The 253,768-nt window shown below is 40.8% G+C and overlaps 12 protein-coding genes and 1 non-coding gene across 17 annotated transcripts; 7 read left to right on the plus strand and 6 right to left on the minus strand.

Moving 5' to 3' along the window:
- Positions 1-425: 425 nt before the first annotated feature.
- LOC139201816 (ethanolamine kinase 1) lies at positions 426-25,505 on the minus strand. Its single transcript, XM_070831242.1, has 8 exons — positions 25,365-25,505; positions 20,281-20,543; positions 19,181-19,333; positions 13,462-13,610; positions 12,828-12,911; positions 11,327-11,487; positions 8,053-8,126; positions 426-562 (listed from the first exon to the last, which is right to left on the minus strand). The coding sequence occupies exons 1-8, from the start codon at positions 25,503-25,505 to the stop codon at positions 493-495; spliced, it is 1,095 nt and encodes a 364-aa protein (XP_070687343.1). The 3' UTR covers positions 426-492.
- A 17,982-nt stretch (positions 25,506-43,487) lies between these two features.
- LOC139201821 (protein inscuteable homolog) lies at positions 43,488-88,217 on the minus strand. The gene is made up of 13 exons (XM_070831249.1): positions 88,120-88,217; positions 70,138-70,229; positions 59,824-60,190; positions 59,498-59,550; positions 59,275-59,398; positions 58,388-58,501; positions 52,554-52,679; positions 48,077-48,248; positions 47,228-47,406; positions 47,016-47,082; positions 45,786-45,941; positions 44,781-44,857; positions 43,488-43,722 (listed from the first exon to the last, which is right to left on the minus strand). Exons 2-13 carry the CDS (start codon positions 70,209-70,211, stop codon positions 43,594-43,596), a joined length of 1,638 nt encoding a protein of 545 aa, XP_070687350.1. The 5' UTR covers positions 70,212-70,229; positions 88,120-88,217; the 3' UTR covers positions 43,488-43,593.
- A 3,601-nt stretch (positions 88,218-91,818) lies between these two features.
- On the minus strand, positions 91,819-97,836 carry LOC139201567 (calcitonin gene-related peptide 1-like). 2 transcript variants are annotated; one of them, XM_070830923.1, is made up of 5 exons: positions 97,743-97,836; positions 96,561-96,652; positions 95,288-95,422; positions 93,280-93,464; positions 91,819-92,956 (listed from the first exon to the last, which is right to left on the minus strand). In XM_070830923.1, exons 2-4 carry the CDS (start codon positions 96,644-96,646, stop codon positions 93,305-93,307), a joined length of 381 nt encoding a protein of 126 aa, XP_070687024.1. In that variant the 5' UTR covers positions 96,647-96,652; positions 97,743-97,836; the 3' UTR covers positions 91,819-92,956; positions 93,280-93,304. The 2 variants fall into 2 exon arrangements, with proteins under 2 accessions (XP_070687024.1, XP_070687023.1); XM_070830922.1 differs by having other exon boundaries at positions 93,280-93,467.
- Positions 97,837-114,972: 17,136 nt separating this feature from the next.
- Positions 114,973-118,753, plus strand: psma1 (proteasome 20S subunit alpha 1). Its single transcript, XM_070830282.1, has 10 exons — positions 114,973-115,043; positions 115,943-115,987; positions 116,129-116,230; positions 116,490-116,593; positions 116,690-116,778; positions 116,966-117,036; positions 117,127-117,256; positions 117,480-117,559; positions 117,774-117,878; positions 118,470-118,753. The coding sequence occupies exons 1-10, from the start codon at positions 115,041-115,043 to the stop codon at positions 118,530-118,532; spliced, it is 792 nt and encodes a 263-aa protein (XP_070686383.1). The 5' UTR covers positions 114,973-115,040; the 3' UTR covers positions 118,533-118,753.
- Positions 118,754-118,989: 236 nt separating this feature from the next.
- Positions 118,990-124,901, minus strand: ric3b (RIC3 acetylcholine receptor chaperone b). The gene is made up of 6 exons (XM_070831206.1): positions 124,769-124,901; positions 123,299-123,525; positions 123,086-123,164; positions 122,274-122,367; positions 121,333-121,460; positions 118,990-120,390 (listed from the first exon to the last, which is right to left on the minus strand). Exons 1-6 carry the CDS (start codon positions 124,887-124,889, stop codon positions 119,900-119,902), a joined length of 1,140 nt encoding a protein of 379 aa, XP_070687307.1. The 5' UTR covers positions 124,890-124,901; the 3' UTR covers positions 118,990-119,899.
- Positions 124,902-126,350: 1,449 nt separating this feature from the next.
- On the minus strand, positions 126,351-136,721 carry LOC139201323 (rhombotin-1-like). Its single transcript, XM_070830605.1, has 5 exons — positions 136,460-136,721; positions 135,764-135,977; positions 131,185-131,310; positions 130,744-130,852; positions 126,351-127,073 (listed from the first exon to the last, which is right to left on the minus strand). The coding sequence occupies exons 1-4, from the start codon at positions 136,479-136,481 to the stop codon at positions 130,747-130,749; spliced, it is 468 nt and encodes a 155-aa protein (XP_070686706.1). The 5' UTR covers positions 136,482-136,721; the 3' UTR covers positions 126,351-127,073; positions 130,744-130,746.
- A 12,128-nt stretch (positions 136,722-148,849) lies between these two features.
- On the minus strand, positions 148,850-155,921 carry rerglb (RERG/RAS-like b). The gene is made up of 5 exons (XM_070831382.1): positions 155,822-155,921; positions 153,508-153,564; positions 153,199-153,272; positions 150,942-151,090; positions 148,850-149,185 (listed from the first exon to the last, which is right to left on the minus strand). The coding sequence occupies exons 1-5, from the start codon at positions 155,871-155,873 to the stop codon at positions 148,900-148,902; spliced, it is 618 nt and encodes a 205-aa protein (XP_070687483.1). The 5' UTR covers positions 155,874-155,921; the 3' UTR covers positions 148,850-148,899.
- A 14,905-nt stretch (positions 155,922-170,826) lies between these two features.
- Positions 170,827-173,945, plus strand: rpl27a (ribosomal protein L27a). Its single transcript, XM_070831463.1, has 5 exons — positions 170,827-170,859; positions 171,511-171,574; positions 171,668-171,743; positions 172,761-172,935; positions 173,771-173,945. The coding sequence occupies exons 1-5, from the start codon at positions 170,857-170,859 to the stop codon at positions 173,897-173,899; spliced, it is 447 nt and encodes a 148-aa protein (XP_070687564.1). The 5' UTR covers positions 170,827-170,856; the 3' UTR covers positions 173,900-173,945.
- LOC139202083 (small nucleolar RNA SNORA3/SNORA45 family) lies at positions 172,096-172,224 on the plus strand. The gene has a single exon (XR_011584348.1). It is a non-coding gene; the product is annotated as a small nucleolar RNA SNORA3/SNORA45 family (small nucleolar RNA).
- Positions 173,946-174,975: 1,030 nt separating the features above from the next.
- On the plus strand, positions 174,976-177,653 carry akip1 (A kinase (PRKA) interacting protein 1). The gene is made up of 5 exons (XM_070831205.1): positions 174,976-175,102; positions 175,756-175,941; positions 176,026-176,100; positions 176,185-176,325; positions 176,879-177,653. Exons 2-5 carry the CDS (start codon positions 175,789-175,791, stop codon positions 177,026-177,028), a joined length of 519 nt encoding a protein of 172 aa, XP_070687306.1. The 5' UTR covers positions 174,976-175,102; positions 175,756-175,788; the 3' UTR covers positions 177,029-177,653.
- A 12,320-nt stretch (positions 177,654-189,973) lies between these two features.
- znf143b (zinc finger protein 143b) lies at positions 189,974-199,962 on the plus strand. 3 transcript variants are annotated; one of them, XM_070831007.1, is made up of 15 exons: positions 189,974-190,041; positions 191,435-191,550; positions 192,284-192,472; positions 192,720-192,800; positions 193,660-193,856; positions 194,330-194,398; positions 194,487-194,603; positions 194,776-194,851; positions 195,177-195,302; positions 195,830-196,009; positions 196,325-196,552; positions 196,726-196,874; positions 198,077-198,229; positions 198,363-198,531; positions 199,603-199,962. In XM_070831007.1, exons 2-14 carry the CDS (start codon positions 191,445-191,447, stop codon positions 198,510-198,512), a joined length of 1,821 nt encoding a protein of 606 aa, XP_070687108.1. In that variant the 5' UTR covers positions 189,974-190,041; positions 191,435-191,444; the 3' UTR covers positions 198,513-198,531; positions 199,603-199,962. The 3 variants fall into 3 exon arrangements, with proteins under 3 accessions (XP_070687108.1, XP_070687106.1, XP_070687107.1); XM_070831005.1 differs by having other exon boundaries at positions 198,363-198,491; XM_070831006.1 differs by having other exon boundaries at positions 191,438-191,550; positions 198,363-198,491.
- A 1,457-nt stretch (positions 199,963-201,419) lies between these two features.
- wee1 (WEE1 G2 checkpoint kinase) lies at positions 201,420-207,018 on the plus strand. 2 transcript variants are annotated; one of them, XM_070831454.1, is made up of 10 exons: positions 201,420-201,926; positions 202,519-202,733; positions 203,138-203,204; positions 203,629-203,801; positions 204,013-204,281; positions 204,421-204,510; positions 204,647-204,732; positions 204,830-205,000; positions 205,314-205,459; positions 205,750-207,018. In XM_070831454.1, the coding sequence occupies exons 1-10, from the start codon at positions 201,435-201,437 to the stop codon at positions 205,904-205,906; spliced, it is 1,866 nt and encodes a 621-aa protein (XP_070687555.1). In that variant the 5' UTR covers positions 201,420-201,434; the 3' UTR covers positions 205,907-207,018. The 2 variants fall into 2 exon arrangements, with proteins under 2 accessions (XP_070687555.1, XP_070687556.1); XM_070831455.1 differs by lacking the exons at positions 205,314-205,459; positions 205,750-207,018 and adding an exon at positions 205,106-205,150.
- Positions 207,019-209,156: 2,138 nt separating this feature from the next.
- swap70b (switching B cell complex subunit SWAP70b) lies at positions 209,157-237,354 on the plus strand. The gene is made up of 12 exons (XM_070831154.1): positions 209,157-209,300; positions 210,444-210,584; positions 218,078-218,251; positions 219,160-219,387; positions 221,026-221,172; positions 221,269-221,377; positions 222,091-222,272; positions 227,196-227,303; positions 228,178-228,344; positions 230,826-231,024; positions 231,798-231,894; positions 235,850-237,354. Exons 1-12 carry the CDS (start codon positions 209,205-209,207, stop codon positions 235,957-235,959), a joined length of 1,758 nt encoding a protein of 585 aa, XP_070687255.1. The 5' UTR covers positions 209,157-209,204; the 3' UTR covers positions 235,960-237,354.
- Positions 237,355-253,768: the final 16,414 nt, after the last annotated feature.

Consider the following 253,768-nt stretch of genomic DNA (forward strand, 5'->3'; position numbering starts at 1 on the left):
GGTCTAAGAGAAGAGAGAGATTTTAAGATTATGCACTACTTGGTACAGTAACCAAGTTGAAATGGAAACTTGTTTTCCATCAGAACTGTGGTACACACTGAATAAGCATGCAAATAACCCTCTTAAGGGTTTTATGATCAGGCTCAGTTTTTGTGGCTTATGAGACTTGGCTGAATGTGGGAACAATTAATGTGTTTCTGGCATGATCTTCATCTCAGTTTGCCAAATAGGCTTATCGGCATACTGACTGTGGTAAAACAAATATTTTAAAAATCACAGTGATAGCAAAACATAATAACTCACATTACAGCCTGAAAAAACAAACAATGGGAAGCACATTTATACGCTTATTCTATGCCTTCGTTTCTGTAGTGGATTTACATAGTGTTGTACCATGTAACAAAAAGGGACACGGTCAAACTGTTCTTGAACTCAAAGACCAGGGTAACGCTGCTTTTGATTACAACAATACTGGTCCGTCATCCTCTGTCTCTAGCTCATTGTCAGTCCAAAATATTCCTCTTTCTTCTCAAAGTAGTAGCTGAGTCGTGCCATGGCATATCTGGGGGGGAGGGCAGAGTACAGGAAAAACACTGATCAGAGAACATTAGATTTTTCTTGGAAGCTCCTTGATCCTCTCTCCATCCTCTGTCCTTGGATATTTATTGTGCATGGTCACAATGAAGTGGCTTCAAATTGCTATTTTATTGCATGTACAGTACGCTTCGTGTCTGGCTGTGTTTTGAAAAAAAACAAACAAATGAATGTATGTTTAAAGTGCAGTTTCTCTCTCTGTGACTTCCTCGGTCCAGTTTATTTTTAAACTAAAAGTAAAATGCTTAAATTGAGCTAAAATCTATCCTCAGAATATTCACATTGTGTTAAAAATAGTCCAGTCAGCAAGCGTTGTCCACAGATGTTTTCAAAATGTCTTTTCTTTCAGAGTGCAGGAAGTTCTGTTCAGTCTTTTCTGTTCACTTTAAATGGAGTGGATCAATTGAAGTGTTAACTGAATCATCACTTCACCTCACCAGGTTTGGGCAAAAGAAATGGAATTTGAGCAAAAGAGTTTCGATCCAAATGGTTTAATAAAAAAAAAAAAAAAATCATTTTTTAAAATTTAAAGATTTTCTTAAGTAGTGTTACGTAATAGAATATTTTGAAAAATAATTTAGAACTTCCCTCGTGAATGTCACCTTAAAAAAAAATACTGCGTACGTATCAAAAGGTGGCAGTTTGGAGAAGAAATTCAAGCTGTACTATTTTCACAGAAATATTAGGATGCACACTTTCAGTCCTGTTTGTAGAATTTCCTCTGAATAAATGCATGTGGCTTCATAAGTGTGTCACAAAAACACTCATATCACCTGAATTTTTTAAAGATGCACCTGAAGGATTTAGAATTGTACGTTCATGAACTTGTGAATGGTCAAAATCAAGGAAGTAGAGGCTGATACACTCTGGCCTTTAGTCCTGAGTTTGGGTCACACTCACAAGATGACGAATCCTACGTTTTTCACAATGCAACATGATAACATCTTTTATGTGAACTGGAAAATGGCAAATTATTCTCCCCAGTTTGTTACAGTTTCTCCTGGAAAAGTTAACGTCTCAAGGAATCTTAAAGTCTCAAACCTGAGCTGAGATGATCGTTTGAAAATATTACAGCAGTAATTGTAACTCATGTGATTTCAATAGTTATATATTAATCAAATATTCAGTCTGCATTTAATGTCGGCTGCAGAAATTCAAACTATTTCAAGTTCTCTATGATATATTTGGCTTTTGACTTGTTGTGTTTGAATAACAGCTTTCCATTCACTGAGTTAGATAATGCCGTTTATAAGAATCTTCCTCATGATATGAATCACATGCTGTGTCTCCATTTCAGTGCATGCAGTATAAAAGATGTAAAGAAGAACTTGCATAAATCTTAAAAGATGGACACTCATACAATGCACACTGATGTAATGTATGTTTCAAGTGGTTTCTACAGGTCACACGGCAGGCCCTCCTCGTGGCTCAAGGTGGGCACTGTGTTTTCTGTTTGCAGAATTTGCACAACAATATAGCATCAAGTTTGTGTTCGATAAAGCGTCTGAAAGCTGTGCCAAAGCCTCAGTTCATTTCAGAACTTAACTGTGAGAAAAGTGGTTGTGTGTTTGTTCAAACCGTATTATTGAACACTTCAATAAATCTGATGTCTGAGTACGCTGTTGCCCTTGGCCATTATACTATACCCTTTGAAATTAAGTGAAGTTTCAAAAGCACAGAAAATGGAGGCACAGAGAGGAGTTTGTCCTTTAATCACTGCTTTCACTGAACTCCTCAATGCCAAATCAGTTTTCTCTCTCTTATTGCTCGGTGAGACAAAAAGGTAATTCTAACACATGCATGGGCAGAAATTTCGGGGGGGGAAAGGGTGTCCAGACCCCCCCGCCCCTCCAGGGAAAAATAGTTGTCCTCCTAAATTTATCACTGACTTTCAAACAATACACATTATGTCTGCACTTTTTTCCTTTTCTTCAGTTATGGCAGGAGGGAATCTAATGTCTGACAGGGGGATGGCCCAAAGGGAGAGACTGCTGCCCTTATAACATTATAGAAATACTATAGGAACACTACAACACTACACCACTACAAAACTTTGTTATTTTGATTTTCACTTTGATCTTGATGGTGACACTCTAGGACAGGGGGGCCCACACTTTTTCGGCTCGCGAGCTACTTTTAAAATGACCGGGCCAAAATTATCTACCTACATTAAAAATGCTAAACATATATTCATTTCTATATATACACTGAGTATATTTTATATATATACACAATATATGTTGGCATACACTGCATAACTGCAACTAATGTAACCCTTAGTATTACACATAAAAATTGACAGCAGTAATGCACATAGGTGACAAACTGATGTAACCATCAATATTGCACACAAGTGACAATAGTAACTGGAACAGTCAATACATTTACGGTCACTACCTTACTCTGATGACCTGCACTGAATGGAGTCAAACCCTAAGACCCTAACCCTAACCCTTACCCTAACCCTTACCCTAACCCAGATGCAGCAAATGCACGCTAACCCACAACTTTTTTGGTTTTGAGTGAGCTTGTCGCACAGCTCCACTGAAAATAGATAATTTGTGTGAGCCAAAGATACAATATCTGAATGTCGCCTAACAAGGCCAACATGCATTCAGCAATGGGTGTCAATCAAAGAAGGGGCCAAAATTTAAAACACAGTCTAAGTCGCAGGCCAAACGGGCTTAACATTAATTGAACAGTCTAAAAGTGACTGTTTTATTCAGAAATATGAATTTGAACAGCCAAACTTGCCTCCCACCTGCTTTGAAAGTCCTTATTTTCAAAGTCCACTTTTTGTTTAGCCATTTACTTTTGGGGCTAGCTTTAAGTGTCACTATAAAATTTGCAGTATGAGTGGTGGGAGTGCTATTTACCAGCGGGCCATTGTTAATAGTCACATGAAATTATCTCGCGGGCCGCATATAATTGTATCTCGGGCTGGATGTGGTCCGCGGCGCTTGTGTTTTGACATGTCTGATCTAGGGGAATAGAAATCCTTGGTGGTAGCCTGCTAGAACCAGTTGACAATTTTCACTTCTCTCTTTGTGGTTTGGTGATATTCAAAAGGCATTTTGAAGAGGGCATGTGGCAGTTGTTTGGCTGCAAACATCAAATTTCTCCACGACAATCCTCTAAAATCAGTTTCTGTTAACTGTTAAGCAAAAGATAGACTTGGCATCTGTATGATCTATGATGTGGTTTAAGTTACAGAGGTCCTGGGCCAATCCTTAGCATGAGCAGATGCACTAAAATCAGATTAGCTCATTCAGGAATCAACTGTAGATGTTTGCCCATCAGTCTTATTATTAGCAAGATGTCCCTAAATGTTCAAAAGCATTTAGTGTCACAATCTGCTTTTCCCTGTTCCCCCACCATGTGCGTTCCTCTACTCCACAGACCTGCCACCCTCCACATATCCACCAGATTCCCTCAGACTTTTCCTCCTTTTATCCTCACCTGACCGCCTCACCCATCCACACACCTGTTCCCACTTCTCATCAGCCCTGCACTCACCTGAGCTTCACCACCCATCTCCCCATCTGCGCCTCATTCCCGTAATCAGCCTTCACTACATAAACCAGTTCACTTCCTTTGTTCCCTGCGTGATTGTTAAGTCAAGGTGCTCTGTTTCATGTCTCGCTTTTGTGTTTTGCATTCTGTGTTATGTTATCTGCTATTTGCCTGGAACCTGCCTTTTGATACCTGCCTGGTTTTGACCTTCTGGTTAAATAATAGGCTTTAGATGTCTGCCTGCTCCAAAGTGGAAACGTTTGCCTGTTTTCCACTGTTTGACCCTTACTTGCCTTATTATCCTGTAAGCCTTTACTCCCCTGTTTCTGAATATTAAGTCATTAAACACCATCTCAGTCTGCCTGACTTGGGTCCTATCCCCTGTGTTCTTACTACCCTGCTCACACCACCTGTCGCATTCAGAGAAAAAGGTGGCCTCTCTAAGCTCAAAGTTCATTTATTTCACTCGAAAGATGACTAACAAATAACACCACAGTTATTTCATTACATGAAATATTCAGTTAGTTAAAATAAAAAGTGAAAAGAACTTCAATGTCAGCATATCCAAAAAAGTCAAACAAAAAAATCACTGGTCACTGCACTGTTCTGTTAATCTAATTACCTGTCACACCCACACCCTTCATAAGCAGAATTACCTTTGAGTATACCCATTTAAAAGAACAGCAGCCTTCACAGGGGATCCCATTCATCCCTATTTTTATTAAGGCTGACACCTAAAACTAGCGTGCTTAACATTTATCATCATCACAGATGAAACTGAGACGTTTTTCTATTTAGCAGAAGTAGAGGAAAATGAATTCCCTCCAAAGCAGGTATTCCGTTTCACAATGTGCTTTTGTGCACAATTCCTTCAATTTTGCAGTCAGGCTATTCCAAACAGTGGGCCTCCTCCTTCTTCATTTCCTCATAATAATGTCTTTGTCAAATAACGGCTCACCTTGCCAACACATCCAAAAGTCTAAACCGCTGACTTGCAGACACTTTCAACACATGAATAAAATCATAAGGAAAATAAACATGGACGGTAGGGGGGAGGAGGGTTTGCATTCCCCTTGTGGCTCCCTATTGTCACTTCTACATCTGGCCCTGGTTAAACACAAGGCCTAGGCGACGCCTGTCACTCGTTGGGAAGTCGGCAGAGATTTGGCTCAGGGGGATAACAGTGGGAGGAAACACACACACACACACTCAGGGTTTAACTCTAACTTCCTATCTCTTTCCTCAAAAAAACTTGGATGTGTTCCAATAACCACTCTAACATACTATTTACGATGCCAGAAAAGACTTAGTATGTTCGGATATGTAGTTTGTCAAATGTAGTAGGCTAAAAATACCAGGATGTCCTACTTCATCCGATCGGATCTTGCAGTATACAAGCTGGCATTTTTCTTTGGCTATTTTGACCCACAATCCTCTGCACACCCAAAGACTGATCACAGCTGAGCCACCGAGAGAGAGTACAGACAAATGGCTGGATGTGACAGGGCTGGGATGGATGTACGAGCAAGAGTGTCAAAGTTCAAGGCGCAACACTATGATGAAACTGTATGCACACGGCATGTACAGCACGAGAGGGCAGCTATGGTACATACTACAAGCAAAAAGAAAAAGTATGCAGCTTGGAATGCAGCACTTGTTTGTCACAAAAGCAAAAAGCCAGCAGGGTGTTTTCTCAGGTTTGGGGAAAGGAAACTGCTTTTGTTAATGGTTAAAGCTGCATTAGTCATATATTTCAAATTAATTAAAATAACTATATGTTTTGATGTGGAAAAAGGTCTCTTGCAGCTTACCCACAGAGAATGATCAACCAGCTCAGCAGTAAATTTGATGGCAAATATACTTGCATGGTTCAGTGTCACCAACTCTGTGTCCTGTCTGCAGGAGCAGCAGGCCGCCGTTTTCAGCAATGAGGCTTTGATACACTCACTGTATCCAACATAGTGTGCTGTGAGGGATAATATACTAATATACTTTGAAAAGATTCGGACCTTAATCTTTACACTAAAAGCAAGATTAATTGTTGAATGAGACAGCAACTGTGCAGGTGAGCAATTAAAGCTTCTTTTTTTTTTTCAGGTGTTGCAGATTATGATTATTACAAATTATTTCACAATCCTCAGAAAAAAACAGCCTCATTAAGATGATAATGTCTCTGTGGTTTGCTAACGCACTGGTTAACTCGAGCTAGAGCCATAACTGTATCTGTCAGGTTGGATAAAATTTCTCCCTTGTGACCAAAAACCTGCTTGATAAACGACATAGTATCTATTCAGTGTTAGAGGCCAACGCTGACTGTTGGTAGTGCCTGCCTGTAAAACTAGTCAGTGAACTGCCAACACACTCGCCAACTGTGACATGCCAGCGCTAGACAGCCACAATACCTCCCCGAGCTCCTTTCATTATGCATCCAATTCATTCAGCATGACCTTTTGCAAGCAAAATAAGAAGGTCGCAGTAACATTACTTACTGCTTTGCTCTTAAATGTAAAAAAATGCAGGTTGCTTTATGCTGTTTAAACAAATGACAAGGACAGTTTCCTAAGATTATGTGCTATGACCGTGTGTGCTAAATGAAAAGTTGGAAGCGAGGACGTCCACATTGTCTATTTCATTACAGCATAAATGATGGAGAATCCTGAAAGTAGTGCCGGCAGAGGGAATTAGGATGTATAGTGTGTGTGTGTGTATTAGGTGACCGAGGTTGGCAGGGTCGTGATGCCTTCAAACGTTAGACCTGATTCCCCATCGTTGTTGCTGCTCTCTAAGCTTATTTCAGTTTAGCCCTGTAGTTGAAGAAAGGTAACCCGACCCTCACCATGCACTTTAGGACAACCTCAGCCGGCGGCTTAGAGGAGCAGACGTCTAGCAGGCGCATGTGGCCCAGCCAGGGATGAGAGACGTATATGTAAGGGAGGACCGACGGCACAGGAACAATAGTGCCTCTGTGCCTCGGCACCCCTCTGGATCACATTTCCTCCGAGGTCCACATCGAAATGAGGCAGGGGCCCTGTCGCTGATCTAGCTAGCGAGCAGAGAAAGCCACACAGAGGGGAGGGTGCCGTATGTCAATAGTGATTAGGATCACGATCACAACTGTGGCGGGTGTGGGGCTCACAGAGAAGGGAGAAAGGAGGAAAAAGTGGGGGTAAGGGGAAACATTTCGCCCTCCTGAACTTTATTGTCTGGTTGCTGGTAGTGAGGAATGTCTCCTGGACTTGTTTAAAGATAACTAGTCCCTACATGGGTCATAATACATTTAGAAATAAAAGAAATTAGTTTTGATTTCTTTAAAGAGTCCTCTTGAAGGCTGAGCTATTCATGTTTTCATGATTTGTGGTTTAAGAGTTAAGAAAAGCAGAGCATTTCAGAGGTGATAAGACGTGTGCTCCTGTCTGTTTTGCACTGGGTACGCACATGGTGGAAAAAAATGAAATATTTCCACACTGAGCTCAAGTTCCCCATCCTTTTATTGCAATTTCTCTGCCAACAAATTCTTTTGTCAGGCAAACCTAATGAAGATCCTGTTTGTCTCAACATCGCCATAAAAAAAGTGTTTGTTTGACTTCAGGATATAGTTTTCCATTTGCAAATATGACGACGGTGGTCCCATAAAATTGCACTGAAGTCATAATTTGCCTTGTGGTTTCATGTGTTTCTACAATAAGTGGTTGCTGAGGTGGTGTTAATGTGATGGTGGTGCTTAATGTCAGGAGGGCGTCAATTTGAATATTAGCAACTTGTTACCTGTCTATTTTGTGCAGCATTAGATGTACAAAATGCCACAACCACAGTGTTTTAGGAAAGTGGAACTATGGTTATACACAGTGACACCCAGACACACACCTCCAGCTGTGGACATTAGGCAACCACATGGAAAACGCTTTTTTCCTTTTTTATTCAACTTCTTTGGTCAGAAATACAAACCTTTGGAAGTCAAAATCAATCGAAGAGTATTGTGATTGCAGGATGGCCCAGAGACCCCAGAGGAAGCTGGACGCCTGGTAGAAGAGGAAGGACAAAATATTAGAAGGACCATACGTTTTATACTAATTATTTTAACAAAATAGTTTAAAAAAAAAAGTTTTCAAAGCATGTTGTACTGTTTTTAGATTTTAAAAAATTTCCAGGCAGCTGTTGGTTCATTACTTTTACTGAAAAAAAGTCCTTGACAAACTTGGTTGTGCTTCTCCGTCAAAGTCGCAGAGCAATGCAGCTGAGATGGTAGCAGTGAATTAAAGCACTATGGAGTGTGTGTGTGTGTGTGTGGTTAATGAAAACAACAGCTGTAACATTGAAGATCATAATGTGATGTGCTTGCATCCTCAGTACAGTACTTGATATTGTCTTTAAAGGAACGGCAGCAGGAACATGTGACTGACATGTAATTCTCATACAGCCATTTTATGATACAATTAAAGTTTCAAAAGCATTTTGTTCCTGCCAAATGACAAGGAGATCACAGAGGGGTCAGATGTCAGTGTCTTGCTGAAGAACATTTCAGCAGGAATGAATTGGATCCATCTAATTGAATGACAGACTGATTAACTACATGCAGCTTGTCCATGATACGCCTGTAGAACTGGGATGGGTTTCAAAAGTGTAAAAAAAAATCTGGACTTTGTCTGTGGTATTCATGCACTTATTAGTATAAGTGGTGCTCATTGTTCTAAATTAAGTGTCACAGGTGCTGCGTTGTTTCACCAGCTTTGCTTTTTCTTTAGTGTTTTGTTGGATTTCCCTGTGCCATGGAGCAGAACTGTAAAAACACACTTCAGTGACCTCCAGTTGTCGTGTTTTAACTGCTCCCATAACTGCTGCTGCTGCTGCATGCCAGTTGCACGCTGCTCAGTCAGAATGACAAACCTCTGTATTGAGTGGTTCCCTCCTTAATGGCTTTGCTCACTTAGGCTTGCGGACTTCCATGCCTCCATAAATTTCTGTTGTTCTCCACCCTTATTGTAAATCTTCATGGTAGGACCACTAATAGCAAGTCCTAATAAGATCCAGACAGGCCTCTGTTCTGTGGCCCAGTGATATAATCACATTTTTATTTGATAATCAAATAAAGGGTGGAATGAAATACTTGAAGAGCGATGTGCGGTTTTCCCTTGGCTTTTTTTCCCCTCCCTGGCAGATTTTCATCTCTAATCTCTGTCTGTAGCTGGAGAGAGAGAGATTGAGCGGGTTTCCATTATGATTAATAACTGCTCTCCATTAAGAGAGCATTAGTCTAACACTAAGCAGAGACCATCAGTGACAGGGAGCCATTGAGAAAAATGGAGATGAGAGACTTGTAGGGAGTGACATCACGGAACCGCAGGCTTTAGCCTCGACATCACGGGGGATCCCTGTAGAGGAGAGGGCGAGTCGTAAAAGACCCCACTGCGTCTTGGCACAGTTTGCCAGGGATTAGGATCTGAAGGAGGCAGCTTCACGCCGCAGAGCCTTGGCACCTGGCCAGGGTTTGTCGATGCCACACAGTGAAGCCACACAGCTTCCCTCAGTGCAAACTGGTTTCCTTGGTTCCAGAGTTGTGACTATTTATCCGTATTCTTATCCACTGAGACTAAATCAGTGTGAATTCAATGTAGTCTGATTATTCCAAGCATTTACCAAGTGATATGAAAGAATAAACTGACATTTAATCCAATACATAATAAAGGAAAAACACAAAATTATTAAAAGGCACCAGAGTGAGTTGATGATTATTGACATTTTGGACATTTTCCGTCAGCTGTATCGAGTTTGTGCTGTGAAATAATTTTAAGATCTTATCTGTGTGGTGCAAATGAATGAATGTGAACACAACTCTCACGGTGCCACTTCTGTTGGGGAAAAAAAGATGAAGATGAAAATGACAATGGTTTTCGAGTGCAAACGACCTGACGGTAATTTTCTTGATTAATAATTTTTGTGAAAAATTCCAATCACAGTTTTCCAGTGCTCAAGGTGATGTCTTTAAATTGCTGTTTTTTGGGGAGTTTTTTGTTCAAAATTCAAAGGAATTCAATTTACTATCATAGAAAATCAGCATATATCACATTCAAGAAACTGGAACAAGTACAATTATGGTGTTTTTGCTTAAAAAGCAATTCAAAACAAGCTGTTCACAAGCTCTAAAAAGAATCCTGGTTTCAGGTATTGAAATGTAGTGTTTTATATCATTGTTGTCTGTGTTAACTCTGGGCCTGTACACATGACAAAAGAAAACAAGTAATAAAATACTTGGAGGATAAAAGTTAATTAAGTGAAATACGGTACATAAACACAGCATTTAGTGGGTAAAATGCTGTTATTTATGAATATTTTTAAGCGGTGAAGTTTTAGTTCAAGTCTTTGAAATCATGAAAAACAGACCCTATGATTTTCTCAATTAACAGGATCCGTTTCCCTCATTTTGACACACGGTTGTCAAAATGAGTCGAGCTGGAAACTTGGCTTGTTAAGCGTCAGTGATCAATTTCTCCCACTTCCCCCGAGTCAAGAGTCCTCCTCGGTTTGTCATAGAAAATCTGATTTCAATCAACATGATGTTATCGCCTTTCTCACTCCATTCCAGGCTTTATTTCTTTTCCCTCCTCTCACTTCTCCCTCTCTGTTTTTTGGCCGAGGCACAAGTTATTTTAAAAAGTAATATGCTTCCTCATCATTTCTGGGCTATTTCAAGAGACATTCACACCGCCCCAAAATTGGTAGGACAATTCTGCATATTGTGTTGAGCTATGAAAGCACTTTTGGACAGATAGCCCAGCACCATTTGAGCCACCAAAGAATGAAAATTGTGGTCATGAGAAAAATAATTTTGGCTGCTGTCTTTCATTTTTCCCGGCTGCGGCAGTTTCTAATCAACTCAGATGGAGTCCATCAACTTTGAACAGTGGTGGGTCAGCTGTGGATCGGGTTTGGTTTTCTTTGGGGAGTTTTTCTCTTCTGGATGCTGGAAAAGTAAATTGTTAAAATGTGACGGTTCAGTGTTGCCGCCCTCATTTCAGAGGTCTGCACACATATGGATACTGTTGAAATGCACACACTAATCTCATAATGCTGAGATATTTGAGTCCCTCCAAGAACAGAACTTAAAAAAAGGAAATAACTGTTGAGAGATTTGTCAATTTTCCAAAGTCTTTCCAAAGTGTTGAGGCACTACATAATGACATATTACAACATTTCAACAAAGTCTGTGGGAGCCGACACTTACCAGTGAGAATTTGCAGACTTGAATGTAGAGCTGTGTAACTTCTGCCTCTGTAACAGTGACCTCACGCCCTGTGCTGTGCTTGTAACTCTCCAGATAGGCTGTCAGCCAGTCCCTCTGCAGCTCCCGGCTCGGGTAGAGGCTGTAGTTAACATCATTCACACCTTGCAACACACAACACGCACATATGCACGTCAGTGGAGCTGCTGTCAGTGTTAAAACTAAAGACAACGCCTTAACTATGAGTTTTAGTAGATTTGCTACAGAGATACATTAGTTCAACTCTTCACTTGTCAGTTCCAAAGAAACTGCACAAATTATTTGTCCCCATCAGCGAACGCTTATATTAACTCACACCAGTTACAACAAAGAAGCATTGTCACTGGATGACGGCACCGTCACCTGAGCTCTGATTTTAAAACCTTAGTGGGATTAACGTGGTGAGAATGAACAGTTAGAAATTGTGTGGACACAACTATCAATGTGCCACTTCTAGCAGAAAGGAATAAAGACTCCAACTAATGATTATCTTTATCAATTATTTGGTCAATTGTTTGGTTTAAAATTGCCACAGAATTCCTGCTGCTGCTGCTGCTGCACTACATCTCAGAGTAAAACATTGTATTTCACTACATTAACTTCACAGCTACCGGTTACTTTAAAATCACATTTTAAAAAAAACATAAGCTTATAAATGAAAAAATATGACGTGCTGTTATTGATTAAAACTACTCAACAGCATATAAAACAGAAGGGGCCATTCTTCTGTGTGACATATTTCACACTTATAGTAGATTTTTTTTTTTACTTTTACAACATCTGATTTTTAATGCACATTTACTTCTAACAGATCATTCTTAAAATGTGGTATTGCCGCAGTGTTAAATCGAGAAACATGGACATTTCATACCATCTCCTTCAAACTAAAAACTGATTTGAAAATCATGGTGACGTCTGTTGGGTGAACTTCAGGAAAAGTGGGTCGAGTTTTGATAACTGCACTCTAGCTGTGTTGTCTCTTTATTAACAAAAGATGAACAAGTTGGTGCATTTCTGAGCATTTTGTTCATTCTAGACCCAATTTGGCTTCATGATAGTTTAAAGCTGTTCGACCAGGTTTGCACAACGCAGCAATATTGCTGACATTATTTCAGTTACAGTCATTTGGATTGGACCAGTGTTGACATAAAGGGTGACACGATATGGTTCTGCAAAACTGTCTAACAGTGTTAAATTGATGATTGTTCCACAAATGTTCAAATTAACCCTGTCAGGCTTTGCTGTGACACAGCTGGTACATCAAAGGCACTTTCATCACCACGCGGAATACATACTGAATACAGTAATTTGTCTTGGCTGCATCAGCAGAGGGACATAGTGTCATGGCACTGTACATGCAACTTCTTCTTCACTCAATATTCCACATTAGGGAATCTTATATGCTCCGGCCGTGGAAAAGACTTGGAGGCAAATTGAACCTCTTCTCATCACAAACCATACCTACCAGCAAATTCATTGAAGTGATTGCCAATATCGAAGGCCTGGTAGTTGTAATCTGCGTACTCATAGTCAATGAATTTCACCATCCCTGTTTGAGGAGGAGAGGGAAAGCAGCAGTGGTTACCAGGACAACATGGCGAACACATCTTAGGCACGGGTGCACAACTGACGACTCTCCCTCTTTTTATTGAAAGTAGAGAACCTTGTGGGAGTCAAAGGAACAAGGTGTCTCTTTTAACTGAGACTTACCCCGGCATCATTGCGAAATGTGTGAGAGAAATATAATCATAATGAAAGGATACTACAAATGAGATAAGACATTTAATAAAGTGGGAACGCATTTCCCATAGTGCAAAGGTGCGCTTCTGTATGTGAAATAAAGGGACGAGGTATTAAGACTCTATGAGCTGTATAATTTCAAACAGATGAAAGGAAAAACAATCATGACTTTTCAAGCATTGAGCTACAGTTCAAGAGAAACACATACTTTATTCTCAACAGCCTTTTATTCCAATCAGTTGGTTTTGTTGCCTCTGATATACATTTGTTCACATAAAGATAATTCAAACTACGTTTTTTTTTTTTATATATATCCACCATGTTTTCCAGTGTCAGTGATGTGCACAGCTGTTCCTCACCCTCTTTGTGGTTGTAGATAATGTTTTTTGTCAGAAGGTCGTTGTGGCAGAGGACAGTTGGCGAGTCAATCTGCGAGAGGTGTCTCTTCAGTGACTCCATTTCAACTGACAATGTCTCAAAGCTGGGTACCTCTCGTAGAGCCACAGGACTGTAAGAGGTAAAACCACTGAAATTATATTTTTGCGTTTGTTTCTTTTAAAGAGCGGTATCTTTGATTCAAAGCTGTAAAAGGCAATCGGGCACATGTGTCGCCAAAGTTTAACACCCAAGAGTCACTTAAGGTGATAAGGTGCAAACCACATTCATGATTACCAACTTAGCAGGCGTGTGATGCTTCACACCAAAGGCTGCAAAAGGACAACTGAATCAGACAAATACACCAGCAGTGAGTTTCATTTAGGAAAACAGTCGGCATAAGTGGCATTTTCGGACATTTGATTTAATCTCACACTATATTTATGATTTATACCCATAAGACAAGACAATCATCATTCAGGATGTATCAATCAACCTTCTTCACCTCTAAAATTGCAAAGCTAAAAAATTACAATACGGTAAAAATCCATTAAAATTGTTAAATGAAAATTGTTTTAAGGTTTCCACATTCAAATGTGGAATAAGGAAGGCAAAATGCCCAACGAGGAGTCTATTAATTCCTGACTATAGACACCTCAAAGGGCATTATTCTGCTCATGTCATGCTCATTTGCTAAAGAAAAAAGAAATTAAGACTATTCACTGATATTCTCATGTGTTTTTCATAAGCTGTAACGCCTGAGGGTCTGACGAACATGTGGATCAATCATTACTATCCCATTAGGCTCTCATGAAATGGAAACCATGACACTGGGAGATATTTCTAGGCCCTCTGATAGCTAGAAAGCTAACGTTATGCTAGCAAGATTTAACTTAACTGCTTATGGTTGACAAACAGTAAATATAATGTCAGTATGTTTAACAACAAGACCAGCTAGCAAACCAGCTATGTCACTGTCCCCAAATCAATATCATGAATGGAGATGTGTAACGTTACTGAAGCTGTGAGCTGAATGTGAGATGATCGCTTGTGCCGACTTCACCCTAAAGGATTGTGGCCCTGTAAGTTGGTCGATGTCATATTTTATAAGTTGACTGCATGTTTTGTTTGTAGAATCAGGAGCAAAGTAAACTGTAAGTATAGTTGACAGATAGTAAAATATACAATATTTTGCTCTGAAATATAATGGAGTTCAAGAAGTAAAAGCACTTAAGTAAATGTATACGTTAGATTCTTGGGTTCTGGCAGAGAAAGGATCCTGCCTGTGGTCCTGTTAGGGTTTTTACTAACTACTTCATCAAATGTTCTTTTAAAGGCTAAAATTAACCCAGAATTTCCCCTTACACATAATGACTCACCTGCTTTTAAAGATTTTTCACCCTAAAAGAATTTGTTTTGTCTGGATTTCAGCAGAGTAAATGTCTCATTGACTGTAAATGCTGGTTCAGAGACAATGGAGAAAACCGACTTCTCACAAAATACTATAGTTTAAAATTAAAAATCCTGCATTTGATCATAGAAACTGTTTTCTTAAAAAACTGCCCTTCAGAAATCCCCCTGGATTAATGTATTTTTATTTATTTTTTTACATTTGACAAAGGTAGTATTAGAGTATATAAACAGTGTCTGTGCGCAGCAGCGCAGAGGAAAGACTGAACTAAAGCTGTATAAATATAAATAAAGGGAGAAACGGGACTTTTATGGCACAGTTGCCGGAGGAAGTAAGAAGGTTTGGAGAAAGAATGCAGATATGGAAGAAAAAACTTTGTCACAAACTCCACACTTTTCTTCCAGGAGCAACATGTTTGTAAATTGAAGCAGTTCGGCGAGCCGCACTGAGAGGTTACATGCCTTGTTTTCACTCTGTTGATTACTCCATCTATCAAAGAAGGCACTAATGTCCTTGGACGTCAGTGCAAAATGCACCTGGAAGAAATGCTGCACAAGCATCCCTCTCCTAATTAATTTTCGTGTTTCCTTTTCAGTCGTCAGGCTACGATAAGAGGGTAATTTAAACAGTGTAATTTAAACACTACCTATTTATTCAAAGGGGAACAAACAGATGCTCCGGTATTATACACACTTGTAGACATAATTTAGTGAGGCCTGTTAGGAACGCACAATAAAAGCAGAGGAGCGGAGCCTTGTTTATGGTTTTAACACAGAGGCTCTGCTGCCTTATACAACTCCTCCACACATCCTCATCATCACAACTCATTTTTGCATGTTATTTTCCTCTAGTCCATTTACTCAGACAGCCCTCCTGCTCCGGACAGACAGATCACAGACCGATTGAATGAAAGCAAGCTGAGATCTAAACTATCTAGCGAGGATGCAAAAATATGTATATATATTCTTTTTAAAACTGCTGTTTCTTGCTTGAGTTCGGCTCTATTTTATAAAGTAACTGAAAAAACTAATTGGTTTTAGTTCTATTGTTCGATACTGTACATTTTGATTCCAGATTGCATTTTACAAAATGAAGGCCTAGAATATAGCTGTCAGTGATTCACATTACATATGAAATATGAAATCTAAAATCTGCCCCCTCTGACATGCATAATTTATCTCTAATATGAATTAAAACAGAGTTGAATGGTGAATCACCCTGATTCCTTTTCAACTCATCCATTTCTTTAACTCAACAAAACTGACTTTATCACACAAGCCCACGATTACTCTCAGTCAAAAGCTAAATGAAAGACTTGCATTGGCTTTAAATGGAAACCTGTCGTCTTGCCATCAGATCTTTTCCTCTCTCTTTTTTGTCCTTTTCACAAGAAACAGTACGTCAAGTGCATTCGCCTCCTGCTCCCTGTAAGGTAATTAGTGGAATTTCCTCTTTTGGCGCCTCATTATCAGTGTGCCTTATTTACATATGATTTCAAACACCAGCCGAGCACTGCTGATTTTATTCTCTCTTTTTTTTTTTTTTTTTTTTTTTGCAGTTTTATGCGATTCATGGGAGTGCAAACGGGAGACGTAGCAGGGGGCCTTTTGGAGAAGAAGCCGTTGCTTTCCATCGCTTTTCTCTCCTTTCTCTCCCATCTCTGACTTCTACTGTGCACTCTCTCTCCAAACCGTGCAGCTGCTGCAGCCTCTTTTGCTCTCTCCCTCTCCCTCTCTCTCTTTCCCTCTCCCTCTCTCTCTCTCTCTCCCCCCTTCTCTCTCTCTCTCCTCTTCTCTGTATCTGTTTCTCTCTTTGCACAGCGGGTGGCTTGAGAGCTGAAGACCTCCTCTGCAGGTGCAGCCTCTTCCTGCTCCCTCTCTGCCTTTCTTTTACCATTTCCTCTGAAGATCACATTCATACCAGCACTCATACATTCTCAAGTACAAAAGTTTCTCTGATGCCTGTTTATAAATCTTTTGCTTCTTTTCTTTTTTCTTTTTTTTTTAATTCCTGGTCGTCTGTGTGTGTGTGTGTGTGTGTGTGTGCCATGCCATATATGCAGTTGCACACTTACTGATCAGTGATCAGTGAATATTCAGACAGACATATACACCATAGTAGTGAGTTTTCACTTTCACCATACAGAAACTAAATCCCATCTCTTAAATCTTAAATCTTATTACTTATGCTGTAGTATTCCTTCCATCACTTTATTGTGCTTTCTATGACGCACTTTTATTTTCTTTATCTGAATTTTGGATATTTTCCTGATCACTTTGAGTTGTTCTGTTTGCCTGTTTGAGCAGCTGTGGACTGTGTCAGTCACACAAATGTCTCACAGTATAGCACCATCTATTGGGCCTCTAAATGTGGTGCAGTCTGCCTCTGTGGATGCTTATTATGGTTTGTAATATCCAGATTCATCCATACACTCATCACTGTTAGTGTAACATGGTATACGAATTAGATTCTGTAGAAAATAACACAAAGTGCAAATTAGCTTAAAACTAGACGTCTGTCCAGACAAAGTCATAGTTAAGAAAGAAAAGTCTCCTTATTTTCATCCTTTTTATGTTGGTTGCATTTCCATTAAACGTTTACTCAACTGTTGGCGATGAAATCAAAAAAGTCCGATTCAAACATTAAAATTGATTTTCAGCTTGCTTGAGGTAAATTAAGGCTGTTTTAATTAATCAGACTGTCAGTAGTCGTGTTTGCTTTACTCAGTCATTATTGTTTTAAGTGGATATTGTCTATCTTGTAACAAACCAAAAGAAAAGTCGGGATCACAGAGGAAAATAACAAAACTATCTGTGGATTGCAGTGGGCTCTGAAGTGGAGGTGCTCTAACATACACTTTTAATTACATGGTAGATAAACTACAAAATATGATGTGTCTTGTCTTCCTGAAGACAAAGAAATTAAGTCACAGGCTCTCCTCTTAGATCTGAATCCAGGAAGCTAAAACCTCTTATCATAAGAGACCGTCTCCTCCACAGTCCTTTTCTTTAATGGATGACTCACTCTGGTGCCAAACATCGGCCTTGCCATGTGCTAAAACTCAAAGAAGAAACTCCAGTTGCTCAAAAGTGACTCCGATACTCTGGGCCTTCCAGCCTCGGTTTGCGTGGACTTCCGACCCCTTCGCCGCAAACATAAACAAGGCTGAACGTTTGACCGATAAGGGAGAGCTCTGCAGGAAGCTCGTGGCCCAGCTCTGTTACTTTGTAGTGTCTGGAAGGCCCCTCTCACCTCTCACCCCATGACCCCTGTCATTGCCTCGGAGGCCACTCCCCCGCCTCGTCCCTCTGACCAATGACAGTTCGCAGTGACAGCCTCTATCCACTTGCTGAGAGAGGCGAACATGCCAATGCAATTTGAGGAAAGAGCGGAGAGGCGCTCTGCGGGCAGGTTTGAGAAACGTACATTGTGCATGTGAGAAAACGATAAGGCAGCCGTGGAAGTGCTGCCGCCCAAACGATAAAGATGCAGAAAATGTTGCTGGTTTCTATCAAAGAAATGACGGCAAAAATGTTCCCACTGACCACCCAAGCTCAATAGGTATTTGCTTGAAACTAACGCAATTTCTAGTATGGTAGATAATTGTCAGCTTTCTTCTCTGACTCATGCATTTATTTGATCCTTTCCTAAACCTGACAGGACATTCACGGGGACCACCTTAGTTACTGTTGCTACGCCTGTCGAGCTTTTCGCTCTTGCACTGCACATAATGCCGTTTCCACTGATAAAGGTGGCAGATAATGACTCTTAATTCTTAGTCATTTTGAAAAAAAAAAAAGGGCTCTTGATTTAAGAGACAAAAACAAACTTCTCATTTTTAGATGGCCATCATAGATTTTGCTGGTAGAAGTGACAACTGGCGCAGTCAGGTCTTATCAGCTGCAGCTAGCCTGCTAATTGAGCTAACTTGCACGCCATGAAAAGCTGTCTCAAGCTGCCTTATTAATTTCCCATCTGGCTCGTTTTGAAACTAGAATCTTCTTCTAAAAGGATCCTAAATGTGTCCTTGATGGGATGCATGATATTGAATAAAAGAATATATGACAAAGCCTTTAAACCTAAAGGTGAATATTTAACATACTGTACATTCAGTAGATTTGTTTTTCCCCCGCTGCCCCTCAGAGAGACGGCCGCTGTCCACCAAAGCTTTGGCCTTGGTTAGATTGTAAATATTAGAGAACATGATGTGTTCAGAAAGCAAACGGGTTAAGGTGACTTTTGTTTGGGACACAAATGCAAATACATTGAGATCATTTCGTCAGGAGTTGTACCTTTTTGTGCACCGCTGCTCAGCTGGGCTGCTGTTGATGCTGCTCCGCGCCAGTGTGAGAAAGTGGGACATTTTTGTCCAGAGAAGAGGTTCAACAGGCAGACCACATTTTGGCTGGATTGAGTGGATTCTCCCCATCTCTGCTGCGATCAATCTGCGGAGAGAAAACATTTTTCTCGGATGAGCCCGGCTGACGCTATTATTGCACAAACAACCATTATCAGAGTAGAAACACAACTCCCTTTCCATTTAGCACTCTTATCTTGTTCTTCTCTTCAAAAAATGGGCCTTGTTGCATTTGTGACCTTTTGACTACTTGAGTGCTCGTTCTCGAGGCATCTTAGCGGTGACATAGAGTTTTCTGGGTATTCCCCACAGAGGGTATCAGGCAGAGCAAGGTGATTGATGTGTAACGTGGCCCTGGCTGCTCTGCCTCGGCTGGCTGTGTTGTGTCCTACTGTCCTGTGGAGAGAATAATGGTGCTGGCCTGTTTTCATGAGGATGATGAATGAAACAGGGGGCATGACTAAACAACATTGCTCAACATGAAACATGACTCAACTGAAATAATTAAAAAAACACCTGCATCAGCACAATTGAAATGCTCAACTCACTTGGAAAATAAATGTTCAAGGTTTCACGTTACTCGTAATAAACCTAGTAAACCAATAAGAATCAACAGAAAAAAACAATGCAACCTATAAACCAATCTTTGATTTATAATAAATCATTATATTTTGTATTTTCCTTAATGGTTTCATGTTTGATTCTTTTAACACAACAACAAAACAATCATTTTCTGAGGCAAACCCAATGTGAAGACTGAATCTAACATAGTTTTTGAAAACTTAAAAGTGAGACTAACTTCAGATTTAACTCTTTTACAGTGAATTCCGACGAAATTCTAACTTTCTTCTCCCTTTTTTCCTTTTTTATGACTAAATTGCTACACTGGTTGTCACACAGCTGCTTGAATGGGTCAGTTTCCGACTGTAAATATGAAACTGTGGGAATGCGAACTAGGACAGGAAATTCCAAAAAAGCACTCACTACACTGTCTCTGATTGAATCAACTCTACATAATATGAATCTAGCAGAGACCTGTAGATGGAGGGCTGGCGGAGCAGCTCATCATCCAGCACTGTTCCCCTAACAAACTCGTAGCAGATGCCGTTCTGGAAGCTGCAGTAGATCTGTGGACCACACCCGTGGGCGTGGAAGATCTGAAACATCTCCACCTCCCGGTCCCTGTTCACGTAGAGCTCCGTCATTCTGCCGTACAGTCGCACCAGAACACAACCGGGCTCCTGAAGAGAGCCCACATAGCAGCCAATCAGCTGGTTGGTGATGCCATCTGTGAATGTCTGGAATGAAAGGAAATCAAAGGGGAAATCAATACAAGTATACTTATAGGTTGGATTTATCACATAGAACAAACCAAATGAAACACTTATCAAGTATAGCATATATCAAGATTCCATATTTCAATGAATTGATTTCCTCAGAAACTGGAAATTGATGCTGATGTGTAACAATAATGTTTTACTTGAAACTACGGTTGTGAAATAAATGTATTGGAGCGAAAAAGTGCAATAACTCCATCTAAAAATGTAGAAGGGCAGAGGTATGAAGTAGCATAACATTGAAATACTTAAGTAAAGTACTTTAAAATTGCATTCAAGAGTAAATGTACATGGTAACATTCCAGGATCAATGATTAATACAATTAATATATTTAGTGATAATTCAGATGTGAACAGCAACTCTATATGTACCAGAAGACTGAGGTGAAAGTATTGTTTTGGTTAAATAACGTGACATTGCAGCAAGACTGGCTTACAAACTGGGCAGAGTGAGGCCAAAGTCCCTCTGGCTCCCAAAAGTCTCAAGTTCACCGTGTGTCACTTGTTTTTTTTCTAATTTGATCAACTGTATATTTGCAGCAGCAGCTTTGCATCCAGCTGTTTGACGCCAAGGATCACACTTCCAGCACAGCTGTACTGTTATACAACAGCACCACAGAGACCACTGTTTGCCTGAAAAGGGCTTCATTGGACGTTTGTTGTCATTCATGGTTTCTCAAAGCCTCTCATTCTCTACCACAGTCTCTAAGGCTTTTTCTGAGCCTCTGATGGGCCGTGCACACAACACCGTTTTTCATCTGGATGGAAAGTGAACAAACATGCCCACTTTGACATCTGATCAAGAATTTATATAGAGGATGGAGGACAACTTGGATACTTTCCTCTGGGTTTCACATTGTTACCAAACTGATTTGCATATATTTGCATGTTGGTCAAGTTTGTCGTTTTATATGATATAATTCAGAAATAGTCATTTAGCAAAAGCTTTCTATTAAGAGCACTTTCTAAACTCATATCTGAACACATCCAAATGCAGATTACAGTATTTGTACCTAAACTGCTTTTATACAAGTGCTAAAACGAGCCAGACAAGTACCGTGCATGTTGTAATTTAATTTGTACATAAATATTTTCTTTTTACTCTCTTTTTAATGAATTTCAATGATTTTCTTTGTATGAAGCACTTGACATTGTTTCTTTCAACTTTTAAACAATCTCTCTTATGTAAATTTGCAGTCTTTAAGATTCTTATTAAAGTTAAAGTGTATGTCAACCATTCAAACCGCCTCTGCTTGCATCACCTTGAGTTTGACCTATTGTTCCATTTGTCAAAACATGGATTACAAAGTGCATCACAGGAAGGCATAAAAACACATTTAATAAATTCAAAGATGTCATTGTATTCAAAGAATACAAACTACAACAAAGAGAAGAGCTCTCGCATACAACCCAGTTAAAAGCCCAGGTGTAACAGTAACAGTGTCCTTCCCCTGTACATTCTGTATATTCCAAACTGATGAACACAATACATCATTAAAAGGTCTGTTGGGGTCTGAGAGCTGAGGGGAAACATCTACTCCTTTGTGTACATTACTGGACCTGGTGTAGATGGAGAGGTCACCCACCCAATGTTCTGTCACCTAACAAACAGAAACCCTATTTCTCTGAAAGATTGGACCTTGTGTTTGCACATGGGACCAGAATGGGATTATCCTGCTCAGGATGCTCTGACAACACTGACATCTGTTCCCAGGGTTGGTTTGTTGTCCAGTTACCTTGGGTCTTCTTCTAATCTGAACATTTTAAGGTGTCTTTCTATGTGTACAATGCCAATAAGTGCAGAAGATTAACATTTCAGTTTCAGTTTTGTGTTACACTTTATCACGATGTGTTTATTTCTTTATTTTATCTATTCCATACAAGCTTTTATTACAGACTATTATGTATTGTCAGTATAATTCAATATTCAAATGTGTAGTTTCACATTCAGTTTTATATGTTGTCCTAAAGACGATCAGCAGCTTGTACTTTAGACATGGTAATAGCTTTCTATTTTAATGTATATAGCTGCCGGTATTCTATGTTTTTGCTACTGCCAACAATCCCATCTAAAGACCAGAACCAGCAATGTGTTAGTCTGTCTCTCGATGCTCCGACACCCCCTGCCCCTCCTGAATTTTTAAAAAAGGCTAAAAAAATGTCTTTAAACAGGTGGACTGCCTATTTTAGCATTCATTACTCAAGACAGAGAAAATGGTTTGTTTATTAGTTCTTTAAGCTGTAGATTTGGTGCACTAGTGATGGTTTACAGCAACAGGATGGCGCATGTGGGATTGACTGAATATAATATACAATACAGCCCATGTTATATGTAACAAAGAAATCCAGCACCAGGGTTTGACTCCTATATATGGGTTCATATATTCAGTCTGAAGATGGGTTCAAAGTCTGGCCTGAACAGTGACTTCAGATAACCTGATACACACTGATTTGAAATGGTCAATATGTTGACACAGACCTTTTTTGGGACACGTCAGTACAGTTCATCCTCAACACGTAGTTCTGTCACAGCTTCTTTGTATGCACGACTGTCTGAACATCAGTGATTACAGCATAAACCTGCTGCACATTTAAGCATTTCCCCTGCTTTTGCTGCTACGCAACAGACAGCATGCTGGAAGCCGGTGTGAGCACAGCCGAGCACAGCCAGGCCAGGAGTCCTGCGAACAAACGCATCAAAACTAACCAAAGAGAATCAGAAAACTGTCAGTCACACACTCCTGAAAAAGGGTCTCCTCAGCCTGTAACTGAAAACACCTGTGAACACAAACACTTGCAGGTGTGTGTTTACTTAAGCTGGGCAGACACTGTGTGTTTCTATCAAACTTGTATGTCTTGTTAATTCTTAACTGCAACATTTCTGCTTACACTCTACGGATCACTTAGACAGGCCACTTTATAATTATTAGAATGTTTATTCAAATAAGACAACAACTGCATCCTCAACTGCAGGTACACAGTCTGAGTCAAGACTGCACTTTTAGCAACAACATGTAAAATACCTTTCCATACATTTTAAAACAAGATCCCTATAGTTTATAAGGGATCTCATGTCTGCAGCAACAGTGGGATATCAGAGTGTAGGAGAGCTAAAGAGCCGACCAAAATCTCTAATATGCCAGAAATCCATCGATCACCCAAGAACCAGAGTGTCAGACGAGCTGATTTAGCAGAAATTGTGTCACAAATGTCACAGTGACATCCGTGATCCATGATGATCTATGAGAGATCTGCTGTGCCTTGATTACCAACATCACCTTCAACCAACTTTTCCATTTTTTAGCAGCTCCCCATTCAATGCACATTTGCACTAATAGAAATGGCAGGTGAACACTGGTTATAGTGGAGTGTAGAGTATTTGGATTCCCATTCCAATCAGCAGTGGATAACTTTCAGTCATATTTAATGAAACTGTCACTGTATCTTGACAGTAATACAGGAGACAGGTAATCTATGAAAAAATCAGGTTCCTCTGGCTCCTCCTAGTGCTCTTAATGTCATTTGCAAGACTCCCCAGCACCTAACGCAGTGTCAATCACTGCTTGTGCACACGCCGCACAGCCGCCTCTCACTCTCACTCAGTCAACTCAATAATGTTCTGCAGCAGATTCAGGAGGAGCTTTGCAAACACAATGGCTGAGAAACGACCACCAGCAATGAAAAAACATGTTATTTCTTGCTCTGTGGAGTAAAGTTCATGTTTCATTTTCACCCCAGAGACCCACAGGAGGTGGAGGTGCCACGAAGCACCGTGATGTACTGATTCTCGCTGAGCAGCAGCCTGGCTGTTCACACCGGTCAACACTGGTCTTTTATAATCAAAGGTAGAGCTCATCTTTATCAATAACCACATGAATTTACAGTGTGAAGCATGCACCCCACCTCTCTGTGTCTCTGCCTGTCTGTCGGCTTTTATTTGTGTGTGTGTGTGTGTGTGTGTGTGATGTCTCCTTTGCTTTCTGCTTAGACACAACTAACAAATATGTGGAATAAGTTCACAGCAAAATCACAAACAGCTGTGATACTAGCCTATTTCTAATGCCCCTCTCTCGCCAATTGATAGTGAATGGGCTTTTGAAATTTCATCATGTGTGGGCAAAAATCAGAAATGAGCACTGGAATTGAAACTCCAGGAGATCAACATGGAGATCGGCAGCCAGCAGCGGGCAGGAGACTCACGGCTGCAGCCCTGAAGTCCTGCCCATTGACCAAGGCCTCTGCTGCAGGCAGGTTCGGGACCGAGCTCCGTGGCCCTGCTGTGTAACTGTCACATATCGTTATGAATGCCATAGTATACTTGGCCTCTTCAGCTGCCATGGTTAGCCTGCACGTGAATGACAGCCTCCAGAGAGCGGGGGAGGGTGTTGCACTCTTTCAAATTCTGAGGCTAAGTCTGCCCTTTTCTCAGTGTTCCCAAGTGCTTCTCTAAGATCCAAGAAGGGGTTGTCTGATGGAAGAACAACACCCCAAAACATGAATCCCTGAATCTTACCCGGCTGAAATATCTTTACAAAGAGGTGCCAACAGCAGAGAAACATTATTTCCCCTCTTTGTGTAATGAATATAATACAAAGTGATCACAAGTTCCATTTGAGTTAAAAATCACAGGAAAGATCTGATCGACCAAGTTTCAGCCAAATCACCAACACAGAGACAGTCATATACAGTTTATATTTCTTATTGAGATAGTGATCTTCTATAACGACATATAGTCATTATGAAAGACAGATACCGATAAGTGAGACACAAGCTTTCACTTGCCTTCATCTGAATGTCCTGTGTCTTCCAAAGAGGACGCAGTCTGCTGAGGAGGTCCAGGATTCCTTGACGAGGTTTGTGCTGATCAATGTGGACGTCCACATGGAGAAGCTGATTCTCAGCACCAGCAGACCCGCTGTCCATGTTCAACAAAGCAGATCTCAGTCTGAGGGGTTTTATGTTCAAAAACCTTGAGGTCCAGAACTTGTTCAGAAACTTTAAGACCAGCTGAGTTATGTCCAGACCCACCAGTTCGTCAGAACATCATCCAAATACGGGCCACGTGGATCAAACTCCTGGACAGCCCAGAGTGGGTTTTAATATGGAGGCAACACAAAAATTAAGAAAACAGATTTGAATGAGATAGACAGAAAAGTCTGGTACAACCCACAACGGAGCTTTAAGATTAAATTGTCCACTTGTGCGTCGAGTGGCTCTGCAGCCCAGCGTGCTTATCAGGGGCCAATGTTCCTGTGGGCATCTTTATCCCCACTGCTGCAGAGTTTACACATTAACCACTGGTGTTTGGAGCTGTGCTGCAGGCACGTGTAGTAATTCAATGAGAAAAGCCATTGAGAAAAACAAATGTTGGTTCTGAAGCTCTGTAATGAAGCATGGTGATTGGACACTCTTTTAATTTTTTTACTCACTCATCTAGTCATTTATTATCCTGCCGTCTTTCTGCAGCTAAAAGAAATAGTTTTAAATAGAAACTGTAATAAAATGGAATATGGACAAAAATCTACCCTAAGATATAAGTAAGTGACTGAAAATGACAAAAAACACTTTTTCTCTGTAGTGGAATTATTACTCAAATAAAATTACTCAGTACCCAACAAACTGAGACCTGCAATTAATTAACTTTTCATCACTGGATGACTGTAACCCACTCAAACAGATGTCGGTCCAAATTGAGCACGGCATGTTTTCTCTCCAAAAACTGAGCTCTGTCTGCAGTCAATTTCGGGCCGTGCTAACATTAAAACTGAGCCTGCTGCAAACATCACTGCAACCAAGCCCCACTGGCTCGGTGCAGAATTTAGGTTACAGTTTATTTTATTGAACTTCATTCAAGCTTACTTTTTAGTAAGCTGAAAGCGAAAATCGGGCCAATAGGATGACTTTTGATTGACTAGATATTTTTCAGATGCATTAAATTTGGCTTGTGTGCCGCAGCGAGGACTTTAAATGGGTGGAGTCCATTGTGTGACCCGAGTCATCGCGTACTGTAGAGGACCGTACATAAATATCATACAGTTAGTTCATTTAAACATGACCTCTCATGCTAGCTCAATGCCACGGAACATTTCAACAGGATCACTGTGTAAACACAAAACGAATTTCATAAACATTGGAGCAGCATGTTTTCAGTCACTTAAATTATTTAGATGTTAGGCCAATGTTTACCATTTTGCATCATTACAGTAATTGCCTAGAAGTCACGAATGTGGTGATCATCTTGAACCGAAATACTTTGCAAGCTTTTAGACGCAAATGAAATTCACTTGCCATCAAAGAGCGTCTCATCATCAAAGATGTTGTGTATTGAAAGAGAGATGAGTGTCTCGATTAAAAATGTAAGGGTCAGGCAGTAGAATAGAGTAGTGGAGTCAGTGTTTGTGTTTCTGCATGTACCTCTCAAGTATGGCTGAACAAAAGGGCTGGTTGAAAAAGAGAGATGACACACACAATAACCCATGCATACACAAATATAGTGTTATGACACTTTTCAGACAGATTCACTTACTGTATGTCTGGCTTCTCTTTCTTTCTTCTTCCTCGTGATGATTAATATGGAGAATGCAGACATTAACATTTGGGCCTTTGAGCCTTGAAAATTAATCATTTATGAAAGGATCAACAAAGTACCAGTTGTGTTGAAGACAGCCTGAAAGAGTAACAAAACTGAGTTAATGTTGTTGGAGTTTCTCTTGACTTCTGTCAACTGTGGGTCTTTTTCACTTGAGTCATTTAAAAAATAGAAGCAGCTATCTATTCAGCAAAATGAGTAGAAGCTGAGTAGTAGAGAGGACTGGAAGCTTTCATTATTTGCTGATGATCTATTGTTGCCGATTCGGTGAACGAGCAACCTTCCTTCTCATGGAAACTTCCACAAAAAAGAGTAAAGGATCAATTGGCACAAATCAGAAGCCGTACAAATATCAGGTTGTACTTAAGACGACTTTCCATTTTAAAGGAGAAAGTTGGTGTATTTTTGTTATTGTCAGAAAATCCCATAAAACAAAAACAAATGTGTTCGTCATTCCCTCAATTTTGTCTGACCTTCATACCCACGCCCATTCGTTCCTACTGAAGACAACTTTAAAAGCAGGACACAAACATATAGTTTCATATTTTAAAATGGTGAAATAATTTACAGCTGGCCACTGCAGTTCTTAGCTGAAACAGGAGAATATTTTCTATTGGTTGAAACATGGTTGTTAGCATTTGCTCACAATAAATACCAGTAACTTGACATATTAACAAACACGTTTTCATACCGCAAATAAGCGCCAAACAGCCTGTTATAACTCTTAAAAACTGTGGCGCAAAATTGATGTTGGCACTTTATGACAATTTAGAAATTACGTTAAAAAAAAAATGTCAATTTTGAATCAGGGAAGGAAAACTGAGCCATTTACAAGTGAAGCAGTCAAGAAAGAAAACAGTTCAGCTCAGTCACCACCTCTGTCCAAAGGAGCTGAGCCTGGTTCAGGTTGGCTGTGGGGGTGTCCAGTCTAGACCCACTGTGGGGCAGGTTTTTACAGAACACGGAGGATGACCTTGATATTTCAATACTTTATTACAAAGAATAAACCTGTTATTTAATCAAATCTGAATAAAATTGTTGAATGTGAAGTGTTGCGAAACATTCTTTAAAAAGTTTTCTGAAGAAGTTCTTAATACCCTCGTTCAAGGTAAGGCCATATTCATTAACACCAACTCTTTCTGATGAAGTAATTAGAAGACAAAGGAGTGTGTATAGACAGTAGGAGTAGGTTATTTGTGTTTGTCTTGTCTGTGTATGTTAGTTACTGTTTTCAGTGTAGTGTTAAGTTTAGAAATGTATTCCTATAGTTATTCGTACATTTCATCCATTCATACATATACAAATCTTTGGCATATCTTAAAATTAGTGATGTTAAAATGTTTTTTTAATGTCATTTACATTTACATACACATTATTATTTAGACCATTTTGAACTGTGTCATAAATGTCATAAATCATCACTTTTTTAGGTCATGTTTGATTATTTGTTTCTCTGCTGTACAGCGAATATTCAATACTTAATTTGGAGGTAAGGCTCCTAAGAAAGTGTCACAGTAATGTAATACTAATATTACTTCATTATGTGGATGAGAAGCCAATGTGGCAAACACATGGCCAAATGAAAAAAGTAAAAAGTGCAGAAATACAAAAACCATTATTTCATTCCAGATGTTACCAAAATGGCTCAAAAAAGGGGGATTTTATCTCCCACTAAGTGAAAATTTTGATAAATGTATACATCAAACCACTTCATCGACTGTCTCAACAATTTCAAATGAATTTGTCCTTCACACTTTATGCAACACAAAGTAGCACGGCTCCTTTATTCCACGGGCTTCCTGCTGTCTTTCAGAAGTTTTTGAAAAGAGAAAATTCCCTTTTATTACAAGGCAAACAGTTGTTGGTGTCCTTTATCAAACTGCTCTTTGAAGAGAAAGAGAGAGAGAGAGAGAGCTATGCAGACATTTAACCTTTTTATATAGTCTTACAATTGATGCTGTCAAGGCCTTTCATTTGTGAAGTTCCTGTGGAAAAATCAGGGAGCTTGGACTCATTACATCTACCGGTACAGTATATTTATATTTCAGCTCCAATCAAAGCTAGCCAATATGCCATCCCTATGTATTTTCTCCTCTGAGCCCTGCCTCCCCACTATAATTTCCACCGACATTTTGTGTGCAAATGCAGTAATAGACACATTTATCACATCAAAAAGGATTCAATTTTCTTTTCAATCATCCACCGGTATGAATAGCGCCACATCCTCTGCGGCCAACAATGAGGGGCCATTACCGTGAGCCAAAGGATGGCTTCGCCTTCTCCATGCATTCAAGGGGAAAGTGTGTCAAACTGTTTGCCAACGTTTGTTCTAGGCAAATGGAGACTGCTTTCAGACAGGTTAGTATCCAATTTTATTGTCAGACAAATGTCATTTTTGTTTGGGGCCACGGTAATCATTGGGCTCAGACACCGGTGTTCCTCGACGGTAAAGCCGGCAGTTAGTCCATTTAATACTCTAACTCTCATGTCAGTAGCAGATTGCCAAGTCCAGACATGACACCCGCTGTCTCTTCATTATGTGAAGAGGGTGACATGCAGGATTCAGGCCTCAGCCCTGAGGAGGGGGTGGGAGGCTAATTGCTAAAGACATTGTTGATCTGCATGGGAAAGAAAATACTTTGCAACTGCAATTAATTGTTCCCTCACACTGACAGGTCAGAGACGGACGGATAAATATTTTCTGTCAGATTTTCGTTCAGAAGCTGCAGGAGTTGTTGTGCTTGTAGTTACTGTACGTCATCTAACTGGTGTTTACTGCAGCACTTCAGCTACTGAAGTGAAAATCACTTCAGTCAGTACTGTACAATACTTATTTCTAGTCTGGGAACTTTTGCTCAGAATTAGTAACACTAAAAATAAACATGATTCTTCATTCAGCTGCATAGTTTCATTAATAAAACACATTTATCTGACTTTGTCAGGGATATAATCAAGTCCTTGACTTATTTCCATGTTCGTCCCGGTTTACAAAGGCCAACCTTTGTCAAGATGATTGTATTCAATGCTTGATATTAAGAAATATCAGAAAATAGGAACTTGGCAGGCCAGCTAAAGGAAATTAAAGGGCACAACTGTAACTCATAACTGTCAAATCAATGGACCTTAAAGCAGGATGAGGAGTTTTTTCCATCAACTAATATTTCCTTTTTTTCCTTTACTTGGATTGTAGTCTGTGTTTTCTAATTAAGATGTTTCCTCTTTATTTATTTACTCTTTTATTTGAAAAATAAATAAATAAACCTCCTTTTTTTTTTTTTTTTACCAGGTTTGTCTCTTTGTAATTTTTCAAGTGTCGTGACTGTAGTCTGGAGGCCATTTTCAGGGTTGTGCACAAAAAGGAAGTGTTTCTTAAAGTGTTTTGTTTAGTTTGCATACAATTGTGTTTTGTGCCTTTTGTTACTTCATCTTCTCTTGCATATAAAAGACTGTGATAATGACCGTCACTGTGTGCAAAGCTTTTGTTTATTGCAGTAAAGTGAATAAATGGTTTTACATGTCTCTGATCCTTTGAAGGATTGAGACCCCCAAATGCTTCCAAAGCATTACTCTTATTGAATTAATTCCGCCAAGTAAAGCATTTCAGGATCAAACCGTTGCCAGTGTCGGCACCAACACGCTCCTTTTGCAGAAAGCGTCTCTGCTGTGTTTTCTGTCATCTCCTGCCACTGCTTATACACGGTCCCTGGCTGCCAAACCACCCGAGCCACAGCTGATGAGGTCATCCATGTAGCCAGCACCGGACGGGCCCTGAAAGCCCTGCTTAATCTGATATCATTGGCAGAGAGACGCTTAACCAGCTCCATCTCTCACCACAGTATTCTGCGGTGTTCACCATCCAACAATGCTGTCTTGTCTTAGCCTGCATGGATTCTTAGGGGCCACTCGTAAAGCTAAATCGTTCTCGGTTTATATGTTTGGAGTCTGCCGAGAGCTTGTGATTGTGATGCCGTTTGCAAGGAGCAGTGCAGTGGTTGGGATGGCGTTTATAGAGCATGGCGGCATGGCGGTAACGCTGAAACGATCAAGAAATGAAGAATGAGCCACGAAACCACGTCAGCACATGAGGCAGAGGTAGCCCATTTACTTTTATGTTAAGTAAAGTGTGTTCTAGTTGTGGTCTGGCTACTGAATTATGTTGGAAGTTGAGGAAATGAACAATCATTCTCTGGATTGCGACCCTGCAAACTGAAAAGGAAAACATTTCTTATTAATGACACATTGAAAATAATAAATAATGCAGTGTAAAGATGCTATGCAGTGATAGATTTTACTGGCTAATTTATTTCGCAGGCCAAAATGAGCAACGGCAGCTGTGGATGATATGTAAAATACAGTATGGTTCAAGTATCCAGTCACATATGTTCGCATTCTGTCTTTATCTATTAAATATGTATTGCATAGGCTTGGGCCTCTGACCTTGGCATGGGAGAGAGCTCGCATCATTTCATCTTGGAATAAAAAGAGAGACTGGCAGCAATTATAGCACGTTAATTACATATTCACTTTCATCTGGAAGAAAATCGCACAGATTTGCCCTCAATGCTGCTGTTGAGTTTCTTTTGATGGAGGGAAAAAAGCGCTGTACTGTATCTGAAAAACATCTGTCAAGTGCCCTGTCTAGTTAATATCTACTAGTCCTTACCTGTTTTGGTTACAAGTGCTGCTCTTGTTCAATCTTTAAGGGACGACAGAAAGAAACGAAAAGGAAAGAAAGTTGGTCTGACATACCTCAGAGAAAGCGATGAATACTTAAAGGAATTAGTCCCAACAGTCCAAGGATAATGTATTGTGATGTTCTTATGTTACACGTGTATATAAGACGAGGAAATATTGGTCATTTGGAAATCACATACACACTTAAACAGACACTCACCCACACACACACTGTCACTCATTTCCTCTCCTAATGAAAGACTCTTTCTTCTGTCTACAAGTGTCTCTAATAGAGAAGCCCAGAGCTCAGTTGAGCGGCTGTTGTAATTTCCCCTGTCAGGGCATATGAGGAAGAGGTGGAGGGGTTTGACAAAAACCCCGCCCCCTCTATCCAACCCCCCCCTTGTCTGTGTCAGGGAGCTATTTAGATAGACATGTTAATGTCGCTGCCATGTTAGATCGGGGGGCAGTGGTGCAGAACAGTGCGACGAAGGAGGTGGCGGATTCAGCGCTCTCTGCCAAGCAGCTGTGGTCAACAACACAGACTTTTTACTGGGATAAATGGAATTAAGTCTTCATGTAGCTATTTTATTGAGCAACAGAGAGGAAAACAGAGGGGGAAATGAAATAAACACCAGGCATTTGAAGTTTAATTTACCCAAGAAAAGATGCTGAATGCTAGTTGGAAATGTGATTTATGTGATTTGGTTATCTGAAAATGAGAGACAAAGATGAAAATGGTACGTTTAAGGCAGAGCAGCTGCAGTGCTGTTTGGATGTGTATATTAATACAGAAGTGAGGAGATTAAATCAGAGCCAAAAGGCAAAGGGAAATGTGCATGTCATCAAACCCTTGACTCCCATCTTTGTCCCAAACTGAAGCAGTTACAGCCATTGATTAAATTAAATGAAATCAAATCTGTAACTGACATGAACAATGAGGACATGATTTAGTTCAAGTTTGAGTGCTGTCTTTTCTTTTTATGTTTCCGCCAAACTTTGTCCAAACAACCACACATTAGCACGAAACAAAAAGTTTCTAGATGCAAAGAAAGAAAAAAAAAACACACACACAATAAAAAGGAGCAAAACAGCCTCACATTTAACCTCTGCACTAAAATTTACCATCCAAGCTTTCAGTCAATCTTTTTCTCAGTCAATCTTTTTCTCAGTTAATCTTTTCTTCATTTATGTTTATGTTTTACAAGGCTATCCAGTCACGTCATGGTGCAACCAACTATTCTGTCTGGTATCTTGTCTCCTGCGCTCATTTGTAACAGCAAATGTGTTTTTAAAGAAACATGACACTGTCTGAAATATGTTTTATCAACACAGGGAAGAAACATCTAATGAACATATCTGCAAGGTTGCGAAATGTTAACTGCCAACGCTACAGCATCTCCGCTTGCAATAAAACACTGACTTGAGGCAACTAAAAAAAGCATACATTAAGTGTGTGTAAAGACACACACACACACACAGCTCAAACATCCACTCCAACAGGACAAACTCAGTCAGCCACCAGTCTTAATGTTTAGCCAGGAGTGTCACTTTAGGACACTAGAGGTTACGCACATGTGACAATCTTTATATTTGCTCTTCTGCTCCTGGAAAAGTTGCAGGAATCTATGGTATATTTAATTTTATTCTATTTATTATCATTTTATTCTCATTTAAATGCTAAATGTAGTCTTTTAACATCGTGTGTGTGTGACTTCCCCTTTGAGTCAGAGTTGATAAACTGAACTGAATTCAAACCACATCAAAAACAAATATTCAAATACTGAAACAACACAAACGACTGCTGAAATCTGGATGAAGTACAAAAAAAAAAAAGCCCCAGTAACACTCATATAACATATGGCAATTTTGAGCAACTACAATTTCCTCACATCCAGCACAGTTTTGAAAGAAAACATCACAAGACATGTCACTAAAAATATAAATACCCTAGAGACCAAAAACTGCTCCTGCCAATCCAAAGCAGTGTCAAACATACTCAGACTTGTTAGACATTCAAAACCTAAAGGCCACAGATACTGAGGCTGTTACATGATATTCTCCATCATGGCTGTGGACACAGACAGTCCGGCGGTTTGCTACTGTCTGCAGTTACAGGCCACGCTACAGAAAAAACAAATACAATTCTGCAGCCTGGTCGCCTGCAGGAGAAACAATCTCTCCACAAATCCTCAGAGACGCTGGATGGAGAGAGAGGAAAGAGGAGTGTGTGTGTGTGTGTGTGGTTAGGTGTGTGTGTAAAGGGAGTTTTGGGTGGACTGGAGGACCTAAATGGAGAGAAGGCGCGCTGCGGTGGCCTGTTAATGGTGAGAGGGGCTCAGAGGACCAGAGAGGGAAAGGTGTGTGTGTGTGTGTGTGTGTGTGTTGAGGATTATGGATGCTGGATGACTTACTGGAGAACAGATGAGTGTGTTACCCACCAAAGTGAACAAGCATTAAGTAAGGCTGTTCTGCAAGAGGGTCTGATGGCTTTTAAAAGAGACAATGGAGAAACGTTTAATTTAAATTATCTAAACAGACTTCGTGTGTGTGTCTTTGGACACATTAACTATACGTATGTGTGTGTGTGTGTGTGTTGAGGACAGTGAGAGAGAATGTACAGCTATGTGTGTGTGAGTAAGATTATGATCCTTGTACTTGGCTTCACTTTTACAAAGAGATGTTTGAGGGTTAAGACTTGATTCTGGCTTTATAGTTTATAGGTATAGTAGCGCTGTAGAGCAATGCATTCATGAGCAGGTCTGTTTTGTTCATCATCCTCAGTGAAACACATACTTTGACATCTTAATCTGAATTTAATTTAAATTGAGCTAAGATTAAGTTAAAACTGAGTTAAGATTATTTCGTTAAACTACTGTTTCTTTAAGCAAAACGTTTCGTCTGAGATAAATGCATGAACTACTGTATTAGCAAAGGCTAGGTATGTAAAAACACTGTGGTAGGGAGTAAAGTTTCACTGTAAAGGGTCGTCCATCCAAATTACAATCTACTCAAACCTTTAGATGACCCATTGAACTTGTTGTCAGCAGGTTATTTTAGCTCTTTTTCTGTTCACGCGGTTTCATCCTCAGTTTCGATATGTATTTTGTAATGTGGGTGAATTAACCCTGAAGCTGAATCTCGAAAACATCAATAAAACATCAGTGAGGAGAAAAAGGTTTTCACAGTTGAACTTGGAGGTTATAATGGTTAAGGCGTAGGGACAAGAGTCGGTTATGTCAGTCAAAGACCTCATATGTTTCTCACTTATTTTATTACCTCAGTAAACAATTTCCCTAATACGTTTATGGCCTCAGTCACAGTTTCTGGCGGCTCAATACAGCATGATGTTCATTTAGTAAATTATGGTCCAATTTGGAGTAAAATAGATGAAGCGGGGAATGCTTAAGGCGAGACTAACAACTTACATCTTTGTAAAAGACAAAGATGGTGACAAACATGAGGTGATGCTATGCTGGCAACATCCATTTCTTCTAAAAGCTTCAGGCTATGTGTACATTTAAATAGTCGTGAACTTGGGTTTGGGTGTTATCTGTGTTTTTCTATGTCAACTTTGACCCTTTCACAGTGTGTTTTCAGTTCATGAGAGTTTATTTATTGAGACTTTTGGTCGTCTAAAAAAGTCTTGTAAAGCATTCGGTTATACTAAAACACTCAAGAGTTGGCTGTTCAGTTTTTCCGGTAAGTAGGCAAAATATTGCTAGCCAAAACTAGCATCCAAGTTAATTCACAGTTAAAGTGAATAATGGATGCATTTTGCTAACCAAGCTAGCTAGCACTAGCTTTAGCTAATAACTTCCCCAGCTTCACCCCCTCGTCCAAATATGGCCACTTCTGACAGCCAACTTTGGGGCTTGAGAACCATGAATGTATATAAAGAACTGGATACAGAGCTGAGCTTTGAAGCAGATTTGACATAGTGGCAAAACTGTGGAATTACAACCTCTGGGCTCGTCACGTGACGCCATTGGCCCACAAGCACTTTTCCCTTTGACTTACATTATGAAAGAGGCGTCTGTAAATTTCAGATACATAGCATTCCCAGTATTAACACTTAAATAACCCTTATTTGTGTACTAAAAGTTGTAAAATTCACTAATAGCTGAGTCCAGATTTATTTTCCACGAGTGAGGCCTCCATGTTCAAAACGGTGGTCCACAAACCAAAGGGTGACGTCATGGTGGCTTCGTGCACTTCTTTTGTACGAGCATACACAACTCAAGGCAGTTTTTCTCTGCTGGAATCGCCCCCCTCCCTACAGAGTCTCTCTCTCTCTCTCTGTGTCTCTCTGTCTCCCGAACACACACACACACACTAAAATGCAAAAATATAGACTTAATAAAAAACACCCTTTGAAACTAACATGACTGTGGCTGCTCAAATTTTAATCACCACATTTCATTAATTCATTCCTTTTTCCACAAGCATGCCGCTCTCCGTCCAGCGAGTGGCTGCAGACCGTGCTCGAGAGATATTTTAGTGAAAGAGGGAGATTCAAAATGTTCATTTGCTGTCACTGAAAATTAATCACTATTGTTTATCTTTTACTTTACGCTGTGAAAAATAAATTGCAGACCTGAATATGCTGAATATTTGATCAAGGCCGCACGTCTTGGGACAAAAAGGAGCTGTTTGAGTGGAGCATTTATTTGAGAGTCAATTCTGACCCACACAGAGCGACCTCCCGTCGTCCTGCCTGGCACGAACAAATTAAGGTGCACTCAGGCAACAATGAACAAATTCATGGCAGTCCACCAGGAATTCTGTTGAACACAAAGAAAAAAAAAGAGAGTTGTCTGTGAAAGTTTAGTTTTACTGTACACTACATACCGTCTGAGTTGATTAAATGGTAGCTTTAGCTCAAATCAATATGCAGACGCCTCATTTAATTTCTGTTGTACCTTCTTGTCAGTAGAGTGTTTCATCATTCTGAATTTTAAGCAGTGCAGTAGGCAGTTTCTTTGCCAGGATAATGTCATGTTCTCTGGGTTTTATTGAGTGGATACTGGCTAATTACTGACTGGAAAATCGGGTGAGAAAGTGCCAATAATTCCATGGGATTCACAAGGTATCATCATACAAGCAAAAGATGGACGATGCAGGGGTAATAATATCCAAACACAAAAAAGATCTTCATTGAGGTCACTATTTTTTATATCAGAACACCACATAGTGTATTATCGGGGTTACACCATGGCCACAAACATACCACAGGCCAAAAGAGAAAACGTATGTTAGACTTCTGTGGACACTGAATAGAGTTACGAAGTGGAAGGATTTATTTGTCCAGCTGTGTCATCAGTATAGAGAAGTAGATGAAAAATTAAAGGTTGTGCATACAAAAAAGCATTCAACCACCATGGTAAGAAACCTCTAACACGCTTCACCAAATGTTAAACTAAGATAAGATAAGATATTCCTTATACAAATAATAAATAATAAACCAGTGGACAGCAATAAAAACAGCCTTTCAGCCTGTTGAAGCTTTATGATGTGAAACATGGGCATTTTTAAATCATTTCAATCCAGCATTGTTTCCCTCTATGTTTACTTGTGTACAACAGTCTTCTTCTCCCTTTTCTTTGCTGGTGCATTTCTATGTGTCTCTGCCCTGTGAAGATCAGTGAAAAAAATAAAATAAAAAGTGTATAATCACATGAACACTGTTATTTCTATTCTATTCTGTCTACTTTTCATTTTGTCTAAACAGTTGTTACTGAGTAAGAGCTCCTCTTGGATAGTTATAGGTTGTTTCTCTATTCACTCCACATACTCTCCTCTGTCACTTGTGTTTTCAGGCAATGACAATACTTTTAGGAAAAAAATAATAAATTATTTCACAAGACTGTGTTGAAATACTTCACATATCATGTATATATCGTGAATGTTAACTCTACTGCTATATAACAATCAACAAGGTTTTGAAAATTCAACTTATCCAGCCTGTAATGATTTGTTTTTGTTACGTAACATATATATATACGGTTTATATTTCAAGGCAAATACAGCAGAATAAAACCATGAAGGGAGATTTCGTCGGTGCAGTGGTTCAGACTTTATGATGTGCTAATGCATGGCAGCGACAGGATAAAGCCATATGACCAATGTTCACAAACCCCTGAACATTTTTGGCATTAGGCTTTTACCCTCCACTGACTTTGGCCAAAAGTTGTGACCGCAAAGTGCTGATATTAATTTACACCCAGTGTTGTGGTTGTATTTCAGCAATTAAAATCCCAACTTTGTCCTGTAATGGGAGCCAGCTGGGGACTGAACTAGAGATATCAGTAAACAGGAATATTACTCTCTTAATTGGCTGTCCAACAGGCGATGGCACTTAAGTCATAATTAGTCTTTATATTCCGAGGTCTACACATGAGCTGCAGTGGGATCCTAATATGGGATTGGTGTGTGTGTGTGTGTGTGTTTCTCTAAACCTTTCAGATTTAGTTTCACAGAGTCCAAAGCTGATATAACATAAAGCAAATTTTAGAGGCAGCAAGTTTGCATATGAAGTCAATGCAAAGAGTTGAGAGAATGCAAATGTGTTGTGGGCCTTGTAAACGAAGGCAAAGATCATGTGTGAGCTGAAAAGGTTCAATATGAGTAATTAACGCTTATCTTGAGGCTTCACGGCTTCAATGCATATGAAGACGAGGACGGGGAAAAAAAGAGGCTTCTTAAGCAAAAGTGAATGACTGGGATGGTTTTTGATCAGTCAGAGGCTGAGCTGTCTCACAAATAGACTGATAGAGGCAAACTATGTGCACGCATGGTTTGTGCGCAGGTTACAAGGATGCGTGCACTTGAAGGCAAACAGGTTTTTGTTTAGAAATGAGAAAACCGAAATAGGCAAATGTGCTGTTTCCTGACTACCATTTAGAAACGGAACGGAAGCTTAAATATTGCAGAACAACCCCTTTATCTGATTTTCTTTTTGGCTGCCAAGTACACAAACCTACTAACTACAGAAATATTGATCATTAGTACAACGACCCAGGAATATTTGTACCCTGTCGGTAACTAAGCCATCACTGTTGGCTTGCAAGCTAACTACTTAGTAAACATGTTTGCAAGCCAACTAGCTGGTAAGTAACCCTCAGTGTATCAGTGCAAAAGAAACATTCATGTAAGGCTCACAAGTTGAAATTCAGAGGTCAAGGTATCAGGAATATCTGCCAACTATCAAATTTCCCACTTAGCAAAAAAAAAAAAAAACTGCAGAAGTGTCAACAAAATGTTGGCAAGACAGCTCAGTTCAAATGAATAGAATCAATTTCGCCAAATTAAAAGTAAGAGTGATACACTGTTTGAGTTTAACCATGAAGTAACAGAACAAAGGCAGCTAAATTAAGCTGATTACCATTTTCCTGAAATTGTACGAGTGCAGCACGTTACGCCCCCATCTGGGGTCGGCAGAGTGCAGCATAAACATTAAAGGCTCAATCCCAAAGTCTGAGCAGTGGATTTCAATTAAAGTAAATTAAGTAAAGTTTAATTAAACCACTGACTTAACCCCTTGTTGCCTGTTGTCGCGAATTCGCCTCAAACCTCTTCCGGTCTTGATGCAGCTGAGGTGGCCTTTGTATCCCACTAATGCCCATTCATGCATATTCTATGTATACATTATATATACATAGATGCATACATACATAAATAAATATATATATATTCTATGCATATATATTATATTATACTATTATCATATTGTACTAGTCTATGCTATGCTATATTCAAATGAACAATCTCCACTTCATTTAGCATCTGCTTGAATGCAAAAACACAAATGATACATTTTTTTATATGATTGTAAATAAATTCAGGCAGTAAGGGGTTAAATATTAAGCATATTGTGTTTTTGACTTCTCATGTTAAAAATACAACCTCACAAGTTCCATTCAAAGTAACAATCAATAAGCACCTTTTAGGACGTTGGAGAACTGTTTATTAAAAAAAAAGTCATTGGATTGGAGGCATTCACTTTGAGCCAAATGTACCAAACTAACAAACAAAGTTTCCAAAAATCTTTTTAACACACCTTCGTAACACATCACCACCTTCAGGGAGCCGCTGTTTGGGGCTCCTTGGAAATAACCTTCTCCTTCCGTGGTGGAGATGGAGTCCTTGGGCCTCTTGTCAATTGCATCTGAAGTGCAGTTCATCAATAGATGAACAGTGGAAACAAGATTCCACAGTTCTTTGTGTGCATTTTGAAAATATGCGGAGACTACATCACTTTTAATCACTCGGCCAAATGAATTCGACTTTTAAGTTTGGTCCAGTCATTTCACACTAATTTATAAGATTTGCAAAAAAAAAGTGGAGTCTAATGTATCAACTTCTGAAAGCATTTTCAAAGGACGAATCCTCAAGAATCATTTTTGGCCCTCTGAAATAAAAAGTTGGACAGAGAAAAACTATCCACCCAGTTCACAAATAGGGTGCGAAAGCAAAAGATGTGACTCATAAAATATTAAAGTCTCGAGAGAGTCACAGAGAAGTGTCTCCTTGCATTAGACTACAAGTCCTTAGATCCCTTTCTTACACAAAATGTCTGTGATTTATGGTTTGGTACAGTGGACATGACATGAAAATGACTCTGTAGTGCAGCTGCCCTTTCATTATTGAGTACAGAGTTTTATTTGTAATGTGCACTTCCCATATCAGAACTAGTAGCACTAGTGGTGATGCTCTGATACCTGTTTATAAGAGACCTTCTAGATAGAATTATTAGATTAAACTTCGCTCATAAGTGGACTTTTCATTATCTAACCACTGCCTTGAAACTTTGATCACATTGCTAATGGATGAAAACAGTATAGATACCAACAACATACATGGAGAAGAGGATGGAGAGGGAGGAAAATGAAAGTTCAAGAGCTTAGAGGCTGAGAAAAACTGAAAAATCTGAGCTGCAATTCTTGGCATCATGGTGATGTTCGAACCAAAACAATATCAAAGAAACCTGTGTTTTTAGGCCGTCTGATAAGTTTCTCCTCTGCGTCAATACATATTTCATTGGGTCTCAACAAAGCGTGGCAGGAGCATATTCTATCACAAAGGCCTCTGAACACAGTCCCACGTGTATGCTGGACAACACACATGCACACACACAAGGCAGCTCAATTGTTTCAACCCTGGGTTGGAGTGTAACAAGTCCAGGCTCAGCATACGTGCCCTTAGGTAAAAAAAGAAGCTACAGAGAAAGCAAGAAGACCCTCAATTGTCTCTCCAAGGAGAGGAAGGCTTATGCAGAAAAAAACCTGGGAATGTTTTTATCAAAGAGATGACAATACAAACGACAAGTTTTGCAGACAAGCACCGACATATTTCTTTGTAATCACTCGCTGCATCATGTCCTGATCACTTGTGAACTGAAAATGTTGACTAAAAACTCTGCAGCAAATGAACCCTGTATGACGTCTTTGTGAATGAAGGAATAAATGAATGAAGGAATGAATGAATAAAAGTATGAATGAATGAAAGCATTTTGATGGTTTGAAGTTTTTCCAAAGCACACAGCTACATTCTGCACAAGTGCTGTCCACTGGTATTTCTCCCAACGAGACCCACTTTTTATTTCTTTTCTATCAGACTGGGAGTACCGACAGGTAGGCCTATGGGCCCACCCCTCTTTGTCTCTCTGTGAGCCTTATTCAAAGGTTTCTTTCTCATCCCTGTACCTGCATTTGTGACAAGACAGACTGTGTGAGCGCAGCTCCACAGAGATAGCTGAAGGTCGGGGGCCCTCCGGGGAACTTAAGCTACATGGACTCCAACTGCACTCTACTCAGGCATCGTGGCCATCAGGCAAGCTGGGCAAAATCTTCATGATTGCTGGTTTGGTGTGTCAACCTCAGGCTGCTGATGTATAATAAACTGAACTTTTGTTTCGTGGAAGGATTTTATCCTGTTACAGTCCATTTATAGGATATTTCTGTTTTGCTAATGTTGTGTTTAAGCAGCATGCATTATCCATGCTGTGGACAAAAGTCCAAGGCTGAATTTTTGCCCCAGTACATTTCTGTTCATACTCCATTAAGATAGCATTATCTGCTGACTGTTTTGAATGAGGGCCCGTGTTTCCCTGGCGAGGGAGTACAGTTCTTCTGGATCCACTTCATACAGGGATTTTTGAATCTCTTAATCTGGCCCCTCCCCTGGAACCACTTTGCCTTGGGAGACCCCACCAGGGGCTCTCTTCCCCCGACAGCACATCTTCCAGGCTTACAGGGGCACACGAACATAAGGTGCCGATTCTTTGGGGGAGGTGAGTGCGAACCACAGCAGTAAATTCACGGACTGGACAGCTAAACAATGAGCAGACACTTAGTATAAATCTCCATTTAGCCAAGAGGAGCTGCAGATTTGGATGACAATTCTCTGTAGGTTCATCACTCTGAGCCGCCCCATTACACTGTCACAACGAGAGGATGGGTCTACAGTGGCTACTGGGAAAGGCTCTCTTGTTGTTCTCCTTCTTTTTCTTTGTTAATTCATATGCTTTTCCTCTGATATTCTATTCAGTGTGTACTTTCTTCTCTGTTTTAGCTATGTGTCCGTGTGGGTTCCCCGTTGTTCTGAGTACTGTTGTACTGGCTTTACTTTAAAAAACTGAAGCATACAACTGTCTCAACTTTGTGGCAGAGCTTCAATGACAATATATAAGACAATAACTGGCATACACTGAACATTAGATAGATGGTTGCCTTTATTCCATGCATGGCATACAATAATGGTAATTCTCTTTAAATAAAAGCATTTCTATATTCAAATTCAATACCGTTTTTATAGATTCATTTTCCAGTGGCAAATATGATATTTGAGATAAATGGCAAATTCAGGTTCAAGAGAGTAACAAACAACGTATTGTACACCAGGATAAATAAATCATGTTGCCATATGCCTTAATCAAAAAATGTAAATATGAATTGTGCCCTGTCAATTAAGGTAGTCAGATAATAAACAAAATAAAAACTGACTGTAATAATTTAGTTGTGAATGGTTATCCAAATAAAGTGGCTGTGGATTAAAAACCATAAAAAAAATTTTTTTAAAATGCAATCTATTTTTTTTAAGAGACCAACAATAAAAGAGATGATAAGAATGTAACCAGACAAACTCCAAAGCTAAAAGCCTCCGATGATCATTTGGGTCATTTCACTGTACTGTCCACTTGTCTGAAGGGTCTTTCTCTGTTCTCAGATTGCTGCTGGATACAATATATCCTCAGACAAAATAAAAAAAATTGCACAGTGGTAGCATATAAAGTCATTTCAGAACAGGATATACTTTCATTTTCAAAAAGTAGCCCCTAACAAAATAATCACAGATATAATTACTGATATGAAATTCCCAGTGGAATAAAATAAACTGCTGACTTTTTTTCTTGAACACTGTACACATCCATTGCATTTAATGTGATCACTGCGTTGCACTAAGCAACACATTTACGTACGTTCACACATAAATGTCTTCTACATCAATCCAAACTGTCACGATGCAGGTTCACTCCATTCACCAAAATTCATGACGTCCGGTATTGAATCTGGACAAAAAAAAAATCTTCTCAGGACACAGGAAGAGACGAACTAACACTCCGGTGAGGAAATTGGTGTTATGGATTGAAAAGTGCTCATTAGTCCTCTCTGTGTGATGAAAAAGTACATGTGCATAATCCTGTACATCTGTTCAGCTCTCCACTATCAGTGTTCAGTGTGTAGGCTGTCATACAAAGCTCTCCTCCATGTTAGAACACAGCAGGAAGGAGTCGACCAGCCGTGGTTTGATCAGCTGCTGGTGGTCGGCTGCCTCAATGCTGTCTGGACACCCTGCTGCCAGCCTCCTCAAGGCAGCCTGGAGACACACAGACATCAGTATGCATGTGTACAGACCTAAAGACACCCAGACCTGTGCATTATCACATATCAAGACCATTATGTACTCCTGTATGCAAACACACACGTTAGAGTCACACACATGAAGACAGCTAGGGAGGAAGAATTGTAACTGTGCACCTTTTATATGGTTAAATAAAAATAAAAAAATGTATATCTCTCATGATGTTTACAGTAAACAACCAACGAACTGTAGTGATATTATAATAAATTCAATTCGGACCAAGGAGCCGTTCCAATAAAAGGTTTAAACAGGAGATCCCAATTTTTTTTTTCCACATCTCAAGAGCAAATGAGTAATACGTGTGACGTCCCAAAACCAGTTCAGCCAGCAGAGCCCCCCCCCCAAACATTTACATTTAAGATTACAAATGATGTGTGAAAGCTCAGCGTCCTTTGATGGTAAAAATTCAACACCTACAAATGCTTTACTTGACCCTTGGCTAAAAGGATAAAATAGAATCACATTAATTTGAGTAGATTGACAAGTGTGGTTACAGTGAAGAAGAGGGCATTTCTGAGCACAGAGAGGCAGCCCAATTAAGCTCCTGACCATTATGCGCCTCTAATCCCCTCATCAGCCCGAAGACCTGGTCTCTATAATTATGATCAGAATGAGAGAGTGATAAAGTACGAGCAGGGATATTATTCATGATATGTACATATTTAAACACACAACGTTTGAGATGATGTGCAACGGTCGGTTATCTCAACATGGCTTTAAGATACTGAGGTTGTGATATATTTTCAATTTTCAGATGTTGCCCTGTGGATGTAATTAAATTGGACAGACATTTGGTGCACTGATGTTACACAAGCAGGCCTGTGGTATAATGCCCTCAGTTTGTACTATATAGTGAAAATATATAGTATTTTAGAGCCTTTGACTGAAATAGGCAGTTTGAATGTTTGAATGATATATTTGTATTCAGGACATGAAGTCATTTACACATACAGTATCTCAGGGTCCACATGCACACACACACAGTTAAATGGACATACACATGTTATACCTACCAGGCAAGCGACCAGCACAGAGTCGCTGTTATTTCTCTCAGTAGGGGAGCGACACAGTTCAATAAGACGAGGAACAGCTAAAGACAGCAGAGGGGGAAAAAAAATGCAGTTACAAGCTTGTCCCATTCGGCACTGATGTCGACAAATAAAAAAAAAAAAAACAGTGGCACGGAGCAGCTGGATTCAGGAGACATTCAGGGTAATACTACTTTTTGTAACGCTGAGAACATTTGCAAAATAACAGGATTTCCATTACATTTCTATTCCTGATTGATTATTTGGTTTTACCTCTAAAGTGTGCTTAAAATGAAAACATGTCATCACCTCTACTTAAGTTTTTAAAAAAAGAAAATACTCTCCATCTCTGGTATAGAATACCAGAGATAGAATATGTTCATTTCCATTCATTCATTACGGGCTTTCATAAAGCATTCATGGAGAGCTGCTTCCCATGAGAGGTCAAAGAGGTCTGCCAGGGAATCGACATACAGTACATACAGAACATTTTTATATAAAAGTAGAACCATTTTCTTCTCGCAAAATAAATAAATAAATATTCAAGCTTCAAGAGGATGCAGAATCAGCGTATCATGTCCAGATGATGGTTTTGATGTCTTTGGCTCTTTAATTACAAAAGGAGTACCTCAAGGCTCAATTCATGGTCCAGATTCATCGTAATTATGTTTATAAATCATTCAGCTATATAAACCAAAGCATAAGATAATACTACTAAAGATATGACAGTAAATTGTGACAGTTGTAGATGTTTTTTAGCAGCTCGAGGAGCCCTCTGGTGGATGTGATGCCTACAGCAACTACTCAATATAAGTATCCTTACGTTGGCTGCACTGATTCTCATTAAATATTATTTTGTGTTGCTGTTTACACTGTTCTTTTTATCAGTTGTTCTTCAGCACTTTTATTCTCTCAATATTTTCAGCATTTGTCAACGGGACAGAATAAGTTGTCACAATGTTATAGGAAAACTGAAATTCTTGAAAATGCCTTTTAGCTGGATGGCTGTTTGGGCCACGTCAGGGTCTCTGCTCAGACGGGCCAGTGTGACAGCAGCTTTCTGCTGGACACGCTCGCAGGCGGCGCCCTCTGATGGGCTGGCGGAGGACGGCTTTTCTCCCAGCAGCAGGAGCAGGCGTTCTATTCCTACAAGACATAATACACACACACACACAGAAACCAAATGATCAGTAAAATAGAAAGGAACACAGGTACAAGAGATGGCATAATCAGAAACACAGTTATATCAGACAGCAGATAACTTAGGTAAGAATAAGACACAACAAACAGACGAGTTCGAAACTTCTCAGACATAAAGTTACAGACACAATTAGAAAGGAGCCAGACATTAACTGTGGGAAAGGATTTAAACAAAAAGTGCAGTTAGAAAGCAAAGTCGATACTCTAAAAACACTCAACACAAAAGAAAGAGACATGATAAACACAGTGTAGTCAGCCAGGCCTTCAGGTAGCCAAACACAATTCACCAGATGTGTGAGGCTCGCTGATTCAGGACTATTGCAGGCAATAAGACTAAAACCTGACTGAAAATTGATATTGAAATACATTGTGTAGATTGTTCAAGATTTAATATCTGTAGCTACTCATTCCTTCATCCAATTTTGTAAATACTCACAATAAGAGGCCACAGCAAAACCATACAATTTATTTTGGATGATACTGATAGACTGAGGGACCTACACGTATAAAAACAGGAGCTTGATGGGTGAAGAACGTTACAGATAGTGGCACAATCAGAAGCTCTGACACAATGACCCAGACTCATGCTGAACACATATGTCTGTCTGTCTGTAGGCTTGTATCTGTCCATCGATCTGTCTTACAGTACGTGAATGAAAGCATTAAGACGATGGAATAACAGAAAATACAAACAGTGACACTGAAGACTAGAAAAATAACATTAAAATGCATCACAACTGTATAGAAATATTTGCAAACGCTCAGTGGTTGATAAAATCTGATCCAGGCTACTTCACAGATACAATCTGATGCTGCCATCTTTAGGACTAAAGGAGAATTACGTAGAATTTTCTGACTTGAACATGAATTTATAGGGTGTTGCACAGTAGTTCAGTGTTTGCAGGTGCATTTCCTTCATCCAACAGCAATTATTCCCATAAAGAATAATGATGATGTGATATGAGGATATGAATTATGTGATAAATATGATATAAAAATTGTAGTGGAAAAATAAATTACCTTGGTCATGCAGGACGTCAGAGGCACTCTGCTCTAAGACTGACAGGTTTGCCAAGATGGTCACCACCTGAGATTAAAACAATAATAAAAAAAACATTCTCAGCTACTGTAAGAGCTGCATGTTAAGTTTTTAACATTAACTTATCATTTTGGTGGGTTTTCTTTTCCATTTTCCAGTTTTGTGAGAGAAATCCCGATATGCAGCCGTGTACCTGATCTTTGGAGTAGGGCGTGTCGACTCTCTGGCGGTCATTGCAGGCCTGCAACAGGATGTGGATGGCGTTAAGCTGCAGGAGAATCTCACAGGCCATGCTGTCGAAGAAGGTGATATTGGCCAAGGCTGCAGACGCCAGGAGGAAGACTTCACCACAGGAGGCGCTCTCACACAGCTCTGAGAGAGTGAGACATCACTCACTAAGTTTAGGGGTTCCAACAACACACAACAACACATGTAATGCAAGGAGTGTTTAAAAGGTCTGTACTGTACTTATCCATTGTACTTTTGGTATAATACAATACAATATCGATTGCAAATATAAATAAAGAATCATTATAAACCCTGCTGCTCTAAGATAAAGTTTGCTTTTGCCGTCCTGTGAACAGACAAAAGTTTACATTCAGTATCACTCAGTAAATCACATTATGTGGATCCTTGAGGTCTAACAAATGTCTCGAGTGCATTTCCTTCCTCATAAAACGTTTGTCAGGCTTTTAAATCCAATATTGTTGATGTCCATGTTTTCTATCTTGTGGTCTTCCTCTTCCCATCCTTTGCTGGCACATTGCAGCAAATCTTGACACATCACCACCAATAGTGTGAAACTTTTGGTAGGACTGTATCAGAAAAACAAAACAGGGACCCGCTAGAGGCCTAAAACTCCACAGGGAACTTTGAAATAAAAAAAATATAAACACTAGCAATTATGTAATTTAGATTCTTTTCCTACAATTAAGACTCATTGGTGTTTCTGTTTTAACCCACTTAACAAATCCTGTTTGTCCAAACAATCCTTGGTGGAGTCAGAGGTCAGGGCTACATGATCACTGCCGCGTCCACTCACTGATGAGCGCGGTGACGATGTCGTGCATGCTCTCCAGGAAGCTGGCGAGGTGCTGAGTGGACGTGTGGTGAGGGGAGGTGATCTGAGCCACGACCGCCGCTGCCTCGGCCCTCGCTGCTTCCACGCTGCTGTCATCAGTCAAGATGTCCGCCAGACACAGGATCCCATCCACCTGCACGTCAGAGAGCCCACAGCACACACTGGGTATAAGCATTTATTAGAATCTGTTGTATTCTTAGTATATCAACAGTCATCTGTTTCAAATAGGGACCTGTTGACATGACTTTTATTTCACCTTTGGGAGAGACATCTATGTTAATATGACCTGCTCAAGTCTTGATCAACAACAGCACTCTGACTGTCATGAGACAAACACAGACTATATCATACGTCACCCTTTGGCAGTTAATGACATTTTGTCACTGATGATTGGTTTGATTTTAGTTGAGTGAAAAATGGCATCAAATCACTCTGAGGGCTCTTCTTCACACATTTACTACAAACATTTTCATGCTTGTGTCACAGTTTCTCACACTACTGACTGTATTACCTTGAAAAAAAAGGCTAGTTAATGTTCAATTTAAGCAAATCTGAAGTATCTGCATGTCAATTTCCATTTTGCAGACAACTGACTAGAGACCTCTGGCGTCATGTAAAGTTATTAATCAATCCAGAATTGGTGTTTTATATGCGTGACTTACTATCCTATGTAAAATGTGTGTGGAATTTTTTATGTAATTCATTTGGTGGATGTTTGATTGTAGTGATTTTATCGAGACAGACAGATATAGGTATTTACTGCTTTGTTTTTCAAGTTTAATGCTTTTTAAGGTCTTTCAAAACATTTTGTTTGTTTGTCATTTTGTTGTTTTTTGGTCACTAATATTTCAGGTCATTTAAGATATTATCATTTAATTTAAAAAAGCCTATTACTAGAGGTACAAATCACTTTTACTGGGCTGTGTCTGCAGGCCTGACTGCTGGACAGAACCTCCACCTAACATTTCATCTCAACACTGCAGGGTTGACAAAACACCTACAGCATCGCAGATCATCCAGACAGACAGTTTAGTGTCCAGGGTGTCAGCTTGGCTAGAACTCGCAGCTTTGCCCGTAAAGCCATCACAATTAAAACACACCACTCCGAGTTAATGGGTGGATGTGCCGCTGAGAATCTCTTGTATATCTGGCTGGCATCGACTCAGGGCGCGTGCATCATCAGGTCTGGAGAGCAGCTCAGACCTCTAAAAGAGCAGGAAACCCTCTTCTGTTTAAAGAGAAGTTTAGACATGGGCATGAGGTTTATCTCATCTTTGTCCACCTGGTGGCAGTGTTGCATAGTTCATACAAACATTACTACAGCTGCAGATTGTTACTCTACAGCTGTCTGTGGTCATTCTTATCAAATCCTGAATATGTTTAAGTGTTGAAAATCAGCACACAGCGTCAGAATCATCAATTAAAATACACAGTCATACACTGCAGTGGTGTTCCAGGGTGGCAGTGGACACCTAAACTGTGTCCTGGTGAGAAATCCATCACCTAACACATCAGAAACATTTAGTTTTCTTTATTACAGTCACTTTTCAATCACAGTCATCATTGCTATCATAAAAGTAACAAGCAAAGTCAAGTTTCTGATGATCAGCCACCATCAGCCAGCTTTTCTGAAACAAAAGTTTAGAGACAAACCGTCAGCAGCCACACCTGTCAGTCTTATCCGCTGACGAGCATCAGCGCGCTGAGCTTCGCAGGACAAATTCCCTATTTTTGTCTCCGTGGACGTCAGCAGCACTGTGCCAGCGCGACCCACTGACGTGGAACAATCCACTTTACACACCCCCGTTCATCTACCGTCTCCCCCCTGCACCTCCTCCTCCCTAAAATAGGATATTCCCCAACTCCTCATTTACCGTACACCGGATGTATCTCATTCAGTTTATTCTCAGGGCCAAAGCCAAAGAACTTTTTTGCATTTTTACGAGGAATAACAAAGTTTACGATGCCTGCAAATTGGAAGTTTTTACTTGGTAACACCCTGTTATAAGTCTGTTAGCCTGTGATCATACAAAACCCACGGAACTGTAGTTCTCTGCTTTAGGAAGAAAAGTACAGGATCCTAAACCTAAACACCAAATCAGATTTGTTAACTTTGTTAATATCTGATGTTTGCTCATGTGGGGAATCTTGAACCCTTAATCTCTCTCCTAATGAAAGAGTTTGGTCTAGACCTGCTTTTTATGGAACTGTCATGAATTAAAGTTTGATTGATTGATTGATTGATTTGAATTTTCTCAAGTGACACTAGATTGATGCTTATTGTTACATCATTAACAAGGAGGGTTTATAGTTTTTTTTAATCTGATAAAAATTGATTGAACCCCTGAGTGAGGAGCCCTGCTGAAATTATAGAGGGCAGCGCACACCAGCAGGAACCATCACACACTGACTAATGTCAATAAGTCAGGACACGTAGTGACAACATGACTAGATGCTCCAGTAAAGCAATGATTTACTCACATCCAGTTCACAAATCACTGCATCCAGGCTACTGTATTTGGACGACTTCTTCTGTAAGCAATGTGGACATTTGAGCAACTGTGGCCCTACGTCGACCCCTTCCCGTTTTATGAGGCCACATTTTAACTTTCTGTACGATCTGACAATGTTGCAATCATCAATTCTCAGTACATGAAGCTGCAGGTGTTTTTATAATCAATACTCTTTCCATTACACCATCCCATGATCACATAATGCTATGGTTGGGGATAAAGCTACGAAGTGTACGGCGTATCCGGCAATGAGCAGTGCAGATGCAGACTTTCTCGATCACCCTTCAACAGTGACAGTTGTGTTTCTCAAGCCTGAGCGGTTGGTAGCGTAGACTTGCCTGACAGCCTCTCTCCTGGGACGAGGCTGCTAATCTGGGGCGGACTTTGGTTCCCGTTAAAGAGTTTTCACACTTGGGTGATTCATGCTGTCCCAGCTGCTCTATACGTGAATACAGACACCGTTGTGGCATCATTATTCGCCGGAATCAGGTTATATTTGTCTCTCTGTAAATGCTCGCTTGACACAGGTGCGTCTGTTGTTTATTTTGGTTGAATTCTCGATAGAGAACAAACAAGGACAAACAAAGAAGGATGTATCATTAGCTCTCTCTCTCTCCCCGTCTCACCTTCCTTCCTTTACACACACACACACACACACATACACACACACAGCAGGAAGTCGTTCAGGTCTACATGTTTGACCTGTCAGCTCAGAGGGCACGACGTCTGTATGATTTCATCTCAGCAGACCACTGAGGCTCTGCCATGACTCATCTTTTTGTGTATGTTCTGTATGATGCTGTCATCGGAAAAAAAAAAAAAAAAAGCACAGATTTAACCTGCACACAGCATGATGCTTATTTTGTCGCTGTCTCCAATCCTAAAATTACACAGCAGAGTTTAAGGATGGTTTCCCTGCCCTGAAGTAAATAAACTTGGTGAACTCATTCATGAAAATTTAATCAAGTAAACAGAAAGTCAACAGTCAAAGGTTTCCCAAAAAAGAAACAATACAGACACAGAGGATGTGTGTTTCAAGTCTTGCCCTGTAAACAGGGTAAAGGTGCCATATGTAACATCAATTATTCATTGTGAGACATCAAAACATTTTGGCGCTCCCTGTAGAGTTCCTACACTGCATTTTCCACTGGAGTCTGCCTCATGTGGAGGGTAAAACCACCTGCAACACGTTTACCCTCTGCGGTAAAAACTAAAAAAGTCCAAAAAAGAAGTAATCAACAGGGTGTTTAGGAAACCTGGCCCTAATTTTGGTCATTCCAAGCACCAGCAGCACGTGTGTGTCACGTTTAAATGCTAATTACGCCAAAGTTGAAGCCAGTGTATAGATATTTTAAATCACGTTTAAAGGACAATCTATCTCAGGGAATAGATTATTTCATTGCTGAGTAAAGAAGCTGCTCCTCCTTCACTCCGTGATCACACACTTTGTTTCTGTGCTGCCAAGCCTCCTCCTGCCGCCATTGTTTTGCTCATATTCACCTGTGAAAATAAACTGGACTCCCAGTCATAACATGGGAAGTGAGAGCATGGCTGAATGTGTACAACAGTAGACAGACTATACTGTGCTGCTGGGAGGAGGAACGACCGCCTGTGTGAGCTACAACTTCAGCTGATCAGTGTAAACATGATCTGTCTGGACTGGAGGGAGCCAAGGTATTTTACTGGAAGTCTGGAAGTACTGTACTTACTTGTGATTAATGTCATCTCTCTCTCTCTCTCTGTCTCTCTCTGTCTCTCTCTCTCTCATGCACACCCACACACGCCTCTATATTACAATTTATCTCAGAATAAGTCAGCGTTCTCCCTCTAAATAAGTAAATCCCTTCTTATTTCCTTTGTAATAATATCAGTTTAATTAATGCCTTTTATTTGTGTGTGTGTGTGTGTGTGTTGGAGAGACTTACGTTGTCCAGTTGGTTGATGCCTTCCTCCACACAGCAGATGGAGGCCACTGTTCTCAGAGCGTGAGCGTAGAGGTCTCTGAAGCGATCCTGCCTGCAGATCTTAAAAAGGGCCACCACAGCTCCTTCCTGTGGATGAAGGCAAAGTAATTGGGTGTTAACGCAGTAGAAAAGGTCTACAGCGCCTCATTAATCTGCAATGATGCTTCTTTGTTTTAACTTCAGTCCCCACAACAGTAAAAGCATTTCAAGCATCATTCTCTGTATTTGTCTGGACCACGTGTCTTTTTCTGATCCTTGGTTTTCATGCAATTGTAAAATGAAAACCAAGTCATTAAACTGAGTGTGTGGTGCAACAAGGAAGAATAATAGCTTTTTTCATTGTTTTTAAATATGTAGTTTTCCTCCCCCATCACTGTTCTCAAAGGCCTTATGTGATATTGTCTGAAATGAGCTTATATTATTAACATTATTATTATTATTAGATGATTTATTTCCTGCTTGGCTATGGAGTAAATCTGTTGGGGACTATAAGAGACTGTGATAGATTTGAGGTTGCCTTAATTTGAAATTCTACAACCCATGATTTTCTTATTCACTATATCTTATTTTATTTTTTCTTGGGCAAATATATAGTTTTTCCATTGAAAATTGAAAAAGTTACGCTTAAAATAAATTAAACCCACATTTTCTACGAGCAAGTGACTCTACTCTATTCAATATATCTATTTTCTTTCTTCTTTAATACTAAAACTATTAAACGTTGCAGTCAACACATTGTTCAAAGCCATGGCAGGATAAAGGATTCAGCTGTATCTCTTGAGGACTGTGTGTAGCTAAGTTAGTGTTAATTCTGTCCTGCTGTTTAATAGTCAGTGCCTTTATTGCCTAAACTTGACCACAGACATGACACAGGATGCAAACTCTGGTCTTCGGAGTCAACGTCCCCTCCTGGTACATAAATGTGGCACTTTATCCACTCAAAAACATTGTCAGTGAAATAATCCAGGCCGTTCTTACATTGGACAGAATAATGTAACTGGGAAAATGATTACTAATATACAAATGGAATTTCTAGGGGACTGTGCTGCATATTTAGATTTTGTTAATGTTGTGTATTTGACAAAATCCTTAAGAGCTCATAGTTTGGAGGAGTGTTTCCATTATGAATGCCCAGCAGCTTCAGATTTGGACACTGTGTTTGGTACGAATAGTTCTGTGTACGTTTTCTGCATCATAAGTTAATGCTGAACAAAAAAAGGTGGTTAGGTTGGGAAAACAACTTTCACAGGCCTGACATTAGGCTTCATACCCTTATATATATACTCTTGAAGCACACATGATTTTGTGCAAAATGATGGATCAAATTGCTCCTAGACTGTGCTGTGAGAGCCAACAGGTCCCGCCAGTCTGAGCCAATAGCAGCGTGCTGGTTTTAAAGAGTCCAGGAGACCCGAAATGACCGAAGGATTTGGCCGGCTGTACTCAGCGAGCCAGCCAACCACAGAACCTATCAAATGGCTCACACAATTTATCATGTCAAAAACAAACAGCCAAAATATATATATTTCATGAATGGAAAACACTGAGCAGAAAAATGATGATTTGCTAGCTGTAATAGCCGAGCATTTGCTGTTGGATTACGCTTGGTGCAAACAAACAAAAATAGCTCCTGTATTGGCTCCATGTCTACACTACAGCACCTCTCTGACAAAAAACACTTGCAGGTATTGAATTCTATTCAGCGTGCAGATAGATAGAATTACCTGGAGGAAGATGAAGCCTGTAACTACCACCATTATCCTAATAAGCCCATTATACTGGGCTGGCATGTCTCATATGCTGCAAAGGCCATGCTGCTGGGGCTTGGAGTGAATAATCATCCTGCCCTCCAGCCTGACCGCTCTTCCCTGTTCGCTGCCTACGCAATATTGTCCCGCTGTACCTGGAAGAGCTGCGAACACCGACAGGCAGTTTTCAGTAAACCTTTTGAAACTGAAACGGGGCTCACAGGCTGATTCAAGCTGTGTTCGGGGAGTGATGAAGAGGCTGTTGATCCGGTTGGTTTTTTTTTTCTGTGTTGCTTTAGTTTTCAGAAATAATGCTCAGACTGAGTCTGTGGAGAACCTCAGAATGGTCTCATGCACTTCTGAACTTCAGATTTTTGGTTTTAAATGTACATTTGGTCACATTATGCGGCTTTAGAAAATTCAAAGTATGTAAGAAGTTTTCTTCGCTAAATGTTGCTCCTGGATAACAAAGATTTCTAGAAAGACCTCCTGTAACATCACCAGGGAACAAAATACAATTGTGACACCTTTACATTTTTACCTGCGTTTGCCTGTTCCAAGGACTGTCACTAGCTCCTGCCTCTGCAGTCAAAATACTGAAAATATATCTCCACCCATCTGAAGCTGACAGGTACTTTGGAGGGTGACAGAACCTGGATAAAAGTGAAAAACTCCCCCGTACTTTGCCTTTTGTTGTTGTTGATGTTTTATATATGTTGTTAGGGGATCTAGGATTAGTAATGTCAGTCTGACGGCCTGCCCACCACTTTGGTCCAAGCTAAAATATCTCAACAACTATGGGATGGTACAGATGTCCATGGTGCACAGTGACAATTGACTTTTCTTATCATTTACTTTAATTTATGACAAAATACCTACAAAACTAATGACCCATCAGCCTCGTCTGTATTTTAGCACTTCGTTGGAGTGCTTTGTTCATATGTTCATAAGAAAGGCTGTTTAGACATGAAAGAAACCAGCAATAAATGAGAAGTTACACCACAACAGTTGTGCCTGCCTGCTTAAAATGTGTGCATCTATCTTCTTTATTCCACTTTGAATCAAAACTGGATCAGAGGAAAAACCAAACTTCCTGCCTCACTGCCACACAGTTTTATTCAGACAATCATCTGTTTGTAGTAGAAGCCTCTTTCTGTTTGTTTCATCTTTACAAGCTTTCTCCTGCTTTTTCTTTTCACACATCGTTGGACTTGTCGGTTGTTTCCTTCCCCTCCCCATCAAACAACTTGCAGTTTTGTTGTTTCCACTGACTTCATCCTCATTCCTTCAGCGGAGCCCATAGAGCGCATTTACTCTCACACTCATGCATCTCGGTACACGCTGCACTAATGTCATCATGTGAAACTTGACTTCTTGCCTAAAAATGCTTCTCTGTCATTTGTTTGCATGTGAAGCCCTACACAGCGTGTAATTTCTTTCCATCTCACAGTTTTCTGAACTGAACTCTGCTCTGGTCTGTTGTACTTGCTCACACAATGCCTGCAGTTTCTTGAGCTGCAAGAGGTTGCAAACAAAAAGGGTGTTTAGTGAAAACTGAATCAATTTCTCAAGCACCTCGTTGTGTTCAACAAAAGGTTGGTGGACAAAGCTAAATAGTAACGCTTGTTAGACTGAGAAAAACACAAATGTCTCCCACCAGGCCTGAGTTATTGCCACGTCACGCTCTCACAACCTGCAGTCTCGAACCTAAGCGTTAGAAGAGCAAGGACATACACACGAGGCTGTCTGCCAACATGGACACATTTAGAGCAGTATCCATCATGACAGTAGGTAAACCCTGAGACAGCAAAGCCGCTTGTACATCATGACCCAGTCTCTCTCTCTGTAATATTCCAGCTGCTGTTTGATTTATGAGGTGGCGCATGGCTCAGTTTTAAACACTGTCAGCTCATATAACAATTTTCCTTTTAATAATCTCGGCCCTTTCTGTCGTTTCTGTGTGGAGTTTGCTTGTTTTCACTGTGTTTGTTGACGTTTCTGTTTCCAGCCAGCGTCTAAAGACATGCTGATCAAGTGAAAACGAGAATCTGAATTACCTGAAAATGTGACTGTGATGATCTATGATCAGACTAAAGAAAAAGTGAAAATGATACTACAAATGAAAACACATTGAAAGACTTTTTTAGATGAATATATGAAACATCTACTTTGTCTTCAGATAAAGGAGACATGAATGCTGTTTGACAATAATTTCTCTGCTTTAAGACCCACAATCAGATGAGTGCAGTTCATTCAAATGTGATTAATCAGTCAGGATTATGTGACTCGTCAGAGTCTGATCTTCACTTACAGCAAAGTGCTAAAAGGAGCCACAGTGTGAAATAATATAAACTATACATACATTATAAGGCACATGAGGATAGAAATGCAGAATGTGTTTGTTACGTTACCATAATCGGGGAACAGCATACACATCTTGTGCTTGTGTCACATTAACATTTAATTTAATATGTGCAAACAAATGAAGTAACTCATAATGAAGCATCATCTGTTTAAAGTGTATGCGTTAAAGTTTGACAAGTGTTCTTTTGCTCACTCGCCATAATCAGTTTGAATCTATTGCAGGTTTATTGAAACCTGCATGTATGTGAGAGGAGTAGATCATAGTGACAAACTCACACAGAATAATCACTCAACTCTGGAGTTCCCCTAAATGCTAAGGAAGTTTTTCCTGCCTTTTTACGGCCTGCAACTTTACAGCTTTGGTTCACTCACACAGTTCTCATTAATGCTGTTTCTGGAAGCAGGCAGCTGTTTTTAGTAAAAAAAAAAAAAGAAATCTCTCATACACCCACTGTACATGCGCATGTACATCTCACAATAGGAAATGTCACTGCCTTAAACTATCTGGTATCTATTATGCTGCTCAGCATTGTTCAACTTTATCCATCTGGTTCTTCCCACAAAATAACCAACAGGATAAAACCTAAAATCTACAAATCTGTGTAACACTTGTCTGTATTAATACACAGTGATTCATCTCTACTCATGATGCTGCCTGCTTCACCGCCACACATTTAACGTGCCTCCCTTCTCCTCTCCACACACAGCACATCACTCACTGAACACTGGTAAAGAGATGGAGAAGGAGGAAATATCAGGTCTCCACCCAAACATTTAAACGGCTAATTGCAGTTATATTAAACAAGTGCTGGAGTAAAAGAAGCCGGCTGTGGAAAATGATAATGAGTGAAGAGCCCAGATATGAGCCAGAGGACACACACTACTCTAAAAGGTGTGTATGCGAGAGTATGACAGACAGACTGGTGCTAGCTAATTAATTCAGATGGCAGGTGGAGGATGTTTTGTATTGGGTATTCATTAGCAGCCATTGGCAGGCAGGTTTCCCTCAGACACCTCTCTGAGGGCTCGGCCAGCGGCGCTACTGAGGGAGTTACGTAAGATGCAGCGGATTGAAAGGTAAAGATGCCTGAGCAATCTCCATTTGTGATCAATGCTCAGTCCTAATGGGAGCTGACAGTATTGATCTGACAATCTGGCAGTAAAAGAGGTGTGTGTGTGTGTGTGTGTGTGTGTGTGTGTGTGTGTTATCCTATGTGTGTGTGTGCACGCCATCAGGAAGAGTCTTATCAAGAGTATCCTGGAAGCAGTCGGTTAACTAATGTCCAATTGAGACCTGCTGTCTGGTCTGTCTTGTGTTATCTCACAGTGAAATAGCTTTTTAGAGGCATGTATGAAGAGATAGCAGCAGGTCAGCTGGTCTGGATGGTGAACACTGGAAAAAGGTGATTCACAACAGCGGAGTGTATACAACGAAGCACAGGGTGGATATGTAATATCAATGAAACTGCCTCTGCTTAAGAGTGGGTGGGAAAATCACAAACCTATTAATATAATAGATCATGCTGCTGGCTTGTCAGTGAGATCAGGTTGTTGGACCTCACAGGGTTTTGCAAGATGAAATGCATCAGTGGAGACGGGTCCGTCTCAGCCAGATACATTTGAAAAGGTGCTTTGAAATGACCAGCACAGGTCCAAAGCAGTTCACAAGCACGTGCACAGTACCTTGGCAATGATGCTGCAGAGCTGAGGTCCGTCCTGGGTGAGGGACAGCAGGTTGCTGATGGCACTGCCGATGGTGTGAACGTTGTCCGACGAGTCGATCTGTTTGATCAGGACCTGCAAGTAAGATCAAACATCACGTGATTCTTATTACGGACCCAGAAATGTATTTCACATGTCAGTAGCTGTTGTCTTTATTGGTGTTAAAACGCCACTTCCGGAACTTCCTGTGATCATCGCATCAAATAGAAATATAGAAGGAAAAGAGAGGCGACGTCACGCCCCTTCTGCCCCTTTCAGAAAAAATATACACTATCCTGTTTGAAATGTGCTGTGAATTAAACACATGATGTTTGTCAATTTAAATGACACTTTTGCACTTTGTCGTGAAACTGTAGAAGACTTTGAAAATAAGTAATTGGTCAGACTACACGTGACCTCAATCTACCCAGTGCCGGTAAATCTATGATGTCTGTGTGTTTCATATCAGGATGTAGTCACAGGAGCAGGTAGATGGGTCTCTTGTTCTTTGGCTTCCCGGCTGATAAAAGGACCCAAGGTCAAGTAAGATAACATTACATTTGTGCGTGGAGCACTGATAAGTTAGCTAGCTAGCAGGTGATGCGTGCCTGTCGAGACGAAGGGGTGTAGTTCTCTGAGCAGTTTCATACAAAACTAAATGGTACTTTACTATCTTTAAGACAAACTACCTCTTTTTGACTTTGTCTTTTAAATAAACAAACATAATTTGTGTAATTCATGGCACAATTCAAACTGGATCAAATAATTATTTGTCTCTCATTTCCAAAATAAGGTCCCTTATCTGAAGGGGAGGGACTTCATCTCTCTATATATTGGGTAAAGCTGGGGTTTATGATTCAGTTGCATACCCGGATCTCATTGGCTAAAGCCATGTCAATCATGTTGCTGAAGGAATCACTGACATCCGTAAGGATCTCATGGATGGCCTCCCTCATGGACTTCAGGAAGAACTCATCTTCAGTGTGAAGGCACCTGTGGGTGAACAGACATTTTCAATTAAGTCCACATGAACCCTTTTTTTTTTAAACTGTTTTTTTCCATGTGAATGTCTGAATCTTTTTAGAGGTTTACCTCTCTGTAATATTGGTCAGCTCCATACACTTGTCCAGCAGAGATTTTTCATACTGCAACAAAAGAAAAAAAAAAAACACATTTTGCTGTGATAAAACACATGAAGAAGGATCACACAGATGAGAATAAATCATGCTTTTAGGGATGAAATTGAAAAGTTTAAGTGATTCAGATTTAGTATAGAAGTGACACTGCGGTCACTTGATGGCTTTTGGACTTTCTGTAGATTACAGATGATAAAACTTGACTTTTTTATGTAGCAGCATGAAAAAGTCCCCAAAACACTGAACTGGCCTCATGCGCCACCACTTCCAAAGTCAAGTCACCTTCTGCATCTCAGGTGGAGTGCTTCTGGCAGTGCTGTACTCATGCACGAGTGACCGCACATGGCAGTTCGCCCTCACGGCCGTGCTGTGGACCCTCTGCCAGCGTCCTTTCTCCAGCCGCTGGAACATCTTGCCGAGCTCCGTGCTGACCACCAGGGCTCGGCGGAGGAGCGTCTGCAGGTTGTTCCTGGCCACGTGGTCCCCTGCACCGACACCGGAGGCCACGATCAGCTCTCCCTGCTGGGCGTCCTCCTCCACCCCGATGGGCTTAGCCTGGAGGACGCACATACACTCTACCTCCGTCATGTGGCGGAGGTCCTCCATCCAACGCTGGACAGAGTCCACCTGAAGAGACTGCATGCGGGTACTGTGGGAGAAAACAACACAGAGAAATACAGTAAGTCTCTAGTATATAGACAGAAACTTAGATTTAAAGGGATAGTTCCAGTTGTTTGATTAATGTGGTTGTATAAAGTGCTTATCCACAGTTAGTGTGGATGGTGGTCAGCAGAAAAGTTTTTTTAGCTACCTTAAAAAAGTATATCTGCTTAAGTGTACACTATATTTAGAATATTTGTGTTACATTTGTGTATAGTGATACAATGGATTCAGTTCCCCAAAGAAAACGTCTCTCTGAAAGCAATGTAAAACAGTGAAAACAGTCCAAATACAGCATACACTCAAACGAATATTGATTTTATCTTTTTAGGTGTTTTTCAACGTTCCCCTACCACAGCAGTGCATTGGTTAACATTCATGCAGGCAGCCCTGCCCTCTCCAAACTGTGGGCATGCCAAATACGATCTACTGTACATAATAGGTACCTCATAAAACCACCCTTCAAAAAATCCGAACTATCCTCATAAAACGGCAAATTTTCATGTTTGAAATGGTTTGAATTAATACATTGTTCACTGTAGAAAGAGTCAACAAATGACTGCCACAAGAAAAAGCACCTCATGGTTTACATGTGTTTACACTGATGATCTAGATGGAGACCTAGATTGTCCAAATGGATTCCCTGTGTCTCTCTCTCTCTCTCTCTCTCTACAAATATATACATATCACGCTGTAGTCTGTTAACGTGGATCAGTGGCCCACATGGAAATGAAGTCGGGTTGCATAGAGAGTTCATTTGCCTCTCTGATTACTGTTTGCAGAGAAAATTCAGTTTCCTGTTTCTGAATTGATTTGCTGATTTAAAAAAAAAAAAAAAAAAGAAACGGCATACTGTAATTTGACCATTTGTTTTCATAGCTGTTTCCCGGTATTGATAAAGAAATGAAAAGTACAAGTCACTGCACAAACAAAATGCTCTCAGTATTGCACAGATCCTATATGGTGAGGACAGCATTGTCTAAGATCCGGGAAGTCATTTGTGCTGAGTGGCATGCTGACTAAAGCTCGGCCTGATTTATACGAGAAAACCTTAATCATCTTTGCCTCCTCCACAAGAAAGAACTTGCTTAATCAGTTGAAAATTAAGGAAATGGTTGCTCATAAATTCAAACTGGTGTGGTGACAATGACAGATCATTTAACTTGGCTGTGCAGCCTTCGTCCTCTCTGCGTATCATTCCCCCTCCTCCTTTTTCCAATTATTTCTTCATTTTTTATCATCAAGTATTGGTTATAATTTAGGTTTGTTTTGGTAAAACAAAACAATAACACAGATATTCAGTATTTTTAGAGGTTTGAGGAACAAAACAAACACAAGAGCAAAAGAGTTATGAGTTACTATTACAATCAATAGTGTTTGTCTGCTCTAACATAAGCCACCAACGTTAGCGTGCCTAGCTAACAGGTAATATACTATATAAGTCTTCCACACATCCACGTGATATCAACCCCTCTATTAGAGTTTAGATTAACGCTAGTGTGTGTGAACTGTGTTGGATCTGGGAAATTTACCCAAGATGTTCTTACCAAAACTCATCAACGTGCCTTAAATCACTTTCTCAGGTAAAAGTAAAACATATTGTTTGAAGGTACCTATTATGATATGAGTCTGATCTCACGTTGTTTGTAACCTAATGTGTATTTTTATATTAAACATTAAACATGATTTTACATGGCTCCTTATTATACTGAACTATAATAGTACTGTTATGCTGTAGCACTGTATTGATCATATTCTACTAAATGTCTAGTCTGTGTTTTCAATCTAAATTTGCATGATCACCATCAAATTTATATGAAAGGCTCTAAAACAGAAAGTTGTTATTGTCAAACGAGTCAGCTGGAAACAGTTCAAAGTCAGGTGGAGATGTGCAGTTTTCATTTAGCCAGCAAAATAAATAAAATCCATCTCTGTCACACAATATAACTGCGGCGCCACAGCACCACAGCATTCCTAAAATCAATGATGATTACTCCAGTTCAATTTTACTCAACCAATACCTGCCGGTTTCCACACTTATTTGTTGAAGCCGTCATTTTCCCTCAGTAAGTAAATGGCTTTAACAACCAAACAAACACTCCTCCCCACTTCAGTCTCTCCCGCAATTGACCCTAATGAACGCAGGCTTAAAGGGGCAATCCAGCGTCCAGCACCCGGCGAGTCAACGCTGCCTGAAAGCGGACAGGTCGATGGCTACAACAGGCACCTCTGCCCTGAGTCAACACACCGGAAAAGGTCCCTAATGAAGCTTAATATTTTCCTCTTGGCTCTCTGGATAGAGTCTGCGGTTTGTGGGAAATGGCAGCTCGCTGGAGACACTGGGATATTGCATTGGTATTGAATATTGGTTGATGTGGTTTAGGAGAAGCATTGTGGTTGTGTGTACACTCAATACAAAGATTTGTCATTGACCAGCAACAGCCAGTGTCATTACATAACATCTTCAAGCCCCAGGTATTGGGTTTCAGCTTTTAGCCAAAGCTGGTTACACAGAGCTGAGTCATTAGGAAGCCACAACTCCAATTATATCTAATCCACTATCAAACCCTACTGAGGCAGCTGTTTACTGAAGAAAATCAATGTGGAGTTTTGTTAAGGTCAGAAAAGGGTCTCATTAAAAGGTGAGGAATGTTAACACAGCTGAGGACATGAACACAAACTGCTCCTCTTACACTCTACACTATTCATTATTTTATCTGAGCACATTTTTTCCTAAAACACAGGCCGCTGTCATGACATTTTCAGAAACACTGAGCATGGAGCACAAGACACACTCGCAGACACTGTATGTGTGTATAAATTGTACACTCAGTCAGTCACCTGTCAGGTGAGGAGGTGGAATAATAATGCACAAGTAGTCAAATCTGTAGGGTGCAGAGAGCGAGGAGGCTCACCCGTTCAAAACTCTCTCCAGTCGATAAATCTCCCTCATTTTGGAAAGGGATGAAGATGTAATTAGCTGTAAATGCAGACTTGAATAAATAACTGCACGGTGTTACTCAGTGTGGTAATCATTAACGTGGAGCTTGTTCTGCTAAGTGGGAGAAATGGCTCCAAAGTGATCATTGTGACTTCTGAAAATGGATGAGATAAGAGTTTTAGTTTAAATCTAGGTGATTAGAGAAATCAATTTCTCTTAAATGTTCCTCGTGAATAAAATACTACCAAACCCTGCTTTTTTTTTTCTTTTTTTTTGTCATAATCAAAAACGGCTTCTCAAAATGTCTCTTATAACACACTGAAGAGGAGATTTAAAGAGCTTTGAAGCTTAAATGGCATGGTTTTCCTATACATTTGACCAAATTAACCAACTGGGTACACAGGAAGAATGGAAATGTCCAAATTTGGTCACATCATGAATTTCCTTGATGTTTATCAGCTGTATTTGTATTTGTTGTATTTCCGTATCGCAGCAAAGTGACTCTCTGGCTCGAATGTATAAACAAACAATCAAATCAATCTAAAATGTGCAACAATACTCAAAATCCTCCTCATATCAGACCCACCTCAAGCCATTTTCCACAGTTATATAACAGCATCACATAAGGATGAACCCATCTTGATTTACACGTCCATCAAACCACAAAACCTTCCCCTCACCGCGGGGGAGAAACATGATAATAATAGGCTTGTTTTCCAAAGGAGGGGAAGCGGTGCTCTTCAGCTCGCAGGGAATGACAAATATTTACATGCAGGGCCAAGAGAGGGTCAGTCGACAGCAGCTCTATTATCCCAGACAGGGATCGTTTGGAGATGAAGCATCACTCGGTCTCATCTGCTGGTGGCAACAGTAGGAACAGGAGCTGGTTAATAAGAGACGATCTGTGGTTTGGTTTTACCAGGAATGACGTCTTTTCATTTCTAATATTAGTCATACTAATAAATCATTTTTACATCTAAATTTACACAAAATTTATGTTCGTTTAATTAAACAAATGTGCTCTTAAGTTACCTTTAAGATAAGATATTCCTTTATCAGTTTATCAAGGGAAATTTACAGTTACCTGAAATGCTCACCTGAATTGTCATATCAAGCCAATCATGTTAAGGCTAGAAGAAGCTATTTGTGAAGGAATCTGTGGCTCTTTCACGTTAAAAAGGTTTTGATCCTACACAGCTGTCAATAAAACTTTATGGTGTGGAAGAAGTTTGAGAGGGAAGATGGAAAGAGAAACCCCCAAACACACACGATTGAATTTGGTCTTTTCATGGGTGTAGTTGCCAATAGGAGAAATATAGAACATCAGGTTTAAAAGAGGTGTGCCACGTATGTCCTGAACTATAAATTGTGATCGTGCTGGTTACATGATGACATATAACAAAACATAAACCAAGAAAAGAAAATATTGAACTTCAGAAGGGAAAAATCAGCAGGCAGAGTTACACGACATAGTGAGCTCAGTCTTCCTGTTACACATCAGGAGGAAATAACTGCTTGAGCTTTTAGATGATTCACTTTTTCAACTTTTCTTGACATGGAGTTGTTGTGCTGGATGAGTCACTGAGAGGCTGCTGATCTCACTGTTCAGATCCATAATCGTCCGTGGGGAGAGGTCTGTGAGCGATAGACGCAACACAACACTACAGTAAATCCATTCAATTCTGGTTTATTTACACAATGATACAATGAGCGTCACTTTTTTTCATTTAATTTTCATTTATTTTGTTTTGTAACACTGTTTTTAGTTGTACTTGTATCATTTTTTTAGCTGTATCAGATGTTTTCCTGATATGATAGATATTGTTTTAGTGCTTGTTGTCATTGTTTTAAATTACATTTGTAATTGTTTCACATTACAATGAAATGTTTAATCATGTAGGCCCCAGGACAGGTAGTTGCTACCTGGGTAATAAACAGATGAATAAAATCTGTGAGTGGTTTTCTGTCATAGTCCATATTATTAAGAACGTCAAGTCAATTTTATTCACATACAGAGCAGGTCTAGATCATATTCTGTAATTTACAGAGACCCAACAATTCCTCCATGAGCTCAGCGAGGAAAAAAAAAACCTCAAACAGAACCAGGCGGCCATCTGCCTTCACCGGTTAGGTTAGGAAAGATTTACAGAGTATAGGGGATCAATAGAAATGTGCAGAAGCCATGTATGTTTGTCACTCATGAACCTTAACAGTAACCAAGTGCACCTTCAAAAACCTTCTCTCTCAAAGAGAAAGAAAACACCAAAGGAACACAAATAAGAGACCTCTTGCAGAATCGCTCATTACAGGATGTGAGTCAGTTTGTTTGAGGCTGAAAACAGCAACCATGTCCGCATGAAAACACACATAATGTAAGCATTAATCACTTGACATGTGCAGGCTGTGGCTCACTCGCTAATCGTATTAAGGAGAGAATAAAAATAAAAGGCAATACAAATGTGCTATAAGCCGCAGCCACAGTCCCGTCTTTGCCCAGCGTAGTGTATCAGCTCCCAGTGTGGTGCAGCGCTCACTGGTTAGCGAGCAGCAGACGGGCAGGTTGGAATGGAAGCGGTAGAGCACCTGTTGTCACTCAAGTATGGCAGCTATTCGACAGCAGGAACTAGTTTGTTCTTCAGGGGTGGCTGCTCATTACTGGGCTCCTTCTACATATCGCTAGAGGCCACAAGTAATTCAGGTACTTTGTACTGCACTTCATAGATCATGAGCACTGGCTCACTGAGTAATGTTTGATGAATGGTTTCCCTACATGTCATGCCACCCTGCTGTCGACTGCAAAAAGGACCCCGCTGATGTTTTGAATTAACATCAGCGGCCTGTGTGGCGTCTAGTTTAGTGAAAGCGTGTGAAATGAGCATGTCTTAAAATACAGATGCTGTGTTCATGCTCAGTACAATCGGAAGAATAATTCATGATTAAAATGATTATTTGTTGCAGCCCTAATTAGATGATTTAAGTGTGAGTAACTAAACTGCGATGACATGGCTTCACTTCAGCTCATGGAAACACATTTTCATGAAAACATAGTTTCTACTGATGCTGTGTAAGCAGCACCAAAGCATGACCACAGTAACATTTAAACAGGCTAAAGTCCAGTTACTTCTGTAAATACAGTTCAAACTGTTCCGTTACCTTTGTTTGTTCAGGTTGAACATGCCTGTACAGTGAGGGGTTTTGGATAAAAGTCCTCACCAGATGGATTAAAACGTGTGGAAATATCCACCGACTGCATGCAGTATCACTAGTGGGACTAACCGCTTGTTTGGTAAAGAAACACATGTGTTATTTCGTGCTAGAATTTCTGTTTTGGATGTGACCGCGTTGATTTCATGCTTTTCTCCACACAGATTTCTGATATGGAAGTCAGCACAATCTCAGCAGGAAGGGGCCCTTCACTGTCGTCTGGTTTCCATGAATATCAGTTAGACGCCTGATGTCACTCATGAACAAATGGAAATCTTTCTCAAATACCACAACAGAACCGCAGTCCAGCGAGGCAGGGTGAATGGAAATGTGGGCAGAATGAGCTGCGAGATTTTGAGGATCAGACCATTGTGGCTTTGGCTTTGGCTGAAGGAGGAAACAAGGACACTCTTGTCCCAGAAAGAAGTAAATATGGAGGCATATATACAAAGACACCAATGGGGATGTTAATGCATTCCTCCGCTTGTTAAAAACCAGAATATTGCTTAATGGGACTCTGAACAAACTTCTTTCTTCCACTGAAAACTTCAGTTTTTTGTCCAAACTGCTGCCTCACTGTGTAAAGAGGTGACAGATGGGCAAAGAAAATGGTAAAAGCATATGGCTAATGGTACTTTTGAATGTGTCAGTCACGCCATGATATTCTGAGCGAAGGTCGCCTCTGCGCTGCTCCCGAAGTAGCGCATGGTAAAGGGATATTATGGCCTCTGACTGGTACGGTTGAGTTCTGGCAATGGGAGCAGACATCTGACTCCCAGATGTTTCAGACGGCCTCTAATGTGCAGCCAAGACCAGACTCACCTACAACAGCACATCTGAGTCTGTTTCTCGTTTGTTCTCCGCCTCGTTCTCTCAGGCTAACCGGTTCTCCACGTCGTCGTTCTCTCTCTCTCTCTCTCTGACTCACACTCCTGCCCTCACACATGCCTGGTTACATACATCGCTCGCATACTGCAGGCGTATGTGCAAAAGACATTATACTGATTCTCTCTGTCTCTTTGTCTGTGTCGTGTCACAAATCATCTCCAGCTGACTTTAGTTTGTTCCATCACATCTGCAAACCCACACTTGTGCGTTCCACAATCCCAACATGCGCCCCAGACACAATCAGCAACAATAAACAAGAAGACTCTGCAAGAATAAGACAAATAGGGAGAAGCACCGACAAATGATGGCACAGGTTAACCTGCCCTACAGCGTGATGACCGAGTGTCTCTCACACTGTAACCTTAGGCCTAGATTGTCCAGACAAGCCGGTCCTGTTGTGGAGATGTTTGTCAACTGAATGCATGCGTGCCTTCCATCTGTGTTTGCGATTAATTTTAATACAATTCAGTCACTTGGATCTTTCCATCAGTTGATTTACAGACTGTTGCTGAGCCATGTGCTTCACAAATAGGATTTATGTGATTTCAAGTGAGTGTATGAGGGACAGACAAAGAAAGCAAGTAAGAGATGATCTGTTTGTTTATGTGTGTGTGTGTGTGTGTGTCTGGTTGCCTATGGTATGGCGTGAGAGCTGTACTGATTTGATATCCAAGGGCATTCATTACGCATCCTCTGCTACGCTGTGTAAGCATTTGTAAACAGAAAACTGTCAGAAGATATATATTCAAATTTATTAGCGATGACTGAAATACACTCAGCCAAAGCAGCTGACGAAGAGCCTCTCTCCCATTAAAAAAAGAAGCATCATTAGCATCTGACACTTAACATTCACAACAAAGATATATATCACTCTGGTGCGATAACAGTTTTGTCATGTGTATCTCCAAAGGGAGACTTTTCTGGAAGTCAGGAGAAATAGTTGATAGTCATGAAGGTCTGAAAACACACAATGGGTTTCAGTTTAGGTTTCTTTGGTCTTAGTAAAACATGAGAAAAGCAGGACATGAAATGTCAAATAAAGCACAATAAACTGCCAGTTACTGATTCTACATTTGAAAGAGGAGGCCTCCAGCTTGTGATAAAAGCTGTTTAGCTGATGGTTCAACAATGCAGAGTACAGTTTAGGTCAGCTGGCAGGTTTGTGCTCCCTGTCTATTTTTCGTGGCTGACAGCGTGGAAGCAGCACCGCTCTGCTTCACTTTCTGTTTTTTTATTGTGTGCACACTTGTCTTTTTGCACAATGACCACATGTGTTCAACAGATTTTGCAGGATTTTTGGTTTCAATTTCTGGCTTTTGTGCGCTGATATGCACCGACATTGTGAAACTCAGTTGTGGACAGATGTTTTCAGGTCATGTGGACGCGTGGCAGGGAGGTGCAGCAGTGTGAGTTTGTGTATGTGTTTGCATTATCACTAAGGTTTTGACCTTTGCACCTCCTGTTATTGGCTTCCTCTAAGTTGTTGATCTAGAATCCTGACTAAGACCGATATATTGGTTTGGTGATGTTGAACCAACAAACATCAGGCAATAAATTTTCCCCAAACCAGATATGAAGGAGGTGGGGATGTGATTTTACTCTGCAGCTTCAGGGGTATCAGTCCATAAGACTCAACCTTTGTGCACACACAAGTCAACCATCTCAAGTTCATTTAATCATGAGTAGTTCATGAGTTTCAGTTCAGTTCCAGTCATGCAAACAATACCAGTTGGCCAGAAATATTCATTTAGTGTAATTCTTTTGGAAAAATACGAATACTGTCAAATAAAGTTGCACTAATTTATATTTTTGGATGGGTGGGTGTACTGCAATGAAATGAAAATGACTTAATGTAATGAAAACTCACAGACCACTGAGAACCAAACACCTCACAGCAGCCTCATCTATTACCAAACATCTCTTTGATACATTTATCTGCACACAAATCACAGGAGGATGACTAATGACACAACTAGACCCTGTCACCACTGTAAATCTCAATCTCTGCTCTTATGACAGCTGCCATGATGCCAGCGTCTGTCACATCACTGCCACCATTACAGTCCATTATCAGAAGGAGATAGGTGCCAAAGTATGCCGCATTTTTGGGGGCCCCATCTGCAGATGAAACCGATGGGTTATTTCTTGCTATCATGGCTATTATAGTCAATGTGTTTCGGTGTGTGTCTCTACATGTATGTGACGTGTGTGTATGTGTGTGTGTGTCTTGAAGTCCTGTGAAAATTTCTGAAATTTTGGCCAAAACAAATGTGAATCTGTGCGTGTTTCTTATCAGTAATTAACCAAGCGCCTGAAACTGTTCTAAATCATCATCAGCCATTTCATTTCTGATGCCCACTTATGGCGGCATTTGTATTTGTTAAATGAATGAGTTTGTCTCTATATCAGCCACTATGGACATGAAAATGCTGTCTGTGGTAGAACAAGTAGAATCAGGTGCCACAGCATCAAGATGTATTCATAAAATCTGTTTTCTAAGCCTTTATTACACATTCTCTTATTTCTTTCACAGCCAAGTGTAAGAACTTTTTCGTAGTTTTCAAATTTTAGGAGCAAACTGGAAATTCACGTAGATACAGCATAATGCAGTATAATGAAAATAAACCCATTGCTGTTGAGTTTAAAAGTCATTTTTTTGATGCTTTGAGCAGCATAAAGGAAACTCCAATTCCCTTTCACCCTCAGAACCACAACTAGCCCCATGGCTGCACACCACCTGGGGCAAGTGTGAGAAATATGCTGTTTTAGTGGCAGACGGACCCTAAAAGTTTATATGCGTCACATTTCTGAGTGTTCATATAAACCAGCTGAGGCTGTGTACACCTCTGAGCTGACCTGTGTTGTGTTCAGACCCACAGTAGTCACACTGTACCGTTACTTGCCTCATTGGGGAGGAAGAGAGCGAGCTGCTCTGTCGGGAGCTGCTCTGAGGAGTCGCCATTCTTTCCGAGGCCATCTCACTTCAGCTCAGCACCTGAGACACACAAGACATTCAACATAAACATCAAGGTTACACGTGGCAGTGACGGCGTCCTTCATCAACTCATTTAACTGACAATCATTAGAAATAAAGTAAAATGTGTCTTAAAGGATTTCACGATCACCTCAGGGTAAAAACTACCATACATTACTACGTATAAACATTCAGCACACATGCAGTGTATACAACACACACACACACACACACACACACACACACACTGCGTCCTCCTGGCTGTGTTGCTTGCCACTGCAGCGTTATCCACTACAATATCTCCTTATTGATCCGCCTCCAAGCGTTCTATTCTTGTCTTGTCTTTTTTTTCCTCCAAGTAATTCAATTATCAATAAACCTCACTGTTTTAAATAGCTGCAAGCCGCTGGTGTGCCAGTGGAATAATATTTCTTATCTTCTAATTTATTGGCTGGCTGCCAGCCAGTGACTCTCTTCCCTACTTTGAGCCTGAGCAAAAGAGGCTGACGCTCTTAAGTGCCCGCAACTTTATTCCACCGTTTTATTGATGTATCCCATTTAGATTAGTCCATTTTCAATCGGTAGAAGCCACAGACGCCCTCCTGCCTGAACCACACTCTAATCCTTTTAGTTAATGATATCCTGCAGTGGTGTGGTTACAAATTTCATGTTTACTGTGCAGTATAATTAGCAGGTAGTTACAAAGTGAGACAATCGCTCTCTCACGCACACAAACACACCCTCCCAGTGTCACGGAGCAGGTTTCAGCTGTGGTGACTTGCTTTTTATTAAATGCTTCCATATTGTTATGGGATCGATAGACGTAAAGAGGACTACTCACAATACTGCAACTGAGAATAAAGGGATGCGTGCTGCACACGACCATGTTGGTCTGCTTTTTCAGTGCCGCAGTGTTCAAGCTCAAATGCTACAATGACAAAACAACTGATCCATTCTGCAGAGTTTGGAGATGGAGAGGATCAGGCATGACAGCACATCACCAACTCTGTTTTCCTGTTTGCTTCGATTGCTCCGAAACTCCCTGTGTGACGTAATCATGAGCAACAATGGAAACTATTTAGTGATGGATGAGGAAGAAAAGATGATTTTTTTTGGTGGGCGAGTGACTGAGTCAGTGACTGCGATTAACTGATACCCAGTCGGATGAATAGGTGAAGTGATAGATTCGTAACACAGATATAAGCAGAAAAGGGAAGAGAGGGAGAGAGCAGGAAGAAGAAGATGCAGAGAAGGGGAGAAAGGGAGAGAGGAGGGGGTCTTTTAACCGCAGTCTTGGCATGGCTCCTCCAGGGCCATTTTCAGAGAAAGCATCACAGCAAATCAGAAATTATACCAATACTGTGCCAGGACCACGGAAGCTCTGGAAGACCGGCAGTGGGCAGCCCGCTTTGTGGAAAAAGCCCACATCTACACACTCAGTGCAGTTAGAGTAGAGTACAATAGAAAACCACAGAGCGAGGGCTGATTTAATTGCACTGTTACATTATTACAACAGAGGTGTAGATGAATTATACCGACCCCATAATTGAGCACAGGGTCACCGCCAACGAGACACAGATCCAACAGATTCCATTACATGTGCTTCTGGGTCGTTACAGCGCTCTTCTGTGGATTACCACACAAATGGAGATGAGTTGTCCAATCAAGCAATTCAGTCCTGAGCACTTAGAGTGTGCCACTAAGTGCCGTGTTAAGGACCATTGCACTGAAAGTGATCTCTGTCATTCTGCCGTGAGTGGCCACTGACTGCAAACGATGGCTGAGGGAGGGGAGCGGAAGATTTCTTTTTTAGCAAAATGGCAGAGTTTACAGCAGGTTGTCGGTCTGTTTCTTTTACATCATCCTGGACTTATTTAGTTTTGGAACAGACAATGTTCTGTTATGTAATGATGTGTGTGATGCTACAACTAAGAGCTAAAGCTGTACCTTATATTCATGTTTATTCATGCCGGCACCGTAGTTTAAACATCCCACAGGCTGCAAGTGCTACAGAAATATGAGTTTCCTAAGCAGATGGTCAGCTTTGATGGGATCCTGGCTAATTTTCTTGCTGGGGTGGACATTTCTTTTCATGTCTGGGCAGAAACCTGAGTGGCCCTGTGGGTTTCCCCACTCGGTTGCCGTGGAGAACATGTCGGTCGTAGGTAAGCCAAACAAAGGACACCTCTGTCTGAGCTTCATGTCACATGCCGGGTAAAATAACAACCACTCAGTAAGTTGTGTGTGTAAGGGAAGTCAGTATGGTGTGCCTTCCAGATTTACTGCAGCACTTGCATTCATTCATTGCATGTGTGTCGAGGGGGATTTAAAATGTTGGTGCATGCTTGTGTGCATGTTTCTGTCACTTACAGTTTTCCAGTGGTGTTTCATGTAAAGTCTGTCCCCAGTTAGTCACGCCAACTCCTCCATTTAGCATGAGTCATCTTGATTCTTTCATATCTGAGCTCAGTAGCCTTCATAGATTGTGGCTGTAAAGCTCAACAGCTTGGGAAGAGCAATTACTGTACATAGAAAAGGGCCTAAATAATGAGCCAGTGTTTAAAGTGAAACAGGAACTTCCTGGTTTTGTTTCAAATGTAAGAAAATCTCAAACAAAAAGACTATTTTCCCTTTTGGTCCCTGCAGTAGATGCTTGTTTCTGTTAAAACTTCTTTTTTGTCAAACAAATAAAAAGGACTCATGTGCAGGCTGATGCACCACCAACTTTTCATTGTTCGCTGACCTCATTGTCTGTGCTCTCCGTAACTGCAGAATCACTGGTTAAAAATACATTTCCAGGCCATTTTATAATATTCTGCGGTGAAACATAATGCCTCTGGCAGATTCTGGGCAAAACCACTAAAAGAATACAAAAACTGGTTTGCAGAAAACAAAATACCAGTCCACTGTGGCTTAGCTTCACTGTCGAGCCAAAAGCAATGAATTTCATTTCGAGAAAAACAGAAGAAATCAAACATTGAGGAAACCAGTAGAAACAAGAAAAGCCACTCACCGTTTTGAGAGGCCAAAACTAGCTTGAATGGAGTGATGGAGTTCCAGACAAATTGAGTCAGGCTGTGTACTCCATGTTTAATATCCTTGTTGTTTCAGAAGTGCCTCATTGTGTTACCGATTCCTTATGGTCTGGCTTTATTTCAAAACGATTAAGAACAAAATCCGTCCTCTTCCACTGCTGGTCTAACTCACACGGACTAAAGAAAGCATCTACGAGAGAACTTGTCTCTGGCCTTTGGCCTTTAAATACAGTGGACATGCTTAACATCAGCGACTCGCCGGTGCCGTGCTGCTCATGTCCTATCATTGGGCTGGAGACTGGGTTGACAGGAGGAGACAGCGGTCGCAGTCTCACCACAGAGCTGTCATGTGGGGAGAAAGGCAGAGAAGGGATGGTACTGTATGGGTGGCTGGGTGGGAACAAGCTGGAAGCAGGCTGTGCTCAGCCATGGACCCGACATTCCCATCCCACACACAGTGGCCCCGCTCAAAGTGGGCCCTTGTACTTGGACAGAGAGACCCCCACAGGGCGGCAGATAATGCCTGAAGTGAACTGTTATTGTGTGAATGTTTGGTGAGTCAGCTCGTTTCCTCTGTTGTACAAAACTGAACCTACTTTGGAAGAATCCTACTTACAACACTCTAAATATCTCATAGCAACATTTATAAGAGCTCCAGTGAATAAATAACCTCAGAATCCAGATGGCTTTAGCCCATTGAGCTACTCAGTAGTGTAAACATGCATCAAACACTGAAGAGAGAGAGATTTATACCAAAGTGATTTGATCCTAAAATGTCACAAACTAAATATGTGTGGCACCAACAATACCTACTGCCTAAATCATGATAGTTCATGGTAAAAATGACTATAATGCACAATATTAAATAAACTAGTGTACATTTGGAAGTCTTACGTAACGTAAGATAGCACATTGTAAGGTAACGCATCATAAGCTAAAGCACTGTAAGCTAATATGTGCTTTGTTTTCAGTTTACATGGATGATGAACTTGATAATTTCATCACAAAATACATAAAACACAGAACAATCCATCAGTATGTCTCTTATACATAAAGCCAGACACTGGATGGATATACTTGTTCACTCCAGACACAACAGTTATCTCAGCGAGTCTAAATGCAGCACATTCCACAGATAACGTTGGCATGGGCAACTTATTTTAAGTCGGGTTATGTTTTTCCAGGCCGTCACTAAGCTAAAATGTGTGTTTGGTATGCTAACGGGGTCAAACTGTATAATCTTAATAATATGGAGAGTTTGAACAGTCGCAACATGGCCAGTTTCCCATATGCATATTCTAAATAAACCTACTTTATTTACTTTAAACCTCTTTATTTGTCTGGTAGCATCGACAGACTGAGACATTTGAATTGTAAAAAGATGTGAGGATCCATCCAACCTGCTACTTAAAAGTATTCCTGTATATAAGCTAACTTTTCACTGGTCAACTCTTCTTTAGCATCATCCAGCTCCTCATTCACACGGATCCACCAACACCTGAGTGTTGTTCAGTACAGTCAGTGAGTGCAGCCACTATGGGAGTAGCAGTGCCTTGCAGTTGCTCACTCACATTTTCCCAGCCAGATCTGAATGAATGACCTTCTGAGCAAACTTTTTGGCTGCAATCCAAAGCCTTGAGGCTGCCATCACTCCAGTCAGTGCTGGTGAGCACAAAACTTACAATGAGAACCAAGAAGAATGTCAAGACAAAGACCAATAACCAGCTAAAGAAAGGCTGTAAGTCCAGTTACATACACAAGCACAACAGCTCAGTTTGATGTAAATACAAAAACAGACCCAATGCACAAACGAAGCCACGGTCGGCTTGAGATCATCTCAGTTAGTTTTCCAGGCAGAGAGAGTAAGACAGTGTCCAAAGAAACTTTTCTCAACTGTATAATTCACTTCTCTGTTGTCAGTTCTGCAAAATATGGCGTAATAATACATTGCTTTGCTGTCCTACAGCCATCCTCGGACCTGGGCGCTCGGCCAGATGTTGCATATTAAGCCACACTTGGGTGAAAATATGTGACATCGGAGATAGATGAGCGGACTTGAATCCATTGTAACTGACATTAACTAAAAATGACCACAGCTGCTGTTGTCTATAAACAGGTTTTAAAAGCACCCTTTAAACCTATGAATGGGTGAGTGTTTGACTAGGTACCATGTTAATAGTATTAAAACAAGCTGACCTGCACTGAAAACATGTAACACACTGATCTTACAGTACTGGCATGTTATTTTATTTCTCCTTAGAAAAATGACACTTTAAAACTCCATAGAAGATAAATACAGTTTTTAAAAATACACTCAAACTGCTGTGAACTATGCCTAAAACTTGGTATTCATTTTTTTTTTTGTCCCTGTGTACTTACAAGGACGTTCAGTATGAGCCCTGTATTAAAATAGCAGCTGCACCGCCTTTTCACGTTCCCTCTGCCTACATCCAGGTCTTCCGGTGGTCTGTCAGAATAATACATCCTTCAGATTTCGCCTCAATCATTTGTGACACAGAAGTCAGTGTCAGAACACAGTAGAAACCACCAGCCTCCACAGTTTTCTCCTAATCACTAGGCTACAATACGAAAATCAGAATATTACACTTAAAGCGCTGTGAATTGATTTGGATCTTTACTGATGGTTGTTGTAGTTCTTTCAGAGACACTGGAACTTGAATTTGCCTTTAAAGACAGACAATACCATATTCTACAGCGGCACCACTGTAGTTGTGTGGCTAATGACAGAAAAACAGTGTCACCGTCTTGACATGTCTCAGGGTGATGGTGACAGGGGCTTCAGGAGCGTCACAGGTTTGAGTACGACACATCGTGATGTCAGGAATGAATGTGTAGGAGGATGGAGAGGAAGCACCGCTCCTGTTTCCATATATTTTTACTACAAAAGTAGGTGCATGGCGTTCTGAAAGGAGACTGAAAGAGGTGAAGAGGACGAGAAAATGACAAGGGGGAATGTGACAGATGGATTGTGGGTAAACCAGGTAACAGCAAAGGGGCGTACAAACACAAAATATTTCTTAAACACGCAGGATTCAGCTGTGGTACAATTACTTTAAGAGCACAGGGTCAAGAGAAGTGAAGTACGACTGATGGATATTAAAATAGAATCTAGCTTTATTAAACTCGTGAGTTACTTATGAGAGTATGATGCCATGGAAGTTGCTGTCTTTATTTGAATATTTAATTAAATGTGGTGTCTTATGTGTCTCTTGTCATCCTTTCCCTCCCTCAACGTTTTTTTGGCAAAAAATTGCCCAACCGTGGGGCCATAATTTAAACCACTGGTGAATCATGTGAGCTAAATGACGTTCACATTTCTGCCAAGTTAATTTTCCCTGTCAGTAGTAACAGTGACATCTTTAAATGAATATGGACTGCATTTATCTAGTGCTTTTATTTAAAGTGCTTTACAATTTCACACACACACACACCGTCAGTAGCGAGCCTCCATGCGTTGCATGCCGTCCTATCATGAAAGGCACTTGACTGACCGAAGTGTTTTGCTCAAGGAGCCGGGGTTGAAGTGGATGATTAAGACCTGCACCAAACATTGAGCCAAATACAGTGCAGTTCTAGGTAAATAGTCTTTCAGTGGCTGCAGGAATAATAGATAATCTAGTGTGCTGTTTACTGTATTTTGACAAGTGGTCAACATGAGTCATCTTCCCCATGTCAACAGTTTACTGGGTGGGTTAAGGTTTTGAACAGTGCAACATAACAGGAAAGACTGGTGAATCAGAGGTCACCAAAAGTTTCTGTGGCGATCTGAATTAGTTCTACTACTGATAGTTTTGTGAGACGAAAAGTGTCAGAAAGTTAACAATGGTGGGAAGCGAGGGTGGAGCACAGGGGATGTATTAGAATGCCTCCTTAATGGATCATTTAAGTATTCCTGACTTCCATTTTGGAGAACGAGGGAGCCGGTTATCATTCAGTATCTGTCACCAGCCTCTACAGAGAAGATGGACTTGCTTGACATGTGAAAAGCTCCCCCAACAGTGTACCTGACAGCAGCTTTGCTCCATTGTACTTGTGTCACTCATACTGCACCAATCCACTGTTACCCAGGACGTACACTGGATCTCAGAGAGGAAGCAGGAACTTTTCACTTTGACCATCTTGTTTTTCTTTTCCCCATTTCAGTTTATGGAAACAAAAGTTTTCTTACTTTTTCAAGCAGCATTCAGCCGAGCAAAAGGCTTAACCGCAAGCTTATTCAGAAAGAAAGTAATTTTCCAGCATTTATGCAGTTTTAAATGTTACCAGAGGTCTCAGTCCCAACATGATAACAATAGCATACAGTCAACTGAGCATTGGACACATGCTGCAGCTATTCTTAGCAGTGCACACAGTGAAAACACTATAAAAAGTTAAGCCTGTTTTGGATTTGTCTTGCATGCCATAATTGCCCTCTTTTCTCTTTAGGCACCAGTCTATGAGATGAAAACTTTCAAGTTGCTCCCCAACACACTCCTGATGGGACTAAATGAGACGATTCCCTTGTAAGGTCAGAAACTGTGCAATCTATTTGTGTCTGGGAGAATTCTTTCCTTTGGCATAATAATATGGAAGTGTCCTCATGGGGTTTCTAGGCAACCTGCGCTTACGGAGATGAGATCAGACGGGGTCAAGTTGCACACACACGCAGACACACACACACACACATTCACACAGACCTGTAAGCCCAACCATGGTCTGAGATCAGCCACCCTGTTGAATGTCACACTAATAAAAGTGGACAGATCGCTACAACTGATAGCAGTTACGTTTCAAGGCAGCAGCGATCACATCAGCTCCTCATTCCTCAGACACCAAACGAGCCTGACACACATTTTCCCCAAAAAAGATGAAATTCAGCTGCATAAATAACCATATTGCTTTACCACAAGTCTGCTAAAGTGAACACGCTGTCGTCTTGTTACTTTATGGCCAGCTATAACAGTACCCGTGACAAAAAAGAGATGATAGCAGCACCATACCTCCTGAGAGCTCAAATAGCCCCAACATCACGCCAAGAGAAATATCCAAATGCATTTTAAGCCTCCTAGTTCCATTGACAGTTAGCTGAATAAATAACAGGGAAATCAGCCGGCGAAGAGACAACATCCAGAGTTAACAAAAGGGTTTTGGAGGGAAGTTCAGCAGCTTTGGAAGCAGCTCCAGCAAGCCAAAGAGACTGGAAGTGGATCCTGACTCAGTCTGGTTCAGTGAAGGGGTCGTGTGGGTACCTGACACCGGTGCAGTGACAGCCAGAAAACATCAGGAGCTGTTTAATAATGAATGAGTGAGGCCTGTAGGGAGGCACACACACACACACACACACACACGCACACACCACATGGCTAATAAGGAGTCACACTGACATAATTGGAGACAGGCTTACAGCGTGGTCAGGTAAAAGTATATGACCATAATCAGTTGGAGCAACTTGACACATGTTGCTAACAAAGTACTTTGTCATCACCCTGCAGCACTCCACACTTTACACACAGCGGGCCACACGTGTGTTTAGTGCTAGTTTATACTCCATAAGACTCTTATGGTCTCATAATTTTTTTTTTTAGCTTTAGTGAAGTGGCATTAAAAAATAGAGACATGACTGACGACATCCAGTGGGACTGAAAATCTGCAAGATCAGTCAGTTAAAACCCAGTGTGGTGTTCAAAATAACAGGATTGAAGGGTGTTGTCAAGTATGATTTAACCTCTACCACACCCACCTCAGAAACAGAGTACGATTGGCTGAGACGCCGTCCTCGTGGCAAAGAAGAGGGGAAAACCCAATCAGAGTGGAGCACCGGCCAGCTCCAAGTAACAAAAGTAGAAACCACTTTTCTCCTACGAAACATCAGCTGAGTCACCTCGGAGCCCAAAGGATATCAACAAACACTGAGGTTAAAACCAGGAGACAAGACGTATCCATGTGGTAACCTGTGATTTGACTGACTAGGCCTTTATATAAACCCAGATTGCGTCAATGCAGAGCACCAAACCAAAACTGAAACTGAGACACGACACAAATGAAACCAGAGTGTCATGGTATATGTGGTAGATCACTATGAAAAGTATTGAAGGATTTGTGCAGGGATTTTTTTAGACCTGGCAACACACTTAGACAACGCCTAGTTCCCCCTGGAGAACCACATATCTAACATCATTGTTGTTCGTGCACTGACATTACAAATAAACTGCACAACACAGAATCATAAACTCACCAGATCAGGACTCGCTGGGTTTCACTCATTCAGTGTGTTTAATGCACAAGTGTATCCTGGATACAATCAGGTTTTTTACAGTATATTTGTTAGGTGATGCAGATGTGAATGCTGTATCTTCATTTTGAAACACCAGGAGACTCTAGTTAAAGAGCTGTGGCATGAAAACACCTTATCAAAGTTTTTGATCACTCTATGATTGTACAGAAGTCAGTGCCTAAAATGTTTGAGAATCAAGACACAGCTGAAACACATCCCTGTGTAGCGGGACATCGAGTGGGAATGGGTCCATGTGATATCGCTGACTGAGTCACAGTCCAGTATCTTGAGCAGTTATGTCCATATTGATTACATGATTGAATGCCATGCAGAAAGAAGTGAGCCTTACAGGTAGCACCAATCTTAAACAAGCACTGCTTAACACTAGAAATACCTGAAAACCTGAAGTTATTTGTTATAACCATGATCATTCCCTAACCACAACCATAAGCAGATATTGCAGAAAGCATGCATTAAGACTCTTAGGAGTCTTTGGCTGGGGTTAAGGTTTTTGAGTACTTTTGGTTTAGCCTTTTTATACTGTTAGGGATAAAGTTATGTCATAGTATTTCTACCTGGTAGCATCAAGATTCCCTGAGCTCCCAGTTGTTTTAGTGGAACAGTACGAGGTCTCAATAAAACAGCAAGACCTCAGCGCCCCTGAATGAAAACACTCCATAAAAACAACAACTGAACACTTCTTTAGAGTAGCTTTGGATTGCAAAGTCTATCAAAAATCTACCTGACTATCAAGCTTCACTGTAGGTTAAATTATTCATTAAGTTCCGCAAGTAATTGGACCAAAATGTACTGCACAAAGACCGGCGAGAGTCGACTAGTCTACCATTCTGCCTCTCTTAAAAAGGGGAGGGGGGTTTTGACATGAGCTGGATGCACTACTTTTACTTTTATATGTTTTTAATTTTATGTTTGTAATCCTTCCAGGGTTTGTTCTTCTTTGTTTTGTCTCTGTTTTTCTTTGTCTGTCTTTAATTTGACTGAGCTAATCGTGACTCTTATACATACTTACATGGCATTACAATAAGTACTGTATCATCACCAATCTAAATACATACAACTCCATTGCTTTCCCACCATTGTCTTGAATACTGCGTTTTAAAGTTAGTAATAAATTCTTGAGAAATTTGTGTCATCAGCTTCCACGTTGGACTTCAGGCATGTGGCCAAAACCCTTGAAGCAGATTCCCGACAGCAGCAGGAACTCTCGACCCTCAGCATCATTGCCTGATCCTCTCCTGTCAATCACACGGCGGATGACCTCACTGGCATTTATGTCACGCAGCTACTTCAGTTAGATGGAGTGCCTTGGAAATGGCATTGGCCCAGTTACGGCCCACCTTTACATATCAGAGAGACCAGGCAACTACAAAACATAGGAGTCAAGTACGATCCATACGCACAATTTATAGCCAGCCGTCTGTCTATCCATCTCCGCCCACGGGCACCTACGATGTAAATTCATGACGTCATATCCAGCGCTGGGATCATAAATAAATCCCTTTGGGCTCCACGTATGGGCTCATGAGTGACCTGACATCAGGGGCCACACACACAAAATGGCTGAGAAAAAGAGAGCGGAGATGGAGGGGAGGAAGACGTAATAGCAGCAATTCCTTGCGAGTCAACTCTACAGCTGTTTGACATTAGGAGGTGGGAGTAAATTAGGTGGGCTGGGTCCGTGTGTGGGTTTAGGGGAGAAGAGAAGAGTAAGAATCAGGGGTGGAGGATAAGTCCACTGCCCAGATCTGAGCCGAGGAACACAGGCACCACTTCAGGGCAGGGTGGAATTTTTCAAGGCGTTTTCCTCTGACTGTTATTCCACCATCAAACCAAAGGCACATGCAGGGTAAATGGGACACATGTGGGGTCAATGTGATAAGTAAATATCGGCTGCAAAAATCGCAAGGCATGCAAGAAGAGCTCCTCATGTGCCCGCTAAGCGCACACGTGGCACTTCAAACAGCCATTTCAGTGCTATTTTTTCCACTTTGGGCACGAAAAATAAACACATGTGAGAGTTTTCTGGGTAATTGGGTCTGGGAAACAGTCTTCATGTCTCATTTGAGGTATACAGAATATTCTCAGAACTAAATACTCAAAATTGTAATTGCAAAAACAGATATGCATCATTTTAAAGGTGTAACACCTTCTCTGATAGAATTCCTGCTGTCACTGAACCACGTCAAATAAGTAAGTAAAGTAAAGTGAAGCAAGAGGGAAAGAAACAAGACGAGTCTATTTACAATGTCAAAAATAATTAGATGTAGTCCATTAATTGGTTTAATAAAAGTAGAAAAGAAAAGTAGTTATGCATTTATTCAGCTTTTTAAATGTGGGGATTCACTGCTTTTCATTTGACATCATTATAAATTACATTTTTTTAAATTTTGGACTATTGGTCGGTCAAAACAAAACATAATTTATGCTTCACATGTGCATTCTTTCTGTATTTTATTGTGACAACAAATGAATGGATAATTAAAACCATCATTGTTATTGAATGTTATTTTTCTAAACATGGAACCAAAGATCCATAAGTTAGGACCCATAAACTCCCTAAAAATCACAATTAAATTGAACAATTCAGAGATCATAATCACTTTTATTTCAGACTGGCTCTACTGAAATGGATAACAGTTTGGTTTTACATTTTCATGCACCTCCTCTGAGTTGCTGTTGCGTCTGTATGGAGCTAAATGAGCCACGAGAGAGGCAGCAGTAGTGAGGGCGCAGGGGTTACCCAAACAGAATTGGACACCCCAAGAGAGAAAGACTAGTAACTCCTCAAGGCTCCCTAAGGTGCTCTCAACAGCATCAAGACTTTTTCACAAGGAGGAGGGATAGTGGCCTTTATGCCCTCTGAGAATCACACAGCAAACAAAAGCGCAGAAGAGCTAAAGAATCCATTTCCTCTCATAATCACACGGAGCAAATGCAGTGGATGGCAGTCACTGAAGAGACAGAGAAACAGACTGAAGCCCGGAAAAAGCCGTGACCTCCCTCCAATTAGCAGATGGAGATGGGAAGAAGAGGAGAGAGCTAAGAAAAAAGAGGTCAACGCAAGAGAAGCTTCACACTGATGCTCTAATTCAACCAGTCTGATATTGATTTATCTCCCAGCCTTGGGCCCCGGAGTGGTTGCCATATTGGGCCCACCTACGCAAAAATTTATACCTGCACTCTCCTAATTGAGTCCCCACTTTGAAGAGAGAGCCTCCACTGAGTCATGAACGCCGTTGCAGTGATGTGTCAACAGTCACTGTTGCCCACAATAAAGCAGCGTCAAAGATCTACACGTGACGCATGTGCAACATCCATATTTTGTAATGTAAGAAACATTACAGCCGGCTCATGGGTTTTCATGGGTGCTGCTGCACGTCACCGGTGCTCAGTCAGTGTAGATGGTTTCAGTTCCAGGCTGTTAAAAGAACTCCATACTTTCCTTAGCCGATTAATTTGTGTCTAGAAGTTATTATCAAAAGGTTTAAGTCCTTGGATGACAGTTTGTTTAAATCAACAGCACAAAACCTTTTTTTAACCTTTTTCACATAACCTTCTTTGATCACAGTTCTTTGGAAGCCATAAAAACTGCCGCTTTGATTAATGTCGGAGACAGGCAGCTGGCTCCATGCGGAGGAAGATGTTGTCTGTCCTCCGCAGGGGTCAAAGGTCAGCAACTCAAAGGTAGCAGCCAGAGCTACTGGTGTCGCTGTGGCCATGCTAGTGTTGAAATGTAAAACATTTGTCACAGATTGAGGACGTTTCTTTCTCTGTTCTCCGTGGCCCTTCAGCACCGATGAAGAGTTTTGTATCATATATTTTTGTTTTGAATAGTTAGTCAGAGGATGAAAATTGTATTCAGCACAAAGAGGTCATGCTTTAAAACAGTCTGCGGTCTGTGATCACATTATAACAAAGGGTCAAATGTGAGAGAAACAAGATCTCTGTGGCATTTTACTTGATTAGATGTCGCACTCCTACGTGGTAAAACAGAGGCTGTTCTCTCAGATATGCACAGGTTGTTACCAGGCTTGATTTGGCCAAAATTGCATCAAATCGAACTTCAAACTCTTTCATATCAAAGTACCTCTAATTCACACACACACACACACACACACACACACACACACACACACACACACATTAATGGCAGCAGAGGTGCCAAGTCGGGGGAATTGGGGTTCAGTGTCTGGACAGGAGGAGGGGAAATTAAAGCACCAACACTGCAATTTTAAAAACAACCCACTCTGTCTGAAATACAGCACTAACTCAACTTTTAAGCTACTCTTTGAATACCCAAGGTCACACTTGCATAATGATATTTCCAAAATAAATTGAAATACAGGCAAAATGGATAAACAAAAGAACCGTTCTCTGTTGTTTTCCCTGAAGAAACAGTCAAAGGACAGGCGGAGCTGCGTGAGAAATATCTTCTGGGGAGCACCAGACTGGTGGGAGGAGAACCAAAATGACCTGGCCCTGACTTCAACAAGGCCACACAGACACAAAGAGGAGGGATGGAAAACTAGCCATAGACAGAGAAAGAAACCACCTCGTCCCAAAGAAAGAAGCTACTAATGGAGAATGACTGAAACTTGGTCCAGCTCCAAGTGTGGGATCTTTAAACTCTTTGAATGTGAATCAGCTTGTTATCTATTATTATAGGAGCAACTATCCAGGGTGCCTTTGACCCTCAGTGATGAGGAGAAGAAGCAGATTTTGTGTGAGTGTGAAGCCAGTTTAGTATGAGCACACTAGTTTGAACACACAACGCTTTGGCACTGACTCCTAAAAAACCAGACTGATGTGGAGCAAAGTGCAGCTTCATGTTTCCAGCTTTAGCTGCGGTCACAAAGTCCAGTCACACCCTCAGTGATAGTCACTGCATTTTACTATATTAGCTAGGCGCCGCTTTTTTAACGTCTCAGACAATGAATGTGGGGCTGAGTCTGAGGAGATCTTACGTTTTTACAACGGAAACCCTGAGATTCTCCACCCGTGGACAAAAAAACCTAATTAAACAGTGTGACAGCACAGCGAGGGCCACACCTGCATGTGCGGTTCATGTTTACCACGCCACACCCTCCTCAGCTGTTCACCAGGCAGGCGAGAGTGCATGGCAGAGAGTAACTGCGCCTTTATCCCCAACCAGTCATGTATTATTAGAAAGAAGTGCTGGACAGATGTTTACGGGAAGTGGTTGTCATAGCTTGTCATCTGCTGATGCTAAATGAGCCGTTAAACCAGTTTGAGGCATGCAGCTCTTTTGGCAATACAACTGATGCTAAGCTATCATTTGCTGTTGGGAGAAATAAAAGCAGCACAGCAATTGCATTACCTCGTGTAGGTTATTATTACACCAAAAGGCACCAGTTACACTGTAAAACTTGTGTGAGGTAATCAGTCACCAAATGCACCGCTCACTTGTGTGTCGGACATGAGGTCAGCCAAGTACTAAGACCAGAGTAAAACACTGACGCTGCTTTTTGATGTAATTTTGTATTATTGGCAACTTCAGTTCTCCAAGTATCAGTCGCAACATTAACTACTCTTCAAAACAGCCCCATTAGTTGGTCTATGAGCTCTAATGAATGTTTCACTGAAAGATGAGCAGGCACAGGACAATCCTGCAGGATTCATTCAGGAGATCATTCATAATCAGCGTTCTAATATTCCTGAAAGCTCCAGAAAGAGAAACAAGTATGAACTTTGAAGTATTAATATTGTATTTGACCAAAAACCAATTTGTCCAAGAGCCCATTATCTAACTCTAACCTCACAGAAATGTAACAAAACAACACAGTAATGCAGCTTTACCTTGCAACATACTGCTAACAACAGGTGGCGGTGACACACACCCACTGAGGTAAAACTCAAGTTTGTTTTACACTGGAAACGTAACTGCGACAGTAAATTCCCACCAATTCAGCACCATGGACATGACTGGCAGTCACTGAGCTAACAACCGCAGGGAGAGTGTGTTCGTTCGGAGCAACAGGCATTCAGAGCAATGTGAATTTGTTTATAAGGACATTTTCCAGACTAATATGGTTTCTTAACAATGGGCAGTCTCTGACAATGCACACATGCTATCAGATATAATATTCACCATCTTACTTTAGTGTGATAGCTTGCTAACATTTGCTAATTAGCAGAAAACACAAAGTACGGAGGAGGCTGATGGGAATGTCCTTAGTTTGGCAGGTAGAAACAGGTAAATCAAGTATTCAAAGTTTTATCGGATGATGGCGCTTGATGAAAAGTTAGAACTCATCCTCAGGGGCACTTTAATGTCTGGACCAGATCTCATTGCAATCCAACCAATAGTTGTCAAGACGTTAAATTGAAAAACAAAATCCATGCTGGCGCTGGAGGTAAAGCCAGAGCATCACCAAAGTCTGCAGGATTCTAGAAACAATGAAGGAGACACAGGAAGAGGAAGAAGTCTGTATATATAGTTCACTACCCAGCGCTGTGTGTTGTTGTCGTATAATTATATAGTAACAACTTGGCTTACATGGCCGCAAAACTCTTTTTGGTCCTGGTAACATATTTTCTGTTCAGTTCATGCTACCATTCAGAACCCTTGCACCTTTTTCCACTCATGAATTTACACTGAGCACACAGGTGGTGTCAGCTCAAGTCTGTCACTGCTGAGATTGGGCAAAAAAGCCAGAAAAGAGGGGACATGGATAAAGAACACAAAGATTGTAGACACACACTGAACATCCATGAACTCAAACACACACAGTGTGCATGTGTGTATATTTTTAAATCTGTAATTGTCAAATGCACACAAAGAATACATGAAGAAAAAAAGACATAATGACACATCTCTCAAATCTCTAATTGTATCGCAGTCACACACACACACACACACTCATACACTCACATTTCTCCCCCACCACATCACACACACACAGGAGCCTGTAGTAAACACATGTGGTAGCTGTGTCCTCCTCATTCCCGTCGGCCTCTCTGTAATCTTTGTTGTTTTCCAGTCTCCGGCCTTCATCACTCCCACACTAACCAGATCAGCCTCCAAACAGTTATAGTCACGGTGGTGTTCAGCTCCAGCATGACTCAGAACAAAAATATCAAATATTTTCTGATTGAGAGCACTGACCAACATCCCAGAAGGACCCTTCATATTCATCTTGACAGCATCTTTTGGCAAGTGCAAGTTCCCACAAAATGGATGCCAGTGGGCATGGATGTATCAGTGATTTACAGTGTAAAAGTTTAGCCGATGTAGTCAAGTATAAAAGTCAGTCGGTAGAGTACGGTAAAGTCTTTGCATGCATATTAGACAGAACAACACAAACAATACGTCTCTACTGTATGTTTAAGGAAACCAGTTGACTCAGCGAAAAGTTGGTACAGCCCTTTAAAGACTTAACTTAAAGCTGCACTACTCTTCGGAAAAATGTTATGTGTGAGGGTCCCACAGATAATTATCACCTGACTTCTCAGTTCCCAGCAGCCCCACTGAGAACTGTAGCATTTTTCAGCTCATTGTTTTGGTTTTAGGACCTGCCACCTTAATGTTTTGGTTTACTCTCAAAGCTCTCATCATTTCCAGCAGCAGCAGCAGGCAGGTGATTCTAGCATAAAAGCCATAACAGACCCACTGTAGGCTACCTGCCTCGCAAGCTAGCAGCAGACAGACAAAGTTAGCGACTAGCTGTTGAATACATGTAGCAGCCAAAGAGGTGGATATTTCCCTCAGGAGTTAGAGGAGACCAAAACAGAGCTTAAAGACACTGAATATTGGACTTGTCCACATGACCAGAAACACAACTCTGAATGGAATAGATAACTGTTTGCACAATTAAGACATAATTTGATGATTTTGTACTCGTCTGTAACTTAAAATCTAAAACAAGAAATGACTTCCAATTGCCTAAGATTAGCATTTGTGTATGATAATCAAAGAATCTCTATGAACAACTGTATAAAATGCAAATGTACATTTGTTTTTCACATGTTTAATTGCATTACTCCACACACACACACTAGACATGTTATCTGTTAGTTACTCTTTAGATGTTGGTATAGGATATGGTTGAATTCTGTATGACTTGGCACTTAAAGGATGTTTAATTTTTTGTGCTTGAGCTGACCTTCTTGGCAAGGCTGACATTGTAAAATATAAAAATCAAAAGCTCCCTAAATTCAAAACATTTTAGTGTCCAGATGGGTTTATTTAACCCTTAAGTTTTGTGAGGATCTGGACCTTTAAAATCAGAAGCTTTAGAAAAAGGGCTTTGACATCAGTTTAAGTTGTCCAGGAGTTTGAAATTACTGCAAGCACCTTGCACAGTGCACCAACTGGAAAATACTCTCTTGTAATGGCTGTCAGGACAACCACATAGCAGTTGGAGATGTTTAGAGGGTTTTACAGGCATCTCATGCTTTACTTTATGAGTTTTCTATTTAAATTACATGCTGCACAACTGAGTGAAGCGTAACTTATCTGAAAAACTTTTGTAAAAGTTCATGAATAGACTCAATGTTGCTCAGAGCATCATGCCACCGTTCCCAGAAGTTGAGATTCGACCGAACTGGTCGTTAAACTTACCCATTCTCTTGGTCACCGACTGCAAGATTAAGTGTTCCCAGGAGGGTTCATAGTTGCAGCTCGTGGTTCTCGTCTTCTTCTCTGCAAACCGTTTGTCTCTGTCGTCTTTCTCACTCACTTTAACTCTGTCTCTGTCTCCCGTCTTGGAGCGCAGCTGGGCCAGCCACCACCAAAGCCTGCTGGAGTAGGACTGCTCAGAGTCTAAACGTGACTGGCCTTAAAGGGTTTTCTTGGGGAGAAAAAGCCCACATCCCACTGTCAGTCAAGCAGTGGAGCATAGTTTCAGCTGGGCCGTCATCCAAACAGACATGAAACTATTCTATTTCGGTCTGCCATATGAGCAGTGGTGCTGTTCTGGGGAGGGGGGAGAGAGATTCTGTGGTGGAGCATGTAATTGCAGAGTGACCAGTTATGGCGAGATGTAATTGCAGACCTCATCAGATGGAGAGAAACTGCCAACAAGACAAGGTAAAGGACTTTTAAATAAGAACTCTGAAAAAGAAAAAAAAAGAAGAAACAACACAGACCACATAAATAAATGAGGAGCTGGGTTCCAGATGTGGCAGTATAGGGAGGGAGGGGAGCAGAAGAAAGAGAGGGAGGGACAGAAAAGTGGGCCAGATGAAGGAACTGCAATGGCAGCAGAATGAAATCCCATTTCTGACACGGTGAAAGGGTGTTTACCTTCCCAGGAACAGTCACACAAGACGGAAAGGGGGATTGGGGAAGGTGAGAGGATGTCGGGCCGGCCTTATGTTGTTTCTGGACCTTTACCATGAGTGCTCCTGGGTGTCTGGTTTCACATCAGCCTTGGAAATTACTACCTTATGGAAAAATTGGGAGCTTTAAAAATGAGGAAGGAAAATGAAAATATCAACGGCAGCAGGCTGGTTCCCATTATGAGCAAGACTCAGCTGGTCTGCCGTTAAATGGTATTGTATGTATTCTTCAGTGAACAACTATCATGTGATTATGTGAAGGGGGCGGCTCCACACACGCCCATCGGTACATAAGAGCCTGTTAAACCATATAGAGTCAATAAATATTAGCTTTAGCTTAAATCTGAATGTAAACAGCCAATTTCCTCAAAATTTTTACCTCATTTCCTGGCAAAAGCAACAGGGAGTGCTTATTGAAGCACATTTAGACGCACATTGCTATGTGTGAAGGTAATGCTTGGCTGTACCCCATTATTTAAAGGACTAGTTCAACATTTTGGAAACTATGTTGATTTGCTTTTTAGCCAAGAGTTAGGTACGACGATTGATTCATCCTCAAGTCTGTACGCTAAATATGAAGCGAGAGCCAACAGGCTCTTAGCTTAGCATAAAGACTTGAAGTACGGAAAAAGAGCGAGCCTGGTTTCTACTTGGACTTGGACTATGGACAGTAAAGCACATGAAGGAACACACTTTACTCTTTTCAGAAAGACTGATTAAAGAAATAGTCACTGAGAGAAGCTGGTGGAGCAGAGGCCAGCCCGGATATGACATCAGGACTTCGGCTCTCTATATCCCAAGATGTCAAGCTGTTTAAAAAATTTTCAAAAACCATCTACCAAAGCATCGGGTTTTGAAATTGGTTTGTGGTGTAGGTTTCTGGGAAGTCTACTAGCGGCACGTCCTCTCTCTGGAGACGGGGGCTTGCTTCTTGGTTTCCCTCATACGAACCATCTAATTTCTAGCTGGAGAGGTCCCATTCAAAGCAGCTGTGTGCCATTAGGACTGCTATTCTCATTGGCATGGTGGGATTGTTAGATTACTGCTGAGAAAGAAGCTCAAAACCAAGCCGACCCACGAATCAGCCCTCAACCTCCCGTCCCCCTCAATTATCAGAATATAGAGAGGGGGGTTTTATTTTCTTCCTCCTCAGTCATGCAGGAAAAGTTTCCATGTGGATTCTAGCATGACTCCGACCTCAGCAATGATTTTCTGCAGACAGACAGACATGCCGACAGACAGTAAGACAGAGAGAGAGCATGAGTGGAAAGACTGTAAAAACAACTGGCAGATGAGGGTTTTGAGGCTTGAAGGGGAACAGAGCACAAATCCCCTTTTCTGCTTGTACTCTGATACCATAAATTCTCATATTTCTCACGTATATCCCCTCATCTGGGAAGTCATTCAGTCGGACAGTTGTCTTTATAACCTCACATTTATTGCTTTAAGTGTCAACTGTTGCTGATTTTCTCACATATTCTTTATATTCAATGTGAATTGAATAAGATGTTTGACAAAAATGCATCTTTTTTTCGAGGCTCTGACGGCTCTTTCGTGCTTGGGTGTGATGCACACTGTGATAAATATCCTGTATTTGCTCCGGTGCGCACTTGGCATTCATCCATGCAACCAAATAGGATCAACTGTATCCTGTTTTTCAATTTCACCCTTATTGAATGGGCTCATTACTCCCCAATTTCCAAACTTGCATCCCATAATCGTCATCTAAAACTGAAGGACCTTTATTTAAGTGCTTTTTTTAGCTCTCTGTCTGATTTTTCTGGAGACCTGGCACCTGAAATACTTTACAAACCATTTGCAGTACATACAGAGAATGTTTCTGATGGCAAAACACAACCCAAATCTGTAATTATGGTTTTGCATGGTATTTATCTGCTCCAGTTTGTGCAATTATCCTGATTTATGTGAGATTAATGTTTTATTTCCTGTTACAGGCCCTTCTAAATACATCAGTGTGCATGCTTTATTTCTCACAAATGATGTTCACTTTTTCTTTTAGGTTTTTGTGTTCTTCTTATAACCTTTATGCAATGGTCCCTGAAGTAGCACGCATAAATTCTCAGAGTAAGTAACCCGATGAAGAGCTGCCCAGAGCATCCAGCTTCTACTGATGACTGGCTGGAACAGATGAGGTGTTTTGTGTTCCAACTTGACACTTGATGGCCATTTACCATCTCTCATTAATCAAAACCCATCAAAACCACACATCCTTGTCATGAGGCATTGGTTGATAACTTCCATTCATGTTACACCTACAGGTCACGGTTTTACGCCTCATTGCTCTCCATGCAGCCCAACAAATCACTTCATGTTCACACATCATAAAGTGTAGAAACCTGTGTAATCTTATCATTGTTTGTGTCCTTGTCATTTCCCCATTTTTAGGGTTTAGATGTTCTTTTTCCTTTTAGTTCATCATTCGTGCAAATAAACAAAATGTAAATCTCTCTCGGCCTCAGAGCACCTGCTGAGGTGTGTGACCCAGAGGTCACAGTTATCTGCGGTGGGTGCTTGTTTTATGCTTCTGTGACTCAGGTCAGACCCGTGAGACTCTGCAGAGCTCCACTAAAACTTTTGTCAAGATAATGATGTTGCCACCTATTGGATTGCTGCTGTAAAAACAGGAGAACCCCAAAACGTTCAGTCTCTGAACATTTGATGATTATAAATGAACCAGTCTGTCAGTAGAGTATGTAAAGACATCTTGAAGAATGTATTGTTCTGTAAACTGTACTCGAAATAACAGAGAATTCATGTTGTGTCCTGTCAAACTCAGAAATGAGTAATGTTTGCTCTTGCACATGAAAATCAAAGATTTTTTTCTAATACAATAAAAAACCATACTGATTCTGGATGATCTGGATGGTGTACATTTACCTCCAACGGGGCTGAAGAAGAACAAGTCTGACTGCAGGTTTGGCTGCTTTTTATTAAGCAATTACCCATGCAGTTTTTTTTCTTGTATCATCATGTATCTCAACATATCCATGCCACTGTGTTGTCAGTCAGAAAATACTCAATACCAATGAAACTGATGCGTTTACACCTGCAGACTGTCGCTGCGTACAAAGTGACCCAAAGTGTGCAACAGTAGAGCGCATGAATGTGGATTTTTCATTATTTTGCCAAATTATAGAAGTGTGCTACATTTTTCAGGATGTGCGTATCTGTCAGTGGAAAATATGGTCCAATTTCTAACCAGTGAATTACAAAGCACTAACGCTATACGATTTATCATGTAGAATTTATGGACATTGGTAATCAATATTCCAGCAATTAATGTACAAATATAAGCTTCTCATAATTTAATCAACCTCTTGATGGTTCAACCTATTTCTACACCTAAATGCTTAAAAACCTTTGAAGAACAACACAAGTACCCCAAACCCGAGTGTATCTAAAATACATTTTAATCTTGCTGAAATTTGTTTTCACAATATTGTTTACAATATTAATCTGTCTTCATTCTCTTCATCCTCGCTCGGGTCTTCTTTATCGTCTCGAAACAGAACTGTACAATCATGTTCATGTAAATTGTTCTACATCAAGGCACAAGACAACAGCCGTTGTGGGGGGGCCTTGGGTAGGCTGATCTTTAATGGCGTCCCTCTGGCACACAGGAAAACAGGGTACCCTTGGGAGGAAAGGGAATTGTGGAAAATGTAGGAATATGGATCTCAAATGGGGAGGGAGAGGTGGGTCGCATGGAAGAAATGTGCTCTAACGAGGTGAAAGGAGGGAAAAAATAAGGTGATAACCACTGCTGCTTTCATTTTATTTTCCAATGACACTCATGTATAAAAAAGAGGAACCATCAGGATGTTTTTTTTCTTTCGTCAGGAGTTCATTTGTTCATGTACATAAACTAAAGTGCCTTTTTTTCTCTTTTTTTTTCCTCTTATTTGCCAAAAGCGAAAGGTTTCACTAACAGGATGGAGATGGGGGACGAGAAATCCTGTGGCGTCTTTTTTTTCCCCGTAAGAATGTGAGGGAGTGGATAAAGGGCCAGTTCAGTGTTTTTTTTTTTTCTGCTCGATTTTGTTTTGTTGATTTTTGTTCTCAGGTTTTTTTCTGATGTTTTCTTGTCAGGTTTCAACCTTTTGAAAGAGAGACAGACAGAAAGAAAGAAATGAATACACGATTAGTACAAAATCATTTAAACTGATTTGTAATAAAAGAAAAAATTGTCAAGTTTGGTTTTGTTGTCTAAATGTTAATAATTCTGCTCTCATTATTTCTATTCTAATCTAATTTGTCACTTGTTAAATTAGGTTGTTAAATTAGCATTTGTGAAATTAGCAAATGGAGAAATGTTTCATTTTTTGACGATACTCATCATGATCACAAGTGGTGGAATGTAAAAACCAACAAAACGAACATAGAAATCACAGTCCAAGGAAGAAGAAGAAACTTTATTCACCATTTCCCTGAAAGTCCTGGGGTGCTCACATCTGGACATTTCTCCTCCGCCTGCCAAAGGCCTTGGCGCCGACGTTGGTGGGGACGAAGTTGCTGTTGCCCATTCCCCCCGACCGGCTGAGGAAGTCCGCCAGGCGGTGAGTCACGCAGGTTGCTGTGTTGCAGGCTCGCTTCTGTGCTGTAACGCTGCTTCAGGAGAGCAAACAAGTGGTTAGTGCCAAGATCTGGTGTGACATTCATGCATATCAACATACAGGTTTATTATTTTTATTATCAAATTCACAGAGCACACAAACCTTAAAGACTTACAGGTTAAAAATGTGCACCATTTTTCTTACCTTTGAACTCGATGAGGGCTTTCAAGGGCACTATCAGATGCTCTAAAATCCTATTCATGTTTTGTGTCTGTGTTTGCAAATGAGTTCATGAAGTACCCAACTGAGTGTTTTAAAAAATCCCTATGAATGAAAATGAGCTAAGGCTTCCTGGTAGAAAAATACGTTTATTGAACAAGAAACATGGTGTCGCATGAGTGGATCATTTATTAATTAGTTCGATTAAGTGATCTTTCTAAACCCTTAAACTTCAGGGGCTTTGAAATGCCATCAAATGACTCCACGCACATTACACAGAGATGGATGTCTGAACCGGCTTCTGAATTACATTTATGAAAACTGAATCTGATTGTCTGCAATGACAAAGACAAATCATTCTCTGCCAAAAAAAGCGGAGGGGAAGGAGAGAAGCACTGAAAAATTGGTTGCAATTAAAGGTCATATTCTTCTCATGTCAATCAAGCAGGTACAATCAACATGCACTTGCCAATCCAAAAACAATAAGGAAGAAAATGGGATGAGGAGAGGAAGAGGACAGGGGAGGAGGTAAGGAGAGAGAGAGAGGGAGAGGAAGAGATGCAATAAAGGTAAAAGAGGGGCTGAGGGAGGATGAGGAGGGGTTAGATGCTGTCAAACGTCTCGCCGTAGCTTGCATAGCTGTCGCTCTCAGGCGCACTGCGCTTCTTGCCGGGCGTTCCTGCTCCCACGTTCGTGCGAGGGAACGTCTGCAACTTGTGCAGCTCCTGAGACAGTTTGCCCAACACACAGGTGCTGAGGTTGGAGCAGCGCTTGGTTAGGGGCCTGTCCATGCTGTCGGGGAGGGGACACACAAGACACATGCAGAGAACAGGCTCATAGATAAAGGAAGACATGCAGGTAACACTTTCTTCATCTCTGTCTTTCTTCTTCCATCCATCCACGCATCATTTCTCTCACATGCATTTTCTTTCACATGCCATCGCAGGTATAGAAAAGTAAAAATAAAAACACCCCCCCCACCCCTTTACAGCATCATGCTTTTCCCCCTCCCCACCATTCAAAGAACCTGTCATCCATCCCCTCATGCGCCAAACCTCCATCTCCACCCCCACCCCGGCAAATCCCTTCTTGTCACATCCTTTACACCCACAGAACAAACAGAAACCAGTCGCTTCCCACTGTCATGCAACTCCACTTAATTGACATCATGCACACTTATTCGTTCCGTTAGGCATCCACTGTTCACATGCCCGGCAGGCAGGCTGGAAATAGTAGTCTATTCAAACAAAGTCAAAATCAAACTCATCCATGCGGGAGCAGGGTCATGACAGAGAATAGGGTTTTTTTTTTTGTTTATTATCATCTATTCTTGGACATGATCAGTTTTTCTCTCTTTGGGTCGGCTAAGAAGTACATACCTCTACGCCTGATTGAACCCAAGTGAGGCGCAACAAAGACACATCCTCAGTGGTGTTAAAGTGAAACCAGAATATGATACTGTCCCTAAAGAGATGCACAAAGTCCGGCATGGTAGCCCAAACAGAGCGGCCCATTTCACCTTTTACTTTAGTTGAGTTTAGTTTCACCATTTAACTTTCCATTCTGTCATTACAGTCAAATATTTGATCAGCTGTTTCTGCAAAGGGATGAAATGTTAAACTGCCTTTTAAAAAGTAGAGTCATCTTTTTGTGTACCTGTTTCCCTCAGTTGCCTGCTGCTCCAGCTCCTCCGCCGTCATCTGCACAAACTCCTTGACGATGGCGTTGAGTAACCTTCGCGCCTCGTAGTCCGTGAGCGTGACTCGGTCTGACATGGACTCTAAACCCGGTCTGTGGTGAAGGGGTGAGTGGAGGAGAGAGTCAGAGAGGTTGCGGGGAGGAAAGGCAATGAGATCAGCATTAAATCCTTCGCTAGAATTATCACCTGCAGTTAAAAAGGAAGGGTGGGGATGTGTGTGGGGGTGTTAGGGTGGGGTAGGGTGGTGGTGGTGGAGCGGCTGGATGGATAGGTGGGGTCAGGGGGGTTGGCTGGGACGTCACCAACTCTGAGAGGGATGACGTCTGAGTTGGAGGGCCCCCGGCCAACGCGGGGAAACAATCTGCGGAAAGTGCCTCATCTAAGAGAGGGGCTGATGTGCAACCGGCTTTAGATTTATTACAAAATCGATAGCTTCATGGGAACAGTGTGGGGAGTGGCTTGAATGGCACTTCATATAAATATATAGATCTCATTTATCTCCCCCTGAAGTGAATTGCACTTTTGTTCTCCATCTTTTTTTGTTCTTTTTTGCTTCCATTATTCCCTTTTTAGGAGTTAAACGGAGAGAAATTTCATCCAGTTGGATTAGAGGGATTACAGGCTGAACAAAGTTTATAAAACATTAGGAAATTACATTTGTGGGACCTACACATGTTCTGTTTTTTAATAAAAGTATTTGGATAAAGACACTAAATAACTCTCAACTCATCCCTCATTTAATCCTGTCTTCTTTTTCTAATAAAAGTGGATAGAGACACTGAAAAACTCTCAGCCGAGCCTTAATTTAATCCTCATGTTGATAGCACCATTGATAATTAAGATTAATCCAGACAAATATATTCAAAGTTAGTGTGCATGCACAATATTACACTCTGCTGTAGATTTATCTCGTGTTTGAATGTGTTTGCAGCTCTCTCCGTCAATCTACCCCTCACGCAGAAACACTTATCTTCTCCAGTTTCCTCATATTTTTCAGGCAGCACTAAAAATATTGTGACAAAAACTGTACTGAACTTCTTCAGTGAAAAACATTTATTACATTTTTCTGAGGTGTCATTGACCCTCCACACCTGCTCACTGGTTGTTTATGATTTTAACAATTTGGGAATTTACATTCGTTCTACTTTTCCACATAATTTCAAGTTGCTGGAAAATGCGTGTCAGCTGTGTCAAGTGTCAAATGTGAAATGTGGATGTTGAGCACCTCACCTGGCAGGGGCGGCTTGTAAGCAGTACATCTGGCAAATGACCAGGGCGTAGGCAACGAGGAAAGCAGAGATCTTCAACATAACCATGGTCCCCTACACAGCAAGAAAGAAACCCCCATCAGCTCCATGTGCACAAGCCTGCAGCAAATCACACTCACAAACCGCTAAAACAAGTTCTCATGTTATTTAAAAATTCATCCATTAAACAAAAAAAAAAAGCAGCATACATCTAGAAAATAAACTTGCTAGTGTCTGATCCTCTTGTGCTGCTGGAGAGAAGTTGCAACAAGAAAAAGGGGCTTCTTGTCACTTCTCAGAGGGGTGAGCTCAGCTCTACCCACATCTCAGCACGCCACTATTTAGCTGTGGTGTCCTGCTGAACATCCTTGCTTTTCCACACAGCATCCCTTCAAAACTGAGCCTCATAACAACCCTCTCCACTCTTCTTCTGCAAAACACTCCGTTCCTCCAAAACGTTCAGCCAAGAGCACAGGACAGGTAGTTCTCTCGTGTCATACGCTGCAGGTCCCAGAGTGTGTGTGTGTGTGTGTGTGTGTATGTGCATGTGTGTGTGTGTGTGTGTGTGTGAGGGTAGGTGAGGGTCCTAGACTGTGCAATGCATGTAGCTCTTGCTAGCGCTGGCAGAGGAGGGGTGAAAAGAGAAGGTAGGGGGGTGAGAAGGGGGGAGTCCAAGCTTGCCAACTCCCTAAGGGACCAGTGCATTAGTGTAATGAGCTGCCAGCACTCTCTCTCTCTCTCTCTCTCTCTCTCTCTCTCCCTCTCTTTCGCACACACACACACACACATATACACACACTCTCAAATCTGGTTCCTCCTGTCCATCTCTTCTTTCCTTCCCTTCTTTCACTTGCTGCTCTTCACTTCAGTTTCTTCTCATTTTTGAGTCCCATTCTTGCTCTCTCCCTTCGTATGTCTCTATCTCAGTCTTTGGCCTTCAAGCAGCAGACTGGACCATCAGAAAAATGGGTGATGGTGTTGCCGGTGACCCCAGTGGCCACACTCCAATCCCATTACCAACACTATCACGTCACTGCAGCCTAACGCAGTGACTCTGTGTCCATATCCCCTCTGATCCACACGGGCATGCAAACAGCTTATCAGTTACATTTATAGTCAAACTGCCATTCCAACACATCACCCAGCATTAGAAGTCAACACTTACCTTCAGTGATAATCACCCAGCAAAAAAAAATAAATATATATATCTTTGTATCTCTATGCAAAACACAATAAGTTGACTTTCTCTCAACTTGCAGGACAACTCTTGATTCTGTTGCATGCAGCGCCAACGCACCAGCCTATATATCCCACCACTTGGATTTGTGCATTGACTGTGTAGGTGTTTAATTATCCGCCGGCAGCCAATCACGCTGCTCTGATGCTATGATGAGCCAATGGGATGCCTCCTTTCAGTCCTGGCTCTCTAATAAGGGATATGGCTTTGCGCTGACGTCATTCCCCAGTCACTAAGTGCTCCATTCACAAAATCCACCAGTCATTTGGACCATTTGCTATCCCCAATTTGCATTGATGTCATTAATTAAATAGGCGGCAAAGCAAACTGGTGGCTGTAGAGAAGCATCACCAGCAATAAATATTTTAAGAACCTTCCAAAAATGTTACATTGCTTGCTTTATCTCAAATGCCAAATCGATAAGGCCCCCCCCCCCACCCCAACACCACTGCCACCCTCCCAGCTAAGCACTTGCAGGCGGGGCCATCTGCTGGGGAGGGATGTATACTACACAGTGACGCACTCCCAGCTCTTCATTCATAACGCTGTTTAGACAGCACCAACTTCAGCACTACACCCACTGTGCTTAGGCTCAGATTAGACCATCTAACACACTGTTAGCTTATGTAATCGGCTTGTTATTGATATATGATGTGATTCACCACAGATAATGAACTCACGGCACTTTACATGTCATGTGCGAGGCCGCACGGGTCAAGTGTGTTCACAATATTTAATGAACTACTTTGGAAATACAAAGCATTGTGCAATTTTTAACTACTGCGACTTAATTCACTTCATTTTTATCAATATGGTTAACCTGAAACATATTTCTTCTCTCACAGCACTTACTATATGCAATAAAAACCTCAGCTAAGTACAAGAAAATCCCCCCCTCACTTCAGTGAAACATCAAACCACGCTGAGTTAATAAAGTGATGCCAGAGTCAGTCCAGTAATGATCACTGCTGCCCGGGCCCTCTCCCACACACTGAGTAAACGAGTTGTCCTCCTCGGTAAAGACCAATCGATGACAGCCTCCAACAAGAGCCGTTTCTCAAAAGCAATTACACAACAGTTGGTGCACCGTCGTTTCAATTCCCTTCCTTTTCATTAGTGTGCAGGGTGGCGTGTGTGTGTGTGTGTGTGTGTATACAGTAGATGTGTGTGCACATCTCTGCACAGTGGATAAAATGAATGGCTGTACAGTAGGTCTGTGTGTGTTCTGGATTGTATGTCACAGTGAAAGAAGGGGAGGGGTTGCCTCTCCTTGTCTGTGTCGTAGAGGAACCCCATTAGACAGGATGAGCCTTTTAGTGCTATTGAGCCACGAGGCTCACCCATGTCAGACGCTAAATCACCGCTGAATAGACAGCTGCCGGGTCTCAAGCCACAGCTACGAATCTACGTCACTATTCTACCTGCAGATCTACTGTCCTAATCTATCACACAGCGCTGGACAGACTGAAACTCAGCAGGAGATCACTATCTTCTTTCATGAATTCTAACTTTTTCTGACGGCTTCAGCCTCATGACCGAAACTTTGAGCCCCTTTTTAAGTGCAAAAAACTGAAATGAACAGAAATTAAAAATACAATTTATACAAAATGCAAATATACAATACAAAATAGAAAGTGCCAGTGTGTGGTGCAGCAACAATGCACTACATAAGTGCCAAACCTTCAGAAGTATTCATATTCATGAGTAAAATATGTAGTAGTATAATAAGTAGCCAAAGTAAATTTTCTATTTCTACAATGTCTTTCAAGTTCAGTGATACAAGGTGCCGCATAGGTGTGTGAAAAACATAAAGCCAGTAGAATAAAAATGATTTTAAAAAAAGGCTTTAAAGGTTTCCATTTATATAACTGGGTTTTTAAGAGCTTTCACTCAGAGCTGTTGGTTTGGTGTGAAACTGTCCAACAAGATAACACTGACTATACCACAGAGTAACCAGTAAAGAGTAAGATGTTAAATCTGAAAATTCCAATTGTTGGTGCCGCCCAGTGCTAGTATCAAAAAAGGTAATGCTCTGAGGACACTGAGATCATTTCACCAGGATGTTTAAAAAAATTTTAATTTGCTATCACTGCATAAATATATAAGCAATGGCTTTAATAAATCTACTAACAGTGTCTTTATCTTAGTTGTCATTGATTTTGATGATATAAAACTTAACAAACTTGGTTTATATTCTGCACAACATATACAACACCTTCTACCCTTGGACCTCAGTTTGGATAAGGAAAAACTCCCCCAAATAAAAACCCTCTACTAAAACCAAGTCTGCAGACACTCACAGGTGCCAGTTTATTAGGCACACCCAGCTAAAACCACCACACTTTAATTCAGTAACAGGCCTGCGATGAATCCTCCCTTCACAAAGGGTTTCTGTTGAAACTGTTGATTCGAACTGCGTGGTCATTTTGAAGGATGCAGGTGTTTCTCTTATTTTGTCCACCCTGTTTATATCAACGAGGGTAGGTAAAAATAAAGTTGTTTTCCTTGGTGCCTTTTCTTGGTTTTCAGCCGACAGTATGTGTGTTACATGAGCACACACCCGTCTCTGTGTGCGGCTCTGGGTCTATATATTGTATTCCTGCGTGTGGGTGAGTGTGTCTGCGCTGTACATACATGCTTACGTATATGTGCTCATATTTTCAGCGTGGGCATTCCTTTTGGGTCATCTGCGTCACAGTGCACCCTAGGGAGCTGCACAGGCCGTCCTGACTCCTTCAGAGTTTTCCTGAAAAAACTTTTGAGCGTTGAGTCGATATGATAACCTTTGAAACCGGGCCTCCCCCGGCTGCGATTAACTCACTCGCTCTAGTGTGAGTTATTACTGGGGACGCAACGACTGCTGCTATGTCTGCAGCTGCTGCTGTTCTGCTGCTATTGAATGTGAACAAACGTTATGCTATATGTCATCTTAATGGCTCAGCTCTAAAGGTACATTAGTTATGTTGCAAACACTGGACATGTAAGACTGCTGCTGTAAGCATCAACGTGATGACTGAGCTCATCAAAGAGGTGATGTATAGGTATGTTTATTGCCATGCACACACACAATGGCATCAGTGCACAAGCTCAAATGCTCTGCCATATGTCACGGGGACTGTTCAGGATGTCATGTGTGTCGATAAAATTCAATACCTGCAAAACACACACATGTAGGCCGTGGTGGAAGGTTTCCTCTGATGTTTTTACTCCAGTAAAGTAGTAATACCACACTGAAGAAATACTCCGTTACAAGTAATTTTCGCATAAGTATACCAAAATTAAAAGTATTCAAATGTATATAATATTATTGGATTGCATTAATGTCCTCTATTATATTCTCTATTTATCTATTATCTATTTAGCTGTACATTTTATTTTATTGTCTTATTATTTTTTTAGTTATATATACCTTATTTATATTACTTACTTGATACTGTTAGCAGTGTCACCGGGAACCAGAGACACAAGAATTTCACTGCCAGTGATTGCTTCATGTAGCTGCTGAGCATGTGACAATAAAGTCTCTTGAATCTTGAATCTTGAATCTTTGAATCTTGAATCTAATGTTGCAGCTGATAAAGGTGGAGCTATTTTAATCTGAGATGGAAGGAAAAACTCCTCTTTTGGCTCCAAAATCAAAGATGGCAATTTTGAAAATGCCAAAATCGAGCCTTGAGAACACGGTGGATGTGACCATTTATCATATACAGTCTATGGTTGCAGTAAATCACTGTTTCTGGTCACAGTATATTATATTACACATTTGCACCTGCAAACACCAACCAAGGGAACTTTGAAAACCTTCATGTTTTCTTTTGACATCCTATTAATTTGCTTCCATTTATGTCCATTTAGCAGTTTCCAGTTTATTCTAATAATTGTTAGAGTCTTTAAGTGGTCATCCAGTATTTCACAAAACACCAAACATCCCATCTGCTTTGTGTGTTCTGCTTTCCAATCTTGTTAACCATCTCACGGCCCTCAGATTTATCTTACGACACCCTGGAGGGGTCTAACCCCCAGGATGGGAGCCACTGCCCTGGCCGAACTCCTTCTCCATGCTCTACTTGGGCTCCAGAACACAGCAACATGGTGGTGGCCGTATAAACATTAGTCAGTGGCTTCAAAATGAGCGGCCAAACAACGAGTGACTCGCACTGCCTTAACGATGACCTACAGTAGGCTCAGTGCTCCTTCATGACATGAAGCCACAATGCATGCAGTGTTTGTACAGGGCGCACAGTATCTCTCAGCTCACAGCTGTTGCCATTGCTCTCTCCACCTACGCAAAACAATTAGGGTGAAGTTAGCTGGACATTGGATATTGGATCCTCAGAGGATATTTGTTGTTTCGCTTTCAATAACCTGTAAAGCCAACGATTAAAAACAGACTGATGAGTGCGTTCGTGATTTTTAGAAAAGGAAAAGCAATTTACGGCTACGGGTTTCAATACTCGACACCAACAGATAAATGAAGACAGTCCTTTGAGGCTTGATGAAGGGCATTCTGGGAAATGCAGGAAGTTGTCAATGGACACGGATGATTGACTTTCAGACTGTTGAAGATGCGATTATTCTACATGACACAAAGCTTGTGAATCACTGTTTACTGAAAACCCTCTGACATTGTTCCTATAAAAAGCCAATTCATATGAAATAAACACTTCAGAATTAAAACATACAATAATGTGTTTTATATTCACCATGTTATTTCTTCTTTTTCTTCTTTTTTACAGACAGTGCTTTGTCAGTTGCACTGTTTCATGCTGAAAAGCATTAGTTATATCCATCAGGCCAGAGACCATTTGAATGTGAGGAATATAAAATATTTTTTGTTTGTAATATTTTTTGTTTTAAGTGCAATAGGCAGTTTGATCTTTTACATGCCTTGTTACCCAGAGCAGATTATGCTATAGTGGAGGAAACTAACAGGTAATGTGTGGAAAACATTGTTGATTCAACTGTTTGCTGCCTTTTAAAAATACAACTGCCTGCAATAGCATTACCACATATATTAGCTTGTCACTCAAGTGAGACACTGGTGAATGCAAACAGGTCAGTTTTACAAAGTAAAGTTTAGGATTAGGATATGTGGGCTGCATTCAAATGAATTAAAAAAAATATATATATATTTTCTTTATCATTCAACCGTTGTTAAAAAAAGGGAAAATCAAAGAAAACAGCTGCAACTAATGAGTGACATGAATGATAATGACCTCTGTAAGAGTATGGTTTAGATCAGGTTATGATGGTTAGGTCTGGCTTTTCTAGTTTCCATTACGGATCAATCAGACTATTATTTGTGATTAATAAGTTGGTCTAAGTGTCAAACGCAAAAGTCAACAAAAGCCTGATGATGTTTTTACTTTAAAATGGCTAATCAAAGTATTTTTGATATATTAGATTAATATATCTATTAATCGGCGGATCATTTCAGCTCTAGCCGTATCACACGTCACTCTAAAATGAAACAAGACCACTGACATATTGGTAACTTACTAGGTGAAGGACAAGAACCAGTGAAATTAAGATCCCATCTCGCCAGCTGTGAATGTAACCAGTGTTATAATGCAATACTTTTCCATGTACAGAAACCATAAATCAGCTTTGGGAGGACAGTGGGTGTTGATAGGGTCAGAGCAGGGCGATATGATCTATGAATGTCACTGCTCACTGTTGGGCACCTCCCAGTCAGTTAAGGCCTGGCCCATCCAGATAAATCACTTCCTGAAGAGAAAGGAAGGCGAAACAGCACTTAAGTCATTATCCAACTGCAGCCCCCTGTAATGGCTCTCAATCTCGGAATCTAATCAGTGGCTTGCCACCACAAAAGAGGCTCGCCACCTGATTAAACACAAGTACAAGCGGTGGAACTGGTGTCGCTTGGTGGTTTTACATCACGGAGAAGAGGGACTGTGTTTGAACACCTGGGATGGAGCGTTCACCAGAGTTAGCGGGAACAGTCGGAGTGGAAGATATGTGGCTTCCAACCGGTGTTACGCTCTTGAACATGCTGTTCTATCTGTTGGCTGAGTAGAAGGTCACGCTAACATTTGGGGGGGACACGTCGTCAGTTAAGGAAGCATGTAAAATGTCAAGGAGCACGCAGGGCGCTCCAATTTTCCAGGCGTTTGCCGTTGTTCATCCTCAGACATTAGGGAGATTACATTCAGTCGCTGAAACCTCAAAGCATCAATCAGGGGCCTTCGATATCACAGCGCGGGGAGGTGGGGGGGGGGGGTGTTGGCCTCCACGCTAGGCTTGCTTGTATCTACTCACCATTCATTCAAGAAAAAGGAGCAAAGGAGAAAAAAGAGACCTCTCAGCAATCTATAGCTAGACACTTACAAATGCTGTGGACGGGCAGAGCAACACGAAGGAGTTTGAGTTTCGGAAAAAGTGCCTGCTGGGAGTCGTATTTATCACGATTACGCAAGAATGAATGAGGTGACCCGACTAGCAGAAATATGGCGGAATTGGATTTGAGTTGTGCAGCGATTATGCTTGCCAGCTCGACCATACAAAACATTATGAGAATCATCAAGCCATTTATTTGATCCACTCACATTTTCTTCTAAAAGGAAAGACCTCTCAGTCCCAGACGCCGATGCAAACACAGCTGGGACCTCACAGGCTGAAGCCAATGAGACACAAATCAAACTTTGGATTTCTCCACATGCTGAAGTGATGTGGCGTGGAGCTCCAGTAAGAGGGATATTCTGCTTTTAAAGACTTAGGAGGGAGGGTGGTGTCTTTTTTTAGCCTTTCTAAAACAACACATGAGGAGTGAGGAGGGAGTTTGTCCGCAGTAACATAAGCTGCGATTGTTAGTTTGTACAGCAGTAACCGAGTCCACACACACAGAGTACATCAGTCATTAAAAGACCACTTTGTAACTTTGGAAACAAGGTAAAACTAAACATGTCATGGTTGTGTTTTTCCTACTTTTGTGTTCTGTTTTTGTGTTGCAGTGCTGGAGTGTTGCAGGGGCGGAGCCGACCTCCTCAGGGGCAGCAGGACACACCTGATCCTAATCATCCCCATTAAGACTCCCCTTTTTAAGATGGCCTGCCTTCGACTCCTTTGTCAGACTGTTCCCATGTTTCTTGTGAATGCTACCGATCGGTCTCCGGCTTCCTGCCACGCTTCACCTGCCCTAGCTGTTTTTCCCCTCGTAGTGATTTTTGGTTTTTTACTTGCCAGTGCTTCATTTTCCCCATTGTGGTGATTTTGTTGGTTTATTCTTCTCTCACTTTTGTTAATAAACCTTCTTTGTAACCCTGCACTTGGGTCCACACCTACCTCGTGTCCTTAACAAAACAATTATTTTCATTACCTGTTAATCTGCTGCTTATTTTCTCAATAGTCCTTAAATTTATTGAAAGTAAAGTTTGTATTAAGTCTGAGGTTAAGTCAACAAACCAAAAGCCTTTCAGTTTCCGCACATAAGATAAAGACATAAATGAAGAAATTGATTGATTTACTATCAATAGATTGCCGTTCATGCGTGTAGCTATCAAGTGTATGTTTAAAATGCCTTTTACATGGTTTTGAGGTTAAAATGAGTTCGCTGGAAACATTAAAAATTCACAGATACAATGTTTTTGTACTCCTGGTGCTAACATTAGCCTAACTAGCTAGTCACATTTCCGAACAGTTGTAGTTTCTGACGGCTGAATCGACCGTCGCTGGCCGAAAATTAGAAGACTGCTTTTGTTTCCTCTGGCTGAAATCTGCAGTTCTACAAATTAGTACGATTTTCAGTGACAAATCTCTTATCGTTGTCATTTTAAACTGTCTGACATGTAAAACAACAGAAGCTGAGCAAGGCTGAATTTAGCAAATAGTCAATATAATTACACAACAGAATGATCAGGCCCTCTAATATAACTAATATTTCACGACATCTTCCAAGAATAAAACAAACTGGATCACCTACACAAACATAGCTCGACTGTCTTTTTAAGATACCAATGCTGCTTGAGATTTTGTGCATTGCAACCATTATTTTTGCTTGAATAACTCTGATGCACCTTGAGAAACCGCGGAGTGACTCAGTCTGGTGCCCTGTCAAAAGCTGGGCAGGGGCAAGCAGCTCCTCTGAAGTATCTTAAGGAAACTTGGCTCTCATCTTTGGAGTCATTTCAGATTCAATCACACTTGATCAACTTGGAGCGCGTCCCGTGGTATTTATAGAAAGTTAACCGTTCTGCGGTTATAAAGCCTGGCAGAGGCCCAAGAATCTGCCATCATTTCTGCCTCTGCAGCAAAGCTGAGAGTTGGAAATTTCTGGCTCTCAGCGTGACTCCAAAATGCTCAAGTTACAATGAAACAGAGAAGAAAAATCTTTATTAACGTTATTGTTTTACCAAAAGCTGCCATTTTCGATGGAGGCTTTTTAATACAAAGGTTTCAATAAACATTCTTTTTCTGTACCCCATTTCTTTTTTCTTCTGTCAGAGTGCACTTAGTCCTTTCTTGCACCATCTTTAGTGTCTTCAGGGTTTTTCACTGAGGTTTTTTTACTTTCATTAGCTCTTTCTTCTTTCTTTGTCATTGTTCTTGTACACTATGCTGCTTTATAAAAAGTTTGCAGTGTGTCTCACCAGAGAGTACTCATCATCTTTCGGAGAGCTTGTTCTCCCTTTCAGAGGAAAATATCTCAAATTGTGGACCATCAAATTCCTGACCCATGAACCTCTTCTTCCCCTTGTTATGTCACCCTCGTTGACGTAATAGAGTCTACCAGTTAATGGTTTGGCCGGCATGGCAATGAAATTAATATGGTGTGTTCAACCATTGCATTTTTTTCCTCCGCCACCAGAAATGGGACAGTTTTTCCAATCAGTCAAATGCAGTTAAAAGCGCCCTTCACTCGTAAAAGCTATTATTGTGACATGATGGATCCTGAAGCACAAGAGGCCATTAAGGGGGTTTAATGAATAGATTAGCCAGAGCAGCCAGGTGTCTCCAGAACAACACTTGATCACACACCCACCTAAACGTTGCCACCAAAGTGTCTCCTGCCCATTAAGTGCCAAATCACAGACGCTCTAAGTCGTGCCATAGCTCTTCATTTCATCAGCGGATGGGGGTTTTTTTTAAATAAAAACCTGACATGCTTCTCACTTCTCAGAGGGAAAGAACAGTTTTTGGCTTTAAAACATTAGCAAAACATTGTTTCCTATAGTGAAATGATTCCCTTAAGCCTTCCAAATGTGTATTTCATTGGATATTCCAAGAGTCAAACAGCATAAATATCAAATTGAGCTAACCTTTTGCTATGAACCAGTATTCCTGTGTGTACAGACTGTTTGCTCGACTTCTTCCTCTCAGTAAGTATTGATTGACAGGCCTCCTCTGTCCTCATTTGCTGTCATGCTTGCTGTGCTGTAACCAAAGATACGTAGTTACACAATGTCAGGATAAAACCAGTCGTCGAAGCTGATGACATGATCGCATAGCAATGGCTCTCACAAATCAGACAGCGGGTATTTATATCAGCCTGTAATCATTTCAATCAGTCACACATGCCGACACTGAATCCACGAGATTTCATGTCAATCCTACATTAAGCACATAAAGGTCGTATCACATGAAATTTAAAGCAGGGGGATATTTCAGTTAGTTTTGACAAAACTATTCGCTGTCTGCTTGTCTTTAGTTGTCTGTTAAAGAAATGCATTGAGCTGCACAGGCTCCAGTTTCCACTTGAGCAATTCTCTCATATTTTGTATCTTGAGTAACTGTCTCGTCTGCTCTTTTTACTTATTTCTTATGCCAGTGTCATATTGTTAATGTTGTTTTGACTAATATAAAATGAAATCCATTTAACGCAAGGGCATTATTTGTAAAAAAAAAAAAAATATATATATATATATATATATATATTATATTATATTATATTATCATGTATTATTTACATGTAATAACATTAGAGATGCAGAGTTGTATAATATCTATATTAGAGCCAAATTCACTGGTCAATTTTATAGCGTATAAGTCAGCCAATAGGTAACAAGAAATTGTGGTACATAAATGCAGAATAGAAGCCTACTAAATGGTTCTACTATATCATGTTTATCTTGTGTTTTCTATCTTAAAAATATTAAATACCATTATAACATTTCTAAATAAGCTTGGCCATGTGGTAATGAGGCTACAATTGACTTATTGACTGTATTCTCATATATATTCATCTCCATGGTGCCGTTAGCATCTTTCAGCTAATTGTTTTGGTTTTTGGGTCACGCTCATTGTTCTCATCTACAGCAGGCAGCTGTTTCCAGTAGAAATCACTGATGATTTCACTGTAAACTACCTGCTTAGCGCCCAACTGTACTGGGGCATTTAGCGGCTAAACAGCCATATATTTCCATCAGGAGTTGGTAGAGACCAAAAACAGAGCTAAAAGAGAGTGAATATTGGACCTACATACTGGTTGGTCAGTAAGTGCTGGATGTATAGGCCTCATTTAGCAACTTCCATCATATCAACGTAAAAGGTGATGATATGTCAATGTTGTGTTTGCAGCTGGTTTCTGCTGCCCTCAAGTGGGCAAAAAATCAATTACTGCAGGTTTAAGTTTCCAACTCGTTTAATAAGACACATGGTCGAATGTCTGTATCATTATTAACAAGCAGTTTTAAGACCACTGGTAAATGAATGAGAAATGATTTGATATGACAACAGGTTTGCCTACTATAGAAACTTAATTTAACATTTCTAATAGATGAGTATTGTAGCTCTGACTCTATCCCCACACTGTCAATCCAGATGAGGATAATAAAGTCTGATGATATTATTGAGTTTACAACAAACTAATTTACAGTATTAGAGGCTTTAACAGCTATTTAAGAGGAAGTGCACAAACATAATTTCAACATTTAAACGACCAGAACCGAATAGCAAGGAACAGAAATAAATGTGTGGCATCAGCGTGAGGCTCATTGAACTGAGTCAGAAATCAGACTGATGTATCACACAGCAGACTGACTTTGGTGTCAAACATTCATCGACTGGGAAAAACCTAATTGTGTGGAAAAATCTGATCAGAAGTTGACAACGAAATGAAATGGGTGACTCATGACAAAGCCGAGCTTTAACCTCTCCCAAATAGTTCCAGCTCTTGTGCTGTCATCACAGGAAAAAAGATTGACAGACACTAACTCAGATCAATCAGAGGGTGTCAGTTGATTTGCTGTATCAATTAAGGTTTTGACTTTTTTTTTTTTTTTTGCTGCTGTCCAACAATATTTTGTGGATATTAAACAGATCAGCACAGTGCTATGTGACATAAGACAATGCTCTCATCTCCAAAAGTGACTACTCACATTAGTTTTATTCCAAAACTGCAGTGCTAGATGAGCAAATGCAATCAGTGCTTAAATGTTTGCTGGAGAGCCAAAGTAATGATTGGATGTCTCCATGTAGGCTTGGCATCATCAGATGTTTCTGCATTGACACAGACACGGGATGACAAATGAACAAATGGTTCTGGTGCATTAGTTCTCAAATTAGCTCAGGCTGTGTTATCGTAATAGCGTCAGACATCTTTACATTACTGTATTTCCCTGCTATCCAGAACAATGACGAGGAACAATTGTGATTTCAAATCACTAACACAGATGGAAGCCTCTCTGTCTGCTTAAAGAATTTTAATCACAGTTATTTTCTCATGTATTTGCAGCTTGGGTGAAATCTATTTTGCTTTAATTAAAACAAGAGAAAATGTGCATTAAGCAGATTATTGCTGAGCTCAGTGCTTCCAGCCCCATAATAACCCAACTTGACAGACTTAGGGCATCTTATGAACAAAAATGGGCGTCAGGCGTGACAAATGATTGTTATTTCCCCGTGTACGGTATCAGAGTCATCATTTTTTGCCTTCTCTCGTCTTGTATGACAAATTCCACGACGTGGAATCATGACGTTGACCAATAGGAGCTCAGAACGCTTTTGAACTGTCAACATGACAAAGCAAAAGATTAGATATGTTGTTTTTGAACTTCAGATGCTAATGTTTGCTTATATTCTTGTTCCAGGAAGTCTTCCCAATGACATCACACAATATTGCGAGCTGTCCTTCAAAGCTCATGTTAGCATTTGGGAAATTTTTTGGGAAAATACATTTCAGAGCCGTGGTATAAAAGCACTTTAGAAAGCCCTGAGAATGTTTGACCGGTTTAACACACACGTGTAAGACGCTGAGATGCTGTAGCCATTTCTTGTAACACTTTGGAAAGTGTACTTTGGCCGATCACTGCCAAAATATTCAGCTTACTTTGGTTTAGAAATATCTTGAAGTGCTCTCCATCAAGCACAGACAGCTTGTTGGGCTTTCCACTGCGTTTTCTGCTTTTAACTTGAGAAGAGGAGGGAGGTGTGGTAGCCAAATCTGAGTTGTTCTAGCCGTCTCTCATGATCTCAGTAACTGAATGGCAAATAAAAAACGTCATTTTGCTTTTTAGTGTGGTAATATTTAGTGGTACTCTAACTCTAGATGGGCTCCAGGTGAATAGCTTCACGGGTAGCTAAAATCTGAAGTGTGTATGTTAATGTATGTATGGGGATCTCATGCTCCCGTGGAAAAGGTTTATCCTGATGCATTGCGTGTATTTGATACAGTTACAATACTTTTTGTATTGTACTTTTTGTTTTAAAAAAGGGACAGACTATTTAATAGTGTTTTATTGTGTCTAAGTTTCTGTTCAATTTTGTATTTTAATATTTTTTATTGTTGTGACGACCTCTGTATCGCACTCTGGCACAACACTTTCCTCCGGGATAAATAAAGGCGGTCTTATTCTTATTCTTATTCTTACAATGTGTATTTTTAATCTTGTATCACTTTCACCCATCCCTCTAACACTGAATGACAAAAAGATTTCCCTGCTGCTGATGCTGAAGTCAGTGGGCGTCCTCCTCTGAGAGATCTCAGAGACCAAACTGGAAGAGCAGCCAGCAGAATTTACTGTTCATCTCTGAATTTTGACTTCCACCACACTTTATTCTGAAAATGAGTATTAATGAGCAGAGCTTGTGTTGGAATATGTTCTTCTTACAGTCTTTCACCTGCCACAGCTTTTTCCAACAAAATGAACTAAATGGAAGTCCAACCCTCTTCTGTCACGTTGTATCTGTGTGTATCTACAGTAAATTTGTCTTGGGAAACAGTTTTATCATCATTTTAACCTTTAACCTCTCCAGTAAGAGTGCTAAAAAAAAGTTGAAAACTTCTATTCTGTGAGCTGTGGTCAGATGCAATCAGAACATTAAAATGATGGATTACGGTACTGCGCCACTGGTGTGGGTGCATTTCCTGGCATTAAAACAATGAAAATGATGGATAGGAAAATTGTAATCACTGTTAACATAATGACTGAAATCAGCTTCTTCCAGGACGGCGTTCCCTTCTCGCACTTTTCACAGCAACATGATTACTGCTAGCCGACATTTGAGTGACTCAAAAGTCAGTGCGTATGTGTGTAATGCTTGCTGGCATCAGGTGGTTTAAAGTGAGCTTCTTCCATATTGACATGAGATAACATATGTATGTAATTCCTACATTAGCTGTCTATTCTTAGGCTCATAAACTGAGCAAAGAGACTAGCTATCTAACTACTGATATTATTAAGTGTCGCACAATGTACTGCTTTTTTTTTTTTGAGCCAGAAAAAGCCTCTTCAGCCATTTGCTACTGAAATGCTGCATAAGCGCTTTCGTCAACACCAGCGAACGGACGGCAGCGAACAGAATCTCTGCAAGACTCCCACCTCACCTCGCCGCTCACACGTATGCTCTGGCCTTTGCTGTAAGGAAATGTTAACGTCAGTGATGACATACAGTATTCAGACCCATAAAACAGTGCCGAGGGGAGGGGCTGAGGTGGCTTTCCTCATTTTGCTGTGACGCTGGTGACCCCTGACCCACCTTGTTATAGGATGGCTGCCAGCTTAATGCAACCTTGGCAGAGCTGCCACCTTTCCCGCTCATTAGTCCAGTCATTTTCCAAGCTAAGACACATTGCTGACCTATTTTAAGCAACAAGGCGTGGGGGTTGTGGGATATTTTGCCACACAGGATGCAAAATTAATTGTATATTAAAAAAATATATGCTTGGGTGTACACTGCTGATGTGTTGCTATCATTCATTACTCAACGAAACATAAGGGAATTCATGAAGCTCTCAAACCAGCAGGGCTTCACTCTTTCCCCATGTGATTAAAACAAACTGAAAACCATGAATGGGTGGAGGAATGAGAGCGCTCACACTCTCTTCTACTCCTTGAAACACCTCCGCCTCCATCTCCCCCGCCACCACGTGCGAGCGCAGAGTCCACAGCGTGGCTTGGACCCATCACACAGTGACTCAGGCTGCTCTCCATTTGAAAAATTAAACGGGGGGCCGTTTGGCAGAGTTAAATGAGGCCCCCAGGAAAAAAACATGCTGAGCTCAGCACGGCTCCTACAATCTCAATCACAAAGGAGGAGGTTGGCGCGCTGATGTAATGGCTGCCGCCGTGCTGCTGCTGCCTTGGCAGAGGAGGAGAGCTCGTCAGCACAGCCCTACTAATTCACCCACCCACCCTACTCCCCCCTCCCCGGATCAAGGGTACATCAGATATCATTAACAGAGACAAAAAGCCGAAGCTTAAAAACAGACACAGACAAGAGGATGATGCCATTAGTGGGCATTTCTCTGACTGCAGAGCAATTCCCCCTCACTAAAACTAAAAAGTAAAACTAGTTGTAAATTAAATTACATAACAATAAAAACTAGAAAAAATGAAAACCAACTGTATATTGTGTATTTCTAAAACAAACCAAAATGGAATAAAAATCTACAGAAATGTTTTTAGTCTTTGTCTGTTTGGTCAAATGTGTCAACAGAAGCAGCCTGAGGAGGCGTCGGTGCAGCTGGTTACTGACGCGGGGAAGTCTACATGACTGGGAGTCAACTGGGTTTGTATTATAAAACCAATTCTGAACTTATTCAACCCTGACAAATACCCCCTTATTATGATAAAACTGAAATGAGTAAAAACTCAACTAAAACTTAACATTTTAAACAACAAAAACTAAAGTTAAATGAGCAAATGCATTCTGGAAACTGACAACAAAAATTAAAGACAAAATGAAAATAAAAAGTAATGAAAAATACAACTATAATAACTCACACGCTATTAAAAGTGACTTAACACCTAGAAGAAAAAAAAAAACGTCTATATAAGTTTGAATTTAAGTAAGAATTTGTTGAGCCACCGAGAATACGCAGTCTGCATGTATGTGTTAGGAGGGATTGAGGTTCACAGCACCTGTGGAAGGCATCATTTATTACAGGCTCACTGGTAAAAACCCACCACTCACTTATCAGCATCCTGCAGAGCTTTAACATCCTCTGCAAGACCCAGAAAGGGCTCAGCAGTGGTGGAATAAAGTACTCGGATCCTTTGTTTAAGTAAAAGAAGAAATACGACGACATAAAAACACTCAAGTCCTCAAGTCCTGAGTTTAAAAGCTCACTTCAATGTGAATATTAGTGCTAAAAGTATGAAAAGTGAAAATACATCTGATGCACAGTTGCTAGATAGATAGATAGATAGATAGATAGATAGATAGATAGATAGATAGATAGATAGATGTGACAAATGCAGGTTGCTGCTGGTTGAAATGTGTTGATCGTCATAAAGAAACATTCAGAAACTTATCAAGATGAGTCAGTTTTCAGGCTTTATACAGATTTATTGGTTCGTCTCTAAAACCAGATCCATTTTAAGTGACTGCTACCTGAAAACGTTGAAGGACAACGCTGTTGTTTTAAGGATTAACGTTGATATTTCAGTGGGCTGAAAGACAAGTCTGTCTGACATGGGGGCACTTTCCCAAAGACAGAAATCAAGACTGTGTGTCTGTGATGCAGGTGGCATCAGCGGCCGCTTCATTGATAATAAATAAGTTGCTGACTTCAACAAAGTCCAGTTGGCTGTCTACGGAGGAGAGGCAGGTCTAGTACTCTAGTTTAAAGGTCATGTGTTACCCCTCCAGTTTTACAAAAGCTCAGTGGATGAGAATTATCGACTGAAGTGCTCCGTGGCACAGAAATAACATATGTGAATTATTAAAATGGGTGGCATTTACCTTTTAAAGAATGAGACACATGAACTGCTGCTGACTTCTTTTTACAACATGAATTTTGAGTTTGACTTTTTGCAAATGTTGACATCATGGGGTTTTTTTGCATTGTTTATTTATTTACCTGTAAAATTCAGTTAGTGGATGTTTTAGTTTATTTGACATTTAAGAATGAGCTCATAAATCACACGCAGCTGAAATAGCAGCTGTAGTAACACAATACAAGTCAGCTCAGAAAACAGAACTGAGCTAAACCGCATCAGTTCTGTGCAAATCTACTACATTTAATCTAAAAGGAAACATCTCAGTGTAGATTTCATCACACTTCTCCATATCTGACATGAAGAAACATCTACAAAGGAGCATTAAAAAGCCAATTCTGCTGTCTACAGAACAACTAGTTCATCTTCCCCCTGGAACATTTGATGTGCAACAGGACTGTGTGTTTCTAGTCAGTGTTCACAATAATATGATGCAGGCAGCCTCTTCTTCTAATTTACTGCTGCCACCCAGTGTTCATGTACACACACTGCGTCTGTGGCTCTGCGGAAAAAGAAGGAAAAAATTACTTTAGACTGCAACTAAGCTCCCGATGCCGATAAGGAATAAAGATATTCCTTATCCTGCTGAAAATAATAAAACTCTTTTATTTGGGTTTTGGAGTTTTATACAAATTCCCTAACTTTAAATTAGATTTTTAGTCAGTAATTCTTTTCTAATTACCAAATAATAATCTCCAACGCTATACAAGTGTGAAATTGTAAAATTATTGCTGTTTTTGGTGATTGTGTTGTTTATCTGACGTGAAAATCAATACAAACAAATTCACTGTCAGCTTTTACTGATAAATGCAACCGTTTAATATATTCAGTTTTTCAGTGTAATGGGGATGAATAATTTTAAATAAATTTTTTTAAAAAATGTAATAAAATGAAATAAATTAAATGAAAAAAAAAAAGGCCGATCTTTCTTTGATCGATCACTGATTAGAAATCGGGGCTCTGCTGTTTTCCCTGACGTCGCCTCCAGGAAAATAAATCAAGATCAGATCAGTGCTCAGGCGGAGGAGACGAGACACTTTCAGAAGCAGAGATGGTAACTATGAATGAAATTTGAAATACGTTGATCGATTTAACATCATGTAAGGAGTGTGTATGATTTGCACAGCGCGTTTGTGTGGTGTAAATTATCTGGAAACACAGAAAACAGGGTAAACTTGCTCACACCAAGCTAACGTTAGCTAGCTAACTTTTGACTGCACTGTGAGTAAGCAAAACACTGTAAGCTAACGTTAGCCGCATTGATACCGGCGTGTGTGTGTAAAGAAACGGCTCACTGCTGGTATTTGTTGGCCTTTATCACAATAAATGAAGTTTCTAATTAACCTGCTTTATTTCGTTTAGCGCTAAATAACGTCTTATAATTGCGTTTGCCGGTTAGATGGTTAGCAGGCTAGCTTAAAGTAGCTAACAGGTGTAGGTTAGCACGGGCTGTGTTAGCCTCAAAATGAAGTGTCACTTCTTTTACTTTCGCTTTCCTCCCTCAAGTTACTGGCCTGTAGTTTCGGGCTAATAACTTAGTTTATGAAGCCAAGACACACAGTTATAACTCCAGTCACTCCTCACTGCACCGATTCAGTTAACTTCCGTCTCTAATCCAGCTAATATCAGCTAGCTTTCCGCAGAAGTTTGTTTCACTGAGCATGACTATTAACAACACTGACTAGTGTGATGATGCTTGTATTCGGTTGCATGATTCTCCTTGGTGAGTGGCTGCACATCAAGCTGAGTTTATCTATTATTTAGTGGCTGTAATTTAAAACCCGAGTCTAGAAAAGTCTCAGCTTAGTGTGTCCATGAGTGTAACCGAGGAAAACCGCTCATGATGCAAGACAACTATGTCAGCTCAGCTCTTACGTCTCCTTTAATATTGTTGTTGGTTATTTTTATTTTAAATGTCCCTTTTTTAAAATGATGTCTTGTTTTTATCTTTAGTTCCGCAACCAGTACGACAACGATGTGACAGTATGGAGCCCACAGGTAAGGCTCTTTGTTTCAGCCTCTGTCTTTCTCCCACATCTTAAAGAGAATAAATGTCCGTGCAGATCAAGATCGTGTGTTGTTGAGAAGTCTCTGCATAATATGTAAAACCATAATAAGTCATTGTTCATGTTTGTCCAGGGCCGAATCCATCAGATCGAGTATGCCATGGAGGCAGTGAAGCAAGGCTCTGCAACTGTAGGACTCAAATCCAAAACCCACGCAGTCCTGGTGGCACTAAAGGTACATTTAGTATCTCGTCTGTCCGTATTTCTTCTTCCACAAAAGTTTTAACCCTGTATAATGCTCTCTTTATACATTTTTCCCCTCTGCTTATCATTATGTATAGAAACCATGCAAGGAATTTATGATATCTGCCAGTTAATTGAACACTTAAATATACTATAATAAACCAAAACACAAAAAAAGCATGTGGTATATTATTAGTGACAGTTGAAGGGTAAATATTCGATCATGGATGATAGTGTTTATGTTTATGCAGAGAGCCCAGTCTGAACTGGCTGCCCACCAGAAGAAAATCCTCCATGTCGACAACCACGTCGGCATCTCCATTGCCGGACTGACCGCTGATGCCAGACTGCTCTGGTAGGTCACAGCGGCCTTGATGGTGTGAATGAAGCTTTGTAGTGAACCAACGAATGTAACTCCTCTTAAATGATACTCACACCCTCTCTCCCGCAGTAACTTCATGCGTCAGGAGTGCTTGGACTCGAGATTTGTCTTTGACAGGCCCCTCCCCACGTCACGTCTCGTCTCTCTTATTGGCAGCAGTATCCTCTCTACGGCTAGCTTCAAGCTCTGTAGTAAAAATGTAATGATATCTATCTATTGGAGTGTGTGTGTGTGTGTTGTTAGTTGTTATATTGGCCTGTTTTTCTTGCGTGAATTGGCCTATCTGTTATTTTAACAAGTAAGATAATTGTGAAAGGCAACAGCGAACCTTAACTGAACTTTCAGAAACCCAAATCCCAACACAGAGGTATGGAAGGAGGCCTTACGGCGTTGGTCTCCTCATTGCTGGCTACGATGTAAGTTTGCTCAGTCAAATACTTCTCTTATATATTTATAGTATTGTTTTTTATTTTGTAACTCTCACTAACTTGATGTGTGTCGTCCAGGACATGGGACCTCATATCTTCCAGACCTGCCCGTCAGCCAACTACTTTGACTGCAAAGCCATGTCCATCGGAGCGCGCTCTCAGTCTGCTCGCACCTACCTGGAGAGATGCATGGACAAGTTCTCTGACTGTAAGATGATGTTTCTCTTACTAGCCTTGTTTATATTTTTAATGTCCTAATTACAGTGTCATTATATGTAAGATTATGGCAGTTTTGGAAATCTGAACACATCAGTGTCACTCACAGATCTCTGTTAGCAACTTCAGAGTTCACAATTGCATAGTTATATTACCAAACAGTGTCAGCAACAGGTGGAAACCATTACATTAAGAACAAGTTGTTTTCTTCTCAGGTAATCTGAATGACCTGGTCCAACATGGCCTCCGTGCTCTGAGAGAAACCCTCCCCACCGAGCAGGACCTCACTACCAAGGTACGCCAACTCTCCCCACTCCTGTCTGCTGCACAAGTCCTAGCAGAGGAGAGAGCAGTCGCCTTTGTCTAAATCTGTGTGTTGTAACGAATCAGACAGGATTCGGGTTTAGTAAAATGTTATCAAACCCCAGCAGACAGTGAAGATGTTGCCATCTTCTTATAAATGCAATAGTATACAGGCCATTTCTCACATATATTTGTCATTCTCTCAGAACGTTTCCATCGGAATTGTGGGAAAGGAAATGGAGTTTGTCATTTATGATGACGATGAAGTTGCCCCGTTCCTGGAGGGACTGGAGGAGAGGCCACAGAGAAAGGTAGGCGAAAACTGTCTTTGTCGTTCTGCACCATGTGATGAGCTCAAACTCGATCTCTGTATCTTCTGCACTGTGTTGGTGCGACAGATGGTACCTGGTCTGATGTAATTCTAGCTCTCTCTTAGTGATTAACCAGCCCCTGTTAAAATATACATAACATGCACATACTTCTTCTGGGGTCAAGACAAATGTTTGAACTGTGTTTTTTTTTTTTTTTTTTTCTGTTCATATTGGGACCATTTTTGGTGTAAACACCAATCTTGTTGGGACCAGTAATCCTCATGGGGCCCAAAACCTGGTTCTAATGAAGTAAAGCATTGTTTCTGAGGTCCTGGTTAAGGTTAGGAGTGAGGTGTGAAGTTAGGCTAAGGTTTGGGATCTGTTGCCATGTCGATTGCTGCACAAATTCGAGTGAGTTTGGATAAACAAGCTTTCAGTTGTGCTCGTTGCTCAAAGCTGTGACAGTGCAATTTAGAGATGCTTCTATTTAACCTCCTGGAAGTCTCTTAAATCTTTTTACTGAATATTAATGTCAGTGTTGGTCAGATCCTCACGTTTGTGCGCTGAACCACGCTTGTGTTTGTGTCTCAGGTTGCCCAGCCTGCAGATGAACCTGCCGCTGGACCTGCATCTGATGAGCCAATGGAGCACTGAGTCAGCACTTCCTGTTACCCGGAGAGGGCGGGCACAAACCCAGACCAACCTGATGCTTACTGCAGCTCACCAGAGTCATCTGTAGAGGGGGAAGTTGTTGTTGTGATGTGCCACTTCTAAACTGTTAATCCAAAATATTCTCTGCTAACATCAGCCAGTGTGATGTTGCTTTTGTATGAGTAAATTGTACCATTATACAAGTAATAAACTCTTTTTTTTGAGTTGTGCTGCCACTATTCATTACATTAGTTGCCCATTTTATAAACACTTAGCTGGTTTAGAGTGAGCACTACTGCAACAATATCTAGATGAGCGACATTGCAGGCAACAAACACGTAGATTCAAGAGTCTGAGTCTGTTTTTACAATATTAATTAACAATTTAGGGTAAAATAAATGAAACGAGAAGCAAGTTGAGAACCCAGAACATTTTATTGAAGTTATTCACAGGATCTTCATCACTGATATGCATAGCCAGGTGCTCTTCTAAACAGTGAATAAATAAAATTCAGTTTATAAAAGTAAAAATCTTAAAATAACTTTAGAGCACAAGACGGCAGGTTTGTTTAAAGCTTAAAATGTTACAGAAAAGGTTTCTCCATCACAAACACCGAAGAGAAGACAGACGGGGGAACTAGGATACTTTTTGTTCCCTTTAAGGAAGGTGTACGTGTTTTATCTCTCGTCTGTAAACATTTTCATCTTGGACATGAAGACGGCAGGAAGTTTTTTACGTGACGAGTTCAATAAGTCTGTTTTGTGAGATATTCTGACAAAGGTGAGAAAAGGCACAAACAACCTAGTAAATTACAGTGATACCAGTAACAGGATCAAATTTAATCAGAGCTTATCTCCTCAGCACCCTTAACCATCGTACTCTCCGCCCACATGACACTGACTAAATGAGTCCTAAAATGATTTAATCTGTAGAAGAAACATGTTTGTAAAGTGACCTGGTTCAGTCTTGTTTGCTTGTCATTTAATATATTTTCAAACCACCTTTAATTCAAGCACAAAGAGGAAAGAGGCTCCATTATAACTCAGCTCTCCCCTGACTGGACGAAAATACTGAGTTTATTCACAGCGACGCCATCTGTGACTGACAGGAGTCCTGGAAGCATCTTTACGTTCATTTAAAGTAAATTAAAAACTAGAATTTTATAAAAGAAACCCTGTTTTTTTTTCAGTTTTGGGACTAAACTATTCTTATTCCTTTTTTAGCCAAAGGGTGGAGCTGATATTAGAGATATAAAACTGTCCTATTAACACATTTTTCATGCATCCACCAGCTTCCATGCTTCTGCCCATCTCATGAGAACAGATTTAAAAAAAAAAAAAAGAACAAGCTGTCCTTCACCCACCAGGAGGTCAGTGTGAGGCTTTCTTCGCTCTCCTCCTCTTGTTCCTCCGTCTGACCGTGCTGCAGGAAGTCTCCGTCTCCGCTGGCCTGGTGAGGTCCTCCATCTTCTCCTGCTCCATCATGGACGTCATCTTCAGCGAGAGCTCCAGCTCCTTCAGGACTCCAGGGAGGTCCACGTCTGGGACGCCCAGATCGATTTCACCTCCTCCCTCCTTTTGTTCATCCACGTTCGCGCTGCCTAAATCGCTCTCTGGCTCCGCATCCTCTTCACGTGCTGCTGTAACATCACCTTCTCTCACAGCGTCTGGATTCAGATCCTCTTCTTCCTCGGCCTTCCCTCCACCTGGAACGTCCTCGGAGGTGTAGTCCAGGTCGGCGCCATCGGCTTCTGTCCTCTCAGCCTCCGTCTGTGGACTGCAGTTCTGCTCATGACTGTGCTGACAACAGCAGCGGGAATGTTCCCAGTACTGTGGAGGCTCCTCGGGATCATCTGCAGACACTTCAGACACATTTAATGAGTCATTAACTGATCGACATTTCTTCAACTGACTGATCAAACCCACAAGACAAAACACAGAACAAACACAAAGCGAAAAAGGTCACTATTAGATGATGGATTTAACCACAAGCACTTGAATGCACCATTTCTTTTTTCGATGATTTCAGGTGCTAAAAAACTGTTTCTGCTTACAAGTCAGATGTTTTGAAGTGGAGCTGTATGAGGTACTTATCCATAGTCAGCGTATTAACCACAGCAGACTATTTTGATCACTTTATATTGCTGCCAGGCAGCCTTGTTGACAAAGAGATTAAGTTGCTCTTTTTCGTTCACTTCAATGCCACCAGACCTCATTCACAAAAACAGAAATTTTACCTTGCAAACCACAGGAGTTGATACTCTGCCATTGCCTCGATTGATTAGTTTGCTTGTGTTATTGTGTGATTTGGGTGTTTTGAATGGTTATTTTGGATCTGAACTAACTTGTTAGTTTACTGATCTAGGCGGTGGAAGCACAGCAAACCCCTGTGTTCTGCGGTGTAAAATTGCTGTTTTTGTCAATGGAGTCTGGTGGCAAGTGAGCAAAGAGAAAAAGCGAACTGCTTCAGTTTCCCTTCAGAAAAAGGGAAGGCAAGATAAAGCAGTGAAAATATTGTAAATATTGTGCACACTTAAAATTATGTCTTTTTTTCCAGGTAGGACTTTTTTTAGTGGCCAAAATACGCTTTGCTGCTTTGCTCAGTGTCTCCTGCTTCCTCCAAACTTTGGGTGTGCTGATCTATGGGAGATAATACACTAACAATGGATAAGTACCTAATATAAGCCCACTGTAATAAGATGAAATACTGTCTGGTTAGCAGGTAATACTTTGATGTTAAAGAGTTGTGGGGAAAATGGAAATCTTCTCTCATTATAAACTGTGAGCGGACAGTGTTCCTGTACCTCCCCAGTCGTCCTGGGTCTTCTCCGGAGCGATGCTGTCCACCAGCTGGCCCTCCTGCATCACCCGAGTTATCTCCGTCAGCTGCTGCAGGAGGCTCTCCTCCTGATCTGCCATCACCCCCTTCACCCTGAAACACAGACAGAGCGCTCAACGCTCCATCCATCAGCTGTGCAGCATTTTAGTGCCTTTAATCATTTATGGTGTGAGTGTGTAAAGTCAAGCAGATCTGTTTCCTTTATTCTGCCTTAAATTCGCACATTTACCCACATTAGTCATACGTTTCCTTACTAATGATCAGTTTATGGTGTGGTTTTAGCACTGATCAGCATGAAATCTATTTTAGACATTTCCAGGAATAGTTTGATATTTGTGAGGATGTCAAAAAGGCAACAGACTTACATATTTTAAATATTGAAAATGATTAGATAAGCTATTAACAGACAGAACAAATACTTTCACGTGTCCTAACTACAGCCTGCCAGAATAACTAATAATCACACATAATCTCTATAGCACGACTTGTAAACCAGGTTCTCAGTATAAAAAAAATAAAAAAAAACAGGCTTAACTCAAAGATCAACAGAAGCAGGAACACCAAGCACAAGATGATCACTGAAGCACAAAAGGTACGATGACAAACTGGCACAGAGAAGGAAACACACACACTAAACACGACTGGACGGGGAGGATGATGAGGGACAGGTGACACTGATCAGGCAGTGACACAGACGTACCTGAAACGATGACAGAATGAAAGAAACAATGGCGGACGCAACCCAAGAAGCAGGGCGAGACGTCACACCGCCGTGCAGTAATAGAGATCGATTTACAGAACCACAGGGTTCATCTTTACTGCACGCATGTCAGTAAATAAGGTAATTAGCTCAATCGAACTAGTCTCTCCTGTCGGGAAAAGAGCGACACACACACACACACACACCTGCCAGGACTGTCGTGGGCGTTGGAAACGATATTCTCCATCACCAGCTCCGTTTCCCTCAGTTTCTCCTGCAGCTGAGCCAGTTCAAAGTCAGCTGGGGGGGGGGGGGGGGGGACACAGCGGGAAGAAATAAGGGACGAAGGGAAGAAGTTAAAAACACAATCTGGGCTCAAACCAACAACAGTGCATCAAATATAAATAACCAACATGAATTTATTTCTTCTTGCGTTAATGGACTTTAAAGATGAACGTGCACACACACACACACACACACACACACACACACACACACACACAGAGCTACAAAAGCTCCTTTTTAATTTAAAGGAGCTGTTCGCTGATAACTTTGATGGGCTACATGACGGCCTGTGAAATGGAAAATTCCCTTTTTTTTTTTGCCAAAGGCTTTTCCACTCATCTTTTCCACTCATGTTAATAACTCCACAACTTTTTTTTTTTACATCAAAACTTGACAAGCGTGACAACCTCGATAACACGCCGTCCTTTCATTTTCCGTCTTTTTGTCCAGTTTTTCCACTGTTAATTCTGATTTCAAGGGAATCTCATTAACTTTTTTTTTTTTCGGTCCTTCAGCTCTTTCTACTTTCTTAACTGTTGATTTAAAGCACTGATTGGATTATAACTGAAACATTCAACATGCACATAATATTTATACCGATGCAGTGCTGCAGTAGAGCATGTTGTTGTAATCATTTGACAGAAGAAAGTAAGTGCATTATACAATAAGAGCATTTAAACACTAAATAAACATGCTAATGGCTGCTAGTTGTTAACAGATAAATGATACTTACTGATCTTCCTCTTCATGTTCTCAGACCGAACCGAAGGAAACCTGTTCTCTGATGGTTTGTTGTTCCCCTTAGATGTGATCTAGCAGGAGACAACAGCAGAGCTTCATAATTCTTTTTACCTGCTAAATAGTGTTTTTCCATTTTAAAGTAAAATGTTGTCCATTAAAACGTCTCTGTGGTTTCATTTTAAAACACTAAGATCGAGTGTTTCACCTTAAACAGTATGTAGAGGATGTAGAGTAAGATCCCGAAGCCGTACACGGGGATGATCTGCCCTGCCAGGTTGGATTTGCCCCCCATTCCTGCCCCTGTTCCCGCCCCCTTGGCCCTGGCTATGGCCTCGGTGTTGTGGGCTCTGGAGAAGCCCGTCGCTGCAGCCCTCTGACCTCGGCCCTCGGGGGACATCTGACGGTGCATCATCGGGGGGAGGCGGCCCGGACCTGCAGGGAGGGGGAGACGGGTGAGGAGGAGGAGGAGGAGGAGAAGGGGAGAACATCCCAAAACAGCAGAGTGCAGCTCATTTTGAACTGGAAGTACAACAACTGTCCAGGAATTTGTCATCTAACTGTTAAATACTGTTTTAACTAATTAGTTTGAAGTGAAGTGACACTTAAAAGCCTGAAAACGAGACATTAATGAACAAAAAAAAAGGTTTAATGACGTGATTGACACCAAGCAAATGATGAAAAATCTACTGTGTATCACACCTGTGTGACACAGAGGTTCATTTCTCCTTTTAAAAACCGTTTTAACACTTTTACTTCCTCATTTTTTCAAGTCCGTCGACCACATCATGAGTTTAGGTTGCAGCTAATAATAAAAAAAGTCGCTAGGACGATACAGTGTCAATAATTTAAGGTCAAGCTGTTAAATCATGTGAGCAGTTTAGGTGTGTTTTTTTTCCTGAATCAATCTGAACAGTTCTTCATTGTTACCTGAAATGTTTTTGATTGAAGATTCAAGATGTTTGTTGTGACTTTAACGACATTTCTTCCAAGAAGATAACATATTGTCAACATATAGAGCATATTGTAGATGATTTACATTTTGTTTTTGACCATGTAAGCCATTAATTATATTATATAATATAATATAATAATATTATATTATATTATATGTCAATATTTGGACATACGTTTCACCAAGAATTAGTTTGATTTGTTTAGTCCTGTTGTCAATAGAAGCACATTTTTAGAGATTTTTTTGGGGGGTACTTAAGTTTTTTGGTAAAGAAGAAAGATTCTTTTGGCACTCAGGTACTTTTAGCGCCTTCCAGCAATATGACAACAATTTACCAGCCTTAAATTTTTAAAAATAAATGTCAAATATTTCCATTATTCAATCAGTTCTAGGTTACAGTAACATATTAAACATAACAAACGCATTTCTTTATCATGTTTGAATCACATTTCATGCTAATAAACGGACAGATGAGTGTTTCTCTGTTATCTGTGCAGCCTGTTTTTAATTCACCTGATAAACCGACACAGGTGTTGCGGAGTGTTTGGCGCCCTCTTCAGGGAGGAAAGTGTAACTGCACCTACGCCGTTGATGTACAACGCGGCTTAAATTACAGTAAATCAAACCCAGTAAAACCACCTTAAAATTAAAATAAAAACCAGAGGCCTCAGAGCTCCATCGAGCTGGAGACGCTTCCCAGAGAAGCAGAGAGAGGAGACGCACCGTCCGGCCGCTCCGCAGCATCCTTCCGGCCCCTGGACAGCAGCATTTTGGGGAGCAGCAGGGCCACGCACAGCACGAGACACGTGGCGAGGGTCACCTTCTGAAATGCGGACATCGCCATCGCGGCAGGGAGTCGGTCAGCGTCCCGGAGGAGGAGGACAAACAACCGACGAGGTCCACGGACAGCAGCGCGGGAGCAGGCTGATGTCGGACTTCCTCCCTTCGCGAGAGCAGCGGAAGTCCGCCGGAGCTGCAGGTCACGTGTGTCACCAGCAGGTGGCGCCAAAGGACAGCAGCAGTGTTTTTAATGAGGGGATCAATGACAATTAAAATAAATGGTTATTTGTTATGAAATAATGAATGTAAACTATTAATTTTACAGAGATTAAGGGAAGATTTTCGTTTATTTTTACAATGTATAACATTTTATATGCTGTTTCTGTGTTTTTGTTTTGTTCTGTTCTGTTTAACTTCCCCTCTGCTTTTATGTCTGCACAGTATTTACTTATCAAGCATTGTAAATAGTCTCTTGTTACAGTATGCAAGTTATATTCTTTAAAAAAAGAGTCTCAGAAACAAGGAGAGGACTTTCTCAAAGTGTAGTCTGATTACATTTTTGATTTTGATTTTGATTACTTCTGAATAAGTGAGTAAAATGTGCAAATTTATATCCATTTACTACTGATGTCACTATTATTTTCTCTCTCTCTATAATTTATGATATGAAAAGTGTTTTCAACACACATCCACACTCTCTGCTGAACTACATGTGCGTCTTGTTAGGGACCTATAAACCTGTAACAGGTCTAATAGTCTATATAATGGTTCTAACATGTAATATTAAATGCACTTCTTTTTATTTTTGAGGTTTCATTAAACTTCGCTTAAACATGTTTTAAATCTGCAGTACATTTCTGTATTATTCTTTAGTCTTTGCCACAGCTGATGCCATTTTTTGTCCTGCAGACACTTCAATATGTCACTCAAGACACTTTCATATGTTTAGTCATAATCGCACCACTATAATCTCATTTCTGTACACTTTTCTTCATGCTAGATCCTCTTATTGTACTGCTGCATCCCATTTTCTGCACAGGGGTGATGCAAAATTTCATTTAAACTTTTTCAGAGGTTCGTTCTGCGTCCTGACCCCACAGTCACTGATCATAATCTCCAAAATGATAACATTTATCAAAGAGGGATCAGTGGTTTGTTGGGAGTATTTTGGACCAAAAACGGGGATCAAATCCAAGTTATTTTTTATCTCACATGAATTAAGAGATCATCCTCATCTTCAAACAACAGCTGCTCATGTAGCAGGTGAATAGGCTGCTCTTTTCTCTCAGTAATTGTCTCACAAAGCTTAAAATGTTGAGATTATACCAAACAAATATTCACTCAAAGGTGTGTTTTGCTTATTGTTACTGGATGTTTGGCCTTCACTGTGCAGACGGATGGATGTGCTGAGTATTTTTCTTATAATTATATCTTATAACATGTCTGAAGGGGTTCTTTAAATGATTTTCTTCTCCTTCTGTTGTCACGGCTGCTCCACTTTGGTCAAAATAATGAGCACCCAAACTCGAGTTAAAACTCAGTTTAATTAGTCAAGAAAAAACAGCTTGAGATGAGAGTGAAAACAAAGCTATGTTGGGTTTGAAGTGCCCCTCGGTACGGTTGAGTCTTCAGCATCAAGAGGCAGAGAGAGGAAGGAGAAACAGCCTGTCATCCTCACATGTTGGACTGAACCAAACAGTATCTGCAAATATGTTTCAGTTTGTTTTTGGGGCTTCCAACATGCCAGACGGGTGGGGTTCACCACAGAAGGCGGTTCAGCCGCTGCCAGAACAACTTGACAATCAGGGAGATGTTTCAAAAAGACAACTTAGTATTTTTCTTGGTGATGGATGACTTGGTCGATGCTATGTGTGGCCGGATTGGCTTCCCTCCATCCGTCTAGCGTTTCAAGTTTGATGAACAGGCTCTTCAAAAGATTTGCAAACACTAGTAGCTCTATTTGTCGAATGTAAAAAAAAAGAAAGAAAGAAAGGGGGCAGAACCATAACAGTCCACGCTAAGTGCTCTGGAAACTTTCCTCCTCATAGTTTCATTATTCCATCCTCACTTCCTGGCTGGTCCCTGGTCCATCTGATCAGAAATGTCAGTTTTCAGGAGGAGAGTTACTCTGTAATAAAGAGTCCAATCATGGGCTGCTGGAAACACATCCCATCAGCCTGAAACAAGAAGCCGACTGTGCTGCTGTGAGCTTCATGGTCCAGCTGGCTCACAGTCGTCCTGCTCACATCTGCAGAGAAAAGAGAGAAGAAAACGTGAAACATCTCCAGGTCACTCCGTGTGGTTTTAGAGGTTCAACAAAAACACACAATCAGCTTTATGTGTCCGCTAATTGAGGTATAATAACGGAAAAGTTATTTGTCTTTCAATAAAGTGTGGTATACATTATGAATAAATGGTCGTGCGGTTTGCTACAAAAGCACTTTGTCTTTTAGAAAAGCACACTAAATACATATTTTATCATATTCCAAAGGCAACATGATGCTCAAGGGTTTTAAATACAAAGGTCTTAGATGAGGTTAATGGTAACACAAGACTGACAGTTTATAACAGTGTCTGTGTTTGGAAAATCTGTTTCATAATAATAATACGTGTAACAATGTAATAACATTTCAGTTTGTGTTGATTTTGTGTTTTGGTTAGTCTTGATTTTAGGGGTTCCTGTGGTGTTTCCCAGTCAGGAGGTTTCATTTGAGCATCTCAGGAACCACAGAAATATAGAAATTCATCCCTCCATTGTCTGTACTGCTTATTCTGCTTAAAGGTGGGGTGCACCCTGGACTGGTGGCCAGCCAGTCACAGGGCAGACATATAGAGACAGACAACAGGCAATTTAGAGTCACCAGTTAACCTGCATGCCTTTGGACTGGGGGAGGAAGTCGGGGTACCTGGGGAGAACCCAGGCAAGCACGGGGAGAACAAGGAAACTCCACACAGAAAGACCCCGAGGTGCCTACAGTGCTAACCACCGGAAAAATAGAAATACACATTGGAAATGTGGGGTTTGCATCACGAGCAGCAGACCTTGAGATGATCGCTGCCCACAGCATCCCCTACCAGGGTATTTGTTTCCTTATCGGACCAGAGGTTGTAAAACTTAGTAGGAGGTGAGTGTGTAAAATAGAAGCAATTTCAATTTCAATTTCAAATGCAGAATCAGATTTTTTATTATGATTTTTCTGTTGTGGGTAGTAACATGTTACATCTGAGTCCATATACTCATAAAGTAACAATACTTTTTACTTGAGTAATGTTTTTGTTTACTTTACCCACCTCTGACTATTTTATGTAGCTTTTTGTCCACATTGACGCCAGCGGCATGTCGGCCATGTCCGATAAGATAATATGTACTTCAAGAAGGGCGAGCGCCAAGAAAAATCCATATAGGTAATATATAAGTCTTTGACAAAAGTTTAAATAAATCTACAAAAAATCCAACATCAACAAAACTATTTGAGTCTTAAGAGAAACGTTAGAAAGAGTTGCAGCAGCTGGAAGCCAAAGAGCCTTCACTGGAGCCTTTTTATCAAAATCACAGAGCTGGAGCCACATTTCTACTATAGACTGCCATTTTAACGCACTCCAAACAAAATATACAGTAGATCACAAACATCTGACCACAGATGTGTTAAAGATTCCTCATTTCTCACCTCAATGAAGACGCCGCCCTCACATGAGGTAAGATTTCAATATATAAAAAAGAAAATGGTCTCCTAAAGTCTGAAGTTGTTTCAACATGAACTCTGGAAGACCTGGAAGGCCGAACCACAAGTAAAGACTCTCTACTTCCAGAGTCCATCAATTGTCCTGCGCGGCGTTGTGTATTTTATGAACTGTAGTTGTAGAGTTAGTATCATAATGATAGGTTGGGCAGCTGGTATGTTTTGGAGACGAGGCAGACCCTGAAACCTCCATAATTGAGGATTTTGTGGTATTTGCTGCACTTGCTTTCAATCTTCTCCCATCTGCCCCGACGGCGGACCACTGCTCACGCCCTTCAAGAGGCTCGACAAAGGAAGAACTCTGTTCCCACAGGGTTTGTTTTTTCTGCTGTTTAAAGCTTTACTGAAGGCCTTCAAACCTGCAGGCAAACCTGGAGGCCTCTGATGAATAAAAGTGGAATCTGCAGACTTAATGATCTTATTCACCAAACCTGACATCAGCCTGTGACAAACACGTGTCATTTTCATAAGTTCTGTTTACGCTGTATATGAGACTATTTGAATTTTGCTTTTAAAGGTCCCATATTCTGCACAGTGCACTTTTTAATTTCTTCTGAACATAAATATGTGTCCACAGTGTGTCTACAGACGTCCAAACTATGAGAAAAGACCGTCCTCGTTCTTTTTTGTCCTGCTGCATCTTTCAGTAAACATGTGAAAACACGCTGTTTAGGTTTGACTCCCCTTATGATGTCATAAGGGGATCTGTTGATTATGTGACCTCCTCCAGCCCTTTAGCAGTCCGACTGTACCGCTGAAAACCTCCTGCATCCACCTCTCTGTCCGCCACATTCCTCACTAATACCAGCTCCAGGTAACATGTAGACGTCGAAGGCAAGAGCGAAGCAGCAGCCATGAGAAAAATAATGTGTTTATTGAACATTAAACCACACAAACCTGCTCTGGTAGGACCTCCAAATATAAGTACAAGCTTAAAAATGCGCACAATATGGGACCGTTAAAGCCTAAATCCACAAATTTAAAAACGTTGAAAATACAGCAGCTAAGATGGAGCATCTAGTGTCGTATTTCTAAAGTTATGTCAACTCACTGTTGCTGAAAGTCAGCGAAAATGTCATCTAACTACCAGGAAACGAAGACATAACTGTATGTTTTTTACTGAACTCACAAGACAAACTTCACATATTCCACTTCTCGACATCAGAACGTCTCCAACCACCACAGCTGTGTCCCACATAAAAATTTACAACAGCAAGATGTACAGCTTCACGGTTTTATTGGGTTCTTTGTGTTGTTCTACAGCCAAACTACAGGACGCATCCAAAGTGTCTCAGACTTTTAGGGAGAAACACCTTGAGATTTAGCATGATGGTGTTTTTAAAGTGGTTTTCATAGTTAAACAGTGTCCACTGTCGGGGATGTCAGGATGAAACATTTTGTTTAGCTTAAGACACAATAGAGTGATGCAGAAGAAGCGCTCAGAGGGTCTCTTACCTGTTAACACATCCACACAACAGGGAGCATCATTCAGCCTCGTCTCTGTCCACTTTTACCTCAGTTTTTGGTCTCCACCAACATAAATGCTCCTTAAAGCTAAAACATGTACGGGTTTGCCCTTTCACACAGTCATTTGACTCAGTGTCAAGATTTTAAAAGAATCAGTTTACATTTAAATATGAAATCTATATCAATATCTAGTATAGCTTTAAAATAAATGCAGCTACTTTAGCAGTTTAAACTGTAGGCACCTGGTTTACACACCAGCAACCAGCTTGTTTTGCTAATTAAAAGGTGACTAATTATATGTTTTGTTGAGAGGACTGTTAGGGTTTCAACTTTAATGCAGTAATAAATGAGACACATCTGCTTTATATGTGCTTCGGATATTCTCAGACCTGACGTGATCTGATTAAATCATCAGGCATCAATCTCCTTTTCATAAACTGCCCTCTGAAGAACTGAACATATGCATCCATATACTAAGTGTCACTTAATGCAGACTTTTTGAAAGAAAATGAGCTACAACATATCGCAGGATGGATTTTTTTTGCTAACCTCTAACGGCCTCTGGTTTGAAGTCTCATGTCTACATATGGTCATATTTGGGATGAGCTCGTGAGCTCACTTGTATACCTTCCAGATATCTTTGTGCATGGTTTAGTTCAAACTGTCAGAGCAGCTGTCTGGGCCTGTAATTCATCGTCATCACAATATTACCTCTTATTGAGGCTGCCTCTCTGTGCTGCCATTAAGATGGCCTCCTTCGTAGTCCAGCTGGCACAGGATCATGTTGTTCTTGAGGAAAAACTTGTCTCCCACGCAAAATCTGCAGAGAGAAATAAAAATATGGAACTGGGTCTTGGTTCTTGCTCGAGCTAAAGTGAATCACGAGGTCCCAGAGGAGCATTTCAGGCATATTTTCAGCATATATCCACTGCTATGATAATCAGAAAATTAATCTTGCATGATTGCTTGCTGATGAACTATCCAAGTGATATACAAAGTCTTTAACCCCTGAAGGTTTTGCAGTAAATTTCATCAAATACTGATTACAATGCATTGGCAGTATGTTCATAATGACCAGTGAGCTCACTAACGCACCTCCCTGATAAGTCAACTGAATTTGATCTCCTTGCCTAATTGCTCCCCTAATCTTACCTCTGGCGGCAGAGCTGACAGGCGAAGCAGTCTAAATGGTAGACGTTGTCTCTGGCTCTCATCACCATCTCAAAGGCAGGGATCAGCTTACTGCAGGCTGCACAGTTCCCCGTCACGCCAAAGAGCCTGCAGGGGCAAAGAGGGCGACAAGCAGACCTGTAGTCTGGACGCACTTAGATACATTTCAGCCAAGAACTGAAGAGGGGAAGAAAGCATACTGACATGAAGGGAGGGTAAGCCTAAAAAGTAGTCCAACAGGACCTTGCATCTGCGTCAGTGTCACAGATGTTGCACAAGCACTTTTTGCAAATACTCACGAGTTTAAAAGCCATAAACTGCACAGCATTTCTTACAGATTATCGCAGGCTTATTGCTGCTGCTAATGCAGTGCTTGCATCATATTCTATGGATCATAAATCCGAGCAGTCAAGTGGGAACATTCACATCGGCCTTGTAGTCGTAATTCTGAACAGGAGTTGTGAGAAACTTCTAACAACTGCGATATCTCCCACAAAGCAGTGTGTTAATAATCTACAACCAAAATAGCTGCACTGGCAGGTAAATGTACGTAAAATCCAATGACAGCTAGACCAAGACCAAGAATCTACAGCCAGTGCTAACCTGTTGATGTTTACCAGGTGTATAGTGTTTTTAATCATGCTCACCATCTTAGTTTAGCATGCTAGCATCTGCTAATTAGCACTAAACACAAATTACAGCTGAGGCTGACAGAGATATCATCATTTCTGCAGGCAGCATTGAGATTTTGACCTGAGGGCTGGGCCCAAGAGGGGGACTTCAAAGTCATCAAAGTTATCAGGATTCATCCTGAGAGGAGCATGAATGCCTGAGTCGAATTTCTTGGTGATCCATCCAATAGGTTTATAAATATTTCACTTAAAAAAACACAAATGTGAACCTCATGGTGGGTTGGACCAAATAACAGAGCGACTGACATTACTATCATTAAAACCACGCCACTAATATAAAAAGGAGCTAACTATACAGCCTAAACAGTTTATCTAAATCACCTTAAAATACAGGTAGATATATATATACAGTAGAAATATTCTAGAGATAATGATGAGATACGATTCTGAGGAACTACTAGTTTGTGATGTTTAGCTCTAAGAAAACTATGAACTTACATACTGTCCACTTCCTGACCAACTGTGTCGGATTATGAACAGATGAAACCATAATGTATGTAAGTTAACGACTGATTATGGTTTAGGCACCAAAACGACTTGGTTAGGTTTGGGAAAAGAGTTCAGTTTGGGTTAAAATAAGTATATTAGATACATCAGTTATCTGTGTGCCTCCTCCCTTCGTGGACTTTGTTCTCTTTCTACTACATCACCTGACTTCCTCCTTTGCTACCGTCATAACTGCTACAGCCACCTAGAGGTCGCCTACTTAAACATTATTATCATTTTATCATTATTATCAGTTTGACCACCTTCAAAAAGCGACCACGGTCCATCATACTGATTATTATGTACTTTATAGACATCTAATACAATCAGTTTAATCAAAGTCTGCTCTCCAGGAACTATTCACTATCTACTTTTTAGTCATTATGAATGAAGTAAATACCAGAAAGCAACTGTTGTTTTCCGCATTTATTCCTTAATAACTACTCAAAGTATTTCTTATCTTATTATATCACACTTTATTTCTATCTGTTTCGATCACCTAGTGGTGAGTGGTGAGAAAAAAATCACTACTTTAACTAAATGAAAAAGGAGAAAAAAAAAGAAAAAGACATTTTTTTTGTTATTATGTGAGCATGGTCACCTTCGCCAAAAGTGAAAAAAGCTGATTAAGGCTTTGTTTCCGCTGATGTATATGATGTGATTAAAGGCCTGGCAATGCAGCTTTTCTAAACAACCCTCTGTTGCTGCTGCAGGAAGCTTCAAATGCTTCACTTGATATTTTCCACACAAGTGAAGTGAGTGTCAAATGCAAAAGCTTTCATAATCTGGATGTAACTTGAATCAGTCTTGCATTATATCAGCTGCTGATAGAGAGCAGCAAAATGGTGATTCACTGATATGAAAATGTCAAATTTTTAAGTAAAATGTCACTTTTAGAACTTGATGGGTGTTTTTTTTTTTGCCTCGTAGGACATTACCCTGATTTTACAGGTAAGAACCTGACAGTCAGTTTATTACAATTTCCTGCAGATAACAATTTATATAACACTTGAACTTTGTCCTCAAAATACCTGAGAACAAAACACTGTGTTTTGCTTTAAATACTCTGTGACTCAGTGCTGACCAGCTGTAGATTGCTTCACCTCTCATTCACCTCTGAAAGCAAGAACAAATGGCTCCCTAAGAGCCTGACACACATGAAGATAAGTGGCCGCTGCTGATTTCCATATTCCATTAGAGGCCAAATAAAAAGAAGAGGTTTGGGAGGAACCGTTATGAAAAACGACAGGGAGGAAAGAGCCGACCATGTGTATCCCAGAGCCTCGGACGACAAATGAAAAACGTCATCAAAGGAGTGACCAACGCAGGAACAAAAGAGAGTCCTAATTAACCGAATGTTCTGATCTAACGAGCCTGAGTCCTGAGCAGGCACCTGGTGGGTTTGTTCCCTTCTCGTTAACGAGGCTACGAAGCTCAATGCTAATTCTCTACTAATGGTCCAATTAAAAGAAATCACATGGTTTTAATCCTGCTCTTCAAAGGCTCTTGGTCTGCACCCTCACAATGATGAGGAAAACAGGAGGCAATCTAGCCAATTTAACTGTCAAAAGGGGTTTTGGTCTCTTAAGTGCAGCGCAGCTAATGAGAGACTTAGCTCCAACCAAATCCAGCTGGATTGTACATGAGACTAACACATGAGTTCAGCAATGTGGCTGAGATATCAGGAGTTCTCCTGCTGACCTGACACCAGGCGTCATTATTTCAGGCAGGAAAATGAAGGGTATGTGACTCTCGGAGGAGCCGTTTGAGCTCGGTTTGGGTTTGTTTATAAGTGGTGTCATCACGATTCATGGTCGAAAGATTGTGAAGGTGAAAATCTGTTTAAATCTATAGCATATTTAAAACACACTTGAACTAAATTCATTGTGTAGTGATTCACAGACACTAGAAGTCGGGTAATGACCTTTAGTGGACTTCATAAAGGAGCTGTTCAGATTATCTAGAAACATTTATCTTTTAGGTTTATAAAAAAAAGAGTGTCTGAGGTGATTTATAGTGTGTTTAAGTGTTATAAACTTTCTGCTCTATTACATGGAAGATACTGCAGACACATGTATAATAGACACTTCTCCATAATGCCGCCTTAAAGTAATGTACCTAAAACTTAAATAGTTTGATATTTTGGTAAATTTCCTTACTGACTTTCCATGTACCTGGAGCCAGGAGACAGTTAGCTTTTCTTAGCATAAAAGATTCACATCTTAATGTTTCATCTGTACAAAAACTAAAGTTTAAAAACAACAATTTGCCGTTTCACAGCTGGGTTATGTGTGGGACTATTTGTCACCTGGGAAAAGTTGTCAGGCAACCAGCAGAGACCCCCCCACCCCTTAAAAAAACAAACAAGTGTCTATAGACTGAACCAGGCTAATTATTTCCCTCCGTTTTCAGTCTTTATGCTAAGCTAAGCTAAGATAACCGGCTGCTGGCTCCGGCTTCATATTCACCATGCAGACGTGGGAGTCGTGTCCGTCTTCCCACTGCTGAACTATTCCATAACATCCTCAAGTACATGGTATTGTTGTATTATTACATCTTCACCTCTGATTCTTTAGTTCCTCTATGCCAGCTTCACCCTCTGTTTGCTCATTTCTGCCTGTTTGCACCATTTCTTGTCTGAAACATGAGGAATATTTGCATAAAAAGTTCAACAAAAAGGTTGGATGACCACAGAAAGCCAAGCAGAAGGATGTAATAGTTTTGCTTTTTCGTACATGAATCCAGCAGCCAACTACGTGTCCTTACACAAGAAAAGTATGTGTCTACTAAAGGCTTAAATACTCAGCGGAGAGTCCTGATTAATGACTCAAAACAGACTCGAGCAGCACATCCTTACAAGGGGAAAACATGCTCAGGACTCAAATTTGATTTATTCACTGGAGTGATTTGCACTAAGTTTGGCTGTCTGCTCTGTTCTTGACTGAAAGCTTTGCTAAATTAACCAAAAGGGTCGTTAACATTTTATTATATGAGTTGACACACGACACAACCCGTCACAGTGATCTGGATTTCGACATCTGTCCTCATGTTAGTTACAAAACTTCTGGGTTCTCATTGGGAGGCTCCCACATTCAAGTTATTATCTCTGCTTCCAGTTCCTCTGATAACCTACTTTAGCAGACTGTTATCAAACCCTTTCACTTGTATTCTGAGTGGATCTACAGTCACAGCAGTCAGCCAGGTCCAGCTTTTCTTACCCGCTATCTACTTTATCGTTATTCGAATGCTGAAAACTCTGCACTTGACCTCTATGACGGCAACAGCAGTGCTTCACGGGGATGATTTGTTTTGAAGCTGCGTGATGCACCAGGTCATTTTCTTTTCCCTCTTCCTGATGCACCTGTCCCGAGGGTAAGGATTACCTCAGGTAGTCCCTGCGGCAGAGGATGAGGTTGGCCCGGGTGTAGAGGGTGGAGCCCACCCGGCCCAGGCGGCAGTCACAGCAGGCACACTTCAGACAGTCCTCATGCCAGTACCTGTCCAACGCCTGCAGCATGAAGCGGTCCCGGATCTTCCCGTTGCAGCCGGCGCAGCCCCTCGGCTTCTCTCTGGACTGGAGGGACACGAGAGACACACCTGGCAGGAAACAACAGGTAGAATTAAAAGATGTGGAAAGCAAAGTGATTAACAGCTGAATTTATAAAAAAAAAAGAATTACTGATACAATCAAAGGTGTTATAAGGCAGAGACATGCCAAAATAAAAGGTTTTATAAAAGCACTGTTGAATATCACAGACATTATAGTCACATTAGGAAATGACAGTAAATAATAATGATATCTAATTAAAGAAATAACCATTTAGGTCTAATTTTATCCCCAGTAGGAATATTGAAATGGGTAAAAAGTGAAAGTAAACTTCAAGTTTCTTAAAAGAATAGAACAGTTAGAGGGAATTCATTATCTTTTATCAGTCTTAATGAAAGTATTTCACAGACAGTAAGTTTAACATGAAATCTAATTTTCTGCCCTCTTTATCTTTTTGCTGCACAGTCATTAAAACCCTCTCTCTTCTTCTACTGTATAAATAACGTTCATATAGAAATGCATGTGTACTCACTCTCCTCCTTGTCCAGCACCATCCTTCTGGAAAAACAACACTCCAACAAACAGGAGAAATGCCCCCGCGTCTCCCTCTCCTGCGTGCGAGATAACACCAGGGAGAGCAATAATAAACACAGGGGGGGCTCTGACTCTCTGACTGTGTGAATTGCAGCAGCAGCAGCAGCCCCGAGTGGCTCAAACTTCAGCTCCGCTCCTCACAAACCCCGAGGAAAGCCGACAGAAAACAGCCCATGGGGTCGCTCTCTGCGCCTCATGCGTAAAAATAACCGGTGGCTGGATGAAAACAGCGTCTCCGGGTATCACCTTGCCGCCAGGCGAGATGTCCTCAAATCAAGAGTGGCTGTGCCTTATCTCGGCTGATGTCAGTGCATAAGCATTTCTGTATCTGCACAGGCTGCGGCGGCTGTTCCCCTCTCAGATGAGCTCCTCTGCACACACTGAGCCTCCACACAGACCTCCCTCTTTCTCCCTCCCTCTCCGCAAAAAACTCCCACAGTCAAATGGCTTTTTTTTTTTTTTTCTTTTTCAAACGCTGCGTGCTAATTATATAAAGTCATTATGCTCAGATCTGATAGTAACCGCCCCCTCCCTCTCGGAATCAATTATTCAATAGACAGTCACACACCAGGACAGCCCGGGCCTGAGGTGTTTTAGAATGAGCTTATTCAACTCCAAGGACACCAATTATCTCCAGGGCGCCCAGCAGTCAAAGCAGAGGCTTTTCAGCAGATGCGGCGCCTTTTCACACGCACGTGGGTGCACGCGCGTTTGTGAGCGTGCACGTGACACAGTGTATATTCGGTGTGTTCATTCCTTATTTGTGCACGCGTCTTTTTTTAAATTTTTTTTTTTACTTAGCTACAAAATTAATAATAGCTTAGATGAGGGTAAGAATGCACAGTTATTTTCATAAAGGTCACTAAACTCTATCACAGCTAAATGAAAGCAATAATGGGTTTCCTTCCTAAGCCTTGAATATCACATGAATGCTGCAGAAATACATGTGATTAAAAAGACTTAATTAGCAACAATCGTTAGCTAATTAGAGAGCCTATTGTACTTCTAAACCCTTGTAGGATTATTAGGCCATAGGGATATTATCTGCTGTAAGTCTGAGTCCTTGAATATGATAGAAATATAAGGAGACAGTGGAGGAACACCAGAGGAGAAGTCCTTGTCTGTATTATATATATATGTGTGTGTGTGTCATATTAAAAGATGCCAAAATGTAAAGCAGCTACTGGAATAGGAATGTACAAATGCAAATACTAAATAAGTAGCTACAAGGATTTTGTTTAAAATGTTTCTGGTTATGAAATGTGTGGATGTCTTTATATGACCTACATAAGCAAACAGGACTATCAGCAAGACGATCTCTTATTTCTGTGTTATTCTAAGTGCTCAGGTCCGATTCCCCCTGAAATCAGACAAAAACAATTTACAGCTAACATTAGAGTCGATGTTTCCGCTTTCCCGAGCAACGTATTGCAGTGAGTCCAAAATCAGCTGATGAAAAGGAAGGAGAAGAATTTTCTTTAAAGGTTTTTATGTTTGACGTCATATTTTTATGGTTATTGTTCATACTGGGGCAGGATTAGCAAGGATAAAAGGAAGAAAATCAACCAAGTAACAATGAAAAAATGCTGAAAGTTAATGTAGAGCACGAGCAAAAACACGAGTCAACCTCGGTCGGCCATTCAACAGATGGAGAAAACTCAAAGGAGTCCAAACTGATCCAGAACTGGCTCTCCTCCTCCTACACAAGCCTGTAATGTGTCTATTTTCTTCATCAAATACAATACGAAAAGTGATTTATGAATTGACGTTGGTGGATGAAATGTGGAGAGATCAGATCAAGATCTCCACAACACTCCAGTAAACGCTACCATATTTGTTCACAGGGACTAAATGAAAGTTCCTTGGAGAGTCCAACAGTATTCGCTATTGATTGCTTGTTCGTGAGTCACATCCGGATCCTCTCCAAAATTTAATGGGTTCTTCTCTGGCCCACGCTACATCCTTCCACCAAGTTTCATGAAAATTGGGCCAGTAGTCTTTACATAATCCTGCTCACAAACAGAGAAACAAATGGCACCGAAAACATAACCTCCTTGGCGGAGATAACCATGAGAACTGGCAGATCTACTGTACTACAAACTCTCGAATATCATAGCAACACCATGACAGAGCTCTAATGGTAGATGTAGCAGGCCTATGTCCTCCCTAAGTCCTGAACGTCTTATGATATTCTAGGAATATTACAGGATTGCTGAAGATAAAGCAGCTAAAACAGTTATGTACTCACTAATAGACCTACCACAGTCCTTATAAGAATATTATAGGAGTGAAATATAAATAGCCTTGGAGCTCCATGATGACTCCAGACCTACTGCATGTCACTATATTGAGAATCAGAACACCACAAAGTCTGGTAAAGTCATTATTTGAAGTTAATATTGAGCGCCACAGAGGCATTATTAGTCTCTGTAGATAGATTATTGGAGCAGTATAGTGATTTTCATTGGGGGTTTTCAAGGCCAGGACTCACCCCAGTCCATAAACAACAGTACAGCCTGCTTCCAAATAGATCATCCGGCCCTAAATCCTCCTCATTAGAAGCTGTGGCATAAACAACTGTTCTAACATGGCCCCTGGATCAGGTCACACTAATTAACCAGCACCATCGACCGACAATTCCCTCATTATCCGCCCTCTCATCTGATCGCATATAGGCCGTCAAGACAGCTAACGATCAACGGACTAATTAATCAGCTGATGAGGTGCAAGTGAAGCTCCGGGTTCCCTCTTCATTTGCGAGACACATGGGAGCTAATTAGTTAAATTATTAATGCATCTAATTAAATAGTTTCTCTGGGTAATCATGGTTACAGTCTAGTCCTCCGTCGGCCGCAGTGATAAATGGATCCTCAGTGAAGTAGACCCCTCTTGTCCTTTATTTTGACATATATGAACTCCAATGCAGCGGCTGGCCCGGACTAAACATTACAGGCTATTCACAGGCCCAGACCCCATTAGGCTAATTGCGCTAAAAGCAGTCTGTGGCTGACATTAAAGGTGAGCTGTGGTAAGGGCTCTAATTAGCAGTCTGTGAAAATAGGAAGCCTTTTTGGCCATCTGCTGCGGCTTGCCTCGCCGTCATGTCCTCTGTGTGAAAAGGGCAGAGACAAATTTAGGCTGTGTTTTGTGGAAGGGCTGTTTGTCAGATATAATGCCATGAGAGGCCGGGTCACAGGGAGCACATTTCATACAGTAACAGCTGAATTTAGAGGAGGGAATAACAGAAAAACTGCTGCAATTTGTGGCAGCTAGGCCATATGGTTTTGCATATGAAACCACAGCCTGCTGCTTCTTGTCAGACTCAAAGGAGAAAACCAGTGTTATTTAGACTTAGAGCCTATTTTCCACCATCTATATTCAGCTTATATATCCGTCACTTTTCAACACATGCCTTAATTAGGATAAATTCTTCTCCAAATGCAGTGTTTACCCAGCAAACAGTTAACGTTCCACAAAGGCTCTGATTCGGCTCTGTTTTTTTACAACCAGGGAATAATTCCCAGATGGTTATTTAAAAAAATGTTTCAGAACCTTTAGAGAACGTTCCCTGGAGGTTACTTTTACAGAACCTCTTGGGAACATTTCCTCAAGGATCCCCCATTGGTTATTTTTGAAGCTTAAATGTGGACATTTTAGAATCTAATCTCCAATCATAGCAAAGTAATGTACACCATTTAATTTACAAACGTTAGCGTGTTTACACTCTTCATCTTACAGAGCAATGTACTTGCTTAACTTCAAAATGTTGGCATTGTCATTGCATGCTGATGTCGGCTCAAAGCATCTCTCTGCTAAAGCCTCACAAGCTGCTCATACGTCTGTAGTTTGGTTCCGTGACGGCTGAGCAAACTCAGTCCGTTCACGAGAACCATGTGATGTAGTCAAAAGCTCAAGAACAAGCGGGTACTGTAAGTGGACCCTGAGTTGAGATTGTTTGATCAGTGGCAACAATCCCATAATGCCGCATGATGAAATAAAATGTGACAACTTTTTATAGGATCAAATAAAGGAAATCTTGACCAAAAGAAATGATGTGTTTATTGATTTTATTGAACGTGTTTTTAATTCTGGACAAAATGGCACCGAATGGATAAACTAACCACAGCTGGAAGAGAGAACAGAGAGAAGAACCAAACACTTGAACACTTTCAAAGTGCTTTACCTCGCATGTTTGTTACAGAGCTGAACTCCCAAGACGTTTGACCGCTGGGGAGCAGATTATTTGTCCTGATCCCTCGACTGGCTGAGAAGATCAGGGCACCGGAGCCAAGCGTTTACATGAGCGATGGTAACTTTGAGCAATACATGTGATACTCAAATGAACCGGTGGAGCGTCTTTGTGGTTGTATTAGGTAGTTTCCAGTTCAACATGTGGACCTAAGTGTGTGTGTGTGTGTGTGTGTGTGAGAGAGAGGTTGCCTAAAATGTTACAGTGGGGGCTTGTGACTGAAGGGATGATGCCACTCTGATGTCAAATAGGATCGGTGGTGGAGATATGAAAGATCCCCGAGTGTCTCAAGACAGTTGCATGACTGCATAGCAAGGGCTGAAAATATAACTGTGTTCATTTCATTTTATTGATGTTTAATTTCTGTAACATTCACACAGAGACAAACACATTTTGCGCCACCACCTTGTAATTCCATCCTAAAATGTTGTGTTCATTTCAGGTACTTCTGTGAGTTTGATCAGGTGTGTGGAAGTTGCACTATTTGAACGCCTCTTTCATACTCTATTTTTTTTTTTTCATTTCAAACACAATTACTTCTGTCACTTTCTGTGTGTATAACCGAGTGAAACACCCTGACATCCCTCCAGCAGGGACCGTCTGAAAGCCGTAATCACCATTTTAACGATCGTCACGTCTCGCCTCCCTCCATGACGGCTGGCTTTTGACCCCAACTTTGAGTGTGGCCATTCGAAACGGCTATCAACTTTTAGCCCCCGACTGCCATCAGATCAGATTGTGGTTGCACTGGCCAGCGTTCAGGTGTGAATGTGAGCAGTCCTGAAAAAGAAAGCACTGCTCTCAGCGAAGTCTCCCTCCGTAAATAAACCGTGTGAGGCAGAAGGATGCTACTGGCTCACAGTGCTGCTGCTGGTGTGGTCCTGTGCTTAGGGACATGTTGTTTGTGTATAACCGGCTGGCTTATAGCTTTCAATTTAAGGAAGTGAAATTTTATTTATGTGCTTCAGTGCCTGGAAGGGTTTGTCTGATTAATGGTAGCACTGCAAAACAAAAGAGCGGGATATCTACTGTAAACACACTGAACATTATGGTTGCCTGTCTGTTTCACTGTGATCATTATCTGACTCAACAACACCTGTTGTGGCTTTACAGTTAACTTCTCTCAGGCAAGATGATGTTAAAAACAGGCAGCTCGTGTGCTAATGCAACATTTGTCAAAGTGTGACTTAGGGTAACTCCAGTATTTTCAAACCTGGGCCATATTTCTTTTATGTTTTTGGTTTGAAATGACTGGTAGGTACAGTAAGTGTGGAATTAGTCCTGTAGATCACTACAATGTATACAATAAATACAATATAATATAATCCTTTGGGACAACTGCCCCTGATCAAAGTAGGTCCACTAAAAGTGCTTGTTTTAGCCACCGACAGGCTCAGATTGTTATTCTAAGTGTCTGACAACATTATGGAAATGATCCCTGCAGAAATAGACTTGTAAGATCCTTTTGGTTTAACCATAAACAGAAGTTATATCTCTCTCCTCAAAGCCGCCAGACTCCCCTGACAAAAATAACAATTTTACCTTGTAGAACATGGGAGTTGCTGGTCTACCGCTGCCTCGATTTGTTAGTTTGTTTGCGTTATTGTGTGTTTAGTTTGGATCCAACAATAGGCAGCAGTAGACCAGCAACTCCGGCCTGTGAGCGGTCATGACCTGTGTGGACAATAGAGAAGGCCATTTAAGGGTTGGATAGAAAAGAAAATAACAGCATAAGTCAGAAGTTGCAAGATTCAATCTTGTGTTATTTGAGTCACAGAGGCCCCAAGAGGCATGTGGACACAATGTACAGATAATTACAAATCAGTATAAAACCATCCTCACCTGTACAGCACTATATGGTCCTTTTCATGGATCATATTCAACAAAGAATCTTTTATGGCTCATTTTATGGGAAACGTTCCTCTGCAGCGGATGCATGCTGCTGCACTTGAAGGGGATGTTTCTGATCTGTCAGCTTCAAACTTGGCAAACAAACCTTCAAATATAGTTGTGCAAGCACAAACTTTTCAAGGATTGGAACACAGTGTAATGTAATACAGCTCTTTGCACCTTCTGTATCTGAATGACTCAGGCTGCAGCAGCTTCTTTGTGAGCCTGAACAAACTGAAAAAACTGAACAGAAATGTCATATACTACAGAAATAAACTGCTGGTAATTGTATTTTTGGTACAAAGTTCATTGTAACTTGGTTTCATTTATAAAAGCCACCAACACTCTCCTCTAAACTTATTTTTCCAATTTATTAGTTGTGATCTCTAAAAACTTCCACACCGTTCAGTCCTCTGAACTCTGGACCTGCCTCTAATGTGAAGCCGTGACTTTTAGCCCTCAATGGCCTTGGGCTTATGGGAAATGGTGTTTGTGAAAGGTTTCTATTAGAACCACCATCCTTATCTAGACACGTGTAGCCACAAGACATATTGAGCAACGTCAGATTATGTAACATTGGATCTTTAGTTATGAGTATTGTCACGTATCTCAGTGTGATTTTGAATGAGGTTTTCTTGTTGTTGTTTTTTTAACAGAACCCAGAATTTATGGTTTCGCTCTTTACAGGCCTTTTTCACAGCAGACTTTTTGACTTGTTTTAGTAGGAAAACCACAGGTGTAGCTAATAATGATCATAATAACTCTGGTCTATTCAAGTGTCCCAGTGAGCCAGCATGCACAATACCAGAGCCATATGACAACTTTGAAGTAATAGTGAACTATATCGCTGGTAAGCTTAATGCCAATGAGAGACCTTTTTATCTTGTCTCTGAAATACAGTTTTTCCACCATTTCAACTGTATTCAAGACAAAAAAATTGTACTTCTTCTTTTTCAACACTGTGTGAAGTCATCAAAAGCTTTAGAGAGTCTCTCTGTGATCAGGAGGGTTTTTTTTCTTATCAGATTGTCTTCAATTGCAGAGTTTTGGCATTATTACTGCAAGAGGACACCGACATCTTACTAAACAGTATCCAGTGCAGAGACAGCAGGACATCACTTTTAGTGTAACAAGAGACTGGCAGGACGCTGAGCAGACGCTGAACAAGTCATATAGCATATGAAAAGGATTACATATGGTTCCTTCCACAATACATCTCTCTAAAAGGCTGTTTTACATTCATGCTATGTTTAACAGAACCAGATGATCCACATGTAACTCATCAGAGATGCAGGCGCACGGCACTCTTTAAATTCAACCGTATAAAAGTATGAATTTTACCTCTTTTCAATTTTCAGAGAGTGAATGTCTCGTTTCAGAAGCTCTTCAGATACACCATATGTATACATCCAGCAAGCAATCACTGTGTGCACTCATGCAGCGTGACACACAGTGCATGGCAAAAAAAAAAAAATGTCCCCTTGAGCAGCTCATACAGGCCAGTGTTCAGATCAATGTGAAATCATGTTTTCCTTGAGATTACAGCAGGAAAACACGTGTTTAAGTCACAATAATTTCACCTTGTATCCTATTTTTAGTTGATTTGAACTGGAAACAAGCTATTATTTTACCAAACTGACATATTGTTTCCACATTTGTAAGGAAAATGAGATTGTCAGTCAGCTCTAGACTAAACAACTTTAACTACTATTTATTTTTGCTGTCAAGATTGAAAAGGGATGCTGAGACCCGAGTGAAGAACCATCTGACGTCGCAGACGAGCTCTTCCTGCTCCAGCGTGGATCCATTTCAGTGGCGGTTCAAGTATTTGGAAGCCGTCCAATCACATGTCAGTCTGACTAAGCTGCAGAGTTTTAGATTGGAGTGGGGATGTGCTCACCAGCTGTGAGATTAAGGGGAACTGATCGATGGCCTTTCTGATTGGCTCTCGCGGTGTCCCAGCAGCATCCAATCCCCTTGGTTCGGATGATTGTCCACAGCCGAGCCAAAACCAATTCTTCCTCCACACAGGGGCCAAATAAGATCACTGACCTGAAGCTGCAAGGCCTCGCTTGGAGGTTCTGTCTCCATCCGTCTGCACTCCTCATCTCTCTAAAAAAAAAACGAGACAGGCAGAGAAGAAGATGGGGGAGGAAGATGAAGAGGTGGAATCAAATTAGAGTTTTAACGGAGAGCATTGTGCACTATCACAGATCTACACTGTTTTATTTAATGTGTATTTTCCTGACATCTTTGTCATGTTGTGCTAATGCCAGCGGTGTCACTGCACTGCCCTCTCTAGAAATTACCTGTCAGTCAAACTCAGCGGGTGGCACTGCTGTGTCTTTGTCCTTAGATTTTCTGTTCGTTCTCTGTAGGTGGAGCTCTTTTCCTTTTTCTGTTCAGCCGTGGTGATTACAGCTGATCCTGCCAGCAACACAGTTCCACCATTGATTCTGCCGTTGCCGCAGCTGGAAATGTAAAATGCATGACTTCCTGTGCAGCAAAGTCCTTTTTAAATCTTCCATTAACATTTTAGAGAGTAGAAATGCATCTCTTCAGAAAATGTCAGGGATCATTTTGTCTAAAAACTGAAAAAAAAATGCTCAAATGCACATAAAAATATGCCTTCATGTGTTCAAATGTGTGACTGCGTGTATGTCTGAGGGTCGGGGGGCTTATGGGGGCTTATAGTCAGAAGACTGTTCAAGGAATAACCTCATGATGGAGCTGAATTAAGTGTTTCCCACATTCACTGATTCCAAATAACCACCAAAAAGACTCCTGCAGAGATTCAGCTTTCATTTGCCACCTGTGCTGCAATGATGATGATGATGATGATGATGATGATGAACTTGAGCGTGAGGAGGTCTGCTCTTCATCAAATAGGCCCTACTTGGATGAGTGAAAAAGGCACTGAGCCATCAGGAGAAACAGATTGATCAAAAACACAAATTTATTGTTCATGTTGTGGAAAATCTGCACTTAAACGTGTTTTGTTTGTGTTTACTGTGTTGAAATGTGGCTGATGACACTGGAAAGTGTCAAATGTAGAGTTTGAAGGTTCATTCTTGTCCCTGGAAGTAATAATTTTTATGATGCATGTAACATTAAAGACAACAAACATCTAATATTATGAATATACACGATGATTCTAAACTAAGTCATATCTGAGGATGATTTAAGTGAGTATGATAACCAACTCGTTTCTTTTGTATTTGTATTATTACTGGACAAAACCCCTGATAAACTCATAGCACAGACTGATTATCTCTTCAAAATACCAAAACACAGAAATGGCTGCAGGAAAACCTTACAACAAAGGACGGCTGGACTATAACTCTCAGTGAGATAAACTGTATGGAGAACCTGACCTTTACCATAAGACTACATTATAATCAATATGTACAACTCAAAAAAGAAAAATAATCAGTTTTTATTATTGTTTTTTTTCTGTTGCATCATTTTTTATTGTCGTGTCTACATCTTTTCTTGGCCAGGTCTCCTTTTGCTAAAGGTCTCCAGCTCCAGTGGGACCCGACTGGTTAAATGAAGGTCAAATGAAATCAAGAAATACCTCTTGAATCCTGGCAAACCCAACAAATGTTCTCTTTGGAGGCATTATACTTTGAAAAATAACCTTTCCCCCACATAAAGTACTTACAGTGGGTGACTAATGAAAAGACCGACCCAAATAAATGAGCGTGGAAACGTATTGCATGCAAATGCTTCCACACAGGTCACGAGGAGTCACTGAATAGTTTGATGAAAATGAGAAGGATGTTAATATACTGTGTGGTACGGCCTTCGCCGCCATCATCAAAACATCAGAAGAGGAAGTCTCTTTTAAAGACTTTAAAGTCACTTTGTGTTGGTTTTCCCCTCTTCACTCATCTGTATTGATCTGCATTTTCCATTTTATTGTTCACGGTCAATTTTCTCTATAATTTGAACTGATTCGGAGTGTAAAAGGTCAGATCCCTTGAGAGGGAAATCATTAACCAGAGGACAAAAACAGCCCCTTATTATGATGTTTCGATGGCTGTGCTGCCATCTTGTGGGTACTTCGGGAACATGTCTTTGATTTAGGGGCCAAAATTCAGTAAATCAATGGTGCATTTCTCACTTCTCCTGTTTCCAAACCAGCTATTTATAGCAGTTACACACAGGAAATTCCTCCTTTCAGAGGGCTTTAGAGAAATGCCTCCTCTCATGGTCACCTAATTAAAGTTAAGCTCAAAGCAAACCAAAAGTTCCTCTGAGGAACTAAAACAGGCATCTTATTAAGCAATGTTTAACTTTAATTTCCTCTGGAGAAGCCGATGTTTTTACAGAATTTACAGAAGGAACATTCACCTACAAAACGCTGCATATGTGAACTTATTTTCCACCATGTGTGGTACGTTCTTTCTTCACAGCATCATGGTGACATAACTGGATTTAAGGGGAATAACAGCACAGTATTAAATGAGTTCATGCCCTTAATTGGTATGTGTATGTTTTATATGTTTTGTTTTATAAAGTCTTTATAAAGTCCACATTCAAGATATTTTCCGGTGCTTCGGATTCTCTGAAAAAAACAAATAAATACAAGAGTCATCAAATTGACCAATTAATATATACACAATATATCAGATGAAACAGTTACATACGTCATTGTACTGGTGAACAAATTCAAATGATGCCTTTAGTCATGGCTAACATAGAGAGTATGACAGGTTACATTCAACAGTATGGTGATTAACTATAAACAAACACTATATGGCTTCCATAGAGTAGCATTACTATGAAAAAATAATATGTATATATACAGTATATATATATATATAATGTTCTTTAAAGTGTCAGTATTAAAAATGGCTTTTTCACTCCCCTGAAACATAATGAAACCTGCAGAGCTGCAAGCTGCACAACAGTTTCCCCACATTACACCACAAAAAAGGCCGTTTTACATTAATACCACAAGTGTTTAAACCAGTGACAGAGCACAACAACTGTAACAAGATGTTTAAAGTCACAGCCAGCAGCAGGGACAGTTAGAAACCCCGACATCACGATGGGAGCGCACTGACTGGAGAGTTTCAGAGGAAAAATGTGGTGGAAAAAAGTTGGCTGAAGTTGAACATTTCACTGTCACCGGCTCATCAACAGCTCATCAGAGCTGCATTCCTCCGTGTTGTGATATCATTTAATGATAAATGTCCAGCTACGCCTGAGGAGTGAAAGATGGAGGAGAAGCTGATTACAGCCAATCAAAGCATCCCAGTCCAGCAATAAACCGGGCAGAAATGATTCTTATGGATGTCAACAGTGAGGATTGTACTCTGTGAGTGTTGGCTGATTGTTTACATTCTTACTCTTGATTATGTGGTCTTTGATGATATATTTTCTGATTTTCTGATAATTTTATAGTTTCAGGCCATATTTATGCAAAGATCTGCTTCAACAGAAGGAAGAGATTTGTCTGGTTTTATGAAAGGCCCGACACACTCATGGTACAGCTGTTTTTTGGACTGTTTGAGCCTCTGCAGTCTGACAAGACGATTTAACCTTCGATCAGTCTGACTGGCACATGTAGTTTAATGAGCTCCCATAATTACTAGCACCTCTCCACCCAACCTCAACCTGAGCAGAGCTCTAACTCACCAGAATAAGTGACAAATCCTGTGTGGGTTTGCAGGAAAAGAGAATAATGTGCTACTACTCAGAAAAGTAGGATATACTGTATTGTATATGTGATACTGATACTGAAACGTCTACTTGGAAACTCTTCATTATTATGTGTAAAAGGTTGTGACCAGTTCATCCTAAGAGTTTTTTTTAATTTGAGAAAATAAAACTCTTAAGACAAACTTTTAAGAATTGTTTGTGTAGTTTTTTTTAAAGCTTTCCTGTCCTGTTAATCATCTTGTGACCCTTTCTTACAGTCCTGACCCCCAGATTGGGAACCGCTGTCCACCTTTTTTTTTTTAATCACAATCTTAGCTCTAATTAGAGAAACATAGTCTAGGAAAACCAGAGCAATAAAAACACTTATCAAAGATGTGTAAAAGACTAATATTTGCCTGGAAATGCTGTAGCTTCAGACCCACAGACACCAGCCGTGCATGCTGCTGATCACAGGGTTCATGTTTGGACTGCTGTTTACGTGCTAAACAGTTTTTCAGACCCAGTTTGTAACTTCTTGGCCAGTTCCCTTTAACATGTGTCCACACACTGATTTGACCTCACTGGGACCTTCACACTGACTTCCTCCTCTTCCCGAACACGTTGTTGATGAGCTTGGCCATAGACTTGGAGCCGCTGTAGCGTCGTCGGTCAGCTCTGTACTTGAGGTGCTCCATCACCTGCCGGATGAGCTGCGTGAAGAGGTTGGCGATGTCCTGGTAGCTCTCGGCCGCCGAGACCTCCTGGAAGTGACAGCGGTTCTCCTGAGCCAGGCAGCGGCCCTCGTCCTCGCGCACCTGCCGGGCGTGACACAGGTCCTGCTTGTTCCCCACCAGACAAACAGGAACCTCCACCTCTCTGAAACAGACACATGCATCAGTTTACTGGACAATTACTGTCTGATAAGAGCAGGCTGGACCCATTACTGCAACAATCTGTCTGGAGAACTTCATTTTATGTTGTAGGCAAGCTCGACAAATCTAATTTACACACACATAAAAATACAGTCAGTGAGTCCAATATTTCCAGTTCTTATCTCAATCAAGAATTACTGATTGCAGATGGTGGAGGAAATATTCAGATCCTTTAGTTAACCTTCATCCTACCAACATATTTAACATACAAGGACGGCCAGCTGGGACCTCAAGAATAAACCGCTGTAAGAACAGAAAAGTTAACTTCTAAAAACATTATGAGTTGTGTAATCAATGTCATTTGAGGGGGAAAAACAGATTATTGCTCTTTTAGGAATGTTCAAAAGTTAATTTGACGGTTAAAACAAAAATCTTTACTTTAGAGTAAGAAATCTGTGGCTGCTCCATCTTAAAAATGACTCCTCCCTGAGAGGGAGTGATATATTAAATTAGGTCCCATGGGAAACTTGACTTCAATGACTAGTTCCACCTATTAAAACTACATAGGTGCTATTGACTGGGGTCATACCACAGTGTGAAAATACTCCATTACAAGTAAAAGTCCTGCATTTCACTGTAAGTGCTGTCAGCAAAAGTCACTTCAAGTATCAGAACGCTTTAGTAAAATAGTATGTGCCAATGTTTTCCTATTTCATATGATGGCTGATTAATATTACTGCTGCTTTAATGTGTATGTTACATCTCACTGTTGTAGATGTTTAAGATTGTGCTAATTTACTTTTGATACTGTTGGCTGGTTTCATCTCCTGCACTGCACCATCGCATATAAGAGTTTGTAATGTGACTGACCTGTGAGAACCATGAATCTCTAAAAAGTCTTTGAGCCGTTCATGAGCTCAGAGCCTGTTTTCGTCTGTGTGTAGGCGCATTTTCCAGCTAATCCAAGAGGGGTTTTAAATAGTTTATTTAGCTTGAGAAGCAGGAGAATAAAGGAGCGCGTAATCCTTCAGTTTATCAGAAACATTCACACTCAGAATCGCCAAATTTGGGAACACATGGCTTTCTGTGGACAGGATGGGGATGAAAAAGTGAAATCTGAAAAGAAGCAGCAGCTGTGAGATAAATGTAGTGGAGTAAAAAGTGCAATAATTGCCTCTGGGATATGGTGGAGTAGAAATACTCAAGTAAAGTACAAGTACCTTAAATTTGTATGTAGGTAAAGTACGAATGAGCTACATTTAAACTCACATGCTCGTCCCCGACTCGTCATCATGAATCATTTATGTGTTTGTGCTTGTCAGGCCCACTCTGAACTCCCCACCTTCCTCACATTCAAATCTGCACAAGCATCCCAGTTCAGATACACAGACAATAGAGCAAAGATACTCTGATTAGTCCTGTTTTACCATCGAATTTACAGCAGCTACACTAGAAAGTAGTTGCAAAAAAATTCTTGCCATTTCATTGATTGTCCAATATGAATTTTGACATTTGGGATGATGATTTATATGCGTTAATTGAAACTGAAATATGGGATTAACTGGAGAAATAAGAACCATATTAAACCTTTTATATAAACTATACACCAAGCTAAAGACTGTTAACTGATAAGCTTCATATTTAAGATAACAGGACAGCAGCTGCTCTGATCCAACATGTCTCAACTTTTTAAAACCCAGCAGTGACTCCCCGTCAGTCAGAGTCACTAAAGAATAAAACAACCTCATCGTGCTACCGACCCTTTGCAGTTGTCCATGCGCGCCTCCCGAATCTGCCGCAGGATGTTCTTGGCGTTGATGAAGGATGTGCGGTCGCTGATGTTGTACACCACCACAAAACCATCTGCCCAGTCCACCGGCTCCTCCAGGATACACCTGGCCTCAGAGCTCTGGACAACAGCATCACATTGACCACATTCAATTAGGACTTCACACTATTATATAAATACACTTTATTTGTCATGTGTGGCTTGTTTTCACTGAGACAGATCCAACTAGAGAGAGTCAGTTGAAGAAAATGCTCTTTATCCTGAGTTTTTTAGCACCTCATAAACATGAGCTTTAAATAATCCACCCCCTCCCCTCTGGCTTTCCTCCAAAGCCACTCCCCCAAAACACATGAACTGACTAACGTTACTGCTGGAGGACGAGTCCATGATTGTGATGAGGATGATGTCAAACTATCTGATTTATTTATTATTTATTTATTTAGCTGTCAAGCTGTTGTGAGAATTTCAACAAATATATCAAAAACTGTTTCTAAAATAAGTTGCGTACCCCGTCTTTAAACAGCATCAGCTCATTTGGTAGTTTGGTAGTTTTTGCCAGTTTCAGCGCAGGTTTAAGTGAATTTCACTTATTATCTCTTGGTTTATACCAATGTATGATTAAAGAAATAATGATAACCTATGAACATTTTTATGTTAACCCTTTAACCTCCTCACCAAGAAAAAAGCAATGAAAAAATGTATTCTTTATATATTTTATTTCCTTGGGGCACTAATTACAAAAATCAATGTTTTTTTATGAACAGACCCCACATTTTTTGAAATATTGGCCTCTACCAAACGGTTGAGATGTCGTAAGTAAAACATGTTTTCAATAAGATATAGTGAGTCAAAATGTGCTCTACCATATGGTTGAGCAGAAGGTTAAAGGGTTAAGGTCCCATTCTTTTCTCTTGTACAATGCTAAAACATTTTTAAGACTCATCTTGAACATATCAGGGACATATACATTCATTATTATTCCACCAAAGCTAATTTGGCCTGTTCTATAAAACCTTTAGTGGATCTTGGTCAAACCAATTTGACAAAGTGGCCGAACCACGTAATTACAACAATGGTGTCTGTTACTTGCTGCCAATGTGCCCAAAAATACTTTTTTACTCGACTAAACATTTGGAAAGTCTAGAAGAGCCAACTGATTAAAACATTTTATCCCCATTCAAGTTAATGGAGGGCTAAACGGGCTAATTTTATACCCCTTAATTTCCTTCATGAGTCACTGAGCAGCCTTCAGTTCACTAATACATCTATTTAGGAGTAGAATAATTAGTAGTAAAATAAAGTGTCCTGATATGGAAAACAACATACTTGGCCTCCATTAACTAGTGCTGCTCGTAGTTTTTAGCTTTCAAAAACAGCATTTGAAAAGGTAGAATTCCTCAGTGCTCAGTACACCTTGTTCTATATATTCAATAAATGTGCATTACTGCTGTCCCACTTGTTCCTGAGCTATTTTTACTGCTGCTCTTGTTACCCTGAACAACACGAGAGCGCAGACACGTGCTGGCCAAATGGGACAAGTTTCAGTGACCTTGAGGAATAAAAAAACTGTGGTAAGGACGAGTGGCCAGAGGACATGTCTGAGCCCAAACAGCGACGCCTCAGCACTGTAAAAGCTCACTTATCCTTTTCTCTTTATTGACTCCATAGTTTCTTTAGTCCAGGTCAGAAGGGCAGGACGTTACAGTGAGTTTAACCGACGAAGACAATGACCAGCTCTTGTTCTGCAGAGCGGAGGGGTATTCCAATAAAGAACGAGCTCTGTAGTAAAAGGCCTCTCAGGTCTTTGGTCTCGTTGAAATAGAAGTAAGCAGGCTGTACAGCTCTTTTCTTCAAAGAGGCAGTCACTGGTGCACATCCCCTCTGGATACGCTCATAAACCCTTTAGATTCAGCGCTAAGTGCTGTACGGAGCATACACATGCCGGCCACAGGTAAATATCTGACCGTGGTTCAATCAAGGTCGTGCAGCCCAGCTTCCCCAGCTGAGTCATTCATGCATTGAGAGCAAGGCAAAGGACACTGAGTAGGTTTCCAGTCCACTGAATGACATGTGCGAGGAAACCAAAGAATTCAAAACAGCAAAGTCTGGAAGTGAAAGTCTGCAGCTCTGCTTCTCTAATAAAAAGTTCTAAAAGAAATATACACTTAGTTAACTTTCCATTAAGTTCAGATTAGTTAATGATATCAGGTGTTGGTGATGTGCTGTACCTGAGAGCAAGGGTCAAAAACTTCCAGATTCAGCTGCCTGCCATCGATTGAGAGCCTTTTATGGTACAGAGAATCTGTGACGAGGATTAGAAAGAGGCAAAAATACCGTTTATACTTTTAATCATATAAATCTGTCTTATCTTGAGCTTATTTTTATGTAAAGCTGCACTAATCAATGTCTTTTGTATTACCAATGGATTAAACAACTATGTGTTATGTGAAATGTAAACTTTAGGAACCACTAAGAGACTAAATTTCAGCATCCATGATGTCCGAAGATGAACTCTGTGCTAATCTGGAACCACTTACTGGTGTTGGAGGCATATTCACCGATAAAGCGCCTGGTCAGGAAGCGCACAAGGACAGCTGGAGGAAACACAAGAAATGCAAAACAACTAAATGAATCATGGCATCATTACACTCTCATCCCTCACAGGTGGCAGCTGTGGGGGGGAATGACTCTCATTCACTCCCGCAGGCGCAGCACAGTGCCAACAGTCTCTGTGACTGCAGCGGTGAAACTGTAGCCTCACATTAAAAGAGGCTGCATGGTTTTTCCTGAAGGTCTGCGTGCGTATTTGGCAACAGCAAATGGTTATATTTCCCCCTCCGCTTCGCCTCCAGACTGCGGGCTACACATAAAACTGACCAGTTTTGGTCCCGCAGACAATCAGATTCAATTAAGGGCTGAAGTTTCACGAGCTGAGCTGGGGAGGTCTGTTACTGATGGTGGTCACGGGGCCTCTGCAGGGGTCGTACTGGAGTCATAGGCTACGGGGACACACAAATATGGATGTGACTCAACAAGTTAGTCATGCATGCCTTCTGGAGAAAGAAAAGGAAATCTAACTTGTGGAACTACAAGACACAGCAGTAATTCTTTTGGGGCCCTCCTCACACTAACGCTGATATATCCCCAGAGCAAAACAGTAAGGCAGTGAGAGGCGTGCACTAAAAGCAACAACCAGAACAGCAAAAAGCAGGAAAACATATTAAATGGACACACACATATGCACATGCAGCCTCCAGAGGCCACAGCATCTCCACAGTAACAGCTCTGAACGGGGACCTCCCGTTAATACATGCAACAAGACCTGAAACAGTAGCCAGCATTTTAAAATCTGGAATATGTTTGACCAGATTGAAGACATGGTCAGGTAAACTGTTGAAAGTCTTTGCAAGTTGTTAAGCCTGAAACACAGAGATCTTTTTCACGTCACACTTCTGTAAACAAAGAGTAAGTGGCACCAACTTTCAGAGTAAAAAGATAATTACAACATAAACAAAACCAGGGGTGGGGAATTTTAGCCCCCCGAGAGGCAGAACGCACCGACTGCGACTGATCAAACCTCGACATACATTGTGTTTTACCCTTTTCGACCTTTAAGTCCGTTCTGTGACAGATGAGCTGTAATCTAACAAAGGGAGAGATTCTCTGGAGGTATGAATCAACTTATTTGAGTTAAGTCTCATCGAATGAAGCCAATGTTATGTAATATTTAGCTAAAGCCCACTGAAAATAAAAGAAAAAAGTCTTTCACTACCTGAAAAAAATCAGCTTTAACCATCCAGCAAAATCCATCAAGCTAAATTGTCTTACAGGGATTACAGAGGAAGATAAAAGTTTTCATCTACTAGAGGCCAAAATATTTGGATGAAGGTTCTGGATAAAAAGTAAATGGGAAGTGAACCTTGCTTCACTTGTGGACCAACTCAAAACATTCCCATAACAGCAGTGGATGGAAACATGCAAACAGTCGCACTTTCCTTTGCAGATTTTCAGAAAATTTGGTTGATATTTGGATGAAAGTCTGAGTGAGCTAATTAGCATGAAAGAAAAATAAATTTAAGATGACTGCCAGCAGTGATGGAAACATTTTAATCCAAAAATTAATCCACAAATCTCTATTTTAAGATAATATAGAGATGCAAGTCGTGGTGAGATCCCGTTACTGTTTGAGCTGCATCAGCAGGTCTCTGACGGAGACTCTACTCATTGTCATTTGTCGAATCTAAAGTTTAGAAAGCCTCCAGAGTAAATGTCACATTACTGCATCCAAACAAAGAGTGAGTTTGTACTGTAATTTTAATGTCTGGAAGGGAAACCAAACAGGTTAAGGATTTTAAAGTATTTGTCAATAATTGATTAGTCTACCAGTATAAAGTTAGAAAGTTAAAATAGATAATTGATTAAATCATTTTTCAAGCAAACATCCTAAACATTCTCCAGCTCCTCTCCGGGGTGAGGATACACTGTTTTTCTCTTTGGAATATCTTTTGGTTTGGATTCCTGAATGGACAAAATTATGTAATTTAACACACCACCTTGAACTCTGATGGACAATTTTGTGACATTATTTCAAAGTTATTTGAAAGCTCAGCACCAAATGTAGTAAATATATGGCCTCTACTCTGGTAGTTTATGCACCAAAATAGGTATGTATACTGTATATATACTCCAAAAATCACCTTAATTTGAAAAACTCTTCACTGAAAGCACAAAATAAAGCAACAAACAGAGGTTTAAATGGCATCATTCACTGCACAAAGATGTTGACTGAGGAATCAATGCTTTTCTTTTTTCTGTAGCTGTTTGAAATAAAAATCACTCCCCTCCTCTCACCTGACTTCCCAGCCCCCTGGCTTCCCAGCAGGGCCAGCTTGATGTCGTTCATGCCTGTGCTCTGTCAGGTCCTCGGCCGGCTCCCTGGCTCTGTGTTGTGTCTGGTAACTGGGTTTGCATCGGCACACTAAATGCTCCTCACAGTCCGGTCTGGACGGGCGTACAGGACTGCCCCCCTCTCTTCCGCCTTCAAAGGGCTGTTTCACTTTTTAAAGCCAGAGGGAGAGAGGAGAGGAGGGAAAACAAACGCCCCATTCTTCTGTCAGTGTGCCAAGCTCGCTTTTACTCTATCACACCTCTCTTCTCTGTGGTTTCTCTCTCTCCTGTATCCAACACAGCTCTCTCTTCCCTCTTTATTCCCCCTCAAACCATTTGTTTTCCTTGTTTCTTTCCTCTCTTGTGCCTATACATCTTTCTCCTCTGTCTCTTCCCCCTCACTCAGAGAGGTTACTCAAAGGTCATGGCTGACTGAACATATTGTGCTGTTTCCACTCAGACACTGTAACTGTAGTCCGGCTGCCATCTCCGGACATTTGAGTTATTTTTCATAGTGTAATGTTATGGAGGCCCATTCCCACCACGAATAAAAAGGTGAATGGAGGAAATGTTTGGAACATGAAAATACAAATTACAGGTAAATAAGTAAAACCAATGCAACCTTGTCTCTTAGAAATGGGTAGTGGTAATGGGTAAAAAGTGAGTAAAACATGATTGTATTAAGATAAATAGTCAAAATTACATTATACTTAAACGTTTTTTGGTCAGATTTATGGATGCAAAGTCAAAATTGAGACTTCTTTAAAGTGGCAAACTAGAAGATTTTCAGTTAGATACATTTCTGTTAAGTCACTATATCACCAAATGAGTGACTGAGCCTATTGCCCATTGATGATCCTTTGGTATTACAACTGGGTGTCAGTCGACACTCTTGTGAAAAATCACGTGTCGTCCATCACCCAGCAGAGGTTGGTACGCCTGAGAGGGAAAGCCGAAGCGGCGTACTGTTTTCTCTGGTCTCTGCTGAGTTACGAGTAAACTAACAAAACAAAGATTGATGACTAAAGACAATGACACTTCAAAAACAAATGCAAAGACAAAAAAACAAATTGGACGTTCAGATGATGACAAACAGACGTTGTTTGGGTCCAAAAACAAACCTGCAATTACTTCTTATCACCACTGGTGTCGCCAAAGAGAATAAAACAGAGATCTTCACGATTTTTACTTCAAGTAAAAACTAAGAAAGTTAGAATTTACTGATAAATCTGATATAAAAAAATTTAAATATCATTATTATTATATGATACTAGGACCTAGATAGGACCTATATCTCTTTTAATATCTCATAATTATTACTTTGAAAGTTGAAGGAAGAAACGTACACATAATGCCACCTGGATTACAGTTTTTAATGAAGGTATCTTCTTGTAGCTAAATATTCATACTGAACATGCAAAACATTTTTCTTTTTCTAGGATGTCCACTTTTTCAATACAATATATCATATTGTCACTGCAGTGTGATTCTTTATGGTTATGTTTAAGGACTTAAAACACTTCACCACAAAAAATGTGGTCGTTTTGGTTATTTATTGATGAAGTCAGCGATGACTTGAAGCTCAAGGCATGTTGTATTTTAAAGGTCCTGCACTTTGCACTAATGTTGCATTCATTCATTTGTCCATCTACAGCAGAGTTTTGCACAAGTACAATACAAGTTGTACATTTGCTACATAAGAAAAAAAAGATTATAAGTTAATTTCCCATAATTGCATCTTGATATGAGTATTTTTATTGCGATCATTGCTGGTTTTAGGCTTTTCTCTTTCTATTTTTCAGACAGAAATGGGCTTTCATATAATCTTGATTCATTTTCATATAAAACCAAGAAACCAGTATTTTTATTTCCTCACTGGTGAAGTCGTTGACCTCCTTGTGATAAGATCTGGCAACTTCCCGCTGAGCCCGGCGGTAATGATAGCGATGGTATATTTTATTGAAATTGTTCGATATATTTTCACGAAAGGAGGGCAGTGATATGATGTGGAAAAAATGTTTATGGCTTTGGTTAAGTACTATATCAACTGTACAGTCACAGCTCACCAGACTGAAGCAATATAGGAAAGCCGAGGCCTTGAGTTCAGTGTAGAAGCGAAACCACGAGAAGGCCGGCAATAAAAACACTGATTAGAGCATCAGTCATACTCCTGACATCAAACTGAATCGATTCAGATGAGCAATCCATTTCCTTCAGCACCAGCCGCTACACATACACACATGGCACATACAGCCAATAAATCATACTCCAGTAGCTTCAATTTCACAGACGTCAGCCAACAAAATGTATATTCTTCAGACTAAAACCACATTTTTGGCCCCCCTGACCAACTCGCATGCTCATTCTGGGCATTTGGGCCCATTTCCAAACATGCAAAGTCAATGACCCCCTTCCCAAAGAAATTCTTAAATTGTACACCTCGTCTTTTTAGAGAGCTGTCACGACTTGGCTGCACATGTCTTGGCGTTGAGGGCATTAATTACAACACTGTTTTAAGACTTAATGCAGGGTTGTTTTCATTTGTTTACATACTTTCTTTATGATCACAATGGTTGGATTGACTACCCCAAAATTTAGGACTTCCACAGCCTGATCCCCTCAAACATTACAAATGTAAACATGGCTTTTACAGTTTAAAAATACAGAACATTATTCCACATGTTAGTCTTTGCATCAACAAAAAGCTGTCAATCAATGTTCGGGTGAAAACATTTTGCATAACCACTCTCTTCTTGTTGACTTTAGGATCTTTAGGAGTTGGAGATTTATTTAATATAAAACAAAAGCTGCAAGAATGAAATAAAAACAGCCTGACCACATTATATGCAGCCAAATCCATTCATAATGCATGGCACGCAGTCTGGATGGTCTTTTTGAAGTGTTTACCAGATTATGCTCTTTCCATTCGGTGATGTTTAGGTATCATATACCCTGAAAATCAGCTTGCGTGATGCAAAATAATTGGTACCATATAACTTTAGGTTTCTGGAGTTCAGATGAGGACTGAAATCACCCACACGTCACTTAAATTCTTCAACTCACTCGTCAGAACGTTGAAATAAAGACAGATTGATATTGCATATCGGGAAAATATGTTTGCCCTAATCATGCCTAATCTCAAATCATAAAGTAAGAATTTTAATCAGCCTTGAAACGTTTGAGCTGGATGACCTCTATCAGCTGCAAGAGCTTTGGATAAAAAAAGACAAAAGTTCAAATAAAATCACCGAAAATGTCTCAGTGGAAATTCCTGTCGTAATCAGGAAGAACCAAATTCCAGTGTTTTACTTCCAAGGTGGGCACACGGTGGATTTTAAGCCTTTAATCAGGCATGGAGGGAAAGACCACTTCTCCTGAGCTGATCAACACGTGGCTGCAGAGAGGCTTTCACATGGGACGACGTCATGTGCCCACAAAACTACACACACATACCGAGACACACATTATTCCCACCAGCTGTGTACACAAACGCATGCACAAAACCTCAGCAAATCAACATGAAAAGGCACCACGGCACATGAGCAACATCATTACATAACGTCTGTGCACCTGGAATCCGTCTGCAGGGTTTCTGTGAAATGAGATTATCCACCATGTAGGTTATGACTTGGAAAAACAGTATATTGGACCGGAGATTTCCTCGCGGCTGTTAGTCAAACAGGAGACGCCATCTCAAAACTACATGGTCGGGCGGATTGTTAGTGAATGTCATTTTTTCTAGACATCATGTGATAAAATAATCTTCCACAGTTGTATTTACATTTGCCTCTGATTTGTTATAATCCTGGTTTAGCTTATCTTGTCTAAGGCTTGGCTAAATGATTTAGTGAAGCAGAATAATAATGCAAAAACTCCAAAATATATAGATAGAGATGGTAAATTAGATAAACCATGTTTACTTAATTTTAGCTTACCTTATCTTTAGCTAACGTTAAGCTTAATTTAGTTGAGTTGTTCAATTTATATCTTAAATTAGCATTCTTAGCTTCATTTAGCACTCAAACAAAATAATAAAATATGTAGTAAATACAAATACACTGGCAAGCAAAGTGAACTGATTTTGTAGCTTAGCTTAATTTAATTTTGTTAGGCATAGCTTCGCGTAAGCTTAACTTAGTTTTCATTTAACTTGATTAAGCTTAATTATGTTACGTTATCCAAAAATGCTCAGTGTATTAAAAAGATATTAATACTTAGACTGGCAAAGTAAATTGAAACATGTTAAGTTCGTTAGTTTGTAGTAAAGCTTATTGTAGGTTAGCTTCACTTGAGCCAAACTTTCTTCTTACGATCCATCTATGATAATAAAAACTAAATAATGAACAAAAAACAATGAATACCGATTGTGCCAAAAACAAAAAAGAACAAAAATAACAAGCTGAACGGGAAATTAGATTACATACATGTAGTAATGGTGCCCAAAGACATGAACACAACACACATTCTGACTTTACTTTGAAGCAACATTTACCAATAATCAACCAACCACATTGTTTTGCTGTACAGTGTCAAATTTGGAAGGAAGTAATGGATTGTTTTAATGTCACAAAGCTGGTAGATGGTGCTGTCCCTTTGGAGCCAAATGTGTAAAAGCTTTCAGGAGTTCCCACAGCTGCAGATGATGGAAGGAGTGAATACATGGAAAAATCACAATTGGGCTTATTTATCTTCTTCAAGAAAGCCTTTCAGTAAAAACCTCTGATTTTGTTACGGGAAATGACAGGATTTATGGAAAATCTGGTCTTAATCTCCACTGACTTGAGATGGCAACTATCTATCACTTTGACAGAGGTCTCGTTTGGTAATTGTTCCAAGAAATCTGAATTACAGTAACTTTGATGTTTGAAATTGCACCTTTAAGTCTCGCCTACGGTCATCTTTTACTGTCCCGTGCCCGTCGGTTCAGTTGTTTTCATTCATTCTCTTCACAAATTCACATAAACATCTTGAACGTGTTACTAAATGAGCCGTCGTCCTCAGTGCGACAGGCACAGGCTGGATTGATGAGGTGCAGAAGCAGCAGCTGTCTGACCTGAAGACATTGTCCCCGTTTCTTGTTCTTGTGTTTGGCCCCTTGTTTCTCCTCTTCCTCTCCTCTCCCTTTTAGTTTAACTCCCAAATTTGGGCATCGGAGGAGATGTTTCCATGTGTTTCACCAACTGAGATGTTGAAATTATTAAAATGACTGATGATGGATGGCGTGTCGGTGGTCTTTGAGCTCATTCTATTTTTATGGCTTTAAAGGCATCCAAATCTCTGCCTTTGGCACAAAAACAGTCTCACATTAAAGACGAAAAATGATATGCAACATATTGCTTTGTGTTAAATCCCAGAGTTTTTCCACTGAGACAAAGTCAAAAACAAGGTAGAATACGTCTTAACTGAGCCAACTCCTTTACCCCTACTGAGATCAAACTTTGGTCATAAAACTAAAAGGTGGTATATATTTTTCCAGCTCTGCTCTCAACACTGTCCAAAGAAAGCATCATGCACTCACCCAACTCCCAGATGTTATAATTCAACAAAACAGTGCTTTAATGCAATAACTTATCAAGACTATAAGTGAGGAAATGAGCCTGAATGACCCTAAATAACACAAAGAGTAGCAACAAATCTTGGCCTGCAGCTGAAGCGCGTATCTTAAGCAATAAAGTGATGCATGCAAGATGAACGAAGAATATCACATGCCTAATCGTGGCTAATGCATGCTCTTGAGTTTGGTTTAAATACTAGATGTAGGTCTTATCTCGAGGAGGAGCGTGTGTGTTTTCCTCCTTTTCATGTGCATTAGTGATTCACCCGACTTCAGACAGCGAGAGGGGAGCTCCATGGGGCCTTTTGATGTTCTCAAATGAAACATCTGCACATTACAGCGCAGAGGGAGAGCCAAAGACTGGAGAGAGAGTAAAAAGAAAGAGAGCGGACATGTGACCGAGGTTTACTGGACTGAGTAAAGTGGGTTTAAAACACACAAGAGGGGAATAAACCTCCCTTTGAAAACATATCACGGTCAATTTCCCCCATTTTATCTCGACATTAGCCACAGGGCTGCTGGCCCTCGAAAGCTCTCGTATTTCACTGGATGTCTTCATTCTGTGGCTGATCATTTTTAGCTCCTAGTGGATGTACACACAGATCAAAGGCACCATATAGTGTTTAAGACTGGTACAGAGTTGGATTTATCAGTGGTCACTGCAGATTTTGTCCAGGTGAAAGTCTTTTATTAGGTTCACGGAGGAAAAGCACTCATGCTACAGCTTTCTTGACCGATTACATTTCATAGAAGAGCATTTTTGGCAAAAGTGTATGAAAGTACGAGCTTTTTGGCTCAAATCGCACAAGTTCTCCAAAAGCAGTCGAGCAGTTTCAGCTCCTTCCTGTTTGACAAATTACATTGACCGGAATCTTGGAAGAACAAAATGTCCTGAAACACACAAAGAAGAAGAATGTCATGGTTAATAGCTAAAAATTGAAAACCACAATCAGAATCTGACAGCAACAACGCACAGTGAGCAGACCACCAAGTACTGCAGCAGCAGCAGAGTCCAGGAGAAACACAGGCTGTCAGGTCCGGTAGATGGATCTGCAGCAGGATAGACGACAGCAGAGAGAAGTCCAAAGAAGAGCACCCAGAGTCAAGTGTGAGACTCAGTTTAAACAATTTAACAGTAAAAGTTAATCATGGCAAAACCAATGTTTGACAAAAAGAAATGTTGCTCAATTTCATGTTATAACACAAAAGAGTTCAGGCTTTGTGAGAGTTTTTTGAGAGAAAATTGCTCAAAAGTGATTTTCTTTTTGCTGTGGTTATTAGAACAACAAGCAAAAGTTGTAAAAGTATTTTCCTGAATATATGAACTCTCTCATCCAACCAAAAGCTATAGATTTAAAGACACATAAATCAGGTACAAAGGATAAAAATGAATAAACTGTAATTTACATCTTGCTCGGCGATCATTTTTCCTGCCTGAGCAAAAAGACAGACTCCTCTTCTGTCTGCAGAAACCAGCAGGGAGAGCAGAGAAGGAAGCCAAAGCCTAGATAAGTATCACATAAATAATTGATTTAAAAACACTGAATGAGTGTTCAAATGATGTGGCTTCAACAGAAAGCCTCAGATACAAGCACACCCCCTGGTGGGGGAGTTGTGTGCTGTAACAGTAAGAGCCTTGAGAAGCACACTGACAACAACAACCAAAAAGAATTCACCTCTGGGACGTTATTACGCCAAACTATACAGCAAATATCGACTGGAAACATAACAAAAAGCTGATTTTTTTGTTAAAAACTGAACTTTAATTAGCCGGAAATTAGCGTTTACACTTGCCCGCTGGTTTCTTTGTACTTAATTTTAGTCTGTTTTAGTCTGATGCAGGGACGTATGGTTTTTGTTTCCTATCTCGAGTTATATGTAGTTTCATCTTTTAAATGTTTAGAAACCCTTTGAAAAAGTAACAGTGACTAAAGGCAAAGACACACTTGGACAGAAGGGACACAGAAAAATGTTTAATTCACATTTCATTTATGAAATTCTACTGTACATTTGTCAGAGGATCAAAAATAATGTAAACAGGATCAATCCCAAAATGTTTCTACCTGAAATTCTGTGAAACCGTAATGTAAAAAATGTCTCAACCTGAGTTCCCCCTGATGTGTTTTCCTTCTTGACAAAAGTAAAAAACAATTTTCACATTTTTCAATTTTGGAAGAAAGCACATTAATTAAAAGGCTTTAAGGCGACAACACACAACTCTGCATGTGTTCTTTAAACTAGCTACAGGTAATATTTTTTCCCACGAAACACGTATTTCTTCTTCTTGTAGTTTTCCTTCCTCCTCCTGCTGAGCCACCGGAGCCGAGCTCTGTCCGTCCTGTCCTGGCTGGCCGACGGGAACGTCCGCTCAGGAAAAACCTCAGTCAGTTTGCTCAAAAAAAACACCTCCAGGTTTCGACCGGCCTGGGCCACCTCTGAGTCCGGCTGCACAGTACGGGAAGATACATTAAAGAAAATAAATAAATACACTTTATTTGTCCAGGGAGTGACTTACAGCACGTCCACTTCTTTGGTTTAGTGCTAATCAGTATATCTTAGCATGCTGACACACTAAACAAAGATGATGAACATGTTGAACATCATACCTGCTAAACATGTCGGCATTGTTGCTGTGAGCATTTTAGTATGCAGACATTAGCTTGAAGCTGAGAGCAGCACTGCTGTGATATCACTGAAACTGAATCTTTACCGGCAGGAGCACACAAACTGATTGGCAGTCTCGACACAAAGAAATCAAAGTGCAAAAGTGGGCCAGTTTTCTGCTACATGTGGAATTCATTCGCACAGATTATAGTGCAGAAATAATTCAATTACACCAGAAATTAGATTAAGGCGGGAAATCTCCTCAGATTCCAGCGGCCTCGTGGCAAACTTACATAATTGAATGTGGCGCAGTTCTTGAACATCAGCAGAATGTCGTCGACAAACTGGTCGGCAGTGAAGTAGTGGAGGGTGTTGCTCTTGTCCAGTTTCCTGCGGATCACTGACAGGTTAATGGGCCTCTTGATGATCTGGTAGTAGTTTCGGGCCTGGGGCACATTCACAGAGATTAGATCATTGTTGTGGAAATTGGTTTAATTTTGATATTGCGGTTTGTTATGAAAGCTAAGTGGAACATTTTACATATACAGTACAGTGAGCCGGTGTTTTCTTTGGTAGGTTGTTACAACCATTACATACTGCCACCCCTTTGTGCTGTTTCTGCCCTGCAGGGTTTTAAATGAGGCCAGCGGTGTGGGTCTGCCCTTTTTTACTGCTAAAAGATTTTTAATAGGTGCTTTGTTCCACTTGATTTATAGTACTTAAGAAAAGTGTGGATATAAAGTATGTGAATTCGATGTTTGCATCAAACTCACTTTAGGTTTATATCCTGGGTATATACATGCTTATCTGACTATAGTTCATTCTCACACTGCACAAAAACAAAATCATCATGTCACTACTGAGATTAGGGAGCTGGCTTTTACATATTATGCTCCACATGAGTGGATCAATCTGCAGAAGCTTGTAAAACTCCCTTTTAATCTATTCAGATCTCTGCTGGCTGACATGGAGCAGTGTGAAGGCCTGTGTTTTCTTTGAATTTATGTTGTCCCTAATGTTGGTGTCCTTTTTGTTGTGGATAATTGTTGATGCATACTGGAACTTTTGCATGTTTGTAATCAGGGCGTGGTATAACACTATAAACACTATAAAACTAAAGACATGTAATGTTGATGTGTTACTGAACAACCTCTTGCAGTATTTGATTTACATATTTTTTTGATATCTAACCAGCTGGTATCTTATATTCCTGTGTAGGACACTATCTTTCATGACATGAAAATGAAAACTAACCAGCTGCACCACTTTGTAACTCTATTGTGTAAGAGCTACCCTGGTGTTATTATGACACATGGAAAATTTGTACAGTTTATATATATGATATATGATGTGATTTCTCTAAGATAAATATATCACAGTGCAGATTTTTAATGAGAATCTGATGGACTGACCAGAGGGCTGACGGGTTCGTGAAACGGAGCGCTGAGCGTGTGACAGTACAACAGCAGAGTCAGCTTCTCACACCTCTGCACAGGAAACACACACAGAAACACACATGGCCATTAAAAACCATTAGGTTATGTGATACCAGAGTCTGAATCGATTGGACCCTGCAGCTCACCCTCTGGTCCTGGCTGGACAGCGCGTATGGAGCTTTGACTCCCTCACAGGAGTGCGTGCTCTCACAGTCATAGGTCTCCACAGGCTCCTGGTCAGTTCTGCACAGTGTACACACCCAGTCACCTCTGTAGGACACACAGGACCGCTGTTATTTCGTCATTTAAAGATGAGAAAAATACATTTTCACATTGCTTTATCACTGTCAACAAATCCAATAGAAGAGAAAAAAGTGTCCACACAGCAGAGCACTTACAGTGGGAAGCTGGTGAGAGGAGGTACATGACAGGCCAAGTGGTAAACCTTCGGGCAGCGGTCACAGCAGAGAAGATTTCCTCCGTTCAGACAAACGGCGCAAAAGTCTTCACTCTCCATCTCCTCTGTCCCAGATCCAGGTCCGGGCTGCTGGATGAACAAGTCCGCCTCCTCCTGTGGGCAGCAAAGATCTTCTGTTTGATCTTCTCTGTCGTCCATTTGAGTTATAACCACTTCACATTTAGCTTCAGATTCATCCTCCAGCTCCAGGGATCGATCCTGATCTGCTTCTGGGTCTGGATCCAGTTCGATCACCATGGTCTGATCTGGATCTGGATCCAAATAAAACGTCTCCGTATCCGTTTTTGGATCCAGGTCCCATTCGTCAGATACAGAATCAAACAGGATATAAGGCTGATCTGGATTAGATTCACAGTCAAAGCCTGAGTCCTGCTCCGGTTCTCCAGGGGGGGGACTGTCAGGACAGTACGGTTCGGTCCAGGAGGTCGGGGGTGTTTCTGGTTGGCTGAGATCAGGCAACTCCTCTGGTTCAGGCTGAGGTGTCTCACTTTTAGCCAAAACGTTTGCCTCATTTTGGCTGAGTCCATTCTGCAGGCAGAGACACAGAGGGAAACAGTGATCATCATCATCATCCTCAAAGGGAGCTCATGTTAACCTTTGACCCACATGAAAGTGGCTCTCATGTGGAAATGCGTGCTGGTATGACAATAAAGATCCTTGAATCCTTGAATCCTTGAAGTGTCTGGACCTTCATCTCTGTACCTGATGAGGACGATCCAGACCGGCGACGTCATTGTGCAGTTCGGCTTGTGTTTGGCATGACAGTCGAGCCAGAGACACCACAGGCTGCAGAGATGATAAGGACACAGTCTGGAGGTTCAGACGCTCCAAACTCACTACAGGTACGCAGGAAGTTCCCAGAATCCTTTGGGCCTCTGGGTGAATCCTGTAGAAATAGATAAGTGCTTGGTTGACTTATTGTAAGTGTGCATTGTAAGTAAAATAAGAGAGCGTTAGCGTCTAGCATTCTGTATTTTTCATTAGATCCCAAATTATTGATATGCCATCATCAACATAGTCATTCACTTTATTTCAGAGAATTAGGTGAGTACATAAATACCACGTCTCTTTCTCTTTTCTTTTTTGTTTTATTCTATGAACCTGATGGTTTGTGACACAGAACCATCCAGGAAGTCGTCCATAGAAACTGTTTGTAGCAGGCATGTTTAAAGGAAGGATGAGACATCTGTCTATCAAACACAGGCCAACTTCAACCAATCAGATCAATGAACAATATAACCTAGTTAAAACTCTTGCTGAAGCCAGTTGGGTGAAGAGCGCAAACACCTTTTCCATCGTGTTTTTGAACAAAACACATTTTTCTCTCTGTCCTCGCACTTAAACCCCACCCGTAACGTATCTCAACGCTGATTGTTCCAAACTACTGTGGTTTACATAATGGATATTTGCATTATGGTGATATCCTGAATCCAGCTACCTTACAAGGTAACTAAACTGATGTTCCTGAGGAAATAGGTGCATCATGTTATTTCCTCTATAACCACAAATTGTTCATTTTAAAAGCACACAGACATAATCCAGACAGACATTCATGTATGCAGCCACTGACCAGGTATAAACAGAACTATGTGTGCATCTCATTAGTTTACAGAGGATGTAGACAATGTCAGCCAGGCTACAGTAGCTATTTCCCCGTTTCCAATCTTTATTCACAGCTAAAATAAAATAAACTAATCTAATCTTCTCCCTGCTTCAGCTCCATACTGAGTACACATGTACAAGAGTGGTCAATCCTCACATCTAACTCTTGAATGAAAGCAAAGAAGCATATTTCTGACAACATGTCCAACTATCCCTTTAAACACATTTCAAAAACATCTCAACATGTCATTTACCTCATTCTTCTTAAAAACGCTGCTACATCTTTTCCAGGTTGTCTTTGTTGTTTTTCAGATGAAGGTAAGGCTGCTCTCCAAGACCAGTTTGACTCCTTTTCCATCTCACAGAATCCAGTACCGCATCGCTATTTAAAAAAGGTGAAATTTAGTGTTATTCTCATCATACCAGAAGTTGAATAAGAGAGCATTTACCTTTTGGGAATCTTCTCCCACTTCCTAAAAACTGTACAACACATCCAGCTGTTGTGATAACCCTCTGATCAATCATTAACTCTTTTAACTGATACCGTCTGTGTCTGTGTTACGTGTCCTGCTGGATTCGAACCAGTCTCAGAAGACGTGGCCTCGAGCGCCGGCTGTGCTCGACACCGGGCCGCCCGTGGCAACAGGGTGGCACGTCTTTGGGGAAAGTTGCCATGGTGTCTGTGAGGCAGGCCTGCCATCTCCAGGAGATCAGGCCTCTCGGGTGGGGAAAAAACAGAAGAGAAAACACAGAAGAAGAAACATTTTCAAATCTCCCGTGTGCTCAGTGTTTGACGGCAAAATAAAAGAATCAAAACAAACAGAAAACCAGCAAAGAAACAGCAGGAGAAGAAGCAGAAATACCATTTTAAGATTGATTCAGCTGCTGATTTGTACAAGAAAATAACATCTACAACTCACATGAATGATGATAATGCATGCAAAATAATGATTAGTAACAGAACGTTAACTCACAGTAATCAGGTCTAAGTTGTATCTTACCTGAATGTGTGATTGTAAGCAATGAAAAACAAGGTGTGTGCTTCAGAGAACCAGGTGAGTGTGTCGCCAGGTGGATGTGAGCGGAGGATGAGAGGGATGGCAGCTTTTTCATGTGTCCAGTATCACGGCTTTGATTGGTGGAGAGAGAGCTGATCCAACCTCACCCCCGCTGACATCTCAGCCCTGCTCACTGCAAGCAAGTGTTTCCTGTGAGCTATGATTCTGAACTAATGGTGCGATGCCGTGATTCGTCAGGTACAGGTACAGGTACAGGTCCAACAAGATTGAATCCAGGCTTGAACACAGTCACTCAGACCAATGACACAGACACAGACTGTAAAGTTGACTTAAACTTTGAATAACAGACTTTCTGTACTTTATGTAAATCAGCTTGAACTGTCAGATTCAGTGTCACCATTCAACTCATCCATGTATTCTCTTTTTTCAGTCATACATCTGCCTTGTTATTATATTGATCAGGTCTTAGGTTTACTATACACCATCACACAGCTGCCTAATGTGTTATCATATAGCCTGCTACTGTATTTGCACATTTTATGGTTGCATCCACACTTTTACACTCACTCCGGACTTAATTATCTCTACAAAACATGTACCTGAGTTAACCAGACTTCTCACTGTCCAAACACAACTTCTGTTTATCTGCAGAAACCAAAAAAACTCTGCTGTTACCAGAACAAACTGCTGCCAGATCAATTAATACAAGTTAGAACCCCACCAGTCAGTGAATGGCTGTAGCCGCATAACATGATAAAGTGTGAGGTGGTAGTTTAATGTGTGGAGAGATGTAAAAATAAAGTCTGTGATATATCTGATACTTCAACCCTGTAGACCAAAACAGTGTTTGCATTTTAAAATATCAGTATTATTAATGTGTTCATCACTTCAGTGTTGCTGCTGGTAAAAGTGAAGCTTTCTTTATGTTTTAGCTGTTTTAGCTACAAAAATATACAAGAATGTCTTTGTTGATTATAGTTTATATGTGTAATGTGAATATGCAAAGTAATTAAAGCTGCCAGATAAATGAAGTAATAAATAAAATAGTTCTCTCTGAAGTAGACAGGAGCATAAAATGGAAATAATTAAGTGAAAGTAAAAGTATCTCAAGTAAATGTGCTTATCTACCAAACTAATGAAAGGAAATAGTAACCACAACAATATGTGTGTATAGGAAAAAGTCAGGTGTGATGAAGATGAGTTGAGCCCTGGAGTGTTTTCCCACATGTATTCAGGAACAAGAGGGACAGAGCCGGTCTAATTATGTGGTGGGTGTGGTGTTATTTACCTTTATGGTGCTCATATCTTTGCAAATTGTTTTTTTGTGTGTGTGTGTGTTTGTGTGTATATTTGTGTATTGTCTGTGCTGTTTTGTATGTATTGTAGGAGCCAAATCCTTTGTTTGTACTTATTTCTAATCTTTAATTCATATATTGGCCAATTTGTATTGTGTGTGTGTGTGTTTATCAATGGCTTTTTTGAGTACATGTGTGTCTCCTGTAGGTCAGATTCTCCTTTTAACAGAGTCGCTGTGACCTGATTGTGTGGCTGACTGAAAAGCACACAGTCTTTAGACCTTGGGAGCCTGAAGGATCGGGCTTGTTTGCTTGTTTTGCATCTTTTGTTTACCATAATGATTTATTTATTTATTTATTACACCATGTATGTGTATTTTATGTACTTTCTTGTTGAGTTTTGTGCATTTTAAAGACCCGCCAAAGGACAGCTTTGCAACATAGCTTGAAATATAAATGCTGTGCTGTGTGGCACTGGTTCATGCTGCATATTTGTCCCAATACAGATAAACATTAAATAAAAAACCATATTGAACCAAATTCTTAGTGCATATGTTGAAAAGTGCAGATTTTTTTCTGTGATTAAAAATGTATTGACTATTTTCTATTAGTGCCTGAATTACACACAGACAAAAGAATGGCAAAAATATGGTTTCCCACTATAGACTACTAATACTGTACAAGTGATCAGAGGTTAATTAATCTCACAGTCTTGGACTCTAATTATAAAATAGAGCAAGACTTTTAGCATCATTTAACACACAGTATTACATTAAGATGAATGCGGTGTAATGCCCTGCAAAATCTATTAAAATAATAAATATTCTGCTGATAAAGAAGCTGTTATGTGGCTTTGTTGTTGTTGTTGTTTATAATTCACTTACACTCGTTCCTGTCCGCCATCACTGGGCGTCGCTGTGGATTTTTTTTGCACCTTGTTGCTAGGGAGCCAAATCTCGCTCAAAGCCGCGAGACTTCCAATTCCCGTTCCTCTTTCAACTAGCCTCCAAGATGGTAGGTGCTATCACGTATCCCTGTGCACTGAAATTGGGTTAAATCTACCTCCATCCTTGTTCATTCGTACAGCAAAATATCATCCGATGGCGGGTTACAGCACAGCTATTTCCTACGATCACTCACCGCATATTCTTAACCGTGATTTAGTAACATTATGGGTATTTGAGAGCGGTTAACTGTGTGAGAGCTCGGTTCTGCTGGGCCCTCGGCTGTAGCAGGACGCCAAGACACTCTGTCGGTGTGATTCAACTTACTACACAAAACCTCTGTATTCCTCATAAATGTGACTCTGTTAAGATATTAAAGTGTCCAAGAGTAACATGCTAACATTCGTTCAGCTGTACGCGTTGAGGCTGCTGGTAAATGCAGTTAGCATTAGCTTCCCATGATGCTAAGCAGCGTGAAATAGTCAGTCATTGAGCGGTGTGTTAAAATGTGTTTTCTCACGTAAAATTTAAGAACACGCAGCATGCAGCTATTTGATTTTTGGTACAATTATGTGTTATATGATGATGCGCTGTCAACAAAGCCTGTGTTAAAGGCTATTTGGCTAGTTTAGCATGCCAGCTAGCCCTACAGGTAATGGTAGTACTGTGACTGTTGGGAGCTTTCTAGGTATCTTAACCAGTTTTAAATCTGTCTTGACAGCCTACTAAGAAGACCAAGACCAGGAAGCTCCGAGGACATGTCAGCCACGGACATGGTCGCATTGGTGAGGTTTAACTTGTCTGATCTTGGTAGATGTAGAGTTCTGTCACTGTAAAATGTGCTTTTTAGAGTTAATTTGAACTTGTCCACCCCACAGGCAAACACAGAAAGCATCCTGGAGGTCGTGGTAATGCTGGTGGTATGCATCACCACAGAATCAACTTTGACAAATAGTAAGTGCTGCGTGACATGAGGTTCTGAAGGGTTGGAGCAAAGTTATGGGGGTTCAAAGCAAAGTTAAACAGTTGTAGACCTTTTATGTGCAAAACCCCAACCTCTGATTAAAGTGGATATGTATATTGTGCTCAAATACTCTGCTGGGGTCTTGGCATGTTTCAGTTTAGTTTGGGTGAAATGAGCCTTTGAACTGTGCCTGCAGCTTTGATTTTCAAATAATTTAATTCATCAGTCAGTTTTGATATCTATGATTAAAGGTAGATAAGTTGAGGTGCAATATTTACTGACTCTGTAGCCTGGTGTGTTGGTGTTGTATCTTTTATGTGTGTTGGTGCTGCTCAGGTTAATGTAGAGACTAGAGTCTCATCTTGACACTGATCATTGTCTTGGTGTGCTTGAGTCCTCTTAGAGTGAAGACTGGTCCTATTCACCGACTGGCTCTTTGTAGGCCAGTCAGCCACATGGACAGTTACAAACTGTTGCGCCTCGATCCTAAGTTTGCCGTCACTGGACTGATGCTGCAATTACATCAAAGCAGAATTAGACAAAACTAAGTCAAAGCAGTCTTCCATTGGGAAAGATTTTAGAAATGGGATGCTCACAGACGTGATGTGGTTCTTTCTTAACTAGTTGTAGCTTTGGTTAGTTTTTGACATGTTGCAGTTACCTGTAAGTTAAGCATGTGCAGACTATTGTGAATGAAGTTTTTCATAAATACATTGTATGTTTTAATACCAGTGTGATTTGGTGAGAGTGCAGATTTCAGATTGTCAGACTGATTTGATATTAGAAAGTGATGCCTGTTGGTTTGTATTTAGAATAAACTCAGAATAGGAATTTTATCAGATTTGTTAACTATTTTGTCAAGTTTTACAAGAAGAGCAGTGCTTTTATAATAAGTACCTTCCCAAAGTGCTAACCCAATTTCCCAGTATTTGTCTGGAGTTACTTTTATTTTTCCCACCCTGGATAGATGTCACATGACCTTTTCTGTCCTTCACGTGTCTCCACAGCCACCCGGGGTACTTTGGTAAGGTGGGTATGAGACATTACCACCTGAAGAGGAACACAACCCACTGCCCCACCATCAACCTGGACAAGCTGTGGACGCTGGTGAGCGAGCAGACCAGGCTCAACTATGGCAAGAAGCCTGACGGACCTGCACCCATCATTGATGCTGTGCGCGCTGTAAGTATCAGCCACCAAGTCTGATATATTGGAACAGTAGTGCAGAGAGAGCTGGGGTCAGTTGGAGCATGAATGACAGTCTGCAAAACCTAACATGCTGATGAACTGGGATACACTGACCCTATAATATGTTGGGGGTTTTGGTTTATTTAAGACTTAAAATATGTGCCATGTGTTATTAACAGTTATAGAACAGAAACAATACATTGGGTTGTAGTTGCAGAGTTTTTCTGTCTGTCTCAGAATGTCCTCGACACATTGGGGTTGACAGATTTGCTAACTGAACAAGGCCCAATCAAAGCAGGGTGACAAGTTTGGAAGATAAATGATGTGTTAACAGTTTTGGGGTTGTTCCAATATTAACACAAAAAGTAAGGCATAACATATTGAGTACCCCTCTCTGTGCTGTTGGTGTTCTCATGTGGGGCCAAGTGTATTTCCCTAGTTTGCTTCGTTCAGTGTGAGCTGTTCCGATTTTGGTACTCATGGACGTGTCTGACAAAGTGAAAAGTCAAAAACACGAGTAGCATCTCGGCAACATTCAGACACCTGGAAAGGAATTGCAGGACTTGGCATTGGAGTCTCCCTAACTGTATATGTAGTATTATACATGTACAGTATTTTATGTTGATGTGCTGCTTGGCTTAAAATTGATTTTGTTTTGACAGTAGTTGACCGATAATTGAAAGGGCTTTGTGAACCTTTAACTGCTCCATAATTTCCTGTTGAGCATGGCTGAACACTGCACCCTGAGCTACTGGATGTTTATGTGCAGATGTGGTCAGCGGTTATGTGGCTGCACTAATATTGTCACTTTTATTTTTTAATTTCGCAGGGCTACTACAAAGTTCTGGGCAAAGGCAAGCTGCCCAAGCAGCCCGTGATCGTCAAGGCCAAGTTCTTCAGCCGACGGGCCGAGGAGAAGATCAAGGCAGTGGGAGGAGCCTGTGTGCTGATGGCATAAAGCTCCTGTCAGTGTTTTTTGCAAAAATAAACTGTATAAATGGAAACTACATTTGTCATGCCTGATTTAAATGCCCCCGTGTATGGCAGTTATGTGCTACATTTTGAGTTTTTTGCTCTGAAAATGCCATCAACATTTGTTACATGTTCGTAATTTCGTAAATTTGATATCAGATAAGTGTTATAGTTTGATCACCAGTGGTATACTTTTAAAAATGTGGCAAAGAGGAATTTTTGAATGGCAAATTATAACTTCCCTGGTACACTTAAAGGTTTTCAGAACGTGACTTCACTAAGTAAAAGAGTTAATACATGTAAAACTAAAAATACTCCATTACAAGTCAGTGCAGCATTTAAAATTCAAAGTATAATCAGGAAAAAGGATTAAAGGGAAAAGCATCCACTTAAAGGACTGTATGATAAACTACACCTGTAGGTTATATTGGACTATTACTCAGTCACACATCGACGTTAAAGAAGGATTTTACTGGTTGAGGTGGAGCTTGTTTTTAACCACCTAGTGCAGAACTACAACTCATTATTTTGATGATGGATGAATGATCTGCTGCAAATCTTATCAAGTTGTTTGGTTTGTTAAAATTGAGAAGTTCCTATCACAATCACTCAGAAGTTTTATCCCACCAGCAGTCCAAACCAGACGATTATTGAAAAGCAGTAAATATTAACATCACCGTGAAATGACCGATCATTTCAGATGTACATACCTATAGGTAGTTTGATTTCTAACTAAACATATTTCATAAGCTTTGTGTGTTTTTATCTGAGTTTGTTACTGAAGCTGTCAGATAAATGTGGAGTAAAACATACAGTATTTCCTTCTGATATATAGAAGTGTCAAGTAGCATTAAAAGATTAAAGTAAAGTACATTAAGTGAGAATATTTACTTAGTTACATCCCACCACTGCTAATGACATTAATTCATCTCATTAGAGAGGAAACATTTCCACGTGACTTGGGCTTTACATGCGGAGGAGGAGGAGGAGGGCGGGGTTTAGCGTGCAGGATTTCCTGTGCTGTCATTTGAACGCAGCACGGCTCCGGGCTGAGCGTTAACCTGGAGCTGAACGAGGAAAATGTGAGAAGCAAAAGCGAAGTGAATGAAGAACCGCCGGCTCCTCTGGTCGTTTGGCTTCATGTGTCTGCTGACTGGCCGAAGCGTCCAGCTCTGAGCCCGCTGAACAGGTAAAGCAGTAAATAATCTGTGTACTGGAGATTTGTTGACACAGCACGTAGAACGCTGAAGTTCTCGGGATGGAACGTTAACAGAATGCGAATGGAACGTGACGTGGCCGTTGGAATCGTGTGACGTCGGGGTGTTTGTGCGTGTGATCACAGACGGCGGACTGATGAAGGAGAAAGTGAACAGATACTGAAGAAAAGTGACAACAGCGTTCAGAGGGGGTTAATCTTCACGCATGCGCTGTTCCCAACATCTCATGCTGTAGTTCACTCGTAAATTCTGCTGCTTTTTGTGGTTATAAGTTTCTGATTTTGACAGAACTACCAGGGGACCGTGATCAGAGAAGCTCTGTAGACTTTTTAGTGGATTGAAGCATCAAATTTATTATATTCCAAAGAGGTAGGCTATGTGTTGACATGTCACTGGCATTATAACCTATTTAAAATTGTGTGATTTTACATCTGTATTGATATCAAAACAGACTTAAATAGTATTTTAGTCAATTGATCTGCCCATTCTTTCCTTAATAACGATGAATGTGATCTGTGAATGACCCAAAGCCTACGTGATGCCTTCAAATGCTTGTTTTCTCCAGCAGTTTAATTTCTCCTCACTGTGAGGTAAAGGTAAATGCTCTGCTTGTTCCTCCATTCAGGTTCCCTTCACGGGAGTTCAGCTCGACTTGTTCATGGCAAGCCAAGGATGGCTGGAGTCTTCTCTGCGGCGCTCTGCCAGTCTGGGCCTGGAGGTGCTGGAGCGGGCCTCCAGGCGGAGTGTAGAGTGGACGAGCTCTGGAGCATCCCAGACCCCCACCTCTACAGATGAAGACGCACAGATCCCTGTACGTTGTAACACCACCATCAGTTACATTTGGAGCGTGACTCTTTTTCTGTGTCTCATTTCTCATGCTTTTGTCATTTCACAGAGCACACACACGGAGCTCGAGGACGTCTTTGCAACCATCAAAGGGTTCATGGTACAGACGACCCATCAGTGCAAGGTCAGTGATTATTTGCCTGCGCCTGCCTCTGTGTTTTCGGCTACAGAGTTGGAGACTAAACTGTGAATATTGTCTGTGCTGCAGAGGTTTTATGAGTCTGGCCGCTGCACTGAGCCCACTGACACTGAGAGGAACCACGTGTCCAGGTTCCACACACGGCCAGCTTCCTGGATGCCAACACCTGCGCTGCCAACCAGAAAACATGCCCGGGCTCCATACAACAAAGTGAGTCCCATATAATATCCCATATCTGACACACAGTAAAATGGCCTCTCACCAACTTATCATGCAATTGCACTGTTTTCTGGCATTTTGGTTGCTTGTGTGCTTTAAATGACCGCGTAGGGTTTCAGAAAACGTACTCGCACCGAGCAGCAAAGCAAAGAGCTCCGGGCTGCAGTATTTTTACATAAGCAAACCTCTTTGATTCATTGTTTATCAAAAATATTGTTTATTGCAGCTCTTAAACATCGACTTTGTGTTAAGGTCAGACTGACGAGGAGTTTTCAAGGACCAGTGTGATGCCAAAAATTGTAGACTGGTCAAATGTCCTTGAATGAAACGTACAACCACCCACACGCGTTAAGAGAAGTGAAGGACATCATGTAGAATGTTTTGAAGGAGGTGTTTTTGCTTTTTGGATTGATTCCTATGGGATTTCTTGAAGCCAGTGTCTGTCTTGACAGTTGACAGTGGCTCCACATCAGCTTGACATCTTCAGTACTGTTGATTGCTGCTTGGAAGACAAAGTACAGCACTCAAGTGTCCTTCTTTTCAGGGTCGTGCGTCTGCGGCAGATGAGGATTTCTTCATCGAGGTCTCACCGGGGACGTACTCCATCACTGCCAGCGTGCCAGAGTCACATCAGCAGACTCAGCTGGTCAGCGTCAGAGCTGGAGAGAGTGTCGACCTCACCTTTAACCTCTGACCCCTCACCTGACCAAACCAGTCACCCTCAACCTTCAATAACAAAACTGACCAATGCTATTTGTGTGTTTTATAGCCTGTTTTTACACTGATTTCTGCTTTAAGAGTTTACATTTTCTGCTACTAAAATGTTTTAATTGCTGTATATTGAGAAGCCATATTTTTATTGCAGTTTACTTGAGTATTTTATTATGTAGACTGTGTGTCTGTCCTAGAGCATCATGTAATGCACTTAAAATATCTTTACCTGCACTAATGCCGCTTCAGTGTATCATACCTAAGAAAATTAGGGCCAGGTCTAAGGGACAAAAGTGTTTTTCTAGCATTTCAAGGTCGAAATGTCAAAATCTTTCAAGATTAAAGTCAAACTTTTGGGAATAAATCACATACATTTTACTTTAATCTTGAAATTTTGACTTTATTCTGGACGGTTTGATTTTATTCTTGAAGTGCAAAAAAAGTCTTATTTATTTTTTCTTATGTGTGGCACTAATACTGAACGTTCAGTTTCTTTCTCAACATTTTGATCTTTGAAATGTATCATTAAAAAACAATCATAGTTTTTCTCCGTATGCCTGGCCCTAAAACTCTTCCACAGTATTAAAATAAAGTGTTTTTTAAATCAATTTTTTGTTTAGTTTTTTTCCCAACTCTATGTAGCTATGTAGTGGTTTTATCTGGAGCTGACATTATGTGTAAACAGAGGTAGCATCGTTGCTAGAGAAAGGCCGCGGTCCCACTGGTGGTCGAGGTTTGAAGCTGATCGTTCCAAAAACATCTCTGACGTTCGATCTTCTTCCTTTAGCACCAGGAAGTGACTGAAACAGAGAGCTGTGATTGGGCGAGGCACTGATCTGTGGGACAGGGAAGCTGAACCTTAAAAGCTGTGATGTCCTCTTTGGCATTGCAGTACCTGCAGATAAATACAGAAATACTGTATGTCATCATGAGCAGATCTCATAAGACTGTTGCTCTGTCACTTAGTATCTGACGAGCTTAGCTGCTATTTATAAAAGTCCAGCTAAAGTGGTTTAAAATACAGCTGAGCTTTAAACTGGACCTGTTTAAAATAAGAACAGGTTCAGATAAACCTCAACATCATGGAGTGCACTGGAAGTAGTTATGTCTGAATGTATACCAGCATGCACTGGGGCAATGTAATCATCATCATGCTGTCCTGTTACTGGATATTGTGATCTGCATTGTGTTCTGCAGTGTTTCCACATTACATTTCCACATGGTTGTATAAATAAGTCAGTACGAGTGAATGTGATTACACCATGAATAATAATGTTATTTAATATTAAGCTGGGCCATTTACTTTGACAGAATATACCATTACTTGCATGTAACAATTGACAGTTTTATCAGCTGTGCACTCCATATTCAACATCTTAATGTAAAACCTCTGAAAACCACAAATTATTACGTCTGCTCTGGAAGAATGGCACTTTCTCTTTGTTTAAATGAATCTCCAACCAAATCAGTCCCGACTGTAAAATGGTAGAAGAGACCTCTCCCCCTCTCTTTTTTTCAGCAATATATGTAATTGAACATCGCAGTGAGCTAATCATTTTATGTGCTAATATATTAATAACATCTTCAAGTATTTCATTTCTAAAAATGTATTAAATTAAAAGTTAAATTGTATTGTTTTGGTCACTTTTGTTTAACTGCTGAATGACCAGGATGTATCAGTGTAAACAGTGTCTGTGTTTCCCACCTGGCTGTCTGTGTTGTGGCTCTGGTCCAGTTCTGCTCCAGTACCGCCAGGGAGGACGCTGTTGTTTACCCTTCAGCTTCACTGCAGGAGGAGAAATTCTGGTCCCATTCTCAGAAAAGGATGAAGAGGAGGAGGAGGGCACCTCAGGGTCACTCTTCCTCACATCTGTATCTCTGAGGCCCTCCTCTTTATCCTGCTCTGCCCTCTCACATCCGTCCATTCCTCCAAAGCTGGACCTACAGCTGGGGGGGCACATGCGTGGCCAGTGGTTTGTGACAGAACCGCAGGAAGATGAAGAGCGACACCAGTCGCTGCAGAACAGCTGTGGAGGGCAGGAGGAGCTGCGAGCGCAAAGCCAGTTGCAACAGCGACTGGGAGTCAGGATTTGTAGCTCCCTGACTACTCTGTCGTGATGAGAAGCTGAAATGGGCAGAACCAGGCTGCCGTGGACCAGAGACACACAACCGTTCCACATCAGCACCCGGAGGCTTGAAACACCGTCAACTGCAAGAGTAAGAGTGAGACAGAGTGATTTACTGAGAGGGAAAAACATGAAGGTATCCTGAGCTTTGGACCCGTACCTCCAATATCCCTGCGTTCTGTGGCGACCATCACTCTACCCGGCCCGTATCTCTTCAGATCTGGTTCCCATGGCGACAGCACAGCATCACCAGGTACCAGACATCGTGTGTGAGCTCTGGTGTGGTTCACCATGTCCAGGGAGCAAACCAGCTGCCTCTGGGAGGAGGCCGCCCCCAAACCGGTGCCTCCTGGATGGTCGAACTCGACAACCCACACTCCTCTGTGGCCCTGAGATTTTAACATGTCGACACACACAGTGAAATGTTTGCTTTACTAAACAGAACATGCAGTCTGTGATGATTTGGACACATTTTTTTGTGTGAGTTGACTCAATACTTCAGAACATTTGGATTTGAAGTTGAATAATGACTACAACATTTAAAGTGATGCCTTTTAGAGACTTAGATAAAGTCATTTTACTTGGTAATTTGAGTCTTCAGTGTTTTGATGTGGGGTTTGGCTTTGGATGCTTTGGCTTTAGGATTTCCAGTATAAAAGTGGGTCATTCTGTATAAAAAGGTCAATATTTGGTTCACTATTTGTAGTAATATGGATCTAAACACTCTTACAGCTCAAACCTTGTGGTCATTGTTTAATTTCAAGTCCACTGTGGGCTAAAAAGTAATACTGTGCTGCTGTCCGTGTACTTGCCTCTATATGATAACATATGTACAGTGTGTAAACAGACAGTATCTTCTCACCTGCACTTGTTGCACTGCGGTGCCCGAGTAGTAGAGGCCGTCCACCTCCCTCCTGGCCAACACTCGGCATCCTGGGAAGAACTCCTGACTACCCGGGGTTTGGCCGCACATCATGCAGGAGGTAACCGGGAGGGGAGGATTACCCAGGCTGCACCTGGGTGACCACGGGAAGACAAGAAACAGCTGATATGTCATCGAGCTGATGATTTTACCCACAGCGCCATTCGGTATCTAACATTCACCAGCCTGTGTTGTAACCGCTGTAACCGTGGAAACCAACCTGAGCAGCGGTGATGGCGTGTTGTGAGGGATTAAGGCTGAAGTGGACGGACAGCAACACTTCACTGGAGGGACGGTTGGCACAGATGATTGCTTCTCAAGGACACACAGTGGATCCACCTGACAGCACACACAGGCTCACACACTGTCACAGCCACATGACACATGAAGCCACTGTGCTGTGTACGTTGTTTAACATCATTTGGAAGTCACATAAAGAGTTACTTGGCATTTCCATTTTATGCATTTTATACATCATCTCCACCACATCTAAGAGGGAAATAATGAACTTTTACTTTTGTTTGTCTGACAGCTTTAGTGACTTTTATCCTCCCTCTACATATAGAAATATGTTTCTCCAAATGTGGCCATTTTGCTTTTGAACATTCCTGATAAACTGAAAGATTAAATGTTCCTCCTTAAGCTAAATAAACTGTTTAAAAACCTTCATCTAGAAAATGCATCATCGCAAAGTTGAAAACAGGCTGTTGTTCCTCTGAAAAGTTGATTTTTTTTTTAGCGACGCGAGGTTCTGAAAGGACAGCAATGCTCCCAAACATGTGATGCACTGCTGTAGATTAAAATACAGAGCAGCATATAAAGTAGATAAAACTAGCAGTAAAGTGCAGCATACACATAAATGCAGCAGTAATATTAATCCAGAAACATCAGATATATTTATATTTAAATGTTGCTGATGTTTAAATGGTGATTTTTGCAACACCTGACGTGGTGAAGGGTAAAAGATTTGAAGTGAGCAATTCTGGATTTGATCTTCTGCTTTATTCCTCTCTGTTTTAGGGTTTAATAGAGTGTGTCAATATTAAAATAGCCCACCATTGTTTACCAGTCCTGTTCAGCACCCAGTTAAACCCAGTTAAACCCAGTTAAACCCAGTTAAACCCAGCCATACCTTTTCCAGCTCTCCATTTAAACCCACTGAAATCACATAGCAGCTCCCCCTTGTGGCGCGGGACACACACTGCAGGTAGCCTCGAGTGATGCTGTCCAGCTGACCACCAGAGTCCTGCAGGTAGAAGACGTTCACCAGCCTCCCGGCTGCCAGGGCGGGCAGGGCTGTCAGCACGGTCTCCGGCTGGTCGGGAAGGTCCTCGCAGAGCAGGTGGATGGCGTGACAGGCGGGGTCACTGAGGGCCACGCTCAGGGCGGCCAGGACGTCCCTGCCAGGGCTGCAGCTGATGGAGCGAATCCAGGACAGAGCCATGTAGACTGTGTCAGGAGCACAGGGACGCATGTGGTGAGACCAGCAGGTCACCTGAGGAGCAGGAGGAGGAAATCAGCCACTTCCATTTTTATTCTGTGACCTTTTGACCTCTCATCAAGTTGTTCTGTCAGGTCAAACTCAACAGACTCGACTTTCAACTTGACCTTTAACATCAATGTCTTCAAATATTTTCACTGTTCTTCCCCAAATCCAAACATTAACAATCATGTAATGAGCAGAACAGCTCAGAGGGGGTAAATGATGACTTGGATTAGGACTCGAAATATGAAGTTTGACCTGCCTTCATTGACAAAACTTGAGACTTGTTTGCTTCTTGCACAGCAGCTGCTCAGTGCCACAAAATATTTGAGATGTAGATGTTCATTTTGTTGACTTTGTTATCTTTTCTATGGCAACACCATTAGGACAAATGTTTTCAGATTTATACAGAAATATAAACATCTGATTATAAGATTTCCTTTAACTTGTCTGAGTACATTAATGCTCCCCAGAGGATGAACCAAAGGCCAAAATGTAAACTTTACACAGACTTAACATCCACTTAAAACAGTAAACACCAGACTGCAGTGTTACCCACAGGGAAAACAATCCCCAATACCTGCTTTAAAGATGGATGAAGTGAACATAACAGACATTTCAACCTCTAGATTGACTCCAGACAGCTTCCCCAGGCCTGTAACATGTAAAATGTAACGCTGTTCCTCCCACGTCCCTCCTCACCTTGCCTGAGAACGTCATAATGTTGAAGAGGGAGTCCCTGAGTGAAGCCTTTGTCAGCAGGGTCTGGATCAGCAGGCTTTTTACTGACCCCAGAGCAGCTCTCATCTTCTCCGAGCTCTCCACGACAAAAGTGATGTTGCACCTCTGTTTGCCCAGAAACACTGCAATCAGTGCAGCCTCAGGGGCCACCGACGGCCCGGACGTCATCCCTGAACTGCAGAAATGTCAGGAAATAACAAGTTTTCTGGATTATTCGATTCGATTTGATAGTTGAGAGTGACAGAAAAAATAGAGACAAGGATGTTAAGACCAAGAAAGGATGTTAAGACCACAGCCTGATGTCTTATTGTAATGCCACAAAATCAATATATAATAATATACAGTATATAATAATGATAATAATGATGCATTGGAAGTAAGAAAACAAGTTTCTAAGTTTTAAAACTGTGTTACTAAAGCATACTAAAACTTTATGTCATGCAGCCCAGTCCATGTTTTTTATCCAAATTGAATTATTTACTTTCTATTTCTGTCTCTTTCATCTTAACTCTTGTTTTACTACATTTAGTCGCATTTCTTTAAAGTTAGCCTCCATTAAGGCCTAAAACAATCTTCTATCAAATGTTTATCCATTAATATAAAACTCTCTCCACACACACACACACACAGAGAACATATCCTCTGACTGATAACAGCAGCAAACATAATTATCACGTGTGTGTTCTGTAAAGGAGGAAGCTACATTTCTTTGATCTGAAAGTGAATACACAGATAAGCTGAGTGAGTACGTTACCTGCAGTTTTTTTTTTTTTTATGTTGTTCGCCGTCAGCTGCAGACGACAACTCTGCCTCACTGTTGGTGTTGGTTACCACGGAGACAGGAAGCGTGTTAGTCTTCTTCGTGGCCACTGGAGGGGCTGTTCACCTGCTGATCAGCTGACCGACCATCATGTCACAGTTGCTGTGGTACAGTCACAGGTCAGCTGAGCACCTAAAGCTGCTCTCCGTTCCCTTCCTGAGCAGGCGGAGCAGAGAAACGAGGCCTTCAGCTTCATTACCAGCTTTAATTATGTCAGACTACTTTTGACTGGCCCACTTTCACAAATGGCTTCAGATGAAATAGCACAAAGGCTGGTTAGATATTCTGCAAAGACACACACGAACTTTCACATCATTTGGGATTTTATTTGACATCCAGTGCTGCACTTTTGCTACAGTCACGTGATAAAACATATTGCAAGTGTCATTATCATTTTTATAAACATTAAAACCCAGTGACCTCAATGCAAACACACGTTTTTGGACTAGAAAATACATTTACAACATTATAAAATACAGTAGATAAACAGATTGTGCTAAGGCCATCAACGACAAACCCTCCAGCCTTTGTTCTCCAACAGTGATTTCCAGCTATAAATGTACACTACAGTCTGGCAGAACAACATTAATTTGTAGTAAACAAGAGCTATAAATCACAATTCTATCAGCACTTCAAGTTCTGTTCATTATTTGTTCACTAGCTGCACAATACGTACTACTGTAGTGACAGCTACATCGTAATTTAGGCTACAATAATGCTATCCATTGCCAACGCTACATGACAAACTGTCTGTGGGAGCAGCTGCTGCGTGAACCGCTGCCTTTATGTAGAAATGAGTGAGGTCAGAGCGGATTATCTGACTTGATCTGAATGCATGAAGTAGAGAGAGAGAGAGAGAGAGAGAGAGAGAGAGTGAGAATTCATGAGGTGAGGAATCCATGAGGCGTCCAGTTGTAGGAGTAAATAGTTGTATTGCTTTTGGTCACTGTGTGTGTTGGCGAGGAGGGAGGTCAGCATCACAGGCCGCCGAGGTCAAAGGAACTGTCGAGCAAAAAGAAGAGAAGAAGAAACAGTAAGGATTTATTTGGTTTCCATTTTCCAACGACAGCTTTTATGCCTATGAATGTAGTGATTGAAATAAATGAGATTTGATGGATTATTTCCAAATATAAACACATCTGAGATGCTCTTCCTTGGTTATATCTTCTGATGAAGTGTTTTTATTGTGTTTTCTTTCCTGAAATGCACGACTGTCACACAAACTGTAACTTGTGCACAAGGCTGATTTGGCCACACAATAAATTTGGTGCAACAATATGCGTTTTACTCCACTTGTTAACAATTAATGATATCGTATTTATATTCTAACAGTTCCAAATGAAAGTGTGGAGCCGGGGGTCTGCGTATGAAGAGTAATCAGGCTGCTGCAGGCCTGAAGGAGGACACTCACACTCAGCAAACTTTAGAGAGTTACTTACCTTTCGTTCAATGGCTTCTTGGCAAACTGAATTTGCTCCCTCACAGTTGCCCCAAACACCAACATCTGCTTTTCAGTGTCAATTACACACTGCAAACACAAAAAGACGATTTACCAACACATTCATTACATTGAACATTTCAAGTTTATTTGACATCAAATATTAAATATTTAGATAAACCACATGGTCTTTACTCCAGCAGCATCCACACACCGAGTGTTCACTGCTTTTGCCCCACTAGTATTTATCTATTCTATACAATTTAAAAACAAAAATGTAAATGTGCAATTAAGTTCCTGCTTGAAAATAACTGTCTTTGACACAAATGACAAACATTTTCTCAGCTTTTTGTCCAACAATGTGTTTTTTTCAATGAAAATGACCCATATTCAACAAAAATGCTTCTTGTGAATACAAATAATAGAAGCTCTATTCTCTCTTTTGATATATTCACTGTTTTAACACTGTATTCATAGAACCAAATATTCTGCGGGGTCTTGAAAAATTAGTAAATATGATCAAAAATGCTGCAAACTAAAAAAACAATACTCTGCCAGGGAACATTTTAGAGATCTAAGAAAAGCAAAGTCATTGTATTAGATGGACTTTTTTCCTCGTATCTTAATTATTCACATTTCTGTGTCGCTGATGATCTTTAAACTTTCCTCCTGGGAAGTAGATGATTTACCTTGAGTGACTTTAACGTCTTGCTGCCGAGGGAGATCAGTGGTCTGTTACTTTCTGCAAAAAATTTGTTGGTGGACAATATTATTACAACATGATATGTTAAAGTGTCAAAAAACACTGACTACAGTCACATACATCGATCTACTCATTACTTACCCACGATGGCAAAGGAGCACATTATTCTGAGCCCCCCGACGGTTAGGCTCAGATCCTTGATGTGTCCGTCAATGCAAAGCTTCCGCTGAAACGGAAAGCCATCCGTCTCCATTTTGTTCTCCTCAACCAGTTCTTTCAAACTTTGGGAGGAAACAAAATGACAAAACTGAATACAGAACGTGAGCTGATGTACGTCAAGCGCACAGATAGCGAGGATCTCACCCTGATCTCTCCACAGTCAGCGAGGACATCAGGTTCAGTCTGCTGCCGGTGTCGATCAGCACGTTCACCTGCCGTCCTAAACACTGAAAACACACAGAGGAGGGAAAAGTGGACGAGTGGTAAAAACACTGCAGCAACAGAAAAGAAAGTTCACAACAGTTCTTTGTGATTTCTGGATACAAACAAATGAAAACAAGTTGAATTCAGATTGGTGACACAGACTCACCTTGCAGGGCACATACATTAAATCTTCCTCCTCTTCCTCCTCGTCCTCATGTGAACTTAAATGACTACAGGTCAGTAGGACCCCCCCGTTGTTTGGCGTCACTCCACACATGTTCATCCTTCCCCGGGACAACTTGGCCTCCAGCAGGCGCTTCTGGAGGATATGATGCGGCTGCTACAATTAAAGGAAAATAAATAAAAGCAGTACAGTTAGACAATGTGGCCACGCTCTCATCTCTCATGTCTCATGTCTCATCTCTCATCTCATCCCTGTGGAGCTGCAGCGTCTGTGATAATGCTGCCATTATCATCTCCAACAACCTTCTTCTTCTTCTGCTCGACTACAGCAACGCACTTTAATCTGAAGTCTGCAGCTGATACAAAACGCTGCTCCAGGATTTCAGAGAAGTGAACACACTTTAGGAGCCTTTCTTCACGGCTCACCTGAGACTTTTAGAACTTCCTCCTTGTTTTTTAAGCTTTAAATAGTCCAGCTCTGATATTTGTTGTACCTTTTTATATTTTTGCACCTTGTTGTAGTTTTCTCTTGTAGTTTTTGGATCTAATTGACTTTTATTATTGTAATTATTATTATTTTATAAACAAATATATATATATAGAGAGAGAAAATATAGATATTTATATATTCATAGATAGATTTTATAGATATTTATGTATATATATAAACTAACAAGGTGATGAATGTCAAAAAATATTACATTTAATTAGCTGGCAGTTAGAAAATAACAAGCTGAGTTTAAGATTTTGCAGGTTTTTAGGAACATTTTGTTGAAGAACATAAGGAAAAACATTTATTTTGATAGATAACATCCTCCTGCACACCGGCCATCCTCTTAATGTGGGAGTTAATTTTTCATATCCTTAATTAACACAAGTTTAGGTGAACAAACATTATTGATACATAACACTGTATATATGGGCTACGATGTAAGATAAAGACATCATTAAAATATGGGATTGTGGTGAATCCCCACTCTCCCACCAGCATAACTTTACTTCAGCCCTCCTTAATGAAGCCTGTGAGGAAGAAGGCAGTGATGTGACTGTGGTGATGCAATGAAAGGCCTCACATCAGAGACACACCCCCTGTTTAGACGTCCCCAGCTTCTTCAGTCCGTCCAAAGGCAGCAGGTCAGCGGAGTCTTTATGGAGGAACTGGATCGCCTGTTTCAGCCTCCTCTGCTGCCTCAGAGCCGCAGCATCCAGGACCCCCTGGTCTCCCTGGTCCCCCCGGTCCCCCCTGTCCTCAGTCCGCATCCCCGACAACATGACGGCGGTGTGGGTCTGTCTGTCCGGTCAGTGTCTGCACACAGCCGAGGATAACACGGAATCCCCGGTGATGGATGAGACACCCCTTCAGGTCAAGTCAGGCAGGTGAACAACAGCACTTCCGGTCTCAACCTTCAAAATAAAACTAAAAAAAAAAACCTGGCAAATTATAATAATCTGCATTTGTGAGTTGAGAGCAACACAAGGGTTGTTGTGTAGTAAGTCATTTGATTCGAGCTCAAAGTTTTTCATCTATGACAGCAGGTGTGATCAGAGCTGTGGACTGCTGATACTGTTTCAGTGTTTAATGAGGTCTCTAAGAACAATTCAAGGACATGAATCCTGCCTGAAAAGTGAATTTCTTTGTGTTCCTGTCAATTTTAACCTTCACAGAATATAAACTACATGGCCAGAATGGTTGCAAATGAATGTATAAAATAAGCTGTTCTCATTAATAGGAAGAGGTTTTGAATGAGAGCTTTTATTTTGACGGTGTCTTCCGGTGTCCTCTCTCTCTTGGCAGTTTCAACCTGCCTGAAAACCCTGAAACAAAAACGTCACTGTAGTGAATCGTGACTCTTAAAGAAAAAAAAGACAACAATGACGTTTTGATTGTGAGTTCCTGTGTCTGAAATGAGATCAGCTGTGGGAATTGATGATGAGACAAAGAAATGCTGACAGGACAAATGATTTGTATAAAATAAGTCAAAGGCTGATAAAAAATAAGCCATTAGTTTTATTTAGGAGTAACATGATAACACAGAATATGGTTAGGTATAGAAATAAAAAAGAAAATAAAAACTCGACACGAAATACAACAAAAATACGCTGCTAATATGAAAATGTGCAGCCAGTGTGTTTGGAGGACCAACGGCCATAATCACAAACAAACAAATAATTAATCAGTTAATGTCATGAAATGCACCAAAATGTTAAAAATAAATATATGCATTAATTATTTTTTTTATAAATATTCATATATTGATATTTCTGTTTTCATTGGCTTGTATATTTATTTACTCTCCCAATTATTTTTCCATTTTATTTACTCATTTCTAAATATATTCATTTATTTATTTTTTATTGTTTTTCCTTTGCATTTTTCCCCAAATGAATTCGTAGCTGTGTTTCCTTTTTATATTTCTGCCTCATCATGCAAATGAGGAGTCTGTGGCAAAACCTTTCACATATTTCTAGATTAACATCAGACTGCATCACAACTTTTTATTTTTAATCAATTCGTGCCTCTCAGGCGGACTCAGTCCATCACGTCTTCATGTCTGAATGAAATGATCTGTAATGAAAGATGGTACTGAGCTCGGTACTGAGTTCTCTAGTGTTTTTTCTATTTCTATTCTATTATTTGCTCAGCTCTCACACCCCTCAAGTTTACATCTGTTCAGCTTTGTTGTCCTTGTTTTTAGCTGTAAATCAATTTCTGCGTGTACAATGAGAGCAATGACAAAAAAAAAAATAGTCCAACTCCTTGTATGTTCTCACATAACTGGCCATCAAAGCTGACTGTGACATAAACACGGGCTCTGTTTGTGTCTCAGTAGCTAATCTGTAGAATATTCACTGGGAAACTGCAGGATTAGATTGGACCTGTAGTAAAGCAGCCATCTGTACTTCAGGACTGAAACTAATGGTGCTGTTTAGGCTCCTTCAAGCTCTTTAAAACTCATCTTTTTAGCTTTAGAAGTTGATTCAGCTAAAGTTTTATCATGTAAACTCTTGTATCATGTAAAGTTATGATTATATTATATTATTTAAACAACTTGAGCAGCATTTTTTAATAAAATGTGCTATATAGAGGGTTATCCTTATTCTTTTTATTACGTGTTTACCTGCACATACCACTATACAGCATTAGCACTACACCTGTGCAGATACATAGTGTGTAGCTGACTTTTTCACCACCACTGACCTAGAATACAGCTAATACTTAATTTTAGCTTATTTCATTTAGTAAAATTTGTATTTTTCCCCACTATATTTCTTATGTACTGTAAAATGCTTGTTTTTATAGTGCTTTTGTTTTTGTTTTTTTTAATAGTGCTCTTGTTTATTTTCTAATGCTCTTGTTTATAGTTTATTTATTCTCTTTGGCTCATAACCAGGACATGAATACTCAACTTCATGACGTCTCATGTGAAAATGTGTGCTGGTATGACAATAAAGATCTTTGAATGTGGCCCACTTCTCTGGCTGTCCTTGTGTTTTGTGATTGTTGAGACTTGTAACACAGCCTCTCATTTGCATATATTTATCTTTAACTTTTTTATTTCATATATTTTGGAGTTGAAGTCCAGTTCTGGACGCCTAGGAGGCTGCTGTGGGTGTGTTTTCTCAGCTGTGGAGCTCTGTGTAGTCTCTACTGTGGGATATCAGCTGGGCTTTTCATCCCTCACACTCTCTCTTCACTTCATTGCCCAGATTCCCCCATTTTTTTTTCCCACACGACCTTGTTTTCAACATGGATGCCGAAAACTCTCCCCACACGTCGCTGTTTATGTCGCCGATGAACAAATCAAACCGCATCCTGTGGCACAGCGCGGCTGGAGATCCCCAGCCTCGGCCGACCGTCGTCTGATGTCTGAAATATTTAATTTTATGCAACAACGCAGCGCATATTCAGTCAAAAAAAAAAAAAAGAAGCAGCGAGACAACGCGAAACCCGACGCGGAATGGCGTCTGCCACGGGGCCCGGGAAGCTGAATAACAGCAGCACAGGCTCGAATTAGAATGGGGCGCTGCGGCCGCTAGCCAATCACAGCGCAGGATCGGGCTGCCATACATGTTCCCGGTGTGGTGGACGTCGCGGAGCGTTTCCTGCACTGGTGCATGGTGGTCGAACAGGAGGAATTGTTGGAAATTTTTCGGAGGTTAGTATATAAATTGGTTTTTTTACCCAGTGTGCATTATTCCCACAGCCATGTCTGCGAGAGGGAGGTGACGGGCTGCGGCGGGGAAGCAAAAGATGGACGGAAAATACAGTTTTATCATACATAAAAGTGACACCCAGCGAGTCAAAACGCTTATGTTATCATTAATTAGCTCATGGATTCTCCGGTCTTGTTTCCGAACTGCGTCTGTACTTTGACTAGCGGCTGGAGGCTTCACGGAGACAGCTAGCTACCACTGCCAGCTGTCACACAGTCAGCTTACACTTAACAGACTAACCTGAGATATCTTTACTTTCAGTCAAACCCCACAGCCTCCGGGAAACTGTCTGCTAATAACCGCTAAAGAGGGAAAAGTCGTGACAGCACCGTTTGGCGTAGTTAGCACCGCTGTTAGCAGCGCTGTTAGCATGGTGGCTAACCACCTTCCTTGTACTCCGTTATCCTTTTAGTGACTCTAACTGTTTGGTCCAAACTGCTGAGCAGCGTTAGCCCCTCAACACAGCCCGCTCCTCGGAAATACGTTTTTAAATCATGCTTCATCACAGGGAGGCAAATGTGGCAAGTCATAGCTGTGCCGCAACTAGCTAGCTAGCTAGCAAGCACCGAATGCTACATGCTATATTCAAATCTAACAAGCGCCAAAAACAGCAACAGTGACAGTAGGTGAAATAAGAGCACTCAGCTTAGGAAGTAAAACATCACATTTAACTACTTGAATTAGTCCACAAATGTTCGGGTTTATAGTGGGGACGTGTTTTTTTGCAAATAGCACTTATACCAATCATAAATGCAGCTGTACATGTGTATGTGTTCACGTGTATAGATGACTATATATCGTTTTTCTCTGTCTAATAAATTATGTTATGAGTATATATGGCCTGTGTGTGTAGCTTGTGTGCTGCAGAATGACAAATAAAATACCTTGATGTGTCAAATGTGGTAAACAAGGCTCGATCACCACCAAAACACAGTCACTGACATGATGAGGACCTTAAAGTGGGTTAGTCTTTGTCATCTGAGTTTAAAACCCTGACTTGACATGAGTGACTGTGGAAAAAAATCTAATTAAAATAACATTGTATTTGTTGCACAATCCTAAATTACTGCAAAGTATTTCTAGACTTAGCATAACAGAGCTGTTGTCTAGCTTATCTTTGCCTCGGGCCCCCTCCTATGTTAAGTTTGCCTTTAGAAGTAAGTTATGTACCCTGGCTACACCCAACCATCAAACAAGTGATTAATTGTCATCAGTGCACCACTTGCTGTCACATTTTACAAAGTACCTCCATCCTCAGTGTTTGTGTCTCTGTGTTTACTGAGCTGTGGACACCAGTATGAGTTTCAAATGTGTCTCCTGCATGTGTCGCCCCAGCAGCTGAAGCATGCTCTTGGCCCAGATAAACCGGGACTCCCAGGGAATGGCAGAGTTTCACGATGCAGACGGGCAGCCGGTCACTCTCTGTCTGACAGAGGCCGTGACTGTGGCAGGTGAGCTCTCGAGTCAACATAAGATTAAAATATAACTCGAAGTGGACTGTGATGAAATTTCACAGTTTCTTTATCATATGTGATGATGTCTTTATTGACCCCATATAGGAAATACAGAAAGTAGTACAAGAACAGATGCATACTCTATAGATAGCTTGGATGCATTGTCAATCTCCTATATAAACAATATGAGGCATGAAAAATAAATAAAAGAATACAGACATAGAGTTACTATGTATTTTATTGTCTGCCTACTCTATGTAACACACCTGCTGGTTTTGATTAGTGCTATATAAATAAACTCCATCATTATGTGTACAACATACATAAATGGTAACTTGCAATGAATACTAATCATATGTGAAAATTGCAGTTTCTGCACACGCAGTGCAGAGGAAACCTGGGAATTGATTCGCCATAATAAAATACAGTATTTGAACCTAATTAGGACCATTTTAAATGTACTTTAGTAGCCCCATTAAAGGAGTACATTTCAGTGGGTGAGTGCTCCATCCAGAAAAGATTATTTTTACCAGTATCAGGTCTTTATTCTCTCTTTGGAAAACCTATGAGGTAGGTAGGTAACCTGAGGGTTCACTGTAGTTCAAGAGTTATGGCCTTCTAAGTCGCCTTGTACAGCCATATTGTGATTGTCTTGTAATTGCCACAACACGATTTTCTTGCTACTAAAGCCTGACCGCTAAATCATTGTTATTGTCAAATCATGTCCCAGATGGCGATCAGATGGAGAGCATGGACACAGTGAGCCTGCAGGCTGTTACTCTTGCAGACGGCTCCACCGCATACATCCAACACGACTCCAAAGCTCCCTTCTCAGATGGACAGATAATGGACGGCCAGGTGATCCAGCTGGAAGACGGCTCTGCCGCCTACGTTCAGCACGTGTCGATGCCTAAATCAGGTAAAAAAACAAATCCCTGCAGTATCTCAGGACAGAGGGAACATTGAGTATTTGTATTATACTCTGTTGTATCCAGAAATGCCAGCTGAGTATGTGATGTGACGGGAAGCAATGATTTATTTGTATTTCATCCCGATAACATAATAACATCCAATAAGACTGAAAGCATATATAGAGATATCCAGAAACTCAAGCTACACAGAGGTTACTGTTCATGAGGTCACTGTGCATTTTTTTCCTATCGTAGGAGGGGACAGTTTACAGCTTGAAGACGGACAAGCAGTTCAGTTAGAAGATGGAACAACAGCCTATATTCACACACCCAAAGGTAAAACATGTTGAACAAGAGTTGGTTTCACTCAGAGAATTTTGAATTCCTTTCATCTCTTTCTTCAAGTAGTTTATAAACTTGTGCCTCATCTAATTATGTATCAGTGGTAAGGATAAAACCGTTATAAGATAATCATCATTCAGTCGGTTATATTCAGTTCCTCGTATAAGGAAGTTGTGATGAAGAGTTGTATTTGTTTTCTTCAGTTCAACGTTTATTTCTTTTTATTTCTTATTTCCCTGAGTTTAACACAAAACACAACAAATGAGAAACGGAGAAATTGAGTTAAGAAAGAGGGGGACAAAGATAAAGAGTTGTAGTTTGATGTTTTGGTGAACCTACTTTGATTCAGTCTGGGTCTTTTTTTTCCCATAATGCCCTTTTACAACCTCTAGAGAAGGCGTGTTCTTGTTAGGTGTTACAGTAAATCAAAGGTTATCTACTCAGCCAGTTTGTGGACATTTGAATATGTTTATGAACACGTGACACACTTCATGTTAAATGCAACATACTTGCATTCAACTCTCAGTTTCTCTCTGTCTTGAAGTCATTTCTAATGGATTAACACAAAAACATGTTTTGAAACATGCTCCAGGCCTCTGTTTATTTATGGCAAATAAATAAATGCTTAAACAAATTTAATAAAGGTTTAAAGCAATAATTCCAGCTGAAGAATGTACAAACGTCTTCATTTTTAATAATTTTGTGCAAAGAAAATGTAAATATAGGACACTCATACAGGAAACCATCCATCCTCCCCTGAGCAAACTACCATCTCAGTTTTCACACTGGACCTGAGCCCAGTCTCCTCATTCAGTTTGTCTACATGAACGTCCTTCTCCTCGTTTCCGTGCAGATGCGTATGACCAGAGTGGCCTGCAGGAGGTGCAGCTGGAGGACGGCAGCACCGCCTACATCCAGCACACAGTGCACATGCCCCAGTCCAACACCATCCTGGCCATCCAGGCTGACGGCACCATTGCAGACCTGCAGGCTGACGCCACGGCCATCGACCCTGAGACCATCAGCGTGCTGGAACAGTACACCACCAAGGTACTGCGTCATTGTACAGCTGTGGCACTACACTAACTGTTGTGTGGCACAGAATCAAGAGAGCTCATATTGGTGCTGACATCTCCCCGTAAAGTCCTTATTTACTTATGTTCAGTTTGAACTATTTTTTATTTTGAAACAATCGATTGATGCTAATTTATCATTACAAACAATACTGGAACCCCTTTTTAGTGCGTTCATACTTTATACATATACATATCTAGTCAGTGATGTTATATTTGAGCATATTTAAACTTTATATGATTATACTATTTATTTTGTTTTTATAATTTATCTCTTGCCTGTGGAACATTTCAGCACTCAGTTTTAATATGTCCTCCTCATGGTTGTACAGTGTTTCTACAGATACCGACAACATACTGTTTTCCTTTTGATTTTTCTCTTGACTGTGAATGTTTATAATTCTGATAGCAGATGCTGTAATAGGATGTGTCCTTTCTGCTCCCTGTCAGGTGGAGAATATTGAGAACCCCTTGGGCTCCTTTGGCAGAGTAGAGGCAGACAACGGCGTCCACATGCGGGTAGAATATCTTTTCTGAGTATTTTCTTCATGAGTTTTTATCTTTGATCCAGATTTAACAGCAGACTTTTAATTTATGTTTCTTTCAGATTGTGTTACAGGGTCAAGACAACAGGCAAGGCAGGGTCTCAAATGTAGGCGAGAAGTCTTTCCGCTGCGAATACGAGGGCTGTGGAAAGCTTTACACCACTGCCCACCATCTCAAGGTAAGAGTGGGTGTTTTCTGATCATATGTGCACGTATATATGTATTTAAAAAAGTCTTGCTGTGCTACTTTGCCTACTCTAGTGCGGGGTGGTTTAAAGACAATATTTCCCCTGAAGCATCGTCCTCTGATGTTTGTAGCTGCTACACTGTTTTGTTCTGTGTGTCCTGCAGGTACACGAGCGCTCCCACACTGGAGACAAACCATACATCTGTGACTATCCTGGCTGTGGGAAGAAGTTTGCAACAGGTACCCGTGGAGAACTTTTGCAACATTTAATATATATTCTTTTAGAAATACTTATTTACACATATGTATTTATTTTTTCCAGATTGAATAATTCAGACACTCCAGAACATTTAGCCAGATTACTTTATTATTTGCAGTAATGTTTTGATTGTACACCTTGATGAAAAGTATTCTAGTGACCTCACAAATTAACACTTTGAGATCAAAATAAAATCTGGCTGGTGTGCTCACAACTGCAGTCATACAGAAATAAAGGTGTAACCAGGTTTCTATGGCTTAACTGGATGTCAGTGACTCTCAATTTCTGTTGCGGTGGTGATACCAGGGTATGGACTGAAGAGTCACTCGCGCACACACACGGGGGAGAAGCCATATAGATGTCAGGAGCTGAACTGCCTCAAGTCCTTCAAAACTTCTGGAGACCTTCAAAAGCACACAAGGACTCACACAGGTACAAACACACACCACACCAAATGAAATTTTGTTGCCTCATTTAATACCTGAAAATGTGTGTAAATTCCTTTTTTTTTAATAAATACTGAACACTACTGTATACAGCGGAGTTAAACTGCAGTTTGCTGCGGCTGGGAGCTGAAATGATAACTACTTCTTAGCCTCAAGGCTGTTTGTTTAACACTGAAGTGACTGCGTGTTTGCAGCTTAAATGATGTTATTTTTGTCAAAGCTACCAGCCCAGAGTCATGCACCACTGGTTTTGGAAACAACACAGATTGGGAAGCAGTGCCTCCGCACAGAATAGGCTGAACGAATTGCAAGGTTTTGTTAGCTGGATGTGTGAAGCTGAACTTTTCCACAAAGCCATCAAAGTACTGGAGGGCTTTTCAGGCACATGGTTATCATGAGAAACATGACGTAGAGGCGCCGTTGTATATTTTTGAAAAATATGATTCTTGCAGTTGTTAAACCAGGAATGATGGTTAACTCCCTAAACCCCGCCATGCCATTTCCTGTCTGCAGGAGAGAAGCCTTTCAAATGCCCAGTCGAAGGCTGCGGCAGGTCGTTTACCACCTCCAATATCCGCAAAGTTCACATCCGAACACACACCGGGGAGCGGCCGTACTACTGCTCTGAGCCAAGCTGTGGACGGTCATTCGCTAGTGCCACCAACTATAAGAATCATATGAGGATACACACCGGTGAGTCCTTTTACATTGCAGTTCGTTTGGACCATCCCTACCAAACTTATGAGTCATGACTCCACGGGTTGGTGTCACAGCTGACCCCCTGTTTTGAACTTTAAGTTAAACATGTATTAACTCTTGAGTGGTTGTTCCAACTGTGTGCTTCTAGTATTATTAAGTATTTTGCTAGTGTATAATTTGTTTACATAGAATAATTAGTCACAAGTGCTTTAGCATTGCAGTAAGGACGGACATTTTCACAACTCCTATCATTAAGAATGAAAATAAAACCTTGCTTCCCAGTATCTGACCACTCTGTTACTTCTCCAGGAGAGAAACCATATGTGTGCACAGTGCCTGGCTGTGAAAAGCGCTTCACAGAATACTCCAGCCTTTACAAACACCATGTGGTTCACACACCATGCAAACCTTACAACTGCAACCATTGTGGAAAAACCTACAAGCAGATCTCAACGCTCGCCATGCACAAACGCACAGCCCACAACGACACGGAGCCCATCGAGGAGGAGCAGGAGGCCTACTTCGAACCCCCAACAGGTCGGTGTAAAAAATAAAATAATGATGCACAGAAACTACTTTAAGAGCAGTTCTTTAATAAAAGTCCATGAGCTGTATAAGAGGAGGTCAAACTTGAATATAGAGCTGTAATGATTCATTGATGTATATTTTCTTATAGTTTATAGTGACTTTTCCCTTTAATCTCCGTTCAGATGCCATTGATGACCCAAACGTCAGCTACACGGCAGCGGTGGTCGAGGCAGAGGACTCCGGCTCGGAGCAGGTCCCCGTCGAGTCCTCGGACATGGTTGGTCAGCAGCACGTTGCCTTGGTAACGCAGGAGGACGGAACGCAACAGCAGGTAATGGAATGCAGTGACATCACTAACACATCACAGTTCCATGGATTAAAAATGGCTGCATGCTAGCTGGATGTAATTAGCTTGTTTTGGGTGAATGAATTAATTACGGTCACCTGAGCAAGTACTATTTGAATGTTTTGTTTTTTTAAATGCAGTACTTCATACTGTGGTGTGTTTTCAAACTCATCCCCCTGCTGGCCAGTGTGTATACTTGACCCGGGCTGTTCACTTCCAGTCCTGGAGGATCAGAGTCTTGCAGCTCTTTGTTCCTCCGTCGGTGTTAATGAGTCACATCTGTCCTGCATTTGCCAGGTAGAGACCACGTAGCTTATTACCCACTCGAGAGGAACAAAACCCTGCAGGGCTCTGGCTTTCCAGGACTGGGACTGAACAGCTCTGTTCTTGACATTGAGTTAATCTCACCCTGCAAGCCAAGGACTCGAACAGGCTCCCACTGCTGTGCACTTTGGTTTGTCCACAGTCTGCATGATTAACAAGTATAGTTAACTTGAGTGGGTTCTGTCGTGTGGTACATTTTTAATAATGACAAAAGCAGTCCTAGAGTCCAAGCAGATGTGAGACCACTAAAAAGAAAAGGTCATCATGAAATTGTTTAAACATTTTCTGTTTCTGTTTCCAGAGCAACTTATCTATTGTAGTTCAGTTAAGTAATAATAATACTAATAAACTTTAAATAACACTTTTCTTTACAAAATTACAAAGTGCTTTTACAAGGTAAAGAAATGCTAAAGGACAATGCAAATAAAAACACTAACGTCATCAAACACAGGAAATTAAAAATTGAAAAGGAGCAAGTAAAAGTAAAAGTGAAAATAAAAAAAAATACCGGATCGTTACTGTAACAGTAACACACAGATGACTGTTTCTCAAACATTTGTAGTGTGTAAAGAACTTACAGTCATCCCCAATGGTCACATTGTCAGTGTTGAATATGTGTCAGTACCACTCAGCTATAAAGTGATGCAGCCCCTCTGTCAGTGCTCGATCACTGTCCCATGTGGTACAATTTTCTAATGTATTTCTAATCTATTTTGATGTTCAAACAACAAATGAATTGAGACGGGATAATTAATCCTAAAGATTTCTGAAGAGAAAATGTCAAAACGGAGTATGACTGTTGTTTCTGTAATAATGTGCCGTGAACCTGAATGTTGTTCACTCTGTATTGTGTCTCACGTCAGGTCAGTATCTCTGAAGCAGACTTACAAGCTATGGGTGGCACAATCACCATGGTAACCCAAGAAGGCACAACCATAACCATCCCAGCCCATGAACTGGCAACGCAAGGTGCTCACTCGGTTACCATGGTAACGACAGACGGCTCGGACGAACAGGTAAATAAATGCTGGGGTTTTGTTAAACTGTACAAAAATGTCGTTGGAGGAAAGTGTTGATTTTTGTAAAGAGGATTTGTTCGTTTTTAGTTTCACTACCTGATTTGTGCTCAATGCCGCCTGTCTCCCTCAGGTGGCCATCATGACACCCGACATGGCCTCGTTCCAAACCGTGGAGGAGGCGGGCTACAGCCAAGACCAGGATGACATTCATCCTGTCACATTACTGGCCACCTCCAACGGCACTCACATCGCTGTGCAGGTTGGTAGACCGACACCATAGGAGGGAATAAACCGGTGGGGTGAGTTCTCATCTGTGGATTCAAGTTCACTTTACAACGAACAAGACCGGATACATCTGCTACTCCGTGTTGTTTAAATATAGATAATTACAAACATTTGTGAAATGGATCCTTTGGGAACGTGAGTCCAGCAACAGATCCCCAAATTAATCCGTTATGTATTTGATTTCTGCAGTGCTCACTTTAGTGCTGAAAACCTCACTCAGTCCTCTGCTGCTAATATGATACTGACTCTAGTTTTATGTGATACTGACAGGAGTTTCAATCAGGAGGGTACTGAGATCGCCCCCCCCCCACATCCATCCCCAAAAACATAATCCCTCCCCTGATCCCACCCTGTGGAGCTATTTACCTAAACTTTGAACTAAAATCACAGGTAGCTGGGGCTCTTCTCAGCGGGTGTAGGTGATTAGGGATCAAACTAAACCAAAACTTGAGAAAGGGGTGTGTGAAATAACATGTAATCCATATTCATGATGACCACCCGCACTCTTTCTGCATAAAAGGAAGCTAATACAGAAACTATTTACAGTAGTGGTTTTATTTCTTTTTCTGTCACCAAAAGCAGATGGAAATTGGTGGAATTTGCCACTCAAAAGTATTTTTTTCAGTTGGAGGGGTTACCAGGTAATTTATATAATAACACACTAAATAATCTTTCATCAATTAACGTTTATTTTTTTTGTACTGCGTACTATAGTATTATATTCATTTCAAATACTATATTAACTATTCGGGCCTAAAACCACAGAGGGGCGACTATCACATCGGAGGCTGCAGGTCTGGTGACCAACTTTTATATAGCCTGAAAAACAATGTTCATTCACCGTCCTCTCTTTCTGTCATGCTAATTACAACGCAAACACTGTTTTTCCACTTTAACCACCATGTGACACTCATCAATGAAACTCAGCAGCCTTTTTAACGTCGTCAGTCACAGTCAGAGGTGCTATTGTCTTTTAATGAGGTGGCAGAGTAAAGGCATAAAGTGGCTGATTAACAGCTATCTGTGTCAATCAATGCATAAATTATACATGTTCTCTCTTTTTTTTATGTTTTTTTTTTTTGTAGCTCAGTGATCAGCCTTCGCTGGAGGAAGCCATCAGAATAGCTTCAAGAATACAACAAGGAGAGTCGCCGGGCCTGGATGAGTGATGGATTTAATTATGGACTATGATTTTTGGATTAAAACCATCTCAATTGGACTATATCGACAAGAGAAATCACAAGTCTTCCTTCATGGTTTTTTTCCACAAAAGAACTTAGCTTTTATGTGTACATAGGATTTTGATAACTGGAGTTCTGCTATGCTATTTTATCCCTCAACCAACAGGACGGGAGAGGGGGAAAATGCTTTCTAATGTTTATGGTGCACAGTGCACACTGCAGTGTACAGCGAATGCTATTTCTAATTAAAAGAGGAAACAAAAACGTGTGATTAATTGACTGAACTTGATTTGTAACACTTGAGTCCCTGTTAAATTTGCACAATAAGACAAAACAGAAATGTGGTACATGGAGTATATATGTTATGGGATTAGTTTTGGGTTACATATCTTCTGTACAGAAAGTAATTCTGCACCCTCCCCCCTTGCACTAAGGCAGGAATAGAACGTTTACACTAATACAGGTACTTCCACTTTTGATTTCAGAGTGTGCCATCGCTCCCGGTTCACTGAGGCAAATATTGCACTTTTTCCTCCTCTGCAGATATTAAACATCTTGTTTGCAGGAAAAAATTTTGATTTTTACATTAAAGGAATGATCATTGTGGGAAACTTGCAGTGTTATAGGTTAAACATTATGTAGAGTTGCTCAAATTAGCTCAAGCATCTATTAAAAAAAACAAAACAGTACTGTATATATGCAGGTAGAAACACTTCAGTGCTTTACTACATTTTTCAACTTGTTTACTCTCAAATAAGGATTCATGTTTTCTTTTTATAAAAGTTGGTACACGTTGGTGATACTTCAGAATACCTCAGCCACCTGAAAATGATTTAAAATATCAAGACGGTTCATGTTGCTGAAACTACATTGATTATAAAGTGCTGTAGATAAACTAGGCACGTTTTTTTAAATCATGATTTTGATGCGGTGTTTTGGACTTTTGAACTGTCGGCAACCTTTTTTTCTTTTTGTTTGTTTTACAACTCTTAACATAACTGCTTTACATTTTTACGGTCAGTTTCGCCCATAAACTCCACGTGTGTCGGTCCGCCTTTGATCGCGCAGCCTAAATAATGGCATCATTGTCTCGGACTTTATGTAATTGTGTGACTGCAGCCACATGAAAGACACGCGTTCGCGCCACATTGTTGCTCTGCCACCGGTGACGTAGCGCCTCCCGAGGCCGTTCTGGAACGCCCATCTTTCAAAAAACAGAGGCGCGCTCTGATTGGCCGAGCCGGGGCATGTGACCAACGGTCGCGGGAAGTCCTTCGCCACGCGCGTGATAGGAAGAGGACAGTCCCCGGACTCATTCAAACTTTTTTTTGTAAACATTGGTGCGGTTTTATCGCGGAAAGACGTGTTTCTGTGTCGGCGAGACACCGCGAAGGTACTGACGGACACCGATGCTCGACTGGACCGCAGAGTTTGAGTATTTGTTTTAAGTTTAACGTTGTTTTCACGGTGAAAAGTAGCGAACGAGTCCGTGGCCATTCCTCAGCGTTTGGATGGGCGTGTTGGAGTTAGCAAACAAGCTAGCTTTTTTTTTTCTGGGATGTTAACGGAGCTTTGAGCTTTTCGCATTCGCTGTTTTTGAAGCAATACCTTTATTTTAAGGTAGTTAGGAGTTTGCTAGCTGTGTGTTTTTTATTGCGAGAACCGCCTCTACGACTGTAGTGGGGGTCCAACCGCGTGATTTTCCCGTCGACGACGCCGGGGTTTAAATCCAGAAAATGTCGAGCTACGGTCGCCATCGGCACGGATCCCCCTCTCTGAAAAATGTCCAGATTTGCCAAAAACTACAGTTTATAACCAGCGACGGGGAGGACGAGCCCATAGAGGACGTTAACAACAGCACCGGAGGGGAGTCCGGCTTCACAGAGATGGACTCCCCGATGCCAGTGAGAAGGGACGCCGCGGACAAGCGCCTGGAGGGCGGCAGCAGCCCCCTCAACCAGTCCGGCGGGGACGACGACGTGGAGCTGTGGGACGAGGAGAGTTTCGGTTCCCCGTCCCACCTGCGGTCACCGAGCAGTGTTATCTTTGCCAACTGCTCGCCGTCACCGAGGAAAAGCTCCCGGCTGTACGGAGGCTCCCCGGAGCGGTCCTACGTCCAGGACGACGGGGAGGAAGGATCCAGCTCCCCGATCCCAGACTGTCCCGACACACCTCCACACAAAACCTTCAGAAAACTCAGACTTTTTGACACACCGCACACACCAAAGGTTGGTATTTGTTGGCTTTAAAAAAAAGAAGCATGCACACTTTCTAAAAGTTTATTTGAGTTGTGTTTGCAGGGACCACAGATTTACACTCCAGGTATCATCAGCTTGTGTGATCTTGCAGAATAAATTCCTGCTTCTGCCTTAAAAGCATCAGACCTTTATTTTGCTTCTGCAGGATTTAGTGAAGTGAAATAATGATAATATATAATAATAATATGAATTCAGTGAAAACAAGCAAGCTCACGTAAACAAATCAGGTCAATTTTTTGAATTCCATGGGAGACTTTTGCTGTGTCAGTTAACCAGTGACCCACTTAATGAACAACTGTACTATTGCATAATGCTCTCACTGTCCTGAGTTAGCCAGGTGATTTGGTGATTTGGAGATTTATGTCTGGGCATGTTTTCACTAACGATTGCAGCATTACTGAGCATTGTCTTTTTGTTTTAAACCATATATTGTTTTTTTTTTTGTGAACCAGCCATATTTGAGTCCACACTCTTAATGAGCAGCCTTCTTTTTAAATCTTTATCTTGTAAGTTATCTTCTATCAAGACTTAACAATGCTATATTTCTTTTTTTCTCTCTTAGAGTTTGCTGTCCAGAGCGAGGGGCTCCAGCACGGGATCCTCCAGCAGGAGAGTTGCCTTGTTCAAGAATGTGGAGGCTTCAGGGAAGTCAATCACAGACAGCAGCAGGAGACAGCAGACCCCTCTGGTCAACTTCAACCCCTTCACCCCCGACTCCCTCCTCATCCAGTCTGCCACACAGCAGAGGAACAACAGGAAACGAGCACACTGGAATGAGTAGGTTTTGCCCAGATGTTATTTATTAAGATACCCAAAAATCTGATGCACCCACAAAAAAAACTCAAAGCTGAGAAGCTGCAGCTAATATTTCAGCTAAATGTTTCCTATCTGGGTCATTTGCTGTATACTAATGTTCATCTGTCGTCACAGTAATACAAAAGCTGTTGTTCACACTCTGCAGAGCTGTGCAGAACAACCTAACGTGTTGTGGAGAACACAGCTCCAACTCATTGTTATAATAACCAGATACGTTAAAGCCGTTACCTAAGAACAGGAGGTTTGGCTGGGAACCAAGACCTCATGGTTACTGGTGAACTCTGCCATGTGCTTGTGAAGCACCGTGCTGCCCCCTGCTGTACAGAATGCTCACCAACAACCCTCCATTGTGTTTGATCTTTCAGCTCTTGTGGAGAAGACATGGAGGCGAGTGACGGAGAGGGAGAGGAGGAAATCCTGCCACCATCCAAGGTAATTAAATGCTTGTGTATAGGGACATGCATACAGTTATAGTTAAAACAGAGTCACAAATTTATTGTGCATTTTTATTTTTTAGGGCTGCAACTAATGAACTAATTTGCATTACTGACTGTTTTTTTTCAGTCATTGGATTTTTTTTTGGATAGCCCATGAAACATCAGAAAATTTTTTTTTTATATACATCATTCATAATTAAAAAAAAAAAAAAAGGAAAAGCAGCAAATCCCTACAGGAATTGTTGTTGCCATTAGAAAAATAACTAGTACTCTACATAATTAGATTAAAATCAGTTCACTGCAGAAACCTCAGGGTTTTAACAACAATGCTTATTACCTACTGTGAAACAGCTGGAAAATAACAGATTTAAAACACTGTAAATGTCTAACTTTGTAATAAACTCCTGTTGTGCCCTCAGAGAATCACCATGATGGAAAACAACATGATGTCCAGGTACACCTCAGAGTTCCTCGAGCTGGAGAAGATCGGCTGCGGGGAGTTTGGTGCCGTGTTCAAGTGCGTGAAGAGGCTCGATGGCTGCATCTATGCCATCAAGAGATCAAAGAAACCTCTGGCAGGATCAGTAGACGAGTAAGTTAACTGAGTTAAATGAGTATGAGGTGTACGTTCAGATTTTAAAGGATATTTTCCCCCTTTATGGCTAAAATTGTCTTGCATATAAAGCTCCCAAAGTCATCCAAGTGCTTCTTTTGAGACCCGAGGCACCGTTTCCCTTCATTGTAACTACAAAAGTTGCCGCAGTCGAGCCTTAATTAAAACGGTGTGTTCCCCTCCTCCACAGACAGAACGCCTTACGAGAGGTGTATGCTCACGCTGTGCTGGGCCAACATCCCCACGTGGTGCGATACTACTCGGCCTGGGCCGAGGACGACCACATGCTCATCCAGAACGAGTACTGCAACGGCGGCACGCTGTCCGACGTCATCGCAGAGAACTACAGGCGGCTCAGTTACCTGTCGGAGCTGGAGCTCAAAGATCTGCTGCTGCAAGTCACACGAGGGCTCAAGTACATCCACTCGACTTCCCTGGTGCACATGGACATCAAGCCAAGTGAGTACTTGGAGATATTGGAATGATACCCATTGTACTAGTAGTCATCGCAGTATTGGGGTTGTCTCTATATACAGGAGTCTGAACCTTCCTGTTCTCTGGTCAGAAACTAATGGAAATGTTACCGTCTTTGTTCTAGGCAACATCTTTATTTCACGAAAGTCTGTAGCCAACTGTGACGACTGTGATGAGGATGACGGTCTGACCACCAGCGTTGTCTACAAAATAGGTACGTGGCCTCCACTGTTCTTGTGTAATAATTTCCGCCATGATAATGATGTTGTTGCTCCTTTTCCTGATAATAACTTGCGGTAGGACGGTCTGCTTCATGGCTGAAATCTCACCTGTATGTGCTCCCTCTCCAGGTGATCTTGGTCATGTGACCAGAGTGAACAACCCACAGGTGGAGGAAGGTGACAGCAGATACCTGGCCAATGAGGTCTTACAGGAGGTTTGTCATCTTACTCAAAGTCTGTGACACTTGACGCATCCGAAAGCGAGGACAGACGTGTTAATGTTTCTCCGTGTTGGTGTGGTTTTCTTCGCAGGACTACAGTAACCTGAGGAAGGCGGACATCTTCGCTCTGGCTCTGACTGTCGTCAGCGCCTCGGGGGCCGAGCCTCTTCCCACCAACGGAGATAAATGGCACGAGATCCGACAGGGCAAACTCCCCGCCATCCCCCAAGTGCTTTCTCCAGAGTTTCTCAGTCTTCTCAAGGTAACGGTCAACTCCTCTATTTTTCCTTCTGCTGAATGAGAGCAGCTATGTTTTTAGAGCCTCAAATGTTTTCTGCATGTTTGTAATTATTTTATAAATTCATAGGATTGTTTCAGAGTTTGGCTTTAAAGAGAGGCTGTGAAATCCTGAGGCGAATAGTAAAGTTATGTATAACTAATTTATATCCATCACTTATGTTTGGTGTAAAACTTTTAATTTATTTCAACAAAATACAGCGAGCTGTGACACAATTAATCAACATTTAGTTTTTTTTACTCAGTCTTATGTTTCTTGCATTTTTCTCGTCTTCCAGCTGATGATCCATCCTGATCAAAGTAGGCGACCATCAACCTCCGACCTCATCAAACACCCGGTGCTCCTCACCGCTGCCAGGATGAGCGCAGACCAGCTCAGAGTCGAGCTCAACGCAGAGAAGTTCAAGAACGCACTGCTCCAAAAGTAAGTCAGCAACGGCACTGAAAAAAATTACAGCTGCAGAGATTATGAATTGGAAAAACATGTTCTTATGATTTAAAGTGACTCTAGTCAGGATGTTTGTCCAAATTACACAAGCTCACCTGAGGAGTCTGGTTGTGTTAAGATTTATAGATGAGTAAATATAAGAGAATTATCAAAACTTAACATTTAGTTTTATAAGGAAATGATGTGACCACGTCGTCTTCAGCCAAAGACCCAGACTCCAGTCTTATGGGTTCATTCGTGCTAAACTGTGTGTTTCTCCTCCTCAGAGAGCTGAAGAAGGCGCAGATGGCCCGAGCGGCAGCAGAGGAGAAGGTTTTGTCCACCGACAGGATCCTGACCCGCTCCACGGTCCAGTCCAACCCCAGAACCTCCAGACTCATCGGCAAGAAGATGAATCGGTCGGTCAGCCTCACCATCTACTGAGACTTTAACCTGCCCTGACAGGAAGTGAAGCCTGAAGGCTCATGGACCTTTTTCCAGGTGACCCGATCGGAGGAAACAGTCTCTGTAGTGTTTGTTCCCGAGGAGTGCCCCGTCAGCCGCGGTGTGAATCGAAGCTGTAGACTGTTGCCACGCCGAACTGGAACTCATCTCGATAGACGCTCATTGCCAACATAGTTCAGCCCTTTTTCCGACGGACTTTCTCTTTGGAAAACAAAAAAAAAAACAAACTGTCATTCCTCAAAGGTAGTACTGTACCTTTTTAGACTCATTCATTCCTTAAGTTTGCATAGACGTCAGGCTCTCTCTCCGTTTCTGTCCTTGCACTTCCCTCGACAAAGCCGAAGCCTGTTGGCAGCGGGTCAAAGCCGCCGTGAAGCTCTCTTCAGTGTGAATGTACTTGCCGTAGCCGTGCGCACCTTACTGCCTGTCAAATGCCTGATGCTGGGTACCAGAGGGTCTGAGAACTGACGATTTCTGTGTTTGTAATGGAGCACTTTGGAGGCGACTTGTGGAATTTGCCACATTTTTTTTTTTTTTTTTTTTGATAAGGAAAAAAAAGAAAAAACCTGCTGCTATTGATGTTTTGTGTGTATCAGGGTTTGGCCAATTTCAGGTTGGATTGTTCTCGCGGTCACTGGCTCTTATTGTCAAGTAGCAGGAGTCCATTTCGCCCCATTTAACGTCCGTCTGATTTTTTTTTTTTCTTTGTCCTGGTTGGATTGGAAAATGGATCATGCCAATTTGAGGAAAATCATCCACTTGATTTTAAAGTACCAAAACCAGTGAGTGAACTCTATCTGTGAGGTTAGAACTGATCCACAGCGTCCGAACTTCCCCTGTTGATTGGTGCTGTCGACCCTGCCTGTAGCATTAGAACAATCATCATCATCATCATCATCATCCTCTTCTTCTTTGGTTTCTCATGTGTTCTGTTAGTGTTTTTTTTTTTTTTTCTCCCCTCACAAGGCTCCCCATTAATTACTGTTTAGGATAAAAAAGTATTCCTCGTTCTTGTAACCTCTAACACAAAAAGCCTTTCTGTTGTTGTAACCTGTACATATGTTCTTTTTAATAAATTCTCACCATCTACACTTCCTGTTTCTGGTCTGTGTGATGTTATACGACACACACACACACACACACACAGGTTCATACTGTAAATCTGTCAGATTAGTGTGTGTGTGCGCGTGCGTGCATCCGTCCGTCCATCCCACTGAGTTTCAGCTGCCGTGTTTTAATACTTTCTGTACATATGTGCAGTATTGAGCTGATTATTTTCTTTGACCAACTGTAACAATCATAAATGTACTTTATGGGTTTTGTTGGTCAGACAAGTTATTTTCTAGCATTTTTATAGACATTACAAATGATTCACCTCATTTATGAATCATTTAATCATTTGCAGCTCTAATAATTTTAAATGAATATATATCCACGGTGTATTTGTCGAGGCTGGACTTGGAAAAACCTCAACAGTTACACTTTAAACTGGAAATAAACAGAACTGCAGCAGGTGTAAAATATAAAAGTATTCATAAAGCTCATTACAGACTGGCCCACTTCAGAATACAGTATCTTATATCACTGAATTATAAATACTGATGTGTTCATCACTTAAATGCTGCAGCTAATAAAGGTGGAGCTACTTTAAATGACTTTATATACTATTAGGCAGCTTAATCTGTAACCATTTATCATAGTCAATAATAATAAAGCTGTCAGATAAATGTAGTGGAGTAAAAGTACAATATTTCACTCTGAATGGTAAAGTAACAGGTAAAGAAAACACTCCAGTACAAAAAGACAAAGTCTGAAAGCTGCAGCCTGAACATGAACCAGAGGTGAAGTTAGTTTAAAGTTCACACACATACGTCCACTCCGGACCCAGCGGCTCCTCCTCCTCAATTTCCCCCCGTGTTGGCAGTAGGAGGTCGGTCAGCTCACCTCCAGAGCCTCCTGGTGACACTGGAGGCTGATTTAGGGACCATCAATAAATTACTGTCTGGTGATATTTCAGTACCTTCATGTTGACTTGACAATATTATAGATTATTATGATTATAACATTATACTTAATTGATACATTTTTTAAATTAATTTTTTTAATTAATTGTTTGTCGGACGAGCTTCCATGTAAATGTATTTAATCTCTATTCAGTCAGTCTCATTGAGATTAAGACCTCTTTTACCAGAGAGACATTAGAACAAGAAATTTAGACAATAACAAGAATTAAATGTGACGCAGGAACAGAAATCAAACTGAACTAAACGTCTTTGTGAGGTTTTAGTGCTTCTTGAAAAAAAATTATCCATTTTGATTAAAAAAAAAAAATAGAAGAAGCACGAAAATCCAATATAGAGAGGCGTGTCCTATGTAGCTTCTGTAGTAACAGTATTTATTTGGAGTCACTAGACAACATTACATGACAGCTATTGGAAAATGCATTTCATTTTATTTAAATTAAAATCTTTAGTCTTCAATCAAAACAAGAGAGTAACATGAAATCAGTTTGTGTGTAATGAAGCTTGTCGGACTCACAGGATGTAGTCAAGAACTCAAAATATGTGCTGAATGAAATCAATTTAGTATAATGTTATAATCACAATTCAAACTGATCAAACTGAAATATCACCAGACAGTAATTTATTGATTGTCCCTAAACCTCACAGAGGTTTAGTTCAGTTTGATTTCTGTTCCTGCGTCACATTTAATTCTTGTTATTGTCTAAATTTCTTGTTCTAATGTCTCTCTGGTAAAAGAGGTCTTAATCTCAGTGAGACTGACTGAATAGAGATTAAATACATTTACATGGAAGCTCGTCCGACAAACAATTAATTTAAAAAATTGTATCAATTAAGTATAATGTTATAATCATAATAATCTATAATATTGTCAAGTCAACACGAAGGTACTGAAATATCACCAAACAGTAATTTATTGATGGTCCCTAAATCAGCCTCCAGTGTCACCGGGAGGCTCTGGAGGTGAGCTGACCGACCTCCTGCTGCCAACACCGGGGGAAACTGAGGAGGAGGAGCCGCTGGGTCCGGAGTGGATGTATGTGTGTGTGCACCCAAAACTAACTTGAGCACGGTCTCTCTTCTTCCTCCATCATCATCATCATCACCACCACCATCAACATCAACAGCCCAAACACGCTGCAGAAAGCGCCTGACAGCGCGTCATGTGACTCTTCCTCATCTGGTCCGACAGTCAGTTCAGAGGAAGAAACCGAGAGAGAGACACGCAGAGCAGAGAAGAGGCTCAGTTCACCATCATGGCGCTGCGGGACGAGCTCTTAAAGTCCATCTGGCACGCGTTCACGGCTCTGGATGTGGACAAGAGCGGGAAAGTCTCCAAATCTCAGCTCAAGGTAACTTTTCTCCGCTTTGCTCGCCTCTTCTGGGAGTCCGAGCAGGAAACTCTTCCAGTAAAACTCCTCCACTGCACTGTCGAGCTGCCTTTTCAGCTTAATGAAGAAAAAAAAAAAAAACTACAACTTTAGCTTCTTGATTTTGAAAGTTTTTCATCATTAAAAAGCACAAAATCAGCAGCGAGCTTCTGTCAGTGAGCAGACAGACAGACAGACAGACAGACAGACAGACAGCAGCACCTGTCTGTCTCCACACTGATTAACAGCAGCATGGAAAACAACTGAAGAGTGAAACAGGAAGATTTAAAAAAAAGGGTTTGGAAGTGACTGAAACATTAAAAGTTCAACAAACAGTCAGAGTGTTTTCAGGAAGTCAGCAGCTGTGAAAAGTAAAGAGGTGATAAACACCTTAATGAAGGTTAAAGGAAACATTTTAATAAGTTCTGTGAGCCAAAATCACAGTTTGTAAAGAATCTAAAACTGTGAAATGAATGAATTTAGTATAAAGTACAAGTTTATTTGAAGTATTTCATTAAACGTGCCTGGTGAATTATCATCCCCGGTTACATGAGTTGTTCGTCAGGGTTAAATTGGATCAGTGTCAATGGGGAAAAGCACAAAAGTTAACTTTTGAAGGTTTCCCGTGGCTAACGTTGTGTCCAACTTTATGGCACACCCACATGTTTCCAGCTCTGTGCCAGCCAAACATTGTTCAAGAAAATCAACAATAAAGGTCACGTGTCGAGGTCAGCAGCCTCCGATTCTGCAGGGCAGCTGCTGTTTTAAGAAAATAGTCTTGTCATTTTATACCAAGTCGTGTCTTCTGTGCCGAACGAGGTTGAACTCCCTCTTTTGTGGCGGGAAGTCTTCCTCGTTGCTTCCACGGCGCTGCCCGTCCATGTGCCCGCGCAATGTGAAAGTCGATGTGGAAATGAGTGTGTTTAAGAAATGTGTGCTGACAGGAACATTCAGGGAAGTTATTACTCACCTCTCTGACTGAAATCTACTAAAATACTCACTTTTAAGGAACAATTGATTGAGTATTTAATGTATTTTGTAAAGTAGTTTTTTTGATAGAACTATTAATAGACAGATTATTTGATTACCAATGATAAATCAATGGTTGGTTTCCCATCATTCCAGGTGCTGTCCCACAACCTTTGTACAGTGATGAAGATCCCACATGACCCCGTGGCGCTGGAGGAGCACTTTAAAGACGACGACGAGGGTCCCGTCTCCAACCAGGGATACATGCCGTACCTGAACAAGTTCATCCTGGATAAGGTGAGCCAGCGGCAGCACTTCAGTGCTCCTCAAACATTTCAGATGGTGCAGATGTGTAGATCTTTATGTCTTGATGTAGTCTTCAGGGTTCAGCCTTCAGGGAACAACGATGCTCATGGTTTTGACGCTGGGGATCTCGTTCGTGCAAAGTGAGTCAGCACTCTGCTGACTTCTTCTGAGGGGATTGATGCTCAGTCAGGAGAACAGAGACACAAACTTGGCAGCAGGACGGAAAAGGCTTCAGTTGTTATGTTGCAGCTTTACGGCCTTTATTGTGCTAAACACTCGAATCTAAATCAGCAAAGACTTTATCCTTACTTGACTTCAGTCAGGAATCTGAAGCTCTTCACCATCTATTAAACAAAGTCGTGGCCACATACATTATATCTGAATACATGCTAATGATAATATACGTGTTTCCTATACTTTCACTTTTCCTTTGTCGTCTGCTGACACAGTAACTCTTCACTGAGAGTGACAAACTCTCCTTGAGTCCACTGACTGACGCTGAGTGCCGATGACTCTCTGCTGTGGCCATCGGTCTTTGTGCCGCTGAGACAGCAGCACAAAACCAGTCATTGAACGTGGAGTCGGCTCATTCAGCTCATTCAGCTCCCCGTCCGTCCCTCTGTGATGATGTCATAACGGGTCACGGGCGTGAATGGAACGCTGGTGATTGTTCAGCCTTTCCTTTGTGATGTCACGGCGGCAGTAGAACGCTGACAGAATTCTATCTGGAATTCTCGTCGTGTGACGTCATATCAAGTGGCAATATGGCTGAATGGCTGTTGGCATGGCAACTGGTTCGGAAATCTCCTGAAGATTCTAGAACTTCTGACCTTCAGTCCAGCAGTTTGGTCGTTTTAAACATTTTCCATTTTCTCTTCGGTATTTGTGTGGGATCATTGGTGAGATGGAGCTGTGGTGCTTCAGCGTTTGTTATTTAGAACCTTTTTTCAGTCAGTTAATCTCAAAAGCTTCGTTAACTTAAGTTTTTAAACTTTATTTAAGAGTTAAAAGTTTGTCTGAAGAGATTGTGGCACTTTGCGTGACGTTGTCCTGGACCGGTGTGTCAGTTTTTGTGATAAATCTGTCACACAATAAGACTTTCCCTCAGAGAGATCCTTACAGTGTGTGTGTTCTTGGACTTAATACATAGCGAGGACCAGAACATGTGTTTCAGTGAGGACATTTTGGCCGGTCCGCACGACTTCATAGGGCCTTTTGAAGGTTAAGACTTAAGGTTAAGAAGGTTAAGTATAAGGTAAGAAATAGGTCATTAGTTAGGCGTTAAGGTGCAGGGCTGGGAAACGCATTATGTCAATGGGTGTCCTCACAAAGATAGAAATACCAGTATGTGTGTGTGTGTGTGTGTGTGCCCTGTGGAAAACATTCAGGCGGCTGCAGACGTTCTCAAGGTCGGCTGTAAAAGTTGTTTTTGGCCAGAAATAACCATTCAAACAACCAAGCCGTTTGCGGGTATATTTTTTTCATGAATCCTAAGTTACCTCATCACTTCCTTGTTCTCGTTCTTCAAACATTAGATTCAACGAAAGTTGTACAACGTGTTTAACAGCCAACAACATTGCATTAGTTCAGCCTGCGTGTGTGACGCATGTGTCCTTTTTTCCCCGTAAAGCCGCTTTAAGGTCATGAAATGACTGTAATGATTTTACATCATCTGATGCCATCGTGTAGCTCAAACCCACGACTCTTATGCTTCTTTTGTACACATTTAGCCAAGATTCAGCCTGACAATCTGGTGTATTGGAAACTTTGGGATCCCCCGTAGAATTTAAAATAAAGGTGAGAGTGTGTTTGTCGCTGCAGTCTCTAACAGGGACACTTTTCTATAAGGAAATGTAAATTCTGGATTTAGGTTCAGGAAAGAGACATCACGTCATTAACAACCCCCCAGCACACACAAACACACTCATTCTCAACCGTCCCACCCACCCACTGAAGTGAAGGTGACCGGGCGTGTTGGAGAGCGAGGGCGTCGGTCCGTACATTCAACTTCTCTCACTCCTGAGGAAACTCCACCCAGTCACACAAGGAAAGTGTGTGTGTGTGTGTTTGTTGTAACCAGAAAGTCAAACCGCAGGAAAACAGAAATCCTATTTTGGTCTTGATTGGCGTTTCGACTAAACTGAAATCCTTGAAAATAATAATAAAAAAAAAAGTTACGTGTGTGTGTGTGTGTGTGTGTCTAATACAGTAGGACGTATTGCTAAATGATGCGTCACCCTCAGTGACTCACTTCACTTGTCACTGACCACTGATATCCTCGTTCCGAACGGACTCGGACCGTCGCTGATGTGATTGTTGAGCTCAGTGACTGAAACACTGAAGACTGTTGATTTGGCAGCAGACGCACAAGTGACGCTGAAACTGAGGACTCAGCACTTCGTGGTTTGATGGAGCATCACAGTGAAACAAGTGAACCTCTGTGACCATAAAGAGTGTGTGTGTTGTGTGTGTGTGTGTGTGTGTTTTGACAGAGAAGCCATCACAGTGACGAGCTCGATGAACCTGCTGTAATTATTTTGAACGTGATGTATTTTTGGTGCGTGTTTGTCATTTTGTCCTCCACACATTAGCTTCACTGATCTAAAACTAATTCAGCCTTGAGTCCAAGCCAAGTTCCAAGTATACTTTGTGTTCGTTCAATTTTGCCCCTGAAGACTAAACAACTCTCTAGTGATGTTTCTACACAGCTAACACTAAGTTCTTCTACATTTCAGAGGTCAAATCATGAGACGTCCAAGCAGGGTGGCTTTGTGTTTGGATTGTATTTAATAGGTCAGAACATTGTTGGAACCATTTAGGAGAGATTTTGATTCAACTTCAATTTTCTTTGTACTCATTAATATAAATGGAGTGGACAACAGATTAAAAACACCTACTAATGTAACGCAGTACAACTCAAACAAACCAGCCTCCAAAATGACCTCCGAGCCGAACCAACATCAACATTATAACCTAGTTCCATGGAGGCAGAGTTTATTGCAGGGATGCTGAATCAGCCTGCATTAGTTTTAGTTAGCTGTACCTAATACACGTGGCAGCAGAGTGTAGTGGTGTGTAGCCATGTGGACAGTTCTGCCTCCACCCCAGGCTTGAAAACTGAACAGCATGAAGCTGCTGCTCTAGATAATCCACGCAACACACTGAATAATTCATCAGAAGGGACTATTTGTTTAGTAAAAAGTAGTTCCAGTGACGTGTGTGCGGTGAGAAGATCACTATTCTGTTCTTCTGACTCCAGACAGACAAATGTTGTGAGGCAGAAATCTCAAAGACCACAACACGTGGACCAGAGAAGTTGTTAGCTTCCACATAGAGAGTTAAGTGAGCGGCGAACATGCCAACTATTAACTATGAAAAACGGCCCCATGTTCAGCTTTGTGCACTTATCAGATGTTTTATTAAAAAATCACTGTAACGTAAGAAGGAGGATCTCCTCAGCCTGTAGATTTGTGGTGTCACAGGACAGTGATGGTGACGGTTTAGTAATTTGGGTGCACTGAGCCTTTTGTTGACCCAGTCGGCCGTTGAAGTCGAACGAGCGACCCCACCAACACCTGCATGTTGTTTTGATAGATCTGTGCTGTGGAGCGTTGAGAAACTCCTCTCATTTCTCCTTTTTCTTCACATCGTGTCTTATTCTGCTGAACACTGGTGCGTCCCCGTCCTCGCCGGGCCACATTTAATTTGCAACCAACCCCTTTGATTAAATAGCTGTTAATCCTGTTCGACTGGTAGCAAGTCAGGTTTGATCGTCTTCCAACCCGACACCAGTTGTCTCGCTGTGGTTTTGCTCAGTGGCGTTTCTGTGCGAGCTAAATGCTTCTGCAGGTTTGGGCTGCAGGAGATAAGGCTGGCGTTTGGATCCTGAATCCTAATGAACATGTGGCAGTGCTGACAAGGCTCTCATTGTTCAAGTGGAGAGAGAGAGAGAGAGAGAGAGAGCGAGAGAGAGAGGAATAGAAAAAGACAGAGAGCCACAAGGACAAAGAAAAACGAGACCAGCATGACACGACAATGTAAGACGAAGAGCTGCTCTTTCATAACAACTCCACTACTGTCCCCTCCCCGTCTGTCGCCCTTCCACCGTCTCCCTCTGCAGTCACTCACTGCTGAGTCATTCAAAGCCACAAGTCTAAAACCAGCAGGTTGGCACAGACGAGTCCAGCCACCTGAACACATCCTCATCCTCACATGAGAGATTGGTGGCGCTGAGCGGCGACAGGCCGGGCCGATCGAGTGGAGGAGAGTTTTCACCGCAGCATTCCAACCTTTCAAAGTGACGCTCTGCCCAAAGTCTATCTTTAGACTGTAAACACCACCTGTAGCTTAGAGGAGTGAGAAGAGGTTCATCCACTGCTGCTGCGTTCAGCTTTGATTAACGTCAGCTCAGAGTTTTAGTTGTTCCAGCTGTGGAAAACATGATGCAGAATGATGAACTGAATAAACTCTTGAAAGAACTACAAGTCTTTCAGGTTTCTGAATGTGACTCTACACCTGAACATTTAACTCTTAAAGCCATGCTAATGTTTCTACAAAGCAGACACCAAGTCTTTTTAAATGTTAGGTCTGTCACTGTATTTCTTCTTTTTGTATTTCCACAACTTAACGTGACGACTTGAAGGAGAGCGCTGGTAGTGCAGAGTTTGAAGTGACCTGTTAGTACGAAGTGTTGGGCCAATCCATCACCTCAGCTGAATCCCTGTAATCCCAAGCACGTCCAGGAAAAGTGCTTGTTTTTGGTACTGATGGGGTCAGATTGTTGTTCTAAGAGTCTGACAAAATTAGAAGAAGGATCCGTCCAGAGACTGACCTGTAAGATCCTTACCCAGACCCTTTTATAGTGCTCTCTTCAAAACCACCAGACTCCATTGACAAAAACAGGAATTTTACCTCCTGAACATGAGAGTTGCTGGTCTAGTTGCTTTGGTGTTTGGTGTTTGGTCGAGGCAGCAGTATCCTGTAAGACTTGCAGTGTTTTTGTCTCCAATCATGCTAACTGTGACTTCATTGCTCTTCTTTACCAGTTTATTTAGTCCGTTTCGTTAAACCTTTTGCTGTTTTAATACATCAATACTTCTCATCAATCGTCTGTCATGAAAGTCATAATGCTCAGGTTTTTTCTTTTTTTTTTTAAAATTGCTTCAGAGATGTTGATTAAACTGTTGATTTGAACAGTTTTTGATTTGACACGTAACCAAAATATGTGATCTGGAGCTTTGAGGAAGGTAGTGAAGCACACATGAACATATTGAGCACATGGACCGTCAGAAGAGAAGCATATTATGCTGCAGGTTTATTTTGGCAGTGAAAATACACTAACTGGATTCAGACAGAACCACAGAATTTTGGATGGAGAATGGCTTTAACACCCAGCACTGGTCTCCACACAGGCACTCACCCTCCGTTAGCACAATAGAGAGTTACATCAGATCCTGTGTGGCTTTAGAAAAGTTCACTCCACTGCCGTCACTCACTGGGCTCAGTGTGCCTCCCTCTCTCAGCACAGAACGTTAAAATGATTAAATGACCGTGAGAGAATGCAGGATAATTAGTTTTTGTGGACCTCTGACTCCGAGTCCTGTTCATTTCTAACTGAGCATATTTTACATGATAAGTCTAAGACACCAGTTTAATATCTCACAGCATTATAATGAACAAGCACATTTTAGAAAATTTAACATGGAAAATACTAAAAGAACACAAACTGTAACGTAAATACAGAAAAAACTTAGAGACACGTAAATTACAGAAGTGTAAAAATGACCAAAAGGTTTGTGGAAAAATGTATCAGTACATCCTCTTATTGTCTATTTAGTTTTCTTACATCAGGCCTTTTTAAGGTTTTTGAGAAGGACTTGATTTCCTTGAGTGTACTCGAGTAAACAGCGGCCAAATTCATCAGCATGCTTCACCTGTTTCCACTCAGGGATCCCTCTCAAGTCCGCTGGTGAGAATCATGTGACTGATACTAAATTTAAGTTAAATCTGTTTACGTTTGGTCGACATCATTTCATACTCCTTAAACATTTCTGGTTTTTAAAATTCACTTAAGAGTTAAAAAAGTATCATGGCCTGCTTGTAGTGTGAAATGCACTGTGAAAAGTCATGTGATGAATTAGTAGTTTATCATCTCATTTCTCTGGTTTCCATCATCTCGATGTATTTGCAGCTGTTTCTGGTGTTACTGTTACTAAAGTGCAGGTGTGGAGGAGAAGATCTCGGTTATGAAACCAGGTTCTGCATTGCTGGCTGCTCGCACCACGATTGTAACGACCTCGCCGCGCAAATTTCTCGCATTGTTTGTGCTCCTTGTGGCTTCTGAACAGCCACAAATAGATAAGTTCAGTTTCAGGCTTCACTTTCAGATCGGCTCTTAATTATAGAGCGAGCGCTGGAGCTGTTTTGGCGGATTTGGTGGTGGCTTGTTTGACGGGACGACTGCCAGCAGGACGAGCTGTGCTCCTGATCCACACAACTGCCAGGAGTCTCCATGGAGACGTCTCTGTTCACCGGCTCGAGGAGAACATTTCCCCTCCGTGGTGCCGATTGTACCTTTTCAAGGGCTTTTCTACCAGTTTGCTCTGGAATTTGAATCCTGGAGATTTATTTATTTTTTTTCTGAAAGAGAAAACAAGTTTCACTCTGTGCGTTCAGGATATTGTGTGTTTGGTGACCGGAGACATTTTGTTCACCTTCCCGTCTTCATCCTACCGTGCTTGTTCTCCCTCATGTGTTGAATATTTATCAACGAGGCTTGTTTAATGAAGTAATATTGGGTTACCAAATCCCTTTGGCTTCTATTTTGGTAATAATGTTGTTATTATTACTATATTTTCATTATTTTTACAAATATATTCATGAATTTTGTATCTTTTTGATGCACAAATTGAAGGAACTGGTGAGAATGACATTTCACTCATTTGGTTACATGTGACAAACAAGCTTGATTGATTTAGTGATCAATAACACCTCTAAGTTATTCAAATTATTTTGATCCAGATCCAGATCAGTGTAGTTCAATACTTCCACAAACCATAAATTGTTGTTATTCATGGCTTTCAAGTCATCTATAAAAATTAGGAAATGATTAAGTCACTTTGATAAAGCCATTCTTTATAAGCTGTGAGCTTGTTTACTGTCCTCTCTGGTTTCCAAACTGGGGGTCAGGACCTTTTAAGGCGTCCCAACATAAATCTGGCTGGTGGCGATAAAACAATGACATTAAATGAAGCAATCCAAGAGGGAAACATCACTCTTCAGCTCGCAGCTTAAATGTGCTTGAGGTTCAAGTGTTACAACCCAAAAAGGCTGACGGAGACTTTCTACTCTTGGAGATATCAGTGGGGTGGAAATGTTTCCATTCTGGGGGTTTTATCTCGTCTCGATACAAACTGATTCCTACAGAAACAAACTGTTCTTCTTCTCCCATGACTCACCGGTGCTGCTGTTCTCATCTTCCTCAGGTGACCGATAACTTTGACCGGCAGGACTTCAACAAAATGTGCTGGACGTTGTGCTTCAGGAAAAACTTGGATCAGAACCAGCTGTTCATCTCCAACGATGACGCCTTCAAGATCTGGTGCATCTTCAACTTCCTGTCAGAGGACAGATACCCGCTGATCATCGTCACTGAGGAGGTCGGTGTTCATGTTTGGGGTGCCCAACTTCAAATATCAGCAGCAGCTCAATGACTCTGAGGCTGAGAAATGTTTAAAAATGTTCAATATGTCAGTGCCAACGTGATACCGATACTTCTACACCTTCATATGTGGAATATAAACATGACATGGAGCTTTTTTGTTTATGCCAAACTGCTTAATGCATCAGTGTTAAATAAAGAACTTTACCACAGTCTGTAGTTCAGACGTCACCTGATCTAAACAAACCTGAGAGTCTGAAGCGTTTAATGTTAACTTAGATCAGTGGTTGGATATCCTGTCCAACCTCAGACAAGGGAAATATCCAATAAACTTTTTGGTCGATAGTTGCAGATTCTGATTAATCGTCTATAACTCTGGATTCACTTGTAGACTTCCAACCATTTTCCCTAATAACCGTCTACTGGATCTTTACTGTTGAAAAGCACATTATCTGCTTGCTTGTCAAAAGGAGGGAAGTTATTACTGTAAATGCTCTTAATAACCTAACTTCCCAATCCGAGTTGTGACCCATTTAAACGGGCTCTTGTTCATTTCAAGCTCACACGTCTGAAATGAACTGGATTTTTAGTTCTACTATTGTATAAGTGGTGCTTCACAGTCACTGGCCAGTTGAAAACGCCTGTTGCTCAAGAGCAGAAAAGGAAGTTTCCAGCTTCCTGTTCTTTAACAAACGCTGGAAGATTTATTGTTGGGTATAACAAACATCAGAGATGAATCACAGGAAGATTGTTTGCAAAATACATATAAATTCTATGAACCAGTCGGCCCCTTTAGAGATGTTTAGCAGGAGAAATACAGGACAGAGGCAGTTATCTTCATTATAAATGTATCTTTGATGTGTGTTTTGTGTGTCTGTGCAACACTGCATGTGTCTCCACTCACAGATTGAGTACTTCCTGCGTAAGCTGACGGAGGCGATGGGGGGCAGTTGGGTGGAGGAGCGTTTTGAGGACTACAGGCTGCAGCTGAACTCCAAGCAGCAGAGTCTGAACGCCTGGGAGTTCACCTGCCTGGTGGGCTCGGGCCACTTCAGTAAGGGCATGGACCGCCAGACGCTTTCCATGGGCATCAGCGAGGTCTACCAGGAGCTCATCCTGGACGTGCTGAAGCAGGTGGGCGGCACACCTGCACAGACGCTGATGAGACGGGTGTCCGTTAATTCACCATTCACTAAAACGACGACAGACCGCACCACTCAAAGGGTCACTTAGATGCTTCTTCTTGAAATGTATCTACATTCAGTCGTCTTAATGATACCTACTTATACGAAGCAGGTTTCTTCCCGTTTCAATCGCCTATTCTTTAACCGCTTTGAGCCTTTTGCCCAAAAATAAATTGTGTTGGAACCTGAGAACTTGGTTCTTGGTCATATTCTACAATGCAACAATGGAGAAATCTCATATATGACAACAGACGGACAGAAATATCTCTCATATCAGACCAAAAACTCACAGGTAATCAGTGCAGTCCATCTTTGCCATTACTGTTTTCTTCCAACGCTCTCCTTTTGATGACGCTTCCTCGATTACAGTTCTGCTAAAATGTGGTGGAAGCGTTGGCTTGTTCGCCAGGTAACAACAAGGCTCCACTGAAAAGAGTGTTTACTTTGGTGGAAAAGGAGTTTATGAAGCTAGTTCAGATGTGACCATGTGATGAACAAACGGTCGTATTTGGCGGGAGGGAGAAGAGGGAGAAGAGGTCGTCTGTCTTTTTTTCCAGTGAGTGTCTGTGACGCTGGATACATGATTAAAAGTGTCTGTTTAATTTAATATTCAGTGTGTGGATGCTGCTGAATCATTTCTATCTTGAAAAGATCTCATGAAAAGACATGAGGTGTATTTTCTCTGCATCTTAAAGTCTGATTATATTTTATTCCTCTGTGCCATAGAGCTCCATCGTCCTTTAAAAACTATTAAAGACACACCAGTGAGCCACACTGGGTGACATGTTCCTTAATTACCATGAAGACACACTGTAGTTTATTTTGACTGACTCTCACATTCACCGTCCTGCTGCTCGAAAAAAACTCACTACAACGGCAAACTTTTTTTTTTTAATCTGCAGATGAAAATAGTCTGTGTTTACTCCAGCGTGTATAATGTTTGCTAAAAACTACAGTCTACCAGAACCACTGGGGTTGAGCGCTATGGGCAGGATGAGGAAGTTAGAAAGTGTTGAGTGATGGAATAACACAGTTGGTTTTTTTTTGGGTGTTGATGCCCATAAAAATGTAGAATGACATCAAACAAGTTTCACGTGTATTTTAAATATTACGAAAACATGAGTCACAGCTCGGTCTGCATCCGAAGTCTCTGTTGCATCTTACAGTGAAGTGACTAATGGAGGTGACTACAAGCTGCAATGTTTCAGTAAACACGCAAAAAAAGTAAAAAGTGAACAAAAAAATTACAGTAATTAAAACACACGGATTGAAAAGATGTAAAAAGAAAAAACACATAGACGTTCGAATTAAAACGTCCCTTTGCAATATAGTGTATATAAAATAAGGAAGTGATAGTTTGTGGTCATGTGGTGCAGGGCTCTATGTCTTCATGTGAAAGAGTGAGTGAGTTTCATGACTCGAATCATGTCGAGGCACAGAAACATAAAAGAAACGGTCATTATTGTATGTTTCCTGCAATATTCAGTATCACACAGGGAATCCAGTCACTAAATAACTTTTTATAATGAAAGTCACTGCTCTGAGAGAAGCTGTGGGTTCAGATTCATGTCCTCCTTTCTGTGCGCAGGGCTACATGATGAAGAAAGGCCACAAGAGGAAGAACTGGACGGAGCGCTGGTTCATGCTGAAGCCAAACTCCATCTCCTACTACGTGGGCGAGGACCTGGCCGAAAAGAAAGGAGATATCTTACTGGACGGAAACTGCAGCGTGGAGGCGAGAACCTGACGCTTTTATGAAACCCCTTCCACTTTTCTCTGATCGACTCTTCGTGTTTGCTGGAATAAGTCTTGTCTATCGTTTCCTCTGCAGGCTCTGCAAGACAAAGAGGGAAAGAAGTGTCTCTTCCTCGTCAGGTTGGCGCATAAAAGCTTTGAAATCAGTGCGTCGGACAAGAAGAAGAAGCAGGAGTGGATCCAGGGTGAGCGCCTCTTATTACTTATTATCAGAATCAGCTTTATTTGCCAAGTGTGTGAACACATACAAGGAATTAGACTTTAGTTTTTCTGCTGCTTTCATTTACTTACACATAAATAGAGAAACGGGGAAACAAGCATTAACATTTAACCTTTATGTACAGTGTAATTATATAACTACATAATGATGTAAAAACTATGATAAAAGATGTAAAGACAACAATAAGGGCAATAATGCAGAGTGGAATAAATGTGGGATGACTGTACAGGTTCCAGGTATATAATGGGACCAGTCATTATTTAATCATTACCTAATGCTGGAGCTGTAAACGTCAACTCAGTGTGACTCAGTGTTTTGCATTTCACTCATATCTCAGTCATTCACTCTATACTGCTGGATAGGATTTTTTCTGTAAATGCTGCTTTTCTATGTGAATCTCAAGGGAAAACTGGAGAAATGGAGAAAAAGTTAAACCAAGCATAAATTCAAAATACTACAAAGTACTAGTTTTTGTCAAACTTCATTATATGATTCCTCGTAGGACACAAAGTAAGTCTGTTGTTTTATTCTAGAGAATGTCCAACAGTACTTTTTGTTTTGTCACGTGATTAAAGCGTCACAGCTTTTGTTAGTTTTACTTCAGTGTACACAGATTCACAGACACTCAAACTGAAATCACAACCTGAGTTTGAAGTCTCTTCCCACGGTTCCTTGCAGCCATTCAGACCTGTGTGAGCCTGCTGCGTCAGGGCCGGCCGGCGCCGCACCGCGAGGCCCGACAGAAGCGGCGGGAGCTGCGACTGAAGCAGCAGGCGGAGCAGGAGGAGCTGGAGCTGAGGATGAGTGAGCTGCAGATGGCCAATGAGGTTAAGCAGGTCGAACTGGAGAGCATGAGGAAGGTGAGCAGAGAAAACCCATTAAATGGTCTCCCTGTGAATCCAGTCTGGTCAGGAAACGTCTGGCACAATGCCAGTTCCTTCTTGTAGGATCCTGACTTTAAAATAGCTCAGGGTGGAAGTGTTTGTTTGACCAGAGGAGGGTTGGAGTGATCGTGATGACACTTTAAAGTCTGGATCTGTCAACAGCAGGTGGGATTGTTCTTCATGGTAAAAGTTATTTGAGTCAGACATCCTGGATCCTTCAAAACTTAAAGCACAGAAAAATCTGATTTGTTTCTTAAATTGGATCTTTAAAGGTCCCAAAGTCTGCTTGTATTTTGACGTCCTACTAGATCAGGTAACTTTCCACATCTTCATTTTACAGGGAGCTGGCGTTAGTGAGGAAAAAAACAATGGTGGTTTTCAGTGGGCGGGGACAGACGGCCTGCTGAGGGGCAGGAGGAGGTCACATGATCGTCAGATCCCCTTATGACATCATAATTGGAGCCAATAATTGGGGATTTATTGAGAGATGGCAAAGGAGAAACAGAGAGAGGACGGTCTTTTCTCAGAGTTTAGCAGCTTCAGGCACATGGGGACACACATTTACATTGAAAAGACATTACAACGTGCATTTTGCGTAACATGGGAGCTTTAGGACAGATTATCTGCACTGTGTGTTGGTGTCAGTAACTGTGACATGCTGGTGACGTGGTTTCCCAACGTGGAAACATAAGAAATGTTCCGTCATCTCGCTGGCAGGCAGGTGTGTGACACAAAAGAAAACCTTTAAACCTGATTGGAGCTGCCAGAGCCTCCGAACTGAGACTCACCTGTAGAAATACGAGTGGAATCTCATTTCAAACCACCTCCAAATATCACATTCGCAGAAATCACATTGTGTGTTTTTGTTTGTTTTTTTCGCTGTCCAGACTTCCTAAAATCTGAATACAGAAAAAAAAGAAAGGAAAAAATAATCAAAGGGCAATTTTTAAAATACACTAAAGTAATAGATTCAAATAGCTGCTAAAATAAATGCATAGAGAGATAAGAGGCTCATAAAACATCAAGACAAAGAGCACAAAACACTTTGGTAATTAAATTAAATTTGGAATAAAAAATATTTTCAGTAAATAAAAATGGGGAGAAAGTGAGACCAAAAGTAAATGTATAGACATTATCTGTAGATAACACTGTAGATTTAAGTGCTGTACAAGTGAAAAGCCAGGAGGTGTGTTTCTGTTTAAATAAGCAAAAAGAAAAAAAGAGTTTATCCAGGAAGTAATTCACTGGAATTTGTTAGTGAAGGGAACCGGAGGGACTTCCCCAGAGAGTATTTCCAAACCTGTTAGATTTCAAAAGGACGTTTAAACTCAACTCTGTATAAAAAAAAGGAAGGAGACATTCCCCTCACAGGATCAGGCATGAAGACAGGTTGTTCCTGAATAGTGAAGCGGTGCAGACGGTGCGTCTCGTGCAGTCATTTTTTCACAGCTGACTCAGCTTTTCGGATTCAAAGTGTCTGTTCTGTTCTTTATCAGGAAAACTTCCTCAGCTGGAAGGAAAACTCACTGGATCTCCACTCATACTGCACCTCTTGACACAAGCAGAGTTAACAGCCTCAAACAGGAGAGGAGGAGTTTCTGTCAGCTCTGTAGACTTTTAGCTCAACTCCTCACTGCAGGTGGTGAGAAGGTGCATCAATACCTGAACCCAGTTCTGCCAATGTTAGTGCGGATGTGGATTTAAAAGAGAGAAGAGATGTGAGGTGGCTTCAGCAGCAGAGCTTTGTGAATGAACAGGTGCCTGTTTCTTCTACACGTCACATATGAAATCCTTTTCTGCTAATGAGCTTATTAATTCTGGACATCAGAGGAAGAAAACAACATTTCCCAAAAGGAAATACTATATATAGATATAGACAGACAGATGAGGTAACTACAGCTGAAGCCTCAAAGCTGACTCAACAACATCCGACACTTTTCACACTTTCAAAATCCCACAAACTTGACAATGACATACATTATCTGCCGTTTAGAAGTGTAAGATTTGACAGTGATCTCTGTCACACACACACTCTGTTTCACACAACAGTTAAAGTAGGTCACCTAAAAACTGTGTCGGGTCTCATCTGAAACTCGCAGCCAGCTCATGAATACCAATAATAGATGAGCTCCACCCTCCGGCTAATGAATAGTCTGTCGCTTGCTGCAAACAGAGGAATGTGGATTGAACCAGGAAAGGGGCAGAGGGGCGACATTAGTCTCCATTAAACATGTTTTTCCAGTCAATCTCCCTAAACCTGACTCACACTTATCTGTTGACACAGCGGACCGACTGGTCGTGTGAATATTCAGGGATCACGTGTGTTTTCCCGAATGCTGATGACGATCGGCTGCTTCCTGTTAATACGGTAAATCACGCCGAGGTTAACAGGAAGCGTCGGCTTCACAAAGAGCAGAGAGCTGATGTCATACAGGCGATTAAAACATCACGTGGTGTTGACATGTTTAACTGCTATGATTCAGAGCTGGACTACATAATACTGAAACATTCTTCCTCTAAGGTTTTTAAAACGGGCAAACTATTTAAAACGCCTCTCAGTATAACGCAGGTCAGTCCTACTACAACATAGTTCAATATATACAGAGTAAGTACACACTTCAGGTACTTTGCATGAGTTTATACGACTACTTCAATACATTTTAGAGCCAAACGTTGTAGTTTTTACTCCACTACATTTATCTGAGAGCAATTCACATGCTGCCTGTCCAGAGAAAACCACGAATCACTAAATGTTGTAGTTTTAAACCTTTCCAATAAAGGACGAAGTGTTCCTTTAAGGGCACACTACAAACATACGATGATCTGATTGACCGTGATGAGTTGCTGTAGATTAAACAACCAAACAGGATAAAAATTAGCACAACTTTAAACATCTACAGCAGTAAAATGTCCAAAACTATCATATATAATAGTAAAACACTGACAGGAGCCTTTTTACTTTTATATTTTTACTTTAGATACTTTAAGTACATTATTTTTTTACAGTATTTTCACATAGTGGTATTGGCACTTTTACTTAAGTAAAGGATCTGAATAGTTCTTCCACCTCTAATGGTTGTTGTCTTGGATTATGTTAAACTGTACTGGTGTCCCTAATAAAGTGGCCACTGAGCGTATTTACAATATTATCAGAGTTTGTCAGGTACTTAATGATGAAGTCATGCGGCCAGATGCATAAAACTGTGGACTAAAACTAGAAATATGCATGTTAGTTCTTTTCTGAATTATAAAGCTGAGCGTACGCGTGGCTCTGTTTTAGTCTCATTTCTGCTCCACAACTATTTATAGCACCCTTATCGTTAATTCATCATTGGCATTGATATCTCGGTCGAACGAAGCTACAAACAATAAAACGCTTAGTTTTAGCTTTTAATAATCTCACAGGGGATCAGAGAAATCTCCTCGGAGGATTTTACACCTCACCTGAACTAAAACACAGACACCAGGTTATTCTTACAGTACGAGGCATGTGGCCGCCGTCTGCAGGATTGTGACAAACAGCGAGACGCAACAGTCAGTCAAACACCGTCGTTGTGTAACACACAGAGCAGCAGAGAACAACAGTCTCTTTATCTGGCTCTCCCATGAATGCACAACAATCTGCCATTGAGGTGAAAAGTCCCATCTCACATAGATGGCTGCATGAATGCACAATGAATGTATGGCCACACAGACGGGGAGAGAGGATCGTCTACAGTGATCTCTGGGCTCACACACACACACACACACACACACACACTAGACACTGTGGCTCTCACACTATGCTGCTATAAGTAGTAGACTGTCGCAGTCTTGAGACGGTTCACAGCTGGGTGGCAGGAGTCATCATGAGGTTACAGCTCAACTCACCACACGACTTAATTAATTAGCATTAATTAAGATTAATTTCTCCTATTAAATCTGCTTTAATGTATAAAACAACATTTTTACTTCTGTGTAACTGAAAGCTACTGAGATCACATGTTAAGGGGTTTTTAAATGGATAAATCAACAACAACAGGAAGAGAGATACAAAGTAAACAACAAAAAATGATCCACCGCACACAGGACCACAAACTGAGTTCAGGTTTCTCACTAGTTCAAATATAGATACAAGTAAAGACTTCTGACACATCGTGTATCTCCTATAAATGCGGTGACTCAATTAAGCCAGTAATAACAACATGGTGGTGGGACCCATGTCTGCAGCAGCCTCTGCTTATGAAACAACCGCTAACTTCATCTATCAAAGTTGATAGATAAAAGCTTATCTGAATGTACTTTATAGATGTCGCACTAAATGTTTTTAAAGGTTTACTTGCTGGGGTTTTGATCTGATGAACTGATTTAGTCCAGTTTTATAATACATTTTTGCAGGTTAAGCACAAATCTGAGGTTAAGATAGATCTCAATGGAGGAATATGGAGGAACTATTTTTTTGACTCTGCACTAATCCTTTTAATGAAGTGAAGTGAAATCTCTTAATCTCTCTTTTCCATCACAATTTATCTCAATCTGTCGCCTGCCTTTTTTAAAATAACCTAAGTTGGCTTTTCGTAGAAAGAAACTGACTCAAACTTCCTCTTTCGAGCTTGGATGTCTTTTTCCTTTAAATAATGGTATTCAATTAAAATGATTTTTCTTAGAATTAAGACATGAACTTCTGTTTATGCTGCAGGCTACAGCTTCCTTCTTGGCCGTCAGATTAAAATAACTACAGTGTAATTCCCCCCATGACGTCAATATATATGCTTTAACCTTTATTTTGTATTTCCCCTAAATTTCAAGGTTAAAACCCAGTTAGAGAAGGTGGTGTTTTTGAATGTGCTTTAATCTACTGCGTATGTTTGACCTTTTTTCTTTCTTTCTTCTGACTGCCGTCTGTTTTCTTTTGTCCAGGCTCTGGAGGAGTCAGCGGCGAATGCTGCAGAGGAGGAGCGAAGGCGCCTTCAGACCCAAACTGAGCTTCAGGACCGCTACAGGATGGACCTGGAGAGAGAGAAAATGGTACATCACTTGTCTTTTTCTACTATGTCATTACATCAGAGCAAGTGGTGGAGCAAGAGCAACTTAAATACAACTTCCTCTTTTTTTGGTGTTTTTAGGGTGTGTGAGTCGTGTACAATATTCAAATTTAACATTTATCTGCAGGCACTGAGTTAAATGAAATGTGAAAAAGATACTCAGAGCTTGAAACAGGCTTAAAGACATCACTGCAGCTCAGGGTGAAGGACAGCGTGTTGATGTCTTGACCTCCATATTTAATAAAACACTGTGGTGAAGAAATGTTTGAAGCAGCTTAGTAAATATCAACAGACATTGGAACTGGAGACAGGTACTAGTTACTATAAGGTATGTAAACATAACCACTAAAAAGGGTGTGTATATTGTGCTTCACTGCCTCTGGTGATCACATCTCCACACGCTCAGTGCACAGCGTGGATGTGGTGCACCAGTAGATGATCCATCCATCAGTGACTTCATGGCTTGTTATTTTGTTACATCGATGAATGGAAATAGTACAATAAACCCAAGCCTCAATACATATTTATACATTAAATGTAACATTGACAGATTAAACAGGCACATTTAAAATGGTTAAAAACATAAAACATCCCTAAATCATTCCTCATAGACCTGCAACAATGAATTATTTTCATTTGCAATTCGTTTTCTAATTATTAAAATATCAGAACATTTAAATTTTGTTGTTGATTAGAAACGTAAGATTGCTTATTGGGCCACAATGCTAATGAAGCTTTTAAAGTGACTGTCAGCCCAGTCAGATGCATTCCTGTGGAACCACTTGTTAAATAAAACTGCTCAGCAGGAGTGTTGATGTTCCTGATAAAGTCTTTCTCTGTATAACCCGGTTCAACAGGTACGGCAGCAGATGGAGGAGCAGGTGGCCCAGAAGTCCACTGAGGTGGAGCAGTACCTGCAGCGGGTTCGGGAGCTGGAGGACATGTACGGTCAACTGGAGGACGCTTTGGAGGACGAGAGGCGTGCCAGACAGGACGAGGAGGCTGTCCGCAAGCTGCAGGGACGGTCAGTCAACAGAAAGAGAGGAGGAGGAGGAGGGAGAGACACTTGTTGTCTCGGTTGCTGTTAGGTAGCCAGAAACCAGCAGGTTAAGATAAAACAGCAGCTAAAATCAATGAGAATAAATACTAGTGACGCACTAAAGGACAGGAAACTGCTTTACTCTTAACTTGACTGAATGTTGCCACAAGAGTCACATGCTTAAAAAAACACAGTGATGCTATAACTGTTTTCTTCTTCACTCTTGATACAAAAACTTGTGGCTAAATGTCCCCTCTTGCTGCTAGTTTGAGCCAATTGTTGGTGGTTTTCTCTCCATTTCAATACGATGAACTGCAAATAACGGCAGTGCAGAAAGTTAACAAAGTACCATGTGTACCAACAGCAGGGGAAACGATTCAGAATAGGAAACACACATGGAGCGTAGCCACAGAGAGCAGTTTTTTGTCCCGTGTAGTTCACTGCGATGAAACACAACAGGATTGTTTGGATTTTTTTATGTTGAATTTATCCCTAGTCAATGTATACCTACAGTAGATTGCAGTCAGCACACCCCTGGTGGTGGTGGAGTGCACCATGAGACCTTTCAACGGGGAACTGAAGCAGTTCTTTTAATCGTTTCAAAGCCACCAGACTCCACTGACAAAAACAGTAATTTTACCTCAGTTAATTTATCAAGGTAGTGGTAGTACAGCGAACTCCTGTGTTCTCTATCACATTAGTTTGATGTTCTAAATCGTTAGTTCAGATCCAAAGTTACACAATAAGACAAGCACGCTAACCAATAGAGGCAGCGATAGATTTGCAACCCCTGTGTGCTGCGAGGTAAAATTACCGCTTTTATAAATGGAGTCTGGTGGCTTTGAAGGGAACGGCTTCAGTTCCCCATCAGTTTCTCTATGTCCACGGCAATTTAAAGTGGTGAAAATATTCTTGGTATAGTGTATTCTTAAACGGATGGTGATTTTTCTAAGTGGGCCTTTTTTCTAGGGGGCTAAAATATGTTTTCCTGCTGACCTGTCCACAGCACTATGCTATGCCACTGTCTGCTTCTCCTAATTGGGGGGGCGTACCAATCGCCATCTACTGCAAGTAATACACTGACCGCTACGTCATACTGCCCCACTTAAAAAATATTCAAATAATCCTTTTAAGAACCTGTTAGTTCACAAAGACATTAATACATTAACATACATACATAATGTTAGGTAAGATAAATACCAAATTCTGCAGATGTATCAAACTGCTGTTAACAGCCAGTTGTTGTCTGCTCCATATATGGGACAACTTACTTTACTTCAAACTGTCTACAGGAATCTTTAACATAAAACGATCTACTTTTTTTCCCCCCTAAGAGTCACACACACAGCCAGACATTCAACGTCTACTTCCCTCTCTCCACCTCATTTCCTCCCTTGTCCTTCCTTCCTCTCTGCTGACATTTACTTTCCACCTCACGTTTGACTTACCAGTAGTCAGTAACAGTGTACTGAATACACAGCCTTAAAGAAACCAGTGCTAGAAACACAGCGTTTAGCCTTTTGTCGTTAAGTAATATTGGCCATGTACTGCATGGTTTTATCACAGACCAACAAGGCCTGTCCATTCATCCTCCACACCAGATTAAGTTAATGTAAAGCGTACAACAGTGTGAACATTAGTTTACAGATTTCTGGGCTTGGGTTTAGGCTGGATTTTAGTTATTTGTGTGTTGGGATGTAGCAAATAGTTAAGCAACATTTTCTGTGGTAGACAGTTGTTTTACAATACTGTAAAATAAAGTATTAACAAGTGTGCTTCATCGGAAGTGGAGATGTAGTAATAAAACAGCCCTTTAGCTGGAAAAGTAAGAGACACAAGGAAATTTGCAGAGGTATTTATTGTCATTATGTGCACTGAGCCAACTTTTCCTTTTGTATTTGCAGCCTAAATTTTGCCAGTAGCATCACTGCTGCTCCCATGTGCAAGGTGCAGCGTGATCAAACAATTTAAATGTTAGCTTAATTCCTCTCTTCTTTAATCAAAATATCAAAAAACATCATCTTAAAACCCACAGGCCATAACTGCACTAGAGCACCACCTGCTGACATGAAGTAACCACCTCCATTTACCTCTGAGTTTCACAGTAGTTGCTTATTTTGGGTTAACATTTTACATCCTCTTTCACAAATTTTAGATTTAGATATTAGGGTTGACATCATTTGATACATTCATTACTTTCAGTGTCTCTTGGCTTTAAAGTTTAATGTTTTAATGATGGTGGGAAACGCCAAACTGCTGGGATTGTGCAGCAGCTAATGTCCCTACTAAGAATGAACCTGGAAAATGTATGTCTGCACACATGGTGCTCAGGTTAGGGAATAATATATGGCTCAGGGTTTATTTGACACTAAATTCAGGGCCCAGACCAGTTGGAAATGACAACATATATACAGAATTAATACACATATATTCACCCATGTTAATGTGTGTGTGTGTGTGGAGCAGGTTGCTGGAGGAGGAGGCTGCAAAGAGGACAGAGCTGGAGCAGATCCACCTGCAGCAGCAGCGCGCCATCTCAGAGACGGAGGCTGAGAAACAGGAGCTGGAGAGGGAACGTGTGGCCAAGGAGAAGGCCCTGCAGGCCACCATGAAACAACTGGACCTGCTGGAGCAAGAGCGGCAGGGGGCGCTGGAGCAGTACCAGGTCAGCTGAGGGTCCTAGTGGTGGGTGGTGATGGGACTAGCAGCAGAAAATGGTCTGCAAGGGTCATGTGTTTGTTGCTGAATTTACAGTAAACTATATCACAGTATGGGTCAGTAGGCACCAGCAGACTCCTCAGTGGAACAGGCTGAGCTGCACATAACTATTGATTTAATCTATCAAGTATTTTGTATGTTTCTGTATGATGAGAAACATCCATTGTTGGTTCAAAAGTTCCTCCCAGCACTGTTCCAAACCATCGACAGTGAGCTGGGAGGACGTGTGCATCTTTAGCAGAGTGTGAAGTGATGAAAAGCAACATAAAATATTCACAGACATTATTTTCCTTTTAATGCCAAACTCCAGTTGCACCACGGCTCAATATATATATTAATAAGTTTTAAAAAGAAAATGTGCGCTAATGTTAAAGGCTCTGCAGCTATAATGACCAACACTGTTTACCTTTTTTTTTTTTATCAGATCTGGTATCCATGGAAACCATCATTATTGTTGTTTAGGATGTTTTCAGTGTAAACAATTAAGATTTTAAGGTTAAGTGAAGTAATATGCCAGGAAATAGCCACACATTTATTAAAAGATATCAGTTCTTAGTAAAGAAGTTCCTTTCTTTACCACATGGTGTCACTATATAACTTCTGGATGGGAGACGTGATAGAGGCTCATACATGGAAGCTAATAATCATTACATGTTATTTATTGATCCTGGTATTTTGTTATCTATTAATAGCTGTGTTTTGTGTCCTTGTGTGGGACAGACGGTGGCAAAGAAGCTGGAAGACGCGACTAACAACACAAAGAGCTGGAAGCACAAGGTGGCCGAACACGAGGGCTTGTTACGGCTCATTCAACCAGGTAACTGCAGCACACGAACCACCGTCCGTCTGTACTTCTGTCTCTGTGAGGACCAAACCGAGGTTGAGGAGTAAGATTCAGCTTTAGGCTTAAGGTTAGAATTAGCTTTAAACCATAAGTACGTATTTATTTCAGCCATTTAATGTATTTACTACATGCACCTCTTTATGTAAATGTGATGCTTTAATTAACAGTCACTTTTACATAAAAGTCACAATGGCAGACTCACCAAGTAACATTAAATGAGTCTGAAGTGAATAATGTGAAGGCCACAGCAACACAAGATTAAATATGTCCATAAAAGGGGTTAAATTTGTCTTCTCCTGCCTTTATAAAATCACTACAATAGATGCATTAACTCAATCATCAGCTCTTATGCACAAAGAAAATTAAATAATTTCAGTAAACTGAAAATCTTAAACAGGTTCAGTGTGAATGAAGAAAAAGCGAAGCTGTAACTCCTCTCAACATGTTCATTCATGCCAACTGCGTTGATAAATAAAGCTTATTGAGAGTCCCAACTTATTCTGCGGTCATTCGGTGCTCGATCACGGTCAGACTTAATAAAACAGGCTGCAGAATTCGCTCTCTAACAAAGTTAAACGATGAAATTAATGCAAAAATGTATTCGTGGACTCTAAGAAAGGCTTCGAAGGCAAAATAAAATCCATCAGTGATGTAGAGTGTAAAAGAGCTAAATCAGTTTTCCTCGTTATTATTGCATTTTAACTCACCCCTGTTGCCTCTTGCTCAAGCCTTGAGGCTCTCTCTAAATGCCTGATTGAGAAAAATCCATGACTTTATCAGACAGATGAAGCTGTGTAATGTATTCTATATCCAAAAAGCACTTTTCATAATAGTTTTCATTGTTACTCATGAAGTCCACCTTTCCTGGACTGAATTGCCACATGGCTGAAATTATAGGTGTGATTTCGACTTGCTTGCTTACATACTACATAATAATATAAGATAGAAACATTGGCCTAAAAGCGTTGGTAAAGCTCCCACCAGGATTTGAATCTGACAGAATAGATGTCATTTACGTTCCCGTCCCTGCTTAAACTGTGTTTCTGCCCTTAGAGCTAACCAGCCATGAGCAGCTACTGTCAGACTGCTGGAGTCTGATGGATCTCAGGACACTTGCCATAAAGAGCAGGTCTAGACCAAGCTCTTTAATTAGTCCCAACAATTAAAGAATTCAAAATTAAGGATTCAAGGAGCCCCACATGAGTAGGCATCAGGCATTAGTCATAGCCATGCTGTTTGTCAGCCCTAAATATCTTCGTAAACTAACTGTAGCACAGTTATTGGTGTTGTGTTGCGTTCACTGCCGCTGAAGAGGAATAAATCTCGTCCATGTATGACGTTGCGTCTCTAACTGCGCTTTACAAGTTGGGGGGAACTTTTAAAGCGCAGTTAGAGACGCATCTTACCATCGCCTGTTTAAACAAAACATCAAAGAGCTTTTGTTCATTTTTAAAAACACAGTATTGTTTCTTCCTAAATGTTGTACTGACAGCACAGGAACTAGTGAACTGTATTTTGGCATCACTGAACTGTTATTGAGGTTTGCCAAGTGACTGAAAAGTGTTGTGCTAGTTCACACTGACAATAACAGACATGGAGGAGCTTTAACCACAAAATAAAGTGCTGCATCAGTGAGGCAGAGTCTTAAAAGAAAAGGAGTGTCATTTTGACAAATTATAACATCATCTGGCTGTTATTGCACCACTGGTTGTTGGAAAGGATTGCAAAAGAGATGAATCTGTCCACATTTGAATAGATAATTAGGTACAGCACAGTGGTGTAATGTTTGCTACATGTACAGAGCTAAAGGTAACTGTTGAAGGTGATGTTTTTATTAGACACACATTTACAGGGATTCAGAGCACCACATGGTATTTGCTTGAACAGTTTTCTCCCTGAAGCTACAAACTGACTCCTGCCATGAATAAATTTAATGGCGCCTTCGTCCCGCTAATTTCCCAAAAGATTTCATTAGTAAAATTAGTAGAGGAGAAATAACTTGGCTCTTGTTAAACCTGAGACTCTCTTGTCATACTCTCTCAGCCAACTATGCTCCCTCAAAGCAAGTTACAGCCAAACAAAAATGTGAAAAGGCTGGAGGGAGGAAACATAACAATGAGATAACTAAATTCCACAGATACTCTTGGCTGGAGGCTTAATATCAAGAATGTTGTTTACTACGAAGCAAAATGACGACTTTAATAGAATTTATCAGTCTGTACAAACTCTTCTAGTATAAGGGTAAAGAATTTAAAATGGCTGCACAGCTCATACTCGATTTGATACGAGGCTCAAGTGCAGCTTAAGATTGCAATTATTATCTTAAATGGAAAGTAACTGAAGCATTGATAAATGACTTGTCAACACAGCACGTAGTAGCGCTCACCTCTCTATGTTTACACCTGTGGGAAGCCCAAAATTTCAAACACGCCATTTTCAACATGTTGAGAATTCATTAACAATCTACGGTCAACATATTGCTGATTTTTCACACGCTGATATGTTGACGTTCTTAATGTTATCAACATTATCCATCAAATGTAATCAAATGGTAAATGGTCTGTATTTGTATAGCGCCTTTCTAGTTATTTCAAGTACTCAAAGCCCTTTACATGACATCCTCATTCACCCATTCACACATCATTCATACAGGAGGGATGTAATTTATGGAGAAGACTATTCTTTCATACTCATTCACACACTGAAGCCATGGAGCAAGGAGCAAGTTGGGGTTCAGTGTCTTGCCCAAGGACACTTCGACAACTTTTCAGCACGTTGATAAAATGGTGTCAATGTGCTGACAAGTTCTCAGTGTGTGAAAAATCAGCACATTCCTATCGTGTTGACAACACATTGTGTGTGTGTGGCTAATGTGCTGTTGACATGTTGAAAATTGTGTGTATTTGATCTGTTCGGCTTTCTGTAAACACAATTAAGAGTCTGTCCATTATTTAAAGTGATGGGAACATTAAAAACATTAAGAAAACTGATCTCCCATTAAAACAGAATTAGTCATTTGTATCCAAAAAAGTGAAAATGGGACTCAAGGACTGTAGCTCTGACTTGCCGTTTTACAATGCATCTTGCATTAAGGCTACATCCCACCGGGAGCGTCTGCATCGGCTCTGGCTGTGATGCGGCCACCGAAGCCGACTGTAGTTGATGCTTCAAATTCCACCAGAAGCGGCATGGCATTTGGCTTGTCAAACGAAGACATGGCAAAGAGAATTCGGTCAGATTTCAAAATAAAACACCCTGTTAATTGTACATGGTAGAATCAGCAAAATCTGAGCTGAAGTAAACCAATCAGCCAGGAAAAACACTCTTCTTCTGCTTCTGCAATGCCCCTGGTGGGATATGAAGCCAGAATGCGACCCAGACGTGCCCGGTGAGATTTCGGGGGTTAAGGTTGGTCGATGCCTACAGACAATGATAGGGCTGCTTCAAATGCAATGCGGAAAAATGGATTTAACAGCCAGGATGTGACAGTAAATTAGCAAAATGTAGGTGTTTATGAGAGAAAGGGAGAGTTCACTCTGTAGGTAAATTTTAATCCTCAGTTTTGTGATACAAATAACATCCCCTGATTTACTAAGTGACTAAATGATTTTTATGTTTGCACCTAAATTAAAACATGCTTTCACTGGGCGGTAAATAATGTGATTAAATCAGCTATTTTCCCTGTAGTAAATCAAGAAGCTATTATAATAATTAGACTAGACCATCCTTCATTTTAAAACTCTCCTGCTCCTTAAAATACATACTTACCAGTCGTAAGGTGCTAAATGTCCTTGTGCACTTTATCTAACAAGATTTTACTCGCGGCAGGATTGTCCATCAGCTCAACTACACACAGGATGAATAACTCACCTTCAGTGAAGTATACCTACCTCTGTGGTGAATAGTCTCTTCACATGTTTCCCGCTAGGTTCAAAGGGACAGCAGCTGATCACCAACTGGGGCCCAGCAGCCTTCTCTGATGCAGAGCTCAGTCTGAGGCGGAAGAAATGGCAGGAGATGAAGACGCAGGCCCAGTAGTCCTGAACCGTAAACATGTCTACAGCTCAGAAGAGGAGACAAGACGAGGCTGCTGGAATATACTGGCTGGTAACTGGACTGCCAGTGGAGCCCTGATGTGAGATTTACCGGGATAATATAGGGCATTTTATGATAAGGGGGCATGATGTAATCAATGACTCCTATCCCTTTTATGAATCCAGTAGGAGCCAGCACTTAGAGACCTGTTCAAAAGTAATCCAGTTCTGTCATTGTAGTGCATCACAGATTAAAGAAGCAGAATATAGACTCCAGTCACAGATTAGCAAGAATACTAAGAAAAGGTGTGATATAACTAGAAAAAAATGCTGGAATAATATTAGTGTAATTAAGATTTTTGTCTCCCTTTGTTGCTAAATTTACTGATTTCTGTCTCAGCAGCTGAAAATGTAAAGTGGTAGCAGGTTTTAAGGCCAATAAGTTGGAAGTTTTCTGGTGTACAGGATGTAACATTTGTTGTAAAGGCAAAATCGCTCAGTTGGGTCACTAATATTGATCTTTAACCCAAACAACCACCACAGATACGAAGTATTAAAATAATTACAGAGCAGCGTTACTCTAACATTAACCAATGACTCGCCAGTCCTTGTAAAACAGTAGAATGAAGTGTACAGCAACCGGATGAATGATGACTCCATCTACTTTAGGTAGCTCTCAACTAAAACTGCCAATCTCCTTTACAGACAGACCTACAATCCCACCAAGCGATAGTTATCCATAATTTAAATATGTTGATTTTAAGATGTACAGCTCGACGGTCCTGATTTGCTTCTACGTAATGCACTACTGTTGTCCACTGTCTGACCTGTTCAAATAGCTTGAGCATGTTTTAGGTTCAGGCTGTTGTAAAGTTAGGTGCAGTTCTCCATCACTCGTGAAATTTTAAGATCTACTACTCGACCCTTTTCCTCTCAACTCTTTTAGTTTTACATGAAAATATGAGGGATTTTTGTACATATTTTTACATTGGCTTCTATTGTGTTGCAGTTAGTTTTAGCTACATAAAGTTGATTGCAGGCAGCTCCAGAGGACGACATTTTTAACGTAATGTCAGTGATATTTAACAAAACTGGAAAAGCAACCTGAAATTAAATATCATGTACGATTCACTAAATCTTATCATCAAAGTTTGTCTGACGTAGATTTATATTTGTCTAAAGAACTGGCTCTTAAACATTTCCTGCTTGTAAACACTGTCAGAAATGGGGCATGCCACTTCAAACAAGAATGCTAACTGTAGGACATTAGTACTGTAACCATCAGTGCCTTTGTTACTGTCAGGAGTGAACATTGTGATTTCTATTGTGTGTTTTTTTTTATATATATGTAAAAAGCTGAAAGACTGAACTATGTAATAAAACATGTCTTGAATAACTGGCTTAAAGTACTGACTGCATTTTGTCCTGGCCTCTGCACTCTTTTGAAAACAATAAATACACAAACTACATAAAGTATGACACAGAACCATACATGTGGCACAAATCCACGACCAGCTGCACCTTTGAAAACATTCAAACCTTGATTATCATATTATATCCAGTTGTTAATAATTGGAAATAACTTCCTTAACCTCATATGTTCACCAGAGAGCGCCAGAGTGCCACAAACACCACGACACCACATAGAGCGGTTAGAAAAGTTTCTGATGCTGGAAGACAACGGAGGCAAAAGGAGCCACACTTACTATCAAACCGTAGTAAACGTGTGTTAACTGTAGATCGACTGGGGACTGAACAGATATAGAGAAACTGAGACTTCATTTCCATGACTTCACCGTCTAGACCTTCAATTTTCCAAAATAAAGCTGATCACTGTCGTCTCCTGTCTGGCTGTGCAACATACGGACGACATCACCAAGACCGCGCGCTGCTCTGTAATTGTGTAACTGTAAAAATGTCTAATTAAATTATGATCTTTTTGTAACGTCTGGTCGATAAGGGACTCACAGTATTTCAAGATCTGGGGCGTTGAAATAATAGAATGAAACATCTCTTCCAATCATAGATGGATCCAAGTGTTAACATTTACACAAAATCAAACCAATAATCATCAAAATCATCAAAACTAAGAATTTTCAGAGGTATTTATAATGTATATCATGCATTTTTATACCATTTTTCAGTATTGTTAATGCTGTTTCCTGTGTTGCTACTACTATGGACTAGGCTAGGCAATAACTCATTATTATACGATGTATCTACTCTCATTTTAGTCATACTGTGACCATTACAGCTTTTTATGCTAGAGCTGACATGCTACCGGGTTTCAGTACCAATAAGATAATTATATTTTTATTCCATGACTTCAAGAAATATAAACATTTTTTCAAAAAAATAGACGCCAAAATCCTCAAATGCTAAATTATGCCATAGAAAAAGTTCTGTTAAATTAATTGGTATTAACTTTAATCAGCAATCATCTCGTACAACTGAAATGATTAGTCAGTTACTCGATAAGTCAGTCAACAGAAAATGAATTAGCAAATATTTTGAAATTGGAGTGATCATTTGATTTCACTTTCGAGCAGAAATGCTAAATTTCTGATTCCATATCCTTAAATGTGAGGATTTGCTGATTTTTTTGTGTTTTATATCATTGTAAACTGGATATTTTTGGGTTTTGTTGATGGAACAAAACGAGTTATCGGTAGACTTCATCTTCAGCTCTGAGAAACTGAGACGTTTTATTGACCGAACAAAGAATCCAGAAAAGAATTGGCAGATTAATCAATAATAAAAGTAAGGGTTAGTTGCAGCTGTACTATCGAATCATAATATAAACAAGATTATTCAATCAATCAATTACATTACTGAGAGAGTTAATCGCCAGCTATTTTTATACTCGATTAATCGTTTGAATAATTTCTTAAACAAAAAACTTCAAACATTCTCTGAGGATTTTTATATCTTTGGGTTCTGGACTATTAGTCGGACATAACAAGCGAAATGAGTTCTGAGAAAATTGCAGTGGCCATTTTTCACCGTTATTTTGGGCAGATTTCATTACTGATGAAAAGAATTGTTCTGCTTATTCAATAATGAAAAGAATTGTTAGTGGCAGCATTTGCAAGATTACAAATCTAACCTCGCATTCGATAAAAGCTTTTAATACTTTGTTCTACAGATACATTTCACACAGTACCAAGAACCTGAGACTGACACGTAGCCTCGAGGACCAAATCTGTTGTTGTATGGAAAACTATTCTTATCACCATCATGATGCTGACTACATCCTTGTTGTCGAGACCCAACTGATCATAATCTGGATTTAGAAAAAAATGAGTTCTCTTCTTATTTCTCAGAATACCAAGTGGGAACATGAAACTAATAAATGTGACTTATAAATACGCTCCAGTGAGGAACTAAGTGGGCACCTTAACGGTCCTACGAAGGTGCTGCGTGCAGGTTAACTCAAACTATGACTGTGATGATGAAGACCAACTGTCATGCAGTGCTTCACAGACAATGGGCGTCTAATCCTGACAAGATTCAGTGAGTGTAAATGGCTGATACTGCCAGAGTAGAAAAGCAGTATCTAAACGTTATGCAAAACAGACCAGCTTGTAAAATCTCCACGTCTATATCTGCCCCCCTTCAAAAGATCCCCAACTAAGTTAATTGACTCCATCCTTCCTCCGTATCGTGCAACAGTCGTTAATTTGAGTGAGACGGGACAGACCAAACAAACACACAAAAAATATGTTCCCAAAAATCTGCGGTCCAGATGCGCTCGGCACACATACCACAGCTGCACTAACATTGCTTTATGCAAGAAGATGGCCTGTCATTAACGCCAAGTGCCACGCCGGATGCGCTCAGTCAACTCCCCCCTCCTCGCCTCCCATCCCTCCCAGTTCCCCCTCACAATCCCCCATAACCCCCAGCAGCGTCTGTATCCCATCATCCCTCTCTTTTAAAACATCCTCACACTCATCAGCCCGAGGTTATGAGGCTTGTGGCACGCGTGCCGCATTCCTGGGAGGTGATGCGAAACAGAAATGCATTAAATTCCAGATCTGGAATCCATCGCAGGGGGTGTGTGTGTGAGAGAGAGGGAAAGAGAAAGAGAGAGAGAGAGAGGCAGTGGGGGGTTAGTTCGGAGAAAAAAAGAAGGACAAGGCGGGGTTAAAGGGTCTCACTGCCCCCTCGAGTACCAGAGCATCTGAATTTACAAAGTGTCTGAAGGTGTCTGAGGAATTCAAAATATATAGGGTTTGAAAGTTTTAGGAATTCTGGGTATTTACAGCGAAAGGGGTTCTCGGGAGCCACGGGGCCTGTGGAGGTTTACGGAGCAGAGGGGTACTCTTGGGACAGTAAAATAAAATGCCTGCAGAACATTTAACTTCCTTCACAGTATCGCATATGACAATTCATGGACCCCAGGGGTGCGATACGGCCGTATTAAGAGTTCAGGGAAGCATCTGGTGAGAGTAGACAAAAATAGCATATAACTGCATCTTCGCATTATAGATCTCTAAGGAAGATTAAAAGGTCCCCGGAGTATTCCTCTAAGGGTCAACGACGCAAACAGATGTCCTCCTCCGCCTCATAAAAATGAAAAACACAGCAAGTGTGTCCAGAGAGTGAGGAATTAACAGCAGCATTCCACTTCACACCAAACTACAGTGACTATTACTGTAAAGAGCCGTCTCTGCCTCGCTGGTGGAATTCCAGCTTCAGCCTTATTTCACCTGCATGTCATCCTTCTTGTCCACCGGCGCTTTGCTCCGCATCGCCCTCCTGACATTTCACAACATCGCATTAGAGTTAGATTTGTGTAATGTGGGACTTGCACCAATGACTGAAGGTTTTAGTTTAGAGATTTCGTGAGGTTCAAGGGTGCAAGGAGACGGAATTTGGGACAAAGGATCTGGCTCCAATCAGCGCATCTGAGTGAGGTTGACTCTGCACCCACAGGAAGGCCGAGCCCGAGGCCACTGCGGGGAAATCAAACCCATCTTTCTCAATTGTTCATTCCAGATATAAATATCTTTTGACAATGCAAAAAGCCAAGCTAAAGGTGAGCCGTGTGCCACTCTGACCTCCCATTTGTATTTTTACCCTCATAGGTCAGAGGTGACTGTGGATACGTGTAAAAGTACATGCACATGCACACTCACCTACTGTAAATCATATGCAAATACATGCACACATGAATACACACCTACGTGCATGCATAGCATCCACACCTGGATGCACACACACATTTGAAATAGCACACACATAAATATTAACACTCAAATGTATGAATGCTGCATGCACACATTCACGCACCCAAAAGCGCAAAAAATACAGCAAGGCACTCCACTAAATATCTACACCTCAATGAGCTACACACACACACACACACACACACACACGGACAGAAACATACATGCACACATAGAAAATGTTCTTTTTAATTCAGCCTCTATATGAACTGCAGTAACAGCGAGGTGACTGGTTGTCTGTGGTGCTACTCTGTGAAGAATGCTTTACGTGACAAGACAAAAACACTTCAAAAGTGAATGTCTCATCCTCTTCCTCCCCCATGAACACGAAAGAATGTGTGGCAAGGCGCAAATATAAAACACAAGTGTTTCTGTAAAAAAAAAAAAAAAAAAAAAAACCCTGCATCCCCCATGGACTGTTCTGCACTCCTGCCAGCGCATGAAGTTATTTCTTCTTCATTTCTTTGAAACCGTCTGACTTATCATGGCTGAGCCAAGTTTGGAGCTGGCCTCCAACCAGAGCATTGTTTACCAGCATCCTACTCAACTGCACAGAGTACATGAAATCACGCTATAAATACCAAGGAGCTTAAAAGCAGGCAAGTCGAGTCAGCAGAGCTCTTCCTCCCCGGGTGAAAGGCCAAGTGGTTGTTAAGGAGATGCAGAGGGATAGCATTACCTGTACGCTCCCATGTCATCATCCCTTCCCTAAGCACGCGCCCTTTCTCTTCCTCTAGGATTAGTGTCATCAAGGTAAAAATGAAGCTGCTATTTATGACCGCAGAGCAACACAACCTGCTTTGTTCTCCTGTCAAAAAAAGATATGACTCAAAGGAGGGAATAGCATCTAATCTTAATTCTGCCACGATGGTCCTGTAGTAATGACACCAGCCTGGAGCTGTGCCACTCCTCCACCTCCACACTACCTCCCTTCCAAAGCGTTTCCAAAGTAACACGATTTATCTTCTGAGTCACGGCGATTTCCCAAAAACTGATGTATCATAATGTGAGCGGGTGCATCTCATTTCCAAAAACTATGTCCCTTTTCAGAGAAGCGTCAAAAGTGTCAAAATCACTTTTCCATAGAAGTTAGAACAGCAAATCTACTTGCTCATGCCTTGGACCTTCTCCATAACTATGAAAGCATATTCAGGGTTCAATCTAACATTTTTTCCCCAGTAGCGTTTACTGTTCCGCTGTATATTCTTACTGACCCAGCAGCCAAAAAATGTAAAATTTTCACAATTTTTTCCATGATTTGTGTGAGTGAAGTTTCCTTTAGATTTAGTTGTTTCCTTTAGTTATTGATATGTAATGCTGATATATTATACAAACATTATTATTATTATATATTGTGTGCCAGTCCCTTTAATCTAATTCTACCCTTGCAAATCTGTGCTCTCTAATATCGAGTAGTGTTCAACTTTGTTTTGTACACTCTCAAATCTTTTGTCATCAGTACACTTCCATAAATAACACTCAAAACACAAGTCTGAATTGAATGCCATCAAATTAACATAAACACTAAAGCAGCTCAAGATTAAATGCGGTCAAAGAAATGAAATTAGGGACACTGAATAACTAGTTTCAGCTGCAAACTGGAGCTAGACATCAGTTAACACCGACCTCATTTAAGGAGAAGCAGCATTAATCCTTTACTCAGATGTCCCTGTCTATGCCGGGATTGGTTAGACATACTGAATAAATCTGACACACTTCCCCTGTTTGGCCAAACTCACTTCTCTCATGTTATGGTTTCCATATCACCACACACACCAAATTGGCTTGATGGTGTGATCCAATTACAAGATGGTGTCTAGTGTGATCCATTGTCATCTTGTATGTACAGAGAAATAAAAGCAATTTGATCACCCCCAAAAAATGTGACTGACCCAAATAAGTTGAGATTGAGAAATAGTTAAGATTCCTCTCATATGGGATCAGTTGACTCCCATTTGAATTTTCATTCAGCTGCATGGTCCCTCGTCACTGAATGGTTGCGTACTTTCAGACTAGACTTGCAACAGTTAGTCGATAAATTAGTAATTTGAGCGAACCCTGCAGCTATTTTGGTAATCAATCGTTTGTGGTTTTCAAGCAGAAATTGCAGCATTTAAAGTTCTCAAATGTGAGGATTTGCTGCTTTTCTTTATTTTAGGATTTTGGACTGTTAGTCAGACAAAAAAGACATCTGAAGAAGTCAGATGACACAATGGATATTCTTCATCTCTTTCTGATGTTTTAAAAACCAAACAATTAACTGAGAAAATAATGGGCAGATTAATTGATAACAACAATAATCATTAGTTGCAGCCCTTTTTACTTCAATGGTCATTAATTAAAGGCATCAATGGCAACGCAAGTTCATATAATAACTTCATAACTCACGAACACCGTTGCCTCTTATTAGAGATGGAAAACAAGACCTGGATCAAGTTGAGAGCTGGTTCCCAATCGTCCGATCAATCAGCATGAGATGCCTCTGTGCTAATCAATTCCTTTTATCAATGCTGGCATGTTTTTCTGAAAGTTACGAATTGCAAAAACATCAAACTCACGCGTCTACGCTGCTGAAAGCTTTCAGCAAAGAGTCACAGCGGAGAGGAAGACAGTCCAAAGCTTGGCCAAATATCACTAACAACAGAGCTAGTTGTTTAAGCTCGAAGCAGCGTGCAGAGGAAAACTGACTGCATCACATATGATATACTGCACAAAACACAGATGGGTTGAGGATTAAAAATACTACTGTACAATAATGAGATGTACAAAAAGCATCTGTCTCACTTAAGACATAGATTAAGCATCTTTTATAGCCTCTCCAACAAACAAAGAGCCCCAAATGAGCTTACAGTTGGCATAAAGGGCTCATGAGCTGATCGTCAGACAATACGTCTCCGTAAAATTATCGCATACATACAGCAACATGTGACACACATATGGTATTTTTTGAAGACACACAGAGGTCAAACACAGTTCAGTTCAGAGCCGAACCACAACTAGTGAATAAATGATAAACCTTGATGCTTTCTTGCTAATTTACTTTCACACATGATGATCGGGCCCTCACACCTCAGTGCATGTGTGTGTGTGAGCCGCAGCCCTCGTTTGTTACTGTGGAGCGACTGCATGATCTTCAAATCTATGCTGTAACTAACTGGTGTGCTGATTGGTTTTATATTTGATTTATTTATTCTGTTTTGAAAAGGAGTATTGTGATTTTTTGTCGAACTGTTTATTTTATCATTCAGTTTCATATTTTTTCCAAATTATATCCTTGAAAATGAGCAAAAAATGTAAGTTTACTTTAACATGTTCACATGTTATTAGACAGACATGGTAGTCACACAGACTCAGTTGAGCTGAGAACCTGTGAAGGCCTACATTTTTCCACAAAGAAAACTGGTCAGGAATCAATAAGGACATCGATGAAGAACTGAATCAATAAGCAGGATTGATAATAACATTGGTATCAATAAAACCTTATCAACTGCCACCCCTGCCCCTCATTCACCAGGTGCCAAATAGCCCAGGTTCTTTCTGAAAACGTCACACCATGTGTGCATAAAACCACTATGAACAAACTCACTTTAAGACACGTCTGACCAATGAAGCCAGCAATGTTACGTATCGCATGTCTGAAAAGGACTGTCAGAACCTCTAAAACAAGAGAGGTGACGAGCTAGTTGAAAGAGCATGTCTTAAAAAAAGTCGAATAAATTCCTCAAGTTACCCAATCCATTTTCCACTTAATTTTAAAGCGATGAAACATGCCTTAAACTATAAAGTTGTAATGAGGACAATGTGACAGTAATCCTTTGGCTCCAAAAGTGGAGATAAACTCTCCAATTCTGATGAAGTGTTATATAATCATTTAGCTCGCAAGAGTCCCAGGGTCACATTTCAAAGGGCCTGAATCACTCAGTGGGGAGACTGGGGTGAGGGATGGTGAGCAACACTGGCCAGATTTTAGGTTTTTGATCCGCAATCAACGCAGTATTGGGCGAAGACTGCGGGCTTTCGGCATGCGATGCCTCCGTGACAGCAGATGACTCATGGCAGCAGAATGTGATGGAGCAGGAAACATCACTCGCAATTACACTGTTAACTTCACAGGGATGACTATAGTAAACATGCTATTTTCGAAACACGTTTATGGGCCACTTGAGAGACATCCATCTGTTCGGATTGGAGAAGACAATGTGAAATAAAGCCCAAAAACATCTTGGAAATGTGATCTACATTTGCTCTGCTTGTTGCCTTAGTACAAAAATAAAAAAGGATAAACAATTGTAGACAGTGACGAATAAATCCTCGCAGTCATACTGTGCATGAGTGTGTGTATGTGAATATAGTTTGTATTATTGGCAAAGAGCAAGGAATTTATTACTCTTAGATGCACGTATATGTATTTTGTACACACAGTGAGAAAAAGTCTAATTAAAAGTGGCCATAAATGGAGTTATAACAGGATACAATAAGTACAAAGTGTGAAAAACACAAATCATAGTGGAAAGAAATGCAGTTTTGCAGCCAGACAAAATTCCCACCCCACCAAGTCAAAATAAAGGTGGGGAAATAATTGAAAATTAATGTTGACACACACCACCTACTGCCATCAAAGAAGATATGAAACCCCTAAATATGAATCTCCAGAGGGGTCACCATTAACGTACTGATACTACTGGGAGGCTAATAGGTATAAATCTATCCAACAGTTTGAATGTGAAGAGCATGGCTGGAAAACAGCAAACACACTTTCCTGAATAACAACTATTTACACATAATTAGGCTTTTAAAGCCAGTTTGTTACATAAGCATCCTTCGCATGTCATTGCTTGTTAGCGTGAAGTGTTTTGAAACCAAGTAAAACCACTAGACCCACACTGAGGACAGAATGTAGAGGGTGATTTCTATAAATACTCAAAGGTCTAAGAAGTAAGGTATTTATTGGCCCATAGTAAAAAATGAACACTATATCTATGGGTGGTTGACAGTGTTGTTGATCAATATGTATGACTTCTCTGCCAGGTGCTGAGATTTCTGGCTTCCAAAACCCATTTTCCATCCTGCACCCCACCCACTGGAATTTCAGGACTCTCCAAATCGATCCCTGACGTATTTGCACTTTCAACACAACAATGAAAGACAAGTGAGAAACCAATATCACCAGACACGTCAGCTATAAAACACAAATGTGTGTCAGTTCCAGGTCAAAAAGTACATTTGGCACGATGATGCAATACCTTCTTCTCCTCTTCTGTTGAAGTAATTGGCAATTTGACTGGGTTGGGTTGTTAAAGCCGCGTCTAAAACTGTTACAGATCCTCACATACTTAAAACTAGGGTTGGTGAATATCAGCCAAACTGACACATTCGCTCCCTCAATGTGCTCGCCCCAATGCAGTGGTCAATGCCATCGTCCATCAGCCCAATCCTGCTTCATACTTAATCAAACCTGTAAAGAAACACAACACTGACTACATCAGCAGTCACCGTAACTCTCTTAATAGACATTACAGAGCACTTGGACAAATTCACCATCCCTCCCTATGCTCTGCTTTCGGCTCTGCTTTGTTTACAATTTAAAAAAAAGCAGTATCCAACTAAAACAGTTATTTATTGATGAATCCATAGAAAATTAAAGTGAAAATGAATCGAACAACTAATCGTTTCAGTCTAGTTTAAGTCATTTAGTTTTGGACTGTTGTCAAGTCAAAATGGGCTGAAAAGTGTGACTGGCATTTCCTCTGTTGTTAGAGAAAAAAACAACCAATTATTTGAGAAAATAAGATTATTATTAGTTACAGCCCTAGATGGAAATGAAAAAAACACTGAAATGATAATACAAAGAATAGTTCTGACTTCTTCAGCTATGCTGCTATAAAATAGACGATAAAGCAAGGTGTGCCTTAGGACGCTGCTATTTTATGAATAACCAATCAGAGGCAGGTCATGCCTAAATCTAACCAATCTGAGACGGGAAAAAAACTCCTGGTGACAGCCTTAAAACAAGATGGCGATTTAAAAAATGCTAAACTTCAGGCTTCATACCAACCTTCATTTATTCAGTCTACAAGCATGCTAGTGTTGACATCGTTAGCATGCTGATGTTAGAATTTGGCTCAAAGCACTATTGTGTGTAAGTACAGTCTCACAGAGCTGCTAGCATGGCTGTAGACTATCAGCTGATAGTCTCTTGGGTAACTTCGTAAAATTAATGACAAACAAAACATTAGATGCTCAGAGACTCATTAAAGAAACAATAACTTTTAACTATTAAGAGAAATGTTTCAGTACTTTGTGAAATTTCTCAGGCTGTCCAGACTGGAACCATTGCAACACGTAGATCCCATTATATTGGGAAATATTGATCAAAGCTTGTTACATGATGGTCCAAATATCACATCAACTAACATCTGTGGCTTAACAATGCATTTAGATTTCTGGCCTTCAAAAAAGTCACTTTGTGGTTTGTTTTGGAAAAAAAAAATCTTGCCCCCATCTACACTGATATTCTGACACGCTACTAACATTTTTAACTGCCTAATAATGGAAAACTGTGCTTCGACAGAGCTACTGGCAAATCATTTTAGCCTTGAATGATCTTAGTTAAAAAAAAGTTAAACACTGTCAGCTCTCATGCATCATTATTTTAAAAATGTGCACATTGCATGTCAAGTGGTTATTCGCCTCTGAGGCTGTGAGAGCACAGCTGAATGCCAAAAGCACACCAGGACACACACTCTTGGCAGTAAGAGGACAAATGGCGTGAAATAGTGAGAAGTAACTGTAACTCTTACATACTCCAAAGAGTCAAGTGAGGCAAAAGACGTCCACTTCTGAGTTTTCTCTGCGACAATTGGGCACCGTTTATAAGTCTGTTTGGATTTCAAATTTAAAGTTTGGCATCTGGTCGCTGATCTCCACCACAGCTCGGTGTGTGATGAAGGATGATAAGAAAGATTTATCTTTATATCAATAATCTAGAGCAGTAGCACAGTCAAATACCAATGTAATTCAGCAGCCAGTAATGTTTCAGCGTCCATGCCTGAGGGCTTTATTCTCATTTAAGATAAACTGTGTAAACTGTAGTAGCAGGACACACCAGAGACCTGCTGTGTTTGAACTTGTTTCAAGACTGAAGTGGTGAGTTCCACTGACTGTTACTGACTAAAAAAAGAAAATCAAGAATCAAGAAAGTGTAGGCGTTTCCCACCATTCTTCACATTATAATAAACACGCACTCACAGGGCCTTGGACTGAATGATCACAACAACACTGGTAAAAAACTGGACTCTCCATTAAAACAAGATTTACTTTATATTCTGACTAAAGGTTCTGCCCTGCCTCATCCAGCTCTGATGGACTAGTCTCTCAGGGAAGCTGTTGAGACATTTCTTTTTGAGTTTATGTGCTAGAATTCCCATGGCAAACTTCTCGGGATACTCAGGTCCCACATGGTGTAAATCTGAAGCTCACAGTAATGAACCAGACTCTCACTGGGAAGGAACATCAATATTTAGATGAGATCTTAAGAAAACTGCAGGAGTAACTGTTAGGGGAGGTAGTATTTGGCAACAATACAATACAACTCCAATTATTGGTGTCACAGTTCGATTCAGAATCAGTTCAAAATAATTATTTTGCAATTAACCAGAGAAAGGTGTGTCAGACTGTTCACACACAGCATGAACTTGGAAGCATCTTGCGGTGTTCTTACTGTATAAAAATAATGAAATCAGAGTGTAATTTACTGACCAACATCAGTGGTTAGATGTTTTTTGTAAAAACAGAAGTTGGTGTGTGTGTTTTCTAGACTGTGGACTGAGCTGTTTTCTTTGCCCCACCAGGGTTAGTTGATGCTGCTGTGTGATGGTCAGCCGGTCTCGTTTGTTTGTGATGGAGTTCAGTGCTCCCCTCAGGCGCATGGGTTAGGGTTAGGCGTTAGGGTTACACTTGCCTTTTTTGAAAATCAACTACAACATTACCAGCTTACAGGTTATCAACATAGGAAGCAGGACGTGAGCAAGACGTCAAGAGCCGCGTATGCGTTCCGTAATCCAATCCACACTGTCCTCTAAACGCCTCCCCACTAGCCAACCGGATGTTAACAAAACACTGGTATTGAAGAGTTGTAGAAAATGAGTCAAGTGTCTATTCTTGCTACATAACTGTTAAATGTTTATTATTATTTTTATACTAAGATAAAGAACATTTAAGTTTGCTGAGCCACTTTGATAGCAACAGCTAGGTATTAGGAGGCATTTTGCTTTGAGCAGTGGCTGCTATTGATAAGAGAGGGGCTCTAGCTCACCTTTTTCTGCTCCGGTGGGTGTGGGAAGTCTTTGTGTACGGTTAGTGAAACATACAAGCTCTGACGCAAACTGGGAGCCTCGATCAATCAATGTAGATGCAGTTAATAAGTTCAAAACACATATACAGCGAGATAAGTTTGTGATTTAAACGAAGCACTAAACATGACAAAAAGTAGAAAAACATATGTGTGGGTCTCACATCAGTGTGGGTCGATTCATTTGATAAAATGGAAACTATCTGTTCCATGAGATGCACAATGCTAATCGACATACACTTACTCATTAAAGAGGACATATTTTCAACATAAATGTGACCTCTGTATCTACACATCCTCACACTATCAGAAAAAAACATCCTCCGCGTTTCTCCTGCTCCATCTTTCAGTAAATGTGTGTTTAGTTTTGGCTCCACCAGTGACGTCACACTCAGGGACCTTTTGAACATATGACCTTGCTCAGCATTAGCATGTTGCTCGGCTAATGTGTTTCCCCTTTACAGACGGCAGAGCCGACGCAAGAGTTGTTAGGCGGTGCCCGCTCAGGCCTGTGGGAGCTGACCCATCAAAGCAGACTCTACTTTAAGGGCAAGAACTAAAATGGAGCGTTCAAAAAGAGGCTGAAAACAGCGGTATGCACAGTATGAGAAAAATAATGTGTTTTTGAACATTACAGCATGTAAACATATTCTAGTAGCACCCCAAAAAAAGTTTAGTTTAATGGGATCTGATACAAACAAACTCAGTTTTTCCCCTTATAAAAGCTTCACACTGTGCTGCGTGGGAGTGAAATCAACATTACAGAAAAGCTCAAATTCTGACTATGAAATATTAAACGCGCGCTGTGGGTGAACACACTGAGCTGTCAGTTACTGTTGCTGGCTTGATCTTCAAACTGAACTTACACCTGCTCACCCTTTGTGAAGAGGATGTTAAATTTTTCCTCTTGAATTTGAGTCGTTTCATGCAACTGAGACTACACCGTCGTCTGTAGGCTCTATTGAGGTCAGTGTGATCGGGGTGAAAAAGGTGACAACTGGGCCCAGGGCATGTCCCATTAGGAAGGAAAAATGTTTGAATGTCAACTTAAAGGTGATTTTAGTATGAGGATACAGAATGATGTAATGGGCTCCATTACATCAGTTCAGGGTGCTTAAAACAGTCAAGTGAAATTTGTCCTATTTAAATGGAACACAGTGACAGTAATGTTATACAAGTGGACTTTGGAAAAACAAGTATGCTAGCTAACGTTAGACCCCATGGAAATAACATTAGCACTTAACGTTGTGATGTGGCAGTCTAAAACTCACTCTCTCAGGTGAGCTGCACATGCGTGGTTTTCAATTCACTGTCCTGCAGATCCAGACCAAAAATTTCGCCAAAAATCACAGTGACATGTTTGCATCAGTAAGAAATATGTAGAGTATTGTCTTTCCTTTGGGTAAACTGGTATTTTCCACCTGTAAATGGTAAATATTTGATCCAGTATTTTTCCACACAAAACTTAACTGTGATTTTCCGCTGTTTGGAAAAGAACTGAGAGGAATGCTTGGGCCTCATATTTAGACATCTGCATATCTCTCAGTTCATTTCCAGGCAGTATTCTCTTTCTCTTTCAGATCCATGAACATCCCCATGGTAATACATACCAGCAGAACAGAGTTAATAAAATCCCAATAATTCCTGCCTTTCTATCTCAGTAGTAATAAAAACAGAATGAAATGTTCAACTATAAATAGGCTGTGAATATCTAATAATATCACATATTGGATGCCTGCCAATATTGAGCTCACGTTGTGATCCACTGACCCCTGACTGTGGTAATCAATCACAGCTTCATCTGTCCCCTCACCAAAAAGAGTGTATCGTCTTGTTTTTTTGTATATGTAATGTAATGTAAAAGCTATTCTTGCACAGCAACTCAGAGAAACAATATCTTGGCCTTCTGATATGGTTACAAAAACCATTTACCGAAGCCACAGGTGGTCGGATATGTTTTGATCATGAGTAAGACTCTGTTTTGGAATAATGAAATTCTGCCGCAGGAGGTGCGCCATGCAAAACAGATACATTTAGGAGCTGGAGAGGATCATGTTAAAACATTGATCACTGAATCACCTTTTTGGCCCGTGAAAAGTGTTGTGTTGTTGCCATGACGCCACTGTGTGTGTCCGTTCAAGGCATCCAAACGCATGACTCATGTGCTTCTATAGACCCATCAAACCTTTATGTGCCAGCAGGTTTTTGTAAAGTCTTAACAAAACAGTTCTGACATTGGCACATTTGCTTAAACCAATGTAGCCTACGGACACGAGGACGATGACTGTAGGGGTGGTACTGTAGTAGTTGTCATGTGGGCTGGGATTACATCAGCTGTATGCAGGTCAACACAAGTTGGAGGCAACAGATCTCGAACAAACTGGGAAGGTCTAACTTCAACTTTAAATTCAGTTCATCAAAAGACTAGGACATTAACTGTTATGGGGCATTCAGGATTAGCCTATTATTATAAGATATTTGTTCGGGGACAGTTACACCTGTTAGGGATGCACTGACCCGAGATTTTCAGTCTCCGTACCGATTCTGGGCTTTGGGTATCGGCTGATACCAAGTACTGATCCGATACCAATGTTGAATTATTAAACTGTATGCCTCACTGTGTTGAAGGGACTTGGATCATTCTTTACTGTGTGAGGCAACATCCGGCTTGATTTAAATAAAAAGTCAATAAATTTATATTTGAGTATTTGATACATTTTTATTTATGAAGTTAGGAAAGCAGTGTTTATTGTTAGAATAATAAATAGTTCTTCAAATACTTCAAAATTGACAAGAATTAAAAATGAATGTGTTCATGTTTTAATTAGTGCAACAATTTCTCTGACTTTTGTTTTTCATTTAGTTGGTTGTTGTTTTTCTGTTTAGGTGTGTTCTCGTACAGCTTCTTGTATCATTTTTGTGTGTTCTTTTGTTTAACGTGTGTTACTGTAATGTAACAGAAGCTGTTCTCCATCTTAGTACCCCGTCTGGCTCTGGACCTAGCCAGTAATTTATCACTATCCACACTCCTCGACTTTCCATTCCACTCACCTGGAGTGATTCTAAATAATGTTAACGTTACCCAAAACAAAGCCAGTTTAACTAAATCTTAGCTAAGCACAGAGGCACTGACACTGGGCAGGTTTCTGTCTGAACAAGCCCTTAAATTGCAACGTTTCACTCCTGAAAAGGGCCTTCTTCAGGCAGGTTTGTTCTCTAAAAGCACAAAAGATAAACCACAGTAGTGCGGACGTGTTTCTCTTCAGAGGTCTGATTCTGAGGGAGTCTAGTGGTCCAACTGCTGACTCATGAGTTCTTTTGTGTTTATGTATGTTTTCTGGTACGAAACAAGTGACTACAAGCATTATTAGTATTACTAGATTGTAAATCAACAGCATGATGACTTGTATATCTATGCAACTGTGACTTAGGTTATCAACATCAGTGAAGCATCAGTATTTTACATGGCTACTTGCAGTCCCATAAAGACTTGGGTGAAACTTTAAAAAAAAAAAGTTGGAGGGTTTTGAATGTTATATGGGACATTTTCCCCCAGTACTTACACCAGACTTTAAAATTGATTATTTGCCTGATAATCACGCAAGCAGTTCAACCTACAGCTCCTGGGGCGATTTCACAAAGACTTCACATAGACATCTAAATGAATCCACTGCACACAGCTTTCTAGTATTGGTCTATCTGAAGTACTATTAATTTGTAATGACTTTTGAGTGGATGCTTGCAAAGAATTCAGTATTTTATTGGTAAAATGCAGTAAATAGTTTAACAATAAGAAGAAAAACTTCCAGTATCATGACCCTCACTGCTGTGCAGACTTGTAGCAGAGATGAGATGCTGTACCTCTGCTCGCTAATCAGTCAGGCTCAGGATTGTTTTCCTTGTGCAAACAAAGACAAATCGACAAGCTCCTCACTGCTGTATATTTCCAAATGAGTAACTGCCGCTGATGAGCAGGTGTCACTGACTGATACCATGGAAACATAGCCCTTAGCTCCGAGTTAGCGGTAGGCTTATTTTTGTGAAACTGTTCACCTGGCATTAGACTAATTCAAGGGTAAACTAGAGATAATCTTTACTTGTCAGACAAGGACAACAATCATTAAAGGTTTGTGGGTACTTTGGCCACAATGCACAATCACTTTTCAGGGTTACATCCAAACTTTACATGAATTTATGTTAATTTGATACATTTATAAAATATGGATCCTTTT

The sequence above is a fragment of the Pempheris klunzingeri genome, chromosome 5, assembly GCF_042242105.1.
Source record: "Pempheris klunzingeri isolate RE-2024b chromosome 5, fPemKlu1.hap1, whole genome shotgun sequence".
Classification (NCBI taxonomy): Eukaryota; Metazoa; Chordata; class Actinopteri; order Acropomatiformes; family Pempheridae; genus Pempheris; species Pempheris klunzingeri.

What these genes read in the sequence shown, in the direction of transcription:
- LOC139201816 (XM_070831242.1), bottom strand. Translation starts at nt 25,505, where the DNA reads ATGGACAGCGGGTCTGCTGGTGCTGAGAATCAGCTTCTCCATGTGGAC. An exon ending in TATCTACAACCACAAAGAGG is followed by an intron (nt 12,912 to 13,461) that starts GTGAGGAACAGC and finishes CTCCTCAAACAG; the next exon opens with GGATGGTGAAATTCATTGAC. An exon ending in AAGTCTGCAAATTCTCACTG is followed by an intron (nt 8,127 to 11,326) that starts GTAAGTGTCGGC and finishes CTCTTCTACCAG; the next exon opens with GCGTCCAGCTTCCTCTGGGG.
- LOC139201821 (XM_070831249.1), bottom strand. Translation starts at nt 70,211, where the DNA reads ATGGCCTCGGAAAGAATGGCGACTCCTCAGAGCAGCTCCCGACAGAGC. An exon ending in CTTTAGCCAATGAGATCCGG is followed by an intron (nt 58,502 to 59,274) that starts GTATGCAACTGA and finishes TCTTACTTGCAG; the next exon opens with GTCCTGATCAAACAGATCGA. An exon ending in AACAGCCATCCAGCTAAAAG is followed by an intron (nt 44,858 to 45,785) that starts GCATTTTCAAGA and finishes TGCTGTCTTTAG; the next exon opens with CTGTTCCTCGTCTTATTGAA.
- LOC139201567 (XM_070830922.1), bottom strand. Translation starts at nt 96,646, where the DNA reads ATGGTTATGTTGAAGATCTCTGCTTTCCTCGTTGCCTACGCCCTGGTC. An exon ending in TTACAAGCCGCCCCTGCCAG is followed by an intron (nt 95,423 to 96,560) that starts GTGAGGTGCTCA and finishes CCTTCACCACAG; the next exon opens with ACCGGGTTTAGAGTCCATGT. An exon ending in CAGGCAACTGAGGGAAACAG is followed by an intron (nt 93,468 to 95,287) that starts GTACACAAAAAG and finishes GCTCTCCTGAAG; the next exon opens with CAGCGTTACAGCACAGAAGC.
- psma1 (XM_070830282.1), top strand. An exon ending in TCCTCATTGCTGGCTACGAT is followed by an intron (nt 117,037 to 117,126) that starts GTAAGTTTGCTC and finishes TGTGTCGTCCAG; the next exon opens with GACATGGGACCTCATATCTT. An exon ending in CATGGACAAGTTCTCTGACT is followed by an intron (nt 117,257 to 117,479) that starts GTAAGATGATGT and finishes TTTTCTTCTCAG; the next exon opens with GTAATCTGAATGACCTGGTC.
- ric3b (XM_070831206.1), bottom strand. Translation starts at nt 124,889, where the DNA reads ATGGCGATGTCCGCATTTCAGAAGGTGACCCTCGCCACGTGTCTCGTG. An exon ending in TCCTCTACATACTGTTTAAG is followed by an intron (nt 123,165 to 123,298) that starts GTGAAACACTCG and finishes GTCTCCTGCTAG; the next exon opens with ATCACATCTAAGGGGAACAA. An exon ending in GACCCAGGACGACTGGGGAG is followed by an intron (nt 120,391 to 121,332) that starts GTACAGGAACAC and finishes ATGTGTCTGAAG; the next exon opens with TGTCTGCAGATGATCCCGAG.
- LOC139201323 (XM_070830605.1), bottom strand. Translation starts at nt 136,481, where the DNA reads ATGGTGCTGGACAAGGAGGAGA. An exon ending in TGCCGCAGGGACTACCTGAG is followed by an intron (nt 131,311 to 135,763) that starts GTAATCCTTACC and finishes TTGCCCCTGCAG; the next exon opens with GCTCTTTGGCGTGACGGGGA. An exon ending in TGTCAGCTCTGCCGCCAGAG is followed by an intron (nt 130,853 to 131,184) that starts GTAAGATTAGGG and finishes TTCTCTCTGCAG; the next exon opens with ATTTTGCGTGGGAGACAAGT.
- rerglb (XM_070831382.1), bottom strand. Translation starts at nt 155,873, where the DNA reads ATGAACGACATCAAGCTGGCCCTGCTGGGAAGCCAGGGGGCTGGGAAG. An exon ending in CCAGGGGGCTGGGAAGTCAG is followed by an intron (nt 153,565 to 155,821) that starts GTGAGAGGAGGG and finishes TGTTTCCTCCAG; the next exon opens with CTGTCCTTGTGCGCTTCCTG. An exon ending in CGCATGGACAACTGCAAAGG is followed by an intron (nt 149,186 to 150,941) that starts GTCGGTAGCACG and finishes TGTCTGTTTCAG; the next exon opens with AGAGGTGGAGGTTCCTGTTT.
- rpl27a (XM_070831463.1), top strand. An exon ending in CCACGGACATGGTCGCATTG is followed by an intron (nt 171,575 to 171,667) that starts GTGAGGTTTAAC and finishes TCCACCCCACAG; the next exon opens with GCAAACACAGAAAGCATCCT. An exon ending in TCATTGATGCTGTGCGCGCT is followed by an intron (nt 172,936 to 173,770) that starts GTAAGTATCAGC and finishes TTAATTTCGCAG; the next exon opens with GGCTACTACAAAGTTCTGGG.
- akip1 (XM_070831205.1), top strand. Translation starts at nt 175,789, where the DNA reads ATGGCAAGCCAAGGATGGCTGGAGTCTTCTCTGCGGCGCTCTGCCAGT. An exon ending in ATGAAGACGCACAGATCCCT is followed by an intron (nt 175,942 to 176,025) that starts GTACGTTGTAAC and finishes GTCATTTCACAG; the next exon opens with AGCACACACACGGAGCTCGA. An exon ending in AGACGACCCATCAGTGCAAG is followed by an intron (nt 176,101 to 176,184) that starts GTCAGTGATTAT and finishes TCTGTGCTGCAG; the next exon opens with AGGTTTTATGAGTCTGGCCG.
- znf143b (XM_070831005.1), top strand. Translation starts at nt 191,445, where the DNA reads ATGCTCTTGGCCCAGATAAACCGGGACTCCCAGGGAATGGCAGAGTTT. An exon ending in TCATATGAGGATACACACCG is followed by an intron (nt 196,010 to 196,324) that starts GTGAGTCCTTTT and finishes TTACTTCTCCAG; the next exon opens with GAGAGAAACCATATGTGTGC. An exon ending in CTACTTCGAACCCCCAACAG is followed by an intron (nt 196,553 to 196,725) that starts GTCGGTGTAAAA and finishes ATCTCCGTTCAG; the next exon opens with ATGCCATTGATGACCCAAAC.
- wee1 (XM_070831454.1), top strand. Translation starts at nt 201,435, where the DNA reads ATGTCGAGCTACGGTCGCCATCGGCACGGATCCCCCTCTCTGAAAAAT. An exon ending in AAACGAGCACACTGGAATGA is followed by an intron (nt 202,734 to 203,137) that starts GTAGGTTTTGCC and finishes TTGATCTTTCAG; the next exon opens with CTCTTGTGGAGAAGACATGG. An exon ending in AAATCCTGCCACCATCCAAG is followed by an intron (nt 203,205 to 203,628) that starts GTAATTAAATGC and finishes TTGTGCCCTCAG; the next exon opens with AGAATCACCATGATGGAAAA.
- swap70b (XM_070831154.1), top strand. Translation starts at nt 209,205, where the DNA reads ATGGCGCTGCGGGACGAGCTCTTAAAGTCCATCTGGCACGCGTTCACG. An exon ending in TCCTGGACGTGCTGAAGCAG is followed by an intron (nt 219,388 to 221,025) that starts GTGGGCGGCACA and finishes TTCTGTGCGCAG; the next exon opens with GGCTACATGATGAAGAAAGG. An exon ending in GGGCGCTGGAGCAGTACCAG is followed by an intron (nt 231,025 to 231,797) that starts GTCAGCTGAGGG and finishes TGTGTGGGACAG; the next exon opens with ACGGTGGCAAAGAAGCTGGA.